Source organism: Haemorhous mexicanus, chromosome 3, assembly GCF_027477595.1.
Source record: "Haemorhous mexicanus isolate bHaeMex1 chromosome 3, bHaeMex1.pri, whole genome shotgun sequence".
Taxonomy (NCBI): Eukaryota; Metazoa; Chordata; class Aves; order Passeriformes; family Fringillidae; genus Haemorhous; species Haemorhous mexicanus.
The window spans coordinates 34,473,177-34,716,969 of NC_082343.1; the positions used below are offsets into that span (position 1 = coordinate 34,473,177).

At 39.5% G+C, this 243,793-nt stretch overlaps 2 protein-coding genes across 14 annotated transcripts in view; both read right to left on the reverse strand.

Moving 5' to 3' along the window:
- Nucleotides 1-29,917, reverse strand: part of RASGRP3 (RAS guanyl releasing protein 3) — a 58,797-nt gene extending 28,880 nt beyond the window's left edge. Inside the window, exons 1-2 of one of the 5 annotated variants that reach the window (XM_059841308.1) lie at nt 29,716-29,917; nt 1-93 (exon numbers count right to left, since the gene is read on the reverse strand). The exon at nt 1-93 is cut by the window's left edge and continues 100 nt beyond it. Coding sequence is in view for 1 of the 5 variants with exons in the window: in XM_059841310.1 (XP_059697293.1) it covers nt 29,716-29,743 (28 nt within the window). In the remaining 4 variants the exon portion in view is untranslated. Of the gene's footprint in view, nt 94-17,276; nt 17,463-29,715 lie in introns of those variants that run through there. The other 4 variants (XM_059841309.1, XM_059841307.1, XM_059841310.1 and 1 more) reach the window with 4 other exon arrangements.
- A 13,646-nt stretch (nt 29,918-43,563) lies between these two features.
- On the reverse strand, nt 43,564-232,994 carry LTBP1 (latent transforming growth factor beta binding protein 1). 9 transcript variants are annotated; one of them, XM_059841317.1, is made up of 33 exons: nt 232,062-232,994; nt 231,605-231,675; nt 215,936-216,224; nt 184,121-184,296; nt 166,250-166,417; nt 148,451-148,675; nt 144,834-144,880; nt 133,834-133,936; nt 127,870-127,941; nt 114,258-114,380; nt 112,580-112,747; nt 109,493-109,726; nt 108,594-108,616; nt 107,517-107,619; nt 106,840-106,938; nt 104,691-104,816; nt 103,414-103,539; nt 102,610-102,732; nt 99,607-99,726; nt 95,372-95,494; nt 93,222-93,344; nt 88,396-88,518; nt 85,735-85,860; nt 79,313-79,438; nt 76,975-77,118; nt 67,142-67,324; nt 65,772-65,858; nt 63,276-63,404; nt 61,799-61,939; nt 59,326-59,496; nt 49,267-49,389; nt 45,831-45,980; nt 43,564-44,605 (listed from the first exon to the last, which is right to left on the reverse strand). In XM_059841317.1, exons 1-33 carry the CDS (start codon nt 232,517-232,519, stop codon nt 44,436-44,438), a joined length of 4,773 nt encoding a protein of 1,590 aa, XP_059697300.1. In that variant the 5' UTR covers nt 232,520-232,994; the 3' UTR covers nt 43,564-44,435. The 9 variants fall into 9 exon arrangements, with proteins under 9 accessions (XP_059697300.1, XP_059697297.1, XP_059697299.1 ...); XM_059841314.1 differs by having other exon boundaries at nt 106,840-106,935; nt 144,834-145,111; XM_059841316.1 differs by having other exon boundaries at nt 109,493-109,561; nt 144,834-145,111; nt 232,062-232,993.
- Nucleotides 232,995-243,793: the final 10,799 nt, after the last annotated feature.

Below are 243,793 nucleotides of genomic sequence, written 5' to 3' on the forward strand. Positions count from 1 at the left end.
ACATTTTCACCAAGTAGAAGGATGCTTCTTCAAATGCCCAGCTTTTTCACTTTATTTTGTTGGTTGCATTCTTAGCTGGACTTCAATGAAAATCTGAAGAAAGTAAAAGAAATCATAATTACATGACTATATGGAAGAATTCTCAGGATGCAATGCTTACAGTTCAACTCATCTTTTCTATAAACTGCTTTTCTCCCCACATGATACAGAGCATGTGAAAGATTGCCATAAGCTCTCCCTACATTCCAGCTTGTGTTTCTAAGCATTATCCAATTGTTTGTCCACTAGCACAAAATAAATCCATAGCTGGGGTCATAAAACAAACACCAGATGGCAAATGAGGGCCTGCATGTACAGTGACGCACATTTTGTTCAAGTCCTTCTATTTACACTTGATAAGTCACTTGTTGTTAATAACCCTGCTTCTATGTTTTTAAGCATAACCATTTTTCCCCCTGAGGTTACTGGTTCATGATAATGCTAATGGTCTTAATTGGCCCAGACCACACAAAGTGTTTAATGAAGTTCATAGCAAACATTAAACTAGGAGGCAATTTTTCAAAGGACCTTAAGATCAGCTTTTACAAATAAAATAAATCTTCCCACAGTAGCTGGGCAGTCACAGAGACCCAAACACAAAAACTTCTAAATTTTATTAGACATCGACTACGCATTCAAATACCAAATATCCTCTTACCTGAAGATGCACAGAATACAAGTTTTCAGAAGGAATTTTGCAGGTTATATTTAAAGAACAAATCAGTACTTTATTGTCTATCTGTGACTAAGCCCCACTACTGCCTCATCACACCAAGTGTTTGAAATGTGACAAACAAGTACATCCAGCAACTTATCCAGAAAACGAAAAGCCAAGAGTAGAACTAAAACAGTCCTTGAAGTGAAACAACACAGGAATTTGGGAAATTCATTTTCAGAAGTCATTGCCCATAACAACAGCTTTTTAAAGCTGGTCATGCAAAGCACTGGTGAACTACATACCTGCTTTAATTCACCCATAAATATCGAGTTTTCCAAACCCAGTGTATCACAGACCTCACACAGCAAAGCCAGTCCTGGTGGGACTGCCACTCTTCATCCTTTTTACAAAACCACCCTGACCTCCTTGCCCTGGCCAGTGCCACAATGACCACAGAGTGACACACTGAGCTGTGTCTCTGTCTGCCTGCAGCCCTGCAAATGTCACTGTGGTCCAGCCACCCAAGGGACACCAGGCAGTGGCACCTTTACTGGCCCTGCTGGTGCTGCTCCAGCCAGCCAGCCAGCTCACACCCACAGCACAGGCAGGTGTGCTCCTTCTTCAGCAGAAGCAGGGCCAGCACATCCTGACACAGCTCCCAGCTCCCAGAAAGAGGAGAAATCCCTTCTCATTCAGGGTAGGTCTGCACTACTGAGCTGATCATGCCCAGACTGGCCTGCAGCTCCATCAGTGAAGTGTCTCAAGCTCCCAGGCAGACTTGGCACGTGTAAGCTGCTCATTGCTGGCCTGTGCTAGCTGCCACCTGCACCTCATCTCCATTTAGGACACCGCTGACTGGCCAGGGGTGCTCTGGCAGCACAGTGCACTGCATCCCAGCACCTGGAATGTGTCCTGCACTGGACACTTCCTTATAGACCCAGAGCCCTGCAGTGCTGAGCCTGTTTGAAGCATGCAGCAGTGTTTTCCTCGGGAGAACTTCAAAATATTCAGCCAAAGATGCTCCTATGAGGAGCAGCTGAGAGAGTTGGCATTGTTCAGTCTGAAAAAGGGTAGACCGAGGGGAGACCTTACCACTCTCTAAAACTGCCTGAAAGGAGCTGGTAGCAGCTGGGGGTTGGCCTCTTCTCCCAGGGAACAAGCAAGAGAATGAGAGGAAATGGTCTCAAGTTCCACTAGGGGAGAAATTTAGATTGGATATTTGGGAAAACTTCTTCACTGGAAGGCTGGCCAAGCACAGGCTGCCCAGGGCATTGGCTGAGTCACCATCCCTGGAAGCATATAAAAGATGAGTAGATGTGGCACTTAGGGACATGGTTTGGTGATGGACTTGGCAGTGTTTTGTTAATGGTTGGATGTGATGATCTTAAAGTTGTCCTTTCCAACCTAAACAATCCTACGACTCTGTATTATTATTTTTAGATGTGTTCCTACAGCCAGGTTCTTTCTGGTCCCATCCAGCAATGGATTTAGATGTGACACCCCCTTCCCTGAAGCCAAGAGGATCCTGGAGGATGTAAGCACAGCTCATGGAACAGGGAGTTTCTACCAGGCAGTGCACACACAATGCCTCAGCCCAAGACAGCCAACAAACTTGACCAGAGAGGTGCAAACATTAGATCCTGCCCCTTCCTCCTAGGTGGAAGGAAGCACTCTCCTCTGAATTTGGTGGTGCAGAACCCCCTTTTGAAAGAACATCCCTGTTTTTTTAGGAATCACATAGAGATGCTGCTTGCAATGAACCGAGGGGAAACTAAACCAATCCTCTCACACAGCAGCAAACAGAGCCTGCACTTCAGGAAAAGGGGAGGTGAGTGCCCAGGGGTCTTGGCTTCGAGCCTGTGTAGCAGGTGGTGTCCAACAGGCTGGCTCTGGGGCTGGACTGGGCAGCCTCAACCCTTCAGCTAGAGCTGGGCTAACACTGAAACCCCAAGCTGTGTGACGTGGGCAAGAGAATGCAGAGAGATGTGTGACTCTCTAACCTCCGGGTCAGGCCACAAGAGCTGTGGTTACCCTAGGGTTAGGCTTTCTTCCCAAGACTCCTCATGTATTCAAAGTGAAAAATAAAAAAGTAAGCAGAGCATTTGTTTGGTTTGCTTTCAGAGTTAACCAACAGCTGTGCAGTGTTTTTAAGGATCACAACCTTGTACACTTAACCTTTGCTAGAATCCCACTTTGGGCATGTTTTCCCTTTTTGACCATACTCAAGTCCTTCTCTAAGTGCCTAAATAACTGGTGTAATTTCCACAAAGCCAGCTATCTAGCTCTTCCACATTAATCTGACTTAGGTTTTCTTTCAAGAGGAGAAAAATAAAATCATTTGCCATTTCAAAATATTTTTAGTCACTGCTTCAAAAAATTAAACGGGGAAAACCAATTTTATTTTCTGTCTAAGCCTAGAAAATTGTTGAGCATGAAATATAGGAGTGGAAGAGATTTGATATGGCTTTTAAATTTTGTTGGTATTCCCATTATCTGTAAAATATAGCTTAGGAGAGTATCATCTCTGTCTTCCACTGACAGCATAAAGGCAGCCCTATGGTAATTAAAAAGTAATGCCCTGGGTAAAATTGAAGGTTTGGTGTTTTTCTTAAATTTTACAACAACTACTAAAGTAGCAGACACCTAGATCCTGACATTACAGAGCTGTCCTCCCAAACAACCTATCAGACCTCTCAAGGTCAGAGCATTACTATAATAATGCTTCTTAAAGAAGAATAAAACATTTCCACCAAGTGAAGAACTGGCTGAAGGGGTCTTTGTCAAAACCTGATATCACATCTCTTGACTGCAGACTCCAAAACCCACAACCATCAATACTTGTGTGATCAAGCACTGCTGTTCTACAAAAACAATAAAGGAATTGTCTATAACCATGCCTCAGTGGTATCCAACCACACACCAGCACCTGTAGAGATGGATGAGTAAAATGCAACTCTAAATTTCATCTACATAAATTCAATAAGTTATATTCTGCCAACAGTTCACTGCAAGAAAGACACAAAATTAAAAATAAAATAGAATCATCACAAAGTATTTCTGCAAATAAAAAATTTACAATGTTTGAGATATGTGGCAATTATTAAAAAATTGATTGCCAAGAGTACAGTTGGACTTCCAAACAAAGATAACTTTGAGAATCTCTGCTCTCAGCTGCTTTCCAGCGTAACACTGAAATATCTTATTGCCATCCAGCTGTTTCAGGGAATAATTGCCCACTAGAATGAAACAAATACATTTTTGCCTTATAATGGAATTATAAATCTGATTTGGTTAACTGGGATTGATGTGGGCTGTTAAGGACACAAGAGGGACACAGTCCTCCACAGCCACCCATTCTCATTTCTTTATCAGGCCACTTGGAATTACAATCTCCCCTGCAAGTCTTGCTGGTAACCCACCACCTGCTGGGAAGGGATAATCAGGAATAGGTGAAGATTGCAACAGCAGCAATACCATCAACACAGACCTTAGCACTCACTCAAAGCCAACAGCTTTTTCTCCTTCATTTAGGCAATAGAAACAACCATAATATCCCTGTGAACCAAGTCATGCTGTCAGGCATGTCATGCTTTATTTTATGCAACATTTCTATCATGGGATGTGCACTTCCTCCCTAGGGGGAAAGCAGAATCAACTGCAGTGATGTGCTCAGAGGTTAGAAGCTTGCCATGGACTGAACTACAAAACATAGAGTTCCTTCCAAGTCCTGCCATCACCACAAGTGCCACATGCACATGGTTTATATGAGCAGATGGGTTTCCTTAATACTTTTGTGCAGTGTAATTGCATTTTGGGTTCAACATTTTGGAAGTCTTGAGATGCCGCTATTGTGGACTGTCCTGGTAGATTACTTGAAGCAAGGATGTAGGCTGTGAGCTCTTGAGACAGATGTGGTCAGGTGCAATACTTTAGTTTTTAGAAGAAAAAGGATACTTTGGCAGCAAACTTGCAATCTTATGCAAAAGCACCAAGTGATGTAAACAGGGTGGGCAGTATGAAGCCAAGGTTTAAATTAGTAAAACCAAAAGAATTCACTTCTGCTGATGGAGGCTGCTAAGGGGGGGTCCACACCCACAACCTACAGCAGTTTAAATAATATTAAAATGTCAAGCCTGTACAAATCCATGTGTGGGCACTCCATGTGTGGATTTCAGGCAATTGTATCGCTTACAGGTGCAAGCTAAATCAATAAGTCAGTTTTAAATAGGCTTAAATTTGACATATAGGGTAATATTTATTCAGCTAAATTAAATTCAAGCAGCTTTTTACTCAGGCCAAATTAAATGTACCTATAGTATTTTCCCCATTTATTAAAAGTGGGCTATTTTCCTTCTACTTAAAGACAATAAATGGAGGCACATGCAAAGAGTCCTTGATACAGAGGCACCTCTATGGGTCCCAGTTTATCCATAAACTTTCCAGAGGCTTGCACACATAAGACTTGTATTCTTTACAAGATTAGGGCATTCTTGGGGCTTTAAATAAGCCAGACCTCCCCTCCTCCAAGCCTGCACAACACATCAGTGAATGCTTGCATTAAACAGCTTCCACCTGGCAGCTGGAGAGCTGCTAAGTGGGAGCAGCTCAACAGGGAAATCCAATCAGTAGCAGTATGCAGAAAAAGAAGTTGAGAAGAAATGGTGAGTCTCATGAGAAAGTTGAGGGGTACCTTCCCTTGCTGCACCTCTTCGCATTAGTCTGTGCTAATCACATCCAGGGCAAGCTCTTCAGGACAGATGTCACCTGCTGCCCTGCAGATGTAATGGAGGCTCTCACAGTCAGACCCTTTCCTGTTATTAGTCTGCACAAATATTAGTGTAATGACCATAACAAGAATCCCAGCTGGGACTGCACCTTTGCCTACACAGATGCAAGCAAGACATCTGTTTGGGCTCAAGTCAGCACAGATCTTAGGCTGCCTACTGTGTGGCTCCTGGAGTTTGCTCTCTCCCAGCAGTTGTGTGTTTCTTGTAGCTGGGCAGGACCAGGTTATTTATTACACTGCACACAGCTCTATTTCTAGAAAATCTGAGCAAGTGACACAGGGGGTGGCATTTCTCCAGCGTGTGACACAGGCAGGAGCTGGACACAGGACAGGGCAGAGATGCTGGGCTGTCAGGCAGCCCAGTGCCACTGCTTGTGCCCAGCCCATGACCTCAGCACCACATGCAGCTGGCTGCAGGATGGCACATCTGGCTTACCAGTGACGTTTGTTGTGAGGAGCAGGGACACAGAACAAGGGAGACATTGTGGCACTGCTCCATGAATCCAAGATGCAAGTCTTGCTGTGGGCAGGAGAGGAATGAAAATGGAATATGGGAGTCCTGGGCTCATTCACCTTTGTTGCACACCTTCAGATCATAGTTACACAATGAACCACAGCAACTGGCTGCCTCCTATTGCTTTGATTCACTTTTTGTTTGTTTGTTTGCTTGTTTTTGGATCAAAGGAGAACTTCAAAAGGCACTGAACAACAGAGTGGGATGTCTGTGTTTGAAAAGAGGACAGGACAGGTACTCTGCTGGTGGCTAGCTGAAGCCAATCCTTCGGTGAGACAACCAGCAGTGCACGAGGTCAGGGTCTGTACTCAGCAGTTTCTCTCCACTGCTTCCCCCTTCTCACTCTGGTCCTATGCTCCAGCATGGGCTCTCTGTGGGCCACAGTCCCTTCAGAGGGGCACTTGCTCTTCCATGAACTTATCAATGGGCAAGAGGCTCTTCAGGGAAGTACCTGCTCTGCCACAGAGCACCTCCCTGTCCTCTGACCTTATTATTCCCTCTCTTCTTCCCTCCTCCTGTCCATTCCCTTGTTTTTTCCGTGTTTCCCCCTCCTCAGAATTTTCTGCCTTTTCTTAAATATGGTTTTCCCGAGGTGCCATGAGCTTGGCTGATGGTCTCAGCTGCATGGGGTCCCCTGCAAAGACAGCTGGAAGTGGCTGTGTCTGACACAGGCAGCCCCTGGCCTTCTCCCACAGAGGCCATTCCTGCAGACTCTCTGCTGCCAAACCCTTGCTATTTGCATCCAGTTTAGCCTCTAAGGGATGAGCACTTGTGCCTTAGCACAAAAGTATTCAAGTTACAAATACCCAAAATACGTTTTATTATGCTTAATTTTGAGAGAAGGCTCCACTAAGCTTAATATTTACTTTGCCAAGTCACCCCATCAACACAGAAGGGTATTGTAAGCCATTTCAAGCCCTAGACATCTAGTCTGCTATGGAAACAGAGGTTAAATTAACAGGCCCACAGGTAAGAGATCCAGTGGATATATGGATCCACTCCCATGGACTACCCAGGTGTGAGTTCAGACCCACACACAGAAGACCATGGTGTCTGGTACCAGTTGATAAATTAGCATATGGAGTACAATGAATGCTGACCTCAGATAAAAAAGAAGCTTACAGAAATCATGAGGAATGCCAATGGACAGTCACACGATTCTTTCAGTAATCAGAAAGTCACTTGATTAAGGCTTGAGCTGCTTAGAGAGCATTTTGTTTAGCATTCTTCCCGTGAAACATAACCAAGAGGATTTCAGAGACAGCAGAGCACCTCTACCACCACCACCACCCCCAGGTTTTCTCCATTATAATTCACCTAAAATAATAGACAGCTTAATAACTGGATTTGTAAAAACAACAGTGGTTACATTCCCAATTGCAATACTAGCATTTTATGGAATTGGTTATCCACCATACTTTAGATTTGTCCCATCCACTTCTATATTTGTTTCCTGTATTTACTTTGTTGGTATTTGCCTCTGTAATTTAACTCCAGGTAATAAACGGCAGGAAAATCCGAGCAGACATCCTTGGTTTGTTCCATATACTATGCTGATGACATCTTCCAAGGCAGTAGAGTTGCCCAGAATGCATCAGGTTAAAAGGGAGAGCTAAGGAAGACTTGAGTTTGTTTTCAAAAGAAGAAAAACTCCCAGCCATATTTCCCAGTAGATTTGTCATGAAGATGATTTTGCAATTCCCAGTAAAGTCAAATTAGCAATATCAAACATTTGATTAACATGTGTGACACCAGGGGATGCAGCTCTTCTGAGAATCTTTGTGCTTCTGACACATTAGAGATCTCCAGCACCGAGGGAGAGGACAGCAGCAGCAGTAAGAGTTTCTCAGACTAACTTGATATTTTTTCAGAAGCCAAGCAAGACACCATCAATACCTCCTACAAGTTACACTACTGCCTGGAAGCCTTCTGAGAAACTCTTGGCAATTCCCTTTGCTATTCACAGACTTGCAAAGAGCATCTTTCAAGAGTAATTCTGCTTTGTTAGCCTAGGCAAGTCAGGGTTAAAATACATCTTATCAACATATAGTCACAACTCCTTACACTGTTACATGCCTATAATGAGGCTGGTCCAGCCCAAGTAAAAACCAATTATTTTAGTTATTATAAAAAAAAAAACATCTGGGGAAGTAAGCAACCCTTCAGTTCTGAAAGACAAACCCCCAGAATATTTATTACCACGTATCTGTTAAAAAATATTTTAATATTTTATTATTGTTTACCCTAATCAGCTATGATCTCTTCAAGACAAGCCAGAAAAATCACATTTATTAATTAGATTACTAAGAAATCCTAGGCCATATCTGCCTAGACTTTCTCGTATGTTCAGCTTGAGAATCTACCACAGCACTTGTTATGTCTTATTTTTAACTAGGCCAAAATTTTTCAGTAGCAGCAGAGTCTTTGGGTAGTGACTTCTTTCTAGCTGTGAAATATTCCAAGAGTTAGGACAGTTTTAGAAATCAGCTCTGCTTTTAGTTTCACACAACTTTTCAATCAATTTCAAGGCAAAGAGGAGTCATAAGAGCGTGTAACTCATATTAAAATTCAGTAAGTTATCAGGGTATCAAGTTCTTGTCTAATAAACCCATTGCTCCTAAATAATTTTTTTCCTTAGAAAAAGCTTTTTTCACTCCATATCATTCTGTAATTTCCAGCTGTTTCCCACTGTAGGCTAATTGCTCATGGGACAGTACTTTCTGGGCCCCACAGTGGGAGACAGCACCCTGCAAACATCGGTGCCCCCCTTTGTAATGATGCCACAGGAATTGCAGACACAATTGGAGCTTCTCAAGCCCACCAAGCTCCACAGGCTTCTGCTGGCCACCCAAACAGTAGAGATTATAGCTAAGCTTCCCAAAAATTAAAATTTTAAAACACTTCCCCTCTTCCACTGGCCATCTCTGCAGCTGTGTTGTGTGAAGGCAAGACAAAATCATTACCTGCAGTCACAGGTACCACTAGGCAGAATTCAACACCTCCTACTTACCTGCCACCATTTTCAGCAATGATGATCATATTTGATTTCTCACTCTTTCTGGTTTCTGGCCTTTCCCAAACTGAAGAACAACTGCAGTTACTGTCCATCTACTAAAAGCAAGGTTATCACCTTGTGAAAAGGGGAGTTTCATTTTTTCTGCTTCAGTCCTGTTAACCCCTACATTGCCTCACATCTCTCCCAATGAATTCACAATCTGCACCTACCCTAGAGTGAGGAGTGGCCTCCCTGTGTAGTGAGAGCAGTTTTGCTGCTGACCTTTCCTCCTGTGACTGCAATCAAAACCTAGACTGGCTTCAGAAATGTCTCAACCACATATTTACAGCCTGGGAAGTACTTATCAGCACAGTAAATTGAAGGCAGCAACTGGTAAAACAATAAAGGCAGGAAGAGGCTTTCAGAGACTTAAGTAATGGGAAACTGGATGTCTGAGATGGAGCAAGGCAGAGTTAAAAGGACATAGGACAGGACAGAGCTTTGGCTGCTTTCACTCGTTTGGCTGTTACCGTGCATTTGTGATGGGATAATCCTTTGTTTTCCCTTTGATGAGTGTAGAAAGTGGTTCACAGGGAACTGCTATTTCCCACAGAGCTGTTAACAGGTCCCACACCAAGAGTGTGGCTGGGCCAGCTGCTAAGGGCCAGCAACCCTTCCCAGTCCCTGGGGGCAGCTGCCATCCATTGGGAGCCGTTCTCTTTAGGGAGAGAATGCCCATGGAAACAGCACCTAGGGAGAGGTGACAGAGAGGCATGGGGCACAGACCTGCTGTGTGCCCCTTGGAGCCCATGCCAATTGCACTCTCCTGCACACTCACACGGAGCAGGGGTGCCTGGCTTGGGGGGTTTGCAGCTGCAGAAGTCACCAGTGCCTCACACTCCCAGGCAAGCAGGCCTGCAAGGAGCTGTAGAGTGAGCACAGCCCCGAGGCCAGGAGAGGTCCAGTACCTTTCTTTTTGGAATTCTGTCAGCAGATGCTGGGCATCAAAATACGTAAGCAGCTTCTCACCTCTAGTTATTATTTTTGAGTTTCCCTTGGGAAGATGGGTGGAACAACAGCAGCTTCAGATTTCTTAAGGGGGCAAAGAGAGCATTTTAAACACAAGCATACAGTGCTTCTTGGGCCACTTCAGGGTTTTTCTAAACACGAAGCCTCCAACAGAGAAGAGCAGCAAAGAGATTGTTAGCTGGTTTCAGTGTGTCTGACTAGATTTCGTACTCTTTTCTCAGAGGTAACAAGGCAACCATCAGTGAGCTGACAAAACTTTGTTTCCTCACGAAGCAGTCTGCTCAGAAACATGCCCTGGTTAGTACAAACACAGAGCAAGAGCAAACCTCTAAAGCTGTTTGTGATACAAGGAGTCTATAGAGGACAGGAGATGAGAACAGCGTCCCCACAGTACAGGATATGAGAACAGTGTCACCTCTGTTCCTATATCCAAGCTCTTGGGCCAGAGTGAGTTTTATTAATAACCACATACCTCCCTAACAATAAGACAGCTTGCAGCCAACAAGTTAAATGCCTTCTTTTAAAAGAGTAACCTAAGAATGTGCTGTATATAAAAATATACAGAACAGCAAGACAACTTGAAAAAGGGGAAGGAGTGGTGTAAAAATAAAATCTCACAGAAGAAAAGAGGAAAAGAGTCTTAAGGTTCCTGCTTTAATAAGCAAGCAACTTTGATATTTATTTTGCTAATACTATTTTGGCAGTTATATATTTATTGTATGAAAGAATATCTATCAGAGGATTGCAGCTACACAAATATCCCACTTCCACAGCCTCAGAACATGCTACTACCATAGGACTTCAGAAAAACAAACCTTATCAAAACCCTTTGGTCAAGTTAGCAAAGCTCACGTCTTAAGATACAGCACTGTAGTTCTTTAAAGCTCATGTATGCTAAGGATTCACCATTATTTGAAAAGCAGCAGGAGCAGTTGCTGTAGCTGCAACAGCTGGGAATCACATACTGCACCCAGGACACTTTTGGTGTGGTAGGTTAAACCCTGCCAGGCAATTGGTAGTATCACAACTTTGCAGTGGCCAGTTCAGACCATCCTAAGCAACTCGAGAGACTTATTGAATTAATCCAAACCTGTTTGTTTTGATATCATAGAGGACACCCATAACTCTTTACTCCTTAGCATATAGTTATCAAATTTAAGGACCTTATCAGGATTTCCTTACAGATCTGCTAAACTCCAATAATTCTTAAAAAAAAAAAAAATTCCTGTGAATATGTAGTAAAGCTAATCTCAAGTGAAAAATATGGTAAAGTAAGGGGAAGAAATTAAAGGATGAAGGAGCTGGGAAGATATTGATTTAAAAGCTGATTTAGAGGCTTAGGGACTTGTTTTTCTTCCCCCAACATTTAGCATTGAAAGGCTGGCTGCTGTTGCAGTCAAGTTTTCAAAATACCTTGGTCTTTTTCAAGCTTACTTACAGGAGCAAACTATAATTCTATAAGCATTAGTATACCAGGTAACCATGCTCAAGTCAAATTTTCCACCAATTTCTAATTCAATATCATCAAATCAGTTTGAGTATTCAAAAAGGAGATGGTTTTGAAACACAGACATGAGGCAAACTTAAGATACAATAATCTGAAAACCACATCTCTTATTTTAGTTCTGCAATATGAACTGAGAACTAGATCCAAAGGAAGGATTAAGAGCCAAATCCTGGCTCCCTTTTCCTTCCACAGCCTGACTCCAGGGGTATGTTTCTCAGCCTGGCCTCTCACTTCTCACCTCCTCACCCCAGAAGGGCACTGTCTAGAGCTTGTAACCACTCTCTGCACTTTTGATATTAAAGTCAGTAACATCAAGAATCTCCCTACTTAGGTCACTCCTAAATCCTTTTGGGATCTGTACACATGGAAGTCCTCTGCCTTGTCTGTGTTAAGCATCCTTTAGTCACACCTAACATGTCAATCCCACACTACATAGGTGCAATCATGATGCCCAGATTCCTGTTTCCATGAGCTCTGAACACTCCTTAAAGCTATGAGAGGTACAGGATCAACTCTCCCAGTTAATGGAAGGATTGCAGACCTCACCCCATCTTGGCTGAGACTACAGAGGAGATTTATCATCCTCAGAACCTCAGTGTAGTTCCATATCACTTGAAATTATGAAGTTTCTTTGGTCTGCAGGGAGCAAGCAAGCAAGCAAGAGCATGACTGTGTAATTTAAGGGGATGAGCATTCACTCAAGAGGAGGGTAAAAAGGTGAATTCTAGTTCCTGCCCCAATTCCCACTTAAGATAAAAATATACAGGCAGTCATTAGGGCAGGGCCTGGAAACCAAGAATTTTAGGAAGGGTGGCAGCTGTTCCAGGAAGTATGTGTTCATGAATTCAGCAAAGTAGAGCATGAGTAACCAAGCTAAAGCAGGCAAGACATCTTTAGCAGAGGAGATTGTTAGTCTTTTAAGGAAGCTAGTTCATGAACAGTGTGATAAGGCTGGAATGTCACGGCTGTTCTGATTTGGAGGACAAAAATCACTATTTATCCAGATAGTCAGTTGACTCAAGCCCTAATTCAGCAAACTTTTTCTGATGTAATTTTCCCCACTGTAATCAATTATGTATTTGCATAAGATGGGTTTTTTTAACTTCCCACTAGCAGCACCAGAAATTTCCAAACAAGCTCTGGGCTCGAACAATGGGCTGCTGTGAAACAACCAATTTACCCACGTGTGCCACATGAACCAGCACCAAGATTATGGATTGGCTGGACCTAAGTGAATTATGGGTTGTGAATAGAAGCCTTACTGTAATAATGCTACCTCAGATTAGGGAAATTCAACTTGTTGAGACCAGAGGTCAAGCTGGAGAAATGTTCATCTTTCTAAAGAACATGAACAAGGACACAGCATTATGACAAAGAATATATGAACCTTTGGTGCTGTGTCAAAGGCAGCCTTATCAACATGTTTAGCAAGCAGGCAAATACCCCCCTTACAAGCCATGTTCTGTCTATTTGACCATATCCTGTATGACTTAAACTGCAGTCTCTAAGACGGATTTCTGTGTTGAAAGTCTTCAACCTGTTTCAGGCATGAGGAGTAAAATATGCTTCAGAAGTAATGGAAGATCCCTGTTCATCTTGGAGATCCTGTTCCTGCACACACTTGCACTCCAGACCCCCTTGCACAAGGCCATCACTGCTCTGAGTGGAGCAGGTTTCCATAGAAGGGGTTGAAAAGAGAGGCAGTTCTAACAGGAGTGGAAGGAGTAGTATGTGGAAATGTATTGATATATATAACATGGAATATCAATATATGTATATATCAGCTACTGTATATTAAGCTTGGGATGACTTTTGTGGTAGTCCAAAGCAGACATACTCCTGAATCATTAATTAAATGAATTAAATTTGTTTTAATTCAAGATAATACAGTTATTTTCTCTTTGCAGGAACTAAATATGTGAGGTATCTGGACAAGAATAGCTCAGGTCTCACTAATTTTGCATGAATTACTATGCCTGGCAGGTTCTCAAGATGCTGAGGCCCACTCCCCTTGCCTGAGAAACTCCAGATCATTGGTAAGGGGCATGTGCATAAATCACAGGTGGGAGAGTACTCTGTAGAGGGACTCAAACCATTTCACTTATTTGAATGTGGTCAAGGGGAGCAGTTATTCAGAGAAGTGAGACAGCAGATGGCCACCAAAACAACCAGAGTAGTTCTCAGGGGTAATTGTATTTTCTGCTGAGCTGTAAACATCAGCCCTGTGGGTATTTCCACACACCCACTCGTTGATCCTGACCTCATACACACTTAGAGGTTAGCTGAGCTTTCTGATGGGATCTCTCATGAACTCAGCCCAGCAAATACCTAAGTATTGGCAGGAGTAGCCTTTGTAGCTGAACTGGACTCACCAAATCTGTTTTGTTGATGTTGATGGTGCTCGTAGCTGTTAATCTTTTACATTCATTGCAAGAGAAAAGCTCGCCCCCTGTCACAACACCTCTATTCTGCTGGTCAGGTGGTTTTTAGATATGTTACACCAATAAGGAAACCAAGTCATGAAAAAGTACCACTTCACTGGCTATTCACATTGAATAGAAAAAACACAGAAAAAAGCAATGAAGAGTGAAAACCAGAAGCCCTGAGAATTTGTTTCAGGCTTTTGATTCAAACTCTTGGGTATAGAACCTTGCTATTTCTGACTTGTAAGGAAGGGCCAGCTTGAAAACAAATTCATCAAATTCAGCAGTGAAAAGTGAATATGCCATAAATATGTCAGAAGAAAACACTCAGTGCAAGTTGTTTAGATTACCTGTACAAATGTATTGTAGCCAGGCCTGGGTAGCTTAGGAAAGAAAGAAAATGACACAAGTGCCCTTACAGTATTTTTAAAAGTAGTTTCCTCTCTTTATTCAGGAATATCCTGGGAGTGGCTCCTTGGTACAATGGCATTTTCAACTAGAGAGAGAGGCTAGCACAACTGCAGCTGCCTCTCAGCTGCATGTTTTGATAGAGAGCAGAAATATATCCATTCAGAGAACTGCCTGGCTGCCCTGATCATTTCCTCAGAGTAAAAGGGAATAGACTGAACAGGAGTCTTATGATGCTCTCAGTGACAAGGGTCTGCACTGAGCTTCTGCACAGGGACAGCAATGTCCCCACTGTTGCCCAATCTCCTGTACAATGTCATCAAAAACCATCCAGGATGAACTTTCAGTTACATATTTGGCTTTCCAGAGCCCCATCAAGGGGCAATCCAAGGGCAGAGCCCTTCCCTGAACAAAGAATGCTCAAATTTAATTAACTATAATGTGCTTCATGCCTATGCAGACTTGCCTTGACTTACATGAACACAATGGGGGTGTATATTCCAGAAGCTGAGCATTGTTTTTTATGAGATCAGGAAATTATAAAACAATGTAAAAAGGTGGTGGTACAGAGGTTGAGTTCTCTGCTCAAGTGCAAAATCAGTGTGTGCCCCAGTGGTGTTCCATGTCTGGTGACAGATATTGCAGTTGGAATTAATGAGAAAAGCCAAAAAGTGAGGAGAGTCTAAAGACTGCATTTATTTCTCAAAGTACACTGTAAATATTCATGCCAAAATGAGTTAGTGATAAGGATTGAAACAGTTCTCAAGAGTGTAACTCTTGTGACGATCGGGTGTTCTTCATTTTGTGGACAGAGAATTTAAAAGTCTCACCATGAGTCCTGAATTTGCACTGCTGTATCAGAATCAGATACAGTAGTGACAGCTGGAAGCTGTAAATAAAGCAGGGTTTTTTGTCTAAAACTTTGCAGATCCAAGTGATGAGTTATTCTCCTTGACTGCAAATTACCTTTATAACCAACAATAAAGAGGCACAAAACTGAGTTCTCCCACCACATTTCTTTGAGACAGTTCATTTACCCGTGTGACAAGATGTTTTCAGACGTTATTACCTGAAGGCAAGCTCAGTAGTGCAGATATCTAATGTTTACTTTGCAATCATGATTTTGTCTCTTTTCTATTACACCTAACTCCCAGCTGTGCAGGAGAATTAATCAGCTGCACGAGAGGCACACGTGGCTGGCTCACAGTCCAGCTGGTGCAGAGCCATATGGATTTACATCAACCTGCTGCACCAAAGCTGGCACAGTGGTTCTGGAGAAGCAGGGAGGAAGAAGTTACAGCAGGTGTGGACTGAGCTCATATCTGTTTTCTGGTGCATTTGGGGTTTAACTTTGGTTTGCAACAAGTCCTGGACAGTTTGCTTAACCCAGAGTGCTCATTACAAGTACAAAATACAGTGCCTGGAAACAAGCACACAGCAGCACAATCTTACTCAAAATCAGAATTCCTACAGTTCTGAAAAAAAGAATAAACTTATTCTGGGATCAGAATGAAAAGTGACGGGAGACAAGTTATTCTCCCTGCCCCAGATGGAACGGAGATGTGGACAGGCTGGAGGGGCCCCATTGCAGCCAAGGTGCCCAGGGCAGCACGGGCTCCTGACACACCACCAGGCTCCTCAGCACCTGCAGGTCTGCTCTGTTAACAGTGTTCCACAGTATCCCTGTGGGAGGGCTGCAGTGTGCTGAGAGTACTTCAGTTCTTGGTTCTAAGGCAGGCTACCCTCGGAGACACAAACAGGCAGGAAGCCACACAGACTTCTGGTTTTGTGAAGAATTGAAACCGATTGACATTTTCCCATAAAATTTCTGATTAACTGTCAAAATCATAAACTATAGTTTAAAAGAAAAGTCTTCAAAAATAAGTAATGTTTCACTTTCTTATGAAAGAAATATTTGAAAAGCTTATTCTCCCTAACTTTAAAGGAGAGACTGCATGCAACCTGTCCGTGTTTACCCTTGGACCTCCCTCAACAGGACCCCACTGCTCTTTCTGCCCCTCTTTAACCTTCCCCGGAGCCCTTAGTCTTATCACATATCAAGATCCATCACTCATTCACCTGTTACTGCTCCTCCTAAGTCTTCCTCCAAAGAAACCTGATTCATCTCTATGTAAATAATTGATCAAAAGTTCCTTTTTATGTATCCTACACTCTGGTTTTGAAAGAAAACTTCAGACTGTAAGAGTCAAAAGTAATCATACAGGAACATCAATCATTCATAAAGCAAAACCACAAAACATGCAAGTACCCAAAAATAATTTGAATTAAGAACCTGGAGAAATTTAGGAGAGTCCTTCCCTGTTTTTTGCAATTTTTCAATTTTCACAGTCTAATTATTCATTAGTATTCAGAATGGCTCAATAATATCTTAATCAATACATCTTCAGTCTTCCTGCATTTCTCTACTGCCTTTTCCTTTTAAAAAAAATCTCTCCATTCACCCTCAGAAAGTCACAAGCAATTTTGCTCAGATTGCTCACACTGTTTTGAGGGAGTACCTCTGTCAGTTCCTTACACTGGTACTTTTAAGCCAAACACTGAAATTTCTCTGTACTCAAGTTGCATCACTACCTATTGACTAGCTCTAGAGAGAAAGGAAAACACAATCATCATAAACAGCCTCCTCACTCCATCATCTGAGTAAATAAGCACCACAGTCCCTTCCTGGCTGGCACGAGGGTGAAACGCCGTACCTGCCTTGTTCCTGCAAGACCAGAAGCAATGCTGTTTATCACAGGTCAGAAAAATGCAGGCAATCTGAGCATGAATGACTGCTTATCAGTGAAGTTCCAAAAATATGCTTCACTCTTTCAGGTATTTTTATGAAAGGTCTAGGATGAAAATGGAAAGCAGTGACAGTTTAGGAAAAAGACTAAAAACAGGGAAAATCACTTACTGTACTTGGTTCTGCAGAGGTATTCAACACAAACATCACCCTTCCTTGTCCAGCTGCCAAGTGCTAAAGCATGAAATGAGCAGCTGTTTCCTTCAGGCTGGGGCTGTGTGTCTTAACTAGTCACATGCCCCTCCTGATAAATCTCACTGCCGTGCCAGGAGGTTAGAATCTGAAGATCATTATTCCCCCTATTAGAAATTCCTTTTCATAACAGCAGCCTTTGCTAGGGCACGCAGCTCTGTGTGCTCCATAACTTCTGGTTTCTGGTGGTAGGGTTTTTTTAATGGCTAACACCAAGCAGTAGATAAGCCTTAATCGACAGCAGGGGCAGCACAAGTGGAAAGTTAAACACAACCCCGTTGATGGCTTCAGGTTTTTTCTGCCTTCAGACTTTGCTGTGTTTTAATACAGGAATTTAAAGAGGAACAGTAAAATGTAAAATACTGTTGCATTCTCTTTCACACCAGGCCACTCCAGTGACCATGGAAAATACAAGAACAATCCCACTTTTTGGGATTAGCTGTTCTTAAGGGTAACATTACAATCTCTTGTGTTTGGACAGTAGAGCGGCGAGTATTAATAATGCAGATCATTTTAATTTTGGCGTCTGGCATTTTTATATCATGGATTTTTGTGGCTGCTTTTTGCCAGACATTGTATAGTCAGGCTGAGACAGTCTCTTTGAGGTGAGGACTATCAGTCTAAACAGAGAGAACAAAAAGAAGCATCCTTATCCCCACGTTCCCAGATGCAGGACAAATGAAGGAGAAATGCTGAAGTCAAGAAAGGAACAGGTTTTGATGGAATTTTCCAGGGTGATACGTAGCCACACATTGCTGAAATTCAACTGAGACTTTACATTTAACTCCCTTTAGCTTGGTCACACATTTAAAGATATTTAGGTATTTAAGGACAAAGGCGTACAGTCAATGGTATTTCAAGGGTGAGGTGCAAAAGATCATTCTCTGAATTTCTGAAATTCCCATGCCACATATAGGATACACTGTGCTGAAACCCTGGCAGTACTGCAGACTGGCAAGATTGAAGGTGATTGTCCATCAGTATAGGACGTGGTGATGGTATTTTGGTGTTTGGGAAGCAATCCAGACCCTGCAAGATGGCACGGTCTCATTGGATCACAAAGGGCATTATAGGCATTTTTCTGAAATACAAACTGCACCAATAGATAGTGCTGCAACCAAGATTTGGGCAAACTAAGGGAATTTCTCAGAGCCAGGTGCCTGTTTTTAAAAGTGTTAAAATAGAATAGTATATCTACCTGGCACATTTGTCAGAATCCAGGGAAAGCCAGCAAATCCCTGAAGATGAAGTCTGCAGTGACAAAGGGTAACTCAGGGCGCTTCCTTTGACCTTACCCAGCTCTTCATATTATATAAACCAGCGCATGGTTACAAAACCACGCAGCCACCAGTGCTGCCAGCATAGCCTGGGGCAGGGGAGAAGCCCTTCTGCTGATTACCCGCGCCTGCCTTTGTGAGCTTCTCCTGTTTTTCAGGAGAAACAAGTTTCCAGAGAACAGCCTCCCTCCCTGAAGGAGCTCTCTCCACCCGGCCGGGCACGGCTGTATCCAGCTGTGGGGAGGCTCCTGTCCCAGCCTGGGGGGCGAAGGAGATGTGGGGCTGGGGTTCCTCCTCAAAAGGCTTTGAGCTTTGCATGAGACCTGGCCTCCTCTAGGCCTGAGCAAGGTCAGTGCAGAGGGAGGAGGAAGGCCTGGGACACAGGGAATGTTTGCTGCAGGTGTGTCCTGATGTGCAGTCAGGCTGGGCAGCACCTCAGCAAGCTGCTCCTCATGTCGACCCCAAGAGGCTGTCCCAGGGCATGGGGCTCTGCGACCCAGCACAGCTGCTGAGGAGGCTTTAAAAAAGGAGGCTGTAAAAACTATGAATTTAAAAATGAAAAATAAACCCACGAGGAACGAGTTCATTTAAATTTAGACCGCTGGAGGAATGGCAATTTCCAAAAGGGAGCGGGAGCTGCCCTGACAGAACTGAGTTGGAAGCTCCAGCAGACCCTGGCCATGGATCACAGAACTGGACATGAGCACCTGGCCTCACTCAGAGAAAGGAGAAGCACTCACTGTGCTTTAGGGCACAGCCCATTGACCAAATCCTTGGTCAAGTTATCCTTGATAAATGGCATTTCATTTCCCCTAAAATGCACTGAGATCAAGGGCAACAGAACTTCACCTGCAATTTTAAAATTAAATTAAATCTTAAATTTCTTTACAACTTTGAGCAAAATTACTCCTTGTTGATACTGAAGAAAATACGACTGAGGTGTGTTCCAAAATAATCTATTTGTCCACAAATACCATTTTTATTACTTTGCCCATTTCTCTATTGTGCAGTATCAACTGCACTCTTTTACATTTATCAGCAGCCGCTCATATAACTGATTAAATACTGGTGGTACCTGGGCCATTTGAAATAGCACAGAGCACAGTGTCATCACTCTGCACTGAATAGCTGGCTCTGACTGGCAGCCATGCTCCACACAGGAACATAATTTGATGCTAATGACTGAATGGCAATAATCCACAAACAACTTGGGATGCACTCCCTAAAAAAGAAAAGTAGCCTTTGTACTTTCTGAAATGAGTAGACAAATAAATTAATTTTTATGGCTCTTTAAATAGTGCCATAAACTGCGGTTTATGTGGGAAAAAGTTTATCTACCCTCATGCTAGACAGACAATTTGAAGTCATTGTGAAACAGAACAGAGAAATAATTTGGGTGTAATTGCTGATAATAAAGGTCTGTAAAATTTTGTGGAGGTTTTCCTTTTTTTCCTATTCTTTCTGTTTTTTAAAAGAAACACTGACATATAAAAGAAGATCAGGCAGCTACAAAATATTAAGTGTTGTGTTCTTACATCTATCAGACAGCATCTTAAATATGACAAAAGCTCTGCTGTGTGGAACACAACAGTATTCTCTCTTTCTGCTGAGAAAGCAGATGAAGACTGGGTTGAAAAGGGTGCATTTCTTTCTCCATGGACATTCCTTTGTGAGTAGGACACCATGATCCCTGTGGGCTCCTTACAACTCAAAAGAGTCTATGATTAATGCCTCAGATAAAAACTGAGAGATGAACACAGACTTCTCAGTCATGCTGAAATGAGACTTGAGAAGTACTGAAAAGGAGCAGCAAAAAATAAGTACAGTTAGCACTGACTTGTGATAGGGATGTGTAAGGTAAAACTTTTAATGTCACATAGTATGGATAGCTTTTAGAATAGCCTCAAGGAATTAAAGAATGGAACAGTTGTTCATTTGGTTTTGGGTTGAGAACAGGAAGATTTTTGCTTTTACTGATGCTGGATAGATGGATGTAGGAGAGGCTTTATTTTATTTCATTGCTTTTTTTAAACTGTTTTTTTAAAAATTATTTTATTTTATTTTATTTTTAATGCACTTGGCTATGCCTTGTTTATGTGTCATTTAATTAACTGTAGGTGTGTTCATTTAGAACTTGATCACTGATAAAGAGTTTATCTCAACATCAGTACTTTGACACTGTGCAGAATTATGAACTATAGAGTTATTTTCTGCATATGGCAGTTATGGACCTCTGTTCTGTGAGTTGCCTGAAAATGTCTCTTTTCTGTTAACATGTTCTTCTGGAATTTATGGAACTGATGTAAGACTCTCAGTGGACATAAATGTCAGGTTACACTAACTGCAAGTCTGTGTTGCTAGGTTTGTTTCCTGAATGGCTGCACTATTTTCAACAGAGAAACTGCCTGGTTTGCTGGTCTGCCTCACTGCCCCAGGTATTATATAGCCTTCACTATCAGCTGAAGTGAATGAAAGCACGCCATGGAAGCCTTCACCAGACAGGATGCTGTATAAATACCTAAGTGTGATTAAAGGGGCTGCTATAAATAGTTACAAATTCTTGCACACAGCTTCCAGCTAAAGGACATATGAGGGGCAGATCAGATAAGAAATTTTGCTGAAAATACTGCACATAAGGTTCTCAACCTTACATTACATTAAATCAGTTTAAAACATTTATGGGCTATATTACATCCCTGGCAATCTAAGTCAGTTCCAGGTTCTTCAGTGCAATGCTCTAGGGGGCACAGGAGCACTGCAAATGCCCAGTGTACCTCCCCTTTCATGCCCAAGGGTGCACTCAGTAGCCACAACACCTCTAACAGAGTGAGAGTTGAGAGGACAAGTTATCAAATTAGGGCATCCCTGGATATGACCCTTGATATCAGTCCTTCCTTTATATCATCAATTAAATGTCATAAGGGAGCCTAGAGCAACGCTTAGAGTCAAGGCTGCTGGTTGCTTTTCATTGGAAAACAGTGCCCTTCAGTGATTTAAGTATATGAGAAAATAGCAATTTAAATGGAAGTTTGATATGCTGTGTACCCGTCTGAAATTCAGAGTTTGTGAATTAAGCTAAAATATCCAGTAACTATATTGTCAGAAATTATGGATGGAAAAAAATGTTGTGCTCTGTTAAACATTTCTTTCAAGTTGAAAAACTGTAACAGCTCTAGTCTGTGAAGTACAGACCTGCTTTTTGAGAGCTCAGCTGCACCATGGAAGGCAGTGGAGGATTTTTTTGTTTCCCTAGTAAACATTCAGCCCAGCTATAAGCCTCTGACAAAGGTTTTCACTTGTTCTGTGACTCCTGGATTCTCTGGGAATTAAGCCACTCTGCCAGTAGTCTGTGCCCTGAGTGCTTCTCATGCCGTGTTCCAGAGGGGCTTTGGCTTGTCCTCTAGGCTGCCTTCCCACCGCCTTTGGATAGGTCTCAGTTTTCTCCTAAGCACTTGGTCTGTTTAGTGGAAAACCTGGGATGGAAGGGATTGGAGAGAATAGAATAGAATAGAATAGAATAGAATAGAATAGAATAGAATAGAATAGAATAGAATAGAATAGAATAGAATAGAATAGGCTATCTCTGTTTGAAGGAACCTGTGAGGATCATCTGTTTGGATGAACATTATCCAGCTGTGAAGCACAGACCCAGAAGAGTAAAGGAGAGAGGATCCAGGAGGTAGAGATGGGAGGTAGAAGGATGAAGCTTAAAGATAAAGGTGGAAGACAGGCTTTTCTCTCATGTACATTACTGCTCCCTCCTTTTCCTCCTTTACTCCTCTTGATATCCAGATTGGAATCTGTACACTGGTTTGTGGAAATGCAGTGCACTCACAGCTGCAGCCTAATGAGAATTGTATCTTATGTGATATTTTCTTTAAAGAAGTATAGGGGGATAATAGACTTTAGGGAATACAAATTTGGCGTGAAAAATAGGGGATGGTCTTTATTTTTTCTCTATCATTGGTTCTCAGATTTAGAAAGGGGATGACAATGACTGATGGGACGAATGAAAACCTCAAACCTACTCAAACAAAAATACCCCTATCCACAAGACACCCTTATCACACCTGTTCCTTCCTTTCCAAAGACCACAGTATTCACAGAGAAGCTGGAAATTTATAGTTTCCTCCTTATATAGACATGTAAGAAATTTTAATTTTTAAAATTGTTACTATTATTGTAAGAGCACACTGTTCTTTATTTCCAGTTTGCTTTGCTTGATTTTGTTTCACCTTGAACTACAGAGGTGGAATGAAAAATAAGAATTGTTCTGCACTCCGAATGGTAAAGTGGGCCGAGATCTCTCTTGCTAAGAGATAGAGTGAAATTGTGCCATGCAGTGATAGCAGGCACTAAGGACAGCTTCTGTAGCAGTGACAATAGACCCATGATTACAAAAAAACCAAAAAAACCAAAGCAACAAAAGCTCTTCGTTGTCTGTTACCACCTACATTGAATAGCTATATTCCACAGGGTGGATATGCTCATTTCAGAAACAGAGCGTGAAGAGTGTGTTCCAGTAATTCTAGACTTAGATACAGTAGCACAAAAGCACATCTGTCATAAAGAGGTTTTTTTTCCAATACTGTCTAGATTGAAGATTTCTAAACAGACTTGTGTATTTGGAAGAGATTTGTTCTCTAGGTTTCTCCAGCCATCCTCATTGTGAGTGATGTGCTGAAGAGGGACAGGACATTGCTGTAATGTTGGATGTACAGCAGCTCTCAGTTTTTGTTGTCTTTTCTGCATCTGATAAGTTTGAGCTAATCAGTAGTTCCTTTACCATTTAAAAATGGTAAATTAAAAATTTAAGTATGGAGTTTTTTTCCCACACTTGTTACAAACGAATACAAGAGACCAAGAGTATGACATCAGGGCTTTTTTCTGAGTTCTTCATGACATCCTCTCTCAGACTTTAAATGAAATTATAGTTGCACAGAAGGTTTTCTATTCAGTGAACAAATTTTTCAAAATGCACTTATTTCTGTTTTACTGAAAGTACCTTGCATTCTGCCTTTTACTTGTCTCTCCTACTGAAAGTTCAACTGCTGTCAACTTTGTCTTGCACAAATAATTTCTGAGAATTATTTTCACTTAAATTTTACAACAGAGGGAAAGTTATCTGCCAAATTTGCGTTACACAAGAATAGTGAAAAAGTTTTTTTCTGCTTTAATTATTTTGACAAACAGTTTGTCACCACTGATGTCACAGTGGTTCTTGGTTTGGTAAGTCAGTTTTTCCTCAGTGACACAGCTCAGGCTGGTACTGAGTATCTAAGTATCGACTTGGAGCACTACATGCCAAGTTGCAGTGTGACATAGTCCATTTGCATTGAAATTGCAAGATGGAAACAATGGATACTAGTAACAGACCCAGAAAAGGAAAAAAAAAACCCCAAGCTTATTTCCTTCTCTCTAGAATAAAAACCTGACCTTTTTTTAACAGTTTCTTTCAAAATACTAAAACTTAATGCAATGCTGCTTATGAAAAGTAGCATTTTATGCACTGTAAAACGAGGCATGGACCACAAATGCCTCCCCTGGCAGAACTGTCAGGCAGGATCTCCACTTAGTACAACACACAGCATGTTTATCAGCCAGACTCTGCTATCCAGCAGCCTGTCTGAAATCTGCTGCGAATGTCTCAGGGTTCATGCTCCCAGCTTTCTCTGAGATGAGTGAATTTGCATGCATCTGTGCCTTCCTAGACTGTATGAAGTACTCAGGGCAAAGACAAGAGAGAGTCTATGGCTTCCATGCTCCTCAGTTGAGAGGAGATTTGCTTATTATAGTCACAACACTTTTTATTTTGTATGACTGAGCCCCTTGGGGCCAAGGTCTCTATATATAACTGCTGGATTTATTACTCTTGTTTTACTCTGGGCCCTTCTCTGTTGTTAGTTCCAGTTCAATTTCTTTTAGTATTATAAAGACATTATCCTCCTCTTTTACATTTCTACTGCTTAGGACAGTTATTCCTAATAGAATATATCTGAATGAATAGAACAATATCAGAGTGATGTGCTGGGTCCAGAATTCCACACAGGCTGTGTTCCAGTATAAAGCCACAGCACTCTCTGAAGGCAGTATGAAAGTTCTTTTTTTAAGAGAGAAAGAAGAGACTACCCATGCTTGGGAAGGAGGTCAAGCAGCATGGAAAAATTCACCATGAATCCACTTCTCTCTTTTGCCTGTTCCCATTTATGAAGTTATGAAGCATATTTTGTAGTTCAATTGAGACTGAATTTGGTTTTCCTTTTCCCTTTAGTAATGACCTCATCTTTGAAGATTTATCTTTGTCTCCAGCCCCCCAAGATAATTGTGGTACAGTTATAATCCAAAACAACAATGGAACGCTATGTTGGAAACTAGGCTGGAAAAAAAGGTGTGTTAGAATATAAAGGATTCTAAGAATGCTGAGCTGTCTAAACAGAGATGTTGGTACCCATTAATTTCTGTTCTTTCTAACTCAGGTGAATTACAGCTCCATAATGTAAACAGTCATTAATCAATTAGTGAGGCAATGCCAGACCTGTTAGCTTGGCTTTAAATTCCTTTGTCCCTCCCCACCAATGGAGTTATCTGGTGCATGGCTGGGCCACGCTGGCAGAGCAGACTGCACACAGAGCTCTGTGTCACACCATAACTCCTCTGGCTCTTCACTGCATTTCTGCCACCTTGACCAAGTGGCACATCTCCATTGCAATACTGGCAACAGGGTGGCCACTTTGCATTCTCATTTTCCTGGGGCTGTGTGGTGCTGCACACCAGAACCATAGGAGCAGGGCTGTGTTTTGCACCGTGCTCTTGTCTGACTCCACAGCATTTGTTGGCCGCCTCTGTGATAAATGGGTCTGCAACCATTACTAGACAGGGGTTGGGGAGGGACACTTCAGAGATGACAGCCAGGTGAGAGCCAAGTGCTCAGGGAGTTTAGAGAAGAGCAGAGGACTGAATCTACCTCTACATAAGGTAGAGTGTTTTTCATTTCCCTCTGCTGCCAAAAGCAGGGAAAAGCTTTTCTTCCCCCAGGGTACCCCCCTGTTTCCCAGGAAGTACTATACTAAGTAACAAGGAGATTACCAGCCCTGAAACTCAGCTTACATAGCAAGAAGATACAGACAAAAATACTTCTCAAAGCCAATTTTTTTTTTTTTTTTTTTTTTTTTTTGGTAACCTAAGATACCGAGATACCTGCATGGTTATTGGGTTACTGACCAGGTGGCCTTGTACTCCATGACAGTCTTTCTTGTTCCCCCTCTTTTTTTTTTGTTAATACCATTTATTGTACATATCCTTCAACACCACTGCTGCTGCTATGTGTTCATGCAGAAACCCACTCCTTATTTTTTATCACAATTTGCACATGGTCTGGGGGGAATGAGAGAACTTCAGGTAAAAAAATATGTCTGCACTTTGGCATAAAGATTAGTTTTAAAGAAGCTTTTCCCAAAACTCCTTACTTATGCAACAGTGCTTTTCTAGTCCACTAGAAGAGTAGGAAAGCAACCCATGTAAAGTTAATGGCTTTTTCTGATAGCACAGAGACTTGGAGAAACAGTCCATCTTCCATACACACACTGACCTTCACCCCTGTGCAGTAAGTTGGTGCAAAGCCTGCACATTTAATTCCCATTTGAGCTGAAGGATTTGTGTCAGCCTGAACAATTCTCACTGTTGTGGGTCGCTACTCATGCATGTAGAACATTGTGATCTTCCCCTTAAACTTTTATCCATCCTCTTCTGTTGTAAGCAGGGAAGCTTTTAGGTAAGAGAAATGGTGAAATTAACATGCTGTGTTTGGAGTCAGACTAGATGATCTCATGACTCTGCCAGGCTTTAAATTTTATCAGTCTGTTGAAATAATTTTGCTTGAAATCAATGAGACTGCCCATATGCTTAAATTTAGGCACCTGCATAAACATTTTCAGGAGTCAGGATGTTATTCAGCACATAGCTATGAGCTAGGTGTTTTAGACATTATCAAAAAAAATTATTTTTTAACACTAACATTTCTCTTGTGCTGAACAGCTGCATCTCTTTGTAGAACTATTTTGATGCCATCCAATACTGAATGTTGATGTCTAAATGTGTTTTAACTGGGTTTCTTTTTGTGTTCCCACTTCCCCAGTTCTGTTTTTTGAGTGAGACTACTGTAGACTGTACACGTGTTCTTGCTTTGACCACTCCAAACACTTGTAACTCTCTGCTCTTTTTTTTTCTATAGTGTTAGTGGGCCTGACTAAATGGTGACTTGGAGCACAAAGCTTCCTTGTAAGAGTGTCTGGTAGACTGGAAGAAGGGCTTAGAGAGAAATTAAGATACTTACACTGGAGCAATTGCATGAGGAATAATAAATCTTACTAAACCTGAACTAGCTTTGCAGGAAGGCATGGCATGACTTGACACCCAAAGTGCTTTTTACTTTTTAAGTCATGTGATTTTTCTTCAAGTCAGTCAGATTTCCTGGAACCAGAAATCCATACTGCCCACACAGTAGTGACAGCTGACTGAGGTATTTATTTGACAACCCTAAACCTCTTTAATTACCGGGTAAAATAATGTCAGGGTAGGAAGCATGTGAACCTCAACTTCCTTCTGGTATATCAAATTCTCCTATTTAATTTTTAGCTTGAGCTTTAATAATTGCAGCTCTGTTCGTACTTATGAACACTCAAAGTGTTTATGTAGAAAGAATCTCCTGCAAAGTACTTAGACCCTAGCAGGTGGTAAGATTTTATAAGGTGCTGGGGTGTAAATTTCATTCAAAGCCTTCTGAAATCACAGAATCATAGAATAAACCAGGTTGGAAAAGACCTTTGAGATCATGGAGTCCCAGCCTGTGACCTATCATTACCTTATCAGCTAAACCATGGCACTGAGTGCCTCATCAAGTCTTTTTTTAAACACCTCCACGGACGGTGACTCAACCACTTCCCTGGGCAGCCCATTCCAGTGCCCAATCACTCTTTCAGCAAAGAATTTTTTTCCTCATGATTCTGTCTTCAGGACAAAACCCTCCCTTTGCAAACTCTGAACTCATGACCATGTGAACTCTTGCAGTTTAGAAACAAGTCTTTATAGGTGTGTGTTTATCAAGAGTGTTTATTAAGGAATTTTTAAGTACCATCTGTAGAATTTTTTCCAAAGGAAAATGTAAGAGTACATCAGTAGGTTTTTGATCACCTTTTCCTGTAAACTACAAGGTAACTGGCTGGTTTGTAAATGATCTTCTCCTTAAGCTAAGGAAATGTTTCTGGTTTGCTACATTCATGCAGTGGTACCAAGCTTTAAAAAAATGTGGTGAGTCCTGCTGACCTGAATAAATAAATCTGAATGATGCAGTGTGTGCTGTTTAGTTGTATTGTAGTCGCTGTACAGCTGACATCTCATGGAAATGATTGCACTTCTTCAACACCAGAAATTGCAATGCTTCCTAAATTTTTAAATTAAAACACTCTTTTTCTGTTTCTGCTTAGTTTTTGCACAGGGCAACCAGTTACTGAAACTGAAAACAAGGAATGTTACCTACATGAGAGCATGTTATGCTAGTTACTCAAACTTCATTCTAAAGAGCTTTCTCTTGGAAGTATCATGCAAGCTTCTAGTTTTACTGCCATTTTAGTCTTCACAAGACCAGGCTTATAACCACCTAGAGCTACTGTAAATTACTGAGAATCGCTGTAAATGCTGAGTACTTTGAAATCAGACAAAGAAAGGGCTGATCCTTTCCAGGAGTGTTGGCTCACATCTGCTTCATTGGAGCTGCTGCTTGGCACCCCCCTGGACCGGAGTTTCAGCAGACTGCTGCTGCTTACAATTGTCCTGTCGAGGCTTTTCACCTACATGGGTGACATCCTGCCTTGCTATCCTCACAATAGCAGTCTGCAAACATCATAGCATCCTCTGGGGATACAGTAGAATAACAACACACCACGCTTCCTTTTTAGTCACCAGCAACTTTTTGCCATAAACTGCTAATCCTAGACAACATCTGCATAACAGGTCAGTCATCTGAACAGCATATGCTTAGGGGCAATGTGCTAACACTAATGAGACTAATGCAAAGGTTATTCTCATAGATCTTTCAATGAATGCATGATGAAAACTGGAGTCTGTTATTTTACAGCTTCTATTCTGCTGCCTGCGAAACACAACAGCGTTTCCTTTGTTAGAAGTGCAAAGGATATGTTGAGAGTCGAAAAAATCAAACACAATCTTAAAAACTCAATGTTTCCATCTTAAAAGTCTGTCTTGTTGATGGTAACTCAGTGAATTAATATGGTCTGTCCACTGATCTGTCTTAAAATGGAGCTTTTACACAGTCATGACAGTGTGATATTGTGTATAGCATCTGAAAATCAGCAGATTAAAAATTTCCACTCATGTTCTACTGTCAGTTTAAATCAGATCTCAGAATGGCAGCATGTAGTATTGCAATGCAAGCAACAATGAATAATATATCTTGATTTGATATCAATATGTAGTATATTTTTGTATATATGCACGCACATGCACACAGAGATTACTTGTCACAATAATTCTAAATTCTAAATTTTAAATTCTAAAACTCTAGAAAGTTCCAGGTCTTTTAATTCAGGCTAAGTTCCTACCTTCAAGTCTACTCATAAGACTAAATTATCACAAAACTTGCAATATGTACATTTTGATGTGTTTCTCTATTCCATACTAACACTTCTAGTATAAATGTATCTCTCATATACTTCTCCTTCCATCTGTCTTTCTCTAAATCTATCTTTTTAAATGAATGCAGAGCTGACATCATATTTTCCTTTGGGCCATACATTTACCATAACATTTCTCTAGTATTTAATCACAATCTGTAAGATGAACACGACACAAGTCAGGAAAACAGCAGTTATGTCATGGGTTTATGGCAAAGGTTTCTTTTGCTTAAGAAAAGTTCTGAGGAATCCATAAGTGAATTCAGATTTCTTTATCTAAAAGTCAGTTGCCATTCCTTCTCCAAAGCTCATTCTTTTTTCTTTACCAGCCTGGCCACACCTGAAAAGAAGTGGAGCATGCAGCAGGCAGAAATGCCAGAAGGAGGCACTTACCTTGATTCCATCGGTATCCAACTTGCATCCCTCTCCTTTTTGCAAAGAGTTCTTCTCAGGATATCGAGATGCTGAGGTTATTTGCTCCCAGCAGTGTCCTGCCCATGGCTCTCCCACTCAGCAGCCCTGGAGAGAGAAGCAGGATTGTGCTCTGTTCCCTCCCAGCAGCTTCACTGAGGCTGGGGCTCCTTTGAGCTCAATTAGTTCTAGATTGTTTGGCTAAATGGCAGCCACACTTCCTTCTATTCTTTCCCAACTTAGTTTTCCTGCCTCCAGTGGTGCTTTTTCCTTTCTTTGGACTATAAATAGGCCTGTCACAACACAGACTGTAGCAGTAAGGAAGGCAGGAAATGCATTTAAACAAAGGAAAGATCTTAGGGGGTTTTTCCCTCCCCTGCCAATAGAAGTAAAAGAATTTGATAGGGATTGGTCTGCAGACACAGCTCTCTTTGCAAGAGGAAAACACATGTTCAAAGACATGCTAGGATGTCATCTTTTGTGCTCCACAAAAAAAAATGAGGAGGCACAGCAGCAGTAGGCCTTAGTCTCTTGAGTAATTATTACTTCCTTAAAGGATTTCATTATGGTTAAATATTTGAATTTCTTTGGGCTTGGAGTGTTGGAAAAAGGATTTCTTTTTTGGCTTAAAAAAGAGGACAAAATTGGCTAACAAGCTTTAAGAAGACAAGATATGTCTTACAGGATGTGCAAATCTTCCATGGTTAAGAATGACGTTTAAAGTCTATGAATCCTGATTTTGTCTGAGTACTCTCTTCCTCAGTGGAACTCATCCTGCAGACTAGAAATGTTTAAGCAATCTATGTTTACATGCAGGGAAACAGAATTGCTGTGCATGTGTTCAATGAAGATGGCTGTGCACCTATAGCTCTCAGATAGCAACTATGTTGAAATCCTCAAATATGTTCCATGAATTAATTTGAGAAAAAGAATTCTTTTGACATTCTTTTTTTTTTTAATCAGAACTTCCAATTTAATTTTTATAAGCTTAATGGTCTTAAAAATACATACCAAGCTTCCAAGACTCCCTCAAGCTTGAAAAAAGAAATTAAGGATTTTCACATTATACTCAGTTAAGATGGGAATACAGTGTGGTATTTCTTTATCTCTTTGCCCTATCCCAACATTTTCTGTTGTCAAGGGTACATGCCTTTCCTTCACTTTATATAAATTAAGTAAATCTCTGTAAAAAACCTTTCTGCTGCTTTTTCCATTGGTAGTTTTTATGTTAGAATAGCTGTGTGTTTACTGAAGACCCTAATGCATGGTGATTATTTAAGAGGGAAGGTAGAAACTTGAAAGAGAAAGAAAGAGAGCTGTTGCTATGTGGATGAAAAATGTTTCTTCTGTTTAAGATTTCTATCTGAAATATACAGATGAGGGGTCATGCTGAAAGTGGTGAGAGTTAAGGACCTGTGGCACTTTAGGAATTTGGAGAATGTTAAACCTTTTGTCTCAGACATTATGTAGGCAAGGATCATGTTTGTTAGCCAGGATGCTGTTTTGTATACAAACTAGTGAATCTGTGCTAACATTGGGCAGACTACATGATGCCAGAGCAATTTATATAAAAGTCATCTTCAGGAAAGTGCCTGCCTTGTTGAGAACTTTGCAAAGATCCTGTCTGCCATGACAAGAAAGTGATTGTTCATGAAAAAGAAGAGACATACTAGTGATGTGTGAATAAACATTGTTGTTGATTTTTTGAGAATTAATAGTGACCCAGGACCAAGGTTTTCCTTGAAAGTGCCTTTTAAAAAAAAGTTAAACCAAAATGGAGTGTTTCAAGCAAAACTCCTTTCAAAATCAAGAATTCAATTTATAGAAGGACTTGAAAGTTACCATACTCACAGTACTTCTTTCTTGTGTTAATAATCATATTTAGGAGAAAGCCTTTGGAGGATGTCAATCTTTGCAGATCATGTCCTACAAATCTGACTAAGAGAAATACAATTCTTTGTAGTGAACAGTGGATCCAATTCCGACTTCAGCTGAAACATGGAACCAGATTTTGCTTAAAAGACTCTGTCATGGAGATGACTGAAGGCAAGCTGCATTCTTTCTGGCTCTTTTGGACCTCAGACCAAGGCTGAAGGACTGGCAGTGTGTAAAGGTTGTTTGAGCAGCCATGGAATAGACCTTACTAACTCTGTTTCTGCAAAGCTGGCCTCCACAGTACAACAGCACTGAAATGCAAAGCTGCTTAGCACTAATAAACCTGCACATACTTTTATTCAGATGTAGTTTAGCTGAAATCTTAAATCCTCTCAATGAGTTACTAGTGGTTACAGACTTTGCATCACACGTGCTCTGTGTGCTGTCAGCACCAAGCAGTGCCAGAGCCCGGGAGAGGCTTAGTCAGGAATTGCTGCTTGCCTTGTGCCAGCAGAGCCCAATTGCACAAGACTGCTTGCACTGATTTTGCTGGTAGCCTTTCTTTCAAAACCACACCCACATATTTTCTCAGTGTCATTCAAAACATCTCTAAACATTAAAAATAGGTTGCAAAGTTAAAGCAGAATTACTCTCCTCAGTCGTTCTGACTTTGCACACTGGAAGATGTTCTCACCTGGTGTGCAAACTTTCTCACTCCCACTTCACCATTTCAGTCTTGAGGAGAATCTGTCTGGAAGAGTTTTCACTGCAGACTTTCCCCTGGGAATTGATCAGGTAGCTGGTGGCGCCACAAGTGAGCCTGGAGCAGGGTGAGAAGTTGTTGCTGAGGGCAGATGCTTGTAAAGTGCAGTGAATTTTTCCTGTGTCAAAGCTGAAGAGATGTATTTTCTCTGTCAGTCTTATTTTTACTTGTCCCTATGCATTATCCTCTAGGACAAACAGTGACTGCATGAGCAGATCCAGGGCAACACTGTGGTGTCCAGAATTTCTGGGATGTGCTTGGTCCCCTGGAATTCAAAGCAGTTCATTTACATTCCATGCCCTGAAAATACATGCATGTGTGCATGTGTCACAAACATAAACACACTCTTTCTTTTCAGTGAGTTCCTGTGGGCAGATGCAGCTTCTTCAAAGTAAAGAGAATCATAAATTCCTCACCACAGGATACTTCAGACTGAGTTATCACATGGCAACATGACAAAAGCACTGCTTTTTGCTGGACATCCCAGAAGGGCTTTGCACAAATAATACTGATTTCTACCACAGAGCACTAAACATGAACTATTCACCATTCCCTACCACTATTCATCTAAACATGAATTTAGATGCATTGATGTGATCTCCCCTCACCACTTCCCCACCATGACTGCTGTGCTAGTTTTGACTCTGCATCTGGCTTTTAACAATTAGAATGCTAACAATGGTGTCCAAATTCCCATGAAAGTTGAATATGGAAGATGTTCAGTCCAGCTTCCAAAACAAAAAGCTGAACTACCTGAACCTTCTCCTCTCCTTTTATGCTGCCACTCCCTTGGGCTGCTGAGCAGCATTGTGTAATGCCACTCTTTCCACTGACATCAGTGGGAATGGGTTTGACATCAATTCAACAGGAGCAGGGAAGCACACTTTAGTGCCTGTAATTCATTAAGTAGCTTGAATTCCTTATTCTTTTATCCCTGTCTCTCTTACCTCCTCAGTTGTCTCCTTCTTGCCTTCACATTTCATTTCCTCATGGAATATGTTGCAAGAAATTGCATAACTTTTCCTGGTAAAACTATACAGAGGCAGAAACAAAGAACCAGTTTTTATCTTCTATAGCTCTTGTTTAGTCTACCTGACTTAACACCATGAAAATCACTTGTCTCAGTAATACTGAGGAAATTGTAAAGACTTTCCTTTTGATTTCTGGTTCTGTTAAACACAGATGGTCTTTCTGGACTGCAGCACAGGCTGTGGGCCAGATCCCCAGCTTCTACAAATTGGGGTTGCTTCATAAGCTTCAGTGGAGTGACACTGATTTGAGCTGCCTGAGGAATCCTGCCAGTTGGTTTTAATGTATCTGTGCCAATTCACAGCAGCTGAGGAGCTGTGGGTTTAAGGGCCTTTCTAATTGTGGCTCATGTTAACTGTATAGAAGATTTATTGGTTTTCTTTCCTCTGCCACTCAAACAAAGCATCAAAACAGACACATCCCAACAGATCTGCTGCTTACAGCCATGGGGCAAGGGGAAGAGATGTTCATGGTGCTCTTAAAAAAGAAAGGGAAAACCACAGGTCAGACTCAGGCTGTGTGTCAGCATACAAGTGAAAGGCTGATGGTCTGCCCAGGGTGTTTGTCCTGAGCTTAGCACAGCTGGGGGCTGCAATCCCTTATACCATAACCTGTCTCTCTGTGCTTTTGGTGGGTTGTGAAGGGTGACCACAAATAGAAGTCTAATTTATTCTTCACCTGCTTGCTTACCAAAACAGAATGCATATTTTTTCATTCCATATGTTAAAGAACTTGCCTTAAACCTGATGGCAGCATAATAGTGAAGATTAAAGTTAAAACCTTGCTTACAGAATGTTGAAATTCTTAAAGCCCAAACCTTCTGTACATCCCCACCATCTTTCTCTGTGATTGATTTCACTACAAACAATCAGGAGTTTAAAATTTTTATGGATATGGTGACAGCAGGAAATATTATCTCCATGATATTGATGGGGAAATAGAGTAATTTGCCAAAGGTCTCACAGGAAGTAATACTTTTATTTGGAAAGCTTATGCTGTTTGTTGTTCCTGCTTTTAATCTTTTTTCTTTTTTTTTTTAATTGTATTTTTTGTTTCTCCTATTCCATTTTCAGTCACATCCTTATAATCAGGGTTCTTTGTGTTCTACTTCTGTCCTGCTCAGGGTGTGTGTAATTTGGTTTGCTTCCAGACAGCCCACAATTTCATGTTGTTTCCACTTGTAAAATTGTCATATAAGCACCCATGTGTTTTCTTTCCCCCTTCTGAAAAGCTGCTACAAACAACTGCCACATTACAACACTGTTTGGCAAAACTCTCCTTCGTGCCACCATCCTCCAAAAATGTCAACCCTGTTGCTGCAGGGCAGCAGGTGGTGGTTTGTTCTAGGAATGTAAAAGGGGCTACATAAAATTTCAACAAGTTCTTGGACTGTCAGAAATTATCTCAAACAGGTTCTTCTGGTAATGCCCATCTTTGTGGGTGGTGTCTCTGCTCTCCTGACTGCTCAGGATGCCATGGCAGAAATCCCCATTCCTGATGGCATCCTGTATTTGTGCAGGGTGGGCACTGCTCTCATTGTTACCAGTGTTATCCCATTTATTTGCATGCTTTTTCCACCTCTATCCATCTTATTTTCTCATTTGATACCTCTGTTGAGAGAAAGCCTTTTTTACAGCACTTGGCTCAGCAAGGTGCCTGTTTTTGACTCCCAAGCACTATGACTCAAAGGTATTAGTAATGGGTAGATGACCTCAGGCAATGCAGCCCTGCACTTCAAACTTTAGATCTTTTCTACTCTTGCATTTATTATAATGTGTGGTTTTTAGAATTGAAGTTTCCAAGGAAAAAAGTGAGAAAGCACGTAGCAGTGACAATTTTTTTCCTCTTTTGTATATAACATATTAAAGAAAGAGTGATAATATGTTTTACAGCTAATGCATCCCTGGCAAAAATATTTCCTACAGGAATCAGCTGACTTTTTCATGGTTGCTAGAAGCTGTGTGTATATCATTTTACTTATCCTCAGAGTCAGATATAGATTAGGGAAGAAAATATTTTAAAATGGCTAAAATATTTCTGCTTTTTGTTTGGGTTGTGGAATTAGGTTCTTATTTACACTTAGTTATAGTTCATTGACCAAGATGAGTTACTTCCCCCATGTGTCTGTATGAATTTATTCTCCTGGTTTCCCTTGCTACTATGCCAAGAGGTGAAACCAGCTGTGGACCAAACATTTTTGGATTTCAAGGTGTTGATTTCCTGCATCTGCCAGAACAGGGGAGACAGGTTAGGTTAAGTTGTGCTGAATGTCTTCATGTGAGTTTATGGACAGATTGCAGCCCAAGTCTCTTTGCTGCCATTTGAGGTAGGGCAGCCTGTTCTAAATGGCTTTTTGGGGTATTGCTATGCAGTTCTTTGTTGGAGCCTGAGTCATGCTTCCAAAACTTGTGCTCTTCTGCTAGAGTGGTGGGTTGAACACCAGAAATCGTACCAGAACATGTGCGAGGAGGGGAAGTGACTAATTTGATTGCCACAAGGTGACATTTCTTCAATGCCAAATCTCTCTCCCCTGCACCTGTCTTGAGAGCAGATGACTGCTGCAGTTTCCTCTTCTAAAAGGAAGAGGAAGAGCTGCTCCACCACGATTCCCATCAAGTGCAGTGATAGCTGGCACCTCCTGGCTGGTGCTGGCTGGAGGGTGAGCCCCCCCAGGACAGGACTAATGGCAGAGAGCCCCAAATCACGAGGTTTATTCAGTGACACCAAGGATCACAGTGGATAGCTGTTTGTTATGTTGGGAAGATGAGTGTCTGTTCCTTTTTTTATTCAGGAATTGTTCCAGAGCAGTTAATGCTTTCCCTGTCCCCTTGTCCTGCATGTATGAGCTAGATTTACATGAGCTAGACCAGCTGTTCTCAGCCTGGGCTAGGAATTTTGTTATGCAGGGAGATTAAGCAGTTTATTTTTCATGCATCAGGAAGAGCCCTGGGAGTGTCAGCTGGACTTGTTAGGTGACAACTTCTCCCTTAGGCTAATGGCTGCTTTAGAAACAGCCACTGTTAGACTTAATTGCTCCGCGGGAAACTTTCGACGTCTAGCGTGCTTTTATGCTGATTTTGGGCTCAAGCTTTTCCGTTCCAGCTATGTGCTTCTTTTTCCGGGGTTTCCCCTTTCTCCCATTGCAGAAACACAAATTCTGTCCTCTCGGAGCTGTTTCTGAAGACCCCTGTTTGCCTCTCGGAGCTGGGGTTTTCCTTAACATTCCTTTGAGGAGACCAGCGTGGCACAGCAGGAGCTGCGCTGACCTCTAGTGACAGTCGGGAGGACACAAAGTGTCTCTGCTGTTCACACCCACCAACAGCAGCTTCCCTCGGAGCATCCCCCTGTCCTGCAGCGTTCAGCCCAAACAAATCCCAAGGGCTTAATCTCTCCTACAGTATCTCCAAGCCTTTATCCTATTTGCTTAAATTTCTGTCCAGTTGTTGAACAGCTGGTGTGGGACTCAGATCTTCTGCTGGCTGTGCAATGGCAGAATTCTATTAACTTTTATTAATACTTATTAATTATAAAATGAACAAATTTTGCAAGCTGATGATACTTCATTCCATTTATAATCCTACAATAAAATGATTTATATGAAGATAACCATTGAAACTCAGAGCTTACAAAATCTTGTTTTGACTCTTACAATTTGCCTTTTAACTACATTTCAGTCCATATGTCTTGCTGCCAACAGGGGAGTTGGAAGGGTTAAGGGAGATTCTACTTGTTATGAAACACAGAGAAAAATCTTGTAATCAGCAAATGTATCTAGGGTTGCTAGATCTCTTTCAAAAGGTTTTAGACACTTCATGCCTCACTGTTTTAAATGGTTTTAATTTTTAAAATTTTGAAGTGTTAGAAAGTTGCCTATAAACTGGGAGCAGAGTTACTCCCTGTGTGAGTCACTGAAGTCAGTTGAGTGCACCAAAAATCGAGTTGCACCAGAGTTAGGTGGGACAGTCTTCATATTAACAGATATTGTCAACTGTACCTGTACAGAAGAATGAAGAGACGACAGTGGAAATGGCAGGGAACTAAACCAGAGACATTAGAAGTAGAAGTGAATCAAAATGTGAGAGAGACTCTGCAGGGACCTTTTGTTTGGCCTGCCCTGGATGCTCCTGGGTCTCTGGGACCTGATTTGAGTTAGGTGTTTAGACTGGGAAAATACCCCTAGTGTTAGATTCTCCTAGACTATTGTCCTTGGGGTACACGTTTGCAAGAGTTTTCTTAGGTCTCATATGTGGTAGATGAAATGTGTTTAGCAAACCCTCAAACATAAACTGAATTTTACTGGATGAGGTAAGGGACATTTTGGCTAAAAACAGTTATTGCTGCCTTCTGGTGGAATAACCCAATACCAGAACTATTACCAGATGCGAAATTAAAATATATGTCTGAATGCACTGTGCACTCAGCAGTGAAATCCTCAAAAGCTCCCTGTCATCTGCTTTGGTTTATCTCCAGTGGGCTACAATGAACCAACATCACAATCACTAAAACAGCTAATGCAGTTCCTTTTTTTTCCTTAGCAGTCTAAGGGAATTTAAAAATAATAATTCTCCTTTTTTAAAAAAAAAAAAGTATAATCATGAGCAAATGTGAATGAAAATTCTGTGTTCATTCAACTCACTGTTGTGCAAAGCAAAGGATTTCCCTTTCCTGTCGTATTTTTGAAACTTCCTTATTCTGTGTTTGCTGTTCAGCTCGGTTTGGTGATGCTGCAGGCCAAAGAACAGCTTCATTGCTAAAGGCATGTTTGAGATGTCTTGCTTATGGTAAAAGAAGGACACAGATGTCACATCTCTCTGGGTAGTTTTGCTACTTGGTGGTGGTGGCTTCTATTCCTGTGAGGAGAGGGATCACTGTGAGGGAAATGATCGGTTTACCTTGGCAGAAGGTCTTCCTAAGTACCGGAGAGCAGCTATCAATTTCACCGCATGCCAAATCTTTATTTAGAGACTGAAAACTGCGTTTGTGGCCTCCAATGCCAACCAACAGGAAGGATGGGATACATGAGACGCTGAGGCTTTGGATCATGAGCAAATGACAGGATGTACTGGAGGCAAAATAGCAAAAGCAGGACTTCAGTGAAGACAGCTCCTGGAACGGGGTATCAAATGGAGCAGAAAGTGGGGAATGCCCTTGTGCCCAGAGATGAGCTGGGTGGCTGCCTGCAGCAAGAAGGACAGGTGTGTCACATCCTGAGAAAAGAGTCCACTCACAGTTACAGGGACTGCCCTGAAAACAGTAAAGTTTCCTTAGTTGAAAACAGACAATATCCTGCTGGGGATTTTGGAACACGTCTTACCCACTCTTCTGGGCAGCTACTGCCTGGATGAGAAGTGGCAGAAATTGAACTTTTAATGTGAAAGAAACAAAAAAATCTGCTTAGCTGCACTCAAAATTTTCTGCCAGAGACATTCCTCATTAGACACACATGGTGGGATTTTTTTTCAAAAGTTTGGCACAGCCTTTTCCCAGCTCCCACTAGAATCCATATAGGTGCCACAGGTTTCAGTGGGAGGAGAGCTAAATCAATACGGAGTGCTTTGGAAAAATGCAGCTCAGAATGGATCCTGGCAGCCTGAGTAGATAGGGATTGGAGGTGATGCTGAAATTGTCACGTAGAAATTTTCCATGCTGGCTAGTGTTATCCTCTCCATCCTCCTCGGTTCAGAGCTAATGGAAAGCAGCGTGTGGCAAAGCACGACTTGAGGGGAAGGGAAAGTCAGTGTTGAATAAAATAAGAATACCCTAATTTCCTCTCTCCTCTGTGTCTTTTATCAGGACAAAAATTGCAGAACTTCCCTTCTTCCTGAGGTTGCCACTTAACTCTTGAACATACGGGTTAACTGCAATCAGCAGCACACATCGTGCATGCTGCTCCTTCTGGATGGGATTCTCCTGACGAGGGCTGAGCAGGCTGGTGCTCTGTTCTCTCCAAAGTGCACCTGACACATGCTCAGGTCTGGGAGACATAGAGGAGGAGGTCATGTTCCCCTCTGTCCCCCTACCTATCTCACGTAAGGACAGGCAGCAGAGACTGCTGTGCCAGGTCACAGGTCTCATGGAAAATTGAAGCTTGGAAGGGACCTCTGGAGGTCCCCAGTGAAATCTCCTGCCTTGGGCAGGGCAAACTTGAGAGTTCAGTGAGGTTGCTCAGGTGCTGAGGCACAGCAGTAATTTCTCTGGTCTAGAGGGGAAAGAGCAAAGTGAGCACAGACCTCAGACGTATGTGGGACAAAACATGCAGCCTGAAGACTGTAAAAATAACTATCTGGTGATCCAGTGGTCTTGAAGGAAATCTGACATAGCTGACATCCTGCATTTCTTTCGTTTATGTCATTCTTTCCCCATCAGGTAGTAAAATCTCTTACTAATACAGGTTGTCACAGGATAATCCTGTTTCATTACATGTTCTCCTGGCACATAGGCACAGAAGTGGTAAATGTTGGTGAGGAGCAAAGTGGTGCTTGGATTAAAGATCTTGCACAGCTGTGCCAGCTCTGGGGGTGATGCCCCAGATGGGTCCAGATTTTCCAGTCCTTCTGTTGTGTGAGGTTATTCCTGCAGCTGAAAGCAGTAACAGTAGGCCAGTCCTGCAGCAGCCTCTGTTACTCTCACAAGGTAACATTGTCACTCACTGAGAAACCTTTAGCAAGTGGCTGATTTTCCTCATGCCCTCAGTTATTCTGCTTCTCTTCTGGATGCATCACATTCAGCTTCCCTAGGTAAATTTCAGATCTTCTGATAGAAAAATCTATACAAATACCAAATAATCACAGAATTAATCAGTTTGAAAAAGACCTCTAAGATCACTGAGTCCAACCTATGATCAAACACCACCATGTTAACTGGACTATGGCACTGAGTGCCACATCCAGTCTTTCCTTAAATGCTCTCAGGGACAGTGACTACACCAGTCATGGTCTCAGAAGTGAACAGTAGCCTCTGTTACACACAGAAATTCACCCCTTTCTTTGCTTGAATGGCTCCTTAATAACTCCCTTGGCCTGCTTGGTGTTAAAAGAGGCCCCAGCATGCACAAACTGCCCTTCAAAGTGGGTGGCATTGTTAAAAGAACAATACTGTAGTGTCTTCCAGAGGTAGCAGCAGGGTTCCTGAGTTTGCCATGCACTTTGAAGGAATGCACTGTGGTTTAATTGCTGCCCAGATCAGGCCTGTGACATGCTCTAATTGGGTCTGTCACCTTTTTTTTTTGAGGAATTAGGAAAGTGCCAAAGCCAGGAGCCCCTCTGCTGCCAAACTCAGGTTCAACCCACACGAGGGTAACGACCAATGTGAGCTAATAGGTCACAACAGCCCCTTTGGCGCCTTCAGCATTCTAGCACTTCTCTTAGTCAGGAATTTACTTGAGTATGTCAGTTGCCACTGACTAGCTGAATATTTGTCATCACTGTGAGCTCTGTCTCTTGGACCCAAACAATCTGTTCAGCTGCTAGAGTTCCTTTCCCAAGGAATGTTACTGTTCACTGTGATAGTTTTAACACTGGCTAGTTTTTTCACTGAATAGCATCCCAACATGAAAGTATCTGTTCATATCAAATATCTTTCTAGCTGAAATACATGTAACCCCAGTTCCATAGTAACTTCATTCTCATTAAAACAGCAGCATTAAAAGGGAACTAGCAGAATTCAGTTCTACCGTGTCAGCAATTTTATTTTTTGTAGCAAGGAAATGTCTGCCTGAAAAAGAACGGATTTTTTTTAGAGGATCCATATGGATATATAAAGTATTGGTGCCATTTGGTATAAATTGTAATCAGTTCCAGATTCTGCTGTGCTCAGAAACTTGAATCATGGAACTGTACGTGGTGGTTTCTGTATTTTGAAGGCTCTCACCTAAACCGCAGCTCTTGTAACAACTAAAATGGCTACAGCCATGGTGTCCAATCCCTTGTCTTAATCATGTTAAGAAAATGTTTGTTTAACTATGAATCAAAATTGTATTCCTAAGCCCTGCAGCTTTTCAGGTGAAATGACAGAACCAGCCTCACTATACTGGGGCAAAGTAGGTGGGCTCCAGAGGCTGAATTTCACTTAATTCCTCCAATTGTGGTTCCTTTGTCAAGCATTTCTGAAGGCCTGGAGCCAGGCAACGTGGAATACTAAGCACTGGGATGTAAGTGGGATTTAGGCTGCTTGGTCTGCCTTTGGCTCCCTGCGTGTGTTTTAAGGCATATTAGAGGTACAGGAAGGTGGAAGGGAAAGGCACAAGCACGCACAAAGTCTGCTGCCTGCTTACACAGTGTCTGTGATTGATAAAAGTGTGTGGCTGTAACGAGCACACGGCTATCGAACCAGCAGCACATTTCAAGCTTCATTCAGGACTTGAGTCAAGTGCTGCCCTCTTGAATTAGGTAGGGGAGATGGAAGATGGCTGGACACACCAACATGTTTTTTGAGAATTGCTGCCAACAGAAACTGATAGGTGAAGAGATGGTTTAGGTTTGCTGGGGGATTTGTTTCCCATGGAACCAGAGCCAGCACAAGGCATCAGTTTGAACCTACTGGTAGCTTTCAATGCTGTGACCAATTTCCACCATGTCTATAAGGCAAACTAGAGCAAAAGGCCAGCACAACCTGAGGTCTGTGAACTTTGAGGAACAGCTAGAGACAAATGAGCCAACTAATCCTCCCTGCTGAGAGCATAGACAACATTTAGTTTGGCAGCAGTTGTGCCAGTACATCGGCACCTGCCAGCCTGTCCTGGCACTCACACCTGCAAACAGGTGCTACCTGTGTGTGGATTGATAGTGTACTGGGATGCTGAAAATCTGAGGCTGGGGTGAGAGCTGCAGTGGTGGCTTGGGGCCCCAGGCTGTCTTACAGAGATGAACACAGCTGGGTACTGAAGCAGGGGGAGGTGGGAGTCAGGAGAGCACTGTCTTGTCTATGAATTTTCATGGTGGCTGAGAGCAGCCCAGGGCTCATCCTGAACCCAGTGAAAGGCTGTAACTGTGACCTTGCTCTTTAGTAAAGTTGTAGGATTAACCCCAAGCAGGACAACTAAGAGCTCTTTAGTTACAGCATACACTAATAAGACTAGACCTTCCTTCCTTCCTTCTTCCTTAAGCACAGCAGGTAAGCAAGAATTATTTTTTGACTAGAAGAGTAACTGGGCCTCCAGCCTCCCCTGCCTAATTCTAGAAAAGTAAAGAGACTATGGCACTTCACAAAGAATCTCTTCCCTAAAGATCCCTCTTTCCAGAGTTTATTGAGAATGTTTACTGCATTTTGACAGTATCTCCACTAGTCCTAGTGTCAGGTTCCAGCAGACAGAGAGAAGCGTCCTGGGAAGGACAGATGCCACTGCACATTTACAGTCACATGGACTTTAGTAAGATCTACTGTGGTGTGCAGAACTGAAAAGGACAGAGCTTATGATATTTTTGGTTCAGTGGCTGACCTGAATATTGGAAAATAAATTTTATTCAGAATCAAAACAAGTTTTGACTTTGTTTTTTTTTTCTTTTTTTTTTTTTGAAATGAGAAATAACCAAATATTTGGACAATTGGACTGAATTTGACTCACTTTTTAAAATCTCAAGTTATCTTTCTCCTTTTAATGCAGGGCAGGTCTAGAAGACACAGCAAAACATTTCATTTGAAAAATATGAAAATGACCTGTTTCAGGATTTCTGAAAGAAACTCTTTCACTCTGGAGAAGGTCAAAGTGAAACATCTGTCAGTCTCCTAATCTCTCTCTCCTTCCACTGAAAAATAAGAGCTGATGGGAAGGTACAGTTCATCAAGAAAAGGAAATTCTCCCCCTTCTCCTTGGTATTTCTGAAAACCAGGCCATCATACTGCAGAGTGTTATTTGCAGATTTAGTGGGAAACATGCCTAAACCAGGAAAGAAAAAAAATTCCATGTGAATCAGCTTCCAAATCAAACAGTTTCTGTAGGTCTGTGTTTGAAATTTTCCCCCTGGAAGCCTAACTTCAGGCATTAACTAATTCAGGTTCTGGTCTTATTAAAACAGAATGAGAAGGAAAAACCAGCCAGACAACTCCCTAAAACTATTGTAATGTAAATTAAATCTAGTACTGAGAGGCTGATTCTTGTAATACAAACACACACAAAAAAAAAGGGGGGAGACAGGGAGGAAAGGAGCCAAAATTAGTAAATAGTATTTTTTTCTAAAAAAAGGTGATTTTATTGAGTTTTAATATACAGCTTTAATATGTTAGGGTAATCATACAAGATCTCTCTTGTGTTCAATTTACACATTACAATAGAGATGTGAGCTAAAATCTTTTGGTTTAATGTACAAAAGGAATCCAATGTTGTCCACTAGCAGCTTTGAACTTGGCAAGAAAGGTTCTAAAGACTTTAAGTGCAGTAACAACCATAGAGGATACAAAATGAATATAAAGACTTTTCGCCAAGGTATATAAACATTTGAAAACAAATGGTGCCTGCTCCACAGGGCAGACAACTAGCAAATAAAAAAAAAGTCACTGACCAATGTTCCAGGGAAGGAGGAGCATCACCCTGTGTAACAGTTCTTATAAAATGGACTAAGAATATCTGTATCATAGAATTTGTACTGATCAGGAAAAAGGTCTGAAAAGAAACAGTAGGCAAGGAAATGAACAATCAAAAAAATGACATAGTAATATAAAATATTTCCATCACTATTTAAATGCCAAATTAATCAAGCAATAGTAAAAAAAAAATCCAAAACAAAACTAAAAACAAAAAACCAAAGCTCTTCCGTTTCAAATAACAGCACTGTTTTTGATTATTTTCAAAGATTTTTTTTTTTATGAACACACTATATACTTGTTTCTTTCATACAGAGCAATGTGTCCATTTGGTCTGTAACTTCAGTGAAGCTGATAACCAACCAACCCACCCATCACGTCCCACCTTTGATACATTTTAACCCTTTTCTCCCCTTTCGTTTGCTACTCTGGCGCCTTCTCACTTCAAGTTAAATACTTTTCTTCCTTTTCTTTATACAGTGCAGAGTGTGTGGGCTTAGGATGTGGAGATTTTCCTCTACTCCAGTTCACTCTCTGGTTCAGAGTTCAGTGGTGTGCAGTAGTTTGGCTTGTCTGAAGGCACGTACCCAGGGAGACACAAGCACTTGTAGGAGCCTTCCGTGTTAATGCATTTGGCATTCTTGCAGAGGGACATCCTGTTGTTCAACTCGTTGCACTCATTCACATCTGCAAAAAGGAGACATCAAAAGACACATGTGCTTAGGTCTGGTGTGTAGTTAATACTCATTTAGTTCCAGCATTGTTAGGACTAGAACAATCTGCACAAATGCCCTGGGAGCTTGATTTTCAGTTCCGATTGGGTGGAATTAGGCTGGGCCAAAAGCCCTAAAAGATGAATTGGGAAGAGGTGGAAGTTATCATAGGAAATCAATAGGGCCTTAAACTGTTAGATTACCAAGTCCAAATTCAGCCCAGCTGCACAGCAAAATTAAGTAACCACTTACATGTGTTTATCTGATGACTGAAGAGTGACTTTTAAGAAAGAATCTGGAAGTTCTCAGCATAACGTCTGTACTTTACCAACTGAATACTTTAGGAGCTGCTGGTGCTGTCAGCTGAATAGCTGTGAGGACAAACTACCTGCACTCAACACCACGCAGCTTTGGCCTGACATACACTGCAGCTACATCTTTTCTTGCTAAGGAGACCAGCTTGCCATAAAGCCCTGAAGATTACAAGGCACATGGGCAGCTCCTCATCATAGAGCTGGGAGATTTCAGCTGGGTGTCACAAAGCAAAATGCTAAACAAGGTTAGCGCAGACCTTAGACTGAAATAATCACACTGCTTGTACTAGGCTTCTACACCGAGGGGTGGTTGTTCTGCTTCATCTTCTCACTGACATTGTTGTTTTAATTGAAGATATAGATGTCTTGGTTAGTAAACGTGAAGACTTACTAGTCTGAGAGTGAGAGAAATAGTTGAGTGTGTTAACTGTTGAAGTCTGTGAAAATCAGGGGCCAAACTTCACCAGCTGGTTATATGCATATTTAGGCAATCACTCTGAATTCACTCTTAAAAAAACCACTCCTAAAATCACTCTTCTGCTCTGGATCCAGTTCCATCCTCCTAGCTTACTAAAGCCTTTGAAAAACATTTGGTCTGTACATTAAAGTCTTGATATAAGTTTATCTTCATTCCAAGAACGTGTATCTGTTCAATTCTACTCCCTTAACTGAACACAGCTGTAATGACCAAGATGCACTGAGAAACACCAAGATATTTTTGTAACAATAATTACTAGCCTTTGCAGTAAATAAAACAAAGCTTGGATCTTTAATACAATTCAGGTGATCATCCTTAAACCCTTTGTTCAAGGCCTCCTAAGGTCAAGTGACTGAGTAAACTGACAGACTACCAGGAGATAACTACAGGTGATATGCTATCCTCACCAACACAGGTCATTTTGGCCATGTCCAGGTGATAACCATCAAAGCAGTCACAGGTGTAGCCCTCCTGGACTCTCACACACCGGCCATTTTCACATCCATTCAGAATACCACATTCCTCTGCTTGTAGCTCCTCAAAGCTGTTCAGGAATCCTGGGAGGAAAAAGAATTGCAAACAAGTAGGTTACAAAGCTATTGAATCAGTACACCCAAATATATAGTGGGAGACTGAAATTCTCTCAGAAGTTTACTGGAATGTGACTTGACTTTGCAGAATATAGGTCAGCTTTAGCAGAGCTGTACCATCTGGAGTTTTAAATGTACCAGAAAAGTGCTGTGATATGTTTCAAGATGGAAACTGAATAACTTGGTTAGCTCTTAAGTTTTATTTTATGTTAAAAATCTGTGATTTTTTTTTTTTGTAGAATGGAAACTCTGTAATTTCATTGTTTATTTTTTAAAGGGTAAGTCAGTGTTTTCTAACTAGCACCTTTTATTTCAATTGTTATGTTTATCAGCCTTTAAGGAAACAAGTGGTCACGCCATTTGGGAAAGTTTCTTAAAACAGGATTGTAGAAAAATAAGGTGGGTGTGTGTGTAGAGGGGTAAGAGATGCATTATAATTTATCCAGAAGAAAACATATTAAAAAAAAATCAATCCCAGCTGCCATAAGGAAAATAAGAAGAAATCAGAGACTGCTTTCCTGTTGTGGTTTTTTGTTAACAGCCCTTTGGCTTGGGCTTCAGTGACTGGTGCCAGTACAAATACCTATAATCTACCAATTCCTCCTTGTCATAATTCTAGATGGTGAGGAGTCAAAGCTCAAAGAGTTGAGCTTTTTTTTTTTTTTTTACCTCTTATACAAAGAGTTGTCTTTGTATTCAGTGGTTTGCATAATGCTTTTTGTGCTCCCTGCCTTAGGGCTTTTGTGACAGTTATGCTTTTATACATAAGGAAGAATTTATACTTACAAAATTATTTTACATTTTTACATGTTCAGAGATTGTCTCTAGGACTGAACTGTTCATCTAAGTCCTAAGATTTTTTTCACTAGCTATCTGCTCATGGAGCAGTGATGTAACAGGACTGCAGATGGCAGCCCATCACATCAAACAGACTTCTGTGGAAAAAGCTGAGAATGTTTGAGTCATAAGTTTAACAGCACAATGAATAAAGAGGGGAAATTGGAGCTGGAGTGGAATAGAGAAGGATATATCTCCCCATCTGTCCTGTAACAGGTAGTGGCTCCTCCAACAAGCCAGCAACATATTGAAAAACTGTTTACTGATTCATATTGCAACAGCTGTGATACATGTATTTGCTAAGCTACCAAGGAATATGAATTTCTCCCTTCCTTATGTTTTTTTCTCTTGTCTTTTCCTATTTACTCCATCCTGTTTTGGTCCTTGAGGCTTCCTTTTCTACTGACCTGCTTTTTCCTTTCCTACTCTGCCCTTTCCATATCTTCATCCATTTAACTTCCATCCTGCCATTTCCACTCCCCCTCACTTTGACTACAAATACTGTTCCTATCCTGGATTTTCTAGCATGGTGGACTTCTAAGTAAGGATCAAGCTGGTCAGTAATATGCTAAGGGGATTCTGAAGACACTGAACACATAATGTGAAGTAAGTACTTGCTGACAGATGTCACATCTCAAGAACATATATAATACACAGGATGTATACAAGTGCACATTAAATGGGAAACATCACAGTCTTTTTCATGAGCCTTGTAAATCACTTCTCAGTGCAATAGTATTGAGGATATTGAGCACTGTCATGATGAAGTTCCATTACTTGCGGGAGTCCTCTGGCAGAGCTTGTAGAGAGCTCAGGAGAGACCCTTAAAGTAAAGACCTTTTCTAATTTAGAAAATAGTACCAAGAAAGCCAATGGTGTCCTCCCAAATACACAGGTATTTTTTAAATTAAAAATTTCTTAGAAATATAGCTTATATGTAGGCATATAGGCGTGAGCATAAACTTACGTACACACATATATACATATTTTTTCTCTCCCTCTCTCTCTCTCTCATGAATTCAGTATGTTGTAATTTTAACTAGCTAAAACTAAAATATGTATCACTCACAGCAAGTTCTACTTCACAAAATATACTCTAGTTCAAAACAGCTTGAGGGGACCTGTACTGTAATTCTCAGATATGTATTTGCTTCTGTAGAAACTGATTGCACAATAACAAATATTGCACTGAAGTACATGGCCCTGCCATGGGATGGGATGTATTGCTGTATTCCTCACACAGCCTGCAGCAGGATTGTGAACCTGAAGTCTCTGATGCCCTAAACAGGATGTCCCATCTGATTCAGTGATAGGATGGGAGCACGAGCCATGAGCTCTTAAGCCTCTGCCCCTAAGAGGTTGGAACTAAATGATCTTTAAGGTTCCTTCCCACTGCAGCCATTCTATGAAGTGGTCTCAGATGTGGATTCAAAATTGTCCACAATTTATAATACTTATGTATTAATAAATTATATACCTTGTTTATACCTTGTGAAATGCTTCTTTCCAGATTAACAGTACATTAACATTGCCTACCCAGTCACTGTTTTGGGTTTTCCATGGTGTAATCAGTAGTTTTCAGCTGTGGGACATTTCAGTCATACATCAACACTCAGTAACACTGGGGAAGAGTAGAGCGGCAACCTACAGGTCATGCATTTGTAAGCATGAGAAATTACCAGCTCCCTCTGATACTTCCACTGTTCTTCTCTAAAACTGTGATGAAATACTCTGGACCTGTACAGGGTGCCTGATTTTGAGGAAGATGCTGAAATCTGTAAGCATTTATCTCCTGCAAATGTTAACAGTGAGCTGGGCCCAACCCAGCATAAAGAGCCCTGATATTCCTCAGGTATGTGAGAGATGCTGTGTACAATCCCTCACACCCTGCTTGGCAGGCCAGAGCATCCAGCCTGAAGTCCATACATGTGTGTATTCTCTGATCACACTGTGCTGGACATTTTCTCTGTTGAGCAAGAATGACTTGCATGCTCACTTCACCCATACAAGTTCTGTTGGGAAATCATGGAAAGACTTTTTTTTTTCTTCTAAATTTAATGCACTCTGGAGAAATCTGTCCCATGCTCCAAAGGAAAATCAATTTGTGAGAAAGAAAATTGGCAAGCCTTTTGACCTTGAGCTGTAAAACTGTTGGTAAACACAAATTTAGTATACTTGGCACAAACTGTTCCACTAGATTAAAAATTAATTGTACACTGAGCCCAAGTGGACTCTCATACAAACCTGGCTCTTGAACTGGAACACCTGACTGAAAGCCAGTGTCACAGGAATAACTAAAGCATAAATAGGCCACACTACCCAGAAGCAAAGAGAAGAATGAAACTGGCTACAGAGAAAAAAACCTGAAGTAAAAATCTCATTTCAAGTCTTTTACATAACAGAGAATCTCACTTACGGTCTTCAACGAAGTACGGATTGCTTTCTGGAGTGTAGTGCTCCTCAAAGTCAACCAAAGCATCCTGTCCATATGGCCGGCGAGATCCTGGAACAGGAATGTTGCACAGCTGGGCGTAATCCTCTGAGGGGGGAAAGAAAATAAGATACAAAAGTAAACACACTTGAAACACAGGCTGCATTACATTAGTCCCAGTGAGTTGTGGTTCATGTTTGCTGGAAATAAACTTTTCTTCCTAGAAACACCATAAATCTGCAGAAAAGAAAATTTCCAGAAAGCATTCTCTCTTCAAGAAGGATGTCATTAAAATGTTAATGAGCCAAATATATACTATTAAGTCATAATAGGGATAACACCAGGGATAGATTTGAGTCAATAACTGTACAAAAAGTTATAGGTCAGGTTCTTCTGCTCTGCATGGGAAGCAAGAGCTGAGGGATGCTGTGTATCCCACTGCTGATGCACTTCTTTCCAGGGCTATCTGTTTATACTCCTCATTCTGTGGAACAAAGGCTCTCCCAGACCATCATGGCTGCTAGCAGAAGCCTCCCCTCAAGGGAAGTAAATTGGGGCAGGTACAGCCAGTATTTCTGGCACTATCAGCCAAGCTGCAGAAATCAGAGTGAAAAATACTTCTAAAATAGCCCACACTTATCTACAAACTGGATCTTAAACCCACAGGATTAAAAGTGTGAGTGTTGTTCAAAGTCTCCTTGGCTGTGAACCTCAGAGAATAGGAGAAAGAGTTACATTTGATTTTGTGCCTGTCTCTAAAAGCTGAACAACACAAGTTGAGACCAAAGCAACTCCTCATTTTAGGTGTCAGAGTCCATGTTTGAAATGCTTATGCAGAGTTTGACTCTTTTATAAATCAAATAAAAATTGTGTCAACTCTGTTTCTACTACCCTTTACTAAAAGACATACAGTACAATTTGTTTGAAAACAGAAATATTGTTAAAATACAGCAACCCAGGTGCTCCCTTACTTTTGCTACAGTCTATTTAGCTTCTGGTTCTGTGAAAATTGCCTGGTGTTCTGAGAATCAGGCAGAGAAAGGACGGGAAAGAAAAACCACCAAAAGAGAGCGAGGAAAAAAAGCCCTAAGCAGATACAGAATCCAAGAATTGCAGATGGTTGCAGAGCCAGAAACCTCATGCTGTGTAGAACTGTCCCAGACAGCAAATAGTTGGATAAGTCCAGACTGCCTCTAGACAGTACAGAGCACAGCCCTACTTGCTGTCCAGCGCTGTAATTTTTACAGGTAGTATCTCCTCCACCTGGAACGATTTTATTTTGTACTGAAAATACCAAAGTGTGCAAATAGTCTGTTTGAATTCTGTGGTCAACAACTTGGCCCTTTGAGAGCACAAGACGGAGCAGTACAGGCAAAGCTTGTCTGTGCACGCCCAGAGCTGCCATGGCTGGCAGTCCAAGTCTGCAGCATGAACTCCCCAGAGAACTGAAAAAAAATCACTGTAAATCCCACCACATTCTGCTGCAAGAGCAAAGTGGTTTCCTCTGAGGTATGTCCTCCAGAATATATTTATATACAGTAATAATATCCAAACACCACTTTCCTCTCCCAGAGAACAAAGTACACCGCCCAAGAGCAACATCCCAGGGCACAGGAAACAAAGCCAGCATGGCAAAATAAACAACATATAGCAAAGGTTACTTACATCCCCGACTGCACAGCTTCCCACTGAGATACTGTGATAATGAGCATAGTTTTAAGAGTCCTCATAGGACCAGAAACACCCCACATCTAACCCCAGATTAACATCCATGCATGGGGACAGGTTATCATCTCAGAATGATCCCTTCATTCATATGGAATGGACACACAGGAAAGCCATGCAGAATAGCAAAAGCACTTTCTCACAGATGCCCACAAATGTTCTTGGCAAAAGAAATCTGTGTTCTACCACAAAATACTAATTCATCTGGCTGGTGTGGAAGAAACCACCACATACAAACAGTCAGCGAAAGGCAAAGGGACAAGACAAGCAGCTCTTAGGGATCACTGCCTCTTCCACATGAATGTGATCTGATGGGAAGGGCTGAGCAGAACCCTTACACTGGCTTCCCAGATTACTCAGGGCTAATTTTGCCATTAGTGATACTGGTAGTATAAACAATGTTTTAGGTCTGAAGAAAGCAGTTGGAACTTTTGAAAATCTATAGAGCTGGAGCTCTCATGTACAGGAGCGTTGTGCAGTTTGACTGTGACAGACTATTTTTTATTGCATGTCTGCCAATGCAACGTTGTTCAACATCTAAGGAAGAATTAAGAAAAGTTGAAAATAGAAACTTGTTTTCAGTCCCATTGGTCCCTCAAAAATCAAGTACTGAATGTCTGTATTTTTAGGTCTTCTACCTGTAACACTCTCTTAATACTGTACGTTTTGTTTAGCTGTCCAAGTGGTAGTATAGACTAAATCCCTTGTCTTTTATAATGTGTTGATTAAGCCACCAGGTGCTCAGGCAATAAACCCAAGGGGAGCAACAGCAACTCACCTAAGAAACCAACAGTAGAAATTCAGGACCAATAACAATGGTAAGTTATCTATTCAACCTTTCTCAACTTGTCTTTTTTTTTTCCCCTCTTTCTTTTTTTCCCCCAGGGGAAAAAAGGGTATGCAGAGAGGACAGTACAAAGACTGAAAGGTATATGGGGGGCCACATTCTGGAAAGGTCATGAGAACTGGTGTTTTGAAATAAGGTAGACTTGAGACTTGGATCCCTGACAAAAATGAACCCATGAGAGTGCCCCTGTGGAGGACAGAACAAGTTACAGCAATGACACTTTCTGTTGTTTTAAACTTTTCCCCTTGTTATGCTATGTTCCTACAGTTCAAATTAAAAAGAATGCATTTTGGGTCACTGTGATGTGCGCTGGTCACAGTTTTCCAGGAGAGGGAACTACATGAACAGAGTGCTGTAAGATTTGTGGGTGAAAGCATGACTGGTGCACAGAAGCTTGCAGGCAACTATTCAAATGGGAGAACAGCATGACATTGCCCAAGGGAAATGACAACAGGAGACTGAGATCAAGAGGGTGGTAAGGGGACAGAGACCAAGACAGAACATGTAACTACCCCTGAATGACAGAAGCATTTTAGTTGTCACAGAAATTAATGCTCACTTTGAAACAAATCTTTCAAGTAAATTTGACAGAAAATACTCTATAATTCACAATGAATGAAGAAATCTTTTTATATAGGGGTTTATTTTTTCTGTTCACTCATCTCTTGGCTGTGATCAGGGACAATATAACTACAGTTCAAGAGAAAAAAACCCCTTTGTTTTTAATATAGCTTAGTCTACATTGGTCCATGTGTTTCAAAGTCTTTCTCATAACTTGCAAATGAAGCATAGAGACAGCTTGTTGTATAACTTAGGGTGGCTATTATCAAAGGAAGCTGATGTATGCTTCCAAAAATGTAAAGGACATTTTTAAAGTCAGAAATATTGCCTATTAAACAAGTGTTAGGGGATTACATCTAGACACACATGTGTACTGGCACAGATGTCAGCTGTAATTGGTGATGAAAGCTTGGCTGACAGAGATGACACAATATCAATAGTATGGACTGACTGGCTTTCAGGTGCTTGTTAGCAAAAATGCAGCTGTGCAAATGTGCACCTAATTTGCATACAGAGTTGTAACTGAGCACACTCTTGTGAGCCTTACTTGTACCCAGAGGCCTAAAATTCCTAATGTCAGAAACCTTATTCCATATTTCATGTATTTAAAGCAAAATATTATATAAAAAGCTTTTCCTGACACAACAATGAAACAACTACACCGCAGCCAGTCCAGCTCCTGCCCATAAAGAAAGATTTATTTCTGCTCCAGCTCCTCAGAATTGTCACCATCACACACACAAAAGAAGCCAAGACTAAGAAACCAAACCAGATCCTTCAAATTATTTAACAGTGCAACAGTTTCAGCAAAGGTTCTGGACATCAATCTAAACTGGTTAAGTTTATGCTGTCTCAGGAGACTACATCATATGAGAACCAAAGCTAAAGGTTTTTCTGCTCTATATTTAGATTGTACTATTTGACAATTTTGAAAACTTCATTGATGTTGCTAATGGATAGATGCTAAGGTTTGCACTGAACAGCATTGATATCTATTCTACAGCACAAAAAAAAGGTAAGGATGTCAGTCTTAAAGGTTATTTTTTACTAGTTAAGAAGGATGTTCATATCTTTTCATGAATACACTCTAAATGAAATCCCTGAAAAAGATTCACAGTGGATGTAAACCTTTTGCTAAACTGAAATAATTACCAAATTGGTTGTTTCAAAACCTCTTGGTAGTGACCTTTTGTTCCTCTACTAATGCTACTCAAGTTTCCTAAAATGATCTTCCCATTCCTTTTGCTCCAAGTAGATAGTTAAATGTTGTAGTAAAAGTCAGGTTGTTTCTGACACAACTTTTAACTTGGCTTTCTGATTCCTTGCTGATTTCCACGTATACTTGGGATCTGAGGCTACATGGGAAAGAACCTTTAGCCAAAGCTACTCTGCATATCTCTCCTAACCTTCAGAAAAATCACTGAAATTCTTCATCAACAGAAATTAAATCAGCCAAAAGTCTGCACAACCGAACACAAGAATTTGAATATTCAAGGCCCAATCACTGCAATATTTTAAGCCCAGAGGACAGGATCCATTTGACCAGAGTCCTTACCACAAAGGAAGGAGCCACAATGCCATCCTAAATGGAAAGATGAGCAATGATCTACAGAAATGAATCCAGTGCCTCCCTGCTGATCTTTACCATCCCAAAACAGGAGAAATGAAAACTCATCCTTTACACACACTGGCTTTCCCTGTACTTCCAGATCTTCATGAGTGACATTAGCCAGAACTTAAAGGGAACACTATGTTCTCATAATATGGAAGCTCAGCCCAGAACTTACTCATAATGTTTACAAAGGATACACAGAGTTCCTTTGCAACAAAAATGCAATCCAAACAATCTGTTCTGCCAGAAATGGGCAGAATTCAACTCCATGTAGGCATCTCTGAGGGTCTGCATCTGAATTAGTTGTTCATTTCAATCCGTGGAAGGAGAGAAACACTTCTAGGACAGCATCTCATTGTAAAGCATGTGTCTAGAACAGGTCAGGGGAATATATTGCTCAGGGTGCTGATTTATCTTTCCTGACGGAAGGAAAAACTGGCAGCACTGATGTGGGTTTCTGTATAAAAACCAAAATGTGAAATTGTCCAAGAGAAATCCTACATTAAACAGCCCAGGTGATCCACGTTACCCACTACTCTCAGTGTTCTCCCAGCATGGGCTTTGCAAATGGTAAGGTGGAGATAAAGCGAAACTTCAAATACAATATGAACTGCAGTTCTTTATGTGACTTCTAATCCCACAGAACATCTGAAACATCTACTGACTGGAGACCTATCATTGTCTTTTCTGCAGATCTTCTAAACATAAAGTGGTTCCATAAAACCCACAAAGTAATAAGAATTCAAAACTTAAGAGTAGAAAAATTATTTCTAAGGATACACAAATAAGCAGGCTGATAAACTGAATGCTGGTGCCTTTTCCAGTTGCTTCAGAATGTGTTCATGACATTATCTTAGTACTCACACCAACAAAAAAGTTCTAAGTTACAGATATAGTAATGTACCCCCAATCTGAATAGTTATTAAAATATCTGCTAAAGCTGCTGAGTCACGGACCTCCCTCACCCTGGTTTTCTGCATGAAAGCTTCTCCAGGCAGCCAGCTACAGAAAAGAAAGTACCATCCTTAACTGACTGACATCTCTTTGGTTCAGGGGCACCTAATACCACCTTACCAGCATCTTCAGGTGTTATTGAAGCAAACGTGGTACTGCACTGCAATAGCCTCAAAACTGTGATTTTGCAAATACAAAAACAGGCTGCCTCTGTAAAATAAATGCTGACCCCATCCAGCACACCACATCACTCAACATTTTCTAGTTGTTAGTTCTATCTCCTCTCTTCAAATTTCCTGTAACCATACACCTTGCCTAAAATCCATCCCAGTCCCCTAAGGGTCACACAGGAGTTCCTGGAGTCTCAGAATGTTTATAGTTCAGGTCCTACAAGTTCAAGCTAACTTGAGGTGTATATGGCTTTATTTTAGATTTCAGATTTTTTCAGTCTGGGCCAGTTGCTGTTTTCTGGCATGGAGGCTTTGACCCAGCTGCTAAACCTGTTGGTGTCTGTCCTAATACCAGTTACTAGACCATGGACACTGGATGGAGAGAGCTGGGCTGGTAGGCACTAACAGTAAATTGACCAAGGAAGCAGAATTTCCAAAGGCCAGGAATCCAACATGGTTTTTTTTTTTTTTTTTTTTTGGGGTGGGTGCAATGAAGAAAGGATGTTTTCCTGTTGTTTTCTAAACCAAAAAGTATCCAATTTTCTAATTTTCCTCAACTGGTCAATTTCTACAGATTGCCAATGACAAACCTCAAATAACACAGAAGTTTTTTAAGAATAACTACTAAACTGTTAATACTGTTCTTTGGGCAAATACAGACTAATGACTCTGTGAGCTCAGAGAGAATACATTTCAGTAGTCAATATTTTGGTATTGATGAAATCTGTGAAACTCTTTATCCAGAATATGATACAGTAAGATAACTGAAATAATTAATCATAAGATAATTGAAAACAATGTCTTTACATCCCTTGTTTGCACGAGTCAGAGGTATTCAACCACAGCACTACAGCTCATGTTTGCAGTAGTTTGATCAGGACTTTGAACCAATATTTAGAGTTTGTTCTTCAATGTTGTCATCAAAATACTTATCAGTGTTACTGTTGTAAGGATGCTGCTGTTGATATTAATTGCAATATCAAAAATATTTTTGTCTCAGTCTCTGAATGTTTGGAGTAATTTCAGTGGAGTTTGTTTACTTAAGCACTGATTAGTAGTTTTTAGAAACAGTAGCAACCATGTAAGTTCTGTTTTCAGGCTGATATAAGATTGTATTTCTTTTTGCTTAATATGGATAAATTCTTACAAGAGTGCTTTATCTTCTCACTGCTAGATCCTACTGAAACAGCATCTTTAAATCTTGTCATGAAAAATGGAAGCACTTTAAAGACAAGTTGGGTTACAAAAGCTAGAGGTTATTTTTTAATAAAGCATTAATATCTTTAGAAGGGACTTGCAAAAGTATCACTTATGGTGGTAGGCCTGTATTTCCTTCTTCCTAAGGGTGGTGACTAGATCTTCAAATACAATGGGACTATAAACAAGGTGAAAGGAAACCACAGATCTGTACTATGATCCAACTCCTTTCATGGTGAAGTCTTGTGGTGATAACGCTTTTCACATCAGCAGGTCTTCTTTAACATGTGTTAAAAATCTTCAGAATGCCCCTAACTGGGGAAAGAAGTAAACACCTTCAGTAGTAAACCCAGCCAAGACAATACCTAAGTATTTAGAAATGGAGGAATTCCAGGTTCCCCAGCCAGGACCTGAACCTGTGACCTGATGGCCTGGAGGTGTGAAAGCACTCTCCTGAGCCAATGATATCACTGTAGGTGCTACAGGCTGAAGACATGTCAAATGAATCATTTATTCAGTTCAGTCAGCTTTAAATTTTTCTTGGTAAACGTTCCTGAACACAGAGAAAGGCTTCCAGGTTTCTGTGTGGGTGAGTGCACATGTGTGTGAGGACAAATGAGCACATACCATCTCCACTAAAGAAATGAGAGCTTGAAAGTTTGTTCTGACATAATAAGCATTAAATATGCTTTTCTTTTTAGCTATGTTCCAATCTATAAGGATAATTTAAAGTATTTGGGATCAAAGTATGCCTCAGTTTCAGTTAAAGCAGATACTTCTCAATGCAAATGAAATCACATAAAAGTTATTTTGTGTCTGGAGGGAGAAAGATTTTATTATATAACATAATTCTCTTCAGCTTTGACTAAGGATCATCCAACTGATGTTTAGGATGTTATCCACTGGGAATCTCCATATAATTTTTTTAATGAATTTCTCATTTTTCTTCATAGAGCTATTGGGGATTTGCATCCCACTGTTGGCACGGGACCTAGAATCCCGTGTTCCTAATGATCAAAGTACATCTAGTATTTTCAGACTGAAATAGTTCCAATTTCTTTTCCTGCACTTTTGTTTAAATTAAAAGCTTCTGGGAATCCTCCATGATTGTGCTCTAGAGGAGAGTCTTAGAATTTGCAGCCTTTTTTCTGCAGCTATGTTTGAAATTTTTCATCTTCCCTTGTGAGGCAGGTTTTCTTTGGCTGACCATGTTGGTGGTCCTTCTCTCCTTCTTTTCAGATTTATCCTGCTTTAAATGCAACTAGCTAGAAATCTCCAGAAGTAAATCTTGTATCTAATTTAACTCTCTCCAACAGGAACAGCTTTTCTTTGCCCCCTCAGGATTGAGCGCTTGTATGACGCAGATGGGTCACTCTCACCATGGGATGAACTTTGTAAGAAGAAAAACTCCTTTAATCTGCTCAATCTTTCCACTTGAGGAGTTTCAGGCCATAGCAACGGTTCTTGCTATTAGCTGTTGCCCTGTATTTGTCTTTCAAATACAGGGCAACATTACATTTCTTTCCACTGCATTTGTTATTCTAGCAGGTATAGTAATTTGGTGTCCTCCTGTACGATTTGTTCTGACAACGACATTTCAGAGATTTCCAAATCTTATAAATCAAGCTGCTGTCATGCCCTGTTTTTCTTCTTTGGTCTCTTTCTGGGGTAAGCATCAGCCAGCAGTTACTCCAGCCAACATCATCAAAATCAGATGCTTTTTTTCAGCTGCTGCATTTCCAAAGCAAACTCAGACAACTAAAGATATCTAAGAACAGGTTCAGGGACCTTGCAAGTAAATTATAAAAGCACACAACCCAAGCAGACAGAAACAACCACATTAATGCTTCACCGAGCTTCTCTATGTAGTTTTTTAATTCCTGGGTTTTTCCTACAAGTAAAACATGTATTGCTTTAGCCACAACATTACCATTAGAGTAACAAAGGCCCAAGTGAAAATCCAGGATTGTTCACAATAAAATGCTTTACCAGTGCAGGTTGGTATTCCTACATGAAAAGATATGTCACTGAAAGACACATTTATAGTAAGAAAGCTGCATCCAAACTAGACCTTGGAAACAGTTTATACAGGGGGGGAAAGAAGTTTGTATCATACTACCAGGCCTGATGTATCTCAGGCAAAGCATAACATATACCTATGCTGCTTTCACTGGCCCCTTCTCCAGAACTCAGAAATAAATCTGTGTGTTGTCAAAGACATTTCTCTCTGTATCCATTCAGCTTTTGTAGTCACCACAAGTAACACCTTCTACCTGAAATATCATGGAAGTGTATCTGATTTTTAAACATGTAAACAAAATACAGTCTTTAAAAAATACAACAGTCAGCTTTCTTTTTAACACTAAACTATTGTATTTGCCAGGATGCCCTGATGAAGGCAGGAATGATGCATCTGACTCCATGCTCCCAAAGGCTAATTTATTACTTTATTATACTATATTTTATTAAAGAATACTATGCTATACTATACTAAAGAATACAGAAAAGATACTTACTGAATGCTAAAAAGATAATAATGAAAACTCCTGACTCGTGGAAAAATCTTTCCAGAGTTTCAACACAGCTTGGCCCCAACTGGACAATGAGTCAAAACAACTCACAGCAGAATCCAGTGAAACAGTATCACCTGTGGGTAAACAATCTCCAAACACATTCCAGATGAGCAAAGCACAGGAGAAGCAAATGAGATAAGAATTGTTTTCCTTTTCTCTGAGGCCTCTCAGCTTCCCAGGAGAAAAATCCTGGGCGAAGGAATTTTTTCAGAGAATGTGAATGGCACACTAAACTACATTCCCTGGAAATTCTTCAGTCCTTATTGGTACCCCATTTCTCTTAACTAGAGGGGCTAGGGGTTTTTTGCTCTTTCTCGCGGTTCTGGCGCAGGCACAAACGCAAGGGATGACGGCGCTGGAGAGTTTCGGGTTTGGCTCCGAGCAGCGCCGTGTGCGTGTCCTTACCTGACTCCTTCATGGGACACAGCGCGCACTGCATGCCCCAGGCCTCCCCGTACAGGCAGCAACACTCCGTGTACGTCGTCTGTTTTCCAACCAGCGGTCGACTACAGACAAAATCGTCACTCAGGTGCTGCCAGCAAAGGTCCTGGTAGACCTCAGCTTCCTCAGTTTGTTCTGATGGAGAAGACAGCATTAGGTCATCATCACAGCAATATTATTTAAATAAGACGCTGGAATAATGATAAATTTTGTAAATTTAGATTAGAAACATAGCTTTACAGACTTTGCTGAATACAAATTTTAGCTTAGAAGTCATGATCTTTTTTTAGTGCCTGAGGTGGCTCATCCCTTGAATGTTCAGCTTAGGAAAAATCTTAAAAGGTCCTAAGTTGTCACATTAGGCCAGTTTAAAAGCACATTGTGTTGGATATCCAAAAACCAGATCTTTCTAAATCATAGTCATTGCTGAACACTTAACAGGGATTCAGCTCGGCTCCCATGGAAGTTAAGAGAGCTGGACAAAAAACAGCATTGGGACAGAGGTGAATGTTTGGGGAACTCCATCCACACAATAGATCTTTAAAAGTTGTTATTTTGCTTTTCTTATATTGCAATCAATGCATCTGAAAGAACTTTTACAACTAGGGCAGAGCTGAACAAAGATTTTACATGGTCTCCCTGGGAGACTGGACAAATACTTGGAAGAAAGAGTCCCATTAACTAAACAGACAAACTACATCAGTCTCAGGAAATCCCCTGAGCTGAAAATAGCTGGAGGCTGAGAGACTGCTGGGGAGGGTGAAGAGAAGTATTGTTTATCTGCCCTCCTGGTCTCCAATCATCCACTTACAGCTATTGTTAAAGACAGAACACTGCTGTGAACTACTGTCACATTCTTATGAACATTAACAAAAATCTGTATTTTTGTCAAGGCTGGAATATTTCAGAAGCATAATAGTTTTGACACAGATCTCAGAAGAAACCATGCCCGGTCCCAGCAAGTTCTGATCACTGCTGATCAGAAGGAGAGGAACCGTAAACTTAATCTTCCCCTTGGAATGTAAAAACCTCAGCACAATCGTTTTGTGAAGACATCTGCAAGGTTTTGATTTTGTTCCAACACAGAGTGAAAAATAAGTGTTGTCACAAACCAAGGTTCTGTTTTGTCTGTGCATATCCATTTACTGCATTTTTACATTATGCATGGGTGAATACAGAACCGAAACCTCACTCAAGAGCAAAACTGAGTTCTGAAAACATGAAGGTGATCACAGCTTAGATACCTATTCTACTAAGAGCTTGCCAGAATATGCAGTGAAAAGCAGCAGTGGCTCTCTGCAACTGACTCCAAATTCTGCTGGCAGCAAAAGAACCAGCCTGCTCCCACCCACTCTGTGTGAGGGGGACATTGCCAGTAGCAATACAAGGCTTAAGTGCTCTGTGCTGGCTGAGATGATCACTGCTGTGTCAGCTGAATGTCTCATGACAGAAGACCCTTTGGACTCTTGCATTCTCTTCACATCCTAGATGAACCCAAAGAGCAATCCTGCTCTTGGTTTGTTTAACTGAAGATTGAACAATAGAAATGCTGTGAAATGTTCTTTCACAGTTCCACGCAACAGGGTGACTGCATTATTCCTCAAAATATCAGCCTTACAATTTGGGGTGACTAAAGAAGGCATTCAGTCTGTATTCCCATTTCCTTTTACAGACACATCTCAGGAAAATTCACTGCAAGCTGCAGGAACCAGAGGTCTGGATTTATGGCTATACAGTGCCAGCATTAAATCAAACCCATTGTAACACTTCTTTCGAAGACATGAGTGGCATAGACAAAGCTGTGCAGACTGCATAATGCTCTGGATTTCTGAGACGTTTCCAAGAATCTCATAATATCTAACATTTTTTTCTGAAATAAGCGTCTATTGAAATTAAAAGCACACACAAAAATGTTACTTTAACAGTGACGTTGTAGCTCACAGCTTGAAACTGTGAGCTCAATGTACCTTCAAAGTTAATCAATTGAAAGCACACATACAATTTTAGCTATTTCCTCCTATATCCTGTCATTCCTGTTTTTATTTTACTTTGGTAGAACTGAATCTCGAGACTTAGCCTGCAGCCAAACCCCAGCCTTACTGAGACAGCAAGCAGGCTGTGCCTCATTACCTACAAGGCTGGACAAGGCAGACGCAGAGCTGGTGAACTGGCTGAAGACTTCTCAGCCCGAGCCTAATCTCACAATACTTCCAGCAATATCCTGTCTGTATGGGCAAAGTGGAGCACTGTGGAGTCCTACATCACGGTGCCTTCTGGATCAACAGACGACGGTCCAAGCATTGCCTTCCGAAATCCTCCAGAAGAGCAGGCTCATCCAAGGATGACCCAGTCTCAGCTTAGACCTCGGGTCTGTAGCCACGTCAGCACCACCTCGTAGAGGTGTACTCACTTCAGTAATATGTATAATGGATCATACCACTTGAATCTGCTGGTCTGATGCATCGCTTTTCTGTTGCGTCCAAAACCATTGGGTGTGTACAGAAACAGTTGTAAGATCCTTCTGTGTTAATGCACTGGCCATCAATACAGCTGTTTGGGTCCTGACATTCATCCGTGTCTTTAAAATGGAAGGAAATGTATCAAGGAAAGCCAGCACAAAGTATTTGCATTGTGTTAATCTATGTTTGTATTTTCCTATATTAGGAGCGGACTTCCCTGCATGTCCTTCTGTAAATTACCACAAATAGCCATTGCTGGCAAAAAAAAATCCTGCCTGTGCCCCTGGAGAAGGACAGACATCTGAAGGATGCTGACCTCTGATCCTCAAGTCTTAGGGAGCTAGTACAGAGAAGTACTAGGGAGGCTAAAGAGGCTTGTTGGAGGGGTTGCAGTGCCAGGAATACCCTGCACCCAGTAAAGCCGCCACTGTTTCTCACATTCGTCTCCCTTTAGGACAATACCAGCAGACATTAGAGGTGGGCATACTGTTAGTGATTTCTTGTGAGCATGTCAGAAGAAGGGATCACCTTATCTAGCCATGGTATTATTTTTCTTAGTTTGTCTTGGAAAGCAAAGATGAAATTTAGCTCAAAGGGAAGAGCAGGCCACTTCAGATAAATTATATTTAGTCAGCTAAAATCCCACCCTTTGTAAAGAATAATCATAGCATCCCAAGGTAAAAGGCTCTCTTATTGCAGTTGCAAAAATTGCTTCCTTTCATTATGCTATTCTGCACATTATACATGGTTCTCTGCTTACAAAGCAAAAGCCAGGGTCATGGTCATAAGTAATTTTCAGTTTTCACCAGAACCAAAAGAGTACAAGGTTGTGCAGGCTAAAATGGGCTTATCAATGACCTCAACTGTAATTTCACATTGCATATTAACTCCTTGGGGAAAATAGCTGTCCTTGAAACCAAACAAAAAGTCTGCGTTAATTTGATTTAATATAGTAAACCCAGAACACCTACCAAATGAAAGGTGAGCTTCAACATACAGGCTTTCACTGCTCACCCCATATACAAAGAACAGAAGGCTAAACTGTACCTTGGCAGAGTGAAGCAGCAGTGTGCATGTAAGGAGGGAGCCCCCTCTGATCACTTTGTGCTGCCTGCATTAAGGCTGGCACCAGCTCTTGACTATGCACTCAAAGGAGCACAATCGCCTGTTCTGGAGATGCAAACTCCTGGGAGTAATTTGCTGAAAAAGGAGGGAAATAAAGCAAACCCTGCTCTACATGCCACAGCCATGTCATCCAGAATTGCTGCTCAGCCAAGCAGAAGGAAGGGAAATGACCCAATGCATCTTACAAAACTGCTGCAGGAGTCCGGAGGCCCAGTGTTTCTCCCCTTACTGGAAATGCCACAGTTGTGATGGGAATCCTGCTGCAGGAGTCTGCTTGTTTTGCCCATCTGCATACCATTATAGTGACAAGACCACTTTAAATAAACTTACCAAAGCACTGGAGCTTAACAGGGTCATAGTATGTGCCTTGTTTGCAGTAGCACTCATAACCTGGCTGCGTATTCAAACAGAAGCCGTTTTTACAGATCTCTTGGCCAAAGAGTTGGCATTCATCAGCATCTGGGGAGAAAACATCAAAGGCTGTGTTACCATTGTTGTTATGATGCCACGTAGACAAGCAAGATGGAATAAATCCTATACACTTCTCTGTTCAAGCAAACTTCAGTTTAAACAGAAAATCCCAGGAGCACAGATATCCACAGAAAAAAACCCACTCAGACAACTGGTGTGGAAGAGGCTATGTAGCCAGGATGGAAAAGGAAAAATTGGTGGACCCTTACTTCCCCTTGTCAGAATTAAGTCCCGTGGCACAGAGAGACTGGAATAATCTGCAGTTTCCTTTTTATTCCTTTGGTATCACATTGCTCCTAACTCCAAGCAAAACAGATGAACAATATAGCCTGTATTCTCCCATATAATTTGCTTTACTGAAGGTATTCCCACCATGGATCTAATTTAAGCACACAATGTGGTTACCAAACTAACTAAGCAGTTATGCTTATGGATGGACTCTGTGACTGCTCTTCTCTTTGCATAGAGTTTGGTGACTCTGCTGAGCACGGTAGGAAATCTTCCTACCTGCACTGCTCATGGCTTTGTGGCTCAAAGCACAACTTCAGTGCAGCCTTCCCCCTCACAGGACCAATTGTGTCTGTGGCTGAACACTGGGTGGCAATCACTACAGAACTAGTGACAGCTGACAAAGAGACTCCACCACGCTTTCAAATGAGGCTAAACGTGTTCAGGGAGGTTTAATGGAAAATATATGCCAGCTCATATATTGCTTTTCACAGTTGTACACATTTTTTCCCAGTCTTATATTTATGTATTTGTTACTGTTGGAATTCCATTCACTTCCTTTTTTCCAGCCTACTTTTCATTTGCTAGACCTACTTAGAGCACTCTGTTAAAGCTAGGTTTGTAGCGAAAATTGCAATAAAAGGCACAACTTAAAGTAGGTAATTTTTCTCTCAATACCAATTGTTTTAATCCACTGTTTTCTATATATTTACTCCCCATTTATATTCTGGCACCACAGATTTTATCCCAAAACTATCATTTCCAGCTGTACAGTAGTTTTAAAGGGAAATCATTCAAATGTTTCCTTTTCTCCAGAAGAACTGAAAGATCTAGAAAACTATTTATTTTTACATCCACTCTTCCAGCCACTAAGTGGCTACAAACATTAAATATTTCGACTGTTTAGCAGCAAGAATAATGCAAAGATTAATAAGAAATGTCGTGTGCACATCTGTTTTTTTCCTGTGGAACACGGATTTGTGTCTGGAGAAATATGGCAAAGCCTGGAAGCAAAACCAAGGAAGGCTACCAGGCTATTCACTTCTGACAGATAATTCCAATAAGAAAACAGGAATTGCTCCTACAAGCAGAAGCTTGTGGGCAAAAGCAACAGTAACATTTAAGTTAGTGTAACAGAGAAAGATCACATTATGAAAAGAGCACATTAGTAGAAGTTATTTATCTGTTTAGTGTTTGTCCTTTGTGCCATTCCTAAGGTTTTACAACATAAATTTACTGAAAAGGGAAAAAGTCTTATTATGACAGGGATTTGTGGAAGATATTTCCAGGTGAACTATTTCAGTATTTATTCAGTATACATTTCAGTATTTATAGCAGCTAGAGATATTACCAATCCTGAGGTAGCACAAAAACACCACAGATTTTATCTGAGACTAATGTGGATATGCTGCATACACAGCAAGTTCCAAACCCCCATTGTGAATATACACAGAAATCTTAGATCTTTAAAGATAAACAACGCCCTTAAACAATCCCTCAACAAAAATACCCTCAGAGACTTTAAGATGAGCTCTGTGACATTCTTAAAAATTATTAATATTGATGGCTACTTCTCAAAACTGAAAGGAAATTTTGCTGATCTCACTTTTCCTTCTTGGTGATGCCAGCTCTCTCCCACCCACATTCACCAACTTATATCACTCTGATTTCCTTACTACCACTGGACTACCACCAATAATTATTCTATGAAGGTCTGTAATGAAAATATCGTTGCTGAACTTCTCTTCAGTTTTAATATTCATTCGCCCTTGCAGGCCAAATGTTCAACAGAACTCTCTCCTCTCCTCCAACTCCCCATACATATATTTACACATTTAAGCTGGCATTGTATTCCGTATGTAAACAAGTATCCGTGGTTTGTGGTCACAGCACCTATCCTCACAGCATATAGCACTTAGTAGAAATGAAACCAGAATATTACAGAGACTGAGTAATTAACATTCTTAACAACCTGTAGAATGATTTTCAGCAATGTTTTGTACTACGAACTGTTTTTATCACCTAATAAAATCTGAATTAGTATGCTTACATTGCTGGCTCACATTTCTAGTCAATCAACTACCAAAACTTCTGAACTAATTAAACTTCATACAAGTCAGTACTGACCTTTGTAATTCTGAGCAAGAAGCCCGTAAGATGATTCTCCAGAGGGAATGAAACCTTTTCCTTCAGGACACAAATCAGTAAATTCAGCTGGGAGAGGAAGAAAAAAAAATTATGTTGTTAAGAAGAAGGCATTCACATATGTAGTTTTACATGTATTTCAGGGTACTTTGAGATATTAGCCTTGTTTGCATCTATCAGGCAATCATACACCCCTTTAGTTTAATAGGAGATGTTAAATGCCACAGCCTGACTTGCCCCTGCTCTCAGTTTGCAGAGAAAAAACCAAACCTCACTAGGGTGCCTACAGCATCACACAGCTCCAGGCAAACTCATTTCTCTTGCTTTTTGGCAGGAGAATGTGGTCCTTACTAGGTTTCATGGTGCACTGCAATTATAACAATACCAGTAGCCAAATTACATTAATTAAAGCTAGCATGGGCCTCTCTGAGCTACGCTGCAAGCTGTAATCTAGGCATACTCCAACTGAGATACAAACCCCTGTCTACATTCTTCAGTCCTCATACAGGAAAAACACTAATTGAGTGCAACAGGAGAACATGGTGTGCATTACAGAGAGAAATTATTTCAAGTGTCTTGGAGACTGTACAGAATCAAACAAACCTATCCAAGCAGAGAGGCCCCTTTTTCATTTTGCATTTCATTTCAATTTGAGCAATTCTAAGGTATAGTTAAAACAGGAATTAAACATGATGATGCATTTCTGTGAAAAAGTAATCTTTAGCATTTAATGTCAAGGTTTATGCATGTTCCCTCTTATGTGATTTTTTTTCCAGCTGGATTCTGAATTTCAGCCGTCCCTGTTTATGTTTCAAGTACTCTTTTCAAAATTGTAACAAATATCGCATGGCCCTGTTTGTCTAATTTATTATTTGAAGGTTAAACAGTGGCCTGTAGAGAATGTTATTAACTGATGTTCTGTAAATTGCAAAATGTAAAGCTAATGCCATAATACATAATGGTAAGCTGTAGTGCTGTAGAAACAACACTACAAAGAATAGCCGCAGTCTCAAAAATATTATAACGGTTCTCCCTGTTTTCCAGCTTGTGGAAAAAATCTAAAGTGTTACCATAGCATCTGGAAAAAGCTCTTGTGAGAATCTGTATTTGCCTAAAATCACTGTTCAGTAACATGCTCTTTTAATCCCTAGGGCAGCAGCAGAGAAGCCAATGGATTTACACCAGGTACGAATTACTCTTTCCTCTGTGGAGGGTTCCTATGGATAAGTCATGACTAAATACTACAAAAGAAGGGATTTAATGGGCAAGCCTTCTCTAAAGGCAAAGCAAACTCTGTTAATATGAATTCAATGCTTCAAAAGCTTGCAAAGGGACAGAAGGCCTCCTCTTACCAGTTCCAACGACAGGGCATGGGAAGATTTCACAGTTATCACCCCAGCCAGCACCCAAGGTACAGCAGCATTCCTGTTTGGTTACATTGGATGTCAGCACGTTGTCACAGAAATTAGCATCATTCAGATTGTAGTAGCACTCCTTCTTTCCATCTTCCTGTTGATCAGCCTCTACTGGCATTTCTAAGGTGGAAAAGAAAACATAAACCACACAGGATGAAACATAAAATTTGTCACTTTTCCAGGAGGTCAAAAGAGCAGAGAAGAAAATGGTTAGGTACAAATTTTGGTTTAACTTTTTGACATTAGAAAGAATGATGGAAGTCGATGACTCTCCTTTGGCCTTTTCAGACCTATTCTCCAACTTGACCATAAAAGGATTCCTCCAGCTTGCACTTCCACTCATTTTCAAGTAATGCATGAAGTATCTGCTCTCACGTTCTGCTACTAATGGACATGGCCAGCTTTTGACATGATGCTCTTCACATATGAATCCAAAATCTCCTCTTCCCAGAGCTAAGCAAATACTACAACCTCATTTTTTCAGATAAAGGAGTGAAGGCATGAACTGAAAAGACTCAATTTTCAAAAGAATGAGCATTTACTACCCCTTTTAATTTCACTGTGAAAAAGCACGCTCCACATTTGAATACAATGCCCTTTATGATTTTTGCAAAAGTAACTTACTGACTCCATGGTAAGCAGAGGACTATAATACAGATGTCAAGTTAACTGACTCTGTGTTTTACTTCAAAATAGCAATCCAGCCAAGAAGGCAGATTTATTGCCTTAAGCACTGAGTCGGTCCTCTCACAATATTTATATTGACTGAAGGCAAAATAGTCTGTCCCACAGATCCAATAAATACCCTATTACTATAATAGTCGAAGACCTTTCAAAAGCAAGGCACTCCTAAAATACACCAAGAAGCAATTTTGAAAGAAAAACCTATTTAAAGCTCCTGTGTTTGCAGAACTCTGTCTACCTAACATTTCACTTCACAAAAATTATCAAGGGCTCAGAAGTGGGAACTACCACAAAAAATTGTTATTCACACTTGATTGATATGAAAAACTTTTCACAGGCCATCAGTAAAGTCATGAAGTTCTAAAATTTCGTATGGTCACGTTTATCAATCAAATACAAAACTTTATTCAGGAATTTTAGATAGATAAATCTTGAGGCGACTAGCTCATTTCCTTTTTATCTAGGGAAATTCTTTATGCTTAGTACTCAACAAATGCGTAACTCACAAAAAACCTATTAAAATTATTGCATGTTGGCTGATTTCTCACTCTGAGATTTCACTGATTTTTACCCAGGCTCTTGTACAATAAGGTAAGCATGAGACATTTCTCAAGAAACATAGCTATTAAGACAGAAATCAGAACTTTTACTTTATACAGTGGCAGTGCGTTTCAAGATGCTACTGCAACAAATGTTGGCTCCATGGTGCAGCAGGAAAACTGGAACAGAGCTGCTACCAGAGCCACAGTGAGATGACTCGCACAACTGGAGCACTGCAATGAGAAGGGATAGGCAGAGAAAGAGAGGCAGTGGGGTAGCCCTGTGTGTTAGGGAGAGTCTCAATTGTCTGGAGCTGAACGATGATGATGACAGGGTTTATGTCAGAGTGTTTATGGGTAAGAATCAGGGGAAAGGCACAAGAAATATTCTGTAAAGAGTTGGGATAAGTCTTGCGATCCCTGGCCCTTACTGCTGTGGCAAACTTCAGCATACCAGATGTCTGACAGAAAATATAACCCAGAGAGGAACAGTCTAGGAGATTCCTGGAGTGCGTGGAAGAGAACTTCCTGACATATCTGGTGAGGAAGCCAACGAGGGGAGGTGCCCCACAGGACTTGCTGTTTGTAAACAGAGAAGGACTGGTGGGTGATGTGATGGTCAGAGGCCATCCTGGGAAAAGCAATCAGGAAATGATAGTGATTGTGACTCTTTGGAAGTGAGGAGGGGTGCTTGCAGATCTGCCACCTTGGACTTAAAGAGGGCAGACTTTCACCTCTTCAGGAGACTGGTTGAGAGACTCCCTACAGCAGCAGTCCTGAAGGGCAAAAGAGTCCAGGAGGGCTGATGTACTTTAGGAAGGAAATCTTAAAGGTGCAGGAGCAGGCCATCCCCATGTGCCAAAAGACGGGGCAGGAGGGAAGAAGACCAGCCTGCCTGAACAGAGAGCTTTGCCTGGAACTTGGGAAAAAAAAGTGAATCACCTTTGAAACAAGAGCCAAGCAACTCTGGAGAGTTTAAGATCTCACTTAAAAAGTGAGCTGGGAGCTTGAAGATAGTGTTGTCTAACAAATGCTGAAGGAATTAAATGAACTCCAGCTCTTGTTATTTCAATCTTATTATCACTGCCCACCCACATTCCCCAAAGCAGATGGAGCAAGGGAACTTTACTGGGCATGCAAATACTAGATCCACTTGGAGAAAAGCAGATTTAAAAATGTCAGCATGGATTGCCTATTATTGCACTTCAATACTATGGACATTTGTAATAGTTCTTTTGGTTTCTAATTAGACACAGACAATTGGATTTACTTCTATTTTCCTCAGAAAAGTGACTTCAGTGTTGGGAGGCTGAGGGGCTGGCAGACACCTCCATTCAAATTTAGTATAATGTTGCCACCTACAAGGCTTTGCACTTTTGCCAATATAACTAAATCATACATTAAAGGATACACCCAGCTGGCTGCTTATTTCAGCTTTGTTACTTTAGCCTGTGGTCAACCCTCATCTGATAATTACAATTTCCCATAATGTGTTGAATTTCATCAATTGAGATGGTTTTGTGGTACCAGTTGCTATCCAATAGGAACTATATTAAGACTATCATGTCACAGAAATGCAGCTGAATTAAATCTGCCATTCCAAGGTTAGAGAGCAGTACTTCAGTCACCAATTTATACATTTTCCTTGGCCATTTGCCATCTGTCTAACTGAATTAAAGCCAAATCTTCATTAGAAGAGAAAGCATGGCTGTTTCCATGCTGTTTATCAGAGGAAGAACACCAGAAGCTGCCCTGGGAGGAAGGGGATCCCATTTTACATATCAGGAGTTGGTTTCTCCTCCCATTATCTGTTCAGCAGCTTAAATGGTTCTTGTTTACACAGCTGTAAGTGAGGGTTAGTCAAGAAGGTGTCATGAATGTTTGGAAAGCAAATGAGACACAAATCTTTTTTTTTTCTTTTTAAATCAAGACCAGTCTATGTCTATGTTTAATTTCTCTGTCACAGATTATTAACCACTTAGTAAACAGGCTGTTTCTGAAAGTGATTTCACTTGGTATGTTGACAAAATATGACAGAAAATTAATACTTATTTTTTTGTATTGTTGTTTCTGGGTTTGGTTTTTTTTTTTTGCTATAAAATGTAAAATATATCTAAGGCATGCTGGCAAAGGAAAATATTTTTACCCCATTTTTGATATAACTGTTCTATTAACAGCCTATGAGAGAAAGTCTGTGTAGTTGCTGCTGGATTGTATTTTAAAGTATTTCTTAGAATTAGACTTATATACCTTAGTATAACCTTAATCCTACAAGATCCTTAATAAATGTTTGATGCAAAACCATCAGTAATATAGGATTCAGTGGATAATATGGATTAGCATATGCTTAGACTTTAGCATCACTGAAATATTTGCCTAAATAGTGTTCCGTTAACAACTGTGATCTGAAAAAACCAAAATATAGAACGGACAGGATCTTAAATACTGCAACTGTGTACCAACAATGCTTACAGATGCAATCAGAAAACTGGTTGCAAAAATGAAAAATACTCATTATAACTTCATGATTTCTAAAAACTCAGAAAAGGATGACTGAGCAAACAGCTTGAGTAAGAATTTGAGTAAGAATTCTCACTTTCAGAATCTGATTTTCAAGAATACAGTAAAAGTATATTGGCATGTGCCTATTGTCAGGGTGCACTTGTTTAGATTTCCCAACTCACTCCACATGTGACAAGCTAACACGTCCATGTACAGTGCATATACATGCATATACACAATTCAGGGATTAGTGCGAGTGATGCACACTTAAAACTTACAGCTAATACTTTGTCCACAGACAACTGAAATTCACTTGACAATTAGAAAGCCCATAATGTTTAGGAAATTTAGAATCTGTAGTCATACACCAAATTTCTAGCCTTAAGGAACCTTTTGGATCAAATTTATTAACTGTTTCTTGGCAGCCTCAATTTTTTTGTGCTGGTGGGTGGTTAGATTGCAGGGGAGATTGAGTTTCTTTCTATATTAATCAGTCTAGAAGGGACTTATGATTTTGGACACCACAACCATAATTTTGACTTATAAATCCCATCAATTACTATTAAATATATTGCCATAAATAAGTGGTTGTATTTCATGTAGCCAGGAGAAAGCAACATCTGAATTAGCTGTAGGTACCTAAGTGGGCCCAGGTACCTTAGTGAAGATCTCCATGGTGATGCTGTGCCTGATGCCCCCCAGGACATGGTTGTCCCTCCTGGCTACCAAGGCACTGCTGAGTCATGTTCAAACTGCCATCAACCAGGATCCCCAGGTCTCTTTCTGTGGCACTGCTCTCCAGCATCTCATTCCCCAGCCAGTCCATGCATCCAGGGTTGTCCCATCCCAGGTGCAGAATCCAGCACTTTCCCTTGTTGAACTTCATAGGGTTGGTGATTGCCCAGCTCTCTGGTTTGTCAAGAGACATTTCTGTGCAGGGCCTCCCTGCCTTTCAGGGAGTCAAGAGCTCCTCCCGGTTTTGTATCCTCTGTGAATTTGCTCTGTATCCCTTCCAGTCCTGTGTCCAAGTTATTTATGAAAATGCTGGAAGAGCACAGGACCGAGAATGGAGCCCTGTGGGACCCCCCTAGTGACAGGTCCCCAGTCTGATGTCACCCCATTCACTGTAACCCTTTGTGCCTGGCCTGTGAGCCAGTTGCTCACCCATCCCCTGATATGTTTATCCAGCTGTGTGGTGGACATTTTGTCCTGTGAGAGACAGTATCCAAAGCTTTACTGATATTCAAAAATATTGTATCAACTGGTTTCCCTTGATCAGCTAGGTGGGGTACTTTGTCATAAAAGGGAAGCAGGTTTGATAAGCAGGACCTTCCCCTAATGAAGACATGCTGGCTGTGACCAATGACCATGGTGTTTTTAAGGTGTTTTTCAAAAATTCCCAGAATAATCTTCTTCATAACTTTACCAGACACTGAAGTGAGACTGACAGACCTGTAGTTGGCAGGACCCTCCTTTTTGCCCTTTTTGAAAATCAGGACAATGTTTGCCATTTTCCAGACAGCTGGGATCTCTCCATATTCCAAAGACTGCTCAAAAATGATTGAGAGAGACCTCACAATGACATTAGAGGCTCTTTGAGTATCCTTGGTTCAAACACATTAGGTCACAGAGGCTTACAGGGATCCAGATGGAGCAGCAGATCCTGCCCAAGTTCAGGATCAGTTTATCATTCCCACAGCCATGGTCCTCCAGCTCAGATCAAGAGGACCCCCTTAGCTTGTGTTGAGGACAGAGGCAAAGAATGCATTAAATGTCTCCACTTTGTCTATGTCCCTGTTTATGAGGTGACCATCCTCATCCTGTAATGGGCCCATGTAACTTCTGCACTGCCTTTGTCTAGCAGAGTATTTAAATCCCCCTCCTTTTTATTGTCCCCCACAGAAATAGCCAGCTTCAACTCCAATTGAGCTTTGGCCAGACAAATTTTCTCCCAGCTGTGGTGAGCAGCATCTCTGTATTCTTCTCATGTTATCTGACCTTCCTTTCACTGGACATATACCTTCTTTTTTTGTCTTAGTTCCAAAAGAAGACCCCTGCTCAGCCAAGCTGGTCTGCTAAATCACCTTCTTGACTTTCTATGTTTTGGAAAGTCCCGCTCCTGTGCTCCTAGTCAGTGGAGTTTAAAAAGTAACCAGCACCGAATGGACCCCAACACCTCCAAGAGCATTTTCTCAGGGGACCTGGCTAACTAGCTCCCTGAGAAGCCTGAAGTCTGCTATCCTCATATCTTCAGAGCTGAAGCAGGCAGTTTCCTCTTGTCATCAGATTTTAAACCTGATTGCTTCATGATCTCTATATCCAAGACAGACATCAATCACCACCTCAGTCACAAAACCCTCCTTGTTAATTAATTTGTTGTTAATTAAGCAATAAATAAAAAAGGACATCCTTCCTAGTTGGCTCCCTTAGTACCTGTACCATGAAGTTAGCATCCTCTTTGAGCAATTTTCTGGATCTGTTTGTTCCTAGTTAACATCTGGCAAGTTGAAGTCCCCTCAAAGGACAAGGGAAGTTGATTGGAGGTTTCCATTAGTTCCTCAAATAAAAAATTCATCAGTGTCATTGTCCTGGCTAGGTGGTTTACAGTAGAGTCCCACAATGACATCCATGTTATTTGTTTGTCCCTTTATCCTTACCTGGAGACTTCAAACTGTACCATCACCAAACATAAGCTCCATATATTCCGGCCACCTCCCTGCCTCACCTAGCTTGCCATTTTGCCTTACTCTAGTCCAAAAACATTCAATGTGGCACTCCAGGCATAGTTTCATCCCACCAGGTTTCCCTTATGCCAATGATGTTGTATGTCTGCAAGCACTGGTATTGAAACATTTCAAGTTTTGGCATACCACCCCAAATCATACTTGTTATAATCCTCAGATATTTGCTGTCCATTATAGCTCTTGGATTCAACGTTATGAGACCTGTTAGTAGTATATGAGTTTCTACTAGTAGCTCAAATGCATACTACAACATGCCAGTTAAAACCACAATTATACTCAAACTTATTATTATTATTTATTACTATTATTGATTATTACTTGAAATGCATAGAGATTGGCACCTGCTAGAAATTAATCACAAATAGCTTTATAGTTTGTTAAAAGAATAAATGAGAAGACTTTTATAAAAGCATGCATTTTTTCTCTCTTAGGTACAAAGATGTATAGAACAGCAGATTTTCATCTCCTACAGAATAAAGTTCTTTCCTCCTTCATATTTTCTTATTTCTGAAACATTTCCTACATTTTATGAATGGCAGAGCAGAGAAGAAGGAAATGAGACAATCAATCCTCACACAATTTTTTGCACTTTTTTTGGGTTTTTTGACTGGAGAGTGACAATAGGGGCTTAAATTCCTCATACATACACTGGGAGGATTGTTTCAAGGCATAGCTAACAACAGACTAATTTCCAGCAAGTGGAATCTGAATAAAAGGAAGTTTTGAGAGCCCTAAGGGTAAGTAAAGAAAAGAGTGAACACACAGCACTCCACAAATCTATTGGCCTTTAACCACATGTAATAAAAGTCCCAAATTAAAGTAACATTTGAACAAATGTTACCTATTTGCACTTCATACAAGGGGAACAAACACTTCTTTATGCACAAAAATTAAGAATGAGAAATAAGAGCTAGATGAGCCAGCCTGAACTATAGATATCTGTAACAGGATAACACAGATTAAGTTCTTCCTTTCTGCCTTTTAAGTTGTGCCTTTCATAACCATGGTGCAAACTAATGCTGACAGATGATATCCATATGTACCATGGGAGCTCTGGAGGCACCACGCCTGACTTGAGTATGTGGCTTGTCAAAGCTGGAGAGGATGTGTGGCTATTCCAGCATTCTTTGCAGCAAGAATAGTTGATAAGAAGAATTAACAACAGTCTTTTCTCCTTTTACTTTGGAAGAAAATAGGAGAGTAAGATCTCTGTTCCAAGTACTGCCATTTTGCCTTACTCTAGAGTCCAAAACCATATGATGTAAAGTACTTCTCATTAGCTCCTTGTGGTTTTCTATGAGAGATCTTGATGACCTTATCAGAGAAGAGACAAAGGCAAAGCATGTGTTTTGTTAGAGCCCGAGGAAGCCTGGAGGGGAAGGAAGAACAGTCACTTTCCAGACTGATCACAGCAAAGCTGTGCTCACTGCTGATAGCATCATAGAATTAGTACTGACAGTAGAGTATCCATCTGTTGACAGCACAATCGGTCATACTGTGTTCTTCATCCCCTTCCTCCCCACAGTAATGTTAGGGTATGTCCTCAAATGTCTTTTGGATGCGAGTTCTTTTTACATGACTCAGGTCCTGTGACTATGTTTTCAGTTCTGGTTTTGTTTCATCAGTTAGCTGAACTCTCCTGAGTACTGCCTCCTCACAGGCCCAAAGCATTCATCAATCAGCTGTTAATGATATTTCACAGGCAACTTCTTGAATGCTGCTGAGTGCTACATTCAGTGATCTAAATTTTTGTGACAATTAGGTCATGGATATTTCAACCCTCTTTACAAGTCTGAAAGATCACGAGTGATAGGAGAAAATAGCCACAGCCTGGAAGCTGTAAAGAGAGCATCGTGGCAAAAAAGCCAGTTCCTCTAAGGCTTTCTGGAAGCTACATCAGCCTGCAGTGTAAGAAAACAAGGAAAAAATACCAAGAGTTGTATTCTGGAGGGGAAAAAAAAGCTATGGAAGTGCACCCTGTCATTTCTTGTACTCTGTTCATCCTCCTGTGGGTTTCTTCTTTTCTCCAAACTGGATCATTGTAGAAATGTGAAGGCAGCCTTAAGAGTTCTAAACTAATTTTCAATTAGTATATTTCAGTAGTATTTTCAACACCCAAAACACTTTATAAGAAAAGCTCAAAAATCCAGTACAATGGACTAGTAGAAAATGGACTTAAGGAGTAAAGCAGGCAAGGACACTAAGAGAGACTGACAACAGTGATAGTTTGACATCAACGTAGTGGTTTGGGTTTTTGCTTTCCCAACAACCTTCTCTTAGGACTCATTAATTCTAGATAATGCTAATAAGATAAGACTATTGTGCTGATTTTGGCTGGTACAGAGTTCTTCACAGTGGCTGGTATGGGTTTGGTTTTTGGATTTGTGATGAACACAGGGTTGATAACATAGAGTTCTTGTTATTGCTGAGCAGGGCTTACACAGAGCCAAAGCCTTTTCTGCTTTTTGTTCTGCCACACTGGTGATGAAGCTGGGGTGCATGGGAGGTTGGGAGGAGACACAGCCAGGACAGCTGACCCAAACTGACCAAAAGGATATTCCAGACGCAATGACATCATGCTCAGTATATAAAATGACGAGAAGGAGGAAGAGGGGGGGATGTTTGGAGTGATGGCTTTTGTCTTCCCAAGTCACTGTTACATGTGATGGGGCCCTGCTCTCCTGGAGATGGCTGAATACCTGCCTGCCCATGGGAAGCAGTCAATTAATTCCTTGATTTGCTTTGTTTGTATGCGTGGCTTTTGCTTTCCCTATTAATCTGTCTTTATCTCAACCCATGAGAGAGCTTTCTACAGGAGTAAGTCACTGCTTGGGGCTTGGTTGCCATCTGGGGTCAAACCACAACTAAATATAACTCTTGGTTTTAATAATATGCTCTCTTAAACATTGTCCAAGCATACTAATGGGTGTCTGTAAAAGTTTGGACAAAAACCAAAATCACTCAGGCCATAGACTTGATTCCATATCAGATTTCATTCATACAGTACAGTCAGCGAGACTGTTTACTCTTACCTGTAATAATTGCTGAATATTACTGCCAAGTCTGTTGATGTATAACATTTAGAAGGTGCTTCTGCTATGTTCTGCCTGCTAATGATTCACTGATAACATATTCTGTCCTAGAAAAACCTCCTCTCATGCACACACTTTCAAGACAATGACGAAGTTTGCCATTTTTCTGCTGTAGTTAAAGGAACACCAATACTGCAGCCAGCTTTGCCTTTCCAATGGTTCAGTGTGCAGCTGAAATCATGCCAAGCAAGAATCCGCAGACGTTTTACCTGGTGAGGCACGGAAGCGACACTGTCCGGTCATTGGATCGTACTCCTGGTTTTCATCGGAGCACAGACACAGGAAAGAACCATCAACATTTTCACAGAGGGCTTCGCCACATACTCCACTCAACATTTCACATTCATTCACATCTGGGGAAAAAATCCAAAACAGAAATCAATTGAGACCCACTACTGACTGTTCTTTTATCTGCTGTATCTGTGCCAATATTGTCTGCCAGATTACAGATGTGCTCTCTGGGGAAGGATTAAAAACTCACTAATACCTAAGTGGATACATAAACAAGTAGTAAGTCCTTTGAAATAAAGACCCCTGAAAGTCACAGTACAGTTTATAGACTATTACTGTTGATTAGGTGCTGATTGTAGACCAGAACACAGTTTTTTGGTGTTTCTCATTGTTAAATACTTGCTTTTCTGTGTATTCTCTTATTGGGATTTAAGACACAGAGTAATTTAATTTGTTTTCTTATCTTTATTATCAAACTTTCACTAAACTCAAGGAGCAAAATGAACGAGTTTTGTTGAGATTCAGACTGCACTACAAAAAAGAGAATTCATTTTCCTCCCCAAAATACCATTTTTCTTGTAAAGAAGCACCAAACAGAGAATTCCCCAGCCCCACTGCGACCATATGTCTATGCATGGACTCACAGGCTGCTCTGGAATCTACAGAAGTTGTGCCCAGGTAACCCAGGGACCCCCGCTGTACACTGCAAAATTCCTCCCTCCAAAAAATTCCACATATTTTTCACTTGGATTCCATACACCTGCTAACTAGCCAACCTGAAATGCTTTTGTCTGATAGACTGATAGAATTGTCTGTTGTTTAAACAAGGACCAAATATTACCAAGATCATTTAACTCAACTTTCTTTTCAGTTGCTAACGCTGACATTTGAAAATCTGCTTCTAATGACAGAATCTCATTAGTAGACAGAAATTATGTTGATTAGTATCAGAAATAGCAATTTCTGTATCACAATTCAGAAATTCCTATAACTGAGTGTGGTCTAACTTGTGAAGCTTCCATCCTTTTTACCTCTTGCCTATCAAAATCTAGTTATGTGAATAAATGTTGATTTTTGTGTGTTTTTATATAAATATGAATTTTAACTTAGAGTTTGCTCACATTCAAAAAATGCATTCAGATTTTTCTTTATCTTTTTACTGGCTTCCTGTCATAGGGAGTAAGTCTTCTTTGGGGAACATTGTCTAGTCAGGAACTAGAGACTTGATTTTCCCTTAAATTGTTTTGGCTGATAACTGGCTTCAAAATTTATAAGAGCATTTTATACTATGCAGTATTATACAAGTAAAAAATTTCCGTGGCTCAGAATTACTTCAGTGGTAGCTCAAAATTAAATTTAGTTTCACACCATCCTTTACTTTCCCTTTTGATTTTTTACTTTCTTCGCTTCATTTGTTTTCATCCATGAAAAGTCACTGTAGGACAAAATACACCTTGCTATGAAGCAAAGCAAGTGTCAAATGACATAAAGAATTTTGTAACAAAACTATTTAATATATTAGAAAATGCATACAAACACTCTGTAAAACTTCTAATTCCTCCTCTCTGTTCGGTATTCCACTTAGGTCCCTGTTACCAGTAAATGTGTTTCATCCTGAATCTGGCTTGAAGAAATGAATACCTCTCCTTGATCTGGTATTAATTTTATATTACAGACTTGTGCTGCCTCAATTCTCCAGCCATCACTATTAACAACAGATCTGGAAACCTATTAGTCACAAAAGAAATGTGCAGTATTTACACATCTACAAAAATCCCACATCATTTCAAGGTGATAGGTGTCTTTCCTGGAGCTGGAAGCTAATGTTAAAATCTGTTTAAACACCATATGCCTTGGGAGGTGCCATCTAATTCAGCCTGGCTGTGCCACATTCCAGATGTTATTTCCCGCAGGGGGTAGTGCAGGGTCCTGGTTACTCAGCTAAGAGACTAAACAGATGTAGCACTTAAATAGGCTAAGATATTAAATTCATGCTATTATATCTGTGAATGGCTCTGACATGCACAAGGAGGTTTCGTGGGTTTTTTAAAAGAAATAAAATAAGTGGTTCAACTCATTTGCTGTTGCCTTTTGTTTGCCCTAATAACAGGTTTTCATTAAATAGATACAAAGTAAAGTTTCCATCTGCCACAAAGTTCAGTGAGTAAAGTACAGCCCAACCCTATTTTTACTAGTAAGTGGCATAACTTTAATAAAAAGAAGTCAGAAAACAAAAATGTGAGATGTGTTTTGTTGGAATGCTGGTTTTGCTCCTTTGAACTTTGCAGCAGTGACTGCTAGCACCCATGAGCTCACCTGTACAGCCTTGCCCATCCTGTGTGTCCTGGTAGCCTTGGTAACAGAGGCAGCGGTAGGAGCCATCCATGTTCTCACAGAAGCCGTGAGTGCCACACACCGTGCCGTTCGTACACTCATCCACATCTGCAGGGGAGAATTTTAACATCAGACAGGCTGTGTGACAGCCAAAGGCACACATTCACAAAGAGTGCAGAACACCCACAGATGGGCCACTTTGCAAACAGATGCAGCTATGCCTCAGCACTTTGGGAAGGAACACAAGGACATGACACAAAAATTAATGGAAGCACACAAACAATTTAAGACATTCTTTCAGTGTTAGCTTTGCAGTAAGTGTGTCAGCAATAGTCAACTGCCTCCACCATCTGTTTCACCCAACTTGCTAACCAGAGCATGATGTTACATAGCACAGACTAAGGCATAGTTTTAAGAATTTCTCTGACTGACTTATAGATTCTACCGGTGTACTATTATACAGTCATCAACATGAATGAAACTGAACTCACTGTGCCTACAAAAAGACTTCAAGGGTATAGCTACATTCCCTGTGCAGAAGTGCTGCACAGATTTCATTCTGGCTCTTTGCACAGATCACAGTTTCATAGTGTTAGTGGTAAATATCTGTGGACTGAGCCTTCTATCTGAAGTCCTGTAAATCTACACATACAAGTCATCTTACTCAGGTGCACAAAGTAATTCCAATGCCAGAATGTTTTCTGCACTGGCCTTTTCATTTGTACTTCCAGTTTTGGTTTGCTGGCCTTACAATTAAGTCACTTGCATGTCTAAGTCTGTTCTTTGAGTCAGCTGCCCATCAAATTACAATGAAGCAGAGCTGCTTGTGCAGACTGTGGTTTATTTTTGTAGGTACATTACAAGTTCTAGGAATGCATTATTTTTATCTCCACACAAAGTAAGACGTAAACCCAAAGCCCTGGCCATATGTGGTCATTAAAGATGCCATGAGGTGCTTTTCAGGAGGAAGAACATTAGCTGTGAACCTGCCAGGATACTAGGATTAGTACCTTCTGCCTTCTATATTCCTCTGCAATCTGAAGTACAGAAAATATTGCTGTATTTCTTTCCTAAAAAACATTAATTAAACCTGCTGCTTTCCTTCTTCACATTTCTTCAAGGGATAATTGCATTTTAAATGTGGAATAAAGTGATTTATCTGAGTGCTTGTTCCTATTATTAATTCTGCACTTTTTGGTAGCCCTTCATGTGATGGAGCCTATCATCATTTTACCTCCAGTGAAGGCCTTTGGCACTCCCTGAACTAAAGAACTGTTGGGACTGAATCCTGCAGTGCCACAGAGAGAAGGCTTCTCCAAACAGGTGAGCAGCACCGGGTGCTTTTCTGTAAGGACAGAGCAGAGCTAAAATATAGTCCTGCCTATTCCTCCAGCTGTCCACAGCTGTGTCAAACAAAAACCTAGAGAACTCAGCAAAGATGCACTGCATTCTTATCCTGACAGTACTCAGCAACCAAGGACTTTTTTACTTTTAAATTGTGATTTATGCTGAGCTGAAAGGGAACTCTTGGTCTTTGAACCGTGTGGTCACAGCCCCCCAGGCTACCAAAATTTGAGCAGCATGTCATTACCATCCACACCTGTTACCTCTTCTGCTGCCCTCCTGCAACCCAAGTGCTCAAAGTTCACCTGCACAAGCTTTGTGTGCCTCAGGGACCGGTGTTTTTGGGATCTTGAAATCCAGCTTTTCCTGTGTGCTGTGGTGGGGTCTGAACAGATTTGGAATGGCACGTACACTTTTAAAAAGGCTAAAAAACCTGTCTCTGACAATTTCTGTAGCAATGGAACAAACTGTGAAATTTTAACATTTTTCTCAGAAAGGCACGTAGTTTCATGTTAGGATGCTTAAGTGATGGAAAACTCACTTCTCCTACTGAACTGATCCACTGGTTAACAAACTTCAGCCCACATACAAAATGCAGGCAAAAACTGCACATACTAAATACACCAAATTCTAGGACACATGTATGAGTATAATTGATGGTTATAAAAAAGTAATTGCAGATGGAACTGGCAGAAAAGTTTATTTGGTTTGTAAGTTTTGTAGTAAAGATTTTAATGGTCTTTACATCTTGATTTATTAAACAAAGGGAAAATATTCAAAGAATTTCTTTTAGAAAGGGCTATTGTATTTGGCAAAGAATACAATATTCTCTTTATTCTCAAGGAATTGAATACAAAAATTTGAATGGTTTCTGGATATTGACCTTATTGAAACCTACCACAAACCCTTCCTAGTAGAATTAATTCAGCAATGTGAATAAAAAATTGATCTGTGTTAAAGACTGTGAGAGGTGAAGGGTCACCTTTTATACCTTTTCAAGTCCCCACAGTGACAGAATTATAAAAAGATGCATATGTAGTTACTGGGAGGAAGAAAATAAAAATTTTTTACAGTTGTGTTTTTCTGGTCCCTCCCTCTTGCTTCTGTACCTGCATAACTTATCTGCTATTAATAGTCCCATGTGATTGACATATCTAGTAAAAAAATCTGAATACTCTGTCTCTTAATCAGAAAGCTCTGATCAGAAAAGGAATTCAAAATGAGTAAACAATGGTGGCTTGACAGCCTGGAATTTCAGACAACAGACAATACACAGAGTTCGCGTTTTCAGTGAACAACTATGGTTAAATAACAAAAAGTTCCTGAGCCACGGGACAGTTCCTGTTAAAAACCTACGCAGAAGAAACTACATCTGGGGATTTTAGAATTACCCGAATTACAGAACTCTTCTTACTTAAAACCTAAATGTTAAAGGAAACAGGGGAATGGTTCATGCAGCTGGATTTTCACAGGTGAAACAAGGTCATTGACTAAAAAAGCCACAGAAACAAAACTTGTGATTGTAGCAAGTGTCCTAATTCAGTATAAAATAGAGCCACAGAAGACAGGTTTTTTTTCTAAAAAGTACAGTCTGAACATCTTTCAGTGCATGGGATATTACAGAGAAGGTCCAAGCACCAAATATTTTTTCTTGTCTAGACAGTTCACTCAAAGGACTCTTTTTTACAGCCGGAAAGGACATTTGTTTCTTTAATCACCCCATAAAGAGCGAGGCTTGTAATCAGCAGTTCTTTTGCTACATGGAAGCAAAGTCAGGGGAAAAAAAACTAAGTATGAAACCGATATATCCTATGTCTATAGAGTGACTAAAGCAGTTCTCTGTAATTAAAACCTACTTTAGAATCCATTAATCAGTGCTGCCTGCTTTAATCAAAAGGCAAGATGTGTGCACTGACACACACTTTTGTGCAGTTCAACACTGTGCTCCTGTTTTCTGACAACCTGAACAAGATGAAGGCAACCTCAACCTCAAGCAGGATATTTAAATCTCACTGAAATCTACTTACACAGCAGTATGTCTGGAAGAGGAACTGGTTCCTAAGACAGGCCTGCAAAGTGATTAGAGCAGCAGAGCTCTGATTCTGAAACTTCCAGGGCTACCCATAACATGCATATATAAAAAGGAAGAGAGCTCTGGTGGGATGAGTAAGTTTTTTTGGACTGCCTGTTGCAGCAGTGAGAAGCCAATGAGAGACATATGGGATGGGACATGGAGACAGAAGAGGTGCTTGAGGCAGGGTATTGATTTAAACATCAGAGAACCTCTAACTTGAGGTTTTGCCAACATATTTGACTAGTAGCCAGCTGGGTAAAACACCATCTTTACATGAACCTTAGAGAGCTCAACAAGGAGCTAAGGAGCACTCGGAGAGCCTCCAGTTCAGAGAGCCCAGTGCAGTCAAATTTCTGAGCCTGGGGCCAGGCTGCAGTGGAATGTCCCTGCTGCAACAAAAGTTTGTCTACACCTTGGAAGAAGACACAGTCCCCACAGCTGTTCAGTTTACTTTGGCCAATGGCCACAAAAACTCCACACCAGAACTAAACCACATGAGGTTCTTAAATGTTTTATGCTGATGTTGTTTCAAACTTCAAAAAACCCAAGTCAAACTCATACAAAAAAAGTCTGGAGATATGGAAAATCTGCTCCCCAGGTACAGAGAGGTGTGTGAATCCAGGAAAATTTTCTCAGGTTCTTCCTCTGATGGTATAAACAGTTATTCTCACTCACTTAACTAGAATTAAATTCACAGAGGCACTTAGTGTAAAGAACAGTAGCTCCTGCGGCTGGAAGCCACATGCTTTCTCATACATCACACATTCCTTTTGTTTTGTCTTGCCTTTTAGCATGAAGCTGACACCACTACAAATACTGACACTGATGCCATCAGTGCTCCCTTAAAATGAGTTTTTTTCAAAACTACAGAGTTGCTTTTATTAAAATGACAGAATGGAGAAATTAATTGTGGTGGAAAAGGAGTGCTGCTGCTTCAGAGACTAGAGGTACCTTTGCTTCGCCAAGTTATTAAAATACTTTTCCAAGTCCTGAATATAAAGTCTGATCTGTATTCCATACACAACACCAATTACTTGTGAAGCATGCTCAACTGGTTTTGTACTCGTTTTACTCTTCATTAAAAAGTTCCAAAACTAGTCACAATCCTGGAAATAAGATCTTGTGATTTCATCTCTTTCTATTTAGTAAAAGTTTGGCTTTTTTGTTCTAATGGAGACTAACTTTGTATTACCTCATCATATATGATAGCAGCCTTTCCCTGGAAACTGCTATTTTATTAAATGCCAAGATGCAGAGGAGCTCATTGTTTCTGATACATCTCTTAACAGTAGATGCTAATGACTTCAGATTTTTTTTTTTTTTAAAGTTGTGTTCCTTTCAGTTGTGCTTTTTTTTAATTTCTGGGAGTTTGATTTCACAAGGTTAATAAGCATTCTTCTAGCTTCATTTTGAAATAAAGTGTTTGGCTTCTACAAAGAGAAGGCTGTATTCTTCTCTAGCCACTTTTTCCCTCCCTCTTTTATAGCTATGCTCAAGAGCGAGGCAAAACACCTGCTACTACTTCTCTTCCAGAGTAATTCAAGATATGTGGCCATAACCTTCCTAAACACTGGGAAGGATACATGAAATGAAATGTATACATGCTGATGAAAGAGTCCATGAACATGCTTTGGAATTATCCCGATTACTTCAAATTATAAAGTACTGCCTCCTCCATGAATCAGCAGAGTTACTCAGATTCACTCTCTCTAGCCTACTTGACCAGGCTTTTGTCTTGGCAGTAAGAAAAGATTTCTTTCAACTAACACCATGATTACAAAATGAAGTAAATGTTTAGAGAAAAAAGCACTAAAGAACACTGCAGAATTTTTTATAATTATCAATAATAACTAAAACACAAATGGTGTGTTTGATGTTATGCTATATCTAAATATACAGCACTTATTCCCTGACATCAAGCATAACAGTGTTCCTGCTAGTACAGTACTTCATTTCATGAGAGATCTCATTACTAAGTATATGGCAGGTTATATGCCAGCTTCAGTAATAAAGCTGTAATGCTCATTTTCCTCTGGTATAAGCAGGGAGATGCAACAGTCAGACACAAGTTTCAGTGCACTTCATTCACCAAAGGACAAATGTTTTCACTATAGTTCACTAAGTGAACTATGAGAAGAATTGGCCTGTGAAAACCAATCACATATGGATTTCGGGGCCTATACTTTGGGAGAGAGAATATTGCTTACTTCTTGGGTTTTTGAGGTCCACTACCCATTGGTTCTAAGACTGAGCTATCATCTGCTCAGTGTATCTCCTCAGCATGCATCCAGCTGAAGTACTACCATATAAATTTTTCCCCTTCTGAACTTTTCCAACAAGCCTTACTGTCTTGAACACTCCTCTCAACCATAAGAATAGCCATTCTTAATCTAGTTAGGGGAGAGTTTATTTTCTATCAGCATCACTGACTTCACAAACCCACATACCTTCTTGGTATCACTGGGCACAAGTGTCCTGTTTTAAATTCAGTGCAGGAGAACAGCATCACTTGCAAACGTGTGTATACCATTAGCAACAGGATATGTTTTCATGACATAGCAACATAAAAACCATAGTTACCCTAAATCCCAGGCTCCTGGTTGATATTTCTATAAAGATCTAATTACTGCTATTTACTCCATTTCTGCCATTTCAAAATGCCTGAAGTTCTATAATAGAACTAATGGATTTCACTACAACTTCTCACCGGAGTTACTAGTCTGTTACTTAATCTGTGTATTTTAAATAAAAGTTTGGACAAGCAAGGTTCTGCTGTCTTCCACACAGCATTGAGAACACTCAGGTAGCTCAGGCTTGTTGATAATGCACTTGAGCTTCAAATTAGATAATCCTAAATATTCATGCGTGTCTTACCCACAGAAACACAAGTGGCAGATTTTAGAGTTAGTAGTGACTGACTGACAACTTTTCTCAGCCTCCTAACAACAGCAAATCAATGGGACTGAATTATTGTAGCTTGCCTCACCTTCGCACATTCGGCCATCTGCAGACACAGAGAAGCCCCGCTCACATATGCACTGGTAGGAACCATCCGTGTTTAGGCACTCTCCGTGTGGTGAGCAGAGGTCAGATCTCTCACATTCATTGATATCTGAAAGCACAGAGACATTTAGAGATTTGCAAATCATCACAGCCTTAATATTAAGCCTAAGTTCAATTAATCTTAAAAGCAGATTCTATTTCCACTGGCTATGTAAATAGCTGTGTGAACGGCTCATCTTCCAGAGTAACCAAATCTCCTGGGATCCTTCTTAAACTCTGTATAGATGTCAATACGTTCTGCTGCATCATACTCTTGTTTCACCACTCTGTGATGAGGACGAGCAGAGAGTGATATGTGGGAAACCAGCCTAAGCACCACCCTAGTCCACATTTCTTCTGTGTTACAGGTGTTCTCAGCCCCATCTCAGTGCTTTTTCATGGCTGCACACTGGTCAACTTGGGCATCTGACTCCACATGTTACCAGCAGGTTTGGAGCTGCATCTTTCCCAGAAGGCTGATTTTACATAATTTAAAGCCAAATGCTCTTTTATGCTGATGGGGAGTGGGAATGATCTTAAAAGATTGCTGTATAAGAGCTTATAACAGTCTCTTTTGTTTGGTTCTATTTTTAGCTTAGAAAGCATTTTTCAAACTTGGGAATCTGAAAAACAACGATTTCCTTTTGATTGATGTCTCATGTTAGCAACCAAATCTACCCTAAAAACTTAAGGACTTTATTATTTCATTAAGGTACTACCACTTTCATATAAATTATCATTAATGTTGTAATTGTACTTTTGTACTTTTTGCTTTACAAAAACCCCTTAAGAAGCATCCAGTATCATGCTGAATCCGAACACAAATTTACAAACAAACCTGACCCATGAGGCTTATTCATCCTTTATCCAAACACTAGAATTTCTCATTCTTTAACTGAACCTATTTCTGCTTACAGCCACCTGCAATGTATTAAAGTAGCCAGCAATTTTGATGTACTAGAGAAAATACAATTTCAGTATCACCGTCTCAAGACCGTGACATCCACTACAGAATTTTCTCTAGCTACAAACTGATTCTAGCCTGCGTGTAGACCTTCCAATCAGTGTCCTGAAATCATGGCCATAAGAGGAAAGAAAAGAGGCAGGCAGCTCGGGGAAGTTCTATCTGCATGAGGTCCCTAAGGAAAAGTAAGTGCACTGTGCTGAACAAAACACCTACATGTATTAAGCTTTCTCCTAATTCATAGCAAATGCAAACCATCAACTACTTCCTGAAGCCCTCTGAAAGTTGGGAATGGTGGGAGACCAGCAATGACAAGGACAGGATTGTACCTTCTCATACTGTACTCAAGATTTAGCTGTCTTAAAACTGCCAGAAAAACACTGGAAACTGAACCAGCTGATTACACAAGGTAGAACAATGTATTAAAAGGCAGGAAAACAAAATTACCAGTGTTAGGGAAATTGAGTATAATACCTCTGAAAGAGCAAACTGCAGTTTCTCATGTTTTGGAGTCTTATCAACTTTCTCCTTCCCAAAATACATATCCCCATCTTCTAGTCTAGTCCAGACTCAATTTGCAGACACTGCGCTCTGTGATAAATTTGCCAGTTTAATTCAATAGCTCTCTGTTTGCACTGTCTGTCCCTTAGCTGGCTCATAAGTGCTTTCAGTTTTGTTATATTTATTCATTTAAAATATGAGGCATATATCTACTACTTTAGATGGCAAAGTGAAGAGATTAGAGGAGTATCAAAGCTGCTATTGATTTCAGCTTGTGGTCAATTCTCTTTTATCTGCTAAAGCAAGGTCTAATACAGCACTTCTGTATGCTGAATGCAGCATTTTCTGAATTAGAAAGCAGTCTCATAGAATACTCAGAACTTTTACAGGGAATTTAGTGTTTGTTGCAGAAGATCTTCAATGTGGATGAGCTGGAATCCAGTTTCTCAGCTCAAGTCTAAACTGTGCATAAGTTCCCAACATGAGCAGCCAAAGCAAAGTCCAGTGTTCTGGTCCTTCAGCCATTTAGAACATGAACATGTTATCACTTTCCAGCTCTAATACCATGGTTTCTGTCTCACAAAAATGGTGGGCAAAAGTGATGAGGCATGCCTGGGTGTTGTGCCAACATGAAGATGGGATTGCTCAGAACTAAAACCTGGGAAGTGTTTTCCTGGGTTTGGCAATGCTGACTCAGTCTCAGATAACACATTCTCTTCATCCTCACCCATCCTCCACAAAGTACTGCAAGTGTTTTATAGAGGTAATATCTAATGTGACTTAATGCTAACAATGCAGCTCTTCTTGTTACAGCTCTGATTCACAACACATAGAATGTTCTGTCAAAATAAACATTTCCAGGATTTGGGAAAAAAGCAGCTCTGCATCTCTGTTAGTTCTAACACAGATTCTCTTCCAAGTTAGGAAGGCTGAGACTTCAGCCTCTTGAAATAATTTCTCCGCATATATTTACAGAGAGGAGAGAATGAATGAGAATAGAAAATAAGAAGAGTAAGAAAGTATTACAAATGATAAATTAGTTTCTCTTCCTTAGCATGGTCTGTGACTATCACAAGTTACACTTACAAACCTGCACATTTATAATTATGATCCAGGGGTTTTTTAACACCTATTTCATACCTTGACATCCCCTATTTGCTATCTGCTGGAAACCATCCGGACAAGTGCATTTGTAGGACCCTTCAGTATTTATGCAGCTTCCTCTTAAGCAAATATTGCTGTCTTGAAGGCATTCATCAACATCTGAAATAAAAAGGCAAGTGAATTATTAGATGATGTCAAAACTGATGAAACAGTTCCAACATAACTTGAAGCAACTGTGTGCATACACGGAATCAAGTTTACTCTGCTTTAGGATTCTTTGTTATTTTCCTTTCATCATGTCATCAAACTTCTCACATTTCTAGAGGGCTTTGAAATTTGAGTTTGTATTTGATTTATTCCTAGCAAATATGACTCATCTGCCATCTGCATCTCTCACAAAAGCACATCTTAACAGTAATGCAGTTAAAAAGAAATCTCCAAGCAGCTGCGCATTTAGAAGACAGACACAAAAACTACCTACTAATGCAAATTTAAAATAGTCTTTCGACATGTTTAAACCTCCACACAGAAATCCCTGAGCTGGAATTGACCTGACTCAGGCGTCCCCCTGAGAGTGAGCAAGCCCAGGCAGAGCTGGTGTGTCACAGCAGACAGGACGTGCCTGGGGAGACTGCTCACACAACAGCCACGTGGGACAGGGCCCACACTGCGGGCACTGCTGTGCTAATGGGAGGCTTTTCATGCAGCTCCCAGATGCAACACACCAATTTCACAGGCTTTTAGCAGCTGGGTCGTGCAGCTGAATGGCTGCTTGTGCACAGTGCTGCACCCCAGCCATAAATCCAGCTAAAGAGTCCAGGCACACAGGATATTGTTTCCCAGCTCCCAGATCCATGCTCAGGATCAAGCCTCAGCCCTGTACACTCTGCCCTAGTGTCTCGATATCCTCGGGACAAACAGCTGACACACAGCAGGGAAAGTTTCAGGATACAAAGTAGACACAAGATAATCAAATATTTCAAGAACAGGACACTGGTATTGTCTCCACCTAAAGTCTTTTCTTCCCGTTGTCTTTCAAAAGCTTAAAGGCAGCCCAGTGGAGGAAACAGAGTACAGCTACTATGAATACAGGATTAAGTCAGCAAGTGCTGACATTCCAGTGACATTATGCAGTTTTGGTTTCGCTGCAGCTAAAGATCACAAGGTATTTGGTGCCTGTGCCTCTAAGTTTTAAAAGCAAACAGAAAGAGAGAGAGTTGAATTAAAAACACTGTCTCATAAGCAACTTCCCTCAGCCTCCACAGAGCCCTACCTAATAATCTACCCAGTCTATTGCTTTGATAATGTAGTTAGCTTCCTTTGAAAAACAGTAATCAAAGACTTATCCCAGTACTTTTGATTATTCTGATTTCTTAAGTATGGATTTTAGCTGATTAGAATTGTAACTTTTTCCTGTGCTGCAGGAATGAATAGCAATTATAATTAAAAAGAGGACATGACCTCATTTCTACATTTATCTTTGGAAGCCCACAATATATCATTCTCCTTGGGATTTAATCTATTTAATAAAAGTAAGAAATAGGGATAGCTTTCTTACACAAATGAATGTTATTGAAGATAAAATTGCACTTAATGTTGACAAAGTTGTGACCTTTAGATAACCACATGTTTTATAACCATTTTCAACTGCAAAATAAATTGTGGCTTATTTAAAAAGCAATTAATTTTGACTAGGAGCATGAGAAAAATTAATAACTCCCTTGTGCTAAGTTAATGCCAAGTCTCACAACAAGAAGGTATCTTCTGCCAAATTCAGTAAAAATGCATTCTTTTCTATATAGGATGCAAACCTCCCTTTCTCTGATGCAACTCTACATAGACCCTATGAGTGCTGCATGAGAATCCCCAGAAAAATCAGAGGCCGTAACTCATGCTTGAGGCATTCAATGCTTTTTACCACCCTTTACACACGCATGCCTTGAACATTTTGGCTAGCAAAATCTCTGAAAGCTCTAGGAGAACACCAGAGACTTATGCTTCAGGCTTTCTTGCAGTTACACACAGGTTGTTTGAAATGTACAGTCTGTACGTAAGTCCTGCTGGAGCATATTCCCACTCCCTTTTGGTTAAGACAAGGCCTCACAGGTGCCCTCACACTTTGTGCTCCCTCTTATTCAGGGCAACAATGAGCAGTCTCAATGTCACTTCATCTCAAGAACAAGTTGCTGAATGACAGACTAAGGCAGAAGATAAACACAAATGTGGTTTGTGTATCTTGAAGACATACTGCATGTATGCTTGTATACATCGATGTATACAAGTTATCTGCAAAAAACTTTCATTCTTACACAAGTAAAACACTGCAGAAGGGCTTCCAGACAAAGACTTCAGCCAGGGAGTTGCAAAAAGCACAGCTGAAAATGAGCACAGCATAATACTGCTGAATTCTGCAATATCCCTAGAAGTTTGCACAAGTTATAATGATCAAAGCAGCAAAACGCTTCTTGCATGCAACATTTTTAAGAAAATGTCTGCACCAGAAGAAAACCTAATTAAACAAACACATTTCTTGCAAGTGTTTTGCTAATCACATTTGTTTTACAGCATCACTCATTTTTTGGGTATCCTCTGATGTGACAAATATCCATATGTGGCTCTTTGAGAAACTGGACAGAATTTGAACCACTTTGTTCTTTCCAGACAATTGTGCTGTGCTATGCTCACAGGTTTTGTCATCTCTTCTCTGCTTTTTCTGTGAAGTGTTGTAAAACATCGAGGTAAATAGGCTAATCCAAAAATAATCAGAGGCCATTATGTGGAGAAACACATATGTCTTCTTAAGGTGATTTTCTCTTTAGTTTCCAAGGTGCAAAAAGCAGTCTATAATATCCTGTACTTCAGGAAATTTTGAAGGGATATAATGAAAGCACAGAAGAACTTCTTCCACTTCAAGAGATTAATTATTTTTGCAGGACTTGCAATATTTACAGAAGTCTTCGGTGAACAAACCATGGCTACAGAAATGAACCATTCTGTCACTGGGTAGAGAAGCCGTAAATCTGGTTGCAGACTTTTGAATTAGACAAAGATCCCAGGGTGAGGGAATAGTTTTACTCTTTTTTCTTGTTTGATACAATCTCTCTTCTTTTGCCTTGAAAATGTCTGAAACTATTTTGTCTTGAAAACTGCCTTTGAGCAGGATCAGGAAAGTTAAAGTATGGACCTATCGTGACAGGCCAGGTGATGGAGAGCTGCAACAGCTACCATGACTTCTTGGGCTGTTTGAAATGCACCAAAGCAGTCTGAAGAGAAGTTTGAAATTTCATCTGAAGTCTACTCAGAGCAAGTTAGATGAGCAGTTGTCACAAATGATACCATATTATCTGTTCTGTCTTTGGGAGGCAGAAGGACCTGAGATCCATTGCACCACATTTTTCTCTGATTCTTGACAGCATATCTCCACCTCTGCTGCAATTCATGAAGATCTTGAAGCCAGATGAGAGCAAAATTATTTGATGCAAATTTCTAGTGCATTGCATCATCAGCCCACACTTCTGGAAGCTGATGCAAGAGATGCTGGTACTCAGCATGAGTGATGAGAAGACTGTGTTAAGTTCTTCCATGAACATATTCTCCAAATAGCTCAGGACCAAAGAGTATCAGTGTGCTGAGGAGATTTTATAAGACATTCTTATTCTTTGTTGATGAGAACTTTAAGAGATGCTGTCACTCATGGAATGTGGACAATCCAGTATAATTAGTTATGATAAAGTCTGTTACAAGTTTGTCTTGAGAACACAGCATTTAGTTAGCCCAAGGGGAACTGCTCTTCTGCCTGCATCACTTGAAGAGGAGGATTCCTAACCTATTGCTGTGAGGACTGCCTTCCAAGTGCTGTGTGGAGGATAACCTAGCAGCAGAACACTATTTGGTAAAACAGCTGTAAGAAGCTGCATCTTGCAAGGTATCAGCAGTTACAGAAAGCACACCAGAGACCAAAAAGCTTTTACGAGCTAATGCCCCATGTACAATGAGACCTTAACAAAGAGCTACTTCTCCCTGCTAGTGTGAGATAAGAAAGTTGAGAGAGAATCTTTCCTGGAGCTTGCTAGTAAGTAATCTTGCATTCTCAAGGTGACCATGAGTAGTGCAGCAAATGTACCATATCAGATGGTAGCCAACAACAGAGAAGAGGGAGTAGCTTTGAAATGTCTCAGTAGAAAAAAACAGCAGTTTGCCAATTAGTGGACAATTATATTGTTTTACTTGAGAGATAAGAGATTTTCTTTTCTTTAACACAGCATTTCTTGCTACATATATTGTACAGCTTTCACTTCTTACTTTTGTTTTTGCAAGCTCAATATTGCTCAGATTGCATTTTGAGACAGTGCAAGCTGGGAGCTCCAGTAGATCCTGCTGGAACTTGTCATCTACTAAATACTTTTCTTTTATGTGCACTCTTGCCAGTGCACATGTGTGATTGTGGTGGCTGGCTGCAGGTTCCCAAAACCAGCTGGAGAAGAAGTTTTAACTAGCAGGGCCCCATGAGAATAGCATATACTGGCAGAAGCTTTTGTAATACGGAGCCTCTGTGTCAGAACTTAAACAACAAGGTTTGGAAAGGCTGACTTGTTCTCGGTAATAATATCAACTGGTCTTCCAGTCTTACTCTTGGAAGCACATGTCCTAACTTTTTGTATGTGGAAAGGTGACAGGGACTATTTCTAAGAATCCATTAAATATGTGGCTGTGTTGGTGGGAACAAATGGTTGGCAGTGTAGAGAAAGAAAGAGAGGCAACATATATTTCTACTCCACTCTTAAAAGAGTTCACTCCTATAGCTGAAATACTCAAGATCTTATTGAATAAAACTAGTCATTGGCTGAAGTCTCTAAGCTTACCTTCACACTGATCTCCAGTAGATGACAATGAGTAGCCTTGGCTACAGATACATCTGAAAGATCCCTCTGTGTTCCTGCAGCGTCCGTTCGTACAGACTGATCGCTGCTGGCATTCGTTAATATCTGCAGAGACAGTGGAACTGTTACACATCAGAAAATACCAACTACTCGTCAAATGGTACAAAGACCGAGTCTGAACAAAACAGCAAAGCACAGTATCAGTATCCAGTACTGCTTGTTTGTATTTATTAAATACAGACAATGTAATGCATAAAATTATATGAAACCACAGACTGTGTGTTTTCCTTGAGATGACTGTGTTCAACAGTCTCTCCTGTAACATCAATTTATCCCTCATGCACAATCAGGTACACACAGACTCACAAATACACACACATGCTGCCTGAGAGCTGCTTTTGTTTCTGTTATATCTGGCAGAGGTAACAAGTCAGCCGCTCCAGTGAATCAGCAAAACCCACAAAATACTTTCCAGCAGGATCACCACCTTTTAACAGGGTGTGGTTTTCAGATGCACACTGACAGGCTAATCCCCTATTAAGTTAAGGCTCCTTGAAATTCTTGCCGTCTAGCAGTATTAATCATCTAACTGTGGGGAATTGTCTCTTAGCTTCCACAACATTGCTAATCCCTCTGCACTTCAGTTCTTATAAACTGGGGTCAGCATGAGCTAACAGATGGATTTGAACATCAAATTTATATTTTCCTATGGAAAACTCAAAGTATTGGAGGCGAGTGCCACTTTGAATTCAGAACATAGCACATGCCTTGTTTGAGCTAGGAAGCCTATTTTCCCTCTGTTATTTGTAAAATATTCATTAAGAAGCAGTGTTTACATTGACATGGTGAGTTCTTGGTCACTTCTAGCATTTTGGCACAGCTGAATGTCTTTCTGGAAGTACACTTCAATTCAAACAGGAGAATGTTACTCAATGAGGTTTTTCAGGTCTGTGTTATGGCTGAACAGTCTGACCTCCTAAGTAACGGTTCCCTGCAACCACAGAAGTTCAGAATTTAAGGATCACTGAAATCTGTGAGGCTCCATGAAGCAGCTGGGCATGTGTACAGGTCCTTACTTAGAAGGGTGCACTTTAAGAAGAACAGTCTGCACATGCCAGCTCAGCTTGGCAAGGGCTCTTTTCCATGAAAGGCTCAGAGGAAGCAGTCAAATTTTGTCTACATATTTTCCCCAAGATCAGTCTGCTGTGTGTCCTGAACAGTACATTTAACTCACTCAAGACACTTAACTTACACTGATGTTTTGTTTCAAACTTCCTGACAAATCTATATGAACGATCATTTAGTATTACTGCTTTATTTTTAGCACTCAGAAGTCTGAAAGTGTTTGGTGCTGTACAGAGACATTTACGGAAGCCTGAGGGAAAGGAAAAAGAAGGAAATCCAGCATCTGACAAGAAACATGTAGCTTTCTGTGTACTTCCACAGCCTGGAGACACTGTCCCAGATTTTCACCATTAGGGAAAAGTTTCAAGTATCCTCTAGTAAAGGAGAGGAATATTCATACCTCCTGTACATGCTCTAGTCCCTCAGACTACTTCACTCTAACTTCAGACCTGATTTTGTTCCACTGGAGCAGTCCTGATGGGAATTTTAGATGTGTAAGAAATGTGGAAACAGACATTTTGGAGGCACAGGAGCCGTTCCTAGAAATACACCACCAAGCTCTCTCTCTCAGTGTACTACTGGAAATACAGAGACACCAGTGCAGGCAGGGTTAACTGCTCAGTGGTAACTGACACTGCTGGGCTCCAAAGGGAAGCAGCCTAGGTTTTTTGATTTCACTCATCCACATGGTAGTAAAAAAAAAAAAGATAGAAAGAAAAGCAAAAGCAACTGTTCTTAAACCTCTGAAATGCCAGATATGCAACAGATTTTGCAAAAATTCTAGTTTAGCAATATAAATATTACTACATCTTCTTTACTGGCTTTATAACACATGTCAAGATCTACAATGTGATCACAGAAACCATAAAATGGAAATACACATACTTGTATTTCTGTATTTTTAGCATCAGCGTTATACATTTAAAAGCAAGATTAAAAAAAATAAAGAAAAATATTATCTAAACGGTAAATGCAACCTTACAAATTTTAATAATATTCTTTCTTACCTTCACACTGATCCTTTGATGCAGAGAGTTTGAAACCCTGGGCACAAAAGCACCTGAATGATCCCTCTGTATTTTCACAACGTCCATTTGTACAGTGATTGCCATACTGACATTCATTTATATCTATGAAGAGAAAGGAAGTGCAAGAAATTAACTGGGGTACAATCACCTTTCAGTTGAGCTTGGGAAAATATTCAAATTACATCATAAGCATGATTATTATTCCTGAGGAATTTATTTCAATGCGATTTTAGCACTTCATGCAGGTCCCTTTGTAAGCCTATTCTACATACTCATCAAGGAACTTAACTGGATTATGCAAAATCTCTCCTCCTAGTTACAAACCACCCTTTCTTTAGAAGGATTTGAAAGCAGCTTTTATTTCCTATAAGCTATCCCATAGACATCTTCTTTCATCCTTCTCTGAAAGGTATTAATTAGATGGGCCACTTTCTTTAGCCAACATGAAAATTGCTGTGTTGCTACTTAGCAGTAATTTTCAAGAATTCCTTCTGAATGAAATTTGTATAAATCAACAAAGCAAAAAAGAAACATAAAAATGAAATAAGAAACTTATTTTGCTATAAATCCAGCCAGAATTAATTCTATATTCTAAAATAACAATTACTGTTTTTCTTCTAGAAGTGGTTTTCACAGAAAAAAAAAAAATTAGTTTTCAAATTTTATTTCTTTCTTTTGGGGTTGCAGTAGTCAGCGCGTGTCCTCGTTTTACAGAAAAATGCTGTATTTTTTTTAGCTTCACTAATGCAGGAAAAGAACTACCCTTTGTTTGTTTTTATGTGCCAGAATTCGTACTACTCCCAATTATCCTGTTTTTTGCCACCACAAAGCACACAAAACCCAACAGCATAAAGAAGTGCTAATTATTTGCGGCACTTGAGCAATTTAGACAGCTGTAGCACAGGGAGAGCTGGAAGATTCGACATCTTTAAATCATCATCAGAACCCTTATTAGCTATTGTGAATACGTGCAGGAACTATTTTCCACACATATATTTGAGGCATGGCTCTTTGCAACCACCTGCCTTTGACAAAGCCCATCTTTCCTCCAGACACAAACAAAATCACCATTATCATCCACACTCCCAGTGACCTGCAACTCTCAGTTCCTCACTTGAGCCTCTAGCTCTGTAAATAAGATGCCCTGCTGCAGCCTGGCCAAGCAGAAGGAGTGACATCCTCGGAGAGAAGACAGCACAGAGCCACAGGTGCTGTGCTGTGGCATTCAGTAGGTGCTATTCCTCATTCCTTTCTCCAAGGCTAATCTCCCACTCACTAGTGTTGCAAAATGTGCTTGCTCTACAAAACACAATCTTTGCTCTCAAGGTACATGATCAATGCTCTAACTGAAGAATCTGTTCAAACACAGAGAATCCAATTCAAGCACACAAATTTGAACAACAAAACTGCTTCTTACAGATTCACTTTCAACTCCAAGCTGCTTGACAAAGAAACATGGAATCCTATTTTGGATTTTTTGATGGGATTCAAAGATAAAGAGACTTCCACATAAAGCCAACAGAAAAGCCAGAACAGAACTTAAATTTTCTGAGATGAAATCCAGAGTTATAACTGATTCTGTTGGTGCTCCCTACAGTAGGGCTAGAGGTATTTGGATTAGCTCTGGTTACCTCTGTATTAGTTTTGATATCTTCTAACGGGATCCTTAAAACTGTACAATTTGAATATTGATAGTTAAACCATGCAGCTTCAAAATCCACCACAGTGATAGGCACAAGGATTAAGTGATCTAGAAAGTTTCATCAACCTATTTTTTTTCATTTGTTCATCAATACATGGAAGTGTGCTCTAGATGCATCATGATATCTGACTTTGAATGTGAAAATGTGCAGAGAGAAAAATGGAATAAAAATGAATCAGTGGTTGAAAGTAAACTTAAAAACCAATTAATTATTTCAAATAGTCACTGTACAACTCAAATGCACTGAGGAACCTGGGACAGAGACAATTTCAAGACAATGAGGTGTCAGGCTGTGAAAGTGTTTTCCATTTCCTCCAACACACACTGAACATTCCCCCCTAAACTCCAGTTAAATATAGTCTACCCTAGTTTGAAGTGAGCTGATGGACTTGGCTTAATGAAACAGAAGTGGCTATGTTCCTGGCTTTAAATCCTGCAAGTGTACAATATAAATGGCAGCAAAGACCTATCTGTAGGATTGTTACACTAGATTTTCTATGGCATAAAGTGCAGGCAGAGGAATGAAGTGAGGTGAAAAAATACTGAAAACAGCACTGTGGAAAAACAGAAGAGCTGCAACTGATCTAAACTAACAGGAGAAACAAATGAATTTATGGAACAATGGATTTAAATATCCTTCACAGATAATGGGAAATATTTTCCTTTTGGGTGTATTTAAATGGTGCCATACTGCAGAACTACAGATTTAGGAAAAAAGAAAAATTGTCTGCCTTACATTTTCTAAAACATGTATGGCTCATTTCCAACATGATGTAAGCCTAAGATAAACAAAAAACAGACTGATCACATCACTAATGAAGTGACTAAGAATGTCTAGGATTAGAACATCTCATAAAACAAAGGAATAAAGGGAAGCTACATGCAGTAATACAAGGAAAAAAATTATCACTTTATACTAAGACATATTCCTTACATGACTTAGTTCTGAGCAAAGAACTGACTTCTCTCATTTCCCTCCTACTAACCTGGTTAGCAAGAATGAAACAACTGAAAGTTCTGTCAGGGAATTTTCAACCAGGCTATTTTCATAAATAGGTACAGAAATAAAGATTAATATTGGGAAAGAAGGCAAAATTAGATGTGTAAGAAATGTGGAAACATTTCTTACAGGCCAACATTTCTGGGAAAAAAAAAAAAAGGGAGTTAAGTAAGAGCACTCCAACAGAGTACATATGCCACATTCTTTGCAAGGGCACCAGGAATGCAGGCAGGTGGGCAGGAATGAAAAAAGATCAATGTGGACTAATTAGTGCAAAAAGAAATCCATTAATTTGTTGTAAACTTTTTGTAGCTTGTTACAACTCCATTAAAATCCATGAAATTACCTGAGAAATACATTCCTCCACAGTAAGTCAAATGACAAGACCAAATATGCAGCTATGACATGGCAGATCTGTTCAGACAGTATGATTTCTTTAGAAAATAGGGTAGTTGAAAGCAGTGTAATCTGCGCAGCAAAATTGGTGGCGAGGTTCTGACAGCCACACCACTGGCTCACTGCAACTTGGCTCTAATCTTGATCCATAGATGAGCACCACACCTGCAGCTGGAGCACCACAGATCCCAGCCACCAGAGCTGCTTCAACCAATCACAACTCTTAGACTGCTTTGTGAACTGAACCGAATCACAGCACTGGGAGCCATTACAGAATAAGCCATGGCAGTACACTGACAATCTGCCCTACAACAGCAATGCAAACACCCCCTGTGTAGGTTATTGTTCACCTGTTCAGGTAACATGGTTATTCCAACCATCACAAATTATAGGGCACGCGTTACATGGAGTGGGCAGGAATATTCACAACAGATAGCAGATCCTTCACAACTGATGCTAAGTTTAAGTTTCTGGTAGTGTCCCAAAACGTGGCACTTAAAACTGCAAAAAGATTATTTCCTTTTGCACAATGGATTAATTTGCTCTTTTTCACCTCTATTTCAAATAGTCAAAACTGATATTGAAAAAAAAAATTCCAACATTTAGAAACAAATCAACAAAAGTAAAATGTGCGAAATCTGTGCTAAACCCTCTAAAGTCAGAAAAGGGGCTTTAAGATATGCTAATGTTTTGCTAGAAATACAGATAATTAAAGAGTTTAATTAACATGCTCCATGAGCAAACTCTCATATTCCACTGAAAAACCTGAGATGCACTGATGTATGAGCACTCACTTGTCTTTCCATTTCCAAACAACAGCCTACTATTTCACTGACAATACATTCCCTTTCTGTTCCATATTTCCTATTTCAAGAATTTTGTTTTGTAATTATATCATTTGCAGTCTAGATTTATCTACAGTACAACAAGATTTCCTCTTACATACCATGTCTGAGAACATAAAGTAATTTCAAAAATCTCATATTTTTAGTTATTCTTGAATGAAATGGGGACCCAGGGCAAGTGCTGTCATCAGGTCATAACACGGATTGAATATGAAACAAAGCACCTCAGAACAAGAACTACAACTAGAGAGACAAAGAGTACTAAACATACCATGGCACTGTCCATTCCAGCCTCTGAACCCCACTCTGCAAGGAATGCACTGGTAAGAGCCAGGAGCATTAAGGCACTGTGCATCAGGACAGGTAGTTGGAGTCAGGCATTCATCGATGTCTTCAAAAGAGAAGGTAAAAGGAAATACTGGTCAAAGTCATAGTAGAACACTGAACAATATTCTGGTTACTCTAACTCTCCTCCTGAGATATTAAAGCATTTAAAGAGTTGTGTAATTTATCTGGTAGAGGCACTGGAAAGAACAAGTTCTCACAGATTTGTACCAGCAAAGGGGCATCTCAGAAATAGAGTAGCTTATAATACATGCAACTGAATCTGAATTCTCTGTTATACTGAAAATCTTCGGTAGGTCTTCCAGAACATACAGCATATCAGATTTCTGGCTGCCACGGGTAAAAATAACTTTCCTTATGTTACTCCTTTATCAAACTGAAGTGCCTGAGATTCTTTCTATGGAAAGACTTTGGAAGTTCATTAGAACAGCAGTAAAATTGTAACTCTGGCTTTCAAAAGCAAAGCACAACTTGGTATTTTCCAATGCTGTAGAGTTATTCAGCATGCAAGTGCTATTGGGACTAAAAGCATAATTGTGTGAATGAGAATCAAAGAGGTTTACATGGAGTAAGGAGTTAATTTTGTCTGAAAGAAGGCAGAAGCCACATCACTGAGGCTGGCAATGTTTAGGGTGAGAAAGGGACTTTCTGCATCAGGCAAGGTCCTAGACTGCCCATGACAAGAAGAGATAGGTCCTGAAAAAGTCTTGGAACTCATGTTCAGGCACTGAGCAAGAACAACTTCTTATCTCGCCACAAGGAAACCCAGACATCCAACATATGCAATCTCGAGGAGACTGCACACAAAAAACAACATTCAAAGACAAGCTGCTGTTAAGTGACCAATGATCAGAAGATTCTGGAATTAAAACTGTGTAGGCAGCCCCCTTGCAGTCTGCTCACATGTGTGAGATCATTTTATAATATGGTATTTAATTTACACAATAATTATAATCTTTCCCATGAAATACTTCCTTCATGCAGTGAATAGAACTAATTGAATTGTCAGTCACCTCTAAACTCAGCTTCCTAAGCTTCAATCCTTTTCCTGCCCCAGGCCTAGCAGTTTTGTCTTCTGCAATTAAGGACTGCTACTTGAGCACAGATCATAGGGAGGGAGTTCACTCCTCATTTTGGGAACAAGCTCACAGAACTCAAGGAGCTCCCAACACTCATAATTTAACTGGACAATGCTCCAAGGTTGAGAGAATTGAATATTCCAGCTCCAAACAACTCAGTAGATGTAGGCAAATCACAATTTTTCATAAAATCACAGTTGTCTAGCTTAGAATACTTTCTCATAAAAACACCAACAGGCTTCTTCAGCTGCTACAATGCAGACCTGAAAAAGTTTCTCATTAAACTGCTGTGGGAGTTTGTTTTTTTTGGTTTTTTTTACTTAATTAACAAAGAAAATTACACTCCTGCTGAAATTTCTCCTCAGAACTGTCTGGACTGTGTCTGCCTTCAGAACACGAATGATGTACCTGGTACAGAAATTTTTAGTCAAAATAAAGTCGAAATGCGGCAAAGCATAAAAAAAATCACAAGAAGATTCTATAAGAATTCTTCATCCTATGCAGTGATGTTCAGCTATGACTACAGCACTGTTCTACAGAAACAACAGAATCTACAACAACATCTATGCACTCTTTACATTCCCCTGGCTAGGCCTGTGACAGAGCTTGTGTGAGTACAGCTTGAAGGCAGAATGAGGATGGGGTGAGGAAGTGCAAGAGAACTGTGAGTATTGTGTGCAGCTTGGAGGATTCTTGCCTTTGTTTTTGAACTGTGGAGGGGGTGGAAGGAAGTTTTTTGTGAAATCAGAAATCTGTCAGTAGAGTGATGACATGGTGAAATGATTCCCCAAATGTGTCATTTCCTCGGTTTGATAGATTAATGTAGGAGCATTTTCCCCTTAAGCAACCTTAAATAATTTTCAACAGAGAATTTGGTTTCAGAAATTACATTTTGTTAAGTTAAATTATAGAGGACTACCACCACACTATTTAAAATACAAGTTAATAACAAATTTGATGTAGTGTAATAGTTTGATTTCTAGCCTAATTGAATTACAGATTCCCTAGTCACAGAGAAGATTTGCAAAGACTAGTTTTAAGAGTAGAGTCTGTGAAACATTTAAATAAATTAAAAAAAAAATTGGAAAAAGACTCTTGTAGCATTGCTCAGAGCAGCAAATATATCTATGGCAACTTAAAGTTGCTTATTTTCCAGGCAACCTAACATGTCAGCAATTTTATTCTATCCTATGTAACTAAGACTAAAGCATAATCAAAATCATGTTTAAAATTAAATGATTTCTTGGGGTTTTTAGTTCACCATTCAAGTTGAAAATGAAAAAATACCAGGAAAATAGACCAAAATATCACACTAAAAAGTAATCTGAAGCTCTGAAGGTCAGATGTGCTAGGATCTCCTGCAACATGAAATATCTGCTTGATATGGATATTAAAAAGTTGACCTATCATTTGCTACCTGATATAATATTGGAAAAGTTCATTTCTTTTTTTTTAAACAAATACTTGGCAAGCAGGTAAGGACTAACAATGAAGTTAGTGATTCCATGGCAAGTGATGATAAAATGGCTGTTCCATGATGGTTCTGTACAGTGGGGGAACTCCTTTGCACCATCTTAAATTCAAATAGCAGGAATTGAATTGCAGTTCCAGACACCAAATAATGACAAAGATTGAAGGTACTCACAAAGGCTTCTTGTTTAAGATTGCACTCTCTGAGATTTGTCCCTTTGCAGCTCGAGCTGCAGTGCAAAGCCTCCCTTGAATAGGAGGGAATGTTAATCATTCCAAACAGCAGTAGTTTGGCACTGGTGCTGTGCTATCAATAAATGGAGCAATGAAGTGCTATCAGTATCAACCACAATCACCATGAGGGAAGAGTCCAGACCTACCTTCACATTCCCCTCTTCTGTTCATTTGGTATCCACTATCACAATATTCACATCTGTATGAGCCAAGAGTGTTTATACAAAAGCCTTCTCCACAAATGTGAGGTCTTGAACATTCATCAAAATCTGCAGATGACAACGAGAAGTTCAGAGAAGCTGCTTCACCATCAGAGTATCGAATGCTTGCATCTCCTCAAAACTCTGCTTTAACTAAACATTAAGTAGTAAGCTTGTATTTTTTGAAGATGTTTGCAAGCCACCTCACTGCTTTTAATCAGAGAGAGAGTGAGTCTGAGAAACAGCCAGGGTACAGAAGGTGGCCTGGGAGCATCCCTATGGCTGCAAACACAATGTGTGTTGCTGCATGCATGCAGTGCCCAAGCCAGCACTAACCTAAGGCAGACCACAGCCCCTTCAGGCTGTTTGTGTTGCTTTGTGAAGTCTGTGGCTGTTTGCAGCTGTATTTAAAAATATGGTTTGCTTCAGCTTCTACTCATTGAAAGAGTGTTGAATATTTGTATTTTACACAGCAGGTGTTTTTACTAATTGGTAGTTTTCCTAAAGAATGATATACTGAATAAATTCTTGTTTTTCAACAAACAAACATTCTGAAAAGGAATATCAGCTAAACAGGTGCTTTGCTCACCACAACACCTGGTGAGAGACAGTGAAATATACTTTCAGACATCAGTCCAGACCACTGACATTGAGGAAACAAGAGTTGAAAAGGCGACTTTTGGAAGGGTTAGCTACACTTCTTGAATAATTTTGATTTATTAATTTTCTACAAAGGAGACTAGTCATTACCAACGCAGTCAGTTCCATCTTCACTGGCCATGAATCCAGCTTGGCAAATACAAAGGAAACTTCCTTCTGTATTTTCACAGCGTCCAAGGGAACAGAGATGTGGTGCCTGATCACACTCATTAATATCTGTAAAAGAAATGAAAACAGAAGACAAAAGAATTACGTATATAGTTGTGATTTTTTTTTTTGTGCATTCTATGCCATGCATTTGAAAAGACTGATTTTGTAATTATTTTAACTATTGGAAAAGGTATATATGTTTTCTCTCGGAGATGAAAAAAAGACACATTGAATAGTTTTGGTTGGAGAAAAATGCTCTTACTGGCTTAGACTGTAAGAATATTGCATTGGCCTGAAGAATGTGACATGATTACAGCTCAAATCACTACACTGTGTGCAACATGAGCACAAGGTGCAAGCATGGAATGTTAATAAAATTTGGATGAAATAAAGGGATTCTAAGTTGCCATTTGGCTGTGTTGCATAATTTATTTTTCAATACTGTAGTTGCACCTGACAGCATGTGTTACAGCGTGAAGCTGCTGAGCTTTGGTGGCATGCACATTTTATAGCATATCATCTGTAGAAACAATACACCCTTTCTGATCCAATTTACAGAGGAACCAGTATACTCTGAATGAAGAAAAGATACCAATACAGCTGCTTCCAAATCTGAAATGGCTAATGTAGGACCCCTTTGTGCTCTGCCTTATGTTCATCAGAGAATCATCATCTAGAATTTACTTGCTTAAAAGGGGATGGAGACCTTACTTGGCAGATCTCACACTGTGTTTCTGCGTTGTTTATGATATACTTTCTCTTCTCAGTAGCAGGCTGAAAGGAATGACCTAACAAAATGTCTGGACTTAGTCTGTCTGCAGAGCTGGTAGCTGGGTAAATCACTGTGAGAGACAGGCACAAATTCATTCTTTTTCCAAACAGAACTGTATTTCTTCCTAGCAGTCTGACTTTTAGGTACCTAATACACAGCTGAGAGGAGATGGTCCACCTAATCACTTTTTCTCTCACATCACAATGGGAGATGTTTTCATTCCATTTCATTAAATTCACACTCTTTTCAGAGCAGCTGAAAGGCTGTATTAGAGACTACCTCACAGATTTTATGTGGCATAGAAAAAAAATGCCTTGTAGCTCAGAAGCGTTCAACAGAGGAAAGAACCTCTGACAGCTCTGTAGAGATTTCCCCTAACCACATTCTTCATTTCAAGCATTTCATAGCACGGTTATTTCAGATTTTTGAAAGCTTCATTTCATACCAATGCACTTCGTCTGCTGATCATTAAGTTTATACCCCTTGTAGCAGATGCAAGTGTATCCCACGGGCAAATTAACACAGTGTCCTGCTCCACAGATATCAGGATTAACTGTACATTCGTTGATTTCTAAGCAAACAAAGAGAAATTTAATGTTAAACTTACACAGTTCAGTAAGTGCACAAGACTCTGTAATCCAAGTAGAATGTCAGGCATGAAAACAACTGTAAATCAAGTTTGCAACTCCTGAATTTCTCTAATGGATACCTTATCTGGAAGAATCTAGAAACCATCTGTCCTTCTCCTAGTGACATAATCTTATGTCCCAAGATCTATAAATCAGTACATAAAATTTAAAGTAAAATGAAGATAAGATAAAATAAAAAAATTATATATGGCTCAATCTTTGCATTGCACATTAAGAAAATAACTGCAGTGAGTTTCTGAATACAGTGGGTATCCTGATTTACAGAACACTCATCTACTAATGTCTTGGATGTATTTTGTAAGATAAGGAGATTCAGATATGGGCAGCATTGGATGTTAAATCCTTACAGTAGTTTTAGAAATTCCTGCGTTACTGCAGCAAATACTAATGACTGCCTTCGGTTGCAACAAACTAAGGTTATACTGCAGTATGGAATTGTAATTCCTGAAATAGGAGAAATTAACTGTAAAGAAGAATTGTTTATCTAGACTATTTAGAAAGAGGTCACATTTAAACTTAACTAAATTTTAAAGTACAGAAATAAGGCACTCAGAAAGTCAGCTTGAACTGCAGTCAGTTTTTTAAATCCTGTTTAGGATTTTGTCCTACAAATTTTACTGCACTTTTACTTTATTATCTCTGAACAACATATTGATTTATAGCACACAGCAATTTCTAGTTCTACTAATTTTCCTGAGGAAATAAAAAACAGAACATGGAAAATTACCATTTTCTTTTTACTAACTGATGTGAGCTCCCAGCAAGGTAACTTTCTCTCCTTGTAAAGAAGCTGGGAGCTGGCTGGCAGAAGGGGCACAGTCACAGAAGAGCTGAATTCCAAGTTCTGGTTTGATGATCACAACTATTTTAACCTTTGCATGGGATTGATAAACTGTAATTACAGCAAACTGAAGGCAGCAGTTGAATGTTTACAGGCAGACAGGATACTTTCTCTACTCTTACAGTACATTCAGGAGGATTTAACTGCAGACAGAATTGTGTAAACAACTGGGTGATTTAGACCCTGTGTGCATTGCATCAACTCAAAAATCCATTCCGACATGAAGGAAAGCCATTTTCAAGAGTTCATTTTTTATTAAAGTATGTGAAATTTTCCCTCTAAATAGACACCAGTATAAGTAGGACCTCTTTGTAGGCCTAAATATCTCTACAATATACAAGAATGCATCTTACAGTATATACCAGGATATTGCAATCACTTCAAAGCCTGTGTTCATTCTGGCTCATTCTAACCAATGTGAACTGTAATACTCTCATGTGTACAAATAAGGTACATTCATTTTTCGGTTTCTAAATGTATACCAAAAGAAATTTTGATGTCTTTTTGACACAGCTGTCATTTAGACAAATTTCAGCTATGGCAGGTACATTACTTGCATTTCTGTTATTCACTTCTTGACACATAGATGTAGATGAGGCAACTCCAATACATCAAAAAAGGATGAAGCACAAACATCAAAAGAACATTTCAAAACAGATCTTACAGTAATGTCTCACCTGCTTTCTGTAGAACATTCTGATCTACATCCCTTGAACTCTACACCCCCCAATGAACATCATCATGTATACTTCATGAAAACACATGCAGACTGTCTAACAACCTGACTTGTATTCAAGAAGTATTAAATTCTGGACTGTCCTTGCAGATCTGCAAAGAAAGTCCAGAACTGAATCTGAGGTGAATGATTAATTTTATCTTCTATCCTTTTTTTGTGCCAGGTACATCCTGGAAGGACCTGGTCCTGGCTCTCTTGATAGTAGAGAGCCTCACTGTTGTGCTGTTCTGCACTTTCTCCAGAATATTCCTTCTGTTCTACAACCTTGTTCTCTTCAATATGATAATTCAGCAACAGCACAGAACAATAATGTCAGGAACTCAGCCATTTCTTAATTCATTGCGGTTCTAAAAGGGAGGTACAATACCTGTAACTTGAGTAGGTGCAATAACTTGACTTGCACTTGAAGTAGAGACTTCGGGAGCAACTTCAACAGGCAAAGGAGGGGATGTTTTCTCAATCACTACTGTGTGACATGGAATGGAAATCAATCACATCCAAAAAACCCACCTTTAAAGCATTCAAAAACCACAACCCTTTAAGAATTCACACATGAATAAGCTAGGTGCTATGGAGATTTTTGTTTGCTTTGACCTACAGTAGAAAAAACCCCGTGTAATTGGGGTTTTCATCTTTCTACTGCTTGTGAAAAAAAGCCACTGAGGTGCTAAAGAAAGCAAACATAGTTGCAAAACTTTTGGAGCAAAAATTATGCATTAATCTGTAAAAGCCACATAAGCATAATTTCCTCTTGAAAGGAGTACAAGGCTTCACCCATGCTGACATAAAAATTCTCACACACATAATCCAGGATACCACCACTTCTTAACATATGTCTTTATCTCCTAAACAAGTCACCAAGCCAATGCAAACCTCTCAATTCCTCCCACTTTTGCTTCCATGATTTTTTTTTTTGATCATGGAGAAACTGCTTTTGAAGCTCCAATAATTTTTTCATTAATCTCTGTTAGAATTGCTACTTTCCCATTCTTTTAAGAACTGTAAGCACTCTCTCACACTGAAAGAAAAGATAAAATAAGTTACCTGGAAACTGTGGATGCAGGTTAATTGTTGAAATTCCAGGAGAAAGCTGAGGCTGCCCAGGCTCTAAATAAGGCTGCTTTTCTTGATCAATGGAAGCTAATTCCTAGAACGATAAAAAAAATGTAACATTCTCAAAACATTCTCTTAATTCATAGCTACCCACAAACTCCTGGCTTGAGACACTGCTAACATTCTCATATGAGTGGCTTTTGATAGCAGATCATTAATCACCACCAATTTAAACCTGAATGAACATGGAATACTATGTTTATACAATAGCTTACAATTTAACATTGATTTTACTTGAAGCAGCCATTTCCTGGAGCTTCTAATTGTATCTTTGGCTTTGTCCCTCCATAATTCTTCCATTCTCTGGTCTTTAATTGCTTAAAAATAGCATTTGAATGCAGTTCAGAATCACACAAAAGTATACAATCAATCTAGGTGTCTGACAACTGTGAAATGTTCCTTCTCAGCTACCAAACCCATCATCTTATTTTCAGAGAAATGTTAGATGCTTGTATGTCTGTAGGAAAATGAAATGGAGCGGAGCTGCAATTATTCATAACAAATCCCATTATCTCCAGCACAGAGAACCTGAAACCTTCAGAATGGGGGACTTCACAGAGATACACACTTGCTCTTCTCTAATGAACAGAGGACACCCTAAACAAAGAAATTAACTTAGTCTCATAAGCAGGTGTCACAAATGCTTCTCAAAGTTTCATAACATTTCTCTCTGATTTATTTTCTCTAGCTGTTAGTATCTGTGTCTCTTCTTAATACTCTGCATTTTTTCAGTAAAATACAGTCTCCAGAAATGGGACAGAGTAATATATACCAGACCCTCCAGCAAATGCCTCTAAGAGAAATTAGAGTAAAGTAATCTCTTTCCTGTACCTCACTACCTGCCTGTTGTACATTGTAACAACATGAGCTCTTTTTGCCTCAGGGTTTGAGCAGTAAGTCCACAGCAACTTGTTTGTTCACCATAAATTCTAAATTCTTTCAGTTAACTGTATCCCATCTCAGACATGGTCTGCATTCTAATTTCTACATAAATTACATCACATTTACCTGATCAGGAGCTGCAGTTGCCACTAAAACCAGAAAGAAAAAAGAGAATTAATCAGTTTTCACAAAACATTTTGTTACATATTTTGTTACATTTGAAAATGGTCGCTGCCATCGCACAAAAAATTCAGGCTCAAACCTCATTCCAAATTAGTGGAAACATGAAATCGTGTTCCTGAAGCAAGTGTAAAAACTGACCTGAAACCAGAATAAGATTCTACACACTGTCTAATGTTTATTTACTCAGTATTCAGCTCCCTTGTAGATTTCTCAATTGTTTACCTGCTTCCTCAGAAACAATTTGACAAGCACAAGGGTTATTAACTCACTGATGAAACCTTTTCAATTCCTTCCAAGGGATATCAACATCTGTAAATGCTTTAAAGATAAATTAGTGTCATAATGATATATAATTTGCCACTAACAAATTTGCAAGGATTTATTGCAAAATAAAAGGTTTTAAAATTTGTCTTTTCTTTAGACAAGTAAGAGTAGTTTGGGGTTTTCTTCCTCCACAGATGTGATTTTTTTTTTCTGGGAAGGAGTGGCAGAAATTTTGTATAAATTCTTATTTTCCATTGCAGCTTTCCTTTTTAGAATTCATAAATATATATATATATATATTTTTAAGTCTTACAACAAATATGTATTACTTCTGACAATAAAAATGATTGAGATTAAAGCAGTCTCGCTCTCTCTCCATGGTCTCAGCATCTGGCAGGACCTACCCATAGCCTGTGAGGAGTAAATCCTGTGATGCCACACACTGGGCATCACGGAATGCTCTGCTCTGGCGAGCGGCGCCTCTCGGCCCTGCACTGTCCGCAGCTGCCACGCAAAGAAACAAACCATGGAAGACACATGCACAGAAATAGAGAAAGACTACATTTCCCCACTCTCACCTTCTTGTACAGCCATCTCAGTCTCACTTTTCTGTGAGAAGGTCAGTGCCTCCACTGGCTCTTCCTTTGCTGGGAGAGGTGGAGGAGAAGTACCTTTAGCAACAGGTTGAGTAATCGGGGTCTTGCCAATGGCAGGTGGCTGTACTCTAACTGCAGGGTGATGGTATAGCTTGTTTCTGTGAGGGCCAGAAACCGTATAACCCATTCCACCAGGGCAGATTTCCTTAAAAGCAGCTAGATTTGGGATGGGAAAATATTCCTTTTAGGAGTCTAAAAGTGCAATATGTTGACATAGTGGAAAATATAATGACTACCACTAAGAAATTTAATCTCATATTGTATATACATATTTATAAAAAAACTTCTTAAAGAGAAGCTATGCATAGCATGCTAATATGACTGAGCATTCTCCCAAAAGCATGTTCTGGCTGTTTTTCACAGGAGCTTTCCACTCCAGTTTACCATTTTTCTTCAGTTATGCTTATCTGTCAATATATCAAGATTTTTTTTTAAATTAATTCCCTTCAAACAGTATATCCCTTCTATGTATTAATTTAAATGTGCAAATAGTTTTTATCATCTATACTGCATGATGAATGAAGACCACTACTGCTATAATTTTCTTTTTTGTAGAAATCAAATGGAGAAACCTCACCAGCCCCGTACTAGAGGAGCAGAACACTATCAACCAGTATCAACACTGATCCACAGGATCCCACCTGACTACATCAGAGGCCTCATAACACTCCAGATCCAAATTCCACTGAATTGAAAAAGGCTGGCTAAAAACAAGATGGGGATCATAAGAAGCCAAATCACTACTGGAAGAGAGAGGAAATAACCTTATTTATAAAGCTGCTACAGAAAAAGTTAATTAAATTCAGGCAACAGCACTTGCTCTATCTCTACAGGTGCTCTATTTAAGCGTCATGTTTTGCAGTTCTACCAGAAGGGTAAAAATAAATACAAGTCAGTCTTCCTCCCCATCAAAGACACTAGTTATACTCCTGTCAGGGTCAGGGAGACCTTTAGGAGTTTTGAGGGGGCAGTGCTTCATTGTACTTATTGCTCTAAGTAAAGCCATATTGGGATGAAACAAAAAAGATTTCGTCTCCTGTGTGGGAATTCTTGGCTGCCTGAGGGATCTGCCAAGTGGGGCATTGGTAAGTTCACAAATCCTGTTTTGAATGCATCAGGGTTTTAAAATGAATTAGCATCTAAAATAAAAGCACAAAGCACTAGCTAAAAGCTCTCCAGAGATGAGTTAAACTATACATTAATCAGTATGCATTAAGTGCACATTGTGTTCTGATGATGTCTTAGTAAGAGAAAATATGAAGGGTCAAACTAATTAAATTGAGTGGATTCAGAATAAGGAAATACTTTTTGCTGGGACATCTAATATCAAAACTTGCCATAATACCCAACTGAGGGTGGGAACTCTGGTCAAAAAAAGTAAGACAGAAAATTTGATGTCTGTCCCTTCAGATGCATACTTAGGACATAGGAAATCTTGCTTCAGGTCATATTCTCTCAAATGCAAAATAGAAATGTGAGCCTTATTCTACCACAGCTCTGATAAGAGCTCTCAACACCTGGGCATACAAATCTGGTCTCTCAGTGTCTCTTTAGGAGATGATTTACTTTGTATGAATATTTTAGAAGCTTTTTATTTTAGTGGCTTTTATACTAACATGGGATGCTGCAGTAAATACATTACCCCCTTCTGGAGTATCCCACTTTCACACATTTCATAGAAAACTCTGAAACATTATGAATTTAACCTGTTACAGAAAGGAACATGTTTTTAAATCACACAAGTAGTCATTAAATGGGAAAAGCTCATCAGAATTTTCTACTAACAGATTTTCTCTCTAAAGTCTTTTCATTAAGAAAAAAAATCACTAAAATAACCAATTCCATAAGATACTCAATATATTTTTTGTGACTATATAGCAGTCAGCAAAAGGATGTATTCTGTGCTCCACTATACACACTACTGGGCATAAAGCCTCATGCAATATTCTCACAGATGTGAAACACCTGCACTTAAATTGCAAGTCATCTCATGAGAATATATTTTTTCTCCATTAAAAAGCCATAGAAATATTATTTATCCAAAAGTGAACAGGATTTTTAAAATCCTGATCAATGATCTAATGACCCAATGGTTGTGCAGGAAACAGTGGCTTTAAAAAAAATCTATTGAAATGCTCAAAACTGGTTGTCACTTTCATTTCTGTAAGTCAAACTTCAGAAAGTAAGGAATCTGCTCATCATATCTCATAATATTTCTGATAGTAGCTGTGGATTTCCCAAAGCAGCTAGCTGGTTTGAAAATGTAAATTTTTATAAAATACTTCAGAGAAATGCATGACCTGAATCATGACAGTGACATGTGCAGCAGCAACTTCAATTAAGCACAGTGGATTGTCACTACAAATACCTGGGCTAAAATACTCAAGAGACTGGACATCATGCATATTACAACAGGCAATGATGCTGCTAAAACAAATTAATTTGACCATACATTTGGGAAAAAAAGGCAATATTAAATTGACTTTGATTGAAGACTCCATGGGCATTTAAGTTTTAAGCAACATCAGTGAATAAAAAGTACTTGACAACAGTGATTGGTATGTGGTATCTTAATCTATAACCTGCCAAAGTGAGAGTGGTGACCAAACAGGCTGATGTTTTTGAACTCCTTATATATTTAAATAACAGCAGAACTCCAAGGGAACATTGATAACACAAGAGAGCTTCATGTATCAAGTAAGGAATAGCACATTCCTCAAAATGGATGGTAAAGATAGGAAGGAAAGTGAGAAAGCTGAGACATTACCATGCATATCCTACTATCTGTAATACAAACTACATCCCATGTTGCTCTGTCACTGCATTCTCAAAAGCTGCCATCGTTTTGCCAGAGCCTTTAACAACTGAAGAGTATTAACTACATTTTGGGTTACTTTTCCTCTATCCCCAACCACATACTCTGGTGGTTGTTTTGGTTTTTTTAAAAGCATGCATAACAAATTAGGGGGCAGGGGGCATGAGCTTGTATTTTTAGTGGGAAGTGCTTACCTGTTCCTGGGAGTGGACACTTCTCACAGTGTGGGCCCCAGGCTTTGCCAACACTGCAACAGCAAAGCTGCTTGCTGAGCTGAACAGAAAGAGGATGCATGCACTGCTTTCCTGCACTAACAAACCGGTAGCAGGGTCCTTTCTCTTCAGCAACTACAGGGTTATCAGCTGCAATGAAAGTGGAAGAGAGGATGGTATTGTTCACATGAAAAGCAAAACAGAGAAACACGACTAGATTTCCAAAACCATTTCAAACACCTATCTCAGATGAGAATCACAACATTAAAAAAATTTATTTTGCATCAAGCACTCCTGAATGCCAGCTCACTCTAGATCAAAGATAAGAAGTATTTGAAAGAAAAACAACAACAACAAAAAGTAAATTCAAGACCAGCAGTTGCCATGCTGCCACAATCAAGAGTGAGAATCATCACTCTCACTTGCACACAGCTGCTGAAGATCAGCCACTGGCACTACACAGTTGTGTCAAGCTGTAAAGCCAAAGGAATGTCCATCTATAAGTAGGCTATGTCAATAAATCTGCAAAAGCTTTAAGTAGTATACATGATTTTTTTTTTTTTTTTCATAAAAGAGACAATTACACACCTACATTTTGTTAAGCTTAGTTTTAATGTGGAAGAGCCAAAGGCCATAAACTGTGATTAGGATGAGGTAACAGAAAGCTAAGTTCCATCCAGCTTTCTAATTTATGCATCCACATTAACATAAAGTTAACACTTCTGGGTAACACATTCACATAACTTAAAAGATACAGACACCTGATTTTCAACATGACATGGAGAAGCAAAACCAAAACCCAACAACCAACTCCTTTATTCTGGTGTTCAACTGCAAAGCAGTATGAAGTTCTTCAAACTGCTGAGAAAATCTCTCAGCAATTGAGTGTCATTAACTAGTAGCATAAGATAGTTAACCAAGGAAAAAAAAAAGAAAGAACTCACCTATGACTTGAGACTATACTTTATTCTATAAATGTAAAGATAGCTCAGAGAAAGAACTTAGGACTATAGCTATTTTTCACTTGTACATATTCTTCACCGAAAAAAAAGTGAAAAATTGAGCTGTTCTTTACATTGTCTTTTCTTCTTGCAGAGGTCATTGACTGTAACCAAAGTAAAAGCTAACTAATTGAGGGAAATATTTGCATTCACATCATTCACAAATTTTATTTCTCCTAATTATCTCTTAATTTTTAATTCTTCTTAATTAAAAGGTAAATATGCCAAAGACCATCCTGGCCTAAATCTTTATTAATGAACAACCCAGATCAAAGCTGAAGAGGTGGAAAAAGGGAGAGCAGGACATAAAGATGATTTTGGCTGAAACTAGTAGAGAGGAGAGGGAAAAAAAAAAGTGGAAACTCCAGGCAACTGAAAAATGTACATGGGAGCTGGGTATGGCCTTGAAGATTTGGTGACAAGAAGATCAGGAAAAGATAGAAAAGATCCCGGGCAGCCACTGGTGGAGACCAAGGTTTCCAGGACAAAGAAACAGAAAAGGGGCAGGAGCACTGAGCAAACAAAGCAAATAATCTCAGAATATTAGTTGGGGACAGGAAAAAAAGGTGACAGATGAGAATAGTTGGGCCCTTCATCTTCATCTGAAATGTAACTAAGTATCTAATTTGGTACTTCGATTAGCAGTACCAAATACTTACGTATGCATCTTGAGAGGGTAGGATCTGGAACAAACCCCATTTTGCAGGTACATCTGTAGCTGCCCATGGTATTCAAGCACTCACCATTAGGGCATACTCCCTGTAACTGACACTCATTGATATCTGTGGGAAAATTGAAAAAAAATCACATGCTGAAACACGTACTAATATTTTTTTTCTTCAGAAGTTCTCTCTTCTTTTAAAAATATATGAAGGATAAGTGTTAGAAGTTAACACTTTATTCAACACTTTTCCCTACACTGACATGTGATTTATAACCCTTTAAAACACTGCTGAGAACATAGCAGAAACAAAATTATATTTATACATCATTCTTAAGTACTCTGAATTAGAAAAACAAATACACTTTGACCGGCTTATCGACCCTTCTTCTCCTGACTAGATGACTGTTTGCACAGCTCAACACAGCTCAGAAGAACATTCAAAGACAAGTTTTAACCAATCTAGTATATTTTACAAAGGGTAGAACACTGCTTGCCACATTTAATACAGTTTTTATTAGTATCTATATTTAAGAGTACTCAGTGGTTCATTATGCTGAAAGAAGCACTATGCAAAAACATCATCTGTAGCCCCAAGGAACCTGATGGCAAGAACATGCTTCAGGGAGCACAGAACACACCTGACATGGAATGAATTGCAGGTGTGGCAGTGGCAACACAACTTCTTAACAATTATGTTGAACCTGAGTCAGCAGTGCCCTGGCAGCCAGGAGGGCCAGCCCTGTCCTGGGGGGCATCAGGCACAGCATCACCAGCCAGGCAAGGGAGGGGATTGTCCTGCTCTGCTCTGAGCTGGGGCAGTCTCACCTCGAGTGCTGGGGGCTGTTTTGGGTGACACAATGTAAAAAAGACATTAAACTATTAAACCGCGTCCAAAGGAGGGCAACAAAGATGGTGAAGGGCCTTGAGGAGCAGCCATATGGGGAGTAGCTGAGGGCACTGGGTCTGTTCAGCCTGGAGGAGACTGAGGGGACACCACACTGCAGTTACAGCTTCCTCATCAGGGGAACAGGAGGGGCAGGCACTGATCTCTGCTCTGTGGTGACCAGTGACAGGACCCGAGGGAATGGCCTGAAGTTTTATCAGGGATAAGTTGTTAAATTGGATATTTGGAGAAGATTCTCCTCCCAGAGAGTGGTTGAGCACTGGAACAGGCTCCCCAGGGAAGTGGTCACAGCACCAAGGCTGACAGAGTTCAAGCAGTGTTTGAAGAACACTCTTGGGCACCTGGTGTGATTCCTGGGGATGGTGCTGTGCAGGGCCAGGAGCTTGACTCATGATCCTTGTGGGTCCATTCCAACTGTGTGTGCTCTGTAATTCTGTGAACTGCTTTAATAAAGTTTGCTGTTATTAGGCCACCTGTGCAAGTGTTGCTTTCAGGGTCTGACTGAGTAATCCTCCCGTTCCCCAAGCACTGGGCCTCAGGTCTATATCACACTCATGGTTGCATTTGTAGTTCACTTACTCTTAAAACAGGACCTGTCTAATAATCATCTGGATACCATCTGGAACTAAGTCAGCCAAACTAGGTTTTTATTTCAGGGGACAACAACATAGTTTGCACTGATAATCTAAATGTCAAAATAGTAACAAAAATAAAATTTAAAAATCCTCTAATTCATAATTATCTGTGTCATAAATTGTGATCTCCTCTTTCAGAAAAATTGAGAGGAACTGAAATAGAGCTACCTTAAAATATTTACATCTATTATTTTTCCATCACACTTTTCCTCTCTGTCCTCAAGGCTAGGGAAAAACACCTACCCTGCTGGGTAAACAAACTTCATGTGGAAGTTAGAAATTCCAGTTAATTCTTTAAAAATCAGGTATTAGTGATAATTTATCTAAAATATATTTATTATCCTTCCTTTTAGCTTTTATAATATCAACCTCATTATATTTGACCTCATTGTATGTTGCTTCGTAATTCAACACCATCACTCAGGGTAAGAGGTTGAATATACAAAATGTAACAGATGTGCCAAAGTTTGCATTTGGAAACCTACAGAAAGATTCTTTCTTCTTCATTTTTCTCCATAAGTTTGGCTACCTGTCCCATGACACAAGAGTGTACAGTAGAGCAGACTCTGGCAGTTGCCATATCAGGCACATTTTTTTTCCAAATACTGTGTTGAGCTTATCCCTCAGCTCTTCCAGTGCTCTACCTAATATAATATCTTGACACCACCTGGATAAACTTCACTTCTATGCACTTAGCTGCGTGTAACACGGAGTAATAATTTATATCCTACGACTTCGGATGAAATGTGATGGAAACCACATGAATTACAGAGGATCAGCTCTGCCTCAAAGGAATTTTCAAGTGAAATTCCCAGACTATATGACTTTCTGACCTCAGAGGGAGTGGACTAGATAAAGAGGAGAATGGTGTAAGAAAAGAGTAGAAAAAATAGCTGAAATATTTTTGTATAGTAGTCTACTTTTTGTCCTGTCCAATGTTTAAGCAGGATAACATCCCATATAAGAACAGGAGGATCTTGTTTAAGGATTGTAGTAATACAGAATATTTATCGAGCTAGACATTTTCAGATGTACTTGAATTTTATGAAGTTTCGTCATCAGACTAGGTTCTTTCTTTTACCCTGAAATCTCAAAATATGATTGAAAGCATCTACACAGTCTCAACTGATCCCAGAAGAAAGATTATCACTATTCCAATACCATTATAATTTGTGAGTATTAAGGAAATGAACTTAAATCTTAACATTTAGCAAACTAAAGACATTATTGAAACATCCCTAAATAGAAACACAGTGATACTGCTGTAAAATTGTTGGGAGGAAAGGACATATTACTAATGTGCTATTTTCCAAAATTAGGCTCAACTAGAACCTGATGGAAAAAAATACTCTAAAATATCTAGAAGCTAATTCAAAGAAACACTCAAGAACCCTCTATTGAATTTCCTATCTGTTGGCAATTTGGGTTGTCAGATCAGTCTTCAAATGCTGAACCACAAAACGATTCTACTTGCTTTGATAAAGCATTTTCTCTGATGTCAGAAATAAGCTAGAGGAAGAGATAGTATCCTTTACTCTGAGTACAGGAAATATGCCATTATCTGGGTTCATTTAAAAATGAAAATCCTTAGCACAATTATACAAATTACACATACACTTATGAACAAAAATCATGTACAGATTTTGGAGGAAGAGGAAAAACACAGGAGAAATTGATACACATAATGAAAATAATTTCTCTACTTCCAACGTTGTAATATCCAGACATTTTTAAACAACTTTCTCCCTTTCCAAATATGTTTCTCAGTATATGTTTTTCTTTACAGGAAAACTAACATATATGACTGGGGGGAAATGGAAGCTGTCTGCCAAGCGACATACATAATGTATCGCTTTTTTAATGACTTTTTCTGGAATTAGAATTAGCAGAAATGCTTTGTCTCATGAAAACAGCATTTAAGTTTTACATCAGTAAGGAAGACAGCTTATTTTAAATAATGACAATTTGACTTAGATTTTACATTTCTTATTTTCAGTAAAAAGATTAAGTCTCTTGTTTGTTAACCATTAAAATACATTGCTATTTACATATATGTTAGCATGAAATGGATGGCACTTTTTCTTTCTATCTCGGAGAAGAATTCTAGCCTTCTACATGTTTTTAAGGAAGGTAAGTAGCTACATGGCTTAACAAAAGTGCATTTGTATTTTAAATGTTAAAAATTATTAATGACGCATTCTTCACTTATTAGATAATATAACTTTACTCATTTGCATCCATGTTCATTTTAAGGAATGTTTAAAAATTTATATATGGATAAACTTTATTATTTGAATATTAGAAGTATAAATGCTTCAAGGCATTATTTCCTGGAGTGGCTGGTTTGTGGACACATGGGATCTTCTTATAATTCATGAATACACAGTCATCCTTCTTTCCAAATGATTCAACTATTCTGCAGGAAGCATTCACAGATGCTGTCATTATTGCCTCAGTATTCAATCTCTTTACAGATGAACTGTTCTTGTAAGTCTTATACTAAAAACATAATTCCCTATCCACATGAGCTCTGCCATTGCTATTTAATGTGAGCACTGCTACATTAAAGTACCAGCTTATATATATGTAAATATCAACTAACAATCCTTCTAGAGTTACTGATACAGATATTCCTTTTGCTAAATTTGTCCAATTTTTAAAGTTAACATCATCGTGCATGTGCCAGTGCCTCAGCATAACTTAATTACAGTGCACTTTAATGCCTCTTTTCCTGGTCATGTCTTCTCAATGAGCTCACAGAATAACTGAGCTGATGCTCTATGCTGAATTACACAAGCTTGTCTAGGGATTCCACAGAAACAAGCCAGAAGCTGATAAAAAAAAATAACACCTCAAATTTTCAAAAGAAACATATATACACATAGGAATAGTGTTTATTTAACAACTTGAGCAGAAAAAAAAATTCCTCTCAGATTTACTATCCAAAATGTTTCCTACCACCTGCCAGCCTGCCTAGCTGTGCAAATTGAATTGGAATCAACTTGTTCAAGCAGCTCAAAAGGAAATCTGATTCAATATTAGCAGAATTTTTTTTTTAGCCCTCTATTTATTGTATATGGACATTAAAACTATTTCAATTTTACATTACCATAGTAATAAAAATTCATTTACTCCATTGTAAAAACTAGAAAAAAATGTCTGAATAATGTCTTGTGCAGAAATACAAACTGATGGCATGCTTGAGAAGTAATTTGATCAAATGCCTTCATCTACACAGAGGAAATACCAAGGGGCTAGGTACTATAAAACCATACATATGCAAATAAAGCTTTCCAAAGACCAACTCATTATAGACTTTCAGTTTTTGAGAAAAGCAGAGCAATGAAGTTCCATTGGTAAAAAGCCTCCGTTCCAGTGATACAAAAAAAGGAGAATTTAAACCAGGAAATATTCCACACAGCACCTCATATGGCTCCATAAAAACTCTCACAGTAAGCACTGTCATTTATAATTTATACAGAACTGGTAAATAAATAATTGATTTTTTAACAGTTGGTGTTTGATAATATGAATGACTTGACCCTTTCTCAATGGTAATAAATGGGTATAATCCCACTGGCATGAAAGAAGCCTTGTCAATTCTGCACTGACTGACAGCCTGACTCTTTGCTGTTACCCTTTAGTATTATCCATGCCAAATACGTGGAACTAGTCCTTGGCACACTGTGTCCCTGGATTTAGTAGTCAATGAAAGTCTGACTCATCCTTACAATCAGTTGAGATGGCAGGAGAAGCCAAATGCCATCCCAGCAGCCCTGTTGGTGACTGCTTTCACAAGTTCACCCAAATACACAGAAGCTTTGCCACAACCAGGGTCTAACAGTGCTGCTGCAGTACTGTACACAGCACTGTACACACACAGCTGAGTCTGCTGTGCCTCAGTTCCTCCTATACCCTTTTCTAAGCACAGCTTGATATATGGTGAGGTCAGCCACCACGCTCTCCAGAGCAACCACTGTGCTCCCAGCTTCAAATAACCCAGACACTGTAACCAAACTGCTGCTAATCTGTCCCACTAAGGAGAATTTAAAACAGGCTCTCTTAACAACGACAACGTTGGTGTTTGATACCTTCCCACACATTTTTATAGGTCTTCTGGGTGTTAAGTCAGCCTGCTCTCAGAAAATGCAATGTGTTAATGACTCACTGCCACTGAATTTCCTGGTGAAAAAAACCAAGCTATAACAGCCATTTTCTAACTGCATGCCTGCCTGCTTATGCAGAGAGTACAACTATGAACACAGTACTATCTTCGAGAATGAAAAAAAACCAACAACAAGAAGAAAAAAACAACCCTCAAAACCAACCAAGCAAAGCAGGAAGGTGGGAACAATATAAGATGGTGTTTATTTAATCAAGTAAAGCACACAGTAACTTGAACTTGTTATAAACAATAATTATATAGCTTTACTAAGTTCAAAACCAGATTCATCTTCAAAGAACTTTACATCCATTACTAGAAGATAAAAGATGGAAATGAATGGATAAGCCAAATAACAAAAAGAAAATTTACTTTGCTCCTGTTTTTCCCTGCTTGCTTTCTATGAATGTTAACAAAGAAATTTTATTTGGATTTTTGTCCAGTGTAAGGCAATCATCAAGGCTTCATACAAACATACCCCAAAGGACTTTACTAGAATCTTGGTCCACATATATTTAACACAATCAGATGAAGAACTGTTTTTACTCATGACCACATATAGACATTTGCATGAGTATCACAATACTAAACGAAATTTCCTTCAGTCTAAGTGGAGGCAACAGTTAATATTACCTATTTTCTTCTAATATCTGGGATTTAGAGAAGGACTAAACACTCTGGGAAAAAAAAGGCAAGAAACTTCTGAAAAACAACCTGACCCTTATCTGTTACTCTTCTCTAAACAGTTCTTGCTTGCCTAAAGATCAAAACCCCCAGTGATTTTTCAACATCTCCACCTGTATTTCCTCAAGTATGGATTTACTTGTTCAGCTCTCTTACATACACTGCACACTGGGGAACTGCAATGACCAAAAAAGAAATGCATCAATCAAAACTTCAAATTCTGTCCTAAGGTACTTAAATTTCAGTGACAAACATTTTCACACCTAATGAAAGGTTTCCCTCTCAGTGATGCAGAGGTATTTATGTACAGAAAAGTACAATGTAGTAGAATCTCTTTCTCAACTGAATTACATTGCACAGAACTCTCTGCTGGAGGGGAAGACATGCTGCAGAGGGTCTCAACTTCCAATATTCTGCTTGCATTCTTCAATTCTACACTGGCTTTTAAATTAGATTAAAACAGTGATTGTGACTGCATTAGCTGCTGTCCAACAGTACTTTGGTTCTTTACTGGAAACCTACAAGCAACTTCTCTCACATTTCCTTGAGCAATGTTATAACTAATTCAATCACATCCAGGAAATGAATCATTTCAGCTTTATTCTAGGATTAATGACATTTAACGCAGCCTGAGTATCCTTTATCCAAGAATAACAAACCATGCTAAGTGTAAACATCCAATCCTAGGAAAAATTCCTGTGCCTGCTTAAAACGAGATCTGTACCTGTCACTTACTGTTGAAAGAATATGCTTTGCTTGGTTACTGTAAAACATGCCGAGTTATTTACTACACCATAAAGCTCCTTTAATTTCCCTTTTTACTGAAATAGCAAGCAAATATGGAAAAGCCCCACAGCCTGCTTCTGTTCTACATGTTAACAGGCCAACAACCTGAAGGTGACGGCTGCTACACCCAAGCAGAAGGACCAATGATCAACAGAGAGCTGCTCTGCTACAGAGCACCCTACAAAAGCTGATGGCTGGAGGATCAGCTCTGCAGCGTTTCCCTTTGGCAGCTTCCAGCTGCACGGCTATTTAGGAAGAGAAGTTCACTGTGTTTTGGCTGTGGTAACCATTACAACAGACCACCCAGGCCCAGCTGGCCTCATGCAGAAATGTTGAGGTGGTGTAAAGCTGTCTTCTCTGCCTCCAGACTAGTAAGTCATTCGGACACACAGAGCAAGGCCACTGCCCACCCTTTTCGGATAGTGAGCAATGCCCATATTTGGTCACAGAATGCAGGAATTTGAAACATTCCTATAAAATTAAATTCATTCTTTCATTTCCAGGCTTGGCACATTGAATTTATGCTTATCAAAATCATTGCTGCTAGCAAATTTTAACCACATTTAAGTATTATCTTAAAATTCTACAACTGAATGTACATGTTTATTATCGTGTTCTGCAATCTTCTAATATTTCCTTATTTAAATCTATCTACTTATTTTAAAGAAACCATTTTTACTCAAGAAAAGCGGTCTATGAATTAAAAAAGGTCAGGGGTAACTGCAAGAATTTTGAACAATGTAAATGCAAACAAAATAGCCTTTTTTGAAAGAAATCACTGCTACTATTGATGTAAATAATGCAGTCAAATTTCTTTTCAGGAGAACTGACAGCTTGGAAATTATAAGTTCCACTATCAAAATGGGACTGGGGTTTGATTTTATTACTATTTTATGCTGAAGTAACTAAAAAAGGCATTTAAAATTTTCATAAACAAGGCTGAAGAATGTTAAGTGATTTAGTATATATTAAAATAACCCCTCTTCTGAAACAATAGATCACACTTGTATCATTGAGTTTTCTATATTACAAATTTGGTAGGTGAATTTTGATTACATGAATCAATAGGACTCAACAATGAACAAGTCGGACTTTCTAAGTCATATTACATGCACTAGAAGAAAACAACACATAATTTCACAATTTTTAATGCAGCACATAACAAGGTATGAAAAACTAAATATGCAACTGCTTTCAGCTAAGACAGTCATGATATCCAGAAGGTTCTTATAAAATTTGGACCAAGAATAGGAACTTCTAGAAGCAGGGATTTCTAGTCAGACCACCACAGCCCTAGTAACTTCACTGAACTATTCAGAATAAACTTGTGGCTAGAGATGCACTGCAGCCCATCTCACCCCCTCTGTCCCAAGTGGCTGGGGCTGGAGGACACAAGCAATCTCAATAGCTGACTACAGGCCTAAGCACTGTGGAAAGATAAATTTCTGAAGGGGGACTTCTACAGTTAGCTCTGAAATCCCACTCCATGCTTATCAAAAACTGACTGACATTGTTTAAATTACTAAGTAATAAAACCAAATGGAAAATATTTGTCCCCTTCTGATGCAAAGAGAACAACTTTCAGAAGGTACCACGCACCCTTAAAACACTCTGCTGCATTTAAGCAAAGAAAGCTGTCTAGATCAATTATATACTAATTAGAATTTGCCAAAGTATTTAGGCAAGTTCTTAATTAAAAATGACCTAGTGGTCAGTCATTACATGTTATTTAGTAATATCTGCCTTGATAGATGTTTTCATGGGTTAAGTGCTTTAATATGCATAATAAATCATGCTGTAAATTTAGATTGGAACATATAATTTATGTCAATTGTGAAAATTTGTTACATTCTGGTAAGTTAAATACTAGGCTTCACTGTGCACCATCTGACTGGTTGACCTCCAAATTGACTCAATAAGCAGGCATCAGTTTTTATTCTCCTTATGAAATATAAATTACAATCAATAACCTATTAACACCACACAAAATACTGTTCCAAATGTTTCTGCTATAGCTACATTAACCACTATTAATATCCTCTAAGAAAAATACAATGTCCAGATTATACTGCCTCCATTATAGTTGATTGTTTCAATAATAACTTGATTAGTGAGAATGAGAGGTAAAAGAAACAAAAACCAAGACTTTGTTGTTAAATAAACTATTGCAATGTTTTTTTAAATCAGAGAAAAAACAGTTGCTTATTCTAAGAAATGACCCACTGATTTCTGTGAGCTAGCAGAATAGCAGCAGAAGAAATCAGTCCAACTCATTTTGTGCTTTTGAGTGGAATTTACCGGAACGCCAGTTTGCAGAGCTGCACTTCTCAAACACATAATCAATGTCCAAACAGCAACCCAGCCCAGTTTCTGGAGATATATTTATTTCTCACTATGATCATCACAAAAGAACTTCTTTGAAAGATGATTGTTGACTTAGTGAGTAACATTAAACAGCATTTCTCATTAATGAAGCTCTTTCATTACTTAAAAGTAGTGAAATAAATATACAACATGCAGAGAAAGCAATTTTATTACTGTATTTTAGGGACAAATGTAGGAGGGAAGAATATACCTTCAAAATTTATCTTAAATCATGATGAAGCCAAGGGAAAAGTGCTTTAAGTCCCCTGAGCATGTGATTATAGAATTTGATCTATCAACATACAAGTACTAGTTTCTGCAAACTCATAAACATTTAATTTCAAAAACATAGGAACTTTCAAAGAACTTCCATGCACTTTTTACTTCATTGCAAAACAGCAAGTGTTCAGGTATTTTTCCAGTTCTTCAAGATAAGATTTCTAAAGTGCTCTGTTGGCAATATATTAGTTTCCTGAAAAATGAATCCAACCTTTTCACCAGCTGTTTTTTCCATTCTATTTCAGTTTTCCAAGAAAACCATTAGCAGACTAAGGAAACAGTAAGTATAACTTTAAGCAGGGAACCAGAAATTAGCATTGCATGTGGATTCTAACAAAGAAGTTGCAACATTGATAAGCTGTATTTTGGCTCTAATGACAGCCTTAGGGCATCCATGTGTGTACATGTAATAAATCACCCCATTGAAAAGATAATTACTGAGGGGGAAAAAGATTTCTTGATAGTAATTACACTAAACTGCATGAATTAACATATCCACAGATGGTTCTTTGTGGTCCTACTTACACATTAGAGAGAAAAATGCTTGATTACATTAGTTCACTCACTTGAAAGGAAAAAAAATAATGATCTGGTAATTATTCACACTAATACTCCTTAGTTGATGAAGCCTATGTAGACTTTTGACTGCAAAACCGAAGTAGAACAAAAGGTTAATTAGGCTTTTAGGCCTGAGTTTTCAAAGGCAGTGAAAGTTGGACAACATCTAGGTGAAAAAACCAATCTCTTTTAGCTGCAGGCAGGGATTCAGAAATATATCCTTGTTACTATGTGGTCTGGCAGCCCTGGCCCTTTCTAAGCATGGACACAGCATGTGTACCCTTTCAGCATAGAATAATTTAATTAAAACTTACACAGCATATGGACATGCTGTTCCACTCTCTTCCAATTTAATTGTAAGGATTCTTAAAGGAATATGGATGCTCCCACACCAGCAGCTTACACAGTTTTCTCCTGCCATCTGCGGCTGTCTGCGTTAGTGATATGGACAGCTCTTTCTTCATTAGCCCTGGCTTCTTCTCTTACAGAAAAGCATGTCTGCTTCAGATAAACAAACAGGACACTTCTGGCTGACCTATTGAGAAGCACATGCTAATGACCATTTCAGGGCTGAAATGCACCCTGCCAGCAGCTTTCACATATGAAGCTAGCTTTCCTGAAGAACGTTCTAACAGAGGTCAAAATCCTGACCCTCTGAAAGAAAATGGTAATCTTGTTACTTACTTCAATAGGACTAAATTCCCTCGTGGCTTTGTTTCATGGGGATTCCTTTTCCCATTTGTGTCTCCTTATTGGAATGTGTTAGTGAGCAAATTACACAGGAGCTATTTAAACCTCAGTAAAGCAATAAGGGGAACCTTCAACAGCCACAACCAAATCCCTCTCCAGAAAGTTAGGAGATTGTCCCCATCCTAAATTCATCAACAGTCTGGTAAGATAATCCTACTATCATTTTATGATTAAACACTATATGATAAATTTCCATGCATCAACTACAAGTTATATTTAGAGTCTACAGCTCACTCTCTTCTGGGATAATGACAGCAGTATAAAACAAACTGTTTAAAGCCTCATATTTCTTGCAATTTTAGTCATGTAGTACAAAAATGTGTCAGGGGAAGAATGATCAAAATCCAGTGCAAAACCCAATGAATAGCCTACCAGGTACAGATCTATTTCTGTACACTACTGTGGCAGTACTCAGTTCCCTCTTATGCTCCTACCCACAGACATACGTTCTCTCTCTATCAGCCTGTCACTGCTCAGTGAAACAACTTCCTGGCCTATTTTTGGCAGCCTTCACAAGCAGCAGACCATTTCTACCTGTCCATAACTCCTGAAAATGGATCTCAGTTTCCACAAAATAAGGTTTGCCGACACCTAGGTTCAACCTCTTGAACCAAGGTGAATGCCCTACTTGCCTTGAAATGTCTGCTGGGTTGCTGCTGTCTGAAACCATTGTGTGTTCTGTGGGGTATTCACACGACTACTGAAGGTATCAAAAGCTCCTGCCTCTCCTGGATCATGCTTAGAGGGTTGCATGAGGGCACAAATCCATCATGGCATCTTCTAGACACTTTCCAGGGTCAAAGTTCTAAAACCTCTCTTTTGCAGACTCTGAAAAACCTTGTGACTGATACATGGAACAAGACAAACTCTTTCAAAATAACTGGGACTGTCTTGCTGAAATGCATCCCCTGCATGTTTAATTTGAGGCATAAAAAGGCTGCCCATTTACATTTGACACTCAGTTCCTTCACCTTTTCACTTTGCAGTCCTCATTAGCAACATGCTGCCATCAACACCTCCCCATCCCTTTTTACTTACTAAGAGGACTTTACAGTCTTCCACTGCAGAGCAGGGAACAAACTCTTGAGATGCAATTGGCAGCTCTCCTCCATTTACTTTTTTAGTGTTTTGACCCATCCAGTCCTCCAAATGTCCCTCCCCTGCAAGCTGGTAAACCACTAGGTAGAGACCTGAGCAACAGACAGGCTCAGGCAGAGAGCAGTTCACATCTCCCTCAGCAGTGAAACAGCATGATGTTTGTGTTTAGTGCTCTACAAACTTTATTATTTTGGTGAGCAAATAATTTCTTTATGCAACTGGCTATTGCACATTCCCTCATTAACATGCAAAGTGAAAATTTTCAGTTAAATAAGATTAAATTTATGTCCAAAATGCCTACAAATATCCTTTAACATCATCTATTCTTTCATTTTATCCAGCTCTTCACCAGCACTACTATTTATTTGGACCTCTTTATTGCTTGCAGTATCAACACTGATCAAGAATTCTGGCCACAGCAGTATCAGCTTCACTTGAAAGACTTTTTCCCTTCCTTCCCAAACCTCTCTCCAGAGCACTGCTGCAAGATTGCTTACATCATCTCAGAGCTCCTTGCTCTTGTGCTGTGCCAAACCAGTCAGACAAGCAATTAAGCTTTTTCCTACATCCTCACCTGGCACCTCTGTGCAGTGCTCCAAGATACACAGAAAGAGTGAGCATTTGTCTGTGGTCATCTCTTCAGCTGGTCAGATAGAGATGCTACAGACCAGGAGAATCCAAATGTCCCAAGCTTTGCTTAGTAGCTGCATGATCATGCAGACCCCACGACCCTGTATGTTTTGATAACTTCTATATTTGCCAGCAGGCAATAATAATCTCAGAGAAACACAACTAGCCTGTGTCTAACTCCATACATCTCACCTGTACTATGCACATTCTGGAAACAGGTGGGAGCCTGTTACTCTTTACATGGCAGCCAGGTACTCATTCTTTTCCTCTCCACTTGAAAGGGATGTTATCTGGCTTTTCTCAGTACTGTTGTGCCTAGCCTCTTGAGTCCAAAAGAATTGTTCTCTGATTCCTCTACACTTTCGTGATAACAAAAATTGTTCTGTATTGCTATTTTCATCTGACTTAACGTAATATGTCCACAGATTCACTCTTTAGCCAAAAAATACAACAAAACAATGTATTTTATACATTTATACAGAAAAACAAAGTAAAAGAATTCTTATGAAATAATCTTTATACATCATCAAAGAAAATGAGGGTATACATAAAAGTTTCAGAAGTTATTTTCCCTGGAGGAAAAAACTCACTCTTACAGAGTTGTCAATATTTAGAAAGAGTCAAAAGTATACTCAACATTTTTTCCCAAATATAAATCAATCGACCAGATTAAATAATCTAAATCATCAATATCAAAGAAGCTGTCACAGAAAGCCAGTACTGAAACTAAACACAACCAATTTGGGTGCTATCATACCTTGACAAAAGGTAGCATTGATTCTCTTGTAGCCTTGTGGGCATTCCATGATAGGACCGTACCCATGGTAAGCTGAAAAAAAAAATACATCAGTTAAATACTGATCATTTATATGCTTGCAGAGCCTGACGGCTAAATTATTATATAAGTATATTTAAAAAATTTTAAGATTTTGTGAAAAATAGTTAAGCAAAAAAGACAAGCTAAAATTAAAGATTGTACAGGCAACCTTAATTCAATGTTTTTCAATATGTCTGCCACTTAACTCTTTGGTTATCCAGTCAAATTTGTGTTAAAAAACAAAACAAATCTTTGAAATCAGGATATCTTTCATCCTATTTGTTCTGAAATATTCAAATAATTACTTTAGCAAACCAGCTGCAAATATCACGTTTGGAAAATATGAAGTTGAAGATTCATTATGGAAACATCTAGGATTTACCTAACAGAGCTGTTGCATTTTAGAATACTGAACTTCACTTCATTTGTGAAGTGGCTAATCAGTGTAAACAGTCACAGATAATAATAACACTGCAAAATAAATACTGAATTCAATTTTGCCAAACTAGAAAGTTTTCAGTTAACCAGCTTTTTATTTCTATTGATTGTTTCTTTCCTCCACTTAAGGCTGCTTTTCAGACTACAGAAAACCATTTATTGTTTCTTAAACATCAAAAATGCAAGCAGTAACTTTGTATAGTTATGCACTCAAAGCTAACTTCTTGGCAAAGCCCAGTACTTTATTAAGCATATAGAACTAAACTTTTGGCACTATGATCACATAAATGCTTTTAATAAGAGTCAAGAGAGTTTTTCATAATTTGAATGTTATAACAGATATACCTTACATTCTGTCAGATCTTTTGCTTCATTTCTAAGTGTTCCAAATGTTCAATAAACAAAACCCCCCAAAACGCACCAGATTCATTCATTTACATCTTTAGAGTATACAAACTGTCAAGACAGAACAACCAAGTTGCCATTGATTGGCTTCCCTTCACATAATACATTTATCCCTGCTGCTTACTTTAAAACTGGCACTTGGTTGACTGTAATGACAGGGAAAAAAAAAAGGATAATTGTTTAAACTAGTTCTATAGCTTTGCCTATTATTTGGAAAAATTTAAGTGATAATCTTGAGTAGCCGGCTTTGGACTGAGATAGTTTTATTTCAAATATCAGTGAATTATTTAAAATAACTGCTTAAATAAAACATTGAAATTCTCCTTAGATGTTGCATAAAGTGTAAAATGGTTAAACACACATAGTAAAAATACAGCAATGTTATTACCGTTCTGAACACATACTTTTCCATCTTTACACTGAATACAATAATTCGAATACCAAGTACAACTTGAAAATTTTGTCTCTCTACTCAACTGGCAGCTACACATTTAGTTTCCAAGGCAGATTTTTCAGTCTTTTCCTAATGTTAATATTAAAACTAGTTGAAATTTAAGGAGACTTCCAAAAGCACAATGCATTAGTCTACTTCTGGTCCCCAAAAGCGTCAATGAAACTCCTAGTACTCATGTTGGCAGATTCAAACTCATAATTGCACTCATTATGTCCTAACTGATTTGTGCTTGCCATAATAGACCTGATTGATCCACTCTAAAACCAGGAGAGTCTCTGTAACTTTCTGTGGGCAGGAATGGTACCCTGCAGGGCAGCCTGCGGAATGAAAACAGCTTCCAGTTGTAGATGAAGACCATGCCGTAACCTATGCCAGCTCATTTCCAGTGCTGCAACACATTTTCCCTCCCAGGGTGACTCAGCTGCTCTACAAAGTGCGGTGCTGGACTGAAGTCAGAGATTTTAACCTCTCCCTCCTTCCTCATCCTCCTACTCCCACAACAAACAGGAAACTGGCAGCTTACTAGCAGCGGTTTTTTTCCTTTCAACAAAGAGCAGAAATGTAAGAAAGCCACAGTAGAGAAGAAGCTTGCTCAGTGATGGCTGGTGATCCATGTGGGAGCTGGATGGAGTCAAATATTACTTACCCTTTACTCACCTAAACAACATGATTGTAATTACTAAGTTAGCAAGAAGCCTGACCAATCACAACATCTCCCATGTAACACAGAAAGACCTTTCTTCTTAAAAGCTGTCTTCTGTTAGAAGCCCTTAAAAATGGAGATCTGTTCCAAAACTTCTTTTGGTTTTCGGTAATACTGAACAACCCATAAACTTACAGACATGGAAGCTGTCTCAGGCCAAGGCACTTAAATTTGCAACAGGTCAGGAGCCCTGACGGAGCAGTGACTGTTACCCAAAATACTCAAGTCCTTACAGAGATGACAGAGCCCTCTGTAAGACCATGGGAACAAGACATATGCAAACTTATGCATGTCCTTAAGTAGTTGATTGAAGAGAGAACTACCTGCTAGTGGCACTAAAGTATAGGCTGAAATATTTTGCTGAAGTGGGTTAGGCAGAAGATCACAACCTGATTACATATTATTATAAAAGCATGTCCACTTTTAACGAAGTTTATGAGGCATAAAACCATAAAAGTAAAAGGAAGTTTGTTTGCTTCCAAAATATCTACAATAAAAAGGGTAATACCAATTTAATGAAATATCAGAACAGGTCAGAGTTATATGGGAAGAATGTGGGACTAACTTAACCTTTTGAGACACATCTATAGATATCACTTAACTGACAATTACTATTTATTTACTTGACTCCCAAGCTTTTCCATCCAATACCATATACATTTATGAATATAATATATGCATATCCTTTTTACCACTCTAGCATTGTCAGTGTTGTAAAAATAAAAACACTTGATGAATATAAATCCTTCAGCATCCACTCTAGACTTCCATTAAATTTTCTAACAAATTTACATTTATCTTTGAAAATTGTTTACTCTACAGAACCATAACATTTCAATACTGTCACGAGTCTTAGTTTGACACCTATGCCCAAAAGATCCTTTAACCCAGATCCAGAAGAGATTTTTGGTTTTCAGGTTTTGTGCCAAAGTTCAAACTGAACACCTATAACATTTTAAGATGCTGTAAGATCACTTAAACACCTGCAACACACTAAACGTATCACCTTCAATTCTTAAAAATCTAAAAATTCACCATTTGCATCCATGTAGAATTGCCATAAGACACGGCATGATTAAATAGCATCATGCTTAGAATCATTCCTAAATCAAATGTAGCCTAGACAAAATACATACACCATTACTAAATCCTCTTGACAGATTCAATGAATATTCACTCTCATACTACCAAATGACACTCTTGATATAGTGATACTGTATTTTAATCTGGATAAAATATATAGTGCACCCTTCTCAAAACACTAACATACAGTGAGAACTCCCACCTCGAAAGATGAGAAATGTGTCCTATTATGTCTAGGAGACACAAATCCTTACTTTCCAGGAATGCTTTAATCAGAAGAAGAGGATTATTCCAAGTGGCACCATTCTCTGTCTCTTCCTGAAATCATACAGTTACATTCAAAAAAACAATTCCAAATTGAACCAGAAAGCAGGAGTGAGTATGACTCATACTGTGAGTCATTAAGGGCTCTGGGAAAGAGACTGAGTTCCTAGACCTGTTCCAAGAATTGTTTCTACATTTTATGGGTTCGGGCATCTCCTCATAGGTATAAAATGTAGATTAGAAATTATTCTGGCAGATAAAGGAACTCTGAAGTGACCCATCTTGAGCAAGCATGCTAGTCATTAAACTTTTTTTATAACAAAAGGACATTGCTCATCTCATTACCATTTAAACAAATTATTCAGTGTTTTGAAAAAAGAGTGGTGGACTTCCCTTTAGGAGAGGTTTTTAGGTTGAGTTCAAGCACTTCTCTGTACCCACTTAGGAAGCACCTATGGATCAGAAGTTTGTCACAGTTTCCCTATTTGCTTCCTTTTAACACTGTGCTGAGCACCGTGCCATTAAGCAGCTGCCTCATCTACACATCTACTGTGGGTTCCAGGCTGAGACAATCAATATTTTACCTGAACTGTGAAAAACTAGCAAGTGCAATTCCTTTCAAACCTGGCACCAAAAATTTGTATTAGTAGTTCCAACCAATTTTTGGTTGAAACACATTTCAGGCTTTTGTGATTTTTCTCATAGCACACCTACATCCCAAATAAGCAACATCTCACTCGCCACTATGATTCTGATGAACTAGATTTCAGTTGTAGCTCAACTGCATTGCCCAAATGCTTCTTGCACTCTGCCAGGCTGGTGCTATGACCACTTCCCTGGGGAGCTGTTCCAGTGCCCACCCACTCTCTGGGTGAAGAACCTTTTCCTAACATCCAACCTAAACCTTCCCTGACACAACTCCAGGCCATTCCCTTGGGTCCTGTCACTGGTTATCACAGAGAAGAGATCAGTGCCTGCCCCTCCTCTTCCCAAGCTCTAACTGCAGTGAGGTCTCCCCTCAGTCTCCTCCAGGCTGACCAGATCAAGTGACCTCAGCCATTCCCCTTACAGCTTCCCCTCAAGGCCCTCCACCATCCTCCTTGCCCTCTTCTGGACACTGTCTAACAGTTCAATGTCTTTTTTACATTGTGTCACCCAAAACAGCCCCCAGCACTCCAGGTGAGGCTGCCCCGGCTCGGAGCAGAGCAGGACAATCCCCTCCCTTGCCCGGCTGGTGATGCTGTGCCTGATGCCCCCCAGGACAGGGCTGGCCTCCTGGCTGCCAGGGCACTGCTGACTCAGGTTCAACTTTCTGACTGGCACTGCTCTCCAGCCTCTCGCTCTGCAGTCTGCACATACATCCAGGGCTGCCCATGGCCAGGTGCAAAATCTGGCACTTGTCTTTGTTAAATTTTATACAGTTGGCATGTATGCTCCTTTTAGAAACTGTGTTTACATGTTACGGGAATAAAATAGATACCTGAGTCTTATTAACTATGACCTTCAAACACTCAAGGAGGCTCTCTTTCTAAAGCTTGTCAGAAGATAGACATACTCAAATGCACAAAATGTTTCAGAAACTAGCAAATCAGACTGAGTCACCACAAATTTATATCAGAGTCTCCTATGGAAGGAGGAGTCAGAGAAATAGGAATAATAGCATATTTTCTGCTGGAATTATATTTACATCCACATTAAGACTTTCAGAGAAACAAATGCTTCCAAAAAAATCAAACACTGAACATATTGCCAGCATTGCTATCTGAGTAACAGGGTCCTAGGAGAACTAGGTAACAAGGACTGCAATTTAATGACCTATTTTTGGCCCAGTAAATGCAGGTCCACTCCATCTGCAAAACAGGGATCACATTATCTTTTCCCATCTTTCATTTAATGCCGAAAATATGACATGACACAGAACTATTATTATTCCCGCACAACGATAATATAATTCACAGAAAGTTCAAGAGATTATCCTCACCAATGATGCAAATAATTCTGAATTCTTTTCTCATTATAATATGATGTCAAATCATAATAAAATGCTGAAGAAAGTCTTTGTCATTGTCTAATTGTTGGGGAAGATGTTTCAAAAGCAGAGGAAAAAAAAGCAACCAGCATTTTAGAGCCTGGAAGACCTTGGCTCCAAACATGAAATTTCATCTGCAGTCCCGAGAGGTCACTGCATTCTCTCCAAGCAGAAACTGGCGCCTCTATAACTCAAGATTTCTGTGCAAACTTAAAAAAAAAAGTCCAGCTGGAAAACCAATGTGATTACTCTTCCTGCACTGAGTAAATGCAACAGTCCATCACTGACTCAAAGGAGGAAGAAGCAGGGGAAAAAACCCTATGACATCAACTTTGCTGGCTGCACCAAGTGCCTGCATATTGTAACTCTGCTGGCATGCAAGGGAATTCCAGTTTCTACAACCTGTCCCTAATCAAATAATAGCACATTTTTTCTACTAGGCTCCTTTGGTATTTTTCCCCTCTGAAAAAAAGGAAAATACTACTTGAGGGGGGAAAGCCAGGAGAATAACAATAAAATAGCACTTACACGGCTTCTTGGGACATTTCTGGCATTTGTTAAAACCCCAGGAAGTACCCACGGTTCCACAGCAGTCTTCTTGCTTGGAAAGGCCAGGAAGTGCTTTGCCACACTGAAATAGTCAGGTAAAGAATATTTTGGTTAGTGATACTGTACAACACTCACTTCCAGTGCAATGTTCTTTTTCAGTCATTTTGGGTCAACCTCTTGCTGAGACACTGAGAATTCAATGGAGCTCCTAACTAAACTAAAATGGTGCTCACACATTGCAGAGGCCCTCTACACAGGCATGAATAAATTAAGTGACATTATTATCTTACCCCATGTCACTTTGAAAAGGAGTAAAAACCAGAAGACAACATAGGAATGAATGAGCATATTTCTAAGGTAGTAACTCACCGCTGGCAGCTACTGTTTTCATCATAAAAACATGCTTGTTCACTTTTTCAAAAGCTATATGAATTATCTCAAATGCCTTATTATTTCTGAGGCCAATTTCCATTTCCCCACTAATCAATAACATCCTTATTATGCTTTATAATGATAAGACTATTAATATTTGGAAGCTTACAACATACTAGTTATGTTCTTTTGCAATTTTCTTCCATTTTTTATGGTAAAGAAAGCTTAAATATATTTCAGCTGCAGACATTAAAAAGACCCCCCCAAACATCTAAACCTGCCAATCAGGTATACAATGGAACACATAAAGCCCAGGAGAAGTCCACAACAGCTGCACTTTGTATACTTTCAAAGCAAACAGGGTATAAATAGGCACTGCAGCAAACAATTCTAATGTGCTGAAGTGGGAATCCTCAGTATGGCGTGAATAGACTTTCCCTAATCTAACTCTGCTTTCTGACTCTGACCCAAATGTTCATTGCCACATAGCTTTCAGCTCAAGATAGCTGGCTCATCCTATGCCACAGGCTGTGGCCTTGTGGTGACTCTCACTTAGCTGGTAACACAGTCACTCTGCAGTACACAAACATGCTGAATGCACAGGCACTGACAGCTTCCTCCAGCTTTCCCAAAATTTTCCAATGTGTTCTTAATCATACTGTCATACATAAGCCAATTATATTTCTAAAGCAAAGTTTCCCTGTATAGCTTTATAGTGTGACTACTAACAGAATAGCAAGCTATTCTACAAGGCTTCTGACTCATCAGAGGGTCCCCTCTGCATGGGGAGGCCCAGCAAAGCATCATACCAGCCATTTTCTCTCAGAGATACTCCCCAGACACATCCTGAAGTATCTCAACAAATTAAAAGCAGCACCAGTTCACTATTTAAACATCAGACTGCAGCTCAGCATGTGCAGCACATGAAGCTTAGATCTGTGTCAAGGGATATGTGAGAAGTCTGAAGTGTCCCCCGTCTCAGTGACAGCCAGCCACACCTGTCCAAGTTTTTAGCACCAGGGCAACTTGGCATGGCTATGGTGTGCCTCTGCCCACTACCCATATACAGGTTAGCACCACCTGTGCTTTGAGCCTCAGTTTGGCAGGGCACATGAACAGCAAAAAGAACAGAGTGGCCAAACAGGTTCAAACAGACTGCTCAATTATTGTGCAACTTTAGGAGTATATTTTCACATTACTGTCTGGAGTGGGTCTGATGACAAATTTTCCTGTGTTGCAAGGGATGGGAAATAGTCCTTGCCTGGATGGTATTTGGCTGTGTTAAAACAGTGGAGAATCTCAGCAAGCCCTACCTTTCAGATGACAGCCCAGGCTTACCCTAGGTGAATGCTTGTCTTGCACTCCTCTGGCTTAGGCACTGCTAGGATTAATACAAGGCAAACCATTGACCATCTGACCATTAGTCAGAGTCCACCGAGTTCTGCTTCCACAAGCAACTCCCAGCCTGGTACTTCAGAAATACCATCAAGACGCATAAATGGGGAATTCTGTACAATTTCCTCTGCCATAGCAGCTCTGCTGTTTTCAAAACTGAAATAAACTCTTCCCACTGCCCTAGCTAGAGGATACACAGATTGTGCTGCACATCCCAGAAGCTCAACAAATCTTTCAGCTGGAGAGTACTCATAATGCCTCCTCTATGTGGTTACCCTAAAACCTTAGAGAGTTCAAGCTACATCTTTACACAATGCTGGTTTTCTCAACCTGCATCCCAGGCAGGCACGCTCCAGGAAGGACCATTTTACTTTATAACCACAGCTACCTTTGCTTTATAGTTACAGATGCTCCACCCCTTTTCTAGAGCCTCTTCAAAGAAAGAGAAGCCACTTGCTGAAGTTGTACACAGTGGCTCTTATCAAGAGTCAGCTAAAGCATTTTGCATCCAGCTTTTCTCCCCCCACTGTACCTCAGTTTTACAACTCTCCACTCTGCAAAAAGAAATGGGAGGAATCAAGGCTAGAGTTGTATCTCCCCTTATGATCTCAGAAATGGAGCATTTGGGCAGTGAGGCACATTACCTAACACCCAGTGTTCCTCTTCAAGGTCAAAACCTCAAGGACACATCCCAGGAGCTTGCATGTGTCAAGGCAAGATTCCACTAACATGAGAGCCAACATATCATGAACTGCCCCCACAACTTTTTTTTCCCTTCTCCCCAAAATAGAAAACGTGTCACCTAATTGTAACAAACTAAAAGAGAAGAAGGGGAAAAAAAGGGAGGGGAGAAGGAGGAAGATGGACTAAAGCCCAATTATAATTTAGGTGTGGTGCTACAGTATTTGCACTCTACTGAAAATCATTATCTTTGTGGTCATAACTTTTTCAAATTTCCATATAAAAATCATGAGCAAAAATAAGGATGCCAAAGTCTGAGTCATCTGGCAACTGCGATTTGCAGTTCTGTCAGTAAAAGCTGGCAATGATTAAAGCTGCTGCTCCCACTGCCTCTATGGTGAATTAAAGCTTGAAGAATCAATGATAATTTGGTTAACATCCAGATCATTGTAGAAACTGGGCAACAAGGAAAAGCAACTCCCACATGGGGCTCCTACTGCCTTAAGATCTGTGTAATTTTGGAGATATGCATCACAAAACACGAGTGCTCTGCAAAGTCCTAATCCAAGCAGAAACAGAGTTCTTCTGTGGCTACTAAACCCTGATTTCTCTGGTACATCTAGTAGTGCTTCAGAGACTCTAAACACTCATGGCACTGCACAAACTGTTCCTTGGCCAATGTTTTCTTAAGATGCTCACTCCTTTCAGCAGCCTTAAGCATATAGGTACTGAAGCTCTATTTCTACAGGTCTCAAAAACTTTTACAGGTAATTCCTTTCCACTTCAGAAGTCTTAACACACTTGCTACTACCAAGATGAGCTCATTAGCTCTTCAGACAGTCTTTTTCAGTCTATGACTCACAAGTGACTGGAAAAGTCACTTGGAGAAATTCATAACTAATTTTTAGTTTGTTTCACTATTCTACACAACTCCAACACATACTTATAGGCCTAAAATAAGCAGGAAAGCTAAACACAGGCATGCTGGACAATGCATGAAGATAATGCCATTCTTTAAGCTTAGGTTTACACTTTTCTATCCATCATCTACACATATTTTAAACTAATCTAGTCGGTATTCCTGAGGGATCCTGGAAAAGAATACAGATTTTCATGAATGATATCTCTGTCATAAGCTTATGATTTGGAAATAAGTCTGACTAGCTCAGAAGGCAAAGAAGTCATGAAGGTTTGGTATAAAAGAGCTCAACTGTGCTGAAAGAGGCTCAGCAGTAGTAGCAGTATGATGCACACATGGTACTGCTATAAAACAAAGTTCTTCCTGGGTAAAGCGCTCAGAGACACTGAAAGTATTGTTTCAAATCCACATATTTTTCCTCATGCGTGCCTGGCCTCCTATGCCAATATTTTATATAACTGAAGGAAGTACTGAATATTCCCGCTGGAAGACTGAAATTCTGGCTGACCCTGTGCTGGTGCACAAAAGCCACCCCAAGCCACATCACCCCCCTTGCTACCCTGTCCAGACTCCAGCCTCTGCCCCATCTCCACAGTCCTAGAGCGCTAAGCTGAGTATTGCCACCAGTGCTGCAAGCATTTCCAATGGCAGAAAAAAGGAAGGATTATATCCTTGCAACTCATCTGCTAAGGCAGTAAAGGAAATTTATTCAGCTCCCTGTAAAGTGCAGTAGGGAGCCCAGTCTGGCAATTACTCTCAGGACAACCGCAGGGGATTCTGGCCAAGGGACCACAAGGTTTCCCGGGACTCCCACTCCTGCGTGACCCATCTACAAATCCCTGTCACAAGCTGTTAGTTAAAACCACAATACAGACATAAATAAAGGAGTGTCACATGATTAGCTATGATTGAAATTGATAGGTGCTTTGCCTGAGCTAATGACTCTGGGATTCAGCTCAAAAGACTGCATTTCACATACCACAATAGCAGAAGTGAATGGATACACTGTTTAACTTTCTGCAAACTATTCAACAGGCACAGACCTTGGATTGTTGCTTCTTTTTTTTTCTTATAGGAATGACAAGCAGAGCAAGAAACCTCAAACTTAATACACTCTATTACTGAAACGATTAACAGACATACTTAATTAGCTCACTGACCAGCTGAATGACAGGTTGTTACAAATGAAGAGTGTTATCCCATGTAGCACTGGCTCACTAACAGGCATTGTCTCATAAGCACAGGAGAGAAACTTAAATACTTCCAGACTTTCCAGAAGAACTGGTAAAGAATTTGTTTTGGCTTAAGCAGAACATTCTTCATAAGCAAGTAAAATTATCCAGCTTTCTTCTATTTGAGTAATTAAAACAATGTTTAGTGTTTTTGGTATCTGATACAGCTTTAATCTTCTGATATTTCAGAGTATTGATCTTGCAAAAAAACTACTGCAAATGAAATATTAATCCTGCAAATGAATCCACACCAATTTCTGACAGTCTATTTGTTTAAGAACTTCAAAAGCCAAACCATGAGCTTCAAGGAATTCCAGACAGCTATTTTACTTTATGAGATGGTATTTTTAAGACTATTCTAAAGAAAAGAGGTTTTAAAAGTGCTCTAAGAGAAGAAGTACCAGTATGAAGCACAAAATTCTATCACTTCTCCTTCCTAAAGAAGATAAATACCAAAGTTCATTTCATACAGTTGTCAAAAAAAGAAAATACCTGAAATTTACCTCCCCAGGAAATGTTTTCTTAAATCTGAAGTTCAACAGGGATGCTTATACAGTTGAATGAATAACTTCAACAGGCATATCACTGCTGTCATCACTTCCACACTACACTATGATTGTATTGCACACAGTAGCACCAATATGTTGGGTTGGGCTTTAAGGGCTATCAAATATTTTGCTGTTCTGATTTCTAACTCAAAAACTTTGATGTCTTTGTTTAATATTTTCCATCATGAAAAACTCATCAACTATCTAAGCCCAGTTTTTAAAAACTGTATGCATATTCTTAAATACCCAGTCAGCGTATGCCCATGTCTGAATGAAGGATATGCTTAAGGATTTGCAGTCAGAATCTTGACCATCATACAATGTTGATAATTTCTGACCTTTTCCAGCTGCCACCTATCACTTGACTTTATTCTGTATCCTATTAACTCTGACAGCAGACAGAAATGTGTTGCTCAAACCAAAACAAACATTTCCTGTAAGACACTGCTGAAACAAAGTATTAAATAGTCTCCATAGAAATTTATTCCACTTAAGATGTTGGTTAACTAATATCTGTTGATCAGACATACTAAGCAGCGTTTGAAACACATTTGAATGCATATGTGAGTGTTTTGATTGCACTGAAAAATGGACAATCCTTATAATTTTCAAAAGTCTTTCCTAGTGTTCATTATTAATGTTATTTATTAAACCATTTAAATAATTAAAACCAATTAATTAAAACCATTCATCTATCAAAAGATGCTTCTTTTGTCTGCTATAGATGCTATATTGTGATTTTCTTTAAGATGATTTTTCAAAGAATCACTATAATCCACCCAACTTCACTTCATGATATCAAAACAACTCTAATTCAGGCGTCCTTTTGAACAGAGCTGTAACAAGTATGGACCTTTTCTGTAATACCTTTTAAAGCACTTTGCAAGGGAAGCACAAAGCATCATGCAGCAAACCACTTGAAATTGAGGAATGGAACACATACCCCAACATAGCAACCTGGAATGGACTTGAATTTGAAGTACCACAACAAGAAGAGGGGATCAGAAGACAGTATTTCTGAAATTCTTGCAGTGATCATTTCAGAGAGCAGTCCAACTCCTCTCAGCAGTTACAAGAGGAGAAATGAACAAGTATAGGCAGACATTACTTCATAGCCAGCTTCTCTTCTGGACTTTTTGCCACGTGCTCCTTTCATCAAGGCAAGCAACTTCAGTATCTGTCTCTCTCTAGAATAACAATGGTTTTAAATTTTGTTTTTAAACTACAGATGCTGGGATAACTACAAGTCTCCTTCTGTAAACCTAATACCCAAAAATATCTGTGGAAGAGCACAGCATTACATGTAAATCTAGACAGAAAGAGCCTGATTTAGATGAATTTTTTGCAGTACCAGCTTCTCCAATTTCTTGCTGCTTTGCAAATTTTTTTACATTGAAGCAATGAAGAGACCCAAACTTTGAGGAAAAACCCCATTTTTTAGTGATAATACTGCAATGCAGTAACCATAAGAAAACAGAAAACACATGAATATACTTAGTAAACACTTCAAAATTATCTTAAGGGGTGAAAAAAGTAGTGCTCAATTATCTTTATATGGATTTTCATGGACAGTAGGCAAGTGCATTCTTTTTTTGATTTAAATGCAAAGAAATTATATGCAAAATCAACAGGACTCAAGAATACCAATGCAACCTTTACTAGGTACACCACTGATGCTGTAGAAGGATTTTGGGAAATAAGATATCCTGCGTCATAATAAAGGCATTTTTATTAGAATTAAAATTAAAATCATCTGAAGAGGAGGAATGAAAGAGAAACAAAATCATCCTTATTTGCTTGCTTTCTAAATAGGACTTAGTGAATCAGTGGTCTAAGAAGACCTTGGATTTCAGGAATAAAGGACTACATGGCTGTAAAATATTTTGCAGGACACTACATCCAGTCTCCAGCTTTTGAAGGCACCATTATAGAGTGCTCTTCAAAAGTTTACTGCTCTCCATTTTAACTGGGATTTTTGTCCTACTGCTTCCATTATGTCTGCTTCCCAATTTCAAGTCTCTATTTCCTCTACGTCAACAATGGGCGAGTTCAGGTAAAGGTTTGTTTCCTATATCATTATGTCAACAGCAAGTTTATGGGCTGCAGCTTAACATAGTTTATGATATACCCTGCAAAAATGTTTGTGGTACTAGGAAAGAGTTTGATGAACCACAATTTTTTTTGTGGGTCTTATCATTGTGGGCTACCATGTAACATGATAAGTTATCCTGGAGCAATCACCATTAACATCTCCCAGAGGAGAAATAAATGCTGAGTGTTCCACTTAGAGAAAAGAGAGACAGCCAGGAAAAGTGAATTTACTTGAGAACAAAACAGAACCATCCAAAACACTATTTGCTGCCTATAATATCTTTTAAAATTTCAAATAGTAATGATGCTTTTGTAGTTTTCTTTCCACTTTACTTCACAGTGGTGAGGACACTTCAAAAAACAATCACAATTAAACAACACATTTGTAAATACATGTACATGTGCATATGTATTTACAAATTTTATGTCTTTATCTATTCTTAAACTGGGAAATTTCATTCCTTTTGTCCCTCTACTCTCCCTGTCCTTCTGAGCTGGTAGACTGACATCTTTCCATTCACCTTTTACAAGCTTTTTCTCATGGTTGCTGTCTTTGGTTACAGTCACTTATGAAACTACAGACAGGTGGAAAGAAAAGGTCTGAAAGAATTCCTATGTCATTAATGAAAAGTGATTGTAGGCCTGGCATTATGACCAGATTTTCAACTGCCTGTGCCATAATGTCCTCCGAACTTCAGTTCAAGGTGGCTCCAGTTGCTAACTGTAACAGTATGCAGTTTCACTTGGAAACTCACTGCAGAAAATGCACTCTCTCTGTCTTGGAAATTGAATATCCTACTGGTTTTGAATGAGATACATTAAGGGAATTTAACTAAGGTGGGGCAAGGAAGAATGGGCTGGGAGATGAAAAATATTCCACGGAAGATTATGAAAAAAACCTCAGAGCACTAAAATCAAAGGACCTGTAACTGAAGAGCAGTTGAAATTCAAGGAAGAAAGAGGAGAGAAGAAGGGATGGGGAGAAACACAGAATGGTAGAAGTTACGCACACACACAAAACCACAAAAGAGATTCTGATACAGTTTTAATCCTGTGCTTTTAGTGTGGACCAAGAGTAAGTTCAGCAAAGCCCTAATCACCTTAGTTGACTTGTCTACAAGAGGCCACACACAAATCCTTCAACCAATCTGCTCTACAGACAGTAAAGTCATCTCAGGATCCCAGGATATTTAATAAAACATTTCTGAAGCCAAATACACAATCCACCCTGCAAAAAAATGTATAAACACTGATGATTGTTGAACTAAGTATGGGTATCAAAATTATCCAGCATCAACTCCAGAAAGGACTTGCAACACATTGCTACTAATAGGGAAAGCTCATTTTATTATGGCATCTGAACCAACAGAGAGAACCCACAGACACAGCAAAGCAAATATGTAAGAAACTGAAAAGCTAATTCTTTAAGAGTAGGTCTATTAAGCACTTAAAAAAAAAAAAAAAAAAGCTGTCTTTCCCAGTTCAAGGCATATTTAACATAAATAATAAGCATTGACTGGCTGCAAGAAAAACAATAACATTTCAAATTTAAAATTGAAAGGTAAATGAGTCACTTAGATCTATATTTACGGCAAAGTCTTAAATGAATGTTCTACAAAATGCCATTCTACTCCAATCTTAAACTGAACCATAACTGCAGCAGAATACCTCTGAAATCCTTACTATGCTCTTCTTCAAGGCTGACACTGATCAATGAAATCTGTAAAAACTGAAAACATGCACTGTTCTAAACTAGGAGGCACTAAGCTTTCTTGAGTATTTCCAGGGAAATACTGAAAAAAAAGTTATAAAAACTGGTGACTAAGCATTTAGTAGGATTCCAAGTCAGACATGAGGGTAATGCAAGCTTATTTTCACTTTTCTCTCCCTTTAAAAGGAGATAGGAGATAGAACAGCACCCACTGCAAAGTGTAAGACCAAGGAAGCAACTTTGTATTCCTTTATATATGAGTACAAAGAGAAATATAAAAAAATAATAAACAACTATTAATTATCACACTTATTTCCAGATTTTTAGGACTGAACATTATGATGCCATGCTTCTTAGATTGACAGTTTTAGGAAATAGAGAGAAATGGTTGTAAGCACAGGCCCTGTTTCATTTTTTTCCTGTAAAATCCATGAATTTTCATTTGACCATGTGCTTTAACACTTGTTGAAAAAGAAAAAAAGAAGATTTTAATACACTTGAAACAGACAAACACAAAGAACTCACCAGTGTAAATTAAAGCTGTAGATCCCAAACCAATCATTCGAAAATCAGTTAAGTCTAGCCTTTACTGTTCCATATGCAAACTTAACTCTGGTCTTCTAAAAAAATCTTGGGTGTGACATTTAAATTAACTTCTTCCATTGCATTTTGCAGAATGGATTACTTTTAAGCATCTTCCTGTCAACTTGTTAGAGATGGCAGGAGACTGAGACTAAGGAACTTTGATTTCAACATTCTGCCATTAGCAGGTGGAGTTCAGTACCTTAGGACCTGACAGCTATGTCACCTTCACCCTGCTTCTGACTGCATCCTAGTCCTGCTCCTGTCTGTTCCCCATTACTGATCCTTTCCAAACTCCTTGCCCATCTGTGAGTAAGGGATTGGGGTCTCTTCCCTCTTTTTTCTGTGGGGTGAAGGCAGGGGTTACACACAACTTAAGAGCCTTTAAAAAAATTCACTCTCAGCTGGAAGAAACAGCCAGAATAAACACTTGTAAAGGGCATTTTGCTCCGTGCTACATCTCAGGAGCGATGGGTGATGTCCCTTTGAGTGGAAAGCATGCTCTGTGCCAGTGAATTCTTTGGATAATTTTGCTGTCAACATCTAACAAGCATTTGTGAAATATACGGGAAATACATACAATATTTGATACTTGAAAATTGGCTAACTTTAGGTGCATATTACTGGAAGGACCAAAAGCAAAGCAACCCTTGTGATAAACTTAAAATTCACATCTTCAATGATAGAGTCGTAAAGGATTTTTTAGCCTGAAAAACAACATACTTATTCTCTAACATTACATCCCAAAACGAGTGATTTTTCTCAAAACCTCACACATTATCTCAGTCTGAGGCATGCATTCACCTTAAAGACATTTGATCTGAAAAGCCAAATTTCAGAAAGGTAATAAGCAATAAATAACAGGATTTTACTGACTTAATCATCTTTTCACATATCTTTATAATCTCCATATATATATATTAAAATATATATGCAAATACTAAACCACGTGTTGCTATTAAAATGCTTTCAGGATGGAAAGAAGACACACAGTTTTGAATAGTCATATGAAAAACATTATGTGAACATACTATTTTAAAGTGAACCAAGGTTTTAATATTCTAGTGAACAATCAGTTGGCTTTCATGATTTTTCTACCCCATTCAATGGTCACATTTCAACAGACTCAAAATATTAGTCTGAAATACTGTAAAACATATAAAGTTGCTGAATAGGAATTTTCACGAGAAAAAGAAAAAGCTATGGAAAAAATAATTGAAACCAAAATGTCAGGGACCCAACTCCACAGAAAATAAAATACATTATCTTAAAGGAGAAAGAGGTTAAGAAAAATGTTACTTAATAAGAATGTTACATTCTCAAAATAATTTTCTTGCGGAAAAGAATGTCAAATGTGTTCTTTCCCTCTAATTGTTGGATTTTTTCATTCCTTTATAATAGAGTTTTAAAGCTACCTGTCTCAGTAAGCCTTAGCAAACATTTCTTACCTGTGTCCCAACAGTCTCCTGAAAGCAGCGCCCAAGCTGAGTTTTAACTGAAACAGGAAACATATGAGGAATGGGTTGTTGATTTGTGTAAGCTGTATGTCCTTTCTGGGTCTTCTGATACGGAAGACCTTGGTAAGAGACCTGTGGATGTACTGGCTGAGGTACTTTCGCTTTTTGTCCTGTTGATGTGCTGTCAATCCTTGACACTTGATGGATCTGAACTGAGGCTTCAGGGGGATGTTTCACATGGATATTCACTATGTTAGGAGGGAACTTCACTAAAATAATTGAAGGAAAAACACATAAGAGAAATTGGTAATAAAATATGTGAAAAAGACATCTTAGGCACCTCTAAGACATTTCTTTTTTATAAATCAGAATTTTTACAGAGTGCCTTGAAGTGAATGAAATATAAATGAAGCCCAAATTTGGGGGTTAGAGGGATGGCTAAAGAACACATGGAGTCTCATTAACAAAGCAAGAAAACGAAAAATCTTCATGAAAGAAAGAACAACATTATAGGATTGTAAAGACTGCTAGATAAACATGGATGTCCAAATTGGCTGGTATGACATTAATATTTGTGGTCACACTGTGTAATAAGAATCCCATTCAAAGTTCCAGAATTCATACTCTACCAGGTTATTTTTGGATATATAGTAAGCTTTATTTTCATTTTCAGATCCATCATCTTTCTCTGGAACACAGAAAAAGCTTCAGATTTCATTCCTTCATCTTTCTATACCTGCCAAGTCCCAAGTTCGCCCCTGCAAGAGCTGCCAGCATCTCAACCATCTAAAATCACCACTCCCTTTGTTGAACTTTGAATTCAGGGTTTGGCAGATAAAGGGGGAGGAAATTACTTTCAGACACTTCCGTTTTTAAACATGGTTGCAGTTTTAAGTCTGGGTATGTAGACTGAGACCCTCCAGTCAATGCAATCTGCACAGAACTGCTTGTGACCCGTAAGCCTCTTTTCACTGGAACACAGAATGCCCTTTAGAGTAAATCAAATTATTATTGGGGTGGGCAGGGAGGAGAGGTGCGTAACAAGCCGTGGAGTTGGTAAGCTGCAGAACTAAGTTAGCATTTCCTGTGTCTGGCTGGGCCTCTCTCATCAGCAAGTACTGCACAGGCTGCTTGAGGCCACACAATCCATCAGAGGCAGCACCCCTTCCAAACATCAAGAACCAAAAATACCATTTGACACAGCTTTCTCTATGATGCACACTGCATTGTTCAGTCTTCTGGATAATCTCCTTGTCTCCTGAAGTTTGAACTGTTCTTTAGAACTTGATTAGGTATTTTCAGCTCCACTCCTCAGGAGGCATATTTAATTTATTGGAGCTACTGTAAAATTATAATATTTTGGAGAATGTGCTTTTGGTTTTTGACATTATTTTCATTTCTCTAGGAACACTATCAGTATTAATTGGTCTCACACAGGACTTCCTTAAACAGACTTATTTTTACACTGACTGCATTGTTTCATTTATGAAAATTTTCAACATACTCAGACAGAAACATCAGGAAGAAGATGGTAGAAAGTCAGCAAAATATGGCTGCAGGGTAAAGATCTTGCCTGTAGCTGAAAACAACCCACAAGCAAAATGTATGCTACGTGAGGTCTGCCAGAGGCAAACCCACAGGGGAAAGCTTCAGTGTTACAAGCAGAAGCAGTGAGGTCCTTTTCAGGCTGTTAGACTGGGTTGGGAGGGCAAGACAAGACAGCCTAGTCTGTCTGTAAAAAGAACAAAACTTGCGCCAGTATTTTTATGTATGAAGAGGGATCCCTTCAACTAGTTCCTCTAGCTGCTAAATCTAAAAAATATAGTGATTCAAAAGAAATAGTGATTCAAAAATATAGTTTCTCAAAAGAAATCACAGAATTTCTCTGCTTTAGTGTCTCAATCCATCCAGAGATGTTCAGATGCTGAAAACATCAAATTTAGGCCGGGTTCTCCCATGCAGTATTATTATCACAATCCTCTCCAGGTCTTGGATCACTGCCTAGATGTGCTCATTTTTATTTTTGCCAGCCATTTCAGGATGAATTGTTTTATTCTTTCCTTTAAAGAAATAAAATATTCATCTCTCAACAATCCAACATCCTCATTTGGACACGTAAAGAGAAGAAAAGGCATTGTGACTGCTAATGATTCCTATGAGGATTTGAAGGTCGGGGAAAAATATTCAAGAGGTCAGACTCTTTAGCAATGAGAAACCTATTGTGCATTTTAGGAGAGAACCTGAAGAATAACTGTGTATTAAAAATTTGGGGGTTGTGGTCCACTATATTGTCTAAAATTATTTCAGCTGGAATTACATCGGCACACAAATAAACTGATGCTCTGCTAAATGTTTAGGTAATTATAGTCTCTTCTTCAGATGGAGGAGATACTCTAAAGTACTTATAAAACATTGCATTTCCAGGATACTGTCAACAGTTCCTTCACAGCTCTGTCCTTTTCTGAATACAGAATTACTATGTTAGATTAAATTTATCACAAATATCTTTTAGCAATGGTTTTCAGAAACTATTTGCCAGTAAGTGAGCCTCCTCACATCTTTCCCATATATTTTCTTTTTATTCAAAGATACCAACCTTGAAGAAGTAATTTTAAAATGACCCTTGACCAAAAATCAATCTGGCAATTCAAACAAGCAAACAAAATCCACATTAGGTCCTAGGTTGAGAATCTGAGCTGCAGGGGAAGGCATGCTCTGTGCTAATGAATTCTTTGGATAATTTTGCTGCCAACATCTAACAAGCATTTGTGAAATATACTGGAAATACATACAATATTTGATGCTTGAAAATCACTTTATATGGACATGATCGCACCCAGATAAAATACTACCTAGACACATAAAAAATAAATTCAACACTTTTCTTCAAAGTAATCAGAAGTTCTCACCTCACAACAAAAGTATGAGAGGAAACAGTAATCCAAAGCTGAATGAACTTTCGTGCATTTGAGACTTTAATGCTGTCTTCTTCACAGCATTAGCAAGAGGAAAACCCTACTTTTTTTTTTTAATGATATTGTTATTTGACCTGGAAGGAATGTTCTATTTAAGTGAGTCATATCATGGCCTATCTACACTAAATAGTTCACCACAAAACTAACTTATTAGACTCTACTAAGTCATGCAAGATAAACACAGCTTGTATTTTTAGTTTTACATTAGATTTAAGATTTTTTTATGTTAAAAAGCATGGTCTCTTCCCTCCACTAGTAACCACTTGCAACTCTCTGTCTAGGTACACTGCAGCTTATGGACTCTGTTCAACCACAATCATTGTCTTTTTGAACAGGTCTACACTTCTGGAAGAAACCCCCTGCATTATCCCTTGATCCTGCAATTCACATTAAATTGTGCCATAAAGCAAATTACCTACAAAGAGTTTACCTACAAACTCTTTTCAATAACACTGTTATTTCTTATTCTTTCAGTCATTGAGGAAAACATGTTCATATTCTGGTGAGCTCATGATTCAACTTGTGGCGTCAATATTTGATAAATGTAGATGTAGCACTATTGTTACTGGTTGAATACTCAAAATAATTTGCTAAAACCAACAAGTTAAAAATACCTATTAGGAAAGAAGTTACCTTTTACACCTTGCTGTCCAGACATTGTCAGTGGTAAAGTATGAGTAGAGTGGATAACTTGTGATCCTACAGCCTTGTTCACCTGTTGCGGGTGATGGTAGAGTTTTGGAGAATTGGCAGTCTGCACGGGAATCTGACAAAGTTTACCAGTGTAATTAGGAGGGCACTGGCATTTATCTCTAGAACTACACTGGCCTCCATTCATGCATGGAAGGTGGCAAATAACTGAAATGAAAACAGAAATAAAAATTTTGTTAATGACTTTAGCTTTAGTATTATCTGACCACATATCATGCACAAGTTGAAGTGGAAAGGAATAGGGTTGGAAAGCTTCATTCTTCATTCAGACATCTGAGGAAGGGCTATCCATCTGACATGAACTTTTAAGTACCTTGTGGTAGAACCACTTCCCTTCCCCTCCTTGTGATCTCTGACCTCTGCCTCATTTGCATCTTCTCTCCATGACAAACAGAAAGCAACTCTTTCCTTAGCTATCCCAGCTATTTTATCTCATGATGCTATTAAGAAAGACACTAAATTAATATGGTGCCTGGCTACAACTCTTATTCACACTTCAGTACAGATACTCTTATTTGTCAGCCTACTGTTTCTGAAAATCCTGGACTACTTACCCTTTCCTGGAAGTCTGTGAAAAAACTCACCCGAGAATACAAAGTACTGGGGATAAATTTTCCATTTTGACTTTAAGTCTTGGCTGTTCTCTGGAAAACTATTTCTTGCAGAGGATCTAGATTTTTGCCTAACATGTATTTCTCAGATAAAATAAGCTAATTTGTATCCAACCCATAAAGATCATAAAAATAAGAGATTTTACTGAAATTATCTCATAGACAAACTCCAAAGCATCAAAACCTTGTAAGTCCAATATAAAGACAAGGGTAATTATTTCTGTGCTAGCTAGCACTTACACATTTACAGCAATATAAATTATCAGATGAAACATGAAACATAATATCATGAAACATGAAATTATCAAATGAAAAATATTTCTCAACTCAAGAGATACAGGCAGTAATAGGCATGGTTCAGCACTTTCTGAAAATATAATGTAGGATGCTATAATCAATCACAACGTAAATGAGCTGTCAGAATTTCCAAGAACTAAATGATGTGAAAACAACAGTAATAATACCATAAGATTTTGTTCAAGACAAACAAAGGTCATTTTTGTCAGGAATCAAATAGTATTTGAGAAATAGAGTTCAGTATCCATTTGTCATATTTAAGATACGTTTCTGACTTAAAAAAATAAGAACCTTTACAGTAATCATGGCATTTTGCTGGATTGGTATTGCTTGGTCTGTAATGAATTACAATAAAAATAACAAACTGTAGGTAATTCAAAGTAATGAAGAACCTAGTGTTCATTATTCCAATTGCTGTGACCTCTGGACAATCACAGGGTATTAGTATTATGAATACCATTCCAGTGTTGGTTCCAGTGTTGGAAAAGGAACCTGTGTGTTGTGTGCTGCAAGACAAAGCAAAACACTCAGCAGCCCAAGGAGTTCTATAAGCCAGCTGTGTAATTCCCTTGGCCCAGGAAAGGCTCAAGCAACACCCACTCAGCCAGGCTCAGCACAGAGCAGCCTCACAATGCCCAGAGAGGGTCTGGAACGCCAGTGCCTGATTGCTGGATAGGTCCATGCACAATGCAAAGTGCCAGAATTGTTTCTTCACTGTGCTCTGCAAAAGTATATTTCATATTTTTCTTGTCTTATCTTATATTTACATTTAATATAAACTGACTGAAAGTACTTCAAGCTGTAGCATTGTGCTAATGGTACTAAGTCAGCCTTGGAAGGCTACCCACAACAGCACAAGCCTTACTTTTCTGGGTCCCAACCCTTGTTGGGACTTCATCTGAATATATAAAAGACATCCTTACAGAACTGCTGTTCCTTCAGAGCAAAGTGAAAGAGGGTTGACCACAGCAGTAACTAAAGCATGAGAGACACCTCTCTCTCACTCTGGTACCATTTCTTCCTGAGCAGTCACAAAAAAGCAGCTGCACTGTAATAGAGACAACATACAAAGAATTTTAGTGCTTTTAAAGATGTGCCTGAACAAGGTTGAACACCAAGGTGGTTTTCATGCAAAATAAAATCACACAATGAAACAATATGAAATAGCATTAAGAGGGGAGCAGTTTGGTGTTTGAAGGAAGTACAGTGAAACAAAGGCTAACAAAAGTAGTTTCACTGTGGAATTCCTTGAGTGCAAGAGGTGTATCCTATAGATTTTCTTCCCCCTCTCTCCAGGGTGGAGGTAACAAGGTAACATGCAAAATCCACCTTTTAAACAACAAAATATATCCAGAATTTCCACCCAATTAAATTAATTTCTTCTGTGCTACTATTCCTATAAAGTAATTGACACCTAGAAGGCCAAGTTGCGTGGGTATCTCTACACCACCAGGCACTCTTCACGTGTTCCTCTCCTGCAGGAATCTGGTGGTAATGAATGAATAGGCACATGAAAAGCTTTGTTTTTGAGCAAGTTTGTCCTAAAAAGTACTGGGAAGGAAGATGCCAACAGAAAAGAGTTGGTTCATATTCCTTCTCGTAACTGTTTGCTTCGGATAGCCACCCAAATAATTTGTGCAAATAAGTGCGAACAATTGACACTAAAAGGTCTAGCATGACATAAATAATTAAGAATATTTAATGCCTCAGAATTTAAACATAACAGGAGATAAACTACCAAGCTTCCAACATGTGGTGTAAATCACTCAGTTAACTGATACTGATTTGCATCTCTGGCCTAATGAATAATGAAGGAAGTTTAAGTGAGAATACGTGAAATTTATTCTGAAAATATAAAGTTCTGTAATAAAAATACTAAATTCTGAAATATACAATTGTAAGTTCCAATTAGCCATGCAAAAAGAAATAGGATGTAATCTCCAGGCTTAACTGAAAACTTGACAATCTCAAATGGCCAATATTATGAGAACTTAAAAAAAAAACAAAACAAAAGACCAAATAAAAAATAAAAAAACCCACACAACACTGAAATAAAACTTCTGATTATTTTAAATAGGTATAAGCAGCCCACACTCTTGCTGCATAACTTCTTCAGATAGTTTATGGCCAGGAGAAGGGGCTGCATTTGATTATGACACTGGTGCTGAAAATCACAGGCACGTAACTTCACTGGAAGTGGAATACACACACAGACCGTTTGAGAAAAGTGAGCTGGAGGAGCATAAGCCTTCAAAAAAGCAGAGGACGGAACCACTGCTTTTCCTTGACAAGGCTCTGGGAATCTCTGTTTTCCCCAGGGAAAGGACCACTTAAGATAGAAACAGGACATAAAGCCAGGGTAGTTTGAACAGCTCAACCTCTCCTGTAAGTTTTTTGCTTTGTTTTGTCTTGTCATTGAGGCTAAAAAACCTAAACAGAATGGCAGAATACTGCCAGAGGCATAAGGGACATTCCTGACAAAAACCAGACCCATGCTTTTTGGGAGAGACCATTTGAAGATGCTGGGTTTGCACGTAAGTTCTCAACTGACATTTAGAAAAAGGGTACACTGAAGCCTGATTCTCACTGGGCTGTTACCATTTTCTCTGAAAATATGAAAATAGAAGAAATAAAAATACCCATTATAGAGTGAAACCCTCTAGCTCAGACCTTGATAAAAATGTGAAGATAGGTCTGCATAGGATAAGAAGAAATTTCAGTTCACACGTGGGTATCTTACAAACTAAGCAAAGGAAGTATTAATGGATCTAAGAAAGGCAATAATTTCCTCACTCAGGTCTACTGTAAGCTAAATCTCTCAATGGTCTCTTAAGGAACAGCCAACATATGACTGAACAAGCTGAATAATTTTTTTACTATAAATGAAGACACATCCTTTAGAAATGTGGAGACAGGTTTAAGAAAACACAAACACTTTAAGTATTCTTCTCATCCTTGGACATTTAATTGCTAATAGCAAGCTTTGATTCCTTTGGCATCCAAAAGCCTTAAATCTTCCAGTCTGGCACAGCCTGCTGGGTATCACTGTTCGAAATGAGCCAGGCAGAGAAGGTGCATCAAGATGCCTCCACAAGGAGTCTCTGAACAGCTCAATGCATAGAAAAAGAACATTTGCAAGATCAATTCCAATACAGCTGCGACAGCTATGGGTTGGAAATACGAGTATAGGGCATGAAATCATCAACAAAGCAGCTAGGAAACCACTGATAAATACAGTTTGTTCATGTAATTACATAATCTAATTTACTTTTGATACTCAAACAACCTCAAACAACTCCAGATAAACTAATTTAATCAAGTCCAAATGTTTTCATTTAATCAAAACAATGTGTAACAAAACAAATTCCAAGCACCTAAAGCCTCTTAATCCTTAAAAAATAGCCCATGCTTACCCAAACAAGCCCTCAGGATGGAAGGAAACTCCCTTCCTGTAACCAGTGTTAGGGAAAATGAAGATGGGTTTTGAAATGTTCCTCATCAGACTCTCCAAATTCCTTTTCTTTTACACCTCAGGGAACATTTGAGTTTCCCTCAGCACTCTTTGCCTTTTCTACTTACATGCTATCAACAATTCAAGCGTAAGCACTATTCAATCACACCAATAGGCTTGCCAAGGAAAACCTTGAACTGCTCATGTAGATTACAGTATTTCCACTGGATGCATCACAAAGAGCAGATTAATTTTGTCTCTGAGTACTGCAGTTATCCAGCATTACTATATGCCCCCCAGCTGTTCGGGCATCTTTCATCCACCCTGTTACTAAGCACACAGAAAGCACAGGGACTCCTACGCAGACCTACTGAGTACAAATTGTCACACTGCCATATGCAACATTCTTTTAACACAGTGCTCTGAAACACCACAACCTTTAGGTACAAGTTGAAACTCAGAGGTGCCACATAGGGATCTGCACAATTGCTCTAAACTTATTTCCACTTTCTAATTGCACCAACTCTTACAGTAACTCACAAAAGGCACAGAGGCATGAACTACAGCAGCGATGCTATTTCTCTGGTTTAGACTCTTCCCTACCTTTTTTCCCTTTTTTTTCTTAACTTGTGGTACCTCAACTTTCTAACTAATTGATCCTAAACTCTTTTCTCTTCAGATTTCTGGTTGCAATTCAGAGGTATTATGTAAAGAAGTTGCAAGTTAAAAAAGAAATAATTTCATTACTTTAGTAGGATTCAGATAATCTTGATATCACAAACTTCTGCTTGGGGATGCAAAGGGAGAAAAGAAAATCTTTAAGTGGCCTTAAAACTATAATACATCTGCATTCACTTCTGAATTTATCCTAATGTTTGTAGTTTGCCTTTTAATATAAACATTCCATTGCAACAAGGAAAAGCAATTTTTAAAAGTAGATCTGATAGCAAGAGCTCCAGCACCAGATATAAGTATGACTTTTTCTGCTCCTAAACCACTGAAATACCTCTGTAACACCACTAAAAACAGTGAAGTGATGCCCTGCTCTTGTGACTGGCCTAGTTACATGAACATGATACTGAAGGCACTCGAGATGTTTCTTCTGGAAAGAGGTAAAATCTGCAACACTGCAGGGAAAAACTTCGAACAAGAACCTAGCTCAAAACTAATTGCATGATTACAATAAACACAGCTCCTAAACTGGGTTCTCAGCTATTGCAAATTAACATGGCTACTGACTTCATTAGAATGTGCCTTATTTTTAAACTAATCTTACCAAGAGATCTTAAAAAAAAAAAGTAATGCATCCCCACTTGGGAATGGGATCATAAATACTGCTATTTAACCAGATAAGCAAACCAAATTACTGCCAAAATAAGCAAGCTTTGTGGTGCTGTTCCAGTCTGGATCATGCATGTTTTTTGGAGCTAATGGAAGCTACACTGTCAACTATGGAACATCCTGTTACTGAAATTTGGGGAGCAAGTTCAGATCATAAAGAACAAGGCTGCAATATGTTATAGAGATATATACTTTTGAGTGAACAACATGATCAGCAAGAAATGCAGAATGAACAGGTACTAGATAATTTTCAGTGCACTACTTATCTGTGTTCCTCCATTTTAAACTCACTGCTTTAAAACAACTCAGGAAGAAAAGGTGGATGTACATCTTCAAGTACACAACTTGAATATGTGTACAAAATTCAACCAAAAGACATCCAATACGTCCCCAGGTATTTCATTCATCTCTCATTGTGGGTACCAATGGGAGGGGAGTCTCATTGGCCCTGTATCACATCCTTCCAAACTCATGTGATAAGCCAACTATCCTCAGACGTGTCAAATGCAACATAGGCCTGTTGGGTAGATGCCTGACATGATCACCATCTGACCAACAGCTGCCAATAAAACTCTTATTGTTACACTCTGGAAAGAACAGGGTAGATGAAAAACAGTCTTAGAATATTCAAATGCCATCAGAAACATTCAGTGTATGCTGTGGCACGGAAATGGCCTAAAGCTGTGCTTACTCAATATAGAAAGGGTACAGCAAAAATTATGGTAGCTGCAAAATGATTGACAGGAGGATTCTTACTAACAAGCATGATGCTTAGTCAATCCTTGCTAGCCCTGCTTCTAATATTCTCAATATCTGAGATTATTCATATGCTATTTTGGCAGTCAAGGAGCCACTGCTAGGGAGTCATCTGAGTCACTCCTACACTGATCATAGGCAGCAAATTTATTGACTTTATTGGACATCACCCTGATATACTGAATATATCACAACAGTTAGGCTTAGACTCAGTATACTAAGAAAAACAAAAACCCCCACCAGTTGCTGTTTATCAGGAGTTAATGCCTTACAAATGGTCAGGGTCAGACCTTGAGAATGATGCTAACACATACAAAAAAGCTATTCCAGACACTTTTTTGGATTTCTAGTGTATTGATATTTATTTTCCTCAGAAATAAAATAACTAGGAAAAGCTGGCTTTGGAAAGGTAACAAGTTAGCACCCTTGCTTAAAACAAACATACTGCAGTATAAAAACTTCATAGGTATCAATTTAGGCAGTCCTGAATAAATTCTTAGTTGCCATCGTCAAAATATGAATACTGACATCAAGGTGCACGGTGTCAGATGAAAACCACCCTTCCTACATTCCCAGGGCTTTTAAGGCTTACTATTCTGTAGAGTGTTTCATGTGCCTGAGCACGTGTAATACTAACATGTATTAGTTAATGCTGCTGAAACATACGCATTTTCAATAGAACAAGAACCCAAGAGAAGGACAGGTAAAAACGAACAGTGAGCATCTTTATTGCTACAGGATCCTTCCAGACTATATTTTTCCCTTCAGGTATCAGCTAAGCAGCCCTACCCACCTTGAAGGACAACAGGATTAATGAGTAGTTTGACCATAATGACACTGGGCTGTCACTGCTCATGCACTGTTACAATCTGAAGACATCAGTGAACTGATTTCTCTGCTCTGACACCTATTGTCCTATTAGGCTATTTCCAAAAAGCAGACTGGACTCTCACATGGACTAACACCCAGTAGCATGAGGCAGAGAAAAGAGCTCCTCCTAGACATCTGACTACTTGATTATCATCAGACAACACAGCAACATCTGAGAAACACTGGCGATGCTTCTGTTATGCAAAGGCTCTGAAGACCGCAGAAGTAGTAAAGCTGACACTGGCCAGGGACATCAGCATCCTTACAATTTCTGGCAACTGAATAATAGATATTTAAGCTGATGTGCTGGCTTCAGCTGGGGTAGAGTTAATTTTCTTCACAGTGTCTGGTACGGCATTGTGTTTGGTTTGTGCTGACCATAGTGTTGATAATGTAGAGATGGTTATTGCTGAACAGAGCTCACACAGAGCCAAGGCCTTCTCTTCTTTGCACACTTCCACATGGGCAAAGAGGCTGGGGATGCACAGGAAACTGAGAGGAGACACAGGCAGGACTGGTGACCCCAAATGACCAGAGGGGTATTCTGGACCATATAACATTATGTTCAGTGTAAAAAGCTGGGGAGAAGAAGGAGGAAGGGAGGGACATTCAGGATGATGGTATTTATCTTCCCAAGTCACTGTTAAAACATGTGACAAAGTCCTGCTCTTTTGGGAGTGACTGAACACCTGCCTGCCCACGGGAAGCAGTGAATTAATTCCTAGTTTTACATTGCATGCATGGCTTTCTGCTTTCTCTATTAAAGTCCTTCATCTCAACCCAAGAGTCTTCCAGCTCTTACCCTCCTGATTCTCTCCCCAGTCCCACTGATGAGGAACTGAGTGGCTGCATGGTAATTGGTTGCTGGCTGGGTTAAACCACAAGAGCTGAGATTCATTCCTATTTAACCTTTTGTGCCTTCTTGAGCCACACAAGTTAGGAGTGCTGTTATCTGAGGTTTCCTGGTCTGACAGTGAAGACAGGCTGGCCCAGCAGGCCAGTAAGGACATCCACAAGCCAACTTGCCATACAGGTGCATCTCATCACCCACTCACAAGTAGGCTCTTGACTGAGCTATCTTGGTATGGCTTGGTGAGCCAGATGAAGCCTCAAACTTAGACCCAAATGGTCTATGAACACTGATCCACTGCATCCCACCATACCACAAGACATCCTCCAATATCAAAGGTATGTTTAAAATAGAAAAAGAAAAGCCACGGAAACCGTAGTCATTACAAAAATTTCCAAACATCAAGAGACTGATCTCTGATTACTGTAGCATTACCACAGTGCTCATTTTGGTGTAAAAACATCTAGAAGAAGAATAAAATGAGAACAGACTCTTTAAAGTGGATATTCATTAGCATACAAATAGCAGCTCATAATCCAGGCATTCATGGAAGAGTTAAAAAACATGAAAAATATAGGCTATGACTTTCTGGCACTGGCTACATCACAAGAAATTGGAAAGTTTTCCAGGGAGTTGACCTTGCGGTGGTGACACAATGTGAGAACGGGATGGATATTGTTCAGAGTTTGAGTCATAAATTAGGTCATCGGAGACCAGTGAAAAGCTAGAGACTCAAATCCTGTAATTCTGAGAGAGGAAAGGAGAAAAGTCACTGCTAGCGAATAGGAAGGACAAAGGTTACTCTGCAGAGAATGTACAGTTGGAAATTCATTTTAAAAAACCACAACTTCACCATCCATTGTGGTTCTTATAACCAAAATAGATGTATAAATTGTTGCACAAATTGTGCAAACCTGAAACACAATCAATGCTTGTCATGTCCCGTTCTAAGCAACTTAACCATGCACCAAATTCCCCTGAGCTGTGTACAACCTCATTGAGAAGCTTCACACCACAATGTTGTACCCAACCCTGTGCGCTGAAATGCGTACAAGTACGAAAAAATCCCTTTTCCCCTTTGTCACAAAAGGCTCTCTGTGTAACTCTGGTTAGACAGAAGATGTTATAGCACCTACATTTATAGCTTCCAACATAACAGAGTGAACTTAATACATTCAAACAATAAATAAGAGAGATACAATGGACACATTCACTGCAGAAAGGTAGTATTACAACTTATGTTATGAAGCTGGTCTCCCCTGTTTAACTATACCAGCAGTTTCCAAAGCAGGGTGTGCTCATCCCACACAGTGTGCCAGAAAATGCACTGGGAGGAAGAAAAGAACCATATTTTGTACCATTAATAAATAAAATGAATTCTCAAAAGAGTTCACGTAGTCTCTCTCATCCACTTTTACTTTGTATTTTGTTTATGGTTTATAATGGACAAATAGATGATATATACAGTAGTAGGTGTATATAATTTATAAATATATACATATTAGAGAGAGTGTTCGAAAATATTTAACTGATAGGAATGTACAATCATTTGGGGACCACTGCCCTATACATCCTACGGACAGAAGCAGTCCTTCTCAGGGAGAAGTCAAATAAGTAATTTCTAAATTATGAGATGAACAGCTGCTAAAAGTTCCGCTAAACCTGAAATACCTGAGTAATATAAAAAATTTTATTTAATCTGAACATCTTTAAACTGAAATGAGAAATCAAAATGAGAAATCAAAAAATTATTCGGATGTATAAAATATAGTCTCTTTGGGTTCTTAAAACTCAATCCTCTTCTTGTGCAATCAGAAAATATCCAATTTTCCTTCTTTTCATTGACTAGCATCCCTCAAGACTTCATAAGAGATTAGTGGGTAAAAAAAAAAATGTTTGCATCTCCCATAGACTTCAACTTGATTCACATTCACAAATCCCTGGTTGAAAGTTCATGGTCCACCCTCTTGACAGGTTTTTATGGATATATAGAAAACTCACTAAATTTAAGTGTGTACATAATGAAGATAAAGTTCATGTTCCAAAAGAAAAATCCAGGAATCCCAGTGCCTCTACAAAACAGGACTCTCAATTACAGTGATACTCAAATCTAAGGTGGAATGGATAGATGAACATTATACAGACTACACAGGCACAGAGATGAGAATTATCTGGAGCAGAATAACAAACCAGAACAAGCAGTAGAAAGGCTGAATGGGCAAAGACTATGATCAACAGAGCAGCGATAGCCGCTTGCTTCCTTCTGACCGTGATAAGCACACAAGGACACATTAAATACAAACCCTTTTGCTAAGAAAACTATTAATGATAAATGCCATATTTTAACATGTAGAGAAAATTTCCAAACTCTTTCTTCTGTACTTGCATAATTTAGAGGCAAGTTCTTTTTTAAGCTGAAGTTGGCATACTTGATCTTCAGTGAGGTGTGTGCAAAGACATTTGGTAGAGCAATAACATAGTTATAGCTGTACTAGGTAGTGTGTCTATATGAATATTCAACAATGTAATCATTCAAATAAATGCACTCAGTTCTCTTTTTACAGTACTTCAAGTCAGATGTACGTAAACTAATCTCTATAAATTAAAACCATATACAGCAAAATAAAACATTATGCATTTTAACTTTGTGTTCTGCTTTGGTTTAACTTTGAGGGAAACATACTCCACATGTTTTTGAATGGCTGCAGGTGTGGATTTTGTACCATTTCCATTTGTGGTTTTTCCTATGACTGCACATCCAAAACTGTCTTCTCTGTAATAGACAGTTGGGGAGTACTCTAAGAGCAGATGGACTTTTGTTTCATGGTGATGGTCTGAAGTCTTTAAGGTGAGCAAGGGAGCAGAAACAAGTTGCTAACAGACTTGTATGAGTTCAACCTCATTAAAATCATCTGACTGAACAATCTCTTTTCTATCAATTAGCATCTGGCCTCAAAGATGTCGATTTTGAATAATTATTTTAAGATTATTAAGAAAGAGCTCACAGATGCTGTAAGTTCTATGGCAGAAACCAGAACTATTTCTTGATGACAAGTTCTGATAAATACACCGGGGAAAGCAATAATTCTTTTTTAACAGATGTGGATATCAAAACCAACAAAATCATTAAAATACAATTTTTCTTAGTAACTTGAGCACTGGAGGCCCTTAATTGAAAATGCATTAAAACTCTGAGCTTTACTCAGCCTATAGAATGGTACACTTACATCACAGGATAGAATTGTAGTGCACCAGTATCTCAGATTAGAAAAGCCTATACACCACATTACCTGGACTGTAAGGAAATTAATTCATTCTGCTGTCAGCTCAGATTTATTTATAGAACAAAGATAGACTGGAAAAAAAAAGTCTTTTGAATTCATGGTCATAATTGGTTCCTCCCAAATAATTTTGCATTGGCTCTTGAGGCTAGGAAATACCTTTTTCCTGCTATCTTCCATAAGGCATAGAATAACTTAAAATAATAATCCCACCATTGTCATTATTTTAGCTACTCAGTTCACTGAGGAAAAATACTTGGCCTTCATTTTGCTACAGCTATTACAATCTTGCTGCAAGAATATTTCCAGCATAGTCATCATTTGTACAGACTGAACTTCAAACTACCACATAAAGCAATGGATAAATCCTAATGTCTTTTAGTATTTTTTTTTTCTTGAGACACATACACTGGCAGATTGACCAACTTCTTTGACAACTGTTGAAGAAAGTTAAAGTTATTCTTTTAGCCAAGTTGTCCAAGAATTCTGAAGTTTTCATGTTCATATTAAAGGAAATAATATTTAATCTGGCAGTTAAAAAAGCATAAACCAACAAAGTCTGATGAGGCACAAATTATAATTACTGCAAGCACAGAAGAAACAAAGCTTTTACCAAATAAGGCTGCAAGGTAGCTACCAGAGACAGTAAAAGGACAAAAATGATAATGCTAAAGGAATAATAAAGTTCTTGCATCACAACTTCTTTATATTTGCAAGTTCAAGTACAAAACTCAAGGATATTTCAAAGTAACACTTCACTCTTTTGTGAACAATATTTACTAAAAAAACCCCATTAATTATATCATATGCTGTTCTTGAGCTCTGTAGTTATTCCAGAAATAAGCTTCTCTTCAATTAGGTTGTCTGATGGAACACAAAGTTGAAAATAAAAGCAGTTAAAAAAACTGAAATAAAATCACTTCTCACTTATGTTACCAAAAGAGATTTTTAAAATCTCTGCATGACATGTGTTAGCAATTATTTTAAATCCTCCACATGTTTGTCTGCTATGTCTCAGATGAAGCCACAGGAATAGTGTTTTGCTGGGGCAGAGTTACATAGGGCAGGCATGATGAGTTACAGGCTGACACCATTCACCAAATAGTAAACATCACTTCAAAACAGAAAGAAAGTGTCTCTTCTAACATGTTACCTTTCTAGCAACTCTTACTAAACCCAGCAAACCAAAAGAGCAAAATGTGATGGGTAAAAAACTCAACAGTGTCTAACTCACAAGCTGCCAGAAGAGACTGTGATGGTAAATTCCAATAAACCTACACAAACACTTCCACAAGATGTTGGTCTTTTATATGCCTTTACATGTCATCGAATTAGCTTTCCAATACTATTAAAAATATTCCTTTTCAGCAAAAGGATACTAGAAAATCCTGCTCAAATATCAGTCTTACAGTTCCTGCTCAGTGTAGTAGGACATGCGTGGTATGTATCATAAGGAACAAAGAATTGACAACGTTAATACCAAATGGTGGCAAGAAAGCACCAACCATTTCTCTTGGACTTTCTGTCATATGTAAACTACAGATAAAGGCAGTTGGCTGGCATGCCAACAGGCTGCCTTGCTTGCAAGCAATTGCAATTTTTAACCAACACCACTCTTCGATAATGCCTGAAGTGCTTGAAGAAAAAGCAAGGCTAACTCCTACAACACTAACAGTAATTCATGATCACACAGGCCTGAATAAAATTCAGGAATTCTGTCAACATTCTGTAAAATAACTGCTTTAAATTTTCACCATTCTAAATAATTATGCTTATGAAACTCCATCCTAGATAGGAAATTTTGTTAGAATAATAATTATGTAGCAGGTCTTCTTACTAAAGTTCCTCTGAATAACCTATTATTTTAAAATATATTGGTCAAAATTTCTTTCACTGCTTTCAAGAGAAGACCAAATAAAATTTGAGCAAAATGCTTCTGCTGCTTCTTGGAAGTTTCGGTCAATCTTGGAAACTTCTGGACAATCTCCATTATCTAAAAACATTTACACAGAGTCAACACAGTAAAGCTGGAAAATTTTTTGATAGAAAATTACAATAGGAAAAGCACCAAAATTCAAGAGGCTTCATAATTTGGGCATTATTGTAATAGAGTACAGAATATCCAGGTCAATATGATCCATGCTGAAAGTTTCAGAATTTATGATTAAATATAGGAGGATCAGACACATTTTTACTTAAGACACCATGTTCACCTGGAGAAGGCTTCAAGGTGATCTCATAGCAGTCTTCCAGCATCTAAAGGGGCCTACAAGAGAGCTGGAGAGGGACTTTTTACATGGGCACGGAACGGGCAAGGGGGAGTGGCTTTAAATTGAAAGAGGGTAGATTTAGATTAGACAGGGGAAGAAATTCTTTACTGTGAGGGTGGTGAGGCCCTGGCACAGGTTGCCCAGAGAAGCTGGGCAGTAGATGTCCCATCCCTGGAAATGTTCAAGGCCAAATTGGATGGGGCTTTGGGGAACCTGGTCTAGTGGAAGGAGTCCCTGCCCATGGCTGGGGTTGGAACTCTAAGATTTTAAAGGTCCCTTCCAACCTAAACCCTTCTATAATTCCATGGTAAACCCTTCTATAATTCCTTATTTGACACAGATACTGCCAAGTGCTCAGACACAAAGTTTTTACAGCAAGATATGCACTTTCACTGGCAAGCATGGGACTTTGACTTCTCATTTATAACAGTTTGAATGAATTGCTTTAAAGGAGGTGCAGGGCTGCAAACAAACTGTGAATATGAACCTAAGTATTAAATGACTGCTTCCTTTACTAAATTCTGTCATTTCTGTTCAATCAATGAAGCACAGATCCCTTGGGAAAAAATAGAATGTAAACCTATAATTACATAAATATACACAATGGGGGGGGGGGAAGAAGGCATAAAAATATTAAATTGGGCATTTACTAATTCCTTATTGCTTCATTTTACAGTTACAAATTAGTCATTGTCCTCCCACTCCTTACAGGAAAAGAATTCATTTCAAAATTGGAATGTGGAATAATTTTGAGTAGAAACAGGACACCTCACTGACTAACTTCAACATAGAGAGAGAGAAAACTCATGTGCTACTCTATTCCCATCCCTTCCTATGCACATGTATCGACCCTGTTTTACAAGCCTCAGCAGATACATCAGGACTGAGATACCATACAAACTGCATATGCATCAATCCAACAGAATGATAAGATTAATCTATTCAGCAGAAGTTTCCACTCAAGATTAAATGCTTTCATTCTCCAAGTCAATGAAATATTGGAGGTTGGTTAGTTTAATTGCAACATATCCCATTCACAAAATGAAACTGCAAAAAACACCAAAGTTTCACTGAAGCAGCCTGGCAATCAAAGAGGTCATTCCTTTTAAATACCAAGCTTTCATCACCTTAAATTGCTGTGCTAGGAGCTATTCTTCACCACAGCCAAAAATCTCAGCTACCTGAAAAGCAGCAATACCCCGCAGTCCATCCCCTGTTGTGGCTTTTTGTTTTTAATGGCTTATCCATATTGCATAAAATTTTCAGGAAACAGGATTTGTTCCTTGCCTGGGCTCACTGCTACCAAACTTCAGCTGAACTGACAAACTGAGCACATTTTAAGAATCTGAAATAATCCATGACAAAGCTTGAGTAGCTGTAGTACAGGTATTGCAACTTATTCTCTCTGAAAATGCAGTGCTTACAAAGTTCAGCATAAAGTTGAAAAGAAACAAAATTTTACTCTGGCTCATTATTAGAAATAATTTATTATTAAGAACAAAGCAAACTGATGTCAAACTACTCTGTCATCTGAGAACCTGAATTCAGCTTTGTGTATTAGAATGTTGCTCCTGCTACAGAAATGCATTTTAAACTTTTCCAAGTAGAGCATGTGACTATTTTCTCTGGTTTTAGGAAGAACAAATAGTTTTAAAAAACATACTGAAAAAGTGCTGTTCACTGCTTTAAATATGTATTTCCTGACATGACATTCTGTTTCATGGTTGCATTTTTAAATACCAAGTCATCTAAATAAGAATTTCCACACATTTTGGATTAACAGTAAGTAATGAAGTTCAGAACAGGGACTTCAAAGGAAAATTATAAATTTTAAACAAGTTAAACATAATTCAACTGTTAAAAATACAAAAAAAGTTAATGATCTTGGAAGACAAAAATTACTTCTGCTTTATGTGTCAGGAGATACCAGAACAAGCCTAAGCTAGTGAGAGGCACTAGTTAGAGAACATATATGAAAAATAATTTCAGTAGTATGTATTTTAAACTCTGATTCAAAAGCTTCTGAAAACTGTGAGTGGTGAAAGAATTCAATCTACAAGTATAGGATTCCTCTTCTCTAGTTATTAAGAAGTTCATGCAGCATTTTTATTTGGAGAGCCTTTAAGTGCTAGTTCAGACCTTCTTATTCTTCTCTGAAAATGACAATAACTAGAGCTGCACTAAACACTTCTTGTCTTTTAAATGTGTTAGGGAAGACAGCTAACAGGCAAGCTAAAAATCCTTATCCATGTGTAGCAACTTGCTTTTATACATTTTTCAGCAGAAGATTCCCTTATCTTTCTATCGAGTACTACAATAGGCTGCTTTTGTTGAATGATTCTAGCAGCCCATTGTACCCAGTGCACCAGAGCTGCGTGGCCTGAGGCCAGGAAGGAAGGTGTGGAACACGTCTTCACAGGTCAATTTCCACTCTCCAAGTTTTCAAGTATTTGAGAGAAGGTCATGTTACAGCACAGATTTACATAGCAGACAAATTACATGACTGCCTGTTCTCAGCATTGCATAATTTCAATAGAAAAATTAGGTCAAATGAAAGGGGGGAAGAATAACCCTATCCTTTCATGCTAGTCAGAAAATTAACCAAAAAACTTATTTAGCTGGGGATCTTGCAAAAACCTTGGTAAAAATCTGCATTGGCAATAAACACAAATTTAAAGTATAAGATTTACCATTCCTTTACAAAATACTTTTTTTTTTTTTGGTGCCTCCAAACGACCACAAACAAACCCCAAAATTTGCTCTATTCTTGTTTTAAAACACTGGTTTTATTATTAGTCCAAAAGACATACATTTTTACAAGCATGCATACTATGAAGGAATGAGTTAATAACTTCAAGGGCTTTCCCCCACAGCCTGATAGCCTAGTAGGAGCGTTAAAAGAGGGAACTGCTCTTTGTATCATTTGTCCAGAAGAATAATAATTTCAAATGGCTTTCCCTCCCGACCCTCAGAGCATGAAATACACTGCACTTGAAAAACGGCAATATTGGCCAGCCTCAGCACTGCCTGAACTCTATGTTTATTCTAGACAGAGACTAAAATTACAGGGTTCATATTTGGCATTCTTTGACTAGAAATTCGCAAATTTTTTTTTTCCCAGAAAACAACACTAGGATATTTTCAGGACAACTACAAAACTGCTTTCCAAGAGCAGCTCAGGGTATCATAATGTGAAATGACAAATCCGAAATGTTTAGGTATGTACCCCATATAGCTGTATATCTTAACTTACAAGGTAAATAAATTGCACACAAATGCCTATTTAGTATACAGTTAAAATATGCTAATCATTATCCTCAGTAGCTTTGAGGATGTTTCAACAGAGTCAAAGAGTTGTAGGGTTTAGTCTAGCATTCTGTTGATACTGTTACTGAGCAAACAGAAAGAATAAACATTAACAAAGAAATTACTGGCTTCAATAACTTTAATTAGGCTTAACATTATTTCAGTTTCTAAAAATGCCAAATATGAAACCCGACTTACTTTCAGCAGTAAGAAAAGTTTTAAGCTACTGCATATTTAAGAAGTGCTGTAGTTTTAAGGAACTGCTGAACAAATTTTTGAAGACAGAGTCACTGTTAGCTGTTCACTAGGTTTTATGTGCATTTGATACATATTAAACATGTAAAAAACAGGAAACACAACCTTATGTGTCATCTGTCATTTTCCCTATTTACTAACACAAACTCTCAGGAAGGAATTTTACTGAAAGCTTCAGTTCAGCGTGTGCATCCCGGCAGCTGAAAATTCAGGTGAAAAATATGGGAGCTTTTTTTCTCTGACACAAAAGGAACTTTTGGGAACATTTCCGAAGGACACCAGAAAGCTTGTCTAGCATACAATGGTTCCTACTCAGCAGAGCCCTCCAAACAAAGAGTAACAGATGCACAACTGGTATTAATAACAAAACATCTCCTCCCTGTGTTAGTCAAGAGAGGACAGCTGAGGACAAACACAGTTTCAGGGTACTTACCTACTCGGAAGTTAGTTGCTGTCAGAGTGTCAGCAGCATGGCCGTTTTCACTGATGAGGGTGGTTGTATTTCCCTTCTCACAGTTGTTCTGACAGTTGCCTTTGGTACAAGTCACTTTACAGATGCTGGGTGTAAAGACCACCTTGATGCGACCAGTGTGATTTCCCACTGTCAGCGGAGGCAAAGAAAAAAAGAAAAATAAACAGATCACTTTGGTATCCATTGATTTCCTTCAAAAAGTTCTTAGGAAAAAAAAAGGCACAGGGGGGAAGGCGACAGGTCTACAGGAGGAGGGCAGTCTGCAGTGCTCTCTCATAGATCTCCAGTGGTGTCTCTGAAACAGGAGTAGGAAGCTTAGCAAACAGAACTCCGGGATCTGCTCCAAAACCACATTTAAAGTCAAGTCACTGGAGTGGGATTAGTAATCACAATGCTGCACTTTATTCACAGGCAGACAAAGAGCAATACCAAGGGCATGACAGCTTAAATAGCCAACCCTGACAGGCAGATGTAATGTAAAGAGCTGGCTCTGCACCTAGAGGTGAATAAACTCTTGTGTACTCCTACATACTTTTCCTGTTTCTGCACTTATTAAGTCACTATTTGTAGCTCAACCCCTGGAAACGTTTTAGGCATGCGGCATGTCTGAAAACATCTGTCTCAAATCTCCTGGCACCCCAGCCTGAAGTGGTCAAACCTTGTGACGCAGCTGCCTGGACCCATTTTTTCCTCACGGTTTTTTGGCACTATTTTTCCACAAGAATTTGCATATTATAGACCAAGCTCTACTGTCAGCCTTTGTTTTATTAATAAATAGCTCAGAGAAAGGAGTGAGAAGTATCAGTGCTTTAAGGTAATGAGATCAAAGATAAAAAACAGCTAGATTCACCTTTTTTATATACTTCCCTATAGTCATTTAAAAAAAAACTTGAATGTTATAAAGACTGCATGAGCACTAATTTGTTATTAAGCTAGTTATAAGAATTTCTTGTTAGAGAATTATATGTAAAACCAGATGTATTTGATCCTACATCTAACAGCTGAAGACAAAAACTGTATTAAAACTACTTATTAGGAAAAATGGGGAAAAGAAAAGATTCCATTTGCAATTATTTAAAAAGAAAACATTTTGTCATCTGCATACTACTAATAAATTAAGTAAGTTCTTGAAAATATATCAGAGCATCTTTGTGGACACTATTAATAAGTACTTTCATATCAAACCTAAGAATGCCAAGATATGAGGCACAGAAAGAGAAGAATCTCCTTCTTCCTGATGTCATAGAAATAAAAAAGTTGCTGGATAGTTGCCTAACCTAGTTCATGAAATACCTTCCAGACAAACACTTTTCTGAAAATATCAAGAAAATCTTACAAATCTTCCTATTTCGAAAGAATATAAAACCTCCTTATTTCTGGCTCTTCATAAACAAATAAATTTAAGCAATTGTGCTGATTGTTTTGTCTACAGTAAAGGCCTTGCTCTATTTGAACAGCAGCTGTAGTACAGATGCTCCCACCTTATTCTCCATAAACAGTGCTTAGAAAAGGAAGAGCCCTGGCAGATACAAGAATAAAATACTTTGAGCAAAGGCTAATATTGTGATTTAGAAGATGTGTTGGATTCTAAGATGCCACGCATTTCTTACAAAAATGAATACACCTTTAACAGATATAAGGGACCTATGAACTGCTGAGGGTAGAACTTTGAAGCTTTGCTTTTTTAAAGCATAGCTTCAAAAGCAAGATTGCCATCTATGTATTTTACTTGCATAGTTTTATATATATATTTTCCTATAAAACAGTCAATTTTATGTATTATATTTTCAGACATTTTAGCAATACTTTTCCTTAAGGATGTGATCTAATTAAAAAAACAGGGATAGTTGAGTCAGAAAAGTTGGTCCTGCCTACACTGTAGAAACCAGTATTGGGGGACCCAGACAAACTTCCTGGCTTAGCTGGAAAAAAAAAAACTCAACTTTGTCAGTGTTGGAAGGGCAGAAAATGCAGAGCTCAATAGGAGATGGAGAGAAAACACTGAAACTGAATGGTCACATGGTTTGTGTTGCTGTGGCATCAGGAAGGAACATGGGAGAAAAGTGGAGGCCATGAGGGTCTGATTCTTCTACCTGACACCCAGAGATGTTTTGTACAAACCAAGTACACATCCTGCCAAGAAATATTCTGTACAATGTGTCCACAAAGAACAGCAGGTTTGACCATAGTCCCACCATAGCACGTGGCACAACCATCATTAGTGAGTTATAAGAAGTACTGCCATTTTCTGTCTACCCAGGAGATGCGAATTCAACATGACAGGGACAGACTGACAGGTTTGCTGTCCTCATCCCCCCAGAGGAACACCTTTCAGTAAGTCTTGTCCCCTCCGCTCTGCTGAGTGTTGACTTGGGACACGAAGCTCATGAAAACAATAGTGTCATTAGTGCTAAATACACCTACTCTGCAGTTAATACATTTGGCACCAGCAATCCAGAAGAAACATCCATGTGTTGCATTCCATAAAATGTGCTATTCATGAACCCAAGCAGCTCTTTTGAGTGTGATCCAGCTTAAAGTGCAATAGATTGTCTGCACACCCAGCGTCAGCCCCATAGTTATGTTTTTGAAATAGTAAAGATGACATTAAATCATCATTTAATTCTCCTTCACAGTATTCTGTACTATGTTGTTGCGTGCTGAGCTATAGTAAGAACACTTGGGCATAGTGTTCCCAATAACAAAAATTTTAAAATAATTTTTATGACCTAGTTTAGATTTCACCAGAAAATCCTGTAGCACAATTATTCTAGTAAAAGAGATACCTTAGTATGAGAGTCAACAGAAATTGTAATACTTGCTTTTCAAGGTTTTCGGATAAGAAAATACTAGTATCTAAGTTTGGGAGTAATAGTAGTCAAACAGTACTTTCAAAAATACAGATCAATACCTAGCGAGATCAAGAGTAAAACAATGTTTAAATGGAGTTTTTCAGGAAGAAGTCCTAAAAACAACATGATGGAAGCTCTAGCCCCTACAAATATTCAAGTAATTATTCAGCAAAGTTTTTCATAGAATCTCCTGAGTTAGAAGGTACTTACACAGAGTCCAGTTCCTAGCCCTGCACAGAACCAACCCATGAGTCACACCATGTGCCTGAGAGCTTTGTCCAAACACTTCTTCAACTCTGTCAGGCTGGTGCTGTGACCACTTCCCTGGTGCCCAGCTACCCTCTGGGAGAAGAACCTTTTCCTAATAACCAACCTAAACCTCTCCTGACACAGCTTCAGACCATTCCCGAGAGTCCTGTCACTGTTCACCACAGAGCAGAGATCAGTGCCTGCCCCTCCTGTTCCCCTGATGAGGAAGCTGTAGCTGCAGTGAGGTCTCCCCTCAGTCTCCTCCAGGCTGAAAAGACCAAGTATGCTGCTCCTCATACGGCTTCTCCTCAAGGCCCTTCCTGTTTTCATGGCCCTTCTATGGACACTGTCCAGCTGCTTTATAGGCTTCTTATAGTGTGGCACCCAAAACTGCGTTGAAGAGCACTGACCCTAAAATGTAGCCCAATAGACACCCAGTAGTCACCAGTGACCAGCCTGATGTAACCCCATTTCCTAGAACCCTTTGTGCTTGACCTGCCAGCTGGTGGGTGAACCATCACATGATGTGTTTATCTAGCTGTCTGCTAATTATTCTGCTATAAAGCAAATTCTCAGATATTCCTGTTTTGATAGTTGCAAAGAGACAGAAATAAGACACCTTCATATTCTTTAGACATGGGAAGATTTTCTCCATCTTTCTAAGGTTTATAAAGACTGTAAAACCACTTAGTTTGTTCTCCCTCCCCAGCATGTCACAGCTTTTAACTTCAATTCTTTTGAAGACATTTAGTATGGATACAAAGCTAATTACAGCCTCTGAGCTTAAAAACTGATCAGTGTTTGACGAGGTGATTCAAGGCAGAGATGTCACTACCATTCTTTTCTGCAGTTACAGAGAAGTAAACAGTACTATCCTCACAGATTCTGAGGGTTAGGGACCTTAACAATGAGCTTAATACACACAGGTTCAATTTGAAAAAAAGACCACAAGCTCTTCTCCTGAAAGGAAGCTTTTAGCAGAAACTTCAAGTTTAGGCTCTTGGACTTCCTTCAATCTCCTCTTCTGTATTTTTCCCCCTCCTCTTCTCCAGAGAGGAAAATTCAATTCTAAATGAGAAACTATCCTTCAATATCTGTTAGCTGATTTTGCAGTATTAATGCTAATTTCACACTAGGAAAGGACCGGTACTGCTGCAGCCTTGAGCTCTTTTGACTTTGGACTAGCTCCTATTAAAGGACAGTATATTTTTAAGGAAGCATACAGAATATTTTCTTCAAACTCCAGAGCCTCTACTGATGATGCCACTGTGACACAGGCATAACAAAATCTGCAACTTAGATTACCTCAAATCCATTTTTGGAAAAAAATTGATAGTGCTACAACAACACACCTGGAATAATTTTTTTTCTATATATATACAGACAGATGTAAATCAAACTCTTCTAGACCAATTTCAAACATGTGGAAATGAAACACCTCACTATGCTCCTAAGTATAAGAGCAGACTGAAGAAATACAAATATGAGACCAGGTAAACAAACAAGCCTAATGAAAAAAAACAAAAGTACAAGTTGCAAACACCAAATAAATAGCAAAAATACTGAAAAAAACACCCAAATTAGAGACAGATTGTTGTTTTAATAAAGACAGGACGATCAAGATGAATAATAGTGGATAAAACTTCATCCCTCAGCTAGACAGCAAACTCACAATGAGATTCAGCCAACAGCGCCATCATCCTGCCTCCTACTCCAGGCTCACTTATACTTAAGAGCTCTGTGATACATTTGACAAAAGAGATCAGTGGAAGAATGTACCCATAATTTCCAAAATCTGTAAAACTCTTGAGCCAGATTTAAAAAAAAGAAAGATGTCTGGGTGAAGTGCTGAGATTTTAGTTTAAAATTGGCATGATATGCATGTGATTTTTTTTCCATCTCCATAAGTCACTATGATATAATATCATGAACACAGGAAACTCCTGCTGTGAAAAATTTATGATTTAACAACAACTGCAGGAGAACTGGAAAATGCAAGCAAAAGGATTTCTTAATAGAACCCTTTCTGCCCCCACTATTCATTATGACAATTTTTTTCCTCCTGCATTAACAAAACAGGTGAAATAGTTAAGACAGGGCAGGTGGCAGGCTTTATGTTTAGGTGGCCATAACAGCTTACACAGCCATGCCAGGAAAGAATTGTGTAAAGGGAAGGATTCCTCCTCAACCTCCTGAGTTGCTGTGTAATGCAATTCAGACTTTGTTCCTTCCTAGAAGAATTTCTATAAACACTCCTTTTCCTTGGGTTTATGGCTGCTCTCACAGCTCCAACATTCTGACAGTATTCAATAGCTGCAGTGGAGCTCAGATGATTTGTGGTATGTCCCTGTTTTGCAGGAAAACAATGAGCTAGCAACACTAGTGAAAGCAGGACTGGTATTCAGTTAAATAGATAACTACATAGGTCAAGGGGGCAAAGAGAATAAAATCTTCTAATGTGTCAAAAAGATTGATGTTATTTGTGTGATGGTTTTGTGCTTCACAGTGATCTAACCAAAAGGATTCACAATTTAAGAAAAAAAAAATCACAAGCAGTGGCTTCTACCAGCTGAATACACTGGTACATAGTGTAGCTTATGGATACATCTCCCATATTCCTTGTACACAGATTTCTAAAAGTATTTTAAGAAGCCAGCTTTGGGGGGGGGGGGGGGGGGGGGGGGGTTGTTCTCATTGTTTTGGTTTTTGTTGGGTTTTTGTTTTAACATGCCTTCACTTATGACAAATATCCTGAGGCAAATCTCCTAAGGAAACAGAACTAGCAGAACTATAGACATTCCATCAGTGCCTCCAGTAATGATATACACTACTCTCTTTCCATGACATTCTACTTCTGCACTGATCCCAGTATGTTTTCATATGTTTATCTACACAGTGTGTCATCAGACCTGAAGACTCTATTTTAAAATTATATTCTCTTCACAATGAGAATAGATTATTTCAGGCTATTTTACATTTTCAAATTATAATCATGATGCATGAGCAGAGCATTTAAAATTGAATCTTCAAAAATCAAACCAAATTAGCTTTTAAGCAGCTAATACATTCAACATTTTAAATTCTTAGATGACCAACACCCTCTCTTTTTTCTTCGCTAAATGCTGACACAAAAAACAAAAACAAACAGAAAATAAGCAGAAGGAAATTACTTATTTCCTAAAAGAGATGTCTCCCAGTTATTTCACCAATGCACCTGGTTTAGTCCTTACACTAAACATGCTTGTTCAGCTAGAAGGAAAGATAACATTGTATAAAAATCAACCACACAAGTAAGATAGTTAAGCTCTTAGAACTACTGTCAAATGACCTTTTCACACGTTTGACAATATATGAGGAAGTTCTGTCTTGTCACCACTTAGTCATCAATTTAAAATAAAATAAAAAACTCAACCAACCAATAAAAATCTAGTTTACAAAGATCAGAACTAGTTGAACTTAGCTGTCATACAACTTAGAAATAGCATCATCTAGAAGATTCGTAATGCTAGGAGCTAAAGAAGAAGAAAAAAATAATCAGAAAAAAAAGAAAATAAAAAGATAAAGACACACTAGATTGGCATATAGGCCACAGGCAGATCTTCCCTCAATTTTTGATTACACACTGAGAGAAATACAGGCTTTGAAAGGCACAGAAATGGCTGAAAGAGATTCTGAGAGATCACTTAATCTCCCCTATCTTCATTTTCCCAGGATAAAACAGCAACATTAAACAAAAGGTTTGTTCAGACTATCCTCAAACCCCTTCTATTATGCAGATTCCACAATCTCCCTGAAGAATTTATTCCAGCACTTCAGTCTCTCTTATTGTAAAGGTATTCCTAACATGTAACCCACGTTTCCTCTCAAGCAACTCAAGCAAACTATTGCTCTGCTTTATCTACAACAAACTTTACCAAAACATTATTCCTCTGTGGATTATTTTCTAACAAACTTGAAGACCACTGCCATCAATCTCCCTCAGTCTCATTTTGACCAGACCAAAACCTCAAAACACGGTCTAACAGCCCATCTTTTGCAGTTCTACATCTTTTTTGTTTTGCTTTTGATACCAGTCACTTGGTCCTCATCTTTCTTCACAAACCCTGTCCAAAACCACACTTCACTGCAGCTGAGGGCTGATCAATGGTGGGGAGAGAGCAGCAGAATTACTTAACACAGCCTTATATAAAATGCTTCTATGATTTTAATTTATTTTTGTCTCCCAACAATGCATTGATACTTCACACCCAGAACCAATCTGTAGGTAGGCCAAAGGGGCACACATCTCCCAAATCCCTTTCTGATCTGTTGATATAGATATCATCCCAGTAAAAGAAATGTAGAACACCCCTTGCACAACCTTGGCAGGACCAAACTCAACCCTTACTCTGCTCTGAGTACTGGAGTAAAATCTCCTGCATTCAAATCTTGCCCATCTAAAAATCATGCAAAATATAAGTCTTAATCTTTCTGTAACAGTCACAAGAACAGACAAGTCTGAAAACTACATGGATTAAATAAAGGCAAGAGACAGCTGTTGAGTAATTTGACTTTTGGCTTCAATATAAAATGCCTACCTTTGCTCTTTGCAGAAACTTGGTTGCTGTTCCCTAGATCACCTCACAGCCAGTTCCCTTTTCACAAGCATTGGGAAAAATTAGACATGTCAATAAAATTAAAAATAAGATGATCCAGATTTATTTCATCCAAGATCCAATGCCTTCTCTAATGCTTAAGAGTACATCCCCAGTTGTGCACGAGGTGAGGTCTATGTGCACACATCCACCCAGTCAAGCATTTTGAGCAAGATGACAGCGTGGCAAGCTGTACTTGATTTAACATGTCTAGACAGCTGTAGAAACACATTATTGAAATGTAATTAGTTTAGCATTCCTACTTTTCATTATTTCTGTGCTTCATATTTTTGCTGCATTTGTATGATGCTATTCATGTATTTCATTAGTTAATAAAACTTAACCTTTGATATTTCATCACTTTTCAAAAAGTGCTCAGGTTTTTTGTCTTAAAGCAAACTAAAAGGCTTCCAAAAAAAAGCAAAACACAATCCACCTATCTAATATGACAGTAGCTGAAGAGAGATATGCACTTGTATTTTTGTTGCCATTCTTATTGCCACTATTGCAATTACACACACTTCTCTAGAGACCTATTTCTGACTAGCCATGTCTCTAATCTTCACATCTCTTCTTCCTTCTGTCTTGCTCAGAAGCTCGTACCACAATCTTCTCCCTGCAGTAAGAACTGAGCTCTCAGACTTCCTGATTCCATCTCACCCTTGTTTCTCTACCCTCTCTTTAAGCCCTGCTTGCTTCTTCAGCATGCTAGACAAACAGGAAAAGAAATCAATTCAAAAGAAAGTTTGATGCTTCCAGGAAGCATCAGGTAGGAAGCTTCTAGGAAGGAAGAAGGTAACTGAACAGAAAATAACTGGGAAAGTCTTTTCCCCTTCCTGATTATCCCAGGGATACAATCTCTTCCTTGCTCCCTGTCAAGGAATAGAACAGAGAATTCCACTATCTTCCTCATCACCACCTCCACCACCCTCCAAAACACTTTAAAATTTTTAGCAGTCTATTCTAGGAGAGGCAAATAACCCACTCTTCAATTATCTTAATATCAGTTGAAAATAGAGATGAGTGTGAACAGTGTACTGTTTGAAGTCATTTACTACAGCAACACTTGTTTCATTCAAGTAGGTTTCCTCGATTAATTTTAATAAATTCCAAAAAGATTTCTACTATCTGCAACAGTTTTTTTGTGTTTTGTACGGACGGCTTCACTCAAAAGTACCAAAGGAGCATATGCAGGCACAAGTGCTGAGATTGTTTAGAAAGATCTAACTGTGTTTACATGCCACAAACCCTTTGCTGATAAATTCTCTCCTTGACACAGTCTTTTAGAGCAAGAGAGGAATTCGCAGAAATTACATTCGTTTTTGTCCTGTGGAAACCCATAACGTACAAATCACAAATAGATTTGAAATCTGAAGTCTCTGCCAGCAGGTTTTATGAATCACCTTTTGTTTTCCTTGTCTTTTTGACCACTACAAGGATTCTTAATATACAATCCTCATATTGTATATATCCTATATACAATATCTTAAACTACAGCCATTCTCTTCTCCCTGGTAATGAGATACATAACTATTGTTTCCCTTCCCATAGTTGAGAGTGATCCAGAAAAAGGTACCCAACCCAAATAGAGCATGCAGTGTGGTTTGATGTCTGATGGAATGGCTTCAACTCATTTCAATAAACTTACTGGGCTATAATTCTTTTAATCTGTACTGCTTTTATTTCGTTTAAATAAATTATATTTAAACTAGACCCACAAATGGTTATGATGATAAAGAGCTAAATTTTAGCCTCGAGTTATACTCACTTACCAGTCCTAGGTCTCTTTTCCAAGGAATGAGAGAAACTGATTACATAGAGCAAGCAGAACACTGAACAGGAGTGTGCCCAACCCATCCAGAGGTAAATGCCGATGACCTAACATTGCCTATTTCAAATCCTTAGTTCAAGACTGCTTAGTTTAAGGCTCAGCCACTTTTCTTTGAAGAACTATGTGACTTCACTGCAGCTGCATTCCAGACACCACTATGACTGCTATAGCAGTCCTTGGGGAGCTTAATCCTGCAGGAGAGTTCAGCTGAGTGTACTTCTAAGGATAGGCAGGCAGTCAAGTGCTTCAGCTGCAATTTCAAATATGAATTACACAAAATATCAGCACCCATATGGCCTGTCCTTCCCAGAGTGAAGTACTTGTCCTGAAACAGAACTTCAAGCTCTTGAAGAGACTCATGCTTGAGTTCACATCAGCACTTCAGGTTTGGGGTTGGATACTACTCCAGCTGTAAGCACAGCATTAAGGTGAACAAGCCTTTTTAAGCTTCCATTCAAATTATCCAGCTTCCTAGGTACCTAAGCATACCTGGACCCAAAAAGACTTCACTTGAGTGATATGGTAACAAAGGCCCAAAAGCTGCATTTAGACACAGACATCATCTAAGGCACAGAGTTAGGGTTAGGGTCACAATTCTCATCTTGGCTGTAATAAAGCAGCAGTAACTTTACAGCCCATCACAAGCAATTTTCCACTGATGAAAGCTGCTGCAATGCACACTCTGATAATGAAGTCAACATCTTTACACACAAACTTACAACCATACAGGAGCTTTAATATTACCAGCTAAATATTATGCCATTGCCCACTTTATCAACAGGACTCTTTAACAAGGTGGTCTGAATTTGGTCTTAGACACTGAGAATGAGACTCATTGCCACCTGAAATTATGTACTCCTCTCAAATTATGCCTTTTGCCTAAGGTTATTATTTAGGCTTCTTCAACAATAATACAAATATTAGACAATAGTATAACAAGTCTCAAGCTGGAAGAGCATTTCTCAAGAAAATAAATTCTTGAGATAGAGTTTCCCCCTCCCAACATACATGACTTCCTCAAATGAGAAAAAAGTCTAAATTGCAAGAGTCAATGTTCATCATTTCTAGGAAGAATGGGGAATAAAAATTTAATTAATATTACCTTACTAAAGTATATCCACTTGACATTTCATTTCCTGAACGGAAACAACCAAAAAGCACTAGGGAAATCAACAAACTGTAAACAGTGACAAAGGACAGGACATCACGGAATTAAGTTATAAATGAATACAGCCGCCTCTGCATGTTGAATCACCATTAAAAATCTTGTCTCTCAGCAGTACATGAAGCCAAGATCTTTTTTCCCCCTAATTTTCTGAAGAGGGGAAAAATGACAACAGACATAAGGATATCACTAATTCTGAAATCTCAGCATCACAGGGTATGAACCTTTGTACAGTAATTCTTTTGTCAACATTTGTTCATTCCTTCTAGCATAGGCAATGGCACTGACAGAAGAGCACTTGCACATGAAGAAAACCAGACTCAGCTACTTGCAACAATCAGAATCAATTCTTGATATCAAAGATTTGTATTACAGCAACTCTGGAGTTAGCCAGGCTAAAGGACTTTTAATGTTTAATTGTGTGGGTTCAATAGGTCTCTATATCCACCTAAATTAACATTTTTTAAACATCATAAAGGCTTTCCCCTACAGAATTTTCTGGAAAACCTCCTCTTATCTACTTAAGAAATTTTTGGTTTTGGAGCCAATACTCTTTCATCTCAGAAGCTGAGATGCAATTGTCTCAGTCTGTGTTTTCCCCCAGCAATTACATGCTTTGAACTGATTTTAATTCTGTTTGCCAGATCACCATGTTTTTCCAACATTCTTCTTAATTCTGCTGTATATCAGTCTCTGTATTTTAAAGCATGGAGATGAGAATTCATTTTTGGGTGAATGCAACATTTAAAATAGTTTCTATAAAAGCACCAGCAGCCTTTGCCTGTCAGGCAGACATTTATTTTCTAGTGAGCTCAGGGCCATAAAATCTTTTCAGAGTCCAGAGAGAAAAATACAGTACGTTTTGGGGGGGTGCTGATTTTCTGGCCTCCTCAATTGTGAGCCCTTAATAGACACACAAATAATCATGAAGACAGCTTAGCAAGGGTATTGTTAGAATGCCTACAGCAACAGTATACTGAGTGAAATAGCTTGTATTTATACAGAGCTATTCTGTCTCCAAGGTTTCCAAAGAACTCCATAGTCTTTTACAATTGCTAAATAAACTGCATTCATTTGTTAGTTATTTTTTCAGAATTTGTCACTATTTTTTGAGGCAAAAGCAAAGTAAATGTGCTGCTTGGTTTGCTAGAGTTAGCTGCATTAATGTGAATCTTCATAACTCATTTTATACCTAGAATTTAGCCTGTTGTTTCCAAGTCTTTCTGGAATCAAAAGTAAACTTTAACTGGCTGTTACGAATCACCATATTGTTCAACAGCAGGAAGAATAATGCTCTGAAATGGTAGAGAGGAAAAGAATGCTTCACACTGAAATTGTTCTTTGAAAAGCCCCAGTGCTGTTTGACCCTGATGCTGACAGGAACAAGATTTTATCTTAAACTTTTTAGCTTGTCTCTTAAAAATCCCTTCTACTCTGGAATGAGAGCACAGCTTTGAACACACATGCATTTGAGAAAATGAAAGAAAAAAGTCCCCAATACTTATACACTTACCCCATCCCCTTGCAACTGACTATGTACAATTTTAGGAGCAATGCATGAATGTCAGTTGCCATGAGTGACTGAAGCCAATTTGACTCTACATTCCCTCCAAACAGACTATGTTGTAATCATTCAGTTACTCCTTAATGTTAATCTTCTAAGTGCTCATTCTGGTTGCACTCACCTCATTCTGGCTGGCTGTACCAGAGTGTAGCCTTAAAATCCTCCCTCACCTCCAAATTTCCCAAAACTTCTACTTGGGAATATTACCACTGGTTACCTCTAATATCCATAAATGCATTCATAGGCATAAGACACAAGGATCACAATGCAATGATCTAGTTAAGACATGCCAGAGAGAGAATTATTTTGCTGCTCATGAAGAGCAGTTCCACAAATCAATAACAAGAATGGTGGAAAGAGTATCTGACCCAGTGAAGATCACAGGGAGTTTTTCTTCCAAAGTCTGAACTTGGGTAGAATGTCAAATCATACAGATGCATTTATACGCAACACATATCATATCTCTGTGTGCACCTTTTTAAGCAGTAAAATATTTATGTCTTTTGCAGCTCTTTACCCATACTTCCTGGCAGGGAAATACTATTATTATGAAGTAAGTGTCACTTAATGAAGTCAGAATGGTGCAGTTCCACAAAAATAGCTTAAATTGGAATTTCAAAGTGACTCCTGGGGTTTGCTCAAATCAATCTCTGAAGGCATCAGTGAAGCCAGCACATGTAATTACATATTAACTTACAGAAGAGCTTCACTAAGTTACCAGTGTATTGTGCTGCCAATAGAGGAAAGCTCTTGTTATGCCAAATTTGGAACAGGGTGTTCTGTTCAGCACATCACAACTCTAAGTGCTGGTTCATTTTCTTCCACATTAAGCTTATTTCGTGTGTATAAACTTATGCAAAATATGATGTAATATAACGTAGCCACAGTTAGAGGAGTTACACAACTTTAATAGTGTTTCAGCTTCATCCTCACACAAGAACTTAAGAGTTGTCCACAGAACCATGAGCAGATCCTAAGAGTCCAAAAGCCATAGAGTCATATTTGTCCAACTTTCAGCCAACAACACATACAACTAAGACACAGTAGGGTGCTGCAAGCCCAAATTCACTAAACCTTATTTAACCTTTACTACTTAAATTCAAGACATATTTTCATTTACTACCTAAAGTAGAGACAAGTTCTCTTTAATGAATTTTATAAAGAATTTTGGTGAAGACCAAAACAACCCAACCTAGAACAAAACAACCTAGAAGAAAGTAGTTTTGTATAGTACCTAATTTTATCAACTTAACAAGTAACTTTCAATTGCAAAATTCACATACTTCTCACATTGTCTTCCTGAATAGAGAGATTAGTCTCATTTCTTTCTTATCCACTCTTCTTCCTTGGGATAACTTCATTATACAAACATATGCCTTATGCCAAATGAGTAGCTTTGCACTCCATAATAGAATTCCAGTTGTAGGTAAAGTACTCTTGAGTTTCTCTTCTGCTTTCAGTGCATTCTGTGGTTGCCTCAGTCACTAATTAATACATTTTCTCAACATGCCTCAAAAACAGGGAAGTAGTGGCATCATCATTGTGCTTATGAGGAACTGTATCCTGGTGAGAGGGTGTACAAAACTGTCTTCCACATGCAGGCAACACCAGACAATTGATTTCAGAAGCTGAAATTTCACTATTTTCAGCTCAATGGGCAAAATGCACACAGCCACTAAACACTAGCCCACAGATATCGTAGGCTGGAAAATGAAGTGTGTATTTAAATGCATTTTCTGAAGAACCATATAGCAAGCAGAAGTGGATAGAGTGAAACTGAAAACTTCCCAGCCTCTTCCTGCTGTAATAAGCAGTTCTCACAATAGCTATGTTGAAAGGAATTCCAAAAAGACTACATTTAGAATTTGTTTACTATCATATACATTTTAGACCAATAGAAACCACACAAAATTCCTCTAATTTTTTTCAGCACCACATTTATAAATCCAGAGATACAAGCACTGGTATTCAGAGGATTCATTCTCAGATGACTAGTGGTTACTATTTAACAGTGCCATTAAGGGACTAGTGGGTAATGTCTGAGGTAGTTGTACCTGAATTACTAAAAAAAATATTCCTACTGTTTTATGGACTACTAGGTTGCAAATAGAATTTTACAGCTGAAATTTCTGTGCTGCTGCCATTGCTACTACTAGAGAATTTTTCACTCTGAGGTTCCAAGTATTTAGGCAGATTACAGGAGAAGTGTGACATTATGTACTTTTAAGCAAATACTACATCCCCTGAGAATTACTCAGAGTTTGTATCCCATGGGACAAAAGTTCAAAATGCTTGACAGCAGAAATGCTACCTGCTACTGGCAGGTAACTCAATTTCACATCCCAGGGTGACTTTAAATGCTATAATTGTAACTCCAGAGGCTTGCTGAATTTTCAAGCTCTTTCAAGTTGATGTGATACATAACCTTACAGTAAAATTCAGCTTAAAAGCCAAAATTTTTAATAAGAGCACTCTACTGCATGTTCTGAACATTATCAGAGAAGTGAAACTGCTTACAAATGCACTAGAGTAAAAATTCCAGAAGGCATCTTGAATTATTGTAGTTGAAAAATGTTTAAGTGACTAAACTTAAATGTTTTTTACCCCAGTATATCCAAAAGCTCATTTGACAACACTGTGATGGGGCATTTAAACATGACTGACTTCCTATAGATCAGAAGATCCTCAGAAGCACTTGGTCATGTTTGGCAGTTTTCTTCCAGTACCCCACATCTCATTTGTTTCTACTAGGACAGACCTGTCTCTAAAGGCAACAAAAGACTGATACTTGTTCCAGGTTCACGACTACCCACTTTATATCACTGGATTTAAACAATCTACAGAGGTCCAGAAAAATCAAAACCAACTGCAGCTACAGCTAGAGAAGTAAATTTATTCTATGGGGTATATTTTTCACAATTGCCAGTCTCTGGCACAGTGTTAATGTTTTCAAGTAAAATGCATAGAAATGTTCATAAAACCCAACCAAATGAGTAGCTTTGCACTCCATGTTTATTGATTGCTATGAACTCTTGGGCAATGCCAAGTATTACCTGGCTACTCCTTCTTCTCATCACTAAAGAAATTTTACTTAATGCTACCATAAAAAAAAAAAAGTTGTGAAGCATTCGGTACTAACTTTCTGGCCTCTACTTTTTAATAAATTTATTACATTTTGCCCCTCTTCCTTTTCAAGTATCTCCATATGGCCATTACCAATTCCTCTGTTCAATGAAGTAAGAGCCTGACCCATTAAGTAAGACTATACATTTAAGAGCAATAACAAAACACCATGAGATCATCAGCCACACTCATAAATTAGCTAGACAATGAACATCAACCATAAGCATGAACTAATTCACACAGTCCATCTCTGGTCAAGACAGGACTAAGAACTGCATATTTGTGGTTATCACAGGACACCTGACATGAGGTTTCACATCCTAATCTTACCTCACAATAGTTAATTCAAACATCCCTAACATTAAATTTCAGCCTGACAGCTGAAATGTAGAACTCCATTTTTATGAAAACAAGCAGTCTTCTAATCTTCAAGTTCAGCCCAGTACCTCCAGAAACCAGAAAACCCAAACAGATATGGCTGGCCACGTTCTAGGTCTCCTGTTCAGGCCAGCAGTACATCCTCCTTGACTCTAACAATATACAGCTCGAGCTGCACTCTGTACTAGCAGATATCTAAACTGCTTCATCAGAAGTTGCTGTCCCCAACTCCCACCTCACAGATGTAGAAAACAGGTGAAACAGGTAATGGGACTGGTTTTTAGGCTGACAGAGAGCTCAGAATCAGAAATTTTGACACCATCCACACAGCTTGCCTTTTACCTCTGAGTCAACACTTAAATCATGGCTGACCTTATCAGGCCATAGAAACTCTTTTTTCTACTTGTCCTCTGGCTGTTTTAGGACTCACAAGCTTTTCAGTAAGGGTAGAATGTTTTACTAATGCACTGTTCAATAAGGGGCTTAGAATATGATAAAAACACTCCAGTCTTCAGATCCTGGTTTTCCTTCTCCTAGTCATGTCCCTCAGAGCACTGTAAGGAACAGTGGGACTCAAATAAGCTAGAAAGAGCTTGAAGTACTGGCTCCCTCGTCTTACAGCTGCATAGAGTCTTCTCCTTATGCTACCACAGAAGGAAAAAAACCAATTCACAGAATCCATCCATTTAGTGGCAGCTTGATACTTGTGAGTACCACTGAGTATACTGAAGGTAGAATGACTTAGCCTGAAAAATGTAGCCAAAAGGAAAGATTTTTTTTTTTTTTTTTTTTTTGTCAGAATCCAACCTGAAACAGTCACACCAAATACTGGAGAACTATAAAACGTGGAATTTGTAAACTCTTTGACTAGTAAGAGTCATGAGAGATGGTCACAATCCAATCCCAGTGGCCATTAATATTTTATATGAAGGAAAACAACTGCTGACTGGAAAAAAAGCAGTATTATCTCATTTACTAAAGAGACTACTGCTTGATGTTGACAGTGTGACTAAAAAAAAAAAAATAAATCTTTCTGAAACTTCTAAGAAAGGGAGATAGTGCTTTGCAAGAAGTATACTTCACCACTCTGAAAATGTTAATTGAAAGACCTCCAGCTGCCCACTGTTCTTCCCATTAGAGCCAATACTCTAATTTACCATCAACAAACTTATACTTGAAGAAAAGGAAGCAGGGAGTTGTAATTAAGTGTAAATGGACAGACCATAAAGATGTGCAATGCAGAAATGCAAATATACACAAAGGAATTCTAGGTAAAGATTTAGAAGAAAAGGCTCTTCCCTAAAACCTCAGCAGAACATAATTCTTTGTGCTACAGCAAAGGAAGTCTGTCAGGAGACTGCAAGTACCTTAAAGTCTCAATGTTAATAAGTCCATTATTCAGCTGCAGGAACTTTTCTCCAAATCAAGCCAGCAGACGTTCTGTAATACCTAACCCATAATTCATCAAGCTCTTAATCTTCTAAGCCAAAACTTGTCCTCAAGCTCTGCACACAATGGGGCATGAGCCAAGGCCACAAGCTGGGCACCTACACAATCTTTTTTTTATAAATATGAAGCAGAAACTCTCAGGCAGCTCCATACTGTGCAAAAGTTCATAAACACGTAATAAATTAAATATAGAGAAAAATAGTCACCAATGAGACCACAGCCCTGAACTCCAGCTTTCCAAAATGATATCCATCATACTGACACTGACTACACTCATAGATGTGCCTATTCTAGCAAAGCATTCACAAAGCACCCTTTTCTGAAGAAAAAACTATTATCTAAAAACAACATGATAAATTTTCAACAGCAAATCAGATTCAATTTTTTTTCTCATCCAGGAAATCTGTTTTGTTTCTGCACAAAATGCAGAATACTGGAGCATATTCTAACCTAAGAAATCTCACATATAGTTGTTTTAACCTTTCTCTCTCTTCAAGTGTTACTGCAGAAAATTTCAAGATCTTAAAAAACAACAGGGAGAGGAGGCTTTGTGGGGGGAGGGAAGGGAATATGCTTTTTGTACTCACATCGCAAAGGGGATGCAGGTTGATCCTGGCCCAGCCTCAGTGGTAATGAGCCCTCAGTGGACTGCTCTCCTGAAATCAGTTTTTTTACTGGATAATATTTGGGCTTAATCACATATTCCTGTGTTTGGCCATGATGAAGATTCATCATTAATGTCTGAGATGAAAGGGGTATCATCCTGTTTTGGAAAGAGATAGAAAAGACAGAACAATGTAAGAATTAATAAATTAGACTTAGAAGCTACTTGTAAAAAAATTGAAGACACATTCAACTGTACTCCAAATTCTCAAAATACAGTCTGGGAAACCTACTATCTTAGAAGTAAGCACCTAATTTTCCAAGCATTTAGCACCCTCATTGTCTTGTCAGCTCAAACTCCTAAGAAAGAAAGACTACAGGGATTATATAACTTTCTTTTTGACATGGCAAGAGAAATATCATGGACAGCTCAGAAAACAGGGAGGAACAAGGAAAAGTCCTGATCAAAATGAGTTGCAGCTCAAATTTGTTAACACACAGAGCTTTCCAGACAGGTCAGAGTAGCAATAATGCATTCAAACCTTCTTCTATTTCTTACAACTCTCATTCCAGAGAAGGTATATTAAGTAGAACCTAAACCCATCCGACTTTCCTCTTCTGTTCCCAGAAATCATTTTCTTCTTCACCATATCCCTTAGCAAAAGAGCAAAGCACTGCTCCTCTTCCCCTTTTTCAGATGTTTCCCACCTAATCACAAGGTTTGTGTCCCAGAGTCACATTACTTTGCCCATCCACTTTCTCTTTGCCTGCACTATTGAACATCTCTGACAAATGTCCCCTAACCACAAATGTCCCATAACCACTTGGCCTCCCTTAACACCAAAACCATTTTCCCTTCCTGTTAAACAAGAAGATTCCTTCAAGCTCAGGATTCTCTCACTGCTACCCTGACTCATATGTTTAGATTCCTCCCTATGACCTCAGCTTTTCACTGCACAAGGCCTCACCAACTTTCCGAAACAATTCCCTCCTCTCCCTATCAAAAAGTCCTTGGTTATTTAGCAACCATCAGCAGTAGGAATAATTTCTTCACTAACAAACTGGCTTCACTCTTCTTGTAATTTATAAGGCAACAGATTGGGCAGCTCTTAGCTACATGCAATGAAACTGCAAGCTGCTTTGGGGCCCCAAGGCTGAAGAATCCCACCATTTAGCAAGTAATTACAGATTTTCAAGTAACAAACCTACTAATACCATGCCTTCAAGCAGTCATAGCTAGTGCAGATCAGACTGTAATGACACACACACCTTGGAGAGTAGAATCAATTACTAGCCTAATAACAGTGGCTATCAGGACCACATCGTCCTTTGCTCAAATGAAGGCATACAGAGTGGGATGCTGTAAGCCTCCTTTACTTCATTCTCAGCTGAGAGTCTGTAACTAGTTCAGTCTTCAAAAATGGAAAAATGGGAAAAAGTTACGGGATTTGAAACAACTATCCCTCAGAGCCACAGTTCTGCAGGGTAAATAACTGTCCTCTGAGAATGTCATGAACCCTATATTATAAAGGACAGCTGAGCAGCACTTCCCCACAGAGGTGACACTGCAGAGTTTCAGCTAAGAACTTAGATGACTACTGCATTGTTTTCTGACATGTGGAGCCTGAGCCAGCCCCTATCTCCAAAGCAATGCCTAACTCCTTGGTCATGTTATTCAAGATGCTTAGTAACTGCTGTAGCCAATGGATTTGTGGTTAGAACAAACAATGGGGTTTTGTCCTACACAGATGCTCTTTTTCTCAAGCTGATCCAAGTTAACATGAGCATTCATTAATAGTGACATTCTAAGCCTCCTATGTAGAACAGAAACATAACTGCTCAGAAACACAACTGCTCATAACTGCTTGAAGTCAATATTTCTAAAACAGTACTTACACAGTCTCATTACATTCAGTACAAGTCCTTTTGCCAGACTAAGAGAAAACACTGTATTTTCTATGTTGTCTTTAGGGTTCCTACCAGAAGATAAAAGAGAGCCTTCACTGGTATTGGAGGTCAGGCTTAGAATCCAACACATTTTGATAAGAAGTATGACCACCCTCAGTCTGAGATAAAACTGAAGTTGTTGCCTTCAGTACTGCTTACATATGAATTTAATTTCTTTGAAGAAGCACTGCAATCACTCCTGCACAACCTGTTTTTTTCTAATGGGCCCCATTTGATGCCTACACATAAGGACATCCATTTCTGGTTTTGCACATAAAAGAGTGTCTATACTGAATGTAGAAGCAGGGCTTGACAGCAGAGCTCAAATATCAGATACAGATGCTGCCATTTAAGTGACTGAGTGTTTTCTGTTAAGGTTAAAATCAATTGTAAAGCATTACAGAATCCCAGAATGATTAAGCTTGGAAGGGACCACTGGTGGGGTAAAACTCTGCTCAAGCAGGGTCTTCCTAATGATTTCTGATTTGCAATCCCCTAATTACCTTTGCTGCCCTCTGCTCAAACCTGGAGCTCCACATCTCTCTTGTCCTGAGGAGCCAGAACTGGACTCAGCACTCCAGATGTGCCTCACCAGGGCTGGGCAGAGGGGCAGGATCACCTCCCTTGACCTGCTGGCACTGCTCTTCCTAATGCACCCCAGGATTCCATTGGCCTTCTTGGCCACAAGGGCTCACTGCTGGCTCATGGATGGCTTGTTGTCTACCAGGACACCCATGTCCTTCTCCAAAGAGCTGCTTTCCAGCAGGCCAGACCACAGCCTGTACTGGTAGAGGACCGTTCATTTGCCTTTGAACTTCAGACAGTTCTTCTCTGCCCATCCTCCAGCCTGTCAGGCTCCTCCTGCACAGCACCTTGGGGTATCAGCCAGAGATATCTTCTCAGTTTTGTGTCATCAGTGAACTTGCTGAGGAGGCATCTACCCCTTTATCCAGGTCATTGATGAATGAGTGAACAATATGGGACCTGGTCAAATGTTCTGCCATTCAGACAGTTCACAAACCACCTCACTGTCCACTCCTCCAGCCTGCACATCCCAAGTTTGTCTATGAGGATGTTGTTAGAGACAGTGTTGAAGAGCTTGGTGAAGTCCAGGTAGAAAATATTCACTTCTCTCCCCTCATCCATCCAGGCAGTTTTGTCACTGTAGAAGACAACTGGGTCGGTGGAGCATGATTTATCTTTAGTGAATCCATGCTGACTACTCCTGGTCACTTTTTGGTCTTCCACACACTTAAAGATGACCTCCAGAACAAAGTACTCCATTACATTTCCAGAGATTGAGGTAGTAGTTGCCTGGGGACTCCTTCTTGCCTTTTTTGAAGGCTGGGGTGACATTTGCTTTCCTCTAGTACTCAAGGACCACTTCTGACTGCCATGACCCTTCAAATATGACCATGAGTGGCCTAGCTGTGATGTCTGCCATCTCTCTCAGCCCTCATGGATGCATCCCCTTGTGGTCCATGGACTTCTGGATGTCAGGTTTGCCTAGGTGATCTCTAACACAATCCTCCTTGACAAAGCAGAAGTCTTCCTTCCACCATTCCTTTTCCCTGGTGTGCCAGGTCAGAGATTCCTAAGGGCTGCTCTTGCCAGTGAAGACTGATGGACAGAAGGCATTAAGTAATTCTGCCTTCTTTGTTTTCTCTGTTACCAGAGTTCCCACTTCATTTAAAAACAGGCCCATGTTTTCCTTAATTGCCTATTTGTTACTGATGTATTTGCTTCCTGTACTTGATATCCTCGGTCAAGTTTTTAATTCCAGATGGGCCTCAGCCTTCCTTGTTGCATTTCTGCATACTCTGACAACACCTCTGTTTATGTTTTAAGTGTTCTGTCCCTGCTTATCTCTCGCTTGTGCTTGGGTATTGACAGGAGCTCTGTTTTTATCCGTGCAAGTCTCTTGCCTGCTTTGCTCAATTTCTTTCTCATCAGGACACACCATTTTCGAGCCCGAAAAAAATAATCCTTGAATATTGACCAGCTGTCTTGGATCCCTCTTCCCTGAAGGTACATTCCAATGATACTTGTCAAAAAAAAAAAAAAGTCTCTGAAAAGGCTAAAGTTAACTCTCTGGAAGTCCAGGGTTGCAATCTTAATTGCAACCTCTTCCTTCATGTAAGATACTGAGTTCCACAATGTCCTGGTTACTGTAGCCAAGGCTGCCCCAATCTTCTCATGTTCAACAAGACTTTCCTTGTTTGTTCGTATTATGTAATTTTATTTTTATTTACCCTTTATCTTGCCACCCATCCAGCCACACTGAAGCCCAACTGTCAGCCTACCAAAGTCCATCATAACACTTGAAATTATAAAAAAACATTTTTTAAATCATGTAAAAAACCCAACAACACACCATGCCACACCAAAACCATGAACGCCCTATGCTGGAGGCTAAAATCTTAGCCTCTAGAATTTACAAAAGTTGCCTTCTCCATCCTTCTCAGGTATTATAATTTTCTTCCTTAATTTAGTTTGCATTAAATATTAATGTTAATAAATTACTGCTAAGACAGCTTTGTTTTCCAAGAGTGGCTTACTCAGTACTACACAGGAAAGCTGTAAACTTTATCAATCCAATTCTTTAAAATGGAAACACCTCCACATGATGTGCAAGTTTTTAATTTTTGTTTCAATGCAGACTAAACCATCTAATCTAAATCACCAAGTTATCTGCTTACAATAATCACACAAAACCAAAGTTAAGACTTGTCTAGACCGTTTTTCTTAAATACTTCTGCTCAGTTTGGATGAACTTGGTATACAACTGACATTAACTTAATAAACTTGACAAAAACTTTCCATTGCCAAAGCATACGCCAGGCAGATAAACAAATGTTTACCTGAACCTTCAACAAGCAAACAATATGACAAATACTAATAAGGTTACAAGAGCACTGCAGAGGAAGAAGAAACATTTTCAGCTATCATGCAAAAGAAAGCTTTCTTGCTTGATAAACCAGAGAAAGCAAGTGATGTATTAGAATAACTCTGGCAAGCAGAAATAAGATTGACAACATTTGGCATGAAAAGTACTGTCTAGACTAAACTAAGACAAATCTCACTCAGGTTGCTTTCTTTCTTTTATTTACTGTAAGCCTGATGCGCTCATGCCTGGTTCCTAGGTAGCAACATTTCAGAAAATTTTCATCGTTAACACTACTGCCTCATGTAAACACACAAATTAATTCCTTCTTCATTACCTCCTCCCAAAGTCACAATGAAAAGTCAAAAGGAAAAGAAAACCAGTATTTTCTAAAACTACGAGATAGTAAAGAAAATATGCAGACCAGTTGAAAAGGCACGGAAATAGAACTAACTCCCTACCCCCCTGTAAATTGCTAAAATTCAGTTGCTAGTTCGGCCTGACCTTTGCCAGCTGTTTGCTTCTTACACTGCTTCTCTGATATATATTTTTGAATTTTTTTTTTAAGGTACATGAAAAAGTTTAACTTCCCAGCTGATGATGAACAGATGGGATTTCTCCAAAGCCCTTTACAATATCATACCCATCATCAGTCAAGGATGGCCTGTTTCACCATGTCCTACCAGTAACCAAAGATGAAAGAGAGAAGCATTCAGCTTTTCTTTATTTTCACCATTGCAAGAGATCTGCAAAAATTGATTTTATGTGCAAACATGTATTTTTTTGTGCATATTTAAAAGTCCTGTCCCTGAAATACAGTGCAAACACTGCAAAACAAGCACTGAGACCTGGCTGTCTTACAATAACAACCCTACAATATTGCATTAATATCTTCCTTATACAACTGCCTTGATTTATATCTTTGCAATGCATTTTTTCCCCAGGCAAAACTTTGCAAAGACAGTAGTTTGGATATGATTAAATAGTTTTCAAATAATACCATCAAGTTATTAATTCCTATTTTTTTACCACTTAAGGAGTCAGAATATTATTTACAATATAAAAAAAATCTTCCTCAATTATCATCAAATTGATTTAGTTTGTAAATGAGGTACAAGAAATACAACAAATCTTAATAGATATATTTAATCTACACCAAGATATAAAGGGTAAAAAGGAATTCAAAGTTGTTTAAAAAGGTTCACACAGAAATGTGAAACATTAACTTTTATTCACAAGCACCAGTTTTGCCCCTCTTATATATAATTTCTGTGGCAAAAGCCTTGTCCAAGACACTTTCAAGGATTATCTAACTCCTTGGTGTTTCTCATAAAGCAAGCCCTGTATTTGCAGGGTCAACTAATTGTTCATTGGTTGGATCCCATTTGCCAGCATAATCTGGTGTAAGAGATGAACTAAAGCTCTGTGAAACAAAACTTTGAGACGAGCCCAACTATGACTCCATTGATGCACTTCATTTTTCACATACAACACAAACTGAAATGTGTAGACTACGAATATTCTTCCAGGTCTCTAAAGAAATACAGTGAGTTTTCCAGAATCACAAGCAATGATTCGTTTCCTAGATGTCAAAAATCAGGAAGAGCTCCTAAAGCAGGAGAAATGTATCTCTTGGTTAAATATTCAGATGCAGAGCAACACTACAGATGCCCGGTCACACATGCTGAAGGAAGCTACAGTTCTTGCAAGTTATACAGCAGCAGGCAAGCATTCCTCATGTAATGCAGCATTCAAAGATTAAATTTGAAGAACATTCCTTCTGTAAAAACTTAAGCTATAAATGGTAATTCTATCAGTAAAAAAAAGGGTAACATTTGCCTACTGCATCTTTTCATTAAAAGAGATATAAAAAGTTTGCCCCACCCTACTCCCAAAGTGCCATCAAGATACAAGTGACACCAATTTTTAAAAAAAATCTTCTTATAGCATTAAGTCTTAAGTATCCTAAACCTCCATTAAAGAAACAGTATGCAAGAAGGCTAGAGAAGTCTGAGACAACAATGAACACAAACCAGCTGAGTCTAAGTCTCCTAGTAACAGCAATTCACAAACTTTCCATTTCACCACGCACCAAATGAACAACTAGGAGCTACAAATTATTTGTTACCTCATGCATACTTTCACTAACACTTAACCAATGAAGCTCTTCACAAAGCCAGACGAATTAATTTGACACATGGATTATTCTATATAGATTGCCAGCCATACATATATCTTTCAACTTTCCAGACACCTCTTATCAATAAAGTTCAAGGAGGCAAAAAAAGAAAAAAATCCACAACAGAAAATCTACATGGATTGCTGACTTGCTCTTGTTCCTCTGCTTTTATTGGTTAACTCTTCATTTTGGGGTTTTTTGTTGTTGTTTTCCAGGATGCTATATTGGTAATACTGCAGTCAGGTAAGATATTTTGTCACTATCAAATTCAGCTTTTAAAAGAGTGGCTGCTAATGTCACCAACACCTGTAGTAAGAAATTGCCCTCCAAGCATCCACTGTGTTGCAGCACTGAGTCAAAATGAAATTAGCTAGTTAGCAGCAGACTTACTTAACCACAGACTTACTTAACCACAGCACTCAATATACTGTCTTCAGTAAATTAATGTATGTTTTTCCCTTTCCTGTTTTACACTTCATTTTCTACAGAAAAATTGCTTTTGTTTCCATACTACTAGTAGCATGTCACACTGACACCACATCATAAAAAAAATTACCTGGATCAAGACATATTAACTAGTGATAATTTCTAATCTGTCAACTTGTGAGACAGACTTTGGTATTAGAAAAGCATGTTGAAATGACAACTAAAAAGAGAAACAAACTCCCACAATGGATGTCATACGATAAAGGCAAGTGAGCACAGCTGCTGCGAAGCAAAACCACGCATCACTAATCTACTCAAATTCTTCAGCATGTTAAACAAGAGACAAAGGAGACACAGAGCCCAGTAGGTTGATGTAATTTATTTGAAATTTGAAAAGAACTTTGAAGATTTATATTACAAAAGACTACTAAGAAATCTTAGATTATTAAACAGTGCTGTAAGCTTAAACTGGGCAAATATAGGGAACATAACAGATTCATTCTCTTGAATATATATTAATTATAATATATCCTTTTGAAGTCTATTAACATATATATGGTTTGATTGTACCTCAGTTCAGGTTAATAAGTAACTTAAAACTATATGCAATTTTGTTACAGAAGTTCAGCAAACCCTCCATTATTATTTTGACTTCTGGATTAGCAATTATATTCACACAAGGTAAATGCTCTCTGGGAATACATTTACATCCTTGTCTGAATTAAGCAGAAATCTGTCATTTAGGAATATAATACCTAAATAAAAGTAAAAATGCTAGTAAAGAACTGAAAACCTTGGCCTATCTTTGATATTCTGACAGGTTAATTCATGATTACAAAAAACATAAATGCAAAGAGCAAGTAACTACCCCATCAAGTTTTTGCGAAGATGGATTAGCAAAAAATGTTCTCACTACTGCTTGTTATGTCTAGAAAATGTTTTACAAGTATGATCTTGCTGGTATAAACCAATTTTCTCAGAAGGAGTCAGATATAAAAAAATACATCATCAGTTTATAACCTTTTTATAAATTAGACCCATGTACAAGTAGGAAAGTATACAAATACCCAAGACAATTAAAGGTGGCTAGACAAGAAGAGACAAAGACTCTGAGAACCTGGACTGCAGAGGAAACAGAGCACAGATGAACAGGACAGTGTGCATCAGAAGCAACCAGCATGTGTCACACACATAAGTGACGCCTATGATGACTGCAGCCAAACAACCAAGAGACTCTCACATCACCCCAAAGTTTCCAGCATACAAAACTGGATCAAAAGATAAAACTCAAAGCATTACTGAGGTGCAAAGAGCTGAGGCAAAATAACAAAGAAGGCTTTTGAAACACATTGATATTCACAAAGCTAAGAGTGTCAGAAAGTGCACAGGCAGGGAAGAGCCCAACTCTGATTCCAGAGAGAATTCTTTAGGGAATACATGAGAGAAAGACATAAAACTGAAATTGAAAATTCACCACAGTAAGTTCTAGACTAATAAAAGAAATACTTTTCCACATAATTCATAATCAGAACTATGACAAGATATAATTGATCATTATTGCTTTCAAGAATGCCAGTGTAATGGTTGATGAGAAAACCTCAAATTTGATTAAGATCACAGAAAAAAAAAGTCAGAAATCCTTATGCTTAAGGCTATCAGTTTCCTAACATCATAAAAAATGTAAATAGACCTTACTTTTCTCCTGCTAAAGAAGTGCCAGGTGTGCAAGCTGGAGCACTTGATCCCTCTGTAATACATACTGGTTTCTTACATAAGCAACTACTAGCAGATGTATACAATACTGACTTTGCCCAAGTACTAGTACTAGACACAAGAAGTGCTCATAGGAGAACAAATTATGTCTTCGTGTTTGAGTGGGAAAATGGTTGCTGCACATTAAGAATCTTTACCACATCTACTGAAGGCTTTTCTAAATTTACTTGACAAGAAACATAATTTATTACGAGCAAGCCTTGAAAATTTCAAGATTAAATCCAGACTCCATCTTCAGTATGTGTATTCATCAGCAGAAGCTTTTGCTGTTATATGAAATCAGCAATAAGAAGTTCTGACAGATTGAACTGGCTACAGGACATGCTCCCTGAAGCACCATAGGGGCTGCTCTTCCTAAGTTACACCACAAAATTTAGCAATCCTAAAGATGGAGGGTCGGAAAAACCCCAAATCCCAAAGTTTACCCAAGTCTTCCAAAGCAGGCACCTAAAGTCAAGTGATGAAACAATTGCAAGCTTCCTACCACATCTGGGAAGTCTGGAAATGATGCACGACAAGAACAGAAGTACGTAGTGCTGTACCCCAGAGGGTGAAAAGATAAGTGGTGAAAAGTTTTGGACATAGAAACAATATTTGCATTAAGACAAGAATACTTTTAACATCTAAGTTTTTAAATGTATAGTTACTTTCTTAGCTGAACTAGATAAATAACTCATATGATCTATTTCTTCATACCAGAAAATTGAGCAATAAAGACTGTCCTTCATATTAAATCACCATCAAAATGGAATGCTTCCAACTGTGGGCAGAACCAGAGAAAGGGGGGCCAGCAGAAAGCAGTTACACTTACCAGAAGCCTAATTTTGGGGTAAAGGAGCTTCCAAAACCTTGAGGCATATATACACTAATAGTCTGAACATAACATCACACAGATAAAGATTTTCTAATTAACTAAGAGAGTAAACTTATGCAGGATCAGAGGGCAGCAATTTGAAAAACTGTTAGTGAATTGTAGTTTGTTGAAATTCAGCTAAATAACATTTTGTTCACTAAAAATACATATAAATGATGCATTATAACTATGTGCTCATCATCATGTATTTTCAGAAAAATAACATCCAGAGAAATAGAGTGTTTTTGCCTACATCAACATCCCTGATGTAAAAGGGTCACTTCAGTAGAGCTAAAGAACAGACTAAAGCTAACAGAACTGATAAAGTATTTATTCACTGTCACGACCTAAGAAATTTCTCTGCAGAGAGAACCTTGACTAAGAACCTTGACAACAGATTAACAAAAACCCACATGCTTTATTTATACTTCTATTAGAGATACCATAAAAAAATAATCAAACTCCACCACAATGCTATTTATCAGCTTATTGAGTTTGTTTCATAATGGAGACCAGTTATGGTAAATTTTAGCTACATGACTAATTGCTTTAAGGCTTAATAGGAGCACTTGAGGAGTATTTCTGTATTGGCTTAGTGTCCCAACATCAGGAGAGATACAACATATTCCTTTTCATTTCAGACATTAAAGAAATGAAAAAATAAGTTTAGCACATCAACAGTAGCTGTTGGCGTACATAGATCACTGCAACATTTCATACAGCTAGCAAATCTAAAAACAGCATGCATGGAATCTAGATATAAAAATAGCCTGGTTTTCCTCATTTACTTGCTTAATTTAATACTGCCATAAAAAGACAGGTTGCTTGAAAACTGTCTTAAAATAATCATTCAGAAAGCAAACCTAGATAATATAAAGACAGTAATATTTTTGTCTGAGAAATGTTCAAGATTTTCAGCAAAAATTACAGGGCTGAAAGTGAGGCACTCAGTAGTGCCTCACCCCCCCCCCCCCCCCCCACTGTTAACAGGGACAACAAATGCTACAATTACTATCATAATTATGCCCTAGCTTTATTTCTAAAATAATTAGGTAAAAATGTAAGATTTTCTAGGGCATTGAGGTCAAGGACAAAAGTTAAACTCTATGAAATTCTCATTTTTCCTACTGATAGTGCTCAACTGAGCCATACAGATTGCTCCAGAGACAGAGAAGTTTGCAGAGAATAGGCACACATTTTTTCTTTTTCATTCCACTTCTGTAAAATTAAGATCTACATCACCATCTCATAAGAGACTGCAAAGATTTTAACACTGAAATGCTGGTGCACTGTTTGGTCCATACATAAAAGAAAACCAAACAATTAAAACTGGTTTTCATACAAGCTGTTTTCCCAGACACTAGCATAAAATCCTGATTTCACTGAAGTCAACAGCAGAACTCTCATTTATTTCATTGCTGGCCATGATTTCATCCCAGGACTTTGTTGCTTGTCAAACACAGCTTTGCATCCTTGGACTTTAGATGCTACATTCAGTGGTCTTTACCCAGCCTTGGAATGCCAAAGCAGAGATTCCTCGTGGTTCCTAGCTCTAGTTCCTGAAACCCACATTTGTCACCCTGGAAGGCAGTGAAATGCAAACAAACCTAAAGAACACTGTATCCCTGACTTCAGCCCATGATCAACACAGGGATGAAGTATGTGAAAGCCATCTAATTCATTATTATAAAAATAAGTCCACCTACAGTTCAAATTCAGCTTGCAAGAAAGCAGCTATGAAGCATTTCTAACACACGGCTGAACCAACAACGTCTGGAGGAACTTGGATCTCCTATTCCAAACCACTGCCTACTTTAAAAAAAAAAATACTGTGACCAAAAGCCCAGACTGCATTCCAGAGGTCTAGGAATAGCTTGTTTTCCTATTTGCAGTTGGTAAATTTGAAGTCTGTGAGGCATTCCTCTGGTTTTTAAGGATGTCTCTGATTTCTCCTCAAAAATTCACTTTCTCTACATGTAAAATTTCGATCTCCTAAGAATTACAGTCTTTGTATTATGAAATATTTTTCAGAGTGACTTTTGAGAAAACGTAATTCAATACATTCCTTCTTTTTGGTACTGTCCCAGTCCTTAGTTTTGGTACAATATACCAAATATGCATACACAATACCAGGCATTTATTTTAAGTTGCTGAAGCTTGTGACTTACAGGCTCATGTTATACACAGGCATAACAGTAAACCACATTTCACAATACTTATTTCTTTTTATCCCTGTTGCATAAGGGATGGTTTTTAAACATCAGCTGAATGCTGTCATTCCAACAAGTCTAAACTATAAAAAGGACATGTTATAAAGTGTTTGAAATTACATCCGTAGGGCTCAATTTAGAATCTTCTCCTCACATTCTTTTGATTTGTGTGCTTCGTTATTGAAATTGTCTGCTAGAGTTCTTTTTTCTATCCTCGTTAATGAGTTCAAAGAAATACATGCTTGAACTCCTAAATATATTAGCCTAATTTAAATTATCTTAAAACATCCAGTGACCGCTCAGCAAACCAGAAAAAGCAGACTGCACTTCTGGAAATAGCACACTATTTAGCTAGGGAACTGCATGCATAATGCATCACAAAATAAACACATCTAATTAAAGAATACCATCAATAAATATTTCATATAATTTCAATATTTTAAAGCTGCTTATTCATCACAGTAACATAGAAATTTAAAAGTAAATTTAAAAACTGAAAGTACCTATTTCTTAATTATTTTTAAATGTTTTCATTAAATACTATTTATGCTTTTTATTTGCTAGGGAGGAAAATAAAAGAAAAAGCAAACAATTATGCACCTTTCACAAAGAAACAATTCAGATGTACAATTCACCTCTAGAAACCCATTTGTTTATGGTATAATTTGAAAGACCATGTGTTATAACAAAGTTTATTAGCTTGAAAAATTTAAGTACAGCATTACCCTCTAGAATTCTAATATAGAATTCTGAAAATTAAAACATGGTTTCAACAGAACTGAAAAGCCATCCTTTATTTGGCCATATTCTGGGCTCTACAGAAAAGGATAAAATTATTCTGTTACTAAAAGAGGCATCTTAATTATAAAGCAGATAAGAATTTGTATTTTTAAATAATATGATTGACACTGACAATGTCCTGCCAAAACAAACAGAAAACTTACCGTTCACAATATCTGCATAGACTAATACATGTTGAATCACAAAACTGATCAAACAACCTCATGAACATACTAAAACAGACAACCTGCAAACAAAATCTACTGAGATGGTAGGAATATAAATAACATAGTACCATCTCAGGATCACTGATAATAGGCTGTATTTTGGAAATATTCTGTGGTGCCAGCTGGTTTGTGAATTACACAACCTCAGCAGCCTGGCTGAACTTGTTCCTCTGAGCTTTTGGAAACTGGCATTCCTGCCAAAGAGAATTGTTGGTTCTGCCTGAGGCAAATCCACCTCTACCTTGGTAAAGCAACCAGGATGTCAGAAAAATCTGGATACTTCTATGAAACCGACATTGCACATTCCCAGGCCACTTCACTAATTTGAATCACGATGATACTGAGCACATTCTTCCTGCTTCCAGCACTTGAATGTTCCTGTAATTGGCTAGTATTTCTCAACACTTTGAGTTTTTTGGCAGGACTTACTGCTCAGTGCTATTTTTGGAAACTCCAGCAATAAATACCATAGGTACCTACTCTTATACATAATTTAATGATGAAAAGAAGTAGCTATTTAGAATCCCTGGGCTTAACACACTACTTCTGAACAAAGAGTGAAAGATGGAGGGGTTGCTACTCATCTCCAGTACTTTAAGCACTACTTTGGACTCAGCTTGTTCAATTGCCTTCCTTCTCCCAGCTGATCACATCCCTGACCAAAGAGCAAACATTCTCAGCTTCACTGTGCACAGCCAGAGACAAGAGGCTGGGTGGATGAAGGCCCTGGCTCTGCCCTTCCAGCTGACTAGAAGTGACTGGAGTCCTGCACTCCCTCCTGCAGCCTGTCATGTGGAGATTGTCTCCTGCTCAGAGGTGGGACATGGCTGAATCACCCACAGGCACTTCTTAAACCCGTAGCCTGGGGAGATACCCAGAAATGCATTGGTCCAAAACCCCACTTCCTTCCAGCCATGGGGAGATCCCAGAAGCATCCTGCACACAGAGATCCTGCACACCGTGCTTGCCCAACTACCCTGCTCAGGATAGTGATAGGCAACTACTGATACTGTTAGGTAGGCAGATGACAACCCTCTGCAGCCAGTATCAGCCTGGGACTGGGGTCAGGAAATGAAACACAATGCTGGGAGGGGGGAAAAAGGCAAAAGGCTCCACATAGGAGCCACAACATACCTATGTCTGGATGTTCATAAGCAGAGCTGACTTGCTGACCTTTTGGAATCATTACAGCCTGCTGCTTTTTAGCTTATAAGAAGTTTTATCTCATACACAGAGTTCTACATACATGGAAGTAGAAACTGTTATAATAGAGTCTTGTTTTCACAATTAAAGCAACCTAGTTACAGCAAAATATCTCCTGTGCATACTTGTTATCAAAGAGTAGCTTTTTTTAGTTCAGCTTGACTCTTGATACAGCACAAATACACTTAAGAATTAGCCAAGAAATATCCCAACTATCTTCCTTGACAGAAATGAAGATAAAATGCACCAAGCACCCTGAAAAAATACCTGATTTCAAACTACAGGACACACAGCAATTTCCTACTATAATTAATCAGCTGGATGCTGAGAGTATTTTGATTTTCAAAGTACCCTTAGATTTGTTCATGCTCTCTGTTCTGTAGCTCAAACCACGAGCTGCTGTAATTCTTACAAGTTGCTCTTGTTCTGTACTATATGAAGCTCTGCAGTTTCCCAGTTCTCAGTGCTATATTAATAGCTGTGAAATAACAAACAACAGTAAAGAGAACAGTATTTTATAACAACATACCAAAGGGTAAAATGTGGGCTTTACTTCCAGCCATTACTACTTTTCCTGCCTAGAGCTTCAGTTCTTAACTACAGCTTCTGTGAATGCCAAAACATTCTGTGTGTGTCTGACACACTGAGTACTGCACGCAAACTGCAATAATTTAATTTTACTAAATTATAAAACAATTTAAACAAACAATTACAATAAATATAGTGCACAACAACTGCAACTGATTTAAACTATATAAGATATTGGGGTTTTCTGGTTTCATTTGGTTTTTCCCCCAATAACACAGGAGGGGATGGGAGGAAAAGAGGCAGAAAGGGATCAGAAAAGCCAAGAGCTGACATTTGAATTTTACAGTTGAGGCACATAGTACTTCTTCAGTTCTCTGTAACAAGTATGACAATTAAAATTAAATGTTTTCAGAAGACAACCACTGTAATTCATAGTTTAACTGAATCTAAAACTATTTATGTGAGTTTCATAGCCCCAGCCAAAAGCAGCTATGGTTTCCCATTGCAAGTGTTTAAGAACAGAGCACAAATAATAGCTCTGGAAGCTTGTGTCAAGCATGCTAAAAGTTGACAAATAAGCCTTTTCTAGCAAGCACTACCATGTCAAAAAGATTTTAAGAACACATGCATACTGTTTTCTATACAGTTAGGAAAGCTAATAAATCTGTTTTGAATGACTTGAACTGCATTATACTCAATGTACCGGGAGGATGTCGAATCAGAACAGCAACAACTTCCAATGTGAGTCACTGGTATTTTAGAACTTCACAAATACATTCAAGAGACACAAACCTAGGAGAGCCACACCAAATTCAACATGTCATGGAACCTGACAAAAAGTATGTTCAGAGCTTATGATCTACCCCTCTCAGCGCCAAAAACCAATTCCAGCTTTGAAGCAAACTTGCAGAAATAGAAACATTTAACAAGCCTTCCCACGGTATTTTCTATCTAGAACTGCGCAGCCAACACAGACTTAACAGAAAGAAATGTGTGGCAATCAGCAGCTTTTATTGTCTCTTTGGTTTCATTCTTTTAGACTGGAAGAATCTCCCCCCCACCCCGTTTAATGAGACAATAACTACTCAAGAATTTTTTTAAATGTCATTATCTAAGTAAAATGGTACTGTTTAACCATTGTGTTGGACATGCAGCGTAAATAATGTAATCTAAGAAACTGGAAGTTATGCCCACTAAACTCTGAACCTTCAAGTCTAGGTACACAACTCCTGTAGTCTTCAGGACATGTTTTGTAACATACATAAGACAAGTCTTTTGTCTCAAATTACTTAAAGCTGTAATTTGGCACTCTTAGTCTTGTTTCAAGAAGAAAAGTTTCTTCACCAGATATTTCCAGTTTGGAAGAGAAAAAAAGATTCTATTTATGACTTAAAAAAAACAAACAGAAAGCTAAGCAAACAGCTGTCCTATGTTTTAAAACTCTGTCTTAATCAAGATGCATATTTTGCCCATTTAAAGAAAATTAAATTAATTAGAAATGTTGTAGAGTGCCTGTGAAGCATGTCAGTTTCAAGAGGGGAGCACAGCCAATGAAAGCAATGAATGTTCATATTAAATTGAGAATCGTCTAGTTTCCATAGCTACTTTTTAAACAATTGCATGCTCTTATCATTTCTTAGAACGACCTTGTTTACTATGAACAACATTAAAACGGCTGTTCTCAGAAAGAGCTACTTAAAAGCATGTAGAAAAAGTGCAACCATCAACAGAAGCAGCTGCTTTAAACTTTTAAAGAAGACTAATAGTGTTACAATACAAAAGAGTAGTCAATAATGCATCTACTTTTTCCATAATATTACTAGTAATAGAGTATAAGCCTCAGGCATCTCAACCTGGATTCCAGTCTTGGCATGGGAAACACTTCAGAAACACCCAGAAGTGTTTCTGAAATTACAGTGTAAGGATCATACAGGACACACTGCTACAAGAGGTGGGAATTAAAGAAGAGACACCTCAAGAGCATAAGAAACATCTTGAAGTGAAAATTTGTCACCAGAGCTCTCTCAGGTAATTTTTTTGTGTTTGCTTCTTTTTCAACACAATACAAGGAAATATCAATTAAGCAGATGGCAGCTATAAAGTCTCATCCTGGCATGAATAAACTATGCATCATGTAGAAAAAGCAACACAGTACAAGACTATACACAACAATGTGCCGCTGCACTGCACAGAGCAATCCTGACAGTGTGTAACTTCACAGAACTCAGGGTTTCCATCGACTTCTATCCACCTCAGGGACAGCAAGCCTGGGACTTTCCACTCACTTGGCTGGCTAGGAAGACTGTGTGTCTCCCTCTCCTCCAAGGAGAACCTGAAAACCTATGTGGATGCCATCCCTTCAAGGAGACTTATTAAAAGGACTGACTGCCTGCCCTGGAATCAGCCCAAAATGAGTTCCTTTACAAGGAGCACATAGAATTATCCTCTACTCTTTCAATTATACTGGAAATTGGCAATGACTGAGCGCAACGGAAGGAGGGAAAGGGAAAAAAATTAAATAATTACATTGCTGAATTTAGACACCTCTTTTTCCTTTTACAGTCTGAAGTTCTTCAGTCTACATCACCTGAATTCCCATTAGAAATGTTCTGACTCTACAGCTGTGGGTTATATTTATTTTTAATATCACTTCCAGAAGCACATCAAAAGACAATCCAATTTAGGAATTCACTGGATTTCTAAATAGAATATTGGAACAAAAAAAGTTTATAGATACAGCCCTCCAGGGTACAACAGAAGGAAAACTCTTCAGGATTCAAAGTGTACTCTACAGTGAAAAGCCGCTCTAAGCCACTGGAATAGCAAAAGGGGGAATGGGGGGAGTTGGCTTCCTAAGGATCTGCATGTGTGCAACAGCTGGAATACCCAAACAGGCATTACATAATAGCAACAGAAGCTGTTCGAAGCAGTAAGGAGGCACAGCTGGGACTCCAGCGACCAGTTGTCCTTCAGTTCAGAATTCTGAGGTTCCAGTTCAGGAAGCAAGACAGACACCAAAGCTTTTGCTCTGGTACACAAATGTATATATGTATTTCTGCTTCACCATCATTATTAATTTGGCAGTGGCATCGATTCTACAACTATCCTTGTCCATCATACAGAAACCAGAAAGCAACCATTTTATAGTAGTATTTAAGATCAGATTATATATCAATTGAACACAGTTTAAGTCTGTTTGCTACCTTTTCCAGAAGCATATAGAGGTTATAAAACACAAAATGGTCTAAAGAAAGAGCTCACCCAGTGTAAAACCCATAAAAGGTAAAAATTCTAAGCTCCCAAAAACTGTAATGTTCTAAAAGTACTTTAAAAGATGCTTAAAGCTAAAGGGATTCTAGACTCAGATATTGCTACCCAGAGGCAATTACTGAAGATCACCAAAGTATTAACTTTGCTCCAAAGCAATCTGGGAGCGTGGTTCAGAAAGCATTCCCTGTTGGGAATGTGTGTGTTGGGAATCAGTGAATTTTTTTTTAAAAATATATAAACGTATTAAGACTATAAATTTTATAACTAGGAAGCTGATTTAAGAACAGAAGTACTTACTGGTTGACTGTTCCCCCTACTACAACTTTAGACTACTTCTTAAGAACTTGATATTTGTAACATGTTGTGTTATTAAATATTTTGGAATCATGTACATTACATAAAGGCATTTACTTCTTATGCATTAAAATGACCTTAGATATTGAACGGGCGGGGCAACTGAACTGAAAGAGGGACAAAAAGAACAACATCTTACAATGAGGGTAGTAAGGCAGCATACCTGGTTGCCCAGGAAAGTTGTGGATGCCCCATTCCTAGAAGAGTTTAAGGGCAGACAGGGCTTTGGGCAACCTATTCTAGTGAAAGGCTCCCTGTCTATGACAGGGAAGTTGAAACAAGATGGTCTTTAAAGGTCCCTTGCAAACCATTCTGGGATTATGGGAAAGTGCCAAATTACAGCACATTTGTCCCATGTACTAAAAATTTAACACTTTTTTCTAAGTCTGAACAAACAAGGTGCCAGAGAGGTTGACAGTTTTGCTGCATGGCTCAGAAAATGGTATAAACATAGGGGGCACTTCAGAATTGTCAGAAACTGGAACAGAATGCTTCTCTATGGAAGAAAAAATTCCGCTTAAAGCTTGATGGAAACTCCAAGTACCACAGAAGAATTTTAAAGTCAGAAACTGGGAAAGAAAGTGTACAGCTCTGAATGATGCAGTCACAACTTTTAGTCAAGTCAGCACAATCAAGTAAAGAACAAAGCAACAGTTGATAACAAACAGGTAACAGTGAGAAATGGAAAAAACTGAAAACTATTTAAACAGTGTGCTTTTAAACAGGGGAGGCAACTGAATCAGACGTGTCTGTGCTTCTACATGAAGCATTATAAGTTCAAGAATTAGAACTGAGAAAGAATGACCAGACTTACCAGGAAGGAATCATTCCTATCTTAGGAAAGTAAAATTAACTTGCTGGGAAAAGTCCATGTAGTATCTTGGACAGGAAACAGATCACCTGGTGAAGGAGTGATGGTGATGCTACTTTTCAAAGAATAGCATGTCAAATTAGATCAGCAAGTTAACCATACCAGTCACTAACAGAACATCTCTGCGATCTGTAATTTCAATAAAAAGGAGAGAAAACACAGCATTAGGACTATGTTACCAGCTGCCGAAGATGGCGACAGCGATTGCAGTGCTATCATAGATGGTGCCAGCTTTCTACCTCACTGCAGGTAGAGAGTCAGGAAACAATGGTAGTATGAAATTTCAGTTACCCTCCCAAAGAACAGCACAACACTAAACCAGAATTTTTAGATGTAATTTACACCACCTTCAGGGATCAGCTTATTCATGAATGCTGAAGAAAATAGTAAAATCCTGGTTTGGCCTAACCTGTGTACAGGATCCAGTTCAGATATTACCACTGAAGAGGTGCTTTCAAAAGTAAGCTAAACAGAGTTAACAATCTTGAAGGGGAAAAAAGCCTAAGATTCTCTACAGCACTTCAGAGTTCCAAAATCAAAGAACGAACATAAAATGGAAGCTAGTTCAAAACGTTTAACGAACTGAAAAACTGTCCAAAAGTATTTCAATTCAATTAAGAAATCTATTAAAGGAACATACACAGAAGAAAAGACAAAAGAAGACAGTACCAATTAATTCTTCTCATCTAAGTTCACAAATGCACTTAGAAAGGTTCTTAGACCTTTCTTTGTGAGGGATTCTCAGGATCTATTTCAGATTGAAGCACAAGAGAAGATGGCAGAACAGGCAGACAGGCAACACCAATAGATCATTAGATCAGATAATTCTCACACAAAACTTGTAGAAGTTAAACAAGATTCTACCTATTCTCTCTCTTTTGTAGTACTCTGGGCACAACAAACCCAATAGAGAAGAAAACAGAATAGAGAAGAATACAGTAACTTTCAACAACAAAAAACCCCACAACAAAATTAGATGGGCTTTAACTTTCCTTAGTGTTCATGTGCAACACAGGTTTTTCGTATAGTTTGTTACAATTCATGTGCAGTGCCTGGAGAGGTTAATCAAACACAGTAAGCTCTTAAGAGACTGACTGCAAGCTCAACGGAGCTGTCTTCTCTCTTACTGTAATGAAGCTTGTCTGTGCTGGCTTCCTGAGAGAGGAGTCATGAATGACAGGGGAAGAGGAGGAGGATTCTCCCACAAGCATTTAGTTGATCCTTCCCTCACACTCAAATAAAATTAGTAGTGGAAATTGTTCAACAGCATGGGCAGGCAACAGTTTCCCTGCCAGTACTCCAACACTGACCACCCTTTTCTTGCACCAAAACTTCACTCAGGCCAGTGATATCACACAGACACATAAAACCATAAAACAGCTGGCTGTTGCCATCACACAGAATAACCTTCTTTTGTCTGGAATAAGCTCTGGCTGGGTTGAGATCCCTGTTGGCTCCCTATAATTTAAGTCTCTGTATCAAGAAGATTTTATTTCTGAGAATCCTTTTCCTGTCAAAGATACTAATGAAAAGACTGAATATCCTCTAACAGCTGTTTGTGAGATGCTCACTTAACTAGAGGATAGCTAAAGTGTGGATAAAACAAGACATTTCTGCAAAGGCAGGCTATGTCATCTCAGAAACAACAATAGTTTGAAGTATAGGACGGCAGCTGCATCCCCTGAGTGCCTTGCACGCTGCTGCAGTACTAATACTTTATATTTTCAACATTCTTTCAAGACACCTCTGCTTTTCTGGTGGACACAAGTTCACTGCACACACACAGTACCTGACATGGCCTGATGCTATCTGGGTCCAGTCCATTGAAAAGAATCTGTGTGGAACTCTCAACTGAAGTAAAGTGGATACTTGCAGCCTCAAAGATTTCAACCCAAACAGTTGAAGAAATCTGAAGAAACAATGGTAGATACCACAAATGTTCACATTCAAAAGGCCTTATAAACCAGTCATTAGAACAGACTGGACTTGATCCACCAGAACACTAAAGGCTTCCTCAAGGCTGTTTGCCATAATCTGCCCACTTCTCACACCATTGTGAGCTAACAAGACCTATCAAATTATTAGCCCATTTTGTAATAGTCCCAGAGGTTTTTGCCTTTCACACCACACTTAAGGCCATAGTGTTTAGATCCAAGTCCACTACAACCCAATTAACAGAAAGTACTCAGTCCAACAGAGGTAACAACAATTATCTGTTAGTTTAATGGATTAGCACTAAAATGCGCACTAGCAGTGTTCAAAAGGGACACCAAGACAAGACTGACATTATTGTCATCAAAAAATCATCTCCACTTTCTGTGCCAACACAAATGATCCCAGTCCTGAGGGAGACCAGCCATTTGAACTAAACAGTGACTTCAGCTCCTGCAGCCCGATGACTCCATTTCCCTAGAATGATGAATGGAGGTGCTCTTGAAGGCTGACTCAGTGCCTGGCAGCACAAAGAGATGAGTAACTACCTTTGAACCAGTTTTTGTTCTAGCACACATAGACCACAGCGCTGCCAAAGACTACAGAAGCGAGAGTTAACCACAGTATCAGGATCTCAAAACACTGGTCTCAATTTACCAATAGTTGATGCCAAAGAACCTTTTAGCCTAGTGCTCCTGCAGTGATGAAATTAACCATGGCTTCAACTGACAGCTCAGGTCTGCATTACCAGTCCCTAAACAGTTCTGATCTTCATTAAGAATTGTCCTCCTCATGAGGACAGAAAGCTTCACAGTGAAAATGTAAATTCATATGGAGCCTCTATGTACATGAGGAGACCTCTCCTTGCAGAATGCCCTACCATAATAAGAAGAAAAGGCTAATTATTGTTTTAGAATTTCTAGAACAGCATAATCAAATGACTATGTTGATGTTTGGGATCAAGGATATCCAAAACAGCTGATCTTCCTCAGAGCAATTACTATAAAGTGCATCTAGGATGGAGTGACTGAGAAAGAGAGGCATGTAAATTTTTTAATCCAGAACAAACTTTCCCAAAACTTCAATAGCAAAGCAACTCATTCATTATGAGGAAACTCAAATAATTAATTTGGCTAATGAGTAAAAATTGTTCTAGAGAACAGCTTAGAATGTCTAAGTTGGAAAACAGCTGAGATGAATGGCATAGGAGCACAGGTTCAACATCCCTGGTATCCTTGGTAAAGATACAGAGCTGATCACTAATTCATCAGCTGCCAGACCATTTGCTCTAGGCAAGAAGTATAAACAGAGAAAGGCTACTGTCAGTTACCCCAACAGAAAGTTCCTAAAGACAAGCACTCCAGCATTGCCCTTTCTACACAACCTCAGTTTTAGCTGGACAGTTTGCTGCTGCTGTTTTATTGTCCCCATGCTGAATCCAAAACATCAGCAGAGCAGGCTGAGTTTGTGAGGACAGCTACAGCAATTCAGGGGGAATGGAAGGGAGGGTGTGAGCACACAGAATGGAACAGGACATGACACATCATAAGAAAGACAAATAAATATTCTATTATTTTTTCTTTAGATTTACTAGTTACGGGTATAGAATACAGGAAAATACTGTACTAAAAGAGGGTGTTGCTCCCCTTTGCCCCTAACTGTACTGCAGTCCACAACAGAATTGAACAGGAAGATCCCAAATAATTTCAGATTGCCTGTGATTTAACCTCATTTGTATAATGTCTATTAGTAATCTGCCCACAGAAGTCAAGAGACAATACAACAGAGCTCACATTTCTTGATTTGCATCCATCATTTGAAAAGAGGGTTTCCTTCAGTATTCAATAGCAAGACAATTATCCACGATGAACAAAAGAGGATTGTTAAAGAAATGTGCTGCCAATAAATGACATAATCCAGCAAATTTAAACCACTCCTCTAAAAATTCTGGCATCCTGCAACATGAAAATAAACCCTAAGTAGAAGGAAAAGCAAAGCTTGCCACCTACTGCCCAATGACATAATAGTATGTACTAATACTGTCTATGTCCTTTTAACAAAATCTTGTTTCTTGATACAGAACATACAGAACTGTATCTTCAGTTGTTTCTTTAATAAAACAAAAAATACAAAACCAGCACATAGAATATCCAAAAGCAGTCTTTTCTATAAAACCACTTATAAAATCCCTGACAAGCCTGAAACAATTTCTCAGAGCATCCAAGCTGACAAAGAATTCCTATTAATATCCTCCAGTGGTGCTAGAGGCTTTAATAAAGTCTGTCCCCAAGCTGCATGGTAAGTTTTAAAGACAGTACTTTAAACTTAAAAAAATATTAAAAATTACAATAGATAAAGTCTATCAGAATTTTTTTTTTTCTGCACACATCTGGAGGAGATATTTTCAAATCTATAGACTACACTAGTAAAAAACAGGGTTGTAGCAAACACTGGCTTATTGCAGATACTTTATTTGTTCTACTTCATGTCTCAGCATCAGAAATGATGCTTTGTTATGTTTTCAAGTACAGAGAAATTCTCTTCAGTAACTGCAATGCTTTGTTGAGCTATTACTCCAAAAGTATTAATTTTCCTAGTTTTTCACATATAAAAAGTAATTTCTGAACAACAATAGCTCCTTTGCCTAGTGTAGGAAGTTGCTTAACTCAATGTCAAGCAGTCATAATTCAGTTGCCTACAAGACTTCTGAGTACACCTGCAGACTTATCTTCAGCAACAACACTGTGCTGCACACTGAAATTAGTTCACATTCTGGCCCTCCAGCACCACTCTCTAAGGCCATGGATAATTCAGGGAAAATTAGATGAAGGGGAAACAAACAAGGATTTACTGCAGAGTCCCTCTAATAGACTGCTGGCTGGTTACAGAGTCTCAATGTGTACTTGAACAATAACACCAGGGGAAGAGCCCACTTCCTCCATCTGCCTAGTGCTCTTCACCAGTTACACAAAAAGAAATACCAGTCTCAACAAGTACTGATGTAACCCCTAATCTTCAGCACAAGATGACATGAGCAACAAACCTCCTTAGAAGTGGTTAGATTAACAACTGATTACATTTTGTATAAAACAGTAATTTTGGATTCCTGGGCAAAATTGATCAAAGTACAAGGGTACATGGCATAGGTAAGCTTTATGGAGCTTAAGTAAAGTGGAAACTGCTTCTCAGTGAAGTACTTGGTCTCTAGCACTGAAGAAAATAAGTTCACTGGAGATGAAATATGTGTCCCTCAGGGCTCCTAAAGCATGAGCAGAACAGTCTATTCATAACAATGAAATCAATGAGGCATTTGTAATTAATCAGACAGACTGATTAAGATACTGTCTGATACATCTGCCTGAAGATACATCTGCCTTTGTCTAAGGCCAGTCCCCATCATCATAATGAAGACTGTTAATCCATCTAGTTAGCATTTTGCTAGTGTAGCAGATAAGAGTAAGTAAAACCCCTGAAGAGGGCTTCTTTGTGTCTTTGTTATCTATTTAATAAGGTTATTACCAGAGTCTCAATGGCGACTGGAAATTAAGACAATACCAAAAGTTATATTGATACACAAGACATATAAATCAGCTAATAGGAGCAGCTAATAATTGGAAGGGCTAATAATTTAAAGGGCTTTAGATTAAATATCAAGCAAGATTTATGACACAAAGACCAAAGATATCTACAAACATTTTCAAGTTCAAAATACCTGAAACAGAAGTAAATGTCCCTGGTTCAGTGATCACTTGATCATTATTCTCACATTGTTTTTCTTCCTTTGCAAGTTAAAGGTACAGATGTATTTTGACAGGAGAGTTTTCCCAATCAAGCTACTGAGCTCTAATCACAGCTCTAAAGAAGGGAATGAAACATCACATGAAAATGATTCCCACTTGCTGCAGGGAAAAAGGGTATTTGCAGCATTGATTTTATTTGAGTCACACCCCAAAATCATTACTGCTGCACAGTAGTTTGCTTAGAGTAACCTGAATGGGTTACTCTTATCTATTTGGCTAAAAAAATCTCAGTTAAGTATAAAATTGTTGCATAATTGTTTTACAATCAAAAACACTTGCTAACAGAGAAACCTTTTTAATAGCAAAGGTTCTGAATGCCACAATGTTGTGAATGACACAACAGTAATATATCAAACCAAACTTTAACAATTCAAATATATTTTTGTGAAACTGAAAACATACTGTCATGCTTTCCAAGAAAAGCTATGCTCCTTCAGCCCCACCAAGCCCCAAGAAAGAAGTTCTTCTGATAGTTTCCCAACATCTCCTGAAATAATTGCTTGATGATAAATAGTGTAAGTTCCAATAGTTATAGGAAAAAAAAAGCAAAACAAACCAAAAAGCCAAACCACAACCTGAAAAAGCCACTTCAGAAGAGAACAGACCATATTGCAACATAGTAACAAGTAACTTTAAGAACTCCTCATTAAAGCCCTCCCCACCTATGCATCAAACACTGAATGGTCCAGCAGGAACGTTTTTAAACAAGAAAAAAAATTTGAAAATGCTATGGCTTGAAATGGTGGCTTACTGTCTGCTTTTCAACTGAGCTGACAGCACCAGTACAGCTTACAGAGGCAATTTTTTTTGGCAATGGCCAAAAAAAAAAAGGCAATTGCCCCTATAGAGGCAATTTTTTTTCCTGAAAAGCAATACCATGAAAGCAAGACAATGATTTCCACACACATGGAATTTGCCTAAATCACAGTCTCATTTTGCTGTATTGACATACAGGAGCATAAACATATTCCAGCAGCAGTCAAAAAAAAACCCCAAATGTAATGACAAGTTTAATTAAAGTTAACTTTACCTCATGGAGTGTGTTCAAGTTGCTGGGATTGTGAGAGGGAAGTGTACATTGACATTCTCAAAAATAATGTGCCTTACAGGATAATATGGATAACTGATCTGCATAAACTCTTTACAAGTCTTACAAACTTGACAAACTCTCTACAAACTCTTTACAATTAGGAAGAGCATAAGTTGATGGCTAATGGGGTACACTGTGCTTCCTTGCAGCAAATCTCTTGCTGAAAACACTGTGCAAAAGGCATCTTAGAATCCACCCTAAAGAGCTCACAATGTAAAAATCACTTTCCTGATTCTCCCTGGAGCCACCTAGCAATCCTAAGACAAGCAATGAGTTCATTACATGTTAGAAGTCTACACTGAAGGGATGCAGTCGTCAGCATTACCTGCAGACAGAACACCAGTTTTTCATCTCCCTAACACAGAGCAGGGAGCTCAAGAACTGCTGGGAAAATATCATCTCCAACCACTAGAGCTAAATTTTGCAGTCTGTGAACAGTAACACACGGTGCTAATATAAGCTCAAACAGCTCTGTCACTGGGCTCTAGGAGGGCAGAACCAGAACCAGAAGCCCATGACTTATGACCAAAGCTTTGAAGCACCAGGTAGCAATCCATGAACACATCCCTGTGCAAGAGTGTAGATTTGGCACCAAAATGGCTGGAAAGCAGCCCTACAAAAAGGGGAGGTCCTAGTGCATGAGCAGAACACACATCAGCAGCATATCCTCACATGAAGAACACCAATCTCATACTGGTGGAGCAAGGCCAGTAGAGGGCCACCAAGACTGTAAGAGACAGGACTCACAACATAAGAGGAGGAAGATTTCTCAATTCTTAAAAAAAAATAATAGCTCAAGGGGATGATACTGAAATCTACAACTGCCTCTTGAGAATCCGTAGAGGAGACTAAGCCAGACTTAGAGGAATACAGCAAAAAGACACAGATAACAATAAATGTGCAACAATGGAAACTTCAACTATAAAAGGAGAGTACTTTTTTCTCCTGAGGGTAGTCAAACACTGCAACAGAAGCCTGTAAATACTGGAGATCTCCAACCCTGCAATCTTGAAAGCATTCAAAGCTCAACCACACAAAGCCCAGAGCAACCTCTTGTAAGTCATCCTGCTATAAGCAAAGGTTTGGATCCAATTGCTTTGTACTTCCAACCTAAGTTTTATCCCTGCCATTCTTAAAAAGGTTTCCTTAAAAAAAATAAAGTCAAGGTCTTTTTGGACAGAAGTTCAATATTATCAAGAGCTTCCATAAATTATTTTCAAACAGACTTCACACTTAAGTTCAAGTGCAGGGCTCTTGAAAATAAAGAGTTTCTCTTGCTTTGTACATCTTTAGTACAAAACTATCATAATGGTAGTAAAAAATTATTTCCTCCAGATGCTACTTTCATAAAAGCTTCAAAAAGCCTTTCTATAATCTTTTTTAGACCATCACCTGATACATCATCATATTAACCAATCATAGAACCAGAAGTTCTAAAAAATAAATTACTTGCAGTCAAAGATACAAAAAAGGACTGGCATGCAAGAGAGGAAATAGCCAAAAGAGCAGTCTCTTATACTTTACAGTGATCCTCAGACTACAGGAGTTTGCACAACAGAAAGTCAATAATCTCTACATATTTTAAATATATATGTAAACATTTAACTTACAGTTATATGTTATACCAAACACATATTCAATTTTCTGTTATGACTGTCCTATGTTGTTGATTTCAGTAGGGTCACAACAGCATGCCCAGTTCTTCTTTCAGGCATGTTTTTTCCAATCTACATTCACACTGATTTGCCATCAACTAGTTAAAATTGGGAAAAAATAGTTTAAACTGGAAGAAATACTACATCTTTGAACGGAAGTGAAAAAACAGCTTTACATCAGTTGACAGGCTTACTTAAATTAGCAGGAAATACATCTGCCTGTCATAGCACAGGACTAGAGGCAGTGACCCAGGAACACAAGTTTGGAAGCAATCTCTCAGCAGAGATTTCTGGGGACATAAGGCACACCAGTAAGCCCAAATCTGTCACCTGGAGGCTGTGAGTTCACCACTCCTTTGATGAGCTTTGCTTTGTCCAACATTAAAGCAGATTTTCCCATTTCATCACCACCTGCCTCAAAAGGAGGCTGAAGGAGCAATCCTGTGACACTTCAGTGTGTTACTGAGCTCCAGTTGGTTAATGCTGTACTCTTTCTGGTGATAATTTCCAAAACTGTACTAGAAAGATCCCTTAATAAAAAAAGTTCTGCTCACACAGATGGTAAATGCACAAAATCAAGCTGTTGGAGCTATCCTGCTGCCAACAAGTGAGAACACAAGATGTGAAAGGAACACCCAGAGTTACTGGAGAGCTATCACAGGAATTCAGGCCCACAAAGCACGCCTGTTACTGAGATCAGAATTCCCTACAGGTTCCAATAAGAAGCAGATTTTTGTTTCTGAAACACCACTTGTTTTCAATTACAGTCATCTATACCTTCTGCTAACATTTTTCTGAGATGAGACCTTGTACCTGACAGTATATCCATCTTCAGAGCACAGCTATGACAGACTTGCTGAACCCAGGATATTCCAGGAAATTAATCTCTCTCCAGCTTTCCTTCTGTTCATCACCTTATTCTTCAAAAAACGGTATCTGGAAAGAAATATATTAATTCCCTGCTTTCCTAAATATCATTGCCACCATGATCCTAAGAAAGCATGCATGAACACATCTTGATGACTGAAGTTGGAAAAGTTGCATTGCTATATAAAAGAGAAAAAAATTGTCAGAGAATGGCAAAACAGAAGCTCTGTGGAGGCAAGCCTCCTCTAGGAGCTAATTTAGGTGTTCCAGGTTGGGTCTGCCCTGGCTCTCACCAGTCCAGCCCTTGACTGCCCAGCAGCAGTATCCACATCAGCACACCCACTACACTGACAGTGTGGATGACTCCACTTTCCAGGAGTGGGAACCAGAAAAGCCATTCCAAAACTATCTGGGCAGCCTCACACAACATACGAGATCACAACATATCCAAAAAGGAACTCAAACAGGAACTAGCCTGTCTGCCCCTTTCAGTGTTAGAGACCTGACCTCAGAAGGATCTTTCAGCCCTGTAAATTGTCCTAATAGTCATACATGGGAACTATCACTGGCACTCATTTCAACAGCTGTATCTAAGCATCCACCTTCTGCTGCACTTAATATAACAGCTTTGGTTTGTGCAACAGTGCTCTTCCTCTCCATCTCCAGCTCCTACACCTGGCTTCAGCCAAGGTTGTAGGCTGGCATTCTCAGGACCCCAGATACTCAGTTTCCCACTTTACCATGCCAGTATTAAGCTGACTGAAATAGATTTCTCTTCACGTGATCCCCAAAGAGTAACAGTTCTGCCTGAAAAAGTCTCTCCACAGTTAGGAGAAAATCCTAGGCTGAGAAGGCTGACATGAACAAGAAAGCCCACCGCACATGGAAACACACAGAGGCTCTTTGGACAGCAGGCAACAGGTGATTGGTTTTGTCAGTCTGAATTTGCTGCCTCCACATCTGTGATGATGTCTCATGCAAGCAGGTAAAGAGATTTTGGTGAAGCATAAAATGCTGTAGGTATTCTCTAGAAATACTTTGAGCATCATAGCCTAACAACTATCATAGTAGCACAGAAAAAAAATCAATTTATCTTTTTTTTTTTTTCTTTTTTCCCCAAGAGGAATCCTTTAACCATGACATTATTCCAGGAATAATGGAAAGTAAGGCTTTTCTACAGGCTGTCACAAGCCTTCTGAGTACAGTTTTAGAGTGCTTAAAAGATGACAATTTTTTTTCAGGCAAGAACAAATTACATTCTTTTATCTTTCTTCCCCCTCCTCCTCTTTTTTTTTTTTTTAAGTATATTTTACTACCCAATTTGTACAACTGGCCTTTATTGCAACAAAGAAAAATTCCTTGAGAATGCTTTTGTATAGAGGGAGGGAGAAAAAAGAAAGTACACTCTACAGGAATCAGTACTGATATGACAGGAACTGTCTGGCCATTTTGCACTGATCTGTTGCACTGCTGTTTATGGGGCCAAGCACAGACACCAGGTGATGAGTCCAGCTGGTCTGGAAAGGGAGGAACAGGAAAAAAGCCTGAGGATTTCACTGGAAATTTCCCCTTCATATTAGTCACTTCAATAAGCCTTGCTTCACTGGTAGGAACGAAATTGGACTCAGAGTACGAGGAAATACTAAAACTGGGTAGCAATTTCTCTGTCTTTCAAGACTGTGGGTGTATTTGTTCGCAAAGCCCTCAGTGTGCTACCTTCTCAAAGAAGATACTGGCTTATGGCTTAGAGCTCCAAGGGAATTAATGTAAATTTCTCTTACTACACAAGACATGTAGGAAACTAGTTGAGCTTGTGGATCCACAGTTAGTACAAAGAATTAGAAGGGTTTAGGACGGGAAAAAAAACCTTATAAAGGGGTTATGAGATGGCAAATAACACTGGGGGAATGTCCAATGATCTCTGCTCTCAGATGTAGCTTTGGAAAGGAAGTGGCACTTTGTTGTCAGGAGCCTATGATGACTCAGGTGTAGAACTCTATAATCACACACCACCCTTCCACATTCATTTTCACAGTTTTGAACACAGGAAAACACAATTTATTTCCTAGTCCTGATTATCTTGCTCTGGAGACTAGAAGCAAGACAGACTACACCTTCCTTAAAAGCAAAAGCAACCTCTCCAAAAGCAACACCTCCTACAGGACAGAAACACCTTTTGTCACTGTCTTCACCTGAAAGTGGAAGGACAGCAGTAGCTGAAAACACCTAAAACTGTTCACATTCCACTTGATTGCCACCCTCCTGTGCTCCTCCCTCCCTCCATATAAAATGGGGTCTTCAAATAAATTAAGGTCGCACACATCAATGGAAACAACAGTACAATTAGAAAAATTTCAGACTCACATTAAGTATTTAAAGCTCAGAGAAATAACATCAAAGGCTGGCTAAGTCACCAGCTACTAAGAGGCAGAGAAAAAATTCTCTAACAAGATGGGTGTTTCCTTGCTGCTTATGGCAGTCAGATACAATCCTGAACCTCAAACACAAACAAGCAGAAGTATTCATTGTAGCACAGCCACACACACTTCTGTTAAAAGAGAAAACATAATGCAAATAGAAGAAACCAGAACAGAAGTACCAAACCTTACTCTCTTCAGTGACACAACGTGTCAGAATTTCATGTCAGACTTTGTTCAAGGATAAACTCAAAAGGTCACCAGGGTAAATTAAGAATAATTCCCCCAAAATTATCATCATTCTAAGGAAAACAGAAGCTGACTGATATCATAGGACTGATATCATATTCTCTTCAGGTAAGGAAATCTGGCTCATAAGTAATAACAGTCTAAACATCCACTGAAATCTTACAGTTAAAACAAGAAGCTGTTTTAAAAAATGCGTGACTGTTTCCAAGTATAATTTTTTGCAAGGAACAACATTTTATAAATCTGACATACTGAACTTCTTTGAGAGCAAAGAAAACACTTACTGTGGTTGCATTTGCTGAGTTAACCCAACAGGAGGCTTCTGCTTGATTGTGAATGCCATCTGAGCCATAGGGCCAACCTTGGGTGGGACCTGCACCTTCTGAGAGAAGGTCTGCTGGGCAGCCTGCTGGGGTATGGGCCACGGGGGAACAACGGGGCTCCGGCCGCCAGTGGAAGATGTGTCTTGCACGACTGTATCCTCACAGGAGTTACCTTTTGTTCCTGGTTTACACACACAAAGCTGAGGTCTCAGGCACATCCCTCCATTTTGGCACGGTGGTGCACAGTTAGCTAAGGAAAGACATTTTAAAAAGTACCTGTGAAACAAAGCAGGAAGGAAAATGCAAACCCTCCCCACAATAAAAAAAGGCATTAATTGTTAATGTTAATTGCAGTAGGAGAGAACAACATTCCTAAGCTCTACAAAAGATAATATACAAGTTGGTACAGCTTTTATTGATTTCTAGCACAACAGATATGCACAACATTTGAACAACTTCAAAAAGTAAAATGCTGGATCTAAAAACTAGGAAATACACAAGTTAAATTGTGAAATATAGCATTATTTCAGCTCTTCCTCCTTTCTGCTCAGCATCCCTTCTCATACTTTAAAAACCCAAACTGCATCTGATGAAACAATAGTACACAGGTACACAACTCTACTACTGATCCGGGCTGGGATTCATTTTACTACTATTTTAAAATCAGATGCTGCATAGGTGCCTAGAATGAATCCCTACAGCCACATTATAGATCACCAAAATGTAGCAGAGAAGTGTGAAGCAATTCAACCCTTCCACCTCTAAAACCCAAATGACATTCCCTGCAGTACCCCCACTGTAACAACACAGGAGATGTGAGCTGCTGCTACCAAGACATTGCTACACCTAGGAAGAAACAGACAGGTGCTTGTGATTATCCCAGACCAGCTTCTATAGATTCTTTGTGCCATGAGTGAAAAGAAATCAGATTCTTTAAAATACACTTCGCCTTCAGAGAGGATTGATTACACTGCTTTGCCTTGCTCTATCCAGTCACTACAGAGGGAGTCTGAATAACCAGCCTAGACTCAACACCCAGATTGTACACCCAGATATTGCAGTACCAACTCCACTCTGAATGAACAAGAAACTTGGAGGAGCAGCAAATCCCATCAAAAAACCGGAGGAAGGGAGGAAGAAAAGCAAAAGCAACTGTGGATTATGTATACAGATAATACTGCAAAGGCGTGTCTACCTTGAGGATTTATTTTGGATGCTGAAATTTACATCACAAAGATGGCAAAACAAATTAATTATCTAAAGGACACAATTTAATATTAAAGTGTTATGGTGTGAAGCAATATCCTGTCCTCCTTCAGGTGTGCCAACCTGTCCCTTCCCCTCCCCCTTGCCCCCTTCCTAAATGCTGTCCTTCAAACTCCACATTCCAGCAAGGGTGTCGTGTGATTGGCAGAAGTTCAAAAGATGCTTCTCAGACCTGGGGTCATTGGCCTGTCCAGGTGTCATTGTCCCCTGAGACCCTCCCCCTCCCACCTGGTTGGTGGCTCACCTATCCTTTCCCTCCTCCCTCCCTGTGAGCTTAAAAGTCACAGAGACCATGCAGCCAATTTTCTGTTGGGAGTTGTTACCAAGATTCAGAGCTCTGTGACCCTGGAATAAAACTCTGGATTTAACCCTCCGGCAGAATCCTCTCCTTTTCCTCTTCACTGTTGCCTGAACCCTTTCCACCAGAGGTAAACTGAGTTTCTACCATGCCTGGACTTGTTCCAAGTGCCTGACTGCAACTTCCAGCCAGCCAAAGGTGTCTCTGAGGTGAAACACCACAGCTGCCGCCTTTGGTCCAGAGCAGGGCCGGACGAGCCCAGGCACATTCCACCCAGCAATACTGGGATTTTATTCTAATATTAAAGAAAAAAATTTAATCATTATTCACATTAAAGATGGTATACAACGAAGCATGTATAAGAAAAAAACATGGTTGAGCTACTTTGTTCCTACAAACTAAGCAAATTTTTAATATTGTTAATGATCTTTTAACCTCAACATAATTATATGTCAGGTGATAATTTTTTTACTAGAATAGGTAAGATAATATCTTGAACAATAACATGGGATTCTGCACCATATTCACACACATCCAACTGAACAATTAAATTATTTTTAAAAAATCGGTCCACAACCCTGGCCCAAATAGAGTACTTGACACTTCAATCAAGTTCTAATACATTCTTCTGTACATAAAAATAAATTAAATGCACAAGAATATATATAAATTAACTAATTAGGATGGGACGGTGTTAGTTTGGAGGCCTATGTTATCCACTGGCAAATGTATCATATATACCAACGGCACACAGCACCAGAATTGCCCTACAACTTAAACCTGAGTTTTGCATGGAGCTACTTCACTTACACTTGGCCCTCCATGTGCAAGTTCTCTTCTTTCTCATATATTTAGCTAGGCTACCTTAACTGCATATTATGCACCTCCCTGGCAACACAAAAGTATCAACTGCTCACTTCTACTGGTTTATTTTTGAGACTGTCTTGTCTTTGCTGGAAGACTGAAGACCATTTTCACTATAAACTTGAGAAGGGATTTGCAACAAGCATATGCTGTAATAGATAAGCCAAATCTTCCCTGCGCCTTATTTTAAAACTTAGATTTTGCTAGAAACAGTGAAAATTCAGTTATATGCACATGACAGAAATCATATAGTGGAAAATAAATTCAGGAGCCTGAAATTCTAATTAAATTTCACCGGCTTTGGAGAGACTCTTAAGACCAGAAGAGTGACCCCATCACTTGAGTAATCTGTATGAAATGTGCAAAAATCACAGTAAAAAATTCTTTAAAAAAAGTAAGACTTTCAAAAGTCCCATTTTTACATTAAGAGAGCATTCATTTATTTGTGGAGATTTATGGACATGTGCCTATATTAACCTCTAAGTTTCTCAAGAAATTATTTAAAAACTAATGACTCAACACAGAAGTAAGCTAAGAAGAGCACACCAAAAGTCAGTATGAAACAACACCCACTCTGCTAGGACACTGATTATGGCCTACCTCCCATCAAAGGTGAAATAACAATGTATATATACACAAAATACAACCTTGGAAAGACTCCAACTCTTTTTCCTCTAGTTAAGAACCAAAGTTGTGCTTCAGCAGCCTACAAAAACTTGAGTTTCTACCGATTAAAGTGAAGGCTGCAGTGAATCTAAAACCATAAAGCTAAAAACAGAACCTGTTTTGAAATTACCTCATCTTTTTTGCCCACACAGACTTGAACATTCTTACTTCATTGGCAGTAAAGAAAACCCTAAAACACATTACATGTACACGAAGCAAATGCCCTGCAGGACAAACTGCATTACTCTAACTGGCCTTTAACAAAAGAACCATCAGGAGATCCAGCAACCATGTTTTAAGACCAGTGACAACAGGATGAAAACCCCACCCATTAAATCCTCACAGCAATGAATCTTTTGACTGAAGTCCTTCATTAATATTGCATAATAGAAGATCACCTTTTTAGGAAAGAATTAAAATGAACACTTCAATTGACATAATACAGCAGTTTAGTCTCTAAAATGTTCAAGACAGCTGTAGTGTGCCAAATGAATGACCTAATTATTTTGTTTGAAGACAACAATAATGGCCCGTAAACTGCAAACACCAGTATTTTCCATAAAGCTAGGCTTCCAAAACCTGCGGCGTGGAAGTATTAAGTTCAAAACTGAAAAGCAGGCCAATATACTGCTGTTAAAGGCAATTGGCTTCATCCTATTCAATTCAAGGAGGTCATGACTGGAAATTCAAAATGGAGCTTGGCAAAGATGCAAATAATGAGACTAAGCTTAGTGGGTCAGATTAAAGATTCGCTTAAGTGGAGTGTTCTCCCTCCATTACTGAGGTGGATGCTTAAGGACAGGGTGAGACAAAATTAAAGCTTATACCACTACAGCTTTTAAGAATTAGAGGCTCAGCAACTTCCTGAGCAAGAGTGCTGGTTTTGTGTTTAATAAGTCTCAACAGATTTTTCTGTCAGAGGTTGATTGATCTGCTCTTTGAGCTACTTTGCTGCAACATCCAAAACTTGCTGTGCCATGGAAGTCGGCCACATTGAAAGGCCAGGCATAGACAACATAGCCAATCTTCCCTCACTTTCCAGAAGTATGGTTTGTGGTGAGGTTGACCTGGGCTGGATGCCAGGTGTCCACTTATGGGGTTCAGCTGTCCGTCTCTGCTCCCACACACGCTCAGGATGGTTCTTTGCACGCTGGGCCTCAAAAGATGACTCTGGACTCTAGGTTTTTCAGTCTTCAGAATTGTTTATTGTTTCTTATCTACAAAGTTCCTTCTCTGCCTGACCTGGATCTGACCAGCACGGCAGCCAAAGGCACTCTGACTGCCCACGAGGCGGTCGCGGCTTTTTATAGCAAAAACTACGTACATGATATTTATGTTTCATTCCCAATACCTATCACCCTCATCACCAAGTGCACCTTCACCCCAGACCAATCCACAAGTGCCAACACCACCACAGAAGATGGATGACAAGAAGAAGAAAGAAGAGCCCTGTGACACACCCTGATTCCTCCATCTTGTCTCCATAACCCCCCTGTACCAAAACCCCAAAATCTGTGTTTCACCCTATAATTATGTCTTCCCTTCACCATTCACACCTGAGTGATTCTCACAGGTTTCATCTCCTCATACACAGGTGGCACATCTCTAGATGGATCAAAATCAAGCCACCAAGTGCTTCTGGCAACATTTCAGGACTCCCGCGCCCCCCAAGGGTTCTCTCGGTAGCTCTGGACATCAGGAGTGATGTGCTGAGCTCCCACACCCACTAAGCTGCTCTATCAGTCTCCAGATAGACAGGGGAAAGAAAAGATCAAAACCAACTCATAGGTTGAGATAAGGCAGTTTACTAAAGAAAAAGTTTGTGTGCACACAAGTAAAGAGAAAAAAAAACCAGGTTTATTCTTTACTTCCGATCAGCAAGTGATGCTCAGCCACTTCCCAGGAAGCAGGGCTTCAGCATGCGTAGGGGGTGCATCAAAAGGCAAGCTTTGTAAATAACAAACGCCCTCTGTTTCTTCACCTTTCCTTAGCTTTTCTATCTGAGCTGATGTCCTATGTATGCAATATCCCTTTGGTCAGTTTGGGTCAGCTGTCCCAGTTGTGTCCCCTCCCAGGATCTTACCCACCCCCAGCCTATTGATGGGCGGAAGGGAACATTGAGAAACATTGCTGGTGCTGTGCCAGCGCTGCTCAGCAGTAGCCAAAACCGTGGAGTGTTACCAACACCTTTCTAGGTACAATTGCAAAGCACAGCTCCAGCTCAGCCAGACCCAATACAGTGGGGAAGGGAGAAGGATTGTCTTGGGTTGGTTTATGTTTTAAAATCATGTAATCTATATCTACTAAAAATAAAGTCAAGTGACACATTCGCTTCTGAAGTACGTGAGTCACAAAAAGACCAAAACCGTATCCCAAAATGCTCATCCTTTTCGTACATCTTTCCCTAATCAACTACTGCTCACCACTCTCTAAGACAGACTAGTCCCAGCTTTGACAAATGCCTATCAGGCCCAGCATGGTTGTATTTGGGACATTCTTTCAGAATAGCAAGGGTAAAATAACATTAACATTAGGTTTATACACACTCCTTCCAAAACATCTTATGTTGGTTTGGGACTGATCTATACATACACACTTTTCAGTCCATGTGCTCATGTCATTACAGTTAAAGTGTATATAAATATTTGCAGAAGCAAGACCTAAAATAAAGGATTTATAATAGTTTCAAACCACATAAATATTTTAAAATTTCTACATATACAGAATGTAATTTGTTCCACTACATTCCAAATTAAGCACAATTTATTATCTTGAATCAGTAAGTACAAAACATTGTCATTTGTGGAAGTTTAGATAAAAATTTATATTTTTTCCTTTCAAATGAATCAAAATACAAATATAACTGACTCCACTTGTCCTAAAAATGTTTCTATTAAAGTAATATTAAACTAACATTAATTCTTGGATTAAGATCATTACAATCTCATTCCTATGCCAATCACTTCTTTCAACTTCCTGAAAAGTAACAACACATTTACAAATTTATTTCCCTGTGGGGAACAGAAATCCACAAAAATATTTTTTTCAGTGAGAAACTCACAATAAACAAATTTAAATATCCCAAAAGTTTTCTGCACTCAAGTTTCTAGCCTTTTAGCCTCAACTCCACCTTCACGTATTTCCTTTAACAAGCAACTGCTGTTGGTTTGTACTTCAATGTCCACAAATATTTTTCAATGTCATTCCTGAACTTCTCATACTTCAACACAATTGCTATAACATGCTGTGAGTCTTATGCTATCTCAAATGCACCCTTCTACCAGGTTTCTTTCTTTTTCCACAACAAACACCTTTTTTTTTTTCTTCTCTTGAGCACACATAATAGTTCAGCACCAGTTTAAACAAATTTCATCACCGTGCACATTGGCACAGTATGTATCAACTTCTTGCACAGGAGTGTGTAAATCCTGTCAGGCACAATACAAGCCAGAGGGCAAATAATAGAAAATACGGCAATTGGAAACAGGATTTTAAGCACAGAGCTGTTTCAGATTCCAGCACACAATGGCTGAGAAATGACACATGCATCAAGTTTACAGAAAGGGGAAAAACCAACACTATGACATGAAAACTCTGCCCTCAGCACAGACCTATCCATGTTTCTTTACATGCAACATAGGAATACTGTTAAAGGCATAACAAATACTGCCTTCTTCCATGAATGCAAGATTTTTACTCCTTGAGCACACAAGGAAACCAAACCAAAGCTCATCTTGGTTGAGTGCACATCCTAAACAAAAAGCTGTGATACAAAGGCACCTTTAACTCCTGCTGGGTTGAAAGACAGAGTGATGATCCCCCACCGATTCCAGAAGAAAAGCAGGGAAGTGCTTTCCTTGGAAGGCAACAAGCTGTGGGTTCTGAAAGCAAAGAGGCATATTCCAGTTTGCCTCAGAAAAATCTGAATATGGTGCTGACATCCTGAAGAAGTGCAATGTATTTTTAGAATTTCCTGTTCTCTGAACTACCCTACTGCTTAACTCACCACTTAATTTTTCCCTTTTACTCTGAAAACCCTTTTTAAGTATCAAGTCATTGTCAGGACTAAGGATGCAACTGGAGTCTAGAAACCCAAAAGTTCACTGAAGCTAATGTTTTTCTGGGGACCTAGTTCTCTGTCTGGTTATCTCACACCAAAGGGGTTTCATAAATTGAAAAGTTTACCAGAAATTTATCCAATAATTCTAACTATTCATCAAGAATGAAGGAGAGAGGAATTTACAACCACAGGTGATACAACCTTGTTGTAAAACTATTCTATTTAAAAAAAAAAAAGTTGAAATTACTTTTATACAATCCTAAGCAATTACATTAACTGCAGAAAACCTGTGTGACCTCTACATACTAATGGAGGCAGTATTACAACCATCTGTGTCTTTCTACACAGGAACTTGTTTTTATCATAACTATACGGTCTTAGGAAATTCTTTCCCTAAATATACTTCAAATAAAAGCATGAGTTGGAATTCTTTGCTGTCCACTTCAAACCATCAGATTCATTCCCACAATGGCATGTAAACATGACCTCCAGGAAGGGAGGGAAACAGAAAACAATGCTTTTAGCATACATATTTCTTTTAAAGCAGACACACAAAAAAACTGTTTTTCTCTTAACCTTATGGCAACATAATGTACTTTACTAATATTATATTCTATGTATCTCATTGTATAATCTCTGAATGCCAAGACTCAGCAGAATTGAATAGCAACTGTACTCAAATACTTCAAAAGCTTAACTTCAGCAAAAGGATGCATTATTCTATCAGCAGCAAGAATATAACATGCTGTTTCATACTTGGCATTTTCATTCATGTTGTGTTTACTGGAGTTTATATAATATAAATATTTAAGACTGCACAATCTGAGAGGCATTTTAGAGTATTTAATTATAGGAGATCATAACTATGCATATTCTGACAACACAAACATTTCACATGCTACAAATCCCTTTATCATTCCAGTGCCCACAAATAAAAATGAAAATTGTTCATTACAGAATGGACTAAGCCAAGGAAACCAGCAGATTCACATGTTACACACTGTTCTTGCTGCTTGAGTGGTTAACACTCCAGTATGCAATCCTTTTTCATTATCTTAACATTTCTCCACAAGTGCTCACTTATTTTTTTACAAAATCCTTCATCATAAATTTGCAGGAAACTGAACAAACTAAGACAAGCTCAGTAAAAAGGCAACTGAAAATATTTAACTGGATATAGGATTCAAACAACTGAAGTGTTACAAAAAAGAGAAAGACTAGAGAAAAAACTATTAATTAAAATAGAGTAGCAAAACAGTAAGTATGATAAAGTTTTCCCTAAATTCAACCAATTCTCAATAAAAGTTCCCAATTTGGTTGAGCTTCTCCGAAATTCCAGGCCTAAACTGCCATCAAGGGATAATAAAAACCTGATCTCAATTATAAAAAAAGCAAATCTTGCCATAGGACACAAAACAATTTCCCACATGCAGGGATTACTATATGCACTTCACCAAAAAAAAAAAAAAAAAAAAAAAAGACCATGCCCAAGCAGACCTATTTTTAGCTCTGTATTTAAATGAACATCTTGCTTTACTAAATGTAAAATGCTTCTTACCCCTGTGTGTGCAGCCACAGATGTGGAGAAATGCTAAAGATTTGCTTGCTTTCTTTAGTCAATGCATAAGATCTATTTTCTAGGAATAAATTAGGCTACACACGTACTGCTTCTTTTAAAGGCAGAATAAAAAGCCAACTAGAAAGAAACCTCAAACCCAGCCCAACATCAGTCTAAGAATTAACATATCAGTTACAGAGCATGGACTGACTCGGCCACCCAAACCATCAATAATCTGTTAACACGCACTACTCCAGAGTTTGAACGGGGAGACAGTTTAGGGAGTTTTTAGTTCTCATCTACCCTCCACAAATCCTAGAGCTCCCAGGCAATCCAAGCTTCCTTTAAGGCAGGATCAGTCAGCACAAGCAGCCCTTCATGGTGAAGGCTGCACTTTTCTCAAGGCCTCACAGAGAGCAGAACCCCACCCCTCGCTACAGCCCTGCTTTTCCCAAGGTTGGGAGGCTCACTGATCCCAAACACAAAGCCACTTTGCAGGACAGGAAGGAGAGGGGAGCATGCTCCCTTCCAGCTCTTCCCTTCTCCATGCTCAGGAAGAGTGGCTGTAAGGAGAGAGGTGTAAGACTCCTACTGTGAGAATCAAAGCATCACTTCTCTGTCAATACATCATTTTGCCCCTACATATGTGCACAACCAGACAGGGCACAACTGAGGGATGAACCACAGCTTTCCTTGGCACATACACAGCTTTCTACTCCACTTCCAAGTTACACACTGAAAACGAACAGCCAACAAACTGAAAGGGAGAGAAAAAAAATTAAACCCAAACACCTCAGTTTTCCATGTTCATTCTGAATCTCTATTAAGAAGGGAAGTGTTCAGGACTTTTTATCCACTGTAGATTTACCACAATTTTACTGCAGGTCCTGCTTCTTTTGTTAACACTAACTGCTGCAATGAGCTGAACAAGTTCACTATCAATCTGCCATCTGCTCCATCTTGACAAATTTCTTCTAAGGTTCTTTTTTTTTGTTCCATCTTAATTCCATACACACTTACAGTATTTGTATGAAGCAGACTATGTACCATTATGAGCTTGTTTCCAGTAAAGTCCCCAGTGTCTCACAAAGAGAAGGCTGGCTAGGTTTCACTTCATACTGATTGAGGACTTAAGTTTCCTCACCAAAATGAGGGAATGGCGCATGGCATGGTCGTGTGTAGAGCAGGCAGCAGCTAACAGCTCCCCCATCTTCTCACAGCTCTTTTACAGCCGGGTCTCACAGGAGGGAGGCTGGCTGCCAACCATGGCCAGGAGACAGGCACTGTGCTCAAAGTCTGCATTACTGCTGAGTCTGGTCAGCCTCTCCTGAAGCTGTTGAGCCAACTGCGCCTACAGAGGTGCGGTTTGTGCTGTGGGACCTTTAGGTGTGGGCACTCTATTTCTTTTAAGATGCAAAGAAAAATATATCTAAATAATAAAAAGCAAAACTCAAAACATGAGCACTCCAAGAATGCACCTAACCTATTTCAGCCTCATATTGGTGTTCATACCACTAGACCAGACTACACCTTGCCCAAAATAAAACACTAAGCCCTGAAACACACATGCCCTGGGCCTCAGGTCATCAAACCCAAAGGGTTTTGTCTATAGATCAGCTCCATGCTGCTTGCTAATGTAGACAAGGACTACAAGAATTTGGACCCTGTCGTTGTACCCACTTCCCAAGGGCAGTAAGTGAAAAATAAAGCAGAGAAGAATTACTAACAAGCGCTTTCCCACTACGAAAGCCCATTCCCTGAATTTCATTAACATGAAATTCAGAAGTTTTATTTACATATTACAGTAGCAAGCACAGCAAAGGCAAAACCAAGCTTCTCAAATTTTCAGTTTTTCAACTCTGAATTGTTTAAAAATCACATCAAAGGACAGATAGATCAAAAAGGACTAATGTATAGGTCAGTCACATGGGTCAAAGTAGTTTGCCTCTTTAAAACTCAGATATTAAATTTTGATTTAGACATAATTTGAAGGAGATTGATATTGCTTTTACTGAGATGATGGTCTTAGAATGAGAAGAAACAACATTTGGGAACAGTATGTTATAGTTAGGCTTTGTATACACAATGTAAATAAACAGAACTTGGTAAAACTCAAAGCCACAAAACTGATTAAGCACAAGCCTCAGGAACCAGTTGTGACCAGAAAACCACCAAGAAGCACAGCTGCAAACATTTGAAGTAATCAGTTCCAATGATGAAGAGTACAGCTCTTCTGGATACCCCCTTCTAAGAGCTGAACTGAAGGCAGAAAAAGAGTAGATTCCGAGCATACTAATATGTTTAGTGATCCAGAGTTTTGCGTCTAAACTGGAGGACCCACGTATATTTCTAAGTTTCCAGGTCTGGATCCTAACCTATTCCAGGACAAGACCAAAGCATGCAATCTTGCCCTCACCTTCCCCAAGAAATTGAAAAGCACAAGCTGGAAGCAACTTAGGGCACACTCCATCCAGCTGATCTGGAGCCACTGGTCACACTGTCAGGTGCCCATGTCCTGAAGGAGATACAAAGCTGCAGCATGCTTACTCATCCACTGCAAGAAGTGCAGCTCTGGAACTTTAGGGAGGAGGTGGCTCAAATTGAACAGCAGTGCACAGGCAGAGGGCAAGCAGATTCAGAAACTGAACAAAGGGGATGTTTCCTCGGGGCAAGTATTCACACAACTTTCTAGTCTCCTGCCTCTACAGCAGCAAGGATCTACTGTTGTGTATTTTCTTATTCTGAAAAACAAATTAAACCTCTGTAAGTCTTTATTTAACACTGAGTCAGGCAGTCTTTCTTAAAAGACAATTTTCAAGATAATCTTTTAATATGAAGAAAAAGCCAACAGACTGCTTTCTTATTTTCTGATGACCTTCCCAAAGTGCCCAAGCACATGACAGACAGATCATGATCAAACTCATAGAATTCAGTCCAGTTACAACACCAAAGTACTAGCCCTATGCATGGAATACATGCATGCAAACACACAACACCTTCAGCTATGAAAGACTTTATACCCTTTTAATCTTAATTGACAATGATGGCACACCTGGGTTCTACATAGACAGCAATTTCTCTCCCTAGAGGAAATCTATTCTGAATGTGTTCCTCCAAAATCCACTTCCTCACCTCTTTGCCCTATGAGCCTTTCTTACACCTTTGCAGTAAGAAACTCATGCCATTAAAAACTGCAAGCTCCCTCCTTTCCATTTTTTTAATCATCCAGTTTACACCGAGATCACTCGCAAACAACTGCTATTAATACTCCAGATAAAACATATGATACATTTTACAAGGGGTTTACTACTACTACAAGGTGGTTCTTCTCATTTATCTTTTTAAGATATCAGATTTTCCATACAATAGGTAATTTTCTCTTACATTCCCAACATGAAAAACAGCTCCTTGTACCATTAAGCAAACAAAATCAGAACAAGCAGAAGAGCAAAATTTGTAGAAGCAGTTTTAACTAACAGAAATTTAGTAGTAAGTAACAAAGTAGGAGACAACAGATTTCAACAGGATAAACACGCATTTGGGTGGTGGGAACTCCTGATTTCCAGCACAGGCCTTCCTGACAGTTGTTATAACTTGTCCAAGACCACATTTAACCTATGGTTTAATTTCCCTAAATGAAACAATAAAAACCCCACGGTCCAAGTTTTACTTGCCTTACAGACATGTTACAGAGCTAATTAATGTTTCTAAAAAGCTCTGTTATGCAACAAGTACTAACAAAACATGGTGTCTCCAGCCTCAGTGGTATCTCATTACTGCACTTGCACAGATCATAACCTAAGATAACTATGACTAGAAGACAATCCTTGTCCTAAACATTTTCACATGCTTCTGACTTTCCAAGATGTTTATTGCTGTGGTTTAATTTTTCCCACCTTTGTCTTTACCCAAAGGTGGATGTTCTGAAAGCTTCAAAAATGTTGGTTTTGATTGTTAGGCATCATATGCCCAGCATAAATCAATTCTGAATACTTCTGAGTGTTATCATTTCATCTTTTTAATTAGAACGATGCAGCTCTTCATAATTTAAGTCACTCTGAGTTTGAAAAAAGTTCTTAAAACTTTACAACGTAGAACCGAAATATTAGGGACAAAGGTGGGAAAACCCTAGATGTCTAAATTGGATATGGTAGACACTCTCCTACAGTTCAAAGAAAAACAGAAGTTTACCTTCTGAGGACTGTCAGGCTTCCAAGAGAACATGAACAAATGTAAACACAACAGGCAGTTCAGCTTCAGACTAAAGTTTAAATAAAAGTACTTACAAAGTTCCCTTGCCTCTTCTGTACAGATGCTGCCCTCTGACCTGCACAGAGACATTTCAAACACCTCCTGTTGCTGCTACTGAGGGAAAAGCAACGTGGCTGCCACTGCTCCCAGCCAGACTGCCCAGACAGAAGTCACCCAAGGGAACAGCAGCCACAGCCTCCCCCATGAGAAAGCAGGGCTGGCAAACACCACCCAGCAAGGCAAAGGGAAGGGAAGGCAGCCTGGCTGCAAGACCAGACCTCTACCCTTCACCCCCTCTTTCTGAGGGTTCCAGGCAGGCTTACTCACACAGGTGCAGCAGAGCAGAAACACATGCTGCTTGTTCCAGCCTGGGATTACACCTGAGCTAATAAACTTCGCTGATCAGAGCTGGCTCTCAGCACTCTGGTTCTGGAAGCATGATGCAGACAAATGGAAGTTGGCTCTGGAAAGACCCATACGGGTCTGGGGTTTATTAACTCAGACTTTGCACCATGCAAAAGAATAAAATCTGGCCCTGGAGACTAAATAGCTTATTAAAGTGATACTGAGCCTGAACTAATAAACCCTGACAGAATCAAGCCAACTTTGCATCAAGTCAGCTCAGGTGTGCCAGCATCTGTGGCACAGTTAATCCACTGCTGCAATACGGCACTCAAAACCAACAGAGCCTGCTATCTGAATTTTAAAAATACACTAATAATTTTACAGGAAACAAAGGGGTTAACTGTTGTTCAGTTATAGATTTTCTCTTCTTCTGAAAGGAACATCAGGAGCTTCCAGAAAAGGTGATATCTGGCTATTATGACTGTGAGCTGAATCAAGTCAATGCTATCTCATGGTTTGCCTAAGTTACAAAACAGACAACTTCAGTACATTCAGTGCTTCCCTTGGCCTGCCAAGAGAGGGGTGAAACTGAGCAAATCCAAGCCAAGTCTATTATACCACTGCTAGGAGGAATTAAAGAAGCATCAGAGAAGGGAATAAAAATATTTAATGCTAAGGAGAGTCTAATATCAGAGGCACAAAAATGAGAAAATCCCCCCAACCTTTCTTTTTTTGTCTCTGCTGCTCCATTCCTCCAGTAACTGTATGAACTAGCCAAGTAATTAATGGACTTAAATTAAATTCTACACAGCTATCACATACAAATCCAATTGTCTAACTTGGTCCTTACTGAAGGACTCTAAAAATAAAAGGGAATAAAAAAGAAAAGATAAGTGATAAACAGAGAAGTGAAAAAGACAAAGCATAAAGGACAAAAAGCAAAGAAAATTACCTTAATTTACAAACAAAAAAGTTGCCTGGAAATTAAAGTTACTAGAAGATAGAGAAAAAAACATTGAGAAAAAAACCAAAACATTGTTTGAGTTTTGTTCAAAATAGTGAAAATAAAATTGGTTGACAGTAGCACAGTTAAAATATATTTTTCACTTAATTTCCTGAAATTTAGTAATAAGAGGTGGGGGGTTTTTTATTAGTCTTAAAGCTAAGGTAGGTTTTTATTAAGCTCCGCAGTTAGCCTCAAAATACCACTGTAAGCTGAAGGAAAACATTCTAATACTTGTAAGGTATTAAGCAAATGTGACTAACCTAACACAGCAGCATGTATTTGAAAATGTTAATTTAGAAGAATATCTTAAATACATGTCTAAATTAGTAGGGAAATGGTGAAGTTTTGTCTTTAACTACTGTCATAAAATCTTTGCTTCTTAGCAACAGGTCCACACAGGTCAAAGGTACTTGACCTCAGTCAGGATTACAAAAGTGATTGCTCCCTATTGTGAAAAATCCCACACAGGGACAAAAGCCATTGGAGGAAAAAAAAAAAATCTCAAAAGCAGTGTTTACTCCAGCTCTCTCAGGGACAGCAATCTGTCCTGCTGAACTACAGCAATACTCTCAGATCTGCCCAATCTCACTGATACTCACAGGAGTTTCCTGAAGCCTTATGCTCTTCCAGTCTTTCCTGACCTCATGACATCACTCCATTTTAGCCATTAGCAATCATTCTGAGTCTTGCCTAAAGGAGCAGAAATTCTTCTGCTTTCCCATGAGAAAGAACAACATGAGCATAGCAGGATTGGCTCAATCAGTGTTATTTTATGCACCTATTTTGTGTTTCTAGTTATCCCAGTAAAGGTACATCACTCTACCATGGCCAAACCCACTTCTTTCACATTGTTCAGCGCTTCAAAAATTCCACGTGGTAAGCACAGGATCATTCATGTGCCATACTGGTGAAGGGACAGGGTGGGTAGATGGCGATTCCTTGCTCCCCACCTGTGCTCCTCTGGTAGATTCTTTACCCTGTTAAGCCCCCATTCTAAAGACTCCTAAAACCCAAGAACTGATGGGGAGGGCATGTTCACACGTACAAAGCCTCCACAAAGCTCTCTCCAAAAATGTGTGCTACGAATAAACGCAAGAGACACCCACGATTCACCCTCAGCAAAGGTGAAGGTTAGGAAGGAGGGATTTAAGGATGGAAGAGTGTTAGATCTCTCCCGTGGGTTCTGTAGCTCAGCCAGCACCTCTTTGCCCACAGACGATCCCAGCACCCACCACCTCGCCAGGTGCCAGCCCGGTCCCCTCGGGTCCCACCACATCTCCTACCACACGTCCCTCCCCGACCGCACGGCTACTCACGTTTGATGCACCGCTGGGAGCCCGTGGCCTTGCTCCAGCCGTGGCAGCACTGCCCCCCGCACACATTGACCCTGCGGGAACAGCAAACAAGGACCAGTGTCCGGCGGGGCACTCCCGCTCCCCATCCCGAGCCGGGCCGCGGGGCGGGCGCTGGGCCGGGGAGACAAAAGGCGGGAAGGATGAACCCTCCCGACGGAACTCGACGCCTCACGCCGGGCGCGGGGCCGCCGCGGGCTGCCGGCACGGGGGGAGCTGGCCCCGCGCCCGGCCTCACGCGCCGCGGGTGTTCCGGGCGCGCCGGGCCGGGCAGGTAACGCCGCGGTGCCCCGGAGCCCGGGACAGCCCCCCGCCCTCTCCCCGCGCCCGAGGGGGCGACAGCGGCCGCGACGGGGATGCTGGCAGTGGTCGGGAGCTGCGGTGGTGGAGCGGGGACGTGCGGGACGGGAGGGCGCCTTACCCCGGCAGCGGCGGCAGCTGGTGCTTCTGGCGGAGGGGCAGGGCGGCGCTGCTGTTGCCGTGGGGGCCCGGCGGCGCCTTGAGCCGCGGGCTGAAGCGGGCCGGCTTGGCGAAGGAGGAGGCGTGAGCGGCGGAGTTGGGGTGGACCTGGCCGGCGGGGCCCAAGCGGAGCTGGACGGCGGCGCTGCCCGGCTTGCTCATCCGCCGGGTCCGCTCCGGGGAGCCGCCGCCGCCGCCGTAGCGCGTGTTCAGCTGCACATTGAACGTGCGCTGCTGCTGCTGCTGCTCCCCCCCGAGGAGGGTCGGGCGCTGCTGCCGGCTGCCAGAGGAGCTCCCCCGGCCGGGCTGCAGGACGTACGTGATCCTCCTTAGCCTGCCCTTTTCGGAAGCCGCGAGTCCTGGTGACAAAAGCGCACAGGCAGCGAGGAGGAGGAGGAAGCCCCATCTGATCCGACCCATTTCCACAGCGGGAGCCCCTACAGCCGGCGAACTTCGCGGAGCCGTGGCACAAGGGTTTCCTCTCCGCCAAAGGACGCGGGTGTGCGTGCGACCTGCGCCCGGGGCGCGGATCCCTCCTCCGCTCGCTGCCCCCCAACCTGCTCCGGGCGGGGCGGAGGAGGAAAAAAGCCTCAGGATCCTCCCGCCCGCCCCCCAAACTGTTAGGAAAGTTCAGCAAACACTTCGCCCCGTAGAGCAGGAAAACATCGTTGGAAGAAAGGAAGCGGCGGGTGCGAGCCGAGCTGCGAGCCGGAGCGGGAAAGGGAGGAGGAGCAGCAGGGGAAGGGTGTTTGCTGGAGGGGGGGGTGGTCGCAATAGAGAGCAGATGTCTCGGTGCCGGAGCTGCCAGGGGTCTGCCTGCGTGCGTAAGGAACGGCTCTGGAGCCGGTGCGAGCTGTTCCCAAGCCCCTCTTTAAGAGTTTCTCCGCGAGTGAGCGTGTGCGGAGGGGAGGGGGCGGGCGGAGGGTGCCCCTGCCCCGGTGCCGGCCCCGCGCAGCCAATCTGGGGCCGCCGTGACGTCAGGGGCGCTCCCGGGCCGGGGAGGGGGCCCGGCCGGGCCAGGTGACCGCGGGAGGGGAGGGGGCGGCCGCGGGGTCCGGAGCTCGCTGAGCGAGCCTCGGAAATACCTGCTCGAAGCCGCGGGTGCCGACCTACCGACTGCTCGGGACCCGGCCCGCACAGCCGCCCGAGCTGCTGGGGCAGCGTACCTGTACTTCGGCAACAGCTGAACCTTTCTGTTGTATTTCAATGGAGGTGAGGCTTTAAAGCCCCAAAAGCGTAATAGACGTGCTTCACTCTCTAGGTGGGGACTCGATGAAAGCGCTTACACGCGTTAAAGGTAAGCACATCCCTCCGTCTCAGCCTGATGAGAGCCAGAGGTTGCTCTTAGCAGAAATCTTAGCAGAATTAGGAGGGACTGTATTGTTCCTTGTTTTTCTTTATGTTCATAAAGCAGTATGTATTATTAAAGAATGAAATGCAAACCACAACTGTATACTCGTAATTAAGGTATAAGCAAAACTGCCCACGTTTTTCTCCAGTGTGTCTTCACTAATCTCACCCTTTAGCGCTGTAAACAAAAAAAACAAAGTTCACAAAGTAACCCGAAGGTACATCTTTTAAAATACTCAGAAGCTGATATGTCCGAGTTCTTTCCAAGAAACTTTGTGGAGAATCAGTTTGTAAATCCAATAGCTTGGAATTCAGGTCCTCCTCCCAGGGTTCTCCTCTGCTCTTTTCCAAAGCTTTAAGGACACTGACCCCGGCTCCAAAGTGACGAGATTTTGCTCTTAAATGCTCTTGGCACAGCTACACCGCCGGCAAGGGGAGCAGGAGGGTTTTACGTGGACTCGATTCTAGGCAAAAGCCAGTGTTGAGAGCACAACGGTCCCTTCCTCTTGAGTTCTCATCTATTTAAAACTGCTCAAAAATAAATAGATGTTTTAAATAGATGAGAGTTTGGAGCTTGCTATAGTCACAGTGTAAGGGATCCACATCAATGTTAAAGGCTTCTGCTCCTGTGCTTCCAATGGTCTGAGTTGAAACCCAGTGTTTGAAAAGAAAATGCCACAAGTACTTAGGTATTCTAAACACAGTGGGTTAAATGAGAATGAAACTCTGTGGTGCTTCAGAGAAAAACTGAGATAAACCCTAAAAGTTTCCAAGCCCCAGGTTGAAGTTAGCAGGGAAGATAACTGTGAGACCACTGTCTCTTCTCATAGCAAACATGTACATCTATTGTCTTTTTAACTTGGAAGACATTCCCAGCAAGTGAACTGCTCAGCCTTCCAAAAGCTAATTATTGTGAATCCCAACTATGCTAACTGTTTTTACAGTGTTTAGGGAACAGAAAAACACCTTGAAACCAGTGTGGGGAGGTGAGGACTGAGTAAGTGGTGAGAAACTGACGTGGTACTCAGGATTGTTGCTCTGCACAAGGCCACTGTCCTTCAGAAGTTTTCCAGAATGAGATCACAACTCTGTGTGTGGCTGGGTTTGTTGAACAGAGGGCAAAAACTGCATCATTCCACAGCAGAAGCCAGTTGCTTTTAAGAAATGTGAGGTTTAAGTCATGTCAAGCAGGGGGCAAATGTGGTGTATTACTGGCTACTGAACAGCAAATGGTAAGGAACCTCAAGGGAAATATAGCCACAAAGGTGGATGCCTTGCATAGAATCACTGAGGTAAAAAACCATTCTTGAAAAAACATTTAGTATTATCTGAAATTAATTGCTAGAGGTCAAGCACTCTGCACAAATTTATATGGCAGATCTGATTTTCAGTGGTGTCTTTTTTTTTTTTCTCCCCTCTAGCAAGGAAATCCACACTTTTTGGTTTGTCTGCTATCTGGTTTTGCTTCCTCTCTCCCTCCCCCTCCTTCTCCACAAGGTCTTGGATGTCAGGTTTGGCTGCAGTAACACATCAGGTTGGCTGCATTAAGTTTTAACAGCTAAAAGAGGACTTCAGTGAACCACCACTGCTGACTAAATCTCAGCTCAACATTTCTTCACATGTAGAAGTTTCTGCTTCCAAAGGACAAGAAGTTCATCCAACACAGATCAGCATCAGCCAGATGCTGGCCTTTTAAAATCAAGCCAGGTGACTACTAAAGTTCTGAGGATTCTTTAGTAAATGGTGTCACTGCTTGTGGGAAACCTGCCCTGGCTGCCTGCCCAGCTCCTGTGGAAAAGACACTGACTTGAGTAAGCAGTGACAAACAGGAATTAATATCTCACACCACCTTTCAGGAACAGCCCTCTTTGAAGAAGAGTTGGGAAAGCAGTTTGCACTGTTTCTGTTCTTGTCCCCTGTGGTTTGTGACTAAAGGGTGGACATAAGGAACATAAAGTTCCTAAGTCTGTACACCACCCACCAGAGGGGCAGACCTCTGGATGCTCTGCTGTAAGGGTGAGGCTGAGAAGGTCAGAGCTGGCTGGAGGACTGGGAGCAGGACAGATCCAGGAGGCAGAAGTGCTGCCCTGATGAGATGGCATGACTGCCTTAAGGTTTGAAGGCTTAATGGACAGGGGAGAAGCCAGTTTGAGAGTGTGAGTATCTATAAGAAGAACCAAAATAGCATTAGTCAAACCAAAAGAAGAACTAAGCTGCCATATATGTTTTTGCTCAAGTCTTGTAACTTTGGGGCCAGTCCCTTGAGTTGAATGAGGAAGGACAATAGTTTTTGAGCTGTCAAATCTGGCAGCACTCAGACCTCCACTGTTCTTTTCATCAAACAGCTGCTGCCCTGTCTCAGGGAGGATGTGTTTGGTGCATTGGCTCGAAGGGCAGTGCAGGGGCCTTTGCAGGATGCTTCAGTGAGGATGTGCTCTGTGTTTTGCTGAGGGTGAAGCCATCTGAGTGAGCACAGGTGATCGCTGAGCCAGCAATAAGCACCACAGTGCCACCACATGTCCCTGTGACTCCATGTCCACATTAGCCAGGCAGTAAGTTGAATGATCAGCAATGCCGGATGTGTCCAGCTAGGGCATCAGTAAGTGGCCATGGTGATCTCGTAGATCAGCAAGTCTTGGCTTGTAAGCAGAGCTGGGTTGGAAGCTCACATTTAACATTAGAGTTTGACAAGGCTAAATGCTGTATTTAGCCTCAATTTTGGCTATTTAAGAAAACTTTTACAGTACTGTACCTCCATTAGCTTGAGTAATATTACTTTAAACTTCTTTTGAGCTAAAGGAGGAAAAGTAGTCTATAATTTCTTGTAAGCTGAGAATCAGCTGGAGACCTGTATTTGCTCTTTTCCTTTTCTGTACTATACAATTATCTGAAAAAAAAGTCCTGTATTTTGCAGTCTAAATTACACTTTAGCCATAGCTCTGTACAGGTAACATGACTCTAATGTGGAGAGTATTTCTTTTGAACAAAAGAAAACAGCTTAGTCTAACTGTCATCAGAGAAGGAAAAAGAAGTAATTGGTGTTTATTATGTCACTAAAGTAAGTCACACATGACTCTGAATGTGATTTGCAGAGGAAGACCATGTAGATATAATTTCTGCATGCTATTTTTCAAACAGAATTGTACCTTCCAACCCTGATTGTTGTTTGTTCCTTCAGGCAGAAACTGCAATTACTCTACAGTTTGTCTAATATCCTGAAGCCTCAACTGTTCCTGACTGTTACCACAGTATAAACATCATTAATAATGTTTCAGAAAAGGACAATGTTTCAGTCCTGCTCACTCTATTCATGTAGGCACTTACTTCCAAGGAACTCAGATATTCAGACTAGGCCTGGATGGATGTGGGAGGCTTTGGAAGGAAGCAGCTGAGCTTTGCTGTACCCATTCACTACTGGTGACCTTCCTTGTGATTTGGAGGTCTCTAATGACTGCACTTTGCACATCCCAGACTCACACTAGGTTACCTTGGGTAACCGACCTTTAGCCTCCCCCTTGCTGGATTTGCTGAATCCAAGATGCGTGGATGTGCTTTCCCAAACACCTTCTCTGAAAGAACTCATCATCTCCTCAGGCCACACTCCCCCAGCACTGCAATCAGGGACTGCTGCATTAGGCACTGTACACACAGCCCAGGTGACAAATCCTGCTGGCTCTTCTGACTGCAGTCACAGGGTCCTGAAGCAGTCTAGCTCTTCAGGGGCCAAGGAACTTTTATGATGAGCTTGGTCCATGACATGAATTCACACCTTGGAGCGGTACAGATCCTGTGTGGCACTCAGTTTCTGAAGCAGACAGATTAGCATGCAGGTATTCCAGAGCCACAAGTCTGGATGGGAAAAGAAAACAAAGTCATGATAGAGGGGCTAGGGGGGTCATCATTCCCACTCTACTACCAAAAAAGATTGCAATAGGGACTTTTTTTTTTCCCTTGCATTAAGTCACACTGAAAGTTAGATCCTTTTTTGCAAAAGTCTGATGCCAGCCTGTCACCACTGACCACCACCATATCCAACAAAATACACACTTAAGGCAAGTAGGAGTAGGTTCCTTTATAAGTTACTGACAATAGCTGTGTGGATTTGTATAGTCTTAAATTCAATTTTACCAAACTAGCAGAAATCCCTTCTGGAATATTTGGCAGTTTCACAGTCATTCTCACATATGGAAAATAACTGATTCAGAAATACAAGATTTTTTTTCAAGTTATGAAAATATCCACACTGTGCTGCTGCAATTATTCTTCCCCTCAAGGAAATAAATATATCTTGTGTACAAAATAATTAAAATATCTATAGAACTTTTTTATTACACTATTCCTTACAATTGTTTGTTTCTTTGTACAATCCTATGTACACTGAAAATAAATAAACTGCAGAGGAAATTAGGTGGAAAGGACCACAAAAATAAGAAAATACATAAAATTATTTCACTTTACCTTAGGAGAAGACATGTTCAAACTAACATATTATTCACAAAAGCAAAGTAAATATTATAACTAATATTTGAGAACTCTCACAGTATGACTATGTCATATTCCAAGAATACTAATCTCTACAAAAATGAACTTCAGCAATGGACCCTGATTTTTCAGTGTTGCACCGTGTGCTGCTCGCACTTTTGAAAGCTGAAGGAAAAAGAGTCTGTGTAAAATAGAGTTGCTTCTGACTGCAATTAGCATTGAAGAATGTCTTCATGTTTTCATAATTGTACATAACCTAGGCAGACCAGCAGATCAGTGGAAGTGGAAGTGAGGCAGACAGAAGCAGTATGAAACTATAGGAAGAGGAGCTGTGGCTCGTGGGAACACCAGCCACGATTACCCCTGCAGCAGCTGCTGAATAACCTGAAAGGTGATGTTTTCAGAGCCTTGTCTGTTTGATCTCCCCCTCTGACACCTAGGATGAAGTTGGGTGGACAGCTTGGCTGTCTACTGTCCAGTTTAACCTTGCTTTGCATGTCACAGAGACAGGAACCCAGCCCTGCTTAGCACCTGAGCTTGACTGTCAGGGTAAAAAAATTGTTTAAAAACCAGCTGGGCACATGGAGCAGCAGATCCTGGCTCTCTGAATTAAAAAAAGGGCAGAATACTACTTCTCATGATGCACTTGGAGCAGCTCCCAGAACACCAATGTTAGAGGCTGGGAGACCGTGTATAGGTTCTCTGTCTGCTGCTCCTTCAAGGCTTGTGGACTAAGATGACAAAATGAAAATTACAAGCTGCTTTTTTTTTTTTTTCATTTCTTTTCTTTTTGTTTTTCATTTTTTAAAGTCGGTAGGTAATAAAATGCTGGACTTTCATTTCCATCACTTTTCCTCCAATAGCAAAATGTGTCTGCAGAGATGTTTAATGTCAGACTGTAGCGTGTCTGTGTTTTGCATCAGCATGCTTGAACACTGACCCTGGTCTGAGCAGGAGGACCTTTGAGGATCCCCTCCACCCTTAATTCACCCTTAATTACTATTAGCATTTGTGATGAGGTGTGGCATCATGGCTAACAAGCAGCCTCAGGTGGAAACAGGCCCAGCTGCCGCCCATCTGGGTCAGAAACCAGTTTCAAGAAGCAAGCCTGCAGGGTAATAATGTAGAAAACTTCCTGGTGTAGGCTACAGGTGAGGAGACTGAGGACTGGAAGAGTTGGATGGGATGAGCAGACCTCAGGAAAAGGCTTAACACCTGGGCTTAGAGATGACGCCAGGCACAGCATGAACTGATCTCGCCACCAGGCAGGTTGTAACATAGCGGTACTGTAGAGAGACACACCAGCCCAGCACCTGCATTGAGAAAATACAAATTCAGTCTGGCCTTGTAGCAAAGTGGCTTAGCCAAGGAGGTAGGGGCTGACTGCACCAGATAATCCAAACGTGGTCTCTAATTAGCCAGATCAAAGTGATGTGAGTGACTACTTGACTAGAATCCTTCTCAGGTTATAGTCAGTTTTGCAGTGTTCACCTGAGCCTAAGAAAAAAAGAAAAGGCACTATTCCAAAATGATTATTTTATGAACATAATAATTCCAAAATGATTATTTTATGAAAATAATAATTTTTTATCCTCCCTTAACAGCTGTATTTTTAAAAAATCTCTATGACCGTCAGACTGTTTCAAACCTGCCATTGTAATTCACCATGCTTCCCTAAAGTAGCAGCAGCAGCAGCAGCAGCAGATGCACCTAAACAGCAGAGGGCTTGTGCTCCGTGCCCAGCACGGCCACACCGCCGTGCCCCTGAGTCACGAACCGCAGCTCCTCTGCTGGCACCGGAGCCACCCGAGGGGCAGCCCGAGCCTCCAGTCCCTCCCTCCCGGCGGGGCTCCGGCCGGCGCTGTCTCCGTGTCCCGGCAGAGCCTTCAGCGCACAGCAGCAGGCGGGCCCCGCGGCTGCACAGCTGCTTCGTTAGAACGCGCACATCTGCGGGGCAACAGCGCATCACGCCCGGCACACACGAGCAGCAGGCAGGGAGTCTTTCAGCTCTGCACATCAGCATTCCAGAGAAAAAAAGGTCTGAAGGATGTGCCTCAGTGCTAAAGAGCCTGTCTGTGAGTCACATGTAGGTGGGCTGTAAAGAGAAGAATAATTATCTGTCCAGAACAGGGTCATCCAAGAAAGCAGGCATTTGCAGCATGAAGTTTCAACTCACGCAGCCTCTTTTTCTCATTTTGGTTGTGTTGACTTTTAGCCAGCAGCACACAAAATTTTCAAATTCTCTAGATTCAGGATCCTAGTGTTTTGTTCATATTACAGTTTAAAATTTTATGAAAAAAAGAAAAAAGCAAAGGAAGCAGATTCCTGTTCTTTTCTTCCAAAACAAAGTGTAGAATTTTCAAGGACCACAGTTTTGACCTATAATGTACATACAATCTTGAACTGAAAAGAAGTAATCTGAACACAAAAGGAATGATCTACCTCTGCACAGAAGCTTCTCATCTGTTCCTGTTCAAAGCAGATTGATGTCCCATCACTGACCTAAAATCAAGTAGTACCTTCACTCCTTCAAAGCTGAACCAACCTTTGTTGCCCTTCATTTACTGTAGGGTTGTAGCCATGGCTGACAAGGATCAGGATTCTGCTCCAGGACTGTAAGTTTGATGATTTCCAGAGTTGATTTAAAGGCAACTGCAATTATGAAAATCAGAAATTATGACTGTCAACAATTTAAATTGAGAGAAAGCCTCTCCAGTCAGAAAACCTGAACAAAGGCCATATGTAAGTTTTTGGTGCTGACTGGCAAAACCACCAGTAGTTTTTTTGAGTGTTTGCCAGTTTTGTGAAAGATACAATACATAACATTTTTAGGGTCTGCAGGAATCTCTTGTGATTCTTTACAGTTCAGCTTATCAAGTACTATGACATTTTCATCTTCAGTGTTGCAGCATTTAAAGCAGCTTTTCCAAGCCAAAATTGTACAGCTCTTCAGTCTTCTCTTGTCATCTACTATCATGTATCTTTCAAAGACTAGAATAGATTTATACTAATTGATTTAGCTCTTCTCAAAGATTGGGCTAATAAATTGAATTTTCACACCTGCTACCTTTTCTTAGGCTTTCTTAGTCTTAAAATGAGGTGGGCCTTTTCCCTCTGAAAGAATTTAGGATTCATTTTTATTGCAGAGAGGATCTCAGTTACCTGACAATACAATTCGGTAGAACAAAGTCTTTTTACAAACAGTTATGCTGAACAAAATATTAACAAAAGCAGCTTCAGTATTTCCTCACAATTTGATGTAAGGTTTGTAAAGAAAAAAAAAAAAAAAAAGAGGATTCATAGTTACAACCCACCTATAAAAATGTTTGTTTTGACCCTGCATCCAAATCTCATCTTGTCTCTGTCATCTCCAACTTTTCAGGCAGGCTGTGCCTGAGGATTAAGTTCTACCCTGTTCTGGAGAAACTGGGGAGTTTTCTTAACTTATGCATATTTTAGGTTGCTATTAAGAGCTCTGATCAGCACATCAGGGAAGTGGTGTCTGGGGGGGTTCTCCTTTCTTTTAGAACTTGTTTGTACAGATGAGCTGAGGCAGAATTTGCCTTTAAACTAAACAAAGCTCTTTAGTAAATAATTTTCTTGCATATAACCCTTTCCAAATGCTTCCACAGCTAATTTTTTTCAAGTACCCATATTGATGTCACTAGACAGGTAGCTTATTATTCACATTACAAATAAAAATAATAAAATGGTTTTGAGTGAATTCTCTAAGGGGCATTTTGTGAAGGAGAATATGGGTATCATATTGTTGGAAGAGCTTCTAGGGATCCTCAAAGCAGGGAGAATTTCTCCTTTTTTGTTAAGTGTGCCTGCTGTAAATAAATGTTTGATGGTCTGTCTTGTGTATTGAATGAAAAAGAGTTAATGTGATCATCTAGTTAGGTGTATGTGTTGAAAACTTCATTAGCTAATTTTCACAGCTAAAAATCCCCATGCTTTAAAGCATCTTTTTCCTTTCTGACTGTGCAATCATCTTCAGTACATGTTAGCCTGTATCATGAAAGCTTATCTTCTCAGCAAATGAGGCTTCAAGTTCTCTCTCACTGGTAAAGTAGTTTAGCTCTATGCCAAGCTGGAAAACTTCACCCTCCCCCAGGGGTAAATAAAATCCCTATAAGCAAGAGTTCAAGTTGAGCAAGTTCTTCACTAGCTACTCTTTCCATGAGTCACACACTTCTGTTCTGCAGAATCTGTCCAGCTCCTTGTCTCAGTGATATAAGATCAGCATAATCTAAATTACCCTTCATAGCTGAAAACAATACTAAGCCCTAAAACTAATGAGAATAAAAGCCCTCTGCAGTAACAACCCAAAATTTCTTCTCCTTTCCTTCTGCAGTTTTCTTCACTCTCTTACTCTTCTTGCTGTTTTTCCTAGGTCTGGCTCTCTAATCAAAACAACATGCTTACCTTCTCACATTGATTCTTTCTAAAGCAGCCATTAATCTTCTTAATGTTTTTCAGTCAGGGAAATGCTCTTCTTTTCTTATACTTTCTGATCATGTCTCCATCAGGAAATTATGCTTGTGGCATGTGGTCATTCCTCACAGCACTCCAGTGTACAAGGCTTAGACATAAACCACAGCAGTGTGCTGGAGGACACAGAACCTGGTTTCAAGGGCGAGCACTGCCTGCTAAAGCCCACTTCTAATTTGAATAAAGGTTCTTATATTGGGGAAAACCTAATGCTCTGAGTGTACTGTCTGATCCTATCATCAACTAGTCTTGCATAGTCTTAACAATTGTCTTAACTATTACACACAACCATTGCTTCCACAGCACGATTCCAGCAAGAACTATAAATAAGAAAATGTTTTTACTTTTGTCACTTACTAAACCAGAAACACTGACTTGGGGAATAACCTGTTTTATCCAAAGAGGGATGTACAGTACAATGATTAGCATCTTCCAGACCTAGGTGTTATTTCAGCAGGCTACATGAGAAACCTTTCTTCAAAAGTAAGAAAATAACGCTTCAAAGTAACAGAGAATGCTTAAACTGAAAATGTGGGTGAGAAACCATGAGTTAGTTTTCACTGTAGTGCTGAATCCTCATATTGCCAACCCATCTGAAATACTGTGCACAGCAAGCAGAGCTGTCCCAAGGGGGAGTTTTGATTTTTATTGGTTATTATGGTGATGCATGCACAAAGGTTTGTGTGTTGTCAAGAGAATCTTGTCAAAGATAATAATCCCACTGAACTGCTTGGGATGTTCTCACAGTTTCACTTTCCAGGATATCTCCAGAAGTGTAGCTGGTGATGTACAGGCATTGTCAAAGATGAATGATATTCTCCTGACCTTCAGTAGCAGGTTAAGCCACTATGTAGCCTGTTGAGTCCAAAAGGAGTTACACCAATATTCTGGCTGCATAAACCTGTAATTTAAAGATGTTTGAAGTTACAGGATTACGAGCATGCTGAAGTAGCAGAAACTATGGCACAAAACACTTTCAACTGCAGACAATTAATCATTCTCTGTTTATCTCTTTGTTTTACTAGGTCTTTTTTCTACCTATATGTTTTATGGTATACAAAAAAAAATTCATTAGGATTTTTATATAAGACATGCTAATGTACTTAGAGGAAAAATCAAAGCCCCATAACAGGTTTTGCTTTGTTTTAAAATTACAATGGTGTGAAAGCCAAAGACATGGTTTAGGTTCCCTTTTATTGCTTTAGAGTGCTGTCTGGCTTTTCCAAACCATATACATAAATATGACTGGATAACCTGGAGATAGGAAAGCACTTGTTTAAACATGTGCATGCCCACAGCACCACAATTTACAGAAACAGAGCGGGCACCATGTTCTGACACAGAAATTTAGGGTTGCACCACACTTAC

Excerpts from the sequence above, each read along its gene's own strand:
- LTBP1 (XM_059841313.1), bottom strand. The coding sequence starts at position 232,519 with ATGGGTCGGATCAGATGGGGCTTCCTCCTCCTCCTCGCTGCCTGTGCG. Across the intron at positions 109,727-112,579 it reads GTGTCCACTCCCAGGAACAG|CTGCTTTTAAGGAAATCTGC; the intron begins GTAAGCACTTCC and ends TCCCAAATCTAG. Across the intron at positions 106,939-107,516 it reads CCTGCATCCACAGTTTCCAG|TAGTGATTGAGAAAACATCC; the intron begins GTAACTTATTTT and ends CATGTCACACAG.